We start from the raw sequence: 236,290 nt of genomic DNA on the forward strand, positions 1-236,290 counted from the left end.
TTTTTAAATACTCTAACGGTCTCTATATAAAAGTAATATTACAAATCTATACTATATACCATCTATTATTGTACCGTTAAAATCGAAACATGAAAAGTTTAGTTGGTCGGTCGATCAAGTTTAATAAACCATTTCATATTTGATCCATAGACCTCCTTAATGTATAACAAATTATAATATATATTTTTTATTGTCTATTAAATTGATACATTAAAAATTAGGTTAATGTTATGATCAGTATTTGAGTCTACGCTTCCCTTTAACTTATAATATGTTTTATACTATATCATTAACTATTAATAACTAAATATTAAAATGCTTATTGGGTTGTTTCTATCTGGGTTTATGGGTCTCCTTAAATTATACTCCCTCCGTTATTATTTAAATAATAATATTCTCATTTAAAAATAATATTTTAACAATCTCATTTAAAAATATATATTTGACCTAATTATAAATTAGTTATTTGAAAGATTTAACAATTAAGAAATTATTCAGCTGTTAAATAAAAATTTTTCTTATGACATTACTCTATCACAATTTTACTTTCAATAAAATTCGTTAAATATAAAATATATACAATGAAATAACAAATACTATAACCGCCCGTGCATTGCACAGGTTTTAAGCTAGTTATTTATATTATTGGAGTTTGAGATCATTATTAGTATCAACAATAACAATTTATATAAAAAGTATCCTTCCGAAAAATCGAAAATCCTATTTTTAAAAGTGGGCTCAACAACCATGGTTTTGACCATCACTTCTAGCTTTTTTCATATCTTCATCCTTTCATCGATTAGCCTCCTTTGCTTTTTCATCTTTTCTTTTATTTATTAATCTTTAAATAAAATTAGTTTTAATTTTTATTAGATGAGATGTTATTGAGTATATGGCTATTAAGATTGTTGGCTGTGTTCATTTTTTCAAAATGTTAGGGTTTTATTTCATGTGTATTCATGCGAGTTTGGGTAGCTACTCTTAAAAGAATTTAAATGATGACTCGCATCGATTCTGACACGGTGCTAGATATCCTAAAAAATCATTTTCATAATAAAAAATTATACATAGTATAGGGATATTTGTTAAAAGTTTATACATATCCCTAAAATTATACATATTTTAGGGATATCTGTCTTGAAATAATTCCAAAACGAAGAAGAAAAGCATAAAAAGAGGGCGAGAGGAAGACAGTCAAAAGTGCCACGTACCGAGTCAAGGAGCCACATGTCACCATCGTGACTTGTATCTCTTTCACCTGAACTCACTCACGCTCCTGCTCACTCACTCGTTCCCACACCATCTCACCTCTCATCTCAAGCCTGCCAATCCATATATAACTCTCTCATTCAATTATTTTATAATTATTTATTATTTAACTCTCTCTCTCTCTCTAGGATTATCCAGATCCTCTTTCTATTCTCTAGAGAGAGAATCTGTATATACTCTCACTCTCTTGCATCCGATTCGGATCCGAGATTAAAACGCTGCTCCTCGCTCACCGATCCGCTGTAATCCCTCCAATTCGTTCTTATTTTATTTTTTTTTAATATCTGTTCTGTTTAAGTTTGTTATATTTGCATCGGAATGCGTGTATTAATCTCTGTGAGTAGGGGTGAGCAAAACCGAACCGGAACCGAAAAACCGAACCGAACCGTGTAAATTCGGTTCGGTTCGGTCCTAATTTTCTGAAAATTCGGTCCATTCGGTCCGGACCGAATAGACCGAAATAAAGTTCGGTCCGGTCCGGTCCGTAAAAAAATATTTCGGTCCGGACCGAATAGACCGAAATATATATGATTTTAATTAATATTTATATTATATATCTTATATGTTGTAATTATAATATCTAATTTGTAAATTTAATTATATCTATGTTTAATGAATTGGGGGTGATTAATTAATATGAAAATTTTAAAATAAAAGATGAATTTTAGTTTTATTTATAATATAATTTTTTATTTTAAAAATAATTTCGGTTCTTTCGGTCCGGACCGGACCGAACCGAATTATTTTGGTTCGGTCCGGTCCGGTCCATTATAAAACTTCGGTCCGGTTCGGTCCAAAAAAAATTAAAACTTCGGTCCTCGGTCTATTCGGTTCGGTCCGGTTTTGGACCGGACCGACCGAATGCTCACCCCTATCTGTGAGTAAGATCCTGATTTGTCTGGGTAGATATCTGTTGGTTTTCGTTATTCGTTTGAATATAAGTGGATTGTTTACTGCAATTTGTAAGTAGTTAAATTTGTGTCGATAGATAATGTGATAGAGCTTCGATATGATGTTTTTGAAATTGAAATTGAATTCTCGTTTGTATCGAAGAAGGCAGTGAGCTCGGTTCAGGAACTTGTTCATATGATAAAGGTTTCTATAGTATTAAAGGTGAAACAGGGGCTAGGTTGATTATTGAGAAAAGTCGTAGAATGACAGAACTCTAGGATGAAACTAAGTAGTTTTAAATTATTCCTAGTAGAAGAATATAAACCGGTTGTTTGAGTGGGGGAAAATTATCAGAACGACACGTATTAGAAAGATGGCCAATTTGAGCATCTGTATGACATGCGCACTTAAACTACGTATTTTTATTAAATGTTAACACATGTAGTGTATGACATATATGGCTCGCTTAAATCACTCATGTTATGCGTTACAACTGTTTTGTGTAATCTTTTTAGCAGAGGTGGTATGGTTGGACAAAACCAGATTGATTGACAATAGTTGATAGTCACTTTTCTATATACAGGAATAGAGAGATTGGCGTGCCTATAAGTTTTATTTTATTTTATATTGATGAAGTGAGTAAATGGTATGCGCATTTACGTTACAAAATGTTACTAGACATATTGTTTAGCTGTACTGTTTAATGTCAGGATGTCATGGATTTAATAGCTGGCTTTATTATGGTGTAAAGCAGTACGAGGGTGCAACTTGGAGAATCAAACGGAAGGTGGTATCGTTAGATGGTATGCAGCATTTGCCTAAGGCCTGCGCTTATTCAAACTGGGCATATATCGGCCAAACAACTAAGGGAAGATCTCAACTTAGCTTCATTACAAGTAGTTTGATTAAAGCTAAAAGCCCAAAAGATTTGTGGAAGTGCAACTTTACGACCTCCAGAAAGATGATGATGGATACAAGTGAAGCTTCTGGAAAGGGTCAAGTCTCTATCCCCTTACCTGAAAAGGATGACAATGGTACCTATGCTAGTGGAGGATTGAAGAGGTGATTGGGTGGTTTATAATTTGATCAATTGTTATGAACTGAGATTATCAATTTAGACTTTAGTGTTCAGACTATAACTTTGCTTGTCTTGGACTATGATGCAACCTATTAAGTTACAAAAAACAAAACACTTAATTGTTTAAGTCCGTTTACATTGTAGTTGGCTAGATTTACCGCTCTCTTTGGATAATAACTTGTATGGCTCTTCCCTTGGTAAGATTTGTGTCACTCATGTGCTGTATTTTGTATGTTTCCTTTAGACTGCATTTTACGTATGTTATTCACAACAAAACTAAATCAAAAAATATTATAGAAACATGTTTTCACTGACATGTGAGATTATTTACAGAGATTCTTTACCTTTTTATTCTACTTTTTGATCGAGTCATCTGATTAATGACAGTCCCTACAGCTCTATTTTATGTCCTTAGTGGCATAGCTGCTTAGATGTATGTGACACGGATGACGACTACACTCATAACCTTTTATATTTGATTATTGCTTTAGTCTCATATTTTTATGGAAAGTTTTGTCACTTGAATTTGAGAGCCATAGTGTTTGGCAGCTCATTCTGGTTCTGAAGCAGATGAATGAACGTTAATCACCTTTCGAGCGACATCTGTGTTATTAAATGTGCCTTAACTATGATGGTAGAATATATGGTGTTATGTAAATGTTGTAATTTTGTAGCTTTTACTAGTTTTTTTCTAGATTTGTCGGAGTATGGAGGAGACGGAGAAAACCTATTTAATGACATATTGAAGTATAATATGTAATAACATCTAACTAATTAGTAGGGTAGCTCCCAAGATACATAGAATAATTTATAATTTTAACTTTATATGGATGCTTATTGTTTAAATTCTCTAGATATGTTGCATGCATTGAGATTGCACGTTTTAAAATAATTAGATTCACTAAGAAGTTTTTTGTTCTTGAACCTTGTTGTGCCTAATGAACTATTGTAAAGTACTAATCTATGTCCAATCAGATGTAGTATAGAAAAGGATCTGGCGTATTGTTATATAAGATATCGACATATCGTGACATAGAGTCATAGATTATTAGAATGAAAATCTCTATATATTTGTAATGAAAGGCATGGTTATCCCAAAGATGACTAGTTGACCCAAAGGTACTCGGAAACTGAGTTCCTCGAAGCTCGACTTGGCGCTAGTTTAAACATAATTATGGTGTACCATTATCGATCCAATCAAAGACAATACACAAGGAGATTGAAATGAACATGATGTGATATTTGCTTGTTTTTCATTCTCCCTCGTGTTTTTATTTGGCTGGACATGGTTGATATTTGGTATTTGGATGCTATTAACTATGCTTAATTTGAACTTATTAATATATAACTTCTGTTTAAGATTAGAAAATTGATGTGTTAGATTATATATATATTTAATCTAGTAAATATATGTTATAAAAGACTTGTTGACTTTTTACGACTAGCTATATGACTTGTCGACTAGTCTTCTTAAAGGTACTAAAGCGCCAAGCCTCGACTTGACGCCATAATAACCATGATCAAAGGTTGTATATATGACAAGTGCTTTATGCTTAGTCATCTATATGCCACATGCAATAAGCGAGTGATTTTCTAGTAATTATTATATTCACATAAATCGTTTAATATACTTGGTTCTTCCAGTGGAAGACACGGGGGATCGGTTTTTATTATATCCTATGGGCGCTTAAATATATTGTAAAAGCAGATATAGAAATTCTCCCCCCCCCCCCCCCCCCCTCTCTCTGACTCTCTCTCCCCCTCTGTGTGTGTGTGTCATGTTTCTGGATTATGTCCACTAATTGTACACATCCAGACCATGCACAATAATATATTGGAAGCAAAAATGTTGAAGTTTCGCTGAAGACTTTTATTATGAATACATATTGTTCAAACTTGCCTTAGTTGCATATATTTGATTGGATGACAGGAAAATAGATAATATTAAACGACCGGTTTCTGCTGATTTTTAATAAATATGTAGGTTGTCATGTTTAAGGAGTTTACTTAATGTGCTCTGCTATTGACAGTGAAGACGGCAAACTGAGCTGCGGGTATGCAAGTTTCAGGGGAAAAAGAGCTTCTATGGAGGACTTTTATGATGTTAAGATTTCCAAAATTGATGGAACATCAGTATGCCTCTTTGGGATATTTGATGGTTAGGTTCTCATGTTATCCTTCCCTTGAATATGAACTGTTTATATATTAGCTGTGTTCTCAGGGCACTTAGATGTAATGTTTCTATCTTGAGTATGAACTTGAGCGAAGATTTGTTGCCTGGAAGTTACAACTTATAAAATAGCATATTATTGTGAGAAACACTTTCAAAACCTGCTGATTGCATTGACATTAATTTTGCTATATTCTGACATGGTACAGACTTGCATAGTTATCTAATGCAAATACAGAAATACAAAATTTTGATGGTATTGGTTCAGAACTGGCATGGCAGTATTAGATATTTAGGCTTATGGATGAAAAAAACTAATTAATTTGAAATAATCTGCATGGATTGATTCCTCATGCTTTAGCAAACCAAAATATATATTTCAATTTCTTCCCTTGTATATTAATATACATTGACCGGCTCTTACAGGTCATGGAGGTTCACGAGCAGCCGAATTTCTAAAGAATCATCTGTTCGAGAGTCTCGTGAAGCATCCAGAATTTTTTACCAACACAAGTTTAGCTATAAGTAAGCTCAAGTTTTTAATTTAACCTTGCTACCAGTCCTGTAGGTTGCTCTGCTTTTGGTGTTCTAAAAGTAGTACTTTTAGCCAGTTCAACATATAGTTACAAGTTGTTTTGTTTCCTATTTCAGTGTCTTGGTTCAACATTTTTGCTTTTGTGAAAGTCGTTTACCTCACAAATTGTAATTTACAGGCCAAACATATCAACAGATTGACAAGGACTTTTTGGAATCCGAGAAGGATACTTTCCGCGATGATGGATCAACGGCTTCAACAGCCATTCTAGTTGGAAACCATCTCTATGTTGCCAATGTTGGAGATTCACGGACAGTCATATCAAAGGCCGGGAAAGGTACCTAGTATAACTGTGTGTATATTTAGTTATATATGCACTCACGCGCGCGCACACACACACACTCGCACATCCTTTGACATTTGACCAAATTTTTTAAAGTTTATATTGTTGTTTCAAATGCTTACTGACAATGGAAGAATACATTCTGCTACAATATTTTTACAGACGGGAAACATGCTTAGGGATTAAATTACAATCTTAGAATTTTATAAAAATTTCGACCTGCATATCCTCCTTCGAGAAGATGGTTGTAATCTAAACAATATTCATCTGAATCCTGAAGTAACCCTTTTTACTAATTATAAACCGTACTCCTTAGTTAAAGCTCAAGTTTTATATTTATCGTAAAGGTAAATTTGATCTTTTACCCATGTATTTAATCCCAAGTTTGAGTGAGAAAATCTTAGAACTTGGTGTCCGACAAGAACATAATATTCAAAAACGAAGAGAACACTAACTACCTAAACACATTCAACGCCACATGATTGCAAGGTAGTTGAAATTATGCCACCAAATTATTAAGTCTTAAAATTGTAAAAATAATTACAAATTATTGTACAAAGATTTGTTTGACATGCTAATATATCAATTAATTGCATTCTTTAACAAACTTAGCATTTTAAGAATTATAATAGTATCTGAAGCGACGTAAAAAGCAGGACTTATATGTATTTTATAGACTACATAATGATTAATTTTTTAAAAATGGATGAACAAATAAATATTTATTGTTTCATAAATAGTCAAATTATAACAAAAGTACATATGCATTATATATATTTTTTTGAGGGTTTTTCTTTCTTACTCAACTTATTAAAACCCTTCTAGAAAAAAGACAAAATAAATAAATAAATTGAAAAATCGGGTTGAATTTGCATACCCAATTCAACTAAACGTGCAGGTAGGAGAGCAAATATATTTTCAATCAGAATTAGTAAAATGCGACTATGATTATTTCTATTAAAAACATGAAAAAATTTACTTTCTATTGTATATGATTACATATTGTTCATTTGCACATTTTTTAGGGAGGTAGTGAAATTGTTAATAAGTTTGTAAATAGTTTCCATTACTTTATTCTTTGATTTTTATAATATTCTGTAAATTGTATCCTACTAAAAGTATCTATATCTAATAATATTAATAATTTTTAATAATATTAATAATTAAATTTTAGAAAACAAATTGCAGAATATGCAATACGGGCATAATGCATGTTATTATCAACTACTTATCTTCTTATAAGTAAACTTGTTATATGAAGAAGGATCAATACATTCTGCTACTGTATTTTTAGAAATGCGTAAAATGTGCTGGATTAAATTACAATTGCATGACTCTATAGATATTTGACCTACATATCCTCCTGCAAGAAGAATGTTGTAATTTCATTATTATGATATATGAATTAGTGAATTACTAATATACCAACACATAGCCTTTTGGCTGGGGACTGTGGACCCTTGAGGAAAAATGGAAGTAACCAATGCAGTGAAAGTGAATCATAAAAAAAATTGAAGTATTTTAACAAAACATACGTCTGTACTTGAGGTTGGGATCAGGGAACTATGACATTGAGGAAGTGAAGGTTCAGACATCAGCATTAAGAATTCTGGTGAATCTTAGTGCCTATCTATTTTTAAAATGTGAAGCTAGTATTACTTGTTTATTCCTCATATTGATGTCACAGTGGACCTCATACGAACATTTCCACCCTCATTAGTCAGCTCTGTTGAACTATTCTCGTAATGTAGGAGGACTATGCAATGAAATGGAATGTTAGTATTTGTGAGTTGTTAAAGAAGCTATGGTGTTATTTAAATACAGAGACTTCTGTTTTACTTTAAGTTTGTGAAGTGGATCAGATGTTTCGAATTTTCTTCCCAGTTTATCATCATAATTGCTCTATGATGTTTTCTAAATTTTCGGAATAATATCAGACTACTTGCACTCATTCCCTCGATAACCGTGTTAAAATTTTGGATTTCGTTTTGTCACGGTTGCAGCAATTCCCCTTTCCGAAGATCACAAACCAAACAGAAGTGATGAGCGGAAGAGAATTGAGAATGCTGGTGGTGTCGTAATGTGGGCAGGTAAAAATCTATGCTGGTCTTCTCCTTGCTACTTTTAGGTAAGATAGAGGTTCTTTTATCTTGTGAAGTCATCAGGCTGAAATGTTAAGAGCTGGTGTGCTGGGGTGTTTTTTTCTTTGGGCATGTGCTGTCATGCAGTCCTACTTTGTAAAGGTGTTCTTCATGCATATATTAGTTTTGAAATGGCAGATCATTACAAGCTAAAAGAGGGTGTGTATTATTTGTTCTCGCTAATAGCTATGCATTATTTTGAAGCTGTGGCCTTCTCTTCCATAAGTTTTCAGAGTTTGTAAAATTACTTATACTGGTTGGAGCAACATTTCTAATTTAATTTCACATATTTATTTAGCCAAAACGACTTTTGGGTGTGCAACTGTTAAAGTGTGTTTTAGTTTTTGCTTTGAGCCTTTGGCAGTTATTGATGGTCTAGTTATATAGTTAGTTTTCATATCAATCTTCTATCGTAATCTGTCGTGGACCATATAATGTTGTTCTGAAGAGAGCGTTAAAAACAATTAGGAATAAAGTTCATATTTATCCCTAAATGTAAATTGGGACTAGGAGTCTTCTGTATCTTAGAAGAGGTGTACAGTTTTCTAGACTATTCTACTTTCTTCTTCATACACTCCAGAGCACATGGCGAAACTTCTCTTTTCTTTTACGTCCTTCTCTTTTCTTTTACTTCTCTTTCATGTATTATTCTCTCGCTATAATTAATAATGAACAAAGTTTTTCTTTTTATGATAAAACTTTGTAAGAATGTTTCTCCTGGAATGTATTGCTCCATGGATTAATTTGGGTTTTATGCTTCCAAATGAAGGAATAGGTTGTGTATTAATCTCTGTCTGATAGCGTATAGACAGGGTGGTTGGGTTGTTTTCTTCTCTCAAGCAAGCACTAAACAGGAGATGAACACTAAATCAGACCCTCAGAAACTGGCTGTATACGAAGTCAAGTATACGAGGGGAAAAAATGTAAAAGCATCATGAAGAGATTACCCATGGCTTATTAATATAAATAAGCCTAAATAAATTCCACACATATATTTTAAGTTTTTTTAATATCTTCTAATCTGGTACCAGGAACCTGGAGAGTGGGCGGAGTTTTGGCCATGTCTCGCGCATTTGGAAATCGCATGCTAAAGCAGTTTGTAGTGGCAGAGCCGGACATTCAGGTAGACCTGTAAAATTGGTACATCCTGTTGCATCTTTTTTGGAAAATTAAAACATCTTCTCTGCGGGGGCCGGGTAGGCAGGCTTTAAATATTTATTCATATGTTTTTTGTTTATTAATAAATAAAATAAAATGTATGTGGTGCTTGGTACCTGACCTCTACTGTATAGCATTGGATATTGGAATTGGTTTGATGCATTTTTTAGGATCCATTTTTAGATTATTTGTGGCATGTTTACTCATTTATACAAGCAGTCTGCTTCCCTAATTGTGAGCGGCAAAAATAACTTGCTGGTTGTAGTTGACCAAATTGACCATTTGGCATCCTTTAAATGGAACCTTTGTCAGCGTCCAAACATATTACTATTGTGTTAAGTTCTCCGTAAACATATCTAATGCTTTGAATCACATCTCTTCTAGGATCAAGTGATCGATGAGGATTTCGAACTGCTTGTGCTTGCAAGTGATGGACTTTGGGATGTTGTACCTAATGAGGTATATATTATTATGATTGAATACATATTATTTGCTAATTAGTTAGACTGTATTAAATATCTAATAGCAACAGCCAGGGGTAAGTCATTAATTTGCACATAAATGAAAAGGAAATAAAGGAAATCAGAGGTTTGTTCTGGCATGCAGAGCCGTCTTTTTGTCATAATTAAACAAAATAGATGGAGTTCAAATTGTATCGACATTAAGCCTTATAGCCTTAGATAGTTAGATATATGGCTCAGACTCTGTTCAGCAGAGATGTAATGTCCTGATCTCAGTTTGAAGTTGACCATGGTTGTGTTTATAGCTAGTTGGGTTTGATCTCAATTGTTCTGTTTTTTATGGATTGGTTTTGTTGTTTTTTCTACTTTAATTAAGATGTCTAAGATAGGATAAAGCAAATGTTTTTTTTGGCATGTCCAACTTCTATGCTTGGATCGTGTCATGTAATGTTATTTTTTGCAAGTTCAGACTGTGTTTCATATGAACTCTAATCAACATATAGAAGCAGACGAAAGTTTTCGAAGCAAAGCTTTGAGTCCTGAATCCTGATAACCTCGTGCTGCAGCAGACTATATGACTGAATTTCTGTTGCTCTTATTTTGTTTTTGTATGAAGGCCAATTTGGATCATCAATTGGTTTGTACTTTAATCTGGAATATAAAAAGATGAAACCATCTCTTCCTTTAAATATGCTGTAGGGTGTATAAATGTTCTTTATTATCAAGAACTGGTTTATGCTGTTTATTTAGATGTCTATAAGATATGAATAAATTTTTGGAATAGTTTTTTCCCTTGGAGGTGTAGTTGAATAGCCATTGTGTGATAGAGTTGTTAATGTAGTGTTTGAGAAAAGCTATGTTGACGTGTCACCTTGTTTTGTCAGGATGCTGTTTCCCTTGCTACTACTGAAGAAGAACCTGAGGCCGCAGCGCGGAAACTGACAGACACTGCTTTTTCTCGCGGCAGCGCTGACAATATCTCATGCATTGTCGTGAAGTTCCACCATGAGAAATCGGAACCTGTCGACCATTAGGCTTTGAAAAACTAGATTATCGACTTATCTTTAATCTTATGCCTTTTCAGACTGGATCTCCATCTGCAGTTGCACAACAACCAATAATGCATGCCATGCAAGAAGCTGGGTTTGTTGCTGTCATTATTTTTATTGCGAAGGAACAAAGAACCCATGTACATGTTTTTCCCCTTAGTGTTTTGTGGATCATTAGTTCTTCTTTTACCAAATACCATTAGCTTTTATTTATAGAGATTAATGTTTTTACTTTTGCGCAGTGACCTGCCGACTTGTAGAGTCATAGACACAAGTCATGTTTCTTGCATTCTTGTAGGATTCTTTCTTTCAATGCATATTGTTTTGCTGAACCTTTTAATATTGTTTAGTCTCTACAGAGGTATAATTATCTTGCGGTTCTGAATCATCATGTTTACTGATCTGAGAATAGCATCATTGAATGCTAAAGTGCTATTCTGACACAATAATGGAGCTTTTTTGAGTCTCATTACCTGGGTTTTTGTTGAACAAACCATATCTTGACTTTTCGTATATTCAACTATAGTGTTAAGATGCAGGTATCCCGGTATAAAATGGAGTGCCATTCAGTTGTGCGAAGAGCAGCGGAAGAGCATATCCAAGAGACGAGCAACCAACTTTTGTCTGCATTGCTGATAAAAGTTTGTTACAACTCAGGAGCAGTGTTCTAAAAATCCCCGATTTAACCGATAAATCCCCGATTAATCCCCTGCAAGGTCGGCCACCGATCCGATTTTTGAAATCCGATTAATCCTTATATATATTTAATAATCGAAATATATGTGATAAATTATCAAAATTAAAATACTATATTACTTTAAATATGAATAATTATATAGTTTATAAATATAGTAAATATATTAGTTACTAAATAACTAATATAATAATAACTAAATATTAAATAATATTTTAATATTAAAATAAACCCGATTTTAACTCCGATTAATCCTTCCCGATTTCCAGTTAATCCTTGAATCGGTAGCTCAACCGATTAGGTCCGATTCCCGATTTCCGTAACACTGCTTAGGAGTACTGACTTGAGTATAACTGTGTCAAACGTACGTGCTCTGTTTTAACTTGCCTTGAAGATTCACCTGGCCTTGAAGATTCTTGGGCTGGGTATTATAAAGTTAAAATTGTTATTTTAATTTACTTTTTAATTATAATATTAACCATATATCTTTGTTCAGATTTTTTCTTAAAATAATGATTGAAACTATGTAGTCAAAAATTTGGAATTGTGTCACAAGAAAAATAAAGTGATCTATATTTCAAAATAAAGAAAATTTGAATATTCACGTTGAAACAATTTTAAACTATTACAAAAGCTATCAATCACATAATTTCTATAACTTAAATAGTTTTAGAATACCATCAAACTCCAACAAAAAAATCTGAAATATATATATATATAATTTTAAAGTTTCTTGTATCAAATATGTTAGTTTAGCTCCCAAAATAATCTAAAAAATTATGAAATTTAAATATTAAAAAATACATCCCATCTATTAGTGGGGTATAGAGGGATATACCATGATTAGATTTTAACCCTGGTTAAATATTAATCAGGGTTAAGGGTTTGAGTCAAAAAATATATAAATATATACACAAATTATATATTTATTTATTTATAACAGCCTCATCGCCGTTTTGTTTCTCTTTTATTACGATTCAATCCTCCTTTCTTAGGTCAGTGACTCAAAAGAAAGGGTTTTGCGTTTTCAAATTAAAAATCTGATCTTTCATCTGCTCGTTTGATTTGGTGAGAAGGAGAAGCTTAACAAGCCCTTCATTTACTCTGCAATTAAATCTTTCTTTTCTCAGGTATTTGATTTCATTTAATTTTGAGTGTGTACATTTTATGCAATGCCTTCTGTTGGTAAATCTGGGGTTTCATTCTTGAAAGTTGGAATTGTGTGCTTTGTACATGAAATTTTGATGACCCATTTCGTTTTTTTGTTTGGTTTTGTGCATCTCGTTGCTCTGTGATTACGTGTCCTTGAATTTGTTGATATAGCTTTTTAGAGGGGGGGGGGGGGGGGGGGGGGAGCTTGTTATTGGGAGAGAAAGAGAGGGGGAGAGAGAGAGAGAGCATAATTCTGCTTTGATATACAAGTCACCGTGTGAATGTTTATTAACTTTCTTGTGGTTTTTTTGAGTGTTCAGTATTTTACCTAAGATTTGAACTTGGGTTCGAATTGTTAATGCGAAATGATTTTTCTGGATTGAGGTTTAATTCCACCTTCCATGTTTGGATGGATATCAAACAATTAGCATTTAGCATATATGATAGGTTTTTACTTTTTAGAATGTTGAAGTAAATCTAGAGCTTGTAGATTTGATTTGAATATTGAATGTTTTGATGCGGTAATTGATATTTTTTTTTATTTCAGTTTGTTTATGTTAGATATATTGAACACAGATGAATTTTGATAGATATGTGTTTTATATTATTGAGGCAGGGGTAGTAGAGCTCCGCGCTTAAAGCGAATAGTACATATTAGCGCTTGGAATTTAATGATCCTTCGCGGTTAAAGCTATGACAATAATGGAAGTAATGTGAAATACTGTTTTCTTGGGGTTTCTAAACTTGATTTCAGTTTAATAAGTTTGTATGTTGTTAAATAAGAATTGTTATGCAGAATACTGTCTGGATTGTCATACAAGATTTAATTTGAAAAACAAAACCATGTAAAATTTTATGATTCACATAGCAGCTTATGCTACAATTGCTTAAATGACATTGTGTTGCTTGTATATGACTTTTTTCTTGTTTGTTATATTTTTATTCTTTCATAAATCATGTAGTTAGCCATTTTCTTTAATTGTTATCAATGATTTGATTTTGTAAGCAATCCTAATAAATTGGTTTCTTTTGGGGATGTTCTGAATCAGGTAATCGATGATTGTTAGGTATCTAATTTGACATATTGGTGGCCCTTAGCTTTCTACCTTCCGATACCATTGGCCTATATCTGCCTGATTTTTGATCTCTTTGTAGTCAACTGAAAAGAAATAGTCACAGGTTTACATTGATAGTTAGTTCTGGAAATCATGGAATGCAATAAAGATGAGGCCATAAGGGCACAGACAATTGCTGAGAAGAAATTCAAGGACAGGGATGTTGTTGGTGCAAGAAAATTTGCCTTAAAGGCCCAAAATTTGTATCCACAACTTGACGGTATTTCGCAAATGTTGAGCACGTTTGATGTTCATATTGCTGCAGAGAACAGAGTAAGTGGTGAAATGGACTGGTATGGAGTACTAGGTATAACGCCAACAGCTGATGATGATACAGTAAGGAAACAGTATCGGAAGTTGGCCCTCTTGCTACACCCTGATAAAAACAAGTCTGTTGGTGCTGATGGTGCCTTTAACTTTATCTCAGAGGCTTGGAGTTTGTTATCTGACAAGGCGAAGAGGTTAGCTTATAACCAGAGGAGGAGTAGTGTAATGCTTCAACAGAGAGTGCATACACAACCTCAAAGACCATATTCAGCACCAAATTCGAATGGAGTTGGTCACTCTACAAATAGCGTACATTCGAAACCAACAAGTCAGAGGACTACTTTTACCCCTGCACCCTCTCGACCAACAACTCAGAGGAGTACTGCTGCCCCTCAGCATTTTCGAAGACCTGATGCCTTTTGGACTATGTGCAGTCATTGCAAGATGCAGTACGAGTACTTGAAAGAATACCTTAATGCCTCCATTCGTTGCCCCACTTGTCGTAGTATTTTTATGGCTGCAGAGGTGGTGCCACCAGTTGAGCCATTTCACTCAACTTCTCAGCACTCTAATCAAAATCTTGGGAATCATGCTCCTAGTAGCATTAGTGGAAGAAATACTGTAGCCTCAGAAAATGCACGAGAAGGCGGGTCTACTGTTCCTAATATATCTAAGCATACAGATTTTTATATGGGTGCCGACCCTACTATGGGACAAACTGTTAAGGCTGACCCGTTCGTTGCAGCAAAGGCATCAAATGTTTATCAGCATGCAAAGTCTAGATTGAAGAGGGAATATGAAGGGTCACAGGGTTCTACTCTAAAGGGAGAAGCCTCCTTAAAAAGAAGAGTTTTAAATGGTAATGATATCCATTATGGAGTCAGGCCTCCATTTCAGATGCCCTCGGATTATAGTAAAAATAGCAAGGGGTATGTATCAGGATTGCAGGGGTTTGTAGGTGTAAACAGTAGGCCCAAAAACACTAGAGAATTGACGCCTCTTGAAAACCGAAAAATGCTAACCGACAAAGCTATGATGGAGATCTGTAAGAAGCTGAATGAATGGAAATCGGAGGCTCTTAATATGGCTGCAGAGAAAGAAAGGAGAGGAGAAAAAATGGACTCTGCACTGGCAGATAGTGTCGCCAAGTCTTCCATGACTAAAAGAGATGACAAAGCTGGAAAGAATCTTGGAACCAAATCTGCTGATGATGGAAAGAGTGAGGTCCCTGTACTGTCGATGAATGTTCCAGATCCTGATTTTCATGATTTTGACCAGGATAGGACAGAAATGTCATTTGAAGATAATCAAGTCTGGGCTGCATATGATGATGATGATGGCATGCCTCGGTTTTATGCTTTTGTCCAGAAGGTGATTTCCCACAAACCATTTAAATTGAGGTTTAGCTGGCTTGCCTCAAAAACTAACAGCGAGTTTGGTTCAATGGAGTGGGTAAGTTATGGTTTTGCCAAAAGCTGCGGAGACCTTCGGATTCAGAAATATGAAGTCATCAAGTCTTTAAATACATTCTCACACAGAGTTAAGTGGACTAAGGGTCCACGCGGGGTAATTCAAATATTTCCACAGAAAGGGGACATTTGGGCTCTCTATAGAAATTGGTCCAATGACTGGAACGAGCATACACCTGATGATGTGATTCACAGGTACGACATGGTAGAGGTGCTTGATGACTACAATGAGGAAAAGGGCATTACTGTTGCTCCACTGGTCAAAGTTGCAGGTTTCAAGACAGTATTTCGTCCCCATCACAGTAATATAATGACAATACCGAAAGAAGAGATGTTCCGTTTCTCCCATCAGGTTCCAAACCATGTGCTTACAGGACAAGAAGGACCAAATGCTCCGAAAGGTTGCCAGGAGCTAGATCCAGCAGCTACTCCTTTAGACCTTCTTCAGGTGATTGATGAAGTTGAAGTTCCTGCTGTGGAGAATCATGGGCTCGCGAACAAAGAGATATTGCCGAATGCTTCAGGGATCAGTGTAATATGAAAACGCTGAATATCTGAAATATGTTTGGTCAAAACGAAAGGTACTTAAAGTGATCCTGTATACAAAATTTACCAGGAGAAATAGTCAAATTAGCTTTGTTATATCTTTTATCTGAAGATTATTGACAACACATACCACATGTTTTTTGGTATTTCAGTTCCCTCCATGACTTATTAACAAAAAATATTCACTCCGATGTTTTTTGATGAATAAGTGGATTAATTCTGAAATTTGAGTTCTTTGCTAGACTCTTTTTTTTTTTTTTTTTTTTTTTTGCAGTTGTACTGGAAATTGCTATATGACATACATTGTCCATTCAAGTCAGTATGTTGATGAAGTTTAAGACTGTTGATGGTTTTCCCAACAGCCCAAATAGTGGATTTTTCGTTTAGCAACTACACTAATCCTAGAAACAAACCATTGACTAGGCTTGTTAGTTGTTTGTGGTTGTGAGATTGTCAGTATTCACCACATAGTACTACTACTGCCTCCGTTCATAAAAAATATCTACTTTTTGACACGCATCTTAAAGTATTTTGACTATATAGTTTGAAATTTTATTTTTGAATTTTTTTTTCTGAATAAAAATATTATATCAATACTTTTATTCACAAAAAGAAATAATTAAAAATAACATTTCTAGCTATGTGGTCAAATTACTTTAAAATGTGTGAAGAAAAGTCAAAAGGGAGTACTCCCTCCGTCCCCTTTTACATGTCCCCGTTTTACCTTTGACCAGTCAAATTGACTATATTTTGACTGAAATTTTACATATATCATATAATTCAAACAATAATAAAAATTATATCATTAGAAAGTATATTTAGTGTATTTTAATATGCAACTTTCAGATTTCGAAAATAATAAAGAGATAATTTGTAATGTTTAGTCAAAATTTGACCAATTTGACTGGTCAAGAGTCAAATGGGGACATGTAAAAAAGGATGGAGGGAGTAATATTTTATGTGGCATGCAAGCTGAAAAGCAAAGACTTCTATTTTTGTCAGGTAAATGCAAACACATTTCGGTTTAATGAAAATTATACTCGTCTTTTTCGATACATTTGTTTACAAATGAATTAGCTGAGGATGTAGTCAAATTGCAATATAAAGCTTTTCAATCTACACGTTTGGCTTAAACTGTATTGACTTATAAGTTAAAATTTGTGTTCTGGTTAATTTAGGTACCATTTTTACTTAACAGAAATAAATCATTTATTTCTAAAAAAACAAAGAAATACATAATTTGTATTTTATTCTGAAAATAAGTGAGTTATTTCTGTAAATAAAGAATGTTAAACATCTTTCAAATATTGAATAACTGAAATATATTATATAAATATAAACACTTTTGGAAAAATCAATTCTTATTTTCATCAGGTAAGAATTGCCGAAGCCTTAACTTGGCTGCCATTGTATCGACTTCTGAACTCATCTTTTTCGATACATTTGTTTACAGATGAGGAAGAAGTAATGATCACATAGTTAAATTATAGTTTTACTGATCATATCAATATAATTAGTCTATCAATCTGGATTATGCATGTACATGTTCTATCAATCTGGATTCACATGAATATGTATCTGAATTTTGCTATAGTTTTTCTAAATTTTTCATCTTTTGGACAACCACCATAACAACTTACATTTACAGATGCACCGACCACTTTACATGTTCTTTAGGCAGTAATTTCAAGGAGAGTAAATTATTACTGGTTTCTGCATTAAACTTTCTATCTAAATCTTTTTTCTTGTCAGGAACTTTCTATCTAAATCTTAAATCTATTAAAATCACAAGAATTACTATACATTATACAACTCAATTTCTGCATGTAATTAACTTGCAACTGATCTCTCACATGCGCTTGAGCATGCTGTGAGAAAACAAATACATCTTCATGTTTTATATATAACTAAGCTCAGTTGTAAAATCTCTGCCCAGAGCCTCGAATAAATATGAAGCTGCTAATATACAGTAGGAATATCAAATTATATAATCAAAGCAAAGAAGAAATGGAAGAAGTCGTTTCTGCATGATATGTGGATCAAATGAGTTTACAGAGCAACTTAAAAGCCATAGACCTAGAGTATGATTACAGAATAGTATTACAATAGGACACAGACAGACACGGTGATGTCATGTAAATAGAAGTATCAATTGCTCAAGTCTGACCAACAAGAACATCTCTGTAAGGGGTTGGATTCGGAGTTGTGGTATGTTGAACTTCTACATTATTCCTTTTTCTCCTCCCCTGCTCTTCTAGGATGAGAGGGACTCGGGCTTCCCGTTCATCAGCTAATCGTTCTTGTGCTCCGCGTCTTAGTTTCTCTAGCCTTAGACCATCTACTTGTTGCATCTTGAACACTTTGATCACATTTGCTAATCCACCAACGAAAAACAGAAAGCTTCCACATATACCTAACCAGATCAGTGTTCCACTCTGCATCCAGAAATACATTTTGTTTAACAAGTATATCCTAATACAATTTCTAAGAGAAAGTAAAACACATCAGGGCCTATAATTGATAGACAACATATTAATATCATACGTGACACTCTGCCCCCTTTTTGCGGGCAGCATAATAGGCAGAATTCTTCTACGAAAGCAGGGCAGCATGATAGGCAGAATTCTTCTATGGAAACATAATATATACATACTTAAATTATTTTCATAAACTTTAAAGGACAAACTAGAGTCACTAAAAGGTTCGGAGTTGGGTGGTTTTTGTCAAAATTACTGGACCAGGAAACTCTCTTGTTACTTGTGCGATGTCATACCTCCAAAACAGACCACGGAAGTGATACATAATCATTAATTTGAATCGACCAAGTAAATAATGAGATATGGCTCTCAATTCAGACGGAAAAAAAAATGAAAAACGTCTCTAGAACATTAGAGCTACATTATATTCACATTTCATGTCATATTAAACCATTGTTCTGATAAGTTTTACTATAGCAGTGTTGCTCAGAAATTGTCATATTAAACCATTATTCTGATAAGTTTTACTATCAGCGTATGGCTCAGAAAAGTCTGCCGCTTGATACTCCTACAGGGATACAATGGTTGTGCATCTAACCAAAGTAGTCCAGGTTAACCTGCTAAAAGGCTTAACAGATACTTCCTGGTCTAGGCATTTGTAAGAAGATCGTAATGGTAAACATTTGCCTGAATTTTTAGAACAGAGTCGAAAACTAACTTCAATATTACCAAATCCTGATTGAGCTACATATATTGTAAAGGTACCCTCTCTACGAAAACTATATGCTTACCAATAAATCTAGTCCATGATGAAACATTCCTGCCTGCTCTTGGCAATTCAGCACCGATCCTACCAAGAACAGTAAGCTTCCCAAAAGGAACGGGATGTGAACGCTCTCTTGCAAAACCTGAACATGAGCATCCGCCCTTTCATAGATCTGGCACGAGTTGTGTACGGATCCTAGCAACCACAAAGCAGCACCTGCAATTAGCATGTTCACTGCATGTTTCTCCCATTTATAGTAACCATATCCCATTTCCTCCTGCATGTATATTTTTATTTTCATATTGTTAAAAAACTGTATAGTCCCTCCTCTAATCCTCTTTCATATCAGATTTACACTACCACACTACTAACTCGGAAATCTAAATTATTACTACTAATCACTAATCAGTCGCTGAAAATCCTAATATTGAAATTGTGTCTCACCAAAGATACAACTACATCATATCACTCAGACAATTACACAACCAATTAGCTAAAAATAACAATTACACAATCCACGAAATTTTATTATGCAATCCTTGAACTTCAGCTACTAAAGCTTTGTAACGAAATATTTAGCACTAAGCACACCTAAATTAAACTACAGTAGAATCGAATTTCGTATTAACTAACTATAATCATTCAATAAATAAAAATCACGAATGATATACGTACGCACCTGAATGAAAATAAAGAGAATAGCCAAAAAAGAAAGGAGCGTCCCAATGGACTGGACCACAGGCACGGCAAATTCCACAAGGCCCAATTGCAAGTCATGTTCCATCAACGAAAAAAGCCTGTAATCAATGCCCGCAAGATGAGCCACCAAATCATGAACATTCACAAGTATAATGAATCCAAGCCCAATGAGTATCACCACTAAGCCCGATCTGCGCTCCATAGAAAACTGTGCAACGAAGCCACCGAGTAACATAACAGTTGCAAATACGTAGAGCCCAGCGTTCATGTACTCGGATCTGTTTCGGGTCCGGACTGGCCCGTACATTCGGCTCTCGCGTGCTGACGCTAGCTTCACCATTTTGGTTTAGATTCACGAAGCTATGTTTGGTTTTGTTTGTGAATTGTAATAATGTGAGAGTGTAGTAGTAGATGAAAAAGAGGTGATGATATAATAGAGAGAGAAATGGTCAGATTAGTAAAATATTGCATAATTGAGCTACGTGTCTTCGTGCATGCAGTTCTACGAGTTGTGTGACACGTGTATACTTGCATTTTTGGATCTGGGTGAATATGTGTAACATAAATGAAATGCATTTAATTTTCCATTTCGACGCGTTTGGGTTTGGAGATAAAGTCTGTAACATACTTCGTGGGCTGTTCAAAATAAAGTTCTGTGATGTTGGGGGCCCTAACACGAAATTGGACAGAGGCGTCGAGGCCCGTATTGATTACTTCATGGGTTTGGGCTTGTGCGTTTAGGTACTAGGACCCATTATTCAAGCAAAGCCGGGAATTCATCATTACGAGTTCGATGAAATCAGCTGAAAAGTACGACCAAACTCAGATTTACTTTTTTTTGTTATAGAGAAATCAAGTATTAATTGCAAAATTATTTCAAAAAAAAAAAGTATTAATTGCAAAATAAAACAATGCCTCAAATTACATTAATATATAATTTATTTGATGGTTTAAAATATTTTAAAGTAAACATGTTTATTTATTTTATTACTTAATCAAACAGAATTAATATCTAATTGCTCATGACATCTTTATCCGGCTATCGATTTCGACTCCGTAAAATTTTGTGATATTTTATGGAGTATCGACCGAGTAAGTATCATAGTAGACAACATACTTCGTTTTATATCTAATTAACTTCGTAAACTTTATTTTGGGTTTTTTGTTTTTTGTTTTTAATTATAGACTTATAGTTACTGTGATCACGTGTCCCACTGTGTATGTTCTCCCATTGTGGCACTCAATTAATTTGGTCTGTGCTATTCACAGACACTATTGTATTGATGACGATTCAATTATTCCACTTTATAATTTTAAGGACCATTTTCACTAATTACCCTTTCATTTGTCCATTGTGTCTAAAACCCAACAATTCGAATAATAATAATAATATCCAAAACTTGTCATCGGACCACTGCCTTAATAGTACATTAATATTCTGTGCCCATCTTCATAACAACCTGTTAATTTGTTTATCATCAAGATTGAATAGAGTTGCAAGATACTAACCATATAATTTTGTTCCGTTTATATCCCGCAAATCAATTACTGTCCTGAAAAATAGTACAAGATCCATTTGATATTTTCTCCTGACATCTTTAAATCTTAGATGAACTGATACTGATACTGAATTTCAACATTTGATGAGCCCCTGCACCACTAATTAGATGGTTACATGATCATCATGAATACAGCAGATAACGAAGAATGTTATGGTCTATAGCGTAGGTCATCAAGAATGTGGCGCAGCTTATAGCACGTAGATCGTAACTTTTGGCCACTAGCTACACTTCTATATAGACAAGTACATAATCTATAAACTTAAGTTTCACCTAGAGGACACATAGGTTACTTACCCATAAGCGGACTACATATGAAATGTGGCTAGCCAGGGAATTTTTGTTATAGCCATCGCTAGCTAATCACGTCCTTTCGACCATCATGCGTGCAGTTATTGTTTCACGTAGCACAAATGATTATAAAATAGATACTGGTCCATGCTCTTTTCAAATATGTAATCATATTGGTTGCTGGTATACATTTATTATAGCTAGGTTTCATGTTCGATGCTTGCTGTGTTTATTTCAATGTTATTGAATCGAATGATTGCTATCACACTCGAATACATTATAATACTAATGCCATCATTTTTTGGATACCGCTTTGATCGTTTCTGATCGAATTATAATACTAATGCCATCATTTTTGGATACAACTTCGATCGTTTCTGATCGGGCAATTATAGTTATCAGCTTCATGTTATATCAGCGACTATAACAAATTTATCTGAGTAATCAAAGAAATGACCGCAAACTTATGTTACGAGGGGACAAGGGCTTCCTGGAGTTCAAGCACCCAGGTCAAAATCGGTTTATAAAAACCCTAATTTCCGCATATTTTTCGAATACCTATATATATAAATGATTCTAAAGTTTCATGATTCTAAACTTTTTAGGGGAGCTCTAGACATAAAATTTGTTCGTCTGTAATTAAGACCACCCTGAAGACGGTTCATGTTTTGATGTCTGATGCCAAGTTTTAATTATTAAGTGTACCATGCACCGGGAAGAAGAGCCGGAAAATGAAAATGTTTCACAGATATCGCCGGAGTTGAGGCTAATACAAATTTGATTAATTAAACAATTGCATTAATGAGAAACTACAGGATGGTACAAAAGGACTAGTTAGATGAAAAAGCAAAAACTAATCGCAGTAAAGTAAAGATAATACTTCCAAATTCCCCCACATGCAGTGATCAGTTGTATTATTGCTTGCTAGCTGCAGCCTCATTTTCAGCTCTGACGCCCAATAGAGAAAGAGCGGAAGAAAGGCAGTCACATTTAAGTCATGCATGCAATTAACCATTCATTTTCCTTTCGATCTTCTCATTCGATGCTCAGCAAAATGTTTGCTGGACATGGAGCGCCAGGTCTTCTGCGCTTAGTGTACATTCGATTCCAATCTATCAACAAAAACAGAAATACCCAACATCAATCTTTAGACTGAATTATGTGTAACTACATTCATCTGATTAAGCGTCATTGTTCAAATATCTGGAACACGAACACCGCTTGGGGTGAAATGCAAAATAATTGTTTTCACTGCTCTCGATGTTTATTGAACTTGACCTCGCAAATGTAAAATTTATACATGTACTAGTATATATATCCAGGAGAAAAAGTACAGGACAGTAATCTAGTGGTTCTGTGCATGGAAATGGGAAGACAGTGTTGAAGTGCCATGCACATATATAGGAACCAGTAAATTTCTCCTAGTTTTCAGTGAAGACTGCTAATTGTAGTAAACTTGAAATACCCGTTACAAGTTCACTGCCAGTACAACTCTGTCTTTTACTCTCTTTTAACAGTAGTTACACCAGAAATGATTACATGTATGTTAAATGATGGAATTTTTTCCTTTCAAAATTCAATTCATTTTTGAAAGTTGTAACTATACCAATCTACCATACTGCAATTTTCTACCTAACAGTACTTTCTGTCTAATTTAATTTAAGATAGAGAGACAAAAAAACACTTCCCCTCCCCACACCTTGTGTTTCTTTTTTGCCAAATATATGGGGGTAAATAGTGTTTCAGCTGGCAAGAATATATGTTTCTCGGACCTTCTTTTTTCTAAAAAAAAATTAAAAATTAAAAAGAACTAAGTAACAAAATATGAATATGAGAAAGTTCTGAATTACCTTGATGGTGAAAGAATTGATCATGGTTTCCTCAGCAGTACTGAGGCTCACATTGAGGATCTCGAGTGAGAGATCTTCGAGGGCTGTGATGATCTTGAGGGTTTGGCCAGGTATTCTAGCAGATACAGTCTTTAGCAGCAGATTAGGCCCTGAGAATTTCACTTCCACATCCGCAACCCCGGACTTTGAATTGGCAACCAGCTCGTTAGCTGCAGCCATGGCATTGTGGTGATTGACAGAGGGCGAAGAAATAGGAGACATGATGGTCGGAGATAAGTTATAAGCAGCTGACTGCAGCAAGTTACCATGGTGCTTGTAAGGGCTAGTTGGTGTTCTTGGGCTTATGGGTAGGCTTGGTATTAGTCTAGGACTTATTGGGGGTTTCCTTGGGCTGATTGGTAAATTTCTAGGACTTGAGACCAGCCTTGGACTTAGGACTTCACTGTAAACCTTCCTTTGCTTCTTTGCCTCTAGGGATTGTAGAACTTGCTGCAACTCAGTAATGTAGTCAACTACACCTCCTACTATGGATGCTTGATCACCCTGTTAATGTCCAATATTAAGACAATTATAAACTGATGTAATTTCAGCAAAGAATAGATCGAGCAACTTCAAATTATTTTGGTGCAATTAATTAGCATTAATAATAAATAATAGTATTTTAGTGTTGATATATGGTTGACCTAATATATATGCATATCATATGTGCGTGGTTCGTTAATAATGCAATCAAAATTCAGGTTCGTTAAGGTTAAGTGACCTTATCGATCCTAGCTAGAGCTAGATTAGAGAGGTTATATATATTCCGGAAATGACTATTGAAAATTGTAGAGTTGTTTTAGAACATTTTATACAGTTTTTAATTTGTCATGAAAATTTTGAATAGCTCTGAGAATTAAACGACTCACTCTTTTGACATAGAAGCAAGGCATAAGCGAACGCAAGACGGACAGATTGTCATTCATCTGCTTCCTGCGGTTGCGTTCCACAGTAATGTGGGATACCTTCTGCTGCCCATCGATATTCGCATCTTCCTCTGCTGTCACCGCTACCTTCTGTTTCTTGGACTTGTGTGAAGTACTAACCGCCTCTAGCTCCGTCCCGATTTGATCTTCTGAAGGAACAGCATCGAAAGAAAATGATGGATTTTGTGGGACTAAGTTTGTACGAGCAGTCCCCGGCTGCTGATTATCAAAACATTGCGGGGGCAAACGAGATTCATGAGACAGCGGGGGTAATGAGTTGATATTGGACGTCGACACTTCATCTAAGGCCTCGAGAATACTGAAAATATCCTCCGGCGAGGCGACGGAGAAATTGGATTCGAGGAATTGATTGTCGGAGTCTTGGAAGAATTCAGGTAACAAAGTATGCATGCTGTTCTCATGAACGCTCATATTTTTGTAAATGAGATGTTAAACCAGAAGAAAACAAATCAAGCAAATGTAGACTATGGATTTGGTTGTCAAGATCAAGAAAAGAGATCAAATGCTTAAAACTAGAGCGCTTGAGTCTGGTGAGCTGGAATGATCCTTATGAAAGAGACCAAACTATCACCATCATTTATATATATTTGTTGTCATTACATTGTAGATTACATAATTCACATGAGAGAGAGGGAGAGGGAGAGAGACGGAGAGAGAGACTATAAATTTATAATACAAGGAACTGGCGTTTATAAACTGAAGGTCCTGATCGATTTGAAAGAACAATGAGTCTATGGTGAATCATTTGCGCGTCGAGTTATAAACGCCACTATACGCATAATTAATTAACGATGTTTATATTAATGGTTCTTGAGCCTACAATTTATTTTGTTTTTAGATTAGTCACGCTGTTCAATATCAATTTTCAAAAAATGGGAGGGCCCAATTTATATTTTTTAACAAATTGAATAATCAAATATTGTCCACTTAAAATAATATCAACCTATAATAATGATCGTAAGTAATAAGGTTAAATATTTCGAAACAAACTAATTATAATATTAAAACCGAACATGGATTCAGACCAATTTATATTATGTAAGCATGATATGCGGGGAGAAGGACAAAGATATGTAATCCTGACCAGTGTTCTGTTTTTGATAACATGCAGATCCTATGATCCCTCATCATTTTATTTTTATTTTTTTTTGCCACATATCCCTCATCATTTTAAAATAGTGGTTTAGTTCAAATAGAGCGGTCAGAACAACGTTTGTTAATTTAAATATCGTTTGCTCAATTTGAGGTTTGCAATTCCCGACCACCTCTTGGAAAATATGAACTTTGCTTTAAAGGGAGTATTTATTTTTCAAGGCCTACAATATCTTTTGGTTGTTTACATCTCTCATATCTATGTGGGTCATGAGCAAAACTGATTTAGACTGCAGGGAGCAATAATTTTGTCTTGGTTTAGTTTGGCAATGCAAAAAATTAATTATTCCAAACTTTGAATTTGATTTCTTGATAAATCTTAATTATTTCCTAATTTGATGTGCTAGGCTAGAATATTAGTACATGCAAACTCCAAATGAGTCTAATCAGTTAAAAATAGATATCTACATATTTATGGCAAAATTTTGAAAGAAAAACTAATATAAAAGGACAAAAAGAATTTATATATATATTTTGTACATATATATCTCATCATAAATATATATCTTGCAATATAATATAAGAAAACATATATCAATATAAAATATATCTTGTCCTAGATTTTGTAATAGTAGCCTACATGATCTTGTTGAGTAGCTACAATTGGAATAAACTTTTCGGAACTGAAACAATAATAAAGCTTCAACTTTTTGGAACTGAAACAATAATAAAGCTTCATGGACCAACATGCTTAAGGGGATGCAATATTGTCATGGATACCTCCTATCTACAATTCTAGATAGCAGAGTGTCTGCATGCATCTTTCTTTTAATAATTAAAAAGGGCAACTTTGACAAAATTTGTTATGAATGAAGCAGCTCTCTTTAAATTCAAATCATCATCAGTCCGGCTCACTTATCAAGCTCTTCTGAATTCCATTAACTCCGTATACCTGTTACCTATGATCTGTAGTCCCATCAATTGATCCTTTCTTTGGCAACTCCCAGTTCTGAAATTTAACTTTACCGTTAAACTGTAAGTATACTATAATGATACTACAGCTGATGGATATGATGGTGTGCTGACACTCAATCTTTCTGGGAAAATGTATGTAATGGTTGCACATCATGTATAGTACAGTGTCTTGATATATATCAGCTGTTCTGTCTCTCCTTCGCTAGAAGTAGTAGTATCATTTTCGTCGATCGACACCCATACACATCTGAATTTATGCACGCGGAAAAAGGCAACTTCTAGGGCTATGTTAATTGCGAATTCGGACCGATTTATGCTTTACAAAGAGTAATAGGTACTCTATATCATTAGTTTAATTTCTGATTAAGAGGCACTGAACACAATTTTAAGTTATCCAGAGTTTTGATCGGCTCTATATATTGAACACAAATTTTTAAAAAAGTCAAGCAGGACAGAGTTGCTTAAATTATTAGTTAATATAAAATTGTGAATATATAAATTTGTTGTATATATATGTTTGAAAGATAATTGAAAATTATAAAATAAAATTTTCAAATTTTCTTTTTATTCTTTATTTATGATACTAATCTTGATAAAATGACGAGCATCTCCTCCGTTTAAAATATGGGATAAAGTAATAAATTAAGAGATATGTAAGGTGACATAAAGTTAGTAAACACAATCTTAATAATTTTTTATAATGTTATTTGAGACATATTATCAATCCAAAGAGTTTCAAAGATTAGAAATGCTTTTATAGGTTATTATAAAAGAATAATAGTGTATATACTACTCGAGTGATACGCCAGTAGCGACTTATGATTATGTAAGAGAATGGAAAAAAGAAGGAAAATGTTAGATGCCCAAAATTGGGTACAAAAAGTTTCACATAATGAGTATGTGTCAACTTTTGATTGAAATGGGCTCCCTGTATATGCATTAATAGTATCAATTAAAACTTCCCACCTCACTTGCTACCTCATTTTGTGCAAAATTCTGTACCCATTTTTGTGCATGTAGCACTACTCAAAAAAGAATGTACATAAACAACAAAAATATGAATGTTGAAGTACAAACTAGAAGTAAAAAATTTGTTTTCTACGACTCAATAGTAAGTTATGCATATAATTTAAAATTAATATGACATTATAATTCAGAAATTATAATTTAATATGATATTATGGAAGAGTAATAACCTAAAAAGTTAGGCACTTATTTCAGTGGTTTTTATTCACAATCGCTTTTAATTAATATTCTTGTGGACTGCATACTCTGTGTGACCGGAAATTATAGTTAAGTCAAGAAATTAGCTATAACGGCAGAGTGTTTTTCAGTGAACCAAATGATCGATAAACCCTGGATGTAATGACTGTCAGCACAAAAATTATGAACTCATTAAATACTTCACCACGTCTTATTTGAGCAGCTAAACTGCATTCTCTTTGTATCCTTCAAATCCTTCACAAACATGCCTAAACCTATATATTCTCGTATATTATTAACAATTTAACATGGTATGCAATTGTGTATATAATAACTTGAATGCACACAAGGAGAGGATAGTAGATAGTAGTAATTAATATATGGAGGGAGATGGAAAATTAAAGATGCAACTTGGCTGAAACGGGGAGAGAGAAAGAGATTCTGTCATGTACAATTCAATATATATATAAGCTTGAAATATAAAACGGAGGGCTTGAAATTGAATACGCAGACACGGCATCTCCGTGTCTCCCCTCACTCCCCCGTATTTATTGTCCCGTTCCTCATTTTCAACTTTCGAATCCAATTTGCATTTCGCTTGTCCATTCATATTTAACATTGTAGACGCATGACTAGTAATTATACACAACTTCAACGCCATGTACTCCCATCTAGCTATTTGTCGGGGCTCGCTTTTGAATTTTATTTTATTCATTTTCTAGAATATATATAATCAACAGGAGGTAAATAATAAATCTTGGGCTCCTAATTAACCTAATTCTTGTTAACATTCAGTAAACGATATATACACATTACTCTTGACTATACTATACAATATAATATTTCCAATTCACCTGTCATGCATCTTTCACATTTACCCTCCTCAACAACCTCCTTACTTTATATACGTTTATGTATTTATATATGATTATATCTGGATTCATGCACATCACACATGATTTCCAAGAGATCCAAAATATTGTAGTTGAAGGTGATGTATGCACAGACATTCCACCGTTTATGCATGAATATTTTGTACGTGAAAATAAGTGTATGTATATATCTTAGGATTTCATTAATTCTCTGGTGCTCGTTAACATTAGGTACCTGAATTGAGGAGATACATCGAGCTTACTTAACTATTCCTGAATATTCTCCTGATTGTCTCAAGAGTACCTATATATATACTTCCAGTAAATATATAGCTAGTATGGGGTTTAATTAAATTTTTGTTAAGAGAGATATCTGGTTTGGAGTGCATAATTTTTTACACCGATAATATTTATATATATGACATGTCATTTGAATTTTAACTAAGAGAACTTTAATTGTTCTTGGAGAGGTTTTACTCTAGGTGTCGAACTATTTTGGTTTTGGTGACTGGATTTTTATAATAGCAATTCAATAATCATAACATTATCTATTGGTAAATAAATGGTTATTGAATTTTGTTTTATGAAGAAAATAGCTTTTATCCACTTTTCTAAACAATAAAAGAGCATAAGTCGCTGATCAAATTTAAATTCAAAAAAGCTATTTATAAAATGAGAACAATTTCAGCCACTAATTCACAATTTACTCTTGAATTATTGATGAACTAATTAAATATTAATATTTTTGAGCAAATGGCACTTTCTATCCCTGCAATTTTTATGTCTAATTTACAGCTTGCTTCCTTTATATTGTTAAAATAAAATATTAAATTGACAATTAGGAGTATTCGGTGCATTATCAAATTTGTTCCCCAGCAGTAATCAAATGATCACTTTTTATTGAACTAAACCCTAATTTTGAAGAAAAATAGTACTTGCCGACCAAGAGTTTGTAGAAAACAGTATAAATGCACTTATCCTCCACCTTGTACGGTTGTGGGAAGGTGTTCACGCACGCTGCTATCTCACAATCGGCTATATTTCCGCCTAAATATGAGGGAGGGTTCCTGCCCATTCACTAACATATATATATATACAGATGCTGATATGGTGTATATTTAAATTAAAAATTTATTTAACTTAACATTTTAAATTATGTTTAATATTTTATTTGATTGCAAATTATATTTTTATATTAATTAATTTACTCTGACTAAATATTTTCTAATTATTACTATTGAGTCCACTAAATTATAGCTGCAGAAAAAAAGTTACAATAATAATGTAAGATTTTGCCTTAGATTCTGTATGTCATGTCCCAATCCACAACAGTAATGATGCTGCTCCACTGCCCCCAAATTAATTTTCTCTGCTTAAATAATAAATACTACTACATGATACATCAGTATTGTAAACATGATCTGCTGCTATGCATCTAACTAATGGAGTATCTATATTTCCAGAATCAACTGAAATAAATGTCCCTTTGTTTTTATCACATTCCATCACCAAGTCCTGCATGAGAGTGTTAAATCTCTGGGGCCCTCTTTACATACACATTTTTGTATGTATAGTACTGCATGTAAAGACTCCCTCGCGAAATCAATATGACTAACTTAGCTAGGGTTAGCTGTTTTGCTAAGTTGCTATTATTTCATAATTACTTCGTCATTTTTTCACTTTTGATTTAGATAATCTGATATTTTGTCTTTTTCTTTGATTTTCGAAGGCAAATCGGCAGAAGATGGATGAATATTAATATGGTTAGTGTGTAGTGTCAGCCTTTTCATTTTCTTGTTTGTCAGCCTTTTCATTTTCTTGTTAACGTACAAAACTATAAGCTACAATACATGATGTAACAATCGGAGTAAAGTGGCCTGATTCTTCAATCGATATATGTACATGTAATAATGGTGCAGGACCATTTCAGATTTGTTTTTTTATAACTTAATGTATGTTCTTATTTATGACTCAGGCAGGAAATAATAATAATTCAAATTTAAGTGTGCACATCCTGAGATCTACCCTTTTTGTCCTGCTTCAACATCTTGCCTCATATTTCTCCCTCATTTCTATTGTCGGTATTATACAGTAACACCCAAGTATAATACAATTTATAATTTACCTGTGAACAGAGCGTTTAAATTTTGTTTAAGATTTATCATCTATTATAAATTATACAGTGAGTGTTTGGTAAAGACTTATAAGTCCAGCTTCTGGATTATAAGTTAGGAGTGTAATAAGTCAGGAAGCACTTATAAAAAGCTAGGAATGCTAGCTTTTGTTTCAGGACTTCTACTTATTTCCCATAAAAACCAAGAAGCACTTATTTTAAGCTCACCCAAACGGCCCCACAGTCTATCTCAACTTTCAAACTAAAAAAGATACCAAAATTTGACGATATAACCATAAAACATGATAACATTGATAGAAAAGTAATTTGTAAGAAATAGGGTATGTCACAAAAATCAATTTTAAATCGATCAAAATATAACGTATAATATTTATCGGGACAGGAGGGTTAAGTATGGGTGATTATTATGATTTATTATCCACTTGAATTTTATTGTCATGCGAGTGTCACGCCTAGTCAGCTACGTGTTGTTATCTTGTTGATAGGCTGTGGCAGGGAGCTTTTTTGACTTTAAGTTGAAATTATATGTGTGTGAAGTTTGGCTTAAATTCAGAAATAAGCTAGAAGTTGATCTATAGTCAAAATTTAGTTTGAGTATTTTTTTAAATGATTTAATTTTTTTGAACTTTTATTTGATAAAAATTAATCATAAGTTAAAATTTTAATAACTCATATGTCATTAATAAATCAAAATTATCCAAACAAATATTTTAAAGTTCTAAGTTATCAAACAAGTCATGTTAAGTCATAAGTCACAATAAGTCGTAAACCATAAACTCAGCCAAACGGGTTTCAAGACAATCATTAGAATTCAATTATAATTTATAGGTCGTCATTTTTTTCCCGATAATAAAAATATCATTCAATCGAGCTTCGCTGAATAGTATATTCAGTCATATAAACACGATTGTCATCCCCGTAAATAAGAAAAGGTACGAGCATATTATTAATATTTATTCAAAAACAATGTCTCATATATTTTCAGCACACTTCAAAACCATATTTAAATAATTTAAATAAACTAATTTCAAAATATATTAGATTTTATTAAATATGATATTATCAATGTAGAAATAGAAAATAAAACTCTGTTATTAATTATAATTGATTAATCGTGAAATTGTGTTTTTTGATTTATGAACAAAACAACGATGAAGCACCGTGTTAGGTTGAATGGTTTCAGACATCACATTTTTAAAACATTAGGACTGTTTGGACAAACTTATAAAGTTTATTTTAAAATTATTTTCCTTAAAGTATGGAAATGGATTGAAAGTGATAAGTAGATAAGTTAACACAACAGCTGTTTGTATTGAAGAAGCAGAAGTTGCTTCTAGTTTCTACTTTTCTTTACCCGTTTGGGTAAATAAGTGGAAACATTTTTAATAAATTGAGGATGCTAGTTTCTCTTTCAAAGCTTCTGCTTTATTTCCAAATTCTTTATTAACTTATCTACATCTAACTTCTAATCCAGTTCTTTATTTTAAGCACGGAATCATTTATTTAAACTTGCTCAAACGACTCCATAGTGTTTGGAAAAGAAGAAAAGCTATGGTGGAGAAATCAGTATTTTCAAATTTTTGAATGTATTTCTACTTATTTAGACAAACGGGTCAACAAAAATAGAAGTTTAAAACACCTTTGCTCTTGTGAAACAAAACAAACAGGCTCATTAACATGCGTTTTTAACTCTGAAAAGATATGGAATAAAATAACATATAATATTTTCTTAGAATTTCGACAAGGGAGATGAAATGATGGCAAAAAGCATTATGTGAACCTGGTAGCAAAGCAGGCTTTTGTAAAATTGGTCCATACAGTTATTAAGGAGGTCTACACCATTTGGGTCCCGAATCAGCCTGCCTCAATCAATATACTTATATATAGGAGAAGCGGGGGGCGTGTAGGTGGCGCTTCTCAGATAGCTCCATTCTATTTTTCTAATTTTCTGGAATTTTTGGATGAAAAATACTAAAAATAAAAACTACTTTTTTTGTTTCAGATTAATTGATATGGTATATCTTAGCATAAATTAATCTGATTCTGTTTCAGATTATTAATGGAATATAGTGGCTTGCAAGTTTTTTAATCTGATTCTGTTTTAGATTGTTTAATTATGGAAAAGAGTAGCACACAAGTCTCTCTGCATTTTTAAATACTCCTATAGGTTGTAGGGTTTTGGATCATCTAAACACGACTTACTCTCTCCCTCAATACCATAACTCTATTCGCTAGTGGTGTCGTTCTTATGCAACGACATCGTAACCCGTTTTATCCTGCGAAGCTATCATCCTACTCATACGGTGAGGGGACGAATACGCTTTATAAACAATTTTTCATTGCCTATTTATCTTCTTCATCTAATACAATAATGAGTTACACTATGATGGATGTTTTGAATGGCGATAGAGATGATTGATTGACAAGAGTAAGAGTTTGTCGAATGTGGGAGTAAACTACTATCTCATTAATTTAAATTGATGTTTTTGCGGACAATCAATCCAAAGAAATTGGAGGAAGGAGTCACTAATGTACACCTGCATGGATTGAAATTTATCCCGACATGATTAATGTTCGTATAATTAGAACATAATATTTATCCCTATTAAAACTGGGGATGGTTTCAGAATTACATCTCAATATCGTTTTAGCTTTTACGTACTCATGTTCTTGCAAGCTTACTGTCTATTTTATTGGTCAATCAATATATATGGCTGGATGTCATCAATCAGTTCTGTTAAAAAACCTTTTGCTTTTTACATGAAGAGCATAGTGTATATGTCTAAGAAGTAGTGTTTGGAAATTAATGAAAATGTTAGTAAAAAACATGATTACTTTAAAAAAAACACAACTAAAATTAAGTTTCGTCATGCTTTAAATCGTTAATTATATGTAAAAATTTATTTTCATTTTTTCACTAATGAATTATAACCCAATTTTGTAATTTTATATATTAATATTGGTATTACATCGAGATGTTTATAATATAAAATTTATTTTATTCTACAAATATTAATTTTAAATCATTAATATAATTTTTATAGACTGCCACACATATATATTATCTTACAAATACTAATTTTAAATCATTATAACTTTTATAGGCCGCCGCAACGCGCGGTTTTCTCAACTAGTTATTGTAATTAGTTGGATTTATTATTATCCCTTTTGCCGTTGTCTTATTTCTTAAACAAATATCACACTTTATTCGAAAAAGAGTATATTTAATTTTTTATTTTCATTTGCGAATTAAATGTTGTGGCCGGTTGGTCTTGTAGTTGGCACATTTCTAAATTTATTTATACTAGTGTTAAAGGCTAACTATGTTGAGGAATTGAATTCGATCATTAGTCCATGGAGTAGCCCACATTTATAATATTTGTATGGTAGTGTCAAAGTTTCCTTGAAATTTTGATCATTGCTAAAAGAATATGAATCATAATTAGATTGAAAAAATACATTAAATTAAGATTACAAAACTTCTTGAACGTTGATTTTAAAAAAAAACTTCTTGAACGTTTCTATGTTCAATTTTTCAAGCACATTACTTCTCTATAATTTGGAACAGCTAGGGCGATTTTTGCAATTTGATCCGCCCAAGTGTGTTTTTTTCTTTTCCTTCTAAATTAATCCGCCCACGTTGATATAAAGCCGAGGACTTATTATTAACACATGGAGAGACATAGGCCTAGAACCAAGCACCGCAAGCTCTGAACTTGGGCCTGGGCCTTAAATCTAACGAACAAGTCCAGTAGTATTTCCTTTTGGTATGCCTTTAAACACTAATGTTACATTAGTTTGGTTGCGTTTCGTTGAGGTGAATGATTCGGAAAGAATAAAATAAAAAACAACTATTTTATAGATAATTTTTAAGAAATTACATTCTTTTATGTCTTCAATTTCTTCTCAAATCTAGTTATAGCAGTTTTGTACTCCTTCAAATTTTTTCCAAAACTTTCTTCCTATCTCTATTAATTTCAAGTAATTATACTCATTCCATTCTATTCCCCAAACCAAACACAACGTCCATGTAAAAAAAAAAAAATGCTAATGTAAAACGCATTTGAATAGTTTTGTGTTATAATTTACTTTTTCTTATGGGAGAGTATGAAAATTCGAAAATCAATTATCCGGATTTTTGGTTTTAAAAAATTTCGAACATTTAGATATTTTTTCAGAAAACCGGACCACATATCTCATTCAAATTCTTTTTATAGAAATTCAAACCTGAATCTGAATCACTATTTTTTACAAATTGGGAAATAAATACGATCTAGTTTTTGATTTTCATAAAATTATTTTTTATAATAAATATTAAAATTATTAAAAAAATAGTATAATACATAATATATTATATTAGTAAGTAATTCTTATATACTTATATTTAATAATTATTTTACTTGTAATAGTGATTTGTATGGAGATTATAATATTTTGATATGAATTTTAGAGTGAATATAGATTATATTAAATATTAAGTATTATAATTGATAATAATAATGTGAATATAATAGAATTTAATAGTTTTAATTAATCAATTAGATAATCATAAATATAGAATGAATTATATATTCTAAAAATTTAAAAGAAAACATAAAATAAAGTAAGTTTATAAATCTGAAAATTTAATTTTTAAGTTCTTGTTAACCAATTTATAATTCATAAAATTATTTATAAGAGATTAAAATATAATTAAATTGGATAATAATTTATAAATTAAACTTCATTGTATGTAACTGATTCGGGTCGGAATAATTTAAAATTTTTTTATAAATTTTTGATCAAGTTAAAACTAATATCGGAACTGAAGCTAGAACCACTTTCGATGATTCAGAAAACAAAATATCGATTTAATGGTCAATAACACGAACAAGATGTCCGGTTTTATATAATTACTAGCCTTTAACCCGTGCACACGGGCGCCTATATAATTCTTAAATTATTAATTCTTAATTATAATTTAAATCGTAACGTCATTTTATTAGTATTTTAGTATTAGTGAATTGAATTCTAATTAAATTATATTAACCAACTGATTATATCTTCTAACGGAAATTTAGCTTTCACAATTTATTATCTATCTATAAATATTTTTCTGATATTGATATGTGAAAGTTTTTTATTCAATTAATTTTAAATCAAAATTTTCATATATCATATATCTTCATATGTTATGTAATGGTTCATATTTGTAATGTTAGAGTTAAATTTCGAGTGGAATACGTTATAATTAAAAAATAGCGTTTTCAATTATTTATATGTATTTTAGACAAAAGATATTCAAAATTGTATATTTATAATTAGTTATACATTTATTTATAAGTATTTTTTAATATTAATATATGTTATTAACAATAGTTTCATCTTTTTTCAACTAATTATAAATTATATTTAAAAGATATAATTTTAAATTATATCTTTTAAATATAATTTTATAATTTTAAAGATATAAAAGATTTTTAGTTTTAGAGGAGTGTACCAAACTAAAATTTTGTACGAGTACAAATTATACCATGTTGGCTTTTTATAGTATAGTGTAGATAGTGTAGATAGTATAGATGATTATTATTATTTCTTATTTTTTTATTATGATCGTCACTATTTATTATTTATTTATTTACACAGAGAAAGGTTTCCCAGCAGTTACGATTTACGAGGATTCGAGTTCGACAAGGTGATCGCTCTGCAAACTACTCAAGTTCTTATTTACGTTTGAACAATAATGATGTGTATATTGCGCTTCTCTGTTCTGTTTTTATAGTACAAAGAAAGAAGTAGCTGCCATATTAATCTTTCTGTTCATATAATTTTTTGAGTAATGGGAGATTTTTGAATTTAATCTCCAAAGTGTTTGATGCAAGGTAGGATTTTTTACATGGTTTTGTAGTTTCTTGGATCTTTATGTTCTTCACAGCACTTTCTGAAATGATTTCAAGTTCTGATTTATCATATGGGATATTTTGAATTAGGGTTTTTCAAGAAACAGGCTGAAAGTGCTCTTTATGGTTGATGTTTGTGTGGGTTTTTACAAGGGATTGATTTTTGAAAGTTTGCGATTATGGATGTAGTGGAGAGTACAAAGAGTGTAGATTTAGGGGTTGATTGGGAGAGACAATTGAGGGAGTGCAAGAAAAAGTGTGCTGGCTTGGAATTGGTGATAGAACGGAAGAATAGTGAATTCAAGTGTCTCGAGGATAAGTTTAGAGTTGTGGTAGCTGAAAATCTTGAAATTAAAGAAGAGTTTGGGGTTTTAAATAAAAAGTACGACGACCTCGAGAAGAGGGTACTGGAAAATGGTAATGAAGATAGAGGAAAGGAGGAATTGGAAGAGAAAGTGTTGAAATTAATGGCGGAGAAGAAAGTTTTTGAGGCTGAGAAGGGAAAGGCTGAAAGTGAGGTTAAGGTTTGGAAGGCGAAATTTGAGGTGCTTGAGTTACAAGTGATGAAGTTGGAGGGTAGGAACAAGGACTGTAACATGGCTGGAAAGGTGAAAAGCGAGACAGGAATACGGGAAACTGGAAGCAAGGAGGTGGGATTAGTTGATCGTTTAAGAGATGGATCATCGCATCTAAAGTGCTCCACACACCTGCAAGCAGAAAGCACAGTCAAGAACTCCAGAGGGGAGATGCATAATGTCGCTGGGGTGATAACAAGTGCCCAACCCTCTATTGAAGTAACCAATAATTTAAAGGTATCAGGTAATGTACATATGACGAGAACTTGTTGACTTCTTTCAGTTCACAGACAGCCTTTTAAGTTTTAAATCTGCCATCTATTTTATGTATTTTTTAAGTTTGAGTTATCTTGTTCTACGATCTTACACATTTTCACCTATTTTCGAATAAAATAAAAAGTGGAGTATATTGAATATTGTGTTGCATATTTGAGGACTTGTAGTCCATGACATGCCGAGATGGATAATTGCCACACATAAGATCTGATTACGATTTCTAGCTTGCCTCTTCACTAGCTCTGCTCCTCAACACATTATCCTAGTCAATCGTGACTAGGTCATAATATATAATACACTGTGTTGAGTGATCTTTTGTATAATTTTATTCTAAGATGTAACTGTTTAGGAAAATAAATTTTCTGATAGAACCCATAAACACTATTGAGGGAGTATATCTTCCTTCCGTTTTGTATTAGAACTCATCTCAGGCAAGCTCGTATGTATTTATTTTTTTTCTGTCGCATTTTTCTATATAGACATAATCAAATGGCAACTATGAATCTTATTTATCAAAAGTGTGCCATGCTTTAGATATTTTATGATCATTTTTTTTTGTCTAGAGGAAACACTTGCAACTGATGCACCTAGCCTTGCTGGAACTGGAACTAGAACTGTACGTGGAAGCCAAGTTAGGAAGCAATTGGCATATGGAGAAGGAAGCCCCAGAAGAACAAGGGCATCATCTATCCCTGGTGGTTCCAGACGTGCTTCCACAGGTGTTATTGACATTGGTGATACTGATGGTGAACATGAAATGATAATTCCTAATGCAAGTACTCGGGAGAACGAAGATAATAAAACTGTTTCAACTGATCATCTGGGTATAAATTTGAACGTTAAAGAATGTGCTTCAGATAATAAAATTGAGGAAACGTTTCTACACCAGAGTTGTGAGGACATGATTGGTGGCAAAGAGAATTCTCCACTTAATGCAACTCGTAAAAGAAGAAGAGCCGCAAATATTGTTAACAGTGACAGTGAGGATGAAGATATTCAACTTCCGAACCTGAATGTTGATACTCAGCCTGAATCTGTCATGGATTTCCGATCGAACAGCTCCCCTGTGCATGGTACTGAATTAGGAAACGGTGTTCATAAAATTGCATCAAAAAGGAGGCTGGTGACTCTTGGAAATGCTGCCTCAACACCCAAAAGGAAAGGAGAACCCGAAGTCGTTACTGTTGGTGAAGGTGGGGGTGGTGATGATGATGATGATGATGTACCAATTAGCCAGCTTGTAACTAACGTCAGCTCAGTCCGAGCTGCTGTCTTACGGAACAGAGTCCCATATTCTATTTCAAAACGACGCTTAGCGAGTTTAAGAAAATTTAGTGATAATTGGCTACAGAAAAGTCCTAATACTGAGAGCAATTTGAATGCTCTGGAAACAAATTATGAACCTAGAAATTTCAAAGAAGATGATAGTGATGATGCTAGTACAGATGAGAATGCAACGGAGAGCAGCGATGAAAGCATGGAGGGTTTTATTGATGATCGTTCTGATATTTCTGTGAAATCTGACGGTGAAGATTCTCTATTAATAGAATCAGACAGCGGCAATAGTATATCAAAAAATTCTGACCATGGTGAAGCTTCGGGTGATTCTGAAAATATATCATGTGATGATATGAACTATCCAGAAATTATGTCCCAATTGAGAAGGAAGAGAGATAGTCATACTTCAAAGTGGGAGTTCGAGGCTGAAATGCTTGCTGATTTTGGGAAGGACCCAAAGATGTGTATGAAAGCTGTATGTGCTCTCTATCGGCAGCAAACAATTGACGAGCAGTCTATCAAAGGAGCAATACACCGCAACAACCGAGGGTTCAGTCTCCGTGATGCCTATAGGTTAGTAACATACCAAGTATTATACATGCACATATAGTTTCATGCTGGTCACTTGTGCAAACAGAGTTTTTTTTTTTTGGCGTGTTTGTGTTTATCTATAAGATTTATCTGTTTGTTTAATATCAAAAATGCATTTAGATCAGATACACATTAGGTACCCTGTTAGAACAGTAAATAACAGCTTAGTTTGTTTGATTGTGTAGTCTCTTGCATTTTATGGTATTTCTGGTTTATTCCTCGTTTTTCAAATGTTAAAGCTACTTTTGGTTTACACCCTTTTTATTTAGTTGCCAGAATTTTTTTAATAATCCATATGCCATTTTGACACTTAAGTAGCCGATTGGGACTGATAATGAGTTCCTCTCTGACCAAAAAATTTCATCCTATGCAAGTTATATTTCTGTAGGTGTGGCAAAATCTCTTTGTTTGGTTTAACACAATCTAGGCAATGAAAAATTGGCATCAAGCAAACTAGACATCAACTGATCAATTGATATTCTTATGCTTACCAATTTTACAACTCTGCTCACTAGGGGCAAGCATAAAAATCCGAAAACCGGATTATCCTAATTTCCAGTCTGGTATCCAAATTAAGAAATCCGAAAACTTGGATATCTGATCCGTAAATATCGGACCTGATATCTGATCCGCGGGTTTTTTCCTACAAATTCGGATTCGGATCTCTTTATCTGGATCATAAATTTTCAAAAAAAACCGGATATCCGGATCTGAGCTGGTTCTTTTATTGTTTTTTTTTTAAAAAAAATAAAATATTCCTATAAGTAATACATAACAATTAATAAATTTTTAAAGAGAAAATGTTAAGAGACGGCTGACTGCCTGACGCTAAGTATTCTAAATTTCCACGTTGTTGATGATCTTGGACACCTTCTAGGTACCTTAATTCAGATCGGGGCTTGTAGAAACTCCTGTTTTATATATTCCAGTGTGGACTTTAGTTCTCAAATCTCATCTATGTGTTTGTGCCTATTATACTCATGGTGCTTCCGATATTTATTTCAAGGAAGAAGTCGAACAGGGATACCGGCAACTCTCTATTATCCAAGACCAAATTGTATCAAGTGAGAATAAAAGAGATAAAGATGGATCAGAATTTAGCAAAGAACCATATACTGTAGGGTCAGTAGCATATTTTATTACTTGTTGGTTGTTGCGTTATAATTTAATTAGTCTTATGCTATCAGCTACACTTAGAGAGTAGCTCAACTCACGAAAGGTCTCTTGGAACTCATATTAAGCACTAGTTGGTAAAATGATTTACAAAAATCATTTATGCATATAAAATTGATTCACAAGTTTAATTCATTCTAAATTAAAATCGTCCAACCTGAATAACAAAATCAGACCCAAACCTCAACTTTTTTACCCCCTTTCTCTCTGTTTAATATTGTTAATCTGGGTTTAGAAAAATTTATTTATACACACACATAACTAAACCAACATCTTCCACACTCATTTGGTTAAATGGATCATCATCTTCTGAACGCAAATTAAGCAACCGCTTAAGCTCACATTCATCTTCCAATTTATCCAACCTAATCGAATTTTGTAGCCGATCACATCTCCCGTCGTCAACACCTTCTTTAACTACCATATTAATTTCTATCTTATTTTCTCTTATATCACATTCAATTTACCTGGATCTTTCACCTTCACCTTCTTTCTATTGTCAACAACTATAATCCTTACAACTAAAATCTCATAAATTTATCCTTTCCTTGGTCTGGTTTAATATCTATTTCAACTTTGGCGGCTTTGCATGTCCTACCCAAGTCCTACAAAGCATTATCAAATGAATTTGTTTCTCTGATTTAGAGTGCTCATCAGTTACAACTTTGGGCATGATTCCCCAGATGTTTAAAATCGGGCATCATAGATCTTGGTGATTTTATTTTTTAAGAATTTAAATAGAGGGATGACATGGGTGTGGTTAATAAAGGATTGAAAAGGTTTATTGATTTTAGTTGAGGCCATATCACCAGTTTTCATGTCTGTTGAAGATAAAGATGGTTTTAAAATAAATTGGTGAAGTATAGTCTCTAGGGATTTATTATTATACCAAGGGATTCTGATTGTGCATGTGTTAAACAATACGTTTAAGTTGGGTTTAGTAGATAGGTTCAGGTCAAAGAATAAATAAGTTAGTGTCGGACTTGACATATACAATGCCACCTAAATCTACAGTTGTCAGCCAAGTCAGAATTTCTGTTAAATTTTTAACGTTTTTAACAGCAGAAATCTAATTGCAAGTTTCTAATGGTATAATTAGTTGACTGCAAGCTTTTTCAGCTCATTGACTTACTCGCAAGTTGGGAATTAGTTGAGTAATGAAATAACCATTTAATCCCTCAATTTGCTGCTTATGCTTATCAGATCTTCGGATTGGAATTATAAAAATACTATTTGTCATGACTCTGTTGGTGATTACTTATCTTGGAGAGCAATAATTTTAATAATTCATAAAAATTAATATTAATTTTGGAGTAAAGTAATTGATTACAGTTCTTTATTGGGTTGTCCTTATAGTAACATACAACTCTTTGTGGGGTTGTCTTTCTCTGTGTATTACTGTAGTAACAAGTACTCCCCATGTCCCACCCAGATGTTTACATTTGGGTTGGGCTAAACATCTGGGTTGGGCACAGAGGTTAAGAAATAGATAAAGTTTGAGTGGAGAAGTAAGAAAACGTGAAGATAGTGGTGGAACCGGTTGATATCTAATGTATAAAGTAAGTATAGTGGAGGAAAGTAGGTGGAGTAGTTGATTTTATATAATAAAATTTTACTATTTTGGTTTGTTTTGAAATGTAAAGAATTGGATGGGAGTGATGGGACATCTCAATAAGGAAAATGTAAAGAAATGGTTGGGACAGAGGGAGTAAGATACTTGCTTATGTCAAAGTCTTGTAGCTATCAGGTTTTAAACCTATTTGATTTAGTAAAAGCTGTTGCATGTTATCGGATATGATGTTCATATTATATTTATTCAGTGTTGCTATATTTATAAGGTTTGAAGCAATATTGGCGGATGTAGCATTTGTAGTTACTAGTTAGTGCCCTTTTCTTACAAAAATTCCTCTCTACTGAGAGAAATTACATAACCATAAGTGTGTTCAGTTCTGTTTGTTAATGGGAATCGTATTGTAATAAAGGACCTTCTTTACATATGTTAGGGGTACATCTATGGCTGAGTTTCTTACAGGCGGAAGTGGGTTAGAGTTGCGGAAGTCTGTGGAGGAGTTGAAACAGCATTCAAGCAAGGGCATTGAACTGTGCAGAGAACTGGCGAAGCACTACTCTAAACAATTATTCACAATCTACACAAACAAAGAGGATCCCTTTTTTCATCCCGACAAGATCCATGATTGACTTTGGTTATTTCTATTGGAGTTCCTAACGAGTGATGCTAGGTATCCCAAATTTTCTCCCAAATGACGTGACAGACAAATTTTCTCCCAAATGATGTGACAGACATGTGACGTGTTTTTTATGTACACACTGGGAAATTTTTTAGGGTAACTCCTGGGTACAGAGCATTTTGCATGTAAAAATGTACATAATAGTATTTTTAGACATAACAGTACTTCCAGACAATAGTACTTCTAGACGTTGGTATATTCGTGAATGTTATATAAAATAGTAAGTTGAGATATTACAACTTTTTTTTTAATTATCCGTTATACCCTGTTTTGTACATTAATCATGAAAGTCTCATCCTTACAACAGATGTGATTGCATAGTTCGGCCGTCAAATTATCAGTCCATTCTTTATAATTATTATTATAGTTATTACTTTTTTCCTGCGAAAGATACTATATAGTTATTACTTATTACTAGTTTCCTCCTATAATTATCCTGTAATATTTTCTAATACATACAAAATATATTGATAAAAGTTATCGTACATATAATTTAGTGTCATGTAGCCAGACTATTCTGTTCATGAAAATTTTATTTTCCTTCGCCCATAGGAAGATTTCATGGTGATGCTAATTCTATTTTCCTTCGCCCGAAGATTTTATGGTAATGCTTATAATATAACGGTCTTTCTAATGTGTGCTCAAGGGCACACAATAAGCACCAACTTTCATGAAAATAACTTCATTTGATTGGTGGAATTGGTGTGAATGCAGGGGACCCATTAATATTTATAATTCATCCACCAATCAATAGTTAGTATTTTCATGGGAGTTAGTGACTATTGTGTGCCCATGGGCACACCATAGAAAATTCGATAATATAAATACAGGACATATGTACAGTACTTTAAAGACTACTTCTATATGCACATATCGTTATTGACTTTTTTGCTGCTTAAGTTTTTTAAAGACTACTGCTATATGAAGTGTTATATTTTTGCATACTTTTTTAAAAATGAAAAAAAAAATTCGCTATCATTAAGTTGACTTTTGATAATTGAGTAATTGACTAATACTCGTTCTGTTTTTTATTATTTGACATTTTATTTTTGACACACATTTTTAAGTCCTTTGATCGGGTAGTTAAAAATGTTATTTTTTATTTTTTTGAACAAAAATATATAATCAAAATTTTAATTCACAAAAAAAATCAATCAAAAATAATATTTTTAACTACCTAGTCAAACACTTAAAAGTTAAAAGTGTGTGTCAAAAGTCAAAACATCACACAATAAAAAATAAGTATATACGCGTCCCCGGAATCGTCAAATAATAAAAAATAAACTATGTACGTACTTGCCCGTCCCGGGGAATCTCGTGCAAGGATGCACATTATTTACAAAAAATAATACTCCAACACAATAAAAAATAGTACCAAGTGCCTAAAAAAACAAAAGTTGACTAAATGCAGATCTCTATATTAATCTTACATGGCTTCCTTTGTTCCTCGTATCATGTTTATATTACCTCCTCTTCTCCCTCTGCTCCAGATTCAACAGCGAGTTTGAGGTTTCTCTTCGTAAAAGGATGTCGATGAATCCTTCTCAACTGGACTCCGCATCCACTCCCCCTGCACAAACACTGTGAGTTTGTTTATCCTTCTAAGTTGTTTTTGGTGCTTACAATCTACTACACATTATCATGATTTTTATGCATTTTTTAGTTTAAGTTTTGGTTTCTTGAATTGTGTTGTCGAATCTTATTCACACCCACTCAGGCATGTCTCATCCTTTACTAGAATCTCTGCCCTTTTCACATATATTATTTGACAGCATTTTCGATTGTTAACACTTTTTTACATTGTTGACACGTATTTCAAGTCGTACATAAAATATTGTTTCATAATTTATTTTTCTGAATAAGAATTTGAGCATTAAATTTTTATTCAGAAAAAAATTAAAGATAAAACTATATTATATTAAAATATTTGCCGAACTCTCTCAAAAAAATGTTAACAATCGGATAAGACGGAAGGAGCCAGAGTAGCTACTTGTGAATGTGTTTCTTTAACTGAGGCATATGCTAACATGTCCTACACTTATTTCATGTAGCGGCCATGCTGACCTCAACGAACCTTCCCATTGTCCTATGGACTCGGTTTTTCAAATATTACTTCGTCTCCCAGTCAAGCATCTTCTTCGTTGCAGATGTGTTTGTAAACCTTGGTGCTCTCTAATTGATAGCACAAATTTCGTCAATAAACATCTTCAAAGAAACACTGAATGCAACCCTGACTCTGGTATAATTTTCAAAGCTTTGCCGGAAGGTAACAATTTTTACTTAGCAAATGTGGATTCCTTGAATGATTTAGCCGTTATGGAAATATCTGACCCGCTCAAGACTCAATTATCTGGTGCTGAATTTGTTGGAACCTGTAATGGCGTGGTCTGCTTGTGGCAGAATGATATCGATATTTTACTATGGAATCCCGCAACTAAGAAGGTTAGAGTATTACCTACACCAACTAATATTCCTATTCCATTCATGCTTATGGGGTCAGACGCTGTGGGATTCGGGTATGATCATCTCAACGATGATTACAAGGTTGTCAGAACTGTTGACAGTCAGCTTCAGGGCATCATGGTGAGTGTTTACAGCCTCAAAAGCAATTCATGGTCAAGAGCTGAAACTATTACGAATAGAATTCGGTTGAGGATGAATTTTGGTTTGTTTGTTAATGGGGCTTTGTATTGGCTTGCAACCAAGGGCCCTCACATTATTGTTGCTTTTGATCTCTCAGTTGAGAAACACAGGGAGCTCCCGCTTCCTGATGGTGTGAACAAGACTGATAGTTATCATCTGAGTCTGATTGTCTTTAATGGATGTGTATGCTTGATTGATCATTATCCCGGATCTCGAACGGATATCTGGATGAAAAGCAATAATGGTTTGGAAAATTCTTGGTCCAAGTTCTTAGCATTGGAGCAACCTGGCATACTCGGAGCTTTTAATTTTGTTTGGCCGATAGCTTTCTCAAAGATTCAGAATAATATTCTGTTAGCAGTGAATGCCGATAAATTCAAATTTATGTGGTATGACATTGAAAGGAATGAAGTTAAGAATGCCGTGATTCATGGAATTCCAGTTAGGTTTGCTTCGCTTGCCTACACCGAGAGTCTTGTTTCCTTCACTTATGATTTCAAACCGGAAGCAGAGGAGCTGCTGAAGGTTTATACATATATGTAAGCATGTCATTTGTATACCAGTATATAAATACCTTAAGTGATGTTTTAGTGTTAGCTAACATCTGAGGATTAATGTGTTTACAGGTGCCACTTTCTTTCTAGTTTCATCCAGAGGCTGTAAGACACTACGCGATGGAGTAAAAGAAGTTGAGAGAACTGGTTGGGTATTGTGATTTACATCTTTTTAGCTCTATTTTCTGATTCCATTTTTTTCTATGAGTGAGATACTGAAGTTTATGTGATAAATAAATTGACCTTGTTATATATTGTTCTAGTCCTTGGATCAAAGATAATAGAGGATTTGTGTATGAAATGACAATGTAGTTGAACGAAGATGAGCAAAAAGTGTAGTGAAAAATTACTTCCTTAGCTCAGATAGCTCTGATACCATACTGAGAACCGTTCTTCCAAATGGATCTTACGTTATATTTCAACATAAACGACTACAGTAAATTTAATTCAGCAAAAACTCTATAGCATGGCATTGTAAATAACAACAAAACAAGGAAGGATCGCCCTAGGATTACAGACATACAAATCCTCAAGATCGGAATAAACCCCGACGATTCCAGCGACAGAATCATAACCTCCCGCAGCTACCAAACCATCTCCCTCCGCTGCCATCCTCACTTTCCCAGCAATAACACGACAAACAAGCATAGCTCTCCGTGTAGAGGTCCCAGCAAAACAATCATGGGCCCTGCCGCTGCTCGAAGTGGTGCGGACCCCGCTCCCATGATCAGCAAAATGGGTCCCTGGAAACCCGTGTCTGATTATAGTACAAACTCCGCACCCGGGCATCGAGCCGCAGAGGCTGGATGAGCCACGGGCGCCGAGCGCGCACATGAGGCTCGTGCAATGGAACCTTAGTAGTTCGTTACCGTCAGCAGCACACCTAGGGTTTCTCTTCGTGTTTGCGAGAGCGCGAAGCTTAATGGCGTCACGGCAATCTTCGAAACGTTGGATAGTAAGTTTTCTGTTGCGCACTTTTAGTATACGTTCGATGTTGCAGAATGAACCGTCTCTTTTCAGCCAGCTTGATTTGAATATCATTTCTACAATATTTCGGCCCGAATCTTCATGACTGAGCTCCGACACTGTATCATTTAATTTACATTTTACACCGTATTATAATTCACGCGTAAAAAGAGAAAGTGTTCACATACCAGCATGTCTAAGAGCTTGATGAAGTTCCAAACTTTCAGTATTCAGAAAGATCTCTGCACACTCGGGGCAGCCACAAATTGTACTTGTTGGACTCGGATACCTTAATATTAGTCGTCACTAGTCATTATGTTAAACGTATCGTATAGCTCAGAAAATGTTAACTCTAGTAATTGAAATGACAGTAGATATGAAGTTGAGTAGCTATGAATGTAATAGAGAAAATACCTGCTAGGATCGACAATCAGATGACATTCGTAACAGCCGGAAAGTTTCCTAAATTGCATTCTTCTCGAAGAAGCTGAGAAAGAATTAGATCTGCCTGAAGCATTACTAGCCAAGGATCTGGACGATGATGACAGCAAGACCCCACTAACATTTTTCCGGCTGGTTTCTCGTCCGGAGGAGCTGTTTCCTGACAAGTTATCGGGTCTGTGAATAACTTTAGTGTTTCCATGAGCAACGTCCTCAAAACCACACGTATACTTGCAATGTCCTAGCTTTGCGTAAGCACCGTTTAATGTAGCATTAGTGTTGTTTTGGGGAGGATTCTGAAGGGCCGTAGCAGTTTGGATATATTTACAAGTGAGTAGATTCTTGATTTGGTCCCATGAAGACGGTTGTTTATGGCGTTTTGATGAGCCTCTTTGTTTGCTGGTTTTGAGTACTGAGTTTTGCGGTGAAGAACTGAGGAATGCCATACATATAAGCTAAAATCCAACAGGGAAAAAAAAATATAGCCCGCCACAGCTTATAAAAAGTAGGTTTTTGGTGAGCAAGCTAGCTATGTCTCTCGACAGATGAGAGAAGAAAAGTGAATGGGAGTTTCCTTTTAATGGCATTAGGCATGTAAATATTGCCAAATTGATATGATTCAGCTTCTGTAGAACAAAAATTACCAGTAATGCTTAAGACTTAGATAATTGTTTGTGGTCGGCCAAGTCAAAAGGTGGGAAGGTTTATACAATTATACATAAAAATTTAGAAGAAAAGGAGAGGACGAGTGGTGGTGTATATGACTGTTGCTGCTTGGGTCCCTGATTGTTGTTTGTGTATTAGGATGCTCAGACTGGGCATGTGAGCATTTTGGACATGTCAACCTGCCTTAGATTCTTCTCATCTTGGACTTATTCTCTCTTCTTTATGATTATGCTCTTTGCATTCCTCTCTTCTCTAGTTCAAATCAAACAAAAGTTTCTGTTTAAAATATTACTAACTTGTACATAATTCTTTCATTATATTTTTCTTTTCCTATTTTACTATTTTCCATAAAATTATTTTGGAATGACACATTACTTGCCCGTGTATAAGAAAGAAGAGTTGCCTTAGAGCAAGATAGCATGGTAATAGTATTTATTTATCTGTCTGTATAAGGGAGCATAATGTGGGAACATTGTTTGTTTATCGGTGTTGCACTGTATGTTTGTGTTGGACTTTCCTTCTCTTCCTTCAATTCTGTGGAGTTTGGTTTAGAGCATGACTCAACTGTGTATGCACCACAGTTAAAATAATTATAATGAGTTCACAGGTTTTATGCTACCCAATAATTTGTTCCAAACCATTCTACTAGTGGGTCCAAATCTATAATCAGCGGACTAATTTGTACCCAAAAAAATTATGGAATAGAAAATTTTCAATTCATTAACATTGATATAATTCGAATTTTATTGATGTTTTATTTCTAGGAAAAAAAGAGAATGTATCATGATTTAAATCATATTTTTATATTTTAAAAGTGAATTTACAGCTGTAAAACTAGGGATGGGCACGGGGCACTTCGGAGGCGGGGAGTGCTATCCCCGACCCCGATCCCCGCCCCAAATGGGGAACGGGATCCCGCGGGGTTTCGGCGAATTTTATTTTTTAATAAAAACATAATAATTTTATAATATATAATATACTTTTTAATTAAAAAACAAACTACAAACTCCTAATATAATAATAAAATAATATTATCTTATATTTTCAACCTCAAATCATATTAAAATTGATTTATAATATAAATAAACAATAATTTAAAATTATAAAATATATTATATTACAATATATTTATAATCAATCAATAAAAATAAAGATTATTTTTTACTTTTAATTATATTATAAAGTTTATCTATTTTTAATAATATATTTAGTATAATATATATAAATATATTATTATTTATATATATATATATAATCGGGTCGGAGATCGGAGCGCGGAGACACCAATCCCCGACCCCGGCCCGATCTCCGAATTTTTTATAAACCTTTCCCCGATCCCCTCCCCGCCCCCCCCATCCCCGATCCGAACCGGGCGGGGATCGGGTTGGGATCGAGCGGGGAATCCCGCCCTATGTAAAACAAGTCCGATCAAACTTACTAGTTACCGACGCTTGGTTACTTGTAACACTCTAGTTTACAGCTGGCAGGTTACTGTCGCGCAGGAATATATTAGTTTTGTAACCGACTTTTGCGGAGGTTTGCAGCTTCCAATCCTATAAATTCATACTCGTTCGTTAAATCACTCGCCTAATATTCTACAACTTACTCGCAATACTCTTACAAGAATTATGGCGGTTGGGTTGGATGGGTCAAGCAATGGCTCACTGCTTCCTCTCAGCCGTGGCAAGATGACTACAAAATATGGCGGCCATGCAGCAGCTTCATCGTGCTTGTTTCAGATGCCAGTTCACTATCCGAGGTACTCCAAATCGGACTATGAAAACATGCCCGAATGGCAGCTTGATCGCTTGCTCTCTCAATACGCCCTTCCCTGCACCGGAAGCTTGGATCAAAAGAAGAGGTTTGCTATGGGTGCTTTCCTGTGGGACTAATTTGTTATTAGCCTTGTAGCTGATATTACTTTGGAAAATTGATCTCCGTTAGGGCCGATTAATCTTTTGATATTGATATATCTTTATTATTCAATTAATTTGTGATCAATTAATTACTTTTTGATTGATTGTTTCATATTTTCAATCTAATTTCCGCTTCTTAATAAAATTGAAGGTACGAGAGAAAGTAAAAAAAGTTGAATTGGTACGAAATTATAGTGATGAGATCATGAAAAATTAGATACAGAAGAAAATGAAATATTCTCTCCCAACTTAGAAATGTGATTTTTAACATAGGTGTAAAAGCATCTCCAAACCTTTGATCCCAAGTTAATATTGGAATCATAATTAAATATATTATAATAATAGGTAAACAATATTTCAACCGTTCATTTTTTTTTTAAATCTAAAATTCAGCCAATCACACAATATTCAATAATTATAATATATTCGCGTGAAAGAGGGCGGGAAGAACGAGGAATAGGCTCTTCAACTGTTTTAATTGCTAAATTATTCGCGATTACACATCTCCAACCATCTAAAACCCACCCTGGTTAAAAGGTGAGTTGACATACTTAAAATAAAAAAAATTTAGCCAACAACTCCAAAAACTCAACTCCAACCATGCTCAGCTGTTGTCTATAAATTTAGTCAACCTCCTATGGATGACTAAATTTGTCGAACATTTACTGGTCTCAACAACTCCAAAAACTCAACTCCAACCATGCTCAGCTGTTGTCTATAAATTTAGTCAACCTCCTATGGATGACTAAATTTGTCGAACATTTACTGGTCTGTAAGAAAATCTGTAGGAAGATTGTACATCATTTATTACTATATTAACTGATATATTCTATTTTAACAATTTAAAATATTAATAACATACTATTTTTAAATTATAGCCAACCCATATAGCCAGTACCATTGAAGCAAAATGTCTTACAGGTTCAGCAAATTTTACATAATATCTTACAGGTCCAATTTAGCCAACGATTATAGCCAACGCCGTTGGAGATGCTCTAACTATTTCTAACCGGAAGAAAATTCCGTATCCAGCAATAATTTGACGAGATCAAATTCATTCTTTAACAATTTTGCTAAGTCGGAAATTTAAATTTAGTGACTTCGTAAAAAACCAAGACTCAATTAATCATCAAAAGATAAGTTTATTTTCTTTTTAAGATTTTTTCCTGAATAATAATAAATATTTAAAATTTTTATCAAGAAAAAATTTTAAAAAATTAAACAACTGTACTTTACAAGACAAGAGAATTAATATTCCAAAAAAAAAAAAAGACAAGAGAATTAAAGTATATATTATGCAGCTGAATATTAAACACTGATTTACCGTCACTGTGGGCCGGTTAGGAAACCTATTAACTTTTTACCATTACTGGCCCACGACCGTTCTCTTGTTAGTGTTAGTGGCTTTAGTGCCCGTTTAATTTGGAGCCAAAATAGTGGCGGATTATTTGCCTTTCATTCCCCCTCTTCCTCCCCAAAAAACAATAAATTTGACACAACTTTGACGTCTCTCTCCACTCCCAGACGTGAAGAATGTCGTCGATTCCTCCTAAATCATTCTCCATAGCCGCTTCCGCACCAACGCCGTGAGTTTTGTTCAACTGGGCTCCTTTTTTTTTCTTTTTTTTTTTTCTGTACTTGAATACACCAACTTGTATAGTTGTTTGTGATTTGCCACTAGGGATGTCTTTTTGTTATGATTTCTCTTTGTGTTTTAGGTTTTACTAAAAACATCTAAGTGGGTACAGTGTAAATTTGCCCCAGTTCGATTCAGTTACGTGTACTTAAGTTTACAATGATCGAACTTAGTGCCCTTGGAAAAAAATTGGGGATATACTGCACCGGCCTAAACAGATGTACAAAGAATAAAAATAAGCAATGAAAAATAAATTGATGGGAGTAAGTTTTTTAATATATGAAAGTTTGCAGAATATCTCTTGCTTTTAATTATTACTCGTATATACAAGTGTTCTCACCAATTTTCTTTTGAATCCGCAGCATGATTGCATTATGCCTCCTTTGTTGTGTGACATAAAGTATTTTATTGTGCTTTTTTTCCCGGGATGGATATACTTCATTTGCTTAATTTTGTTTGTTTTACAACATACTTTATCTGTTTGATTTTGTTTGATTTATAACATATATTCTTGCATAAACAAATATCCTGAACTTACAAGTGCTTACAGTTTTGAAATAAGTGTTATTGGGACTATAATTTACGTTAGAGTTTCAGGCGTAGGTAGATTTAGGGGCTGGTATAACACATCAACATATAATGCGGCATTCACTTTGATGAACTTTGTTTTATCTTTTAAACTATAAACTGTTGTATTATTCAACTATTAGCTACATCTGTATTTGGATATTTAAACTGCTGTCTGTTATTTCTTTCATCCAGCGGCAAGGGATGCCTTGATGGAACTTTTTACTTTCCGGAACAGTTGATTCCTGAAATATTACTGCATCTTCCGGTCAAGCATCTCCTTCGCATTAGATGTGTGTGTAAACCATGGTGTTCTCTTATTGATAGCCCAAGCTTTGTCAAAAGACATCTGCAAAGAAACATTGAAACAAACCCTGATTCTCATATCATTTTAAGATCTTGCTCAAGTGGTAGCAACTTTTTCATGGCGGATGTGCATTCTTTATGTAATTCCCCTGCTGTTGAAATAGATGATCCGGTCAAGACTTATCTATCTGGTGCTGAGTTTCTTGGTTCTTGCAATGGCATAGTCTGCTTGTTGAAGAATAATACTGATATTTTACTATGGAATCCAGCAACGAGAAAGCTTAGAGAGTTGCCTAAACCAACTAGTTTCACTCTTCCTTCCAGTTTTATGGGGTTTTCTATATTTGGTTTCGGGTATGATCACCTCAATGATGACTATAAGGTTGTGAAAATTTTTGATTATCAGATTTGGGGAATGTTGGTGACCGTATACAGCCTAAAAAATGATTCATGGAGACAGGCTGAAGCCATTCCCAAGGACATCAGCATAACTACAAAACGTGGTATGTATGCGAATGGGTCTTTGTATTGGGTTGCAACCAAGGACTCCCCTGTTATATTTGCTTTTGATCTGGGAGTTGAAAGACACAGGGAGCTCCCGTATCCTACTTACAACAATGAGAATGATCAGACTGCCGGCATGGGTATGATTATCTTTGATAGATGTCTCCGCATAATTGATCATTATTCTGGCTATCGTACGGATTTATGGCTGATGAATGATAATGGAGTGGGAAATTCATGGTCCATGGTACTGTCTTTGGAGCAGCGAGACACACAAGGACCTTATACAATTGTTTGGCATAATGAATTTTCAAAAACTCGCAATGATTTATTCATAACCGTGGACGAGGATAGGCTGGTGTGGTATGACCATAAAAAGAATGAAGTTAAGAATGTCACAATTCGCGGGGTTCCACCTCCGTCTCAAATGCTCGTGTACACTGAGAGTCTTGTTCAGCTTGGTTCTGATCCCAATTTCAACAGGATGAAGCTGTTAAAGCAGTCAGATAAAAAGAAATATAAAGGGAAACAACTAAAGAATGACCAAATGTAAGAAACTAAATCTCCTACACATTATTAATGTTACTTTAATTTGACTTCATCAAGAAGCAGAAAATATTGTGCAGTAATTGCCGTAGGGTGAAATATATGCATGTCAAACCTCGTTGATTTGGATAAGTATAATATCTTGCTAACCTTTGAGATTTATTCTTTACAGGAGCAGTTATCTTGCTAAGGGGTTTAAGTTGAAGCTGTAAGACGAAGGATTGAGAAAAGGAAAGGAGTAGACTTGATTGGGTAATATAATTGATATCGTCATAGTTCCATTCATTTTGTTTCTTATTATACTAAGTAGATAGAAAAAACTACTAAATTGGCTTCTTTTATATATTGTTCTAGTTCTTGCATTAAGGAAGTCGGAGTGTTCGGCATTGCAGGGACAATGTACTAGAAAGGTGGGCAGAATGGAATTTTAGAAGTTTCATATTTTTGAGCTAATTTAGTAGCCTACTGTGCATTACTTTCCGGTTTCTGTCTCAGTTTGGACTTATCTTTTGTTATTGGCAAGTTTTAATGCTTCTTTAGTTGTAATCCAGATGGTGGCTTTATTGACCGAAATGTGAGGAAATCGTGGGCTTAAGATTAATCTTTTTTGTGAACGAATTCTTATAAGATTAATATTGATTACATAATCAAAACTTTTATAAATGTATATATAATTTTCTGGTGACTATTACTTATTAATAGTTTATTTCCTTGATAACTTTTAATTATTATATTTTTCTACTTTTTATAATTGTAAAAAGTATATAATGTAATTATCATATTCTATATTTATTTATATCTTTAAACTAATATGCGAAAATTAAATCTTATTTATTTGTGGGTGTATAATAGACTAACAACGAATTGATGTTGTTACTCGTGTTATCTTTTAATTCCGATTGCTTAGAGTCTTTTTTCATCAAGAAATAAAGGAATTTCATTAAATAAATTAGAACAATGAAGTAATAATGAAAAGTTTGATTTTTCAACCTTCATTTAGTTTTCTCTAATAACTTTATAACTTTATTAAATAAGTAAGCTGCACTAAAGCATCATACTACCAAACATCACGACACGAATACAAGGTTATAATAACATTTGACTTGGTGTTTATATGTTATTATGTCATGCGAAAGCGAGCACGGGTTCAATAATATTTGTGTGTTCTTGTCTATTTAATTTGTTTTTACATGAACCCGTTATCTTAAAAGTGGTAGAAGAAAGATCCCCCAATATTCGACATTTGTCGAAGTTTTTTCTATGCTTGGTACCAATTTATACAAAGTTTATTCGAAGAATTCAGAAATTTTATTATATTTAATCTGTTTATTTTTCTTACTACGGGAGATGTAATATTATATATTATATATTCCGTAATACGTTGATATATGATGGCGTAGTAGATAAGAGGCATAAATATATGAAACATTTATGGCAGGTTTTTTGACACGTATTTTGAGTTTTTTTATAAAATATAGTTTTATCCAGTAATATTTTTTCTAGAATATTATTTTTTTGAACAAAATATTGATGTTTAAATTTTATTAAAAAAATATAAAAATATTATGAAATTATCTTTATAAGAGTCTCAAAATACATTAAATATATAAGCTTTGTTTCATTTAAGACATCTAAAGATTTTATCCAAACAGGCAAGAAAACAAAATCATATATTTTTATAGAAAAATATTTGGCAAAAAATAGAGAAAAACGTTTTACATGAAAATATTATCTGTAAAAAATATTTTTCAAGAACCATGTTTCAGAAATCAAGTTATATTCCGTAAAATAAACAAGCCTTATTTAATTATATTTGAATTATTTTAGTGACGTAAGTTAATCAATAATCGTTTAAATATGAATGTGCGGATTTCTTCTTTTTTTATCGAAATATTATATGTATTTCATTTAAACCTTTTTTTTAATTCTTTGAATTATTCCTTTTTAGTATGAGAGTTTTTTTTTTTAGTATGAGAGTTGATTCGTAATTCTACATATGAAAGTCCGGAATTTTACTCGTATTGAAGTATTATTTGTATTTTAATTTGTATTTATTCGGTATAGCGAGAATTTGAACGGTTTCCATATTTTTAAGAGTTGATTTACTGCCAGTGGAACAAGCGCAGTCCATTAATTAACCGACAAGTTGTTACTTGCACAAGTCTGGTTTACAGCTAGCAGGTTACTGTCACGTAACAATATTCCTACCGACTTTTGCGGAGCTATGCCGTGTTTCCTGTCCTATAAATTCACACTCGTACGTAAATTAATTCTCGTAACATCCTACACTTCCCTATACTTGAATTATGGCGGCAGGGCTGGATGGGTCAAGCAATGGCTCACTGCTTCATCTCAGCAATCACAAAATGACTACAAAATATGGCGGCCATGCAGCAGCTCCGTCGTGTTTTTTTCAGATGCCAGTTCACTATCCGAGGTACTCGAAATCGGACTACGAAAACATGCCCGAATGGCAAATTGATCGCTTGCTCTCTCAGTACGGCCTTCCCTGGACCGGAAGCTTGGATCAAAAGAAGAGGTTTGCTATGGACGCTTTTCTCTGGCACTAATCGGATATTAGCTCTGTAGCTGATTTACTTTCGAAATATTGTTCTCCGTTAGGGCCGATTAATCCTTTGAAGATTTTATTAGTTTATGTTGTAATTGTTTATTTGTTTTCTCTTGTAATATTCTTTTGTTATGATCAATGAAAGAGGTCATTATATTGATTTTTCTTATATCTAACATAATCAGGTTGTAATCCCGACCAAAAAGATATTGTATAAAATCGAATTGATTTAGTTTAGATCACCACGATCACTTCAAGTTTGAAGTTGCTCATCGTGATCAGAGGATAGTTAAAAAGAAACTGAATGAATAAGTCCTTTTTTACTCTTAATAGAACACACCACAATGTCAAAGCTAATTTGTGGTATTGTCTCACCGTATTTGTCTCCAAGTGCCTTTTCAGTCGTTATTTCTCTATAGGGGCCGTTTGGCCAAGCTTAAAAAAAGTACTTCCATGCTTAAAGTAAAGAAGTGGAGTAGAAGTGAGAAGTAAATAAAGTAATAGATTGTTTGGAAAAGAAGCATAAGCTGTGAGAGAGAAGCTAGCATTCTCAGCTTCTTAAAAGTGCTTCTACTTCTTTACACAAACAGATCAAGAAAAGTAGAAGCCAGAAGCAGAATTTACTTCTGGTTCCCAAACAGCCCCATAGAATGCCAAGCCATATTACGAGCCTCTTAGCTCCTTCTCTTCCGTTAGCTGAAATTTTCTCCAGGTTGTAAGCTCAGAGGCAAACAAATGTAAAAAATAAAAAAAATTCTCTCAAATATTAAGGACATAGGGAACTGCTGAATTTGTTAGAGATAGGGAAGAGAGTGCAGGGAAAAGAGAATTTATAGAACGATGGAGGTGATCGCGATAAAATTTGCGTCAGTTGCAGTAACGGTCCTGTTTTTGGCTCTTCTCTTCACCGTTTCTCTACCGGCCGCTGCTGCTATGGAAGATGCTCAGTCTCCTTCTCCAGCTCCCGCTCCAACTAGTGATGGTATCATTCTTTTCATTTATCATTCGTCATTATCATTACGACTACTGTAACCATTTGTAAAATTTGTCGCGTCAAATGACTTCTATAAGAACATTATGAGATGTTACTGAAGCAAAACGAATGGTGGATGCAGGGACAACAGTTGATCAAGCGATAGCGTATGTGCTCATGTTGTTGGCTTTGGTTATCACGTATATCATTCATTAACTAACCAGCTTTAAGTCTCTATCATGCAAGTGTAGTAGTAACAAGAAACCACAATGAGTGTACCATCGAGCTTCTTTGTGTATTTCTGTGTTGTAGAGTTCGTGTGCACGTAAACATTTAATTGCGGGGAAAACCAATTTATTTATTTGCCGATACAATAGGTTCAAAAGTTTCACCTACAACATTCGTAGGAAACACAACCGGTACAATCGTATAAATGAACCTTGCAAGAAATCTGAGATCAACCCGACAAAAGTGTCTACAAAATGAATAAACCAAATTCTACAAAATCTGTTCTTTACTTACATCTAAACATCCAAAACTGGATGCAAAAAGGGCGTAGATCTTGGTGTTAGCAGGACTTTAGGAGAGCGCCTATACTAGCGTGACCAAAATTGCTTTCCATCTGTAAACTACTGTATACATAATCCTCTTTCACGGAGGTGAAGGCAAGACGGCTCATTTAGATTAGTAAAATTGGATAAACGGCTTCATATAATTCACTAGGTTGCATAGTGATGATGTAGGCAATATTTTACAACTTCATAAAAGGAAATTACAATTCCGACAGATGGACCAGCCCGACCAACACGGGGACCAACACCGGTGAAAAGCCCCCTCATTCCTCCATCCCTAATTCAATAAGGGAAAAGAATCACAAGATTAACGAAGCATATAAAGAGGATATTTATATGGATACCAACAACATTGATAAAGATTAAACATATATCAACTGACCCAACTTAAGCAAAAAAACAAAAATATGGGCTGAAAAGGAGGGAGATAAATAGAATTTGATATTTGCCTTGTAAAATTGTGTCATTAAAGCTGGTTAGTGATAGCTTAAGATATATTCATAATTTAATCACCAACATAGTTCAAGGTTTCAATACACAAAACTATATTAGTTCACAGACAAAACTGATGTAATATCAGAGGAACTGCTGATTTCATTTTGCTTTTCTTATACTAAGTGTAGAGGTTTGACTTAATGAGCTAGTTGTGCCTTTACTGAGGCAGTACTGCAGTATGCCACAACCAGAAAAATGACAATATAGTGCTTCATCATCCCACATTCAAGTTCTTTTCCCATATAAACCCCTTCATACCAGATTAATGTGCTATATACACTTCCTGGCAATGATTATAATTACTAATTGACTACACATGTACCTCCAAACCTCCATAAGAGTTTGTCTTGTAGTCATCCTCAATGCTCTGGTAGGGTCCATCTGTAACAATACATATTTCTAAAGTTAGACTTTCAGGTGACGTTAATCATCAGAACAATTAAGCTACAGTGCAGAGTATATGAAAGTAGGAACTAAGAAGTGAAAATTTAATGAAGGGTCAAGATGTGACAAATTAGAACCACCATACAGGGATAGGAAGTGCAAAATTGCAAATATGTCCTTTATTGCTCACTAGGTACAAACACTGATTGTCTAAAACATTTTAGGTTACTACTGCACTCTATTAGTATTTCCATTAATGATCAGAAGGTAATTCAGAAACATCATAGTTATAAAAAAAAGTTAAACATACGCGAAGTTAATGAAAGCATAATTTAGAATTGGCAGATACAACTAATAGATTACAGCACCTTCATTAACAATGTGGGAACCTAACGTCATGTGTATATGTTTCCTTCTACCTCGTTAATAAATACAAGGATCGCAATGCTTTCAGTCCTAATACATAAGATTTGTAAGGTTGATTCATATGCAAGTTGTAATTCACATGTGCTAAAAGATGTTTGCTTGTTACATAGATTATGACTATAATATCAGATACTAAGTCTTATACGTTGATAAACTGCAGGCAATGGATTTCTGCAGTTAGAAAAGTTCATTCTAGTGGGTAGAGGCATCTTTACATCCTTTGCCAATTTTTTATCAAAATAATTATATTTAGATCCATCCCTGCATCACGTTGAAATCTAGTAAGCTTGTCTGTTGTGGAGAATGGATTCTACGCATACGCCTAACTGTAGTTTTGTTCATACTTCACATATTTGTGCATCAGTACTAGTTAGTGTTATCAAAAAAGTGGCTGTCACCACATTGTTATTTTTACTAATTAAATCTTCACAGGACTTTAATTTAAGAGCTACATCAGAAATCTGCTGAAAACTCCTCAGGCTATTATGTAATCAGGTGGAATGAGTTACTTCTAGTTTGGACATGAATTTGATATTGCAAACAATGCGGATTAGGATGGGGGCAGCAACAACAAGAGCTGCAGAGCTGATAAAGTGTAATCATGGATGTTCCTAGAGAAATTATAAATTATTTTTACACTCTCCTTCAAAAATGACACCTTTCTAATTCTAATGAGCATAGCACAAATAATATGCATTCTAATTCATGTTGATATCTCAAGTTTAAAGAAAGAGCATATGATACCTTCCATATTTATAGAACACAACACAAAATATGCATTCTCATTCATGTTATATCTTAAGTCTCCAAAGGGTACCATCAATTCAGATGGTCCAGGTGTTCTTACTCATTATCCTCTCCTCGCTCAAAAGTTTAGACCAGCAATTAATCAGGTTTTAGAGAAATGGGTTATTTTGTATTTATTCAATTTGGGTCAGGTTTGACCGGATTTTTGCACCACTCACTGACACAAAACGACTAGTCGGGTCTAGTGGACATCCCAGTCAGCAGGTTGATTTATTTTCCTAAAGTTTCAAGTCGACAATCTAGTCTGTAGTATATAGAAGTACACAACCACACACATGCATATATATACAGCACATACGTATAAATTTGTATTATTACTGTTTTTATTTGTTAATTATTTTTTAATTTTCATATCATGTGCATAGATCAATAGTTATACAGGTTATGACTTGCAATAATACATTAATACAATTGCATACATAAACTGATAATCTAATTGTTCTCCGAATTCCGATTTTAATCTCTATATGCAGATATGTAACTATATGCACTAATTTACATTGACTTATACAGCATATATACAATGACACTTATACTGTATAGTGTATGTTAGGATTATATATAACTTGTTTACTAATACACGTCAACGACTGACCGGAGCACCTTCCACATGACTAGACATACCATCATTATAAACAAGATAAGAAGACATTATATGCATATAGGATCCATACAGGATACAGCTACTTATTCACACTCAAAATCAATTATAAATTTCAAAGACGGACCTCTATTTGCCTTCTCGTTTTTGCAACATCGAGTGGACACGTAGCAGCTGCAGCAAGACTTCCTGCAACAAACCCGGCAGAGAAGTTTGCCCCAAGGACACCGATTGCGCTGGAATTCTCACCAACTACCCTTAAGAGTCTCCTTCTGGTCTGTACAGTTTTGTTTAGGTAACTATGTTAAATTAAATTCATCACATGTGCAATTTGTTTGATAAAACTGTTAAAAAGTGCTTACTGGTTCAAGGGTGCCCCAGCAGATGGCAGAAAAAGGTACATCACGAGCAAGTTGAGCACCGAGACCTGTCCAGAGCGCACGATAGTTCTGCACTGCTTAAGAGAAAATGAACCGGTCTTTACAAGCAATAAGATATAAATAGCACAATCAAATTGTGGACATATACTAGCAAAAGAATATTTAATCCACTTTTCTGACCAACAAAGATGGAATAGAGACATTATAAGTAATTTGGTACAGATATTTCATTAAATATATACAGCAGTATAACATTTTACAGATAATACTTACAGCTTTGAAGATTGTTTGTGCTCTTCACACTGGATATGACCTCAATAAGAGTCTTCCAAACCCCAGGAGGCTTCGAACTGCGATTAATCTCTTTAAACGCCTACACACATAAAATATTGTACCAACAAAGGAAAGAGATGTTAGGGGGTGGAAAGAACATCACTGTGTAACCCAAATATATAACTAAAATATTCAATGGATAGTGAAGCAGCACAGAAAATTAAACTTCAGTACCACCGGTTCCCAAACTTAAACAGAACCTACAGTGATTTACATAAAGCAAAATAAAGTAGGTTGTCAGGGATATCTTCTTATGTCCCCAAGTAAATGTGACCGTTCAGTTCTAAGTTCAGATTTATAGCTTGTATATATTCGTTACATTTCCATAATAAACTAATACTTACAAAATCTCTTAGTGATTGTGCACCAATCTGCTATGATAGAAATTTATATAGATCACTAGATTTTTATGCAAATCAATACTTTTTATATGTGCAGATCAATTTTAAATCAATTTTCAAAACATGAATGTTATTAATCCATATTGAATAGTTTTTAATGACTTGAATAAAATCCGATCAACAGAAACTCATAACAGGCAAGAAAGTGTTAAACAGCTACAAATGCAAAACAGTAATAATTTTTACTAAGAACATGAAAATGTACCTGCATTCGAGTTTTAGCAAGTTCTATAGGATAGCAACTTATGCATGCTAATGAGCGAGCCAATGAACCAGCCACTAGAGGAGTATACGGTGTCATTATTGGAGCATTTTTGGATGTGAAATCTTCCAAGTAATTACGGAAAATGTCGTAGCAAGGCAAGTAGATTCCAACCTGCATCACATTCGGTTGAACAATCACAGATGGTCAATAAGTAGAGGTAAGAGAATAAACAATAAGAAATAATGACCTAGAAAGAACTTACAGTTGGTACAGCCAGTGCTAGACCTGCATTTGTTCCTCTCCATAGTCTTGAAATTCCTTCCTGTAAAATACTCCCAGTTAAATATCTGACAACAGTTTTTAGATATTAAATATTAAGAAGCAAGCATTCATGGAAGAATATTATCGAAACAGATACAAAAAACCTTAAGGATTATCATTTCGCATTAAGTTTCCGACTATTTCAGCATAGAAGCAATCCAGTCTAGCTAAATATATAGACTTGTCACTAAGAAGACGAGTTTATGGGGGGGGGGGGATGGCTTCCATGCAAGTAAATGACATAATAAAGACACAAACCTGGCGAATAATCTTGTAGAAGACATCAAGTGTTCCTTTGTACTGGAAACAGTCCGGAGGGCAAATGGATACAGTACCATGAACCCCAGCACGGGTGCATGACGTTGAACATCTTAAGTCTGCAAACATCTGAAGGACAAGGCAGACAATAGTTTAACTTGAGTATTAATGCACCAAAAAAATCTTTAAAAAAAGCATATGCAAACTGGCCTTTGAGTACAAACAACATATAATTTGCTAAAATGATCATTATTTGCCTTGAGCTTCATAATGAGAAGTCAACTACCAATGCTTTACTACGTGGTCCGGGACTCCGGGTCCCTGTACCTTACCTCCCAACTACGAGGTAGCCACTCCTAACTCTAAAGTTGAGGTCTACACGGGGCTGATAGACTTCCTCAATGGTAATTAATTTGCATAATTCGTTACAAAGTGGAATTGCATTAATAAAAAATGCAGCAGCCAAACACTATCTTCCTACATATTCTGGCGACTGGCATAAACAATATATAGAAATAGGAATGCCATTCTACAATATGTGAAAAAAAGGGAAAACAGAATTACACGTACCATGTTTGGTCCAGAAAAAGCCATACGGCTTGTAAGATTGCTCAGTGGATGCGAGTATTGAACTCCAGCAGCCTGTGCTTGTAGTCTTGTCTAAAAAGGAAACTGAATCAGTGATTGTACATACATAGATAATAGATCCACCACCAGTATAATAAAAAGCGGGAAAGTTGGAAACATTTTTTGTCAGCTATATATTATAATATTAGCATTAAAATTGAAGAACTACATATATATTTGTTTGAAATTAATGCATTTGTACTGTTTATTTCTCAAAAGCGCACACACAAAAATAATTGAAAATGATCATGGTATAGTACATTTTAACTACTAGCAGCTCATGAAATCATAAATCGGGCTCATTATTAGTTTACAATTAGGGTGTGAAAACACTGAAATGGCATAATAAACTGTACCATCAAAGATGAAAAATCTGAAATAAACTGTTTGGAGAAAGACGTCTTGATAACATGGAAAAATAACACGATGAATTGTGGAACGCCAAAGCATATTAACTTGTTAACTTATTATAGCAGGCAATAAAAAGTACTTTCTTATATGAATTACCTTGGCCAAGTCAAGTGGGTTAACAATAATCGCAGAAAGAAAAGCAGCCCCGGCAGCAGAGAAAGCTCTCTCTGTCAACCCTAAATTCCCACCAGAACTACTTTTATCATTGAGAACCTCCTTATGCTGAGGCATAGATAGTTCCCCACTCCCCTGTGTGCCCAACACGGGATCCGAAATAAGTGAAACACAACTTCCATCAAATTTAACACCTGAAGATTTATCCGAATCCGATTCTATCCACAAATTCTGCACACCCTTCGATTCCACTTGCTCTTTAACCATTCTCGTTATAATATATATACTATATCTCACCTCTCCAATAACCTAAGATCACAAAAATTAACATCTCCAGTAAAAGTTTGTTCTTTCAACAAAGATAAACAACTCAATAAAATAACCCAATTCAACATTCAGCAAATTTGAAAAAAGAATGCTAATTAACATAAAAGAATGAAATGGGTCACCAAAAAAACACAAATATATAAGCTCAATCTGAAACAAAATCAAATCTTTGCAGTCAAAAAATAACAAATATGACAAGAACAAAACAACCATTAAATAATAAAAAAGAGAAATATAACCTTTTGATCGCAGCTTTGAGATTTCTCGCCTGTTCCCGAATCTGTGGAGTATATAAAACCCCGCAAGAGGGGAAAAATATAAAACTCGCAGAAGCTGGGGCGAAGACAAATGAAGGGGCCGACACAGAACACAGAGGTCGACTAATATTAGGTCTGATTCTGTTGAGCCACAGAAAATTAACTCCACGTCTCCAAATAATAATAATCTTTATTAAAATAAAACTTTATAAATTGATAACTTTTTATTTCATAAACAACGAATATTATTAATATGTCATGGATCAGTAAATTTAATTTCAAAATTAAATTTTTAGAAAAATATAGCTCTTTTATATATTTAAATAATATATATATTAATTTGGTTGTTCAGTTTATGAGTTTATTGACCGCCTTTTTATTTTGAAATATTGTTTATGCAACTAAAATATTATAATATATTTAAGTTGCTATATAATTTTTTTAGTCAATTTGATCTATTTGGATCGACTAACAGGTTTTCAATTATATTTTAATGTCCTATTATATTTCAATTAATATATATATAAATACTATAATTAGAGTGATTTCTTAGTCCTATTTTTATTTAAATTTGTTTTAATATATTTCATCATAAAAAACTTATTTTAGAGGGGAAATATTTTTATATGAGTTAACGAATAATAAAATTTATTATTTTTTAATCATTTTTTGTGAATTAAATTTTTTATAATATTTTACCGTCATTTCATCTATAACTAACATTTCTTAAGAGAAAGACTGGTCTGTGAATCTAAAAAAGTAAAAAAATGTTAATACGTTCGTTATTTATATCTTAAGATATTAATTATGTATTTCTTTTTATTTGACGTTTTGATTTTTGAAATACATTTTTAGGTGGGTTGATGTCGTTGACCGGATAGTAAAAAATATTATTTTTCATTGATTTTTTTATTTAAATTTTGATTATAGATTTTAATTTAGAAAAATAAAATTTAAAAAAATAATATTTTCAATTATCCGGTCAAAACACTTAAAAACGTGTGTCAAAAGGCAAAATATTAAATAAAAAATTAGAAAAAGTGGTGAACTTTTATTAGTAAAAATTAAAAAAGTGCATGCTCATGAAGTAAGTTTCAAGAGAAATACATGCGGCGTAATTATCAAGACAAGTCATTTTAACGACATTTCAATCTCTTGTCAGTTCATCCCATACTCCTCCATCCCAATCCCAATTTATATGTGTTTGACCTTTCAGGTCAAATTGACTCATTTTAGGGTCAAATTGACTCAATTTTGACAGATAATTAGTAATTATTCTTATATGATGATGATGAACTTGAAAATATAAAAAATACAATTTAAAATAGAATAGATGTAGATTCTAATAATATATTTCTCATAATTTTTTGAAATTATTTTATATATGTAAATTTTTATTTAATCATAAAAATTCAAGACAAATAAATTGGGACGAGGCTATTTAGTAAAACACTGAAACTCATCGGTTACGGTCTAAAACCGAGTCTAAAACTGGAAACGGCCACATTATAGTAACATACACCCAGTATGACAACATTGGTAAGACCAAAGGTGAAGAACTTTTTTTTTTTTTTTTTTGACGAACAAAGGTGAAGAACTTAATACTGCAGAAACCCCTGCAACCTGACCTTGACACGATATTCTTCCACTTTCTAACGACGGCACCATTGGCACCTCCTTGCTGAAGCTCCTCATACAAGTCCATCTCGACGAGAGCTTGATCCACATCCATTGATTCCATCACTTCTTCATCCCTTACCGAGCCACTGTCTTCCTCCGAGCTGCATGCTTTACTGGGTAATCAATCTATGCATGAGTCTTTGACGAGTGTTTCACCTTTTCGAGTAATTGAGGGAGCATATCAGACTATCAGTAACTGCACAAACATGCCCTCAAACACCTCTTTGTCCAAGTCAAAGATTACTTTTACGGTTAAAGAGAATTTTAACAAAAAGAAAAAAATAAGTAAAACAAAACATTCTGCAACGTACAAGCTCTACGACCAAGATTCACACATGTGGAGAACGGGGGCACGTGCACAAAAAGAGTAAAAGAGAGATTATATGAAAAAAGAAAATACTACGAAATAAAATTCCAAAAGATTCAATACATAATGTATCTGATAACTGCATCAGAAAAACAAAAAACAAATGTATCCCAAAACTAAAAGAACTCGGCTGCACAACATAACTCGCCGGTGGAAAATCTTAGGCAACAACAGAACACAATGCTTCATACTAAAATCTATAGCCAACCCATCAGCGCATCAATCATCTGCTAGCGAAAAATCGCTATCTTCAAAGTCATAATCGTTCACTCGCGATGTCGAACCTGTTGCACCAATGCCATACATCATGTCATAAGAAAACCCCAAATCAGCACCACTTAATCCGTCATTCAATGGAAATGGAAAGCTGGGATCAATCCCAAGATCCTTGTCATCATGATTTATCTTTAACATTTCTTCGTTAGGAAAAATCGGTGCATTGTCAAGACTAATTGGCTCCATGCTTCCGAAGCCATAATCATCCTCGAACGGATTGTCCATTGGCTTGTAGCTGTTCATGGGATCGAATTCGCGACGCGGTCCATCCTCAACCTCGACCTTTTCCTTTCCCTTGCCTGTGTCAACCTCAACCTTCTCCTTTCCCTTGCCTTTGTCCTTGGCTTCTTCGAGAAGGGGCTGATTCTCATTTCGTAAAACCGTGGTTGGAGAAATGAGAGCGTTCTGATGTGAGCCCTCCGCGGACTCATTACTCGAATTAGAGTGTAAACGTTTTAATCCCCGAGAGGGATTCCCGAAATTTGTAGTAGCTTTTGCACCACGGAGACTTACGGCAAAAGTGTCATAAACCCTTGCGGCCTCTTCAGGAGTCCCGTAAGTACCAAGCCACCGCCTCTCCTTCTTCACCGGATCTCTAATCTCCGCTGCAAATGTCCCCCAAGCCCGGTACCGAACACCACGATACCTCCTCTCGGAGGAATCATTCACGGGCCTCCTAGCCAGCTTGCCTTGTTTACATCCTTTACCATTGCCCGAAACCTTTCTTTTTCTTGGCGAAGCAACGCCTGCTTCGACTCGTACAATGTCAACATATTTCCTGACCCTCCTCCTGTAATAAACCTCCGCTTCCTCGTCACTCGACGAATCAGTGGCATCGTGATCCGTCACTGTAATGCGAACAATTTTTCGCAAACAGCGCCTGGTTTTCTGGCCCGGCAAGGGCCTCGTCAGCTTCCTCGTTATGTTCACGTGCTGTGTGACCTTCTCCGGAAGCACAGCATTACAATCGTTCATCAACATTTTACTATACAATCGAACTTGACTGAATTTTTTTGTTTTTGCACTTAAAATGCCGCAAATCGAATTTTTTTCGAGGTGAAGAGAAAAGGCTGGGGAAGCACTGATAGAATTTATTTGGCCATACAAATTTGTATAGTGATAAAACACAGCGAAGAGACTCTTGTTGTTGCTGTGAAGAGATCACAGAGCTCAACGCCCCTTTTATATAGATCCAGCTGCAGCCTAAATTGTAAATTCTCGAATGTACATGTATGGCCTGATAAAATCTCTGTATCTTTTCCTAATAATATCTTAATATCTGCTTTATTAGCAATGGAACAAATACTGATTATTGTAGTGTAGGGGAATATCTCTATGTGCGTGCATTCGAATGATTTGTATTTATTATGGAAAAATTTGTAGGTGAATATGAATTTCAATCTATTTCCTAAATGATAAATTTGCCCGTTGTTATATATTCTGTCTTGTTTTTCTTAATTTGGTGACAGTTGTTTTCCATTTTCCTCCGTTTGTTAACACCTATAATTAATGTATCCTCTATATTATATATTATGATATCTCTTATTATCTCAAAAATACAATACAATTTTATTCAACCAAGATGATTACTTTTCTACTCTTTTTTTTATTAGATAAAGAGGATTATAATCTATTTATATTTTGAGTTACAAATTTAATATACATCTAGCAAAGAGAACTAATTATGTGATATTTTTTATTTATATGATAAATATGTGATGTCACTTGGAAAAGATGAAAAAGATAATCAGGATTAACTTTTCAAAAAATAAATTGCAAATACACTCATGTACGTTTTCAAACTAACAATTAGAGACACTTTGATGGAGATTACGGACGAAAAAGACAAAAACCATCCTTCCACCATTGACTTCAGTAAGATGGGTGTTACTTGGAGTGTAGGTCCCACTGTGGATCCTTTAATATATATTGGTCAACAAGTAGGCCCCCTAAGTGTCCCGTTTAAATGTTTACGAGTAATATATACTGGTCAACTGAACAGAATGTTCAAATTTCAGATTACTTAATCAAGATATTAACATTACTTATAAATTAGGTAGTCTTAAATTTAACTATTTTGATTTGAGTTGACAAGTACATATCAAGTGGGACACATCCAAGAAGCCTACGCTTCAAGGACTCATTTTACCTTGAGTATATTAATGTTTGTAACTTTAATCTCACAATACAATTAGCTAGTACTTCCCCGTCCCATATTACTTTTCAGATTGCCTTTATCACATTTGTAAACGCATAATTTCAATTGTTGGGAGAAAATAACAATAGCAAAACAGCTTTATTTTAGATCATTTTTGTTAATACTCATATATCATTGTCCAAAGTAAAAATAAATTGCATCTAGATAAAAAAAAATCAAGCATTATCCAAATAATCCTTAAGAAGTAAAATACATAATTAATACTCCCTCCGAACCTCTCAATTCTTAACCATGAGGAAGGGGGCGTGGCACAGACTTTAATGTGTTTAAAAAATAATTCAACTCCTAACTATTTCATTCTTGCTAACTAATTGTGTAAAACAAGTGATTCATAATAAAATCTACTACGCATTGATGCAAAAGATAAATTTGAACACACGTCATTCTAAAAATAATTTTAAATGTTTCACGTGACTACAAACATATTTGATTAAAAACCTAAAAATTGATAACACATACCTAAAAATCACAAATCAAAAACCTTCAAAATTGATAAAAATAACGAGTAAAATGTGATTGAGAATGATATATTCATCTAACATATTGGGGCATGGAATCTCAATAAATCTTTTTGAATTATGAATTTCAAAACAAATAAATAGATCAAAACATTCTAATGCTTACCAAGATGAAATCTGTGTCGTTAGTGAATTGATGAACATTATGAACAAAAATTGTATATGTTATTTCAAATGTAGATCTGAAAAAGTCAAACAAATTACAACAAAAGTATACATAAGTGGCAAATTTAAAGTTAATAAACATCTAAAAAATACAAATCTTGAAGACTGTTGAACAGTTAAAAAAATCTCGATCAACAATTACATGTCAAGATTATTTTATTCCTAATGAACAAAGATATTTTTCCAGAAAAATAATCTCTTTAAATTTGTGAAAATGATAATAAATAAATATAATAACATATTAGAATACTTACCGAAATTTAAAAAAAGAGTCGTCGTTGATCAGATGGATAATACAGAGAGCTTATGTATGATATTTCATAGGTGATCTGATCTGAAAAATTCAACAAACATAACAAGATTATTACATGTTCAATCATAAGTGAAAACGATAAATTGAAGAAAGATGAAATCCTACCGACCTCAAACATTTTCCAAAAACTTAACACATCTCAATCACTACATGCGAATCTCATTCTCATACCCCTGTTCTCATATATGTTGACAACAAATGAATATATATTCTATAAATAATTTTGAGACAAATACTAGTCTATCAGAGAATTTCGTCTTAGCAATTTTGAATTGCCGATGAAAATTTTCTCTGAGTAGTATAGATGTAGATGACAAAATTTTTCATTTAGAAGAAAGTAAGACGGCTAGGTATCCTGATTTATATGAAAATAGTTTCTCCTTCACCGTCAGATCAAATTTAGAGAACGGTATAGATTAGTAGTGAAATTCATTTGAATAATTTTTACGAGGACAATTAAGTAATTATACGAAAGTCATGACACGTTATATTTTAAAATCTAATTCTTCTTTTTGTTTTTATTTTATAAAATTATTCGTAAGTGATTTATTTGGTATGCGGGAATTGACATTTATGCTAATAAAATTATAATAAAAAATTGTGAATCAAGAAATAAATATACTAAATTAGAATAAAAAATTTAGAAATTTACTTATAAAAAATCTATCAAAGTAAAAATTCAGATACCAGACTAACTAATTTAGTTCATATTATGTTAATAAAAAATTCTAATAAAAATAATAAATATATTAATATAAAAAATTAAAAATAAATAACACTAGTATTGGAAATTAGTATCAAAAAAACACATGAACATTGTCCTACCATATGGTAATAATAAAACAAAATATAACATCACTTGTGTTGCTCTCGTTGAGTTGAACATAGTAAAATAAGAAATTGAAAGATTTTGTTGAAATTGTTCGTTTGAAAATTTCCCGAAAAACTAATCACAAGTTCTTCTTTCCAGGAACAAGAGGGCTGTTATTCTCATTACTAAACTTATTGAAAAGATGAAATATAATCAAGGTATATCTTTTTGATCAGAGGTTGAATCGATCATCATTAGAAGAATTAGGCCAAAAATTAGGATACACTCTGAGAGCCGAGGAGTTGTACATATCTTGGTTCCACTCTCTCTCACATAATAAATATTAAAATACATACTCATTTACAAGATACTCTCTCCCTGTGTCCCTTTTTAGTTGTCAGACTTTGAACCGGTCAAATTGACTAATATTTGATTGAATTTTATTAATATTTTATCAATTGACAAAATGAAAAAAATATGTCATCGGAAATAGCTTTTAATCTTTTTTAAGATGTAATTTTAAGTTTTTAAAAATAATGAGTGAGTGACTTATATAATCTTTGGTCAAAACTTAGTGACCAATAAAAATGGAAATGTGACAATTAAAAAGAGACCGGGGAGTATATAATTCTAAATTGTCAAAAATCATCACAGAGAGCGCGGCACTTCTGCACCCATGATATTTGTCAGCACATTTTTGTATTCTGCCATAAGAAGGTCGTCAGTCATTATTCTGCCACAGAGATGATTTCAGCGACCTACGACTACGAGTGGAGTACATATTATAGCATATACCTTCACTTCACTCTTTATAAAACAAGAAGAAAAAAGTTGCAGCAAACAATACTCTGGTATATCCAGTTCGTAAAGTAGGCTTTGATGTAGACAATCACAAGCATAACTCCGGTCAGAGATATTTCCAACACTAAATATACGAAGTCGAACATCTACTCCAAAGGTCTGTCCATTGAAAATGGTTGCCAGTTTTAAAGTCTATATACCTGAAAAGGTCAACTAGACTAATATCCAGTGAGGATGCCAAGTTAGAAGAGTTGAACATCGATCTGAAAGTGGTAGCAAGTCCAGAAAACTTTAGATGTGGAAGTAGGTTAACAAAATTATAACAGATCATAATAAGCAATTCATCATGTATCATCTCATTATCATCAGTTCAGCAACATTCCTGCAATCAAATGTTAACTACTAAAACTTAAAGCTTCTTCAACCTTTCATAGGAATGAACCTCAGACGTTTACTCGTCCGATGAGGTGGGGGGAAACAGCCTCACTTTTTAACCTAGTTTGCATCAAATCAAGTGCTTCACATCATTAACAATATTAAACCTTAAGTAGCTATTCCTTTTGAAATAAAGAATGATGAAGCATATATACTTCTAAGAACTAACTCAAAGTACAGCAAGAATATAACTTATATTACAACTAAATATAAGAAGTTCCCATGTCAGCAGCTGGAGGCGTGATCAGGGTTGGTGTTGAATCATCAGACTTGTTTTCAGAGGATAGCTGACCTGTACTGATCTTTCGAATATCTTCCAGCATCTTTAATACGTCCATCATTTTAGGTCTCTGCTCCGGTACTCTTTCCACGCATGACATTGCTACTTGCAGCATTCCCAGCATCTCTTCCTCTATATTTGGATATCTCATAAGTTCCAAATCAAATACTTCTGCAGTCCATTCCTCTCGGACAACGGAGTGAACCCATCTAACCAGGTGTATAACTTCATCGCTACTAGTTGTGTGTATAGGTGACTTGCCTGTTAAAAGCTCAAGCAAGAGAACTCCAAAGCTATAGACATCGGATGCTTGAGATACTTTCCGAGTGTCTGTTACTTCTGGGGCTCTGTATCCTGATGTTTTGATAACAGGTGTGGCCATTGGACTCATCAGTGTTGCAGGGCCAAGATCAGAGATACAGCCATGTTTCTGGGAGTTGAGGAAAATATTGGAGGCTTTTATGTTTCCATGAACAAGCCTGCCATTGTTCTGTGTGTGGATATGAGTAATGCCTCTTGCAGCACCAACAGCTATCCTTAGTCGAGCTTCCCACCCTAATGGAGTTCTCTTTTGATCTCTATTTGCTGGCAAAATATAGACACATTAGAATATAATTATCCTAGGCACAACCAATAGAAGAGCACATGTGAAAGAACACGGATAATTTATGATTGGATAACAAGTTGTAAAGCTATAAAATGGAAAAGTAGAATTGACCAATAATTTGCCAGCTACCTATATATTTCTTGAAACAGAAGCGACAGCTGATGAAAAAAGATTAGTACACTTGAAATACACTTGAAACTACTTAAGGAAAACATACTCTGCACATATTTCAATTCATTTGCAACGCAAACCTGAAAACTTGAACTAACCTCGTTTTTCATGATCTTAGATAGCTGAAGTTTATGAATTTTATTTAACATTCAAGACTGTATAATATTTACATAAAGTTCAAAAAATTGAAATGCTTCCTAAAACTACAGGAGTTCTACTAATTTTCTTTTTTCTTGGCTATCCTATTTAACATGGAGATAGATTAACACATAATCTATTTGAGCTGACAGAATTTATTATGCAAAAAGAGCAAGAGATATATATAATCTGAAAGATAAATTAACTCTTCTTAAATGCAGCCTGAGCTGAAATTTAGAACTTGGCCACTAAATTTTTAAAGCCACAATCAAACCCAAAGGTTATAGAAGGTAACCATTATGTTTACACACTAATTACTACAAGCACAGGCAAGTTCTTCAGATAATGTGTAAATCACTGTCAGGCTATTTAAACTCGACCATAACTGATTCTTTTTAAACCGGCATACTTAAGCTATAACTATATATGATTCCCATGAAACAAATATAAAATATGTTCAGTACATGCGCATTGGTTTTGTTATTTTAAGTTAAATATTATAAAATATGGGTAATAATGGAAGGACATGGCAATACAAGTTAAAATGTAAAGTACCGTGCAGCATTGCTGATAAGCTCCCCTCCCTGTAATAGTCATAGACCATAAGCTTTTCATCTTTGGAGTAGTAATATGCTCTTAGGGCAGCCACATTCTCGTGCTTAATACTTCCAACTACTTCCATCTGTTGTTCAAACTCTCGTCTTCCAACACTCCCTTCTCGTAATCTCTTCACTACAACTGTAGTCGAATCCTCTAGTGCTGCCTTATAAGTTGTCCCAAATGTTCCCTTTCCAAGCACCTCGGCAGAAGCTCTCAACAGATCCTCCAAATCAAATGCCAGAACACAACCTTCAAAGAAAACAAGACTGCTGTTCCTGTTCTGGCTTCCAGAAACTACTTTCATCAGTGCCTTTTCTTTTGGTTGGGACCGCCCCAAGACGTCATTTTTACCTTCTCTATTGGAATAACAAACAATAAGAAACAAGGCAAGCACTGCGAACCCCAGAACACAACTCCCAATTACTATTCCTGTGATTGCAATCCCACTCAATTTTGAGGATTTTTTGGAATGGTGATCATTAGGCGGAAGATCGGATGAAGGAGGAATGGTAATATTTTCAAGGGTAAATTTATTACCAAGAAAAGCCGAACTTGGGAATTTCCGTAGGGACTCAGGCACTTTCCCAGTAAGATTATTGTAAGACACATCCAACAGCCGGAGACTTGGGAGAATAAGGTCGGGTAATTCACCAGAAAGAAAATTATTACTAAGATTTAATGCTACTAAGTGAGTCAAATTCGAAATTGAGCTAGGTACAGAACCAGTAAACCTATTATTCGACACATTGAAAATGACAAGATTTGGCCAAACCGAAAAATCCAACGGCAAAGACCCCGAAAAATTATTCGATTGCAGATTCAAGCTAGTCAAATTACCAAGCTTAGCAATATCAGAAGGAAAAGGACCTGATAAAAAATTCAACCTCAAACTCAAAACCTCAAGAGCAGACAATCGACTAAGAGTATTCTCAGGAATTGAACCTCGAAACCCAACTGCAGGCAACCTGAGAGCTATAACTCTAGACTCATCCTCACTACAAGTAACTCCATCCCAGTTTCTACAAGCAGAAGTATCTCCATGCCAATTAAGAGCACGAAAATGATAAATAACTTGAGAAAAATCAAGCAAAGCTTGCTTATCCTCAACGGGTTCACTTATTGCTAGCAAGATCACATCTTGAAACAAGAAAATCAAGAAAAGCATAAACTTCATGACACCCATTACTCTTCTTTGTCAATAGAAGTCAGTGAAAGAACAAAAAGCTTGATATCTTATTCATAAGAAACTAAGAGAACTGATTCAGACATTTCAACAAACACCAATGGCAGTCATAAACAGATCACATTGGATATTACAGAGCTGTTAATCAAAATAAATTAATACAACAGTTAAATATATAGAGTTCTAGTCAAACAAGCATAAATACACCAAAAAAATAAATAATTTTTTTCTGCTCTACTTGAGTTTCTTGTGTCTATATGAACAAGGCTCAATAAACTTTTTCAAGTGAAAAAAAACATGAATTATATGTATGGTGTTTGTACATATGTATAGATACAAAATCACATTTGTAAAGTTCAGACAGAAGACAATAATTCTGTGTTGGATTCTGTCTATTTTTGGAATAGTGCTCAAATACTATAATCATGTTAGTTGCCAAAGGTATTTTAAACCTTGTCTTTATTATTTATTTGTGCTTTTGATTTTTAAATCTATATAAAATTTATTAGGTAGTTATATATTTAAAAATAAGTAAAAAAATAGGTAATGGACGGCTGTATAAGTCATGTTGACAGCGGCTTCGCTGGTTAAACCATTGACCTTGCTTATATTCTTGATAATTTGATTTGTAAACTACTTGGTTCATATTTATTCAATTAAATATTAAATAAAAGATTAAAACTAACTCATAATGTTAATATCTGGAAAGGGGATATTTTAGTGTTAGTGCCATGATTACAATTATTTGTAAAGACGTTTGAATACATAAAATTAATGGTGTTATGAAATTATATGGTTGAACATTGATATATTTTGAATTTTATTATTATCATCTCATGCTTGTTTTTGAAAAAATCTACTGACAGAAAGCTGAAATTGTATAAAATTAGCTCCTTCGATTTTGGTTTCCCGATTATAATATAATACTATTTTTGTGATAAATTTGAACAAAAATATATTTTTTAAAAATTGAGGCCTTTGTGACTCAACGGGATAACCCATTACATGAATCGGGAAAAAATATTGATGCGAACAAAATTGCTAAAAACACACAGAAATGTTTACATGAGGAAAGAAAAGCCTTACAGAAAACCCTGAAAAATGATATCACGCCGGGTTGTTCAGCGGTCTTGATCAAGATTCAAGAAGTCGCGGGTTAAACCGTTAGAGCAAGTTCTAAACTAGACTAGATCTATTATATGCTGATTTATTATATAATTTAACACTGTCAATTATTTTATATTTTATTCTAAATTTAATTAATTTTCAAATATTCTACTATTTTAAACTTAAATATAAATTGTTTCGCCAACCTAATTTTATATTGATTACTTTGCTATATTTACTTTTGATGAGATAACAAATATAATTCCATTAAATCTATATCTAAAATAAATTAGAAAATTATATTATTTCTGTACAAGACACTAATACTGGTGAATATCCATATTTATCGTATGATATAAATATATGATAAAATATAGCACATTACTTGCTCCTATTAAATAATACTTAAGATTCATAACATTTTATTCGTTAAGCTAACTGAGTAGTAAAGTAATTAGGTTCTGCAGCTGGACAACTGGACAAGGCTTCCACTGAGTTTTATTTATCAACTAAATTAAACTAATCCAACTCTCCGATTAAAAAAGAAAGAAAGAGAGGCCCAATAAACCCAATAAGAATCTCAACCCAAAAAGATTGACCATGTATTGAACACAAATTATTATTACTAGTATTATTATTCTATTATTGTTTGAAATTAAAAAAAAAAGATATCAAACTTTTACGAGTTATATCGGAAAAGAGATTATTCCTTTTCTAAAGGAAATGTTGGCAGTTTATAGACTTTTAATAAGCAGTCCCTGTACCTATCTGATTCGTAATCCTAAACGTATAACAGCAAATCAGAGTGGCGCAGCGGAAGCGTGGTGGGCCCATAACCCACAGGTCCCAGGATCGAAACCTGGCTCTGATAAATTTTTGACAACATGGATACAATGACCATTCCAACGGAACAAGATAAAAAGGCAGTTCTAGCTGTACAGTACTTTTCGCAACTCAAACCTTGTCTGGATAATTGTCGTGCATGAGTAAGGCCTCTGCAACACTATTTGCTGAGAATCCCATTTCACTTGAAAGAGTATAGTCATTAGCAAATTCCTTGGCCTAGCAAACGAAAATAGATCAGAACTTTTTAGTCAGGAATTGCATATATATAACACAGACAGTTCTCAAGTGCAATGCTGTTTTCTTAGTTGTAAGTTCCAACTGTACCATGTGCAATCACAAAATTCAAGTCATGACCTATCTTATAAGAACCTTAATCTGTGGAAAGGAAGCCAGAATGCGAAACAGTAGCACTGTCACGTAAATATGGCAGCACTGCTGAACTTAAATAGTGATTTCAGTGAAATGGTGAGCAAGCATAAAACATGATTCTTGAGGAGTCAAGACAAGCAGTACATACTGAGATAAGCACCTCAATCTCTGGTTAGGACAGATGTGTTTTCTTAATATTACCTATCTAATTCTTAGATATGATATCAACACCAGAAGCAGAATATTAAAGTCCTTCAATTTGTATTATACGAGATTCCCTGCAAGAATAGTACTTGAATATTGTCGAAGGGGTCCAACTCCAAGTCAAACTTCGAAAGACAAAATATTTCTATATCAACAGATGAACCATGGACCGAACCGAACCGACCGAATTATTTCAGTTCGGTTTAAAAAAACCGAAATCTATCACCTTCCACTATTCTGGCTGATTTAAGAATACCAGACATCTCAAAACTTAAAAGCAGAACTTATCCCCGATGAAGATCTATATACAACCTTCATCACTCAAGATCCATTCAAAGCATCATACAATATAATAGATATTCTGAATATAGATAGAACCTGCATAGTTAAACTAGATTCTGAATAGATTAGTGTTATCGATTACTCTATTAGAGACTTCAGTGTGTTGCTGGAGAATGAATCGGAGAGCCGCGGCCGAGCTTGACATATTTGTGTTGGTCAGTAAGGATGTAAGGTTAGGACATTAGATATTTGGATTCAATGGCTATCTGCACTGTATATATAATATATTTATTCTATGTTTAATAAAACTTCGGTTATTTCGGTTTAAACCGAAATGTTATATCAAAAACCGAACCAAACCGAAATTTTATTCGGTTCAAACCGAAAAACCGAATTAACCGAAATTTTGGAAAAAATGAAACCGAACCGAACCGAAATTATACGGTTCGGTTCGGTTTTTCGGGTTCGGTTCGGTTTTGCTCACCCCTAATCATAATAAAGAAAAGCTGTGCATTCGGGCCTTCGGGGGAAGGTTGTCATGCGCAAGCTTGCTCCAGTTTAGGTTTTCTTCCTCTGCTTCAGCAAGTATCATAATTTTTAATTTGAAGTCGGACTAAAAACTGGTTTGCCAGAGTTCCCCAATGTGTGGGGATGATTGAGGATAAAATGTGAGCAACTATGTGTAGAGCTAGAAAATATTACAGACATACAGTGCATAGATAATAAGATAGCTCAAAAGGATCCTCATGCTCTATATATATAGTTGCGATTTGCTGACCTATATTGTAAACATATTATGGAATTGGAAACAAAAATAGTGCTGCAGGATCAGTTTATGAACAAAGCAGTATATAACTGATCCCAAGACTAAGTGCATAACAAACCATAGCAGATAAACAGCCAGTAGCAATACAGAATCAGGGTTCATTTCAATAAAATATTATGTAAAAACCGAAGAAATATGCAAGAATAAAACCATGCGCCAAAATAATCATACCGGTGGTGTTATCCAATATTCAGGTTTAACAGAAACCCTGGTCCCCCTTCCAACTGCAAATTTATCAAAACAAACAGTTAATCCATGCAAAGCAAGCACATATACTTTCAACATTATTCTAAATACAAAGTTAGAAAAAATAGTGATCTACACTAATTGTTATGTGGTAACTTTATTATTTTTATTATAAAAAATATTGAAAAAATCATTTAGTATTATGGTGGAGCTCTAATGAAATGCATGTACAGTAGAGTAACCTGAAGAACTTGGATTATAGTTGCTGTCAAATTTAGCAATCCAGGATTGATCTGAAGACAAGTACAGCAAATTTTTAGTGACACATAAATAATTTACAAATGCAAATGCAAGTACAAATTAGTCCTACTTATTAATTCAAATACCTAGGCTCTCATAATTCCTGTCTTCTCCATTAGACTCTTCAGTTTCTTCAAACAACGTGCGTGTTATTTCTGCCAAAAAGTTCTTTTTCTTTAGCTTCCCTCTTTTTTCTGGAAGCCCTCTACTCACATCTATATTCGACATATTTGAGAGGGGAATCCTAGTAGGCAGTTGAGTACTCTGCACACTCACCAACCCATTAACTCTCGGAGGACGAGGTTTTTTGGTTAAACCTACAAATATTAGGTGATCAGAATTTAATAGTATGTTAAACTTCATTGTATAAAACAACCACTAAAGGAGAAAGTAAACAACTTCTCCCATTCATAGCTTTAATATATCTGATTGATTTAGAAGGAGTGTTTTCTTTGTCTTTGTTTGCTCCTCTACCTAGAATAGATAACCACAAATATGCTTGAAACCAAAGTTGAATAAAAAAAATACATGAAGAATTTTGAGCATATAGATATTTATGACAGCATGCAAACCAGTACAAAGATCTTCACAAGTGAAAACAGTTTCTGGGGGACGAGAACCCAACTGCAGATATGAAGGTAAATTGATTATGTAAAATAAATTGAGTAGTACAAGGAAAGGACATCAAAAATGTAAGAAACACTTAAATACTGCAACTCGGATACCTTCAAGAAGGGATCATCCGGCGATAGGTGAACATAAGTACGTCGAAGTAATGCTGTATTTTTCAATGTGTTGGAAGGGGGAGTTGAATCTATTTAATAGTTCAATAATCAAAAACAACTAAAATGAGACTTTTAGCTAAAATAAAGATATTTATGCATTTCATAGCAGAAGGCACTAACAGTAAGTATAAGCATAAGCTTTACAGACACCTACTTAGTACTTATACTTGAACAAAAATTTAACTAATAAAAGCGATAAATATTAAGATGCTTCTACTAATTTAGAACAAAGTGCTAACGGTTAAGTGGAAATGAACTTACCAGAGGAAGAGAATACACCAGTAGATGGAGGAATAGAGTTGGAATCAGAATAAGATCCACTAACTACAAAATCAAATAAAAGAAATGATATGTAAAGTGTTTCGGGCTAAAAGTTTACCTTCTACATTAAAGAAATTGAATTAAAAAACCCAAATAATCATATATATAAATAACCTGAGTTTTTCACATTATATGGAGTCTGAGAAGGTACTTTATGTTGGGGTTCCAAGTTCTTTTCAATCACTGTAGGACCAAATATATAAATAGCAAAATGGCACGAATAATGAACACGGGTCAGAGTTATATTTGTCAGAGCTGTTTAAATCTCATTGAATCAATATAAACCATAAAAGGAGATATCTACAACTTCTTCCACCTATAGCAGCTAGGTTATTTCTGATTGATTGTGGAGGAGGGTTTTCTTTGTCTTTGTTATATCCTCGTCTACGCTTTCTACCTACAATAGATAACCACAAAATGGTTCGAATAAAAAAGAAATCAAAAATTACATGAGGAATTCTGAACATAGAGATATTTATAATAATAGTACAAACCAGTACAAAGATCATCAGAAGTGAAAACAGTTCCCGGTGGAGGGCAAGAATCCACCTGCGAACCAGTACATAGATCTTCAGAAGTGAAAACAGTCCCTGGAGGAGGACGAGAATCCACCTGCAAATATGAAGATAAAATAATTATATAAGAGAAAGCACTGTAACGAAAGTGCATATAATTTGTAAATTTAGACATGTTAACTGGAATACCTGCAAGAAAGGGTTATCTGGTGATAGGTGAAAATCACTACGTCGAAGTAATGCTGTGTTTTTCAATATAACGGATTGTGGAATTGAACCTACAAAATTAATGCTTAAATCATCAAAAATATATATGCATTTCAGATTATTAACCAACATGAAATGAATACAGATTTCATACTACAGAAAACTTACCAGAGCAGAAAATTTAACTAAATAAGCATTGTTGAAAGCGAGGGAACAACTCGAACAGAATGTTTATAATATATACTAGTGAGTAGTGACAAAATGTATATGGTAAATAGTAAATAGAGTAGCATATACTATTACTAGACTACTAGTATATCATTACTCTTAACACAAAATGCTATTGATGATTAGTGGAATTGTAAAAATGATCATACCAGAGGAAGGGAATACACCAGTAATTAAAATAATAGAGTTTAAATCAGTATAAGATCCAGCAACAACAACAAATCAAGTAAACCAATTAAGTAAAACCCCAATAAAAACAGCAAACATAGCATAAATAATAATAAACACAGGTCACAGTCCAATACTTGTGCACACAATTTATATATGTTCCTTTAATGTCAAAAAATGTCCCAATCCTAACATAATTTTTCCATCAATTTTTACCAGATATGTTAGAGGTTCGTGATTGCGAAGGAGATATACTTTCAGAACCGAACATAGTCACACCTGTAGGTTTACTATCACCCTGCAATCATGAAACATAGCAAGTTACAGAAGTTCACAACAAATCACATAAAGTAAAATTTTAAACAAATGACCTTGTTTGTTTGGAGGCTTACAATCCTCTTACTATTTAACTTATTGACCCTAGACATAAAGAACTACTTTTACATGGACTATATAAGACCTAGTTACCAGTGAGTAATGATATTTTGTAATGCCAAAAGTAATTACGAAGTGATCAAAACTTGTTCATGGATTATTCCAGTGGATCAAATGTGATCAAATATATACGAGTCGTGATAGTAAAGAGATTATAATCCTCGCAAACAAACATGGACTCGAGTACTACTGATATACAAAAGTATTAACCATTGAATAATGATGAACAAAGGACGAAGCAGGAGAGTTTTGGTGGAATTAACCATTGAATAATGATGAACAAAGGACGAAGCAGGAGAGTTTTGGTGGAATGTGGATGGATTAAATTATGATGGAAAATAGAAACTAATTATTAACCCGCGGCAGGGAAGGAGGGAAATTGCGAAGTTCGAAATTTTGGTAGTTTAGGTGTTCGTACGACGAGAGGCTTCTGCAAGAAGCTAAACAAGTTACATGGAGCGTGGAACAATTATGACGTATGCAAATTTATAAAACCTTGACCAGATACATTGTATATATATATTTCTTTTGGATATTTTTTTCTTTTCTTTTTTGACACGAGATATATTTTTTTGTCAATCATAGCAATTTTTACTTGCATAATTTATTTTTTGGTAGAAACTCTCTTCACATGCTTTTTTTTTTTTCTTGCAATTTCGTATGGTGTACATTGCACAATTGTCAATACTTTAAACTCATCCTAATATCTACTGGCGAAAACAGCCTGAATGTTGTAGTAATAATTTTACTGTTAGATAAAACGATCATCTGTCTTGCTGCTACTTGAGTATGATTAGCACAATGCCAACACTAAGAATATGTACACAGTTTATCCACCAATGAGGAAAGCAATCATCTAGTATCTCGGAGGGAAAGAGCGATGAACTCATACAAGCAATAGTCTACACAATTTATACTTATAAAACACAGAAGAGGACCATTTCACTACAGCTTTGGCATCGCAAAAACTGGCAATTCCACGATAATAATGACGAACCATCGAGGAATGAGCCACAACTTTGGCACCAGAAAACTGGCAATTCCACGATCAGGATGAACCATTTAGAAAATGTGCCACAGCTTTGTCTGTATCGTTGTCGTACATGAGCAAGGCTTCTGCTACACTATTCGATGAGAATCCCATTTCACGCAATAAAGTGTAGCCATTAGCAAATTCCCTAACCTTGCAAAGCAAAATAGAACTTTTTAGCCAAATGGTTAGCACAAGCACTTGATGGTTGACAAATGCAGTTCTGGGGAGCTACAGTGAGCATTTAATTCCAAGGTTCACCATTGAATTAGTAGAATCATAATTAAATTCCATATAACCTTTTTAAAGATCAACCAATGAAAAAATTACATCAAGGAACAGTATAGTCACCACAAAAGGTGATTTATTCACACACAAAGAAGCCACAAAATTTGCAGACAATAATGAGTGCAGAAATACTCCAGTATAGTTAAAAAATCATATTCATGTCTGTTATTGCTGATTACATGAATCTACAGAACAATTTGGCACTCGACCATTGTCAGATTAGCACAATAACTTGAGCGTGCAATTTTTCGAGAATAAAGGACAACGAAGCTTAAGGAATAATTACCTTAACTGGATCATCTCCAAAATTTGCAACTGCAAGAGGCACAGCTTCTCTATTGAGGCCTGATGCAATGTATTTGCGCACGACATGATCTGTGGGGGAGCCCTGCTAAATTCAGCAATATAAACATAAAAGTGAGACCTACAAGCATTATAAAGGCAGTTGCAACATAAGCATAAGATCAATGGCTGAAAAACAGTTGTGAAACTATTTCGTTCCCAGATTCAAACTTACGGGTATTCTAGCTAGTGTGCTCTTAGTAGGCTGCTAGAAGTTCATTAATTGGTTGCCACTATCCCTGCTGTTTTAACATAACTATTAAAAGATGCAAAATATTGAACACACTGGTGCATTTTATGTGTAACCCACTGTCTAGATGGGCACGGGATCAGAAATAGCAGAGTCACCTTAATGTGGCAGCACATGGAACTGTGGGGACCAGGACAAAATAATGATTTATGGTGGCTAGATTTCTAGGAGCAAACTCCAGGCAATTGAACTTGTCCCAAACCATTAAAAAATATTTCAGAAGTTATTAGTTTAAGGCTTCGAGCAATAAGGAGTGATGAAATAGCTTTTGTTGTGGGGGGTTGCCTGATAAGCTGCTTAATAAAACTGATTACTGAACTTGAAAGAAGATTGAACACCCCGCCAGTGAATATAAATGTAAACCAGATAGATTGAATACTGTTTTTGTAATATTTCTCTGAAGCTCGTGCATCGGCTATTTATTGAGGCTATTCACAACCTCCTTTCCATCCTTTTAACAACTGCCTCATCACATAGCCACTTATCCACTATCAGATAGTGCTATCTATTTGTTTAACGTAAACCTATTTTACAGGGACATTCAAAATACACATGGCAAAGTCAAAGCCACAACAGAACTAAGGACCTCAATCCCTTTCTCTTGTTTTTTTTTTCCTTTTTTACCAGGAGTGGGTAGTCTGAAAAGTATCTACCATCATCTGGATCATAAATCATATAAACTTTAATCCAAACAACTTAGGGCACCCAAAACTTTATCCGGGGGGGAGGGGGGGGGGGGTGTTCAAGATATATCCAAACAACAATTTTCTTTTAGTTTTTCATATTACCTGTATAGATAAATTCATTAAAAACAGATGCATTTTGACTCTGAAAATTTATGATAAAATTATAAATTTAATTCGAAATATTAGAAAGATAATAGGCCAAAAAGACGAAAAACTACATGATAATATTTAATTATTATTTTCTGAAAAATTTAAACATTAGCTGGTGTAAAAATAAAAGAGAAAAGTGAAACATTTAAAAGTAGCATAATCTGCCACTATGGCAATGGGCTTAACAGTTAGTAGGTATGAGCAAGTTTATTTAAGCGCTTAAGGGTCTAGTATCTTCGCCTCATATGAGCAAAATACTAAACTAAACAGCATCAAAAATGACATATTTGTCGACCTAGACGTGAAATCTCGTCTTCAATTGCGTAATGACTTCTTAAAATATATAAGGCTCTCCTTCAATGAAATAGATTTTCGGTTGGAAACAAACCAGGCCACAAGGACCATTTTCTCTTTTTGATAATTATGATTCCTGAGAACTGCTAAACAGTGTTGCTACAGGAAGTCAAAGTCGTAGGCACTGATACAAGAAAATATGTTCTGCTATTTGGAAATCATAAATACAGATGCGTGGAGAAAGATTACATCCAACCCAAACATAAGCTTACAGACAAGTCATAACTTGGCTGACGAGACGTACTAAACCCCCCAATAAAAACTAAACCTGATTGAAACCCTACTAACTGAAGTGCTGTTCTTTCGAAAAATCAGGCTATCTCTGTGCTATATAAATTCTTTGGAAACTCTTGTGATGCAAGATGATGGACAAAGAAATTTTGATGGAGGACAAAAGCTGAAAATAGCAAACATTTTGAGGAAATTGAACAGCACAACATTCTCTAGCCCAAGTTACATGCAATTAGAATCAGGCTCAAAAAAGATAGGTTTGAAACAAACATAACCTAACAAAAAAGGTCCAGTAACTAAACAAAACATAGAATAGAAATAACAGGATCTATTCAACATTTCAGTATCAACAAATTTAATCATCTCCAAAATGTATCCCAAATATTCCCAATTACCTTCCATGTGAAAATATGCAAAAAAAAAAAAGGATCTAGTAATCTAGGGCCGGAAGGGTGTCATAGGGACTCATAATTTAGGATATACTTCTAATCATGCCCTTCTTACATTGTAAGTGACCTACCCTCTGTTGATTACACAACAAAAACCAAATTGCAACCTTAAAAAGACTAAAGTGTTTCAATTTAAATCATGTGAAGTTGTTGAAACAATAGCAACCTAATATTATTGCAGAAAGTCCAAGGAAAAACATGTTTAAAGCAGAACATGAATTATATAAGAAATAAGTTTATATGCATTTAACAGTTAAGGATGTTGTACCTATTTTAAGAAAATCAGAAGGCATACCTGAGAAGGTATTTCTGCGGGTCTTGGTGGAACGTTCTCATGCACAAGCTTACTCCAATCTGGCTTTTCTTTCTCTGCCTCAGCAAGTACCTTTCTTTCGAAATCAAAGTCAAACTGAAAATTGCTTCGAGGAATGTCTCCAATTTGTGGTGATAATTGAGGCTACAATGTGGTAATTAGATGTGAGACTCATTAAAGCAGTTAATACAGAGACAATATAGACAAATTATTAAGAAATTTGCATTCATTGTTTTGCACAATAGTCTCAGACTTAATGACGTACAAGATATGATAGCTCCAAAACATCCATATGTTCATATATTTTTAATTTTAAATAAGCAAAATAGATTGCATACGTGTTATGCAAAAGAAAGCAAACTTTCCGATTAAGGATAATTCCAGTAAACAGATAATTATAAAATGATCCTGAAATCTACACAGTAATCACAAATCATCCATTCATGAGCCCATCTAAAAATATACTAATCCTAATCAAATCATCAACTGAACAAGACCGTGAATTATATAAACTGGGGAAGGAATGATCATACCGGTGGATTTATGCGATACTCAGGTTTAAGCACGACCCTAATCCCCGTTCCAGCTGCAGATTCATTACAAAAATAAACAAATAATCACTAAATCCACACATATATACTCACAACTCTTCAATTACTGAATTATATACATCTATAAACATAATGAGACGAGCATACAGGAGCACAATCATTGATCCGTAAATAAACTTTTAGGTTTATATAAAACAAGCACAATAGCACATCGATACTTCATCTCAAGCAAATTAACTCAATCAAAGATCTTATATATAGATGGAGAGAGGGAGCGAGAGCGAGAGAGAGCGGGGGGAGGGGAGAGAGAGAGAGAGAGAGAGAGATTACGAGAAGAAGACGGGGGGTTCGTAGGTGGATGATGCCGACCGTGCGGAGGAGGAGCGAAGGAGTATCCGGGGGTTTGTTGACCGATAGTAGGGTAACCGTACATCGGATGATGACCGGGAGATGCAGCCGAAGTAGATGTCGCCGGGCGGTGCATCGGTAATTGTGAACCGCCTGCTTTGTTCCTGAAATCGTAGTCCATTTTGATCGATAAAAGTTTTACGAATACAAAGTGACTTGGGGGTTCTTGTTTAGTTCTTCTGCTCAGCTGATTTACAAAAATTAATATTTAATTACACAGTTAACAATTTAAAAATATAGGTGAAAAAATAAAGATATTAATTGAAAACATGTAAGAGTGTCAAATTTTAAGTTTTTTTAACAAAAAATATATTTATTTTTTCGCTAAATAACAAGAAAAAAAAATCTGTCCCATTAAAATTTAGAACATGGCCATCATTTATGAGTGTTCGGGTCATTAAAAAAAATATTATCCCGTTAAAAAATATATATATTGTCCCATTAAAATTTTTTGTGGTGTGATGGATATAGCTGCATACAATGTTTACTCAAAATTCTAACTCATTGATAAAAATTTTGACCTGACTGTAAATCGCACCCGAATCTGAAATGGTCAACCCTACTCTGGACTATTAATATTTCGTATATTTGTATATAGATAATTATGTATTTGAGTTATTGAATTATTGATAAAAAAATAATATATATTTATATATAATATATAAATTATATTATATATTTATATATAACATACAAATTATGTTTATAAATAAATAAATCGGTACATTAAGTTCGAACAATAAAGAACTAGAGCTATTCAGATTTTTATTTTCATATATTAAATAAATAGACCGAATTTTTAGGACATTATAATTAAACAAATCAAATCGTCGGGTTCTACTCATCCCTCCTGTATCTTTTAATTCATTTATTTTTGTCTAAATATAATTTCTTAAAATCCGTATCTCACCAAATCCACCACTATCAGACTCCGTCAAAGGCTCAAAGCTTATTCGCAGTGATGCTCTAAAATCATGTTACAATCACGCACATGCAGCTGTGACTGTACATTATACACATCACGCGTGCACAACTGAGGAACGTTCGTTAATTCAATTCGTGGTTATAATAATTTAACAAATTTTAAACAGACTTTCTTGGACGACAAAAATATTAAATAAATTCAAACATAGTAGTAAGCTACCGTGGACAGTTCTTCAACCTACCAGTTTCTGATATTCCGTACACTTTATGACTGCCGTCGAGAGCAGAAAATTTCATCTCGTCGTCAATTTCTCTGGAATTCAGAGTTTCAAACAACTTTAAATAATTGAGTAACTTCTCCAAGTCGTAAGACTCGATTTCAATTCCCCTGCCGTTACATTCGTTTAAGAAGATTGTGATCATTTTCTAAACTCTTCAAATAGTTTAGAAGGAATATCAATAAATTCAAAATAACATAATTACCGGAACATTGGAATATTATTATTTTATATTTAACAAATGAATAATTTTAAGGAATAAAATGACACGGTTATATTTTATTGCCGAGATTTGAGAAAATTATAGGAAATATAGAGCATGTTTGGTTAATTTTAAAATCACGAGTTAACATAACTTAATATAATAAGCGGGGAGGTTAAAAAATGTCGATTTGGCTGATTTTCACTTATCAATAACGTAGATTATTAAAATGTAATAATAAAAAATGAAAATGATTTATGAATAACTCATAACTTATGTTAAATTTTATATAAAAAAATGTTTAATAAATTTAACTCCCTTAAAACAAATTAAACTAATTTTTATTTTTTCAAATCAGCTCCAAACTTATTTCTATCTTCATCTCAATTTTCAATTTATTATATAAATAAACATATTTTTAGTTTAAAATTGAAAAAAAAATAGACACAGGCTCATCAACTGCTCGGGGATGCCGACGTAGGCTACTATGTCATCAGTGACCTCCCATTGTTTGTCTCTCTCTACACTCAAATTTTTACGCTCCGGTCATCTGCTTGTCATTCATTCTCGCCCCGCCATGTAATCGATGACTCAATTTCCTGGAAATTCAAGTGTTGCTTCTACCATATTTAACTAATGTTTTCTTTCATCGTTTATGCGATTCTAATTTACAAAAGTTTGAGCATGCAATAAAAACGTAAAATAAAATAAAATCAACCTTTAAAACTCGTCTATATGGCAGCATTTTTATCACTACCGCGACATTCGTGGCTATATAATTTACAAACGAACTAGTAAATGAAAAAATCGTATATTTTAAATTCCGATTTTAATTATATCTTAGAAAAATAAATAGAAGCACGTCGCCTGTGGTGTTTATCCTCGGCGCCCTTGAGATGAAGCGTAAATTTCAAGGAACCTCCTAAGATGGGAGGGGACCAAGTTTGATAAAGAGGTAAAATGGAATCTAATAACAAATTAATCTGTAATTTATGAATAATGTCAATAAAGATGAGTCAGATGATTGTGTTGGGATTATCTCAATTTTTAAATCAACTCGTATGTTAGCCGGTGTCTTTACAAGAACCGGAAGTGACGTTCAAAACTACAATTTTGCCTCAATTTTTATAGTCGGATTTTAAATTATTTTCAATTTTATAACCGGTTAAAAACTGGTTTAAAATTAGATCTGAATCAAGAAATTAATTTAAAAACCAAAGTAGGTTATCTTATTTTATTTTTATATTTTTTAATAAAAATCAATTCAGCATTATATTACTAAATTATTAAATTTATTATTATTATTTTAATAACTTGTAAGTTATCTGTAATATAAATTATCCACAAAAAATTAAGCTGACTCATAATTTATATATTTGCATTATTTAAATTATAACATATAAAAAAATGACGATATTTGATATTAAAATATGTGAGGATTTTTGCAAGAAGATAAATGGTACTCCCTCCGTCCCAGTCATTTGTATACAAATGGCTGGGACACGGAAACCAAGAAATTGTGTAAGAAAGGAGTAAAGTTAGATGAAAAGTGGGTATAATGGTGGTACCTATTTATATTTAATAATAGATTTGAGATAGTGGAGGAAAGTAGTGAGTCTAATACTCCCTCCGTCCCAGTGAATTGTATACAGTTTTCTTTTTGGGACGTCCCATCAATTGTATACATTCCAAAAGTAGTAAACTTTTATAATATAAAATATCATTACACCAACTATTTTCCTCCACTATCTCTATTCTATAATAATATAAACACTATTACACTCACTGCTTTCCTCCACCATCTCAAATCTATTATTAAATATTAATGGGTCCCACCACTCTACCCACTTTTCATCCAACTTTACTCATTTCTTACACAATTTATTGGTCTCCGTGTCCCAGCCATTTGTATACAAATGACCGGGACGGAGGGAGTAGTGTTTATATTATTATAGAATGGAAATAGTGGAAGAAAGTAGTTGGTGTAATGATGTTTCGAATTTTCTATGGTGTGCCCATGGGCACACAATAGTCACTAACTTTCATGAAAATACTAGCTCCTGATTGGTGGATAGGTAATAAATGTTTGTGGCCCCCTTGCATTCACACCAATTCCACCAATCAAAATAGCCTATTTTCATAAAAGTTTGTGGTTATTGTGTGCCCTTGGGCACACATTAGAAAGACCGATGATGTCTTATATTATAAAAGTTTACTACTTTTGGAATGTATACAATTGATGGGACGTCCCAAAAAAGAAATTGTATACAATTCATTGGGACGGAGGGAGTAGTTTTTTCAAAAATATGGGATATTTTTCTTTTAAAAAACAGCTCTTATGAGAAAAAATATGATCTAGAACTTGTTTTTAAATTTATCACATAATTTGTTTACTTGTTTGTGAGGAAAAAACTGTTAGCAGCAACACTAAAAAGGATTCTACTAGATAAAACAGGAATATAAATAACTTAATCTTGTAATATATGTAGGACAAAATATCAAGGTTAGATGGTACTAGGCATGCTAACTAGTCAGATATTCCAATTTATTTAAAGAGATGTATAATTTTAGATTGTTCGGATTCTATGATCATCTCCGATGGTTGGCATCCTTCAAGTGTGCCAATTTTGACACATCATTCAAAATATTATATTTTATATTCACACTCTTCCAAATCATTTTTAACACCCTTCTTTCAAAATACATTCCAATAATTGGCACTCCAAAATGCCAACTTTATTAATAGAAAAATAATATTTTATGTATTATTAGGACCACAAATCTATATTTTATGTATTATTGGGACCACAAATGAAGTTGGCACCCTACTTTATGGATTGCCAACTTTTGGCACTCTAAAGCCAACTCACTTGCAGCAAGTGGTTACCTAGATGATGTCCCAAACTCATATTTAGGTAATGTGTCAAAAGAATGCACTCCAACACTATCTTAGTGTTATCCTAAATCACTAGCACAACCTTAATTCTTCTAGCCATTACCTATTTATAAGTAACCCCTAGCCATTAATTATTTAATATTTATGAATAAAATAATCATCTCTCTCCTTCTTTCTTTATCTATTCTCTCCTTTTCCCTTTTTCTCTCAAATTTATTATTAAAATAATTCTAACAAATATAGGGATTACTATTGGAGTAACCTATTGGACTTGCTCTTGGCATCCTAATAGCACTCTAACATCTCCAACGAGGATGCCAAGGAAAGTGCCGGTCCATGTCATGCCACATGGCATTGACACCCCTCTTGACACCTACCATTGGAGATGCTAATAAATCCTTTGTTTGTTTATACGTACGACCGGAGAATTTGGTAATTTTATACACGTCAAAAGAACACACATGTGTAAAGATGCCCGAAGTTTACATGAAACAAATTGGACATAAAATTTATAGTTTAAACAATACTGAAAAAACACACATAGAAAGCGATATATTTCGCAGCAAAACAGTCCAGATGCACCGGAGCAAGTTAGCGTGCGTGTCTATAGTAAGCAGGAATATACTCTTATAGTATCTAATTTGCGCCGGTTTGCTAGGAAGCGCCGCTCTGAAGGTTATAAATAGGGCAAAGCATTTGTATTGATTTTTCCCTTTCTCTCTTTCTCTGGTTTTAAGACTCTCGTTTTTATCTCTCAGCAACCAATCTTGAGATTTGGTGTATATTCCATTCTCTCGTTTGTATCACCCTTCTGCTCTAGAGTCCAAGGGATCATTGTCTCAGGTATATTATATTAGTGTACATGTATTTATGTCATTAGTATAGCTATCCACTCTGTTTTGATGAATAGTTGTCTTTGTGTTGTTATATTGGGTTGTTATATTTGATCTTCGTATTCATGTTTATGTTTCTAAAAAGCTCAAGTAGATATAGTACTAGAGCTTTTTAGAAATGTTTGTAGTTAAGTTTTTGTTCTAGGGGAGGGAGGGAGAGGGAGAAAGGGGGTACTGGAGAGAGTGGGGAGGGGGGAGAGGAGAGTTGTTTGTTTGGGGAGATGGGGGGTGGAGAGAGTGGGGAGGGGGAGAGTTGTTTGTTTGGGGAGGGGGGGCGAGAGAGAGAGAGAGAGAGTTTTTTCAGTGGTGGGGGTGGAGAGAGAGGTAGTTTCAGTATTTGCGGGAGAGAGAGAGGGGGGGGGGGAGAGGGGGCGGGTTAGAGGGAGGGAGGGAGGGGGGGCGAGAGAGAGAGAGAGAGAGAGTTTTTTCGGTGGTGGGGGTGGAGAGAGAGGTAGTTTCAGTATTTGCGGGAGAGAGAGAGCGGGGGGAGGGGGGGGGGAGAGGGGGCGGGGAAGAGGGAGGGAGGGAGGGGGTGCGAGAGAGAGAGAGAGAGAGAGTTTTTTCAGTGGTGGGGGTGGAGAGAGAGGTAGTTGGAGAGCTGTTCCATAGTTGGGTCGAGGATTAGAAGCATATTCACACCTAGTAATCGGAAATGAGAGTATGCATGATCTCCTATGGTTGGTCCTTAACAACCCATATTAAAAGACCTCATAGCCATTCATATATTGGGTAAATTTGCTTTCTATGTACTTATAAACTGTAACTGCTTTTTGCTGTTTTGGCGGCTCCTCAGGGTTGATCAACTGTGGGTTTTTATTATTTTTTGCAATATCAAAAATCGTGTAGGCTGTGTATCATTTTTCCTGCGATTCTGCATATATGCTGAAAATCATGTAGGCATTTTTTATATTGTTCACACAATAGCTTCCTTTCTAGTAATTTAATCCTGCTGGAAGGCAAAATCCGTTCCATCCAGGATTCTATAATATCTGATATAGTTTGTTCTGGTACAGGATAACCGGAAGCACCAATCTTTTGCGATCTTCAAGTTTTTAAAATTAGCGTCCTCTTACAAAATTACTTGGTAATTAATCTCTAAACTCGTAAAATGGACCCGGTGTGATACATCTGGTTTTGTTAGCGGTGGCAGCATGTGCTTATTTTGGTTGTCTTGAAGCAAATTCTTTTTTGTCTTGCCCTCTTGAACTTTGCTCATTCTGTACATAATAGCCTCTTGTAACTGCTGATTTTGTGAATACCAAATTAGTAAAATGGACCGGTGCGACACATCCGGTTTTGTTAGTGGTGGTTGCAGGTTCCCCTTTTGATTGTATTCAAGCTAAATCTTTTTGTCCTTCCTCTTAGACTTCTAATTTCCATACCCCATTGATTTTGCAATTTTTTTCTCTTGAAACCATAAGTTGGCTTCGGAAAAATTTGTCTTCTTTCCTCTGTTATTATGGACCCTACCTTTGAATACCCTGCCCCAAATGTTTCTGAATATTTAAGCCAAGTGGTTGATGATGAGCATCATAATCCGTCAGTTGCTCTTTGTAAATCGGATGCCAGACCCAGAGGCAAAAGAAATTTGAAGGTCAATGATGTGTCATCTGACCATCCGAGTGCTTCATTGTTTCTGGGTGGACACTCCACAAATGAAATTGAGGAAGGCTCAGTTGATACTGGTCTGAGTATTAACCTCTTTTGTAGCAGAGAGAGGAGATACGAGAAAAGGAATAAGTATTGTGCCAGTCCTAAGGCACTTGTACTAGAAAGGTCGGAGCCATGCCTAGAATTAAGTTTGTCAACTTGTCTCTCTGAATCGGCCATCACCACTGTCAATCAAGGATCTATTCAGTTCCAGGATAGTGCAAATCAACTGGTGGATGAAGGGACCACATCATCTAGATTGAAACTAGGGCATCGTCTTCCTCCACTGCAAAGTACAGGGACAGCCACAATTCTCAGGCCTGTTCCTGGCAGTGGTATAACAGGTCTTGTTATCCCACACCCCGCATCAAATGTAACAGACTCTTTTAGGAACTCTGTTGCCTTTGAATCTGGTGTAGCTTCCCAGAAACAGAGCCGGAAATCCAGAGTGAAGTCATGTCGGTTCACTGGATGCACAACGGGATCGAGAGGAGGTTCTGGATTATGTATAAGGCATGGAGGTGGCAGAAGGTGTCAGAAACCTGGATGTGGTAAGGGAGCTGAAGGCAAAACGATGTTCTGCAAAGGACATGGTGGTGGACGGCGATGCCAGTATCCTGAATGCGGGAAGAGCGCTGAAGGACGTACAGATTACTGCATTGGTCATGGGGGTGGTCGAAGGTGTAGTCATGATGGTTGCCCTCATGCTGCTAGGGACAAATCTGGATTTTGCATCAAGCATGGAGGTGGAAAGAGATGCATGATGGAAAATTGTAAAAAGAGTGCAGAGGGTATTGCGGGTCTTTGTATCTCTCATGGTGGCGGCCATCGTTGCCAGTATACTAATTGTACTAAAGGGGCTCAAGGGAGCACAAAGTTGTGCAAGGCACACGGTGGAGGGAAAAGGTGTACTTTTTCAGGGTGTGCGAAAGGGGCAGAAGGGAGTACAGCACTCTGTAAAGCTCACGGTGGTGGTAAGAGATGTACTTTTGAAGGCGGATGCCCTAAAAGTGTGCACGGTGGTAGTCTATTTTGCGTTAATCATGGCGGGGGGAAGAGATGCGCAAAGGCTGGTTGCACTAAAAGTGCGAGAGGGACGACTAACTTCTGTGTTGGCCATGGTGGGGGGAAAAGGTGCAAGCATGAAGGAGGATGCGGTAAAAGTGCACAAGGCAGCACCAATTTTTGCACGAAACATGGAGGAGGAAAGCGGTGTTCCTGGGGCCAGTCAGGTTCTGGCAGTAAGGCTGTTTCTCCTTGCGACAAGTTAGCCAAGGGGAAGCTAGGCCTCTGCACTTCACACACTTCTCAGTTGGATAATTTGCAACTACATGGTGGTAGCTCTTTTAAGAAGACTGCAGGAATGTATGCATTTGAGAACACGCGTGGGAAGGAGCACATCCATCTGCAGACACCACCGCCGGATAGCTGTTTGATTGAAAATCATCATCCATCGCAGTTTTCACTTCCAGAAGGCAGGGTGCATGGAGGAAGCCTGATGGCAATGATGCGCAGAGATGGTGCCAATGTTGGACCAAGCAGATATGACAACGAAGCTGGGTGCTCTTTGGATCCTGGATCGTCTCATTCATTGCCTCATGAATGGGTTTGAGCGGACTTCTGTTTGCCATTTGTCTTGCTCCAACTTTGTAGATACATTTAGCATTCGACCAGACTCTTGATCCGTTCACCTGGCTTAGGAGCTTGCTTTATTGAAGAACTTGGTTGAAAATGGGTCTGAAAAAACATTGTGACTTTTCTCCGTGCTATATTTTATAGGAGATAGTCACAATTTACATGATTTCATACCCTAGTGTGTAAAATAGGATAAACACGAGGTGCTTGTATTTTTATAAACAGTTCCAATGTAACTTGTTAACCATGTATAATTATGTAGAGAACTACGTCTCACATGGCAATTCACTTACCTAGTGTGATACAGTAAAATAAAATAAAATTATCTCTAGTTTCTCTTCATATCATCATGTCTTCTTTTGGAAATAATATATCTATTTTGAGGTTGGGTGCGAAAGTGGAAATACATAAGATCTACCGTCTCCTTCCCTTGCATTCATTTTGTTTTTTCTACAAGACACAAAAGGCTTAAAATGGAGTATAAAAGGTTTGCAATATGAAATACTTAAGATATTACTCCCTCTGCCTCAATATATAAGTCCCTTTTGACTTTTGATTATATCTTGACTGAAATTTATAGGTATTATATAATTGAAAAAAAAAAATTAAAAAAAAATCATCAAAAGGTAAATCAAGTCTATTTTAATATGTAATTTTTTATCTTGTAAAATAACAAATAAATGTTTTTTAATAATTAGTCAAAAATTAGTCAATTTGACTTTTGTAAAAACAAAAGAGACTTATAAATTGAGACCGAAGGAGTATATAAGAATTTTTAGGGACACTACCAGTCGAGCAAGAATGGATAAGAAGAGCGGCCCATATTATTCTAGGCAAGAATTCGAAGGAAGTTAGAGAGGTCGATACCACCCGCGTGAAATTACATTTAAACAAATAGTAAGATATTCTGAGCCGTCAAATAATGTCTTTATCCTTCTCTGACTAAAATTATATGGACAACTTGATAATATCAAGTTTATGATAGCATGTCAATGTTATGAGTAGTTTGGTTGAAAGGTTGGTTTGTAAATGAAAAGTTCGGTTTAAAAAGTTCGACTAACAGAGCAAATGCCCACGCCCCATGGTGATCACTGTGTTATACAGCCTCAAAATACTATTTTGCCACGAAACCATCAAGGACACGTCACACGTCTGTAAACCATAAAGGACTGGACATTTGGCAACATAGCCTGGGTGCACCAAAGAAACAAAAAAAAACTAGCACCTTATTAAAACAACTGCAGCTCAAAAATCCTCTCTAATAGCCTTGTGCTTTTTGACTCTATATCTCTAATACTGCATTATAGGCTGACCAGACAGAGAAGGATACAACAGAAAATGGACAACATCTGCCATGTATAGATGGTGCAAGAAAGTACACTACCAGTAAGATTTGCCTGCTAAAGGAAACGATGCGCAATTGATGGTTGTAAGATCCAACAACCACTACTCTGTTTATCCTAGCTTCAAATTTTCCGCACTTAAACCTTCCTGACCTGGATATTGTGAGTGGACTGGTAGCGCCATATAGGTTGCCTGCCACTCTGAACAAGAGCTATTTGTTCTCCCTTTTTCACCATCCCTTGCTCCTGTACATCAGTAAGAACTTTGATTAAGAAGTTGTGTTATGAGAACTAAATGCTACACAACAGAGGCTCGAAAAAGAGCAAGCACAACGAATTTATGCCAAGCTTGATAAAAAGCGTATTTCTAAGATATTCTCCAGTGGAACATAGGATCTTTGCTGTTAAAATCTATCATAGGGTCCACATCTTCCATGACGCATGCAATACTTAATTACAACCCACCCCTTCCCCAAATCTCACTGGTTCTATTGGCAAATAGACAGGAAGAATTCTACAAGTTTTTAGATATATGAATTGGCAATAGACCAATAAGATATCAGAAGGTCACCTGTAACAATGTCAGTGCATCTGCAAAGGTCGCTTCCGCATCATCTGAGAACTGCATGTATATGGGAGAAACTCCTTGATATAGAGCCAACCTCTGCTGTACTGTTTTTCTGCAATCAGAAAAGCCAATAATATATAAGCAGTGAAGCAGAAACTTGTAAGTAATCCGAAACAAATTAATAATAGAGGATTAGTTTCATAAACAGGTATTGTCCCCAAGTCTTAGATCACTCCAGATTAATGGCTAGGCACTTGAGTCAAGATATCTTGTTATAAACATGTTTTCATTCAGGAACACACCCTCTAGGAAATCTATGTTTTGGCATCCAACAAACAGTTCAGAATTTGTTAGATGAATGCGCACAAATAAACAAGCATTAAAAATTACTGTTTCATCATTGGGATTCCATATCTTCTGTAAAAATGGAATCAAAAAATCTTTAACAAAGTAATGAAAAGTTTCCGAAGTCCATCGAGCCCCCGGAACGGATGTATATACCAAACTTGTATGCCCAGTGGTGAATATATCGTTAGAGACCAATTTTGAACTTACTCATTTGTGAAGGCAAATATAGTGCCAGAAGGCCGGTAGTGACTCAAGAGGATTGCCATGAAGCCTGTTCTGGTGAAGACAACAAGTGAGGTTCCGAGTGTGTTAGACATCATGGTGGCGTGAAAGGCGAACATTTCACTCATATGATTCTGCACAAAACAAAGGATTCAGTAAGCAACATGGTAACTGCAAAAACTCAAACTATTTTTGTTCCTCAGATCAAGGAATTGAGGTTGAAAAGGAGAAAGAAGTTGTTTGCTGCATAGTTAAAGGTGAAACAAAAAGGAAGTAAACGTGGACAGGTGTTCTCTCCTTCCAGGCACCCAAAGTATTTACAAAATAAAATGGTTGAAGAAACAGCATTACATCCTGCTTCCTGTTTTTCTAGATGGAACATATATTGTGAGTATCAAAATCCTTTCTGTACAGCACATTCTCCTCGTAAGATCCCCCACCTCCCCCTTTACTTCTATTATAAAAGGCAACATGAACATAAATCTACCTTCAAAGCTTGGCCGAGACTTAGTGGCGTCTCCCCACCATTTATGGTTGCTTCAGTTCTTAAAGAAACTGTGTGCATGACTTTGACAGCTTTCAAAGGAAATCTGCGGAGGATAAAATCTGATTAATGCAATTCATATTAAACCCTACCTTTTATAGCTTTCAAGTAAGCAAACTTGCAAAAAATCTCAAATTGACACTTTAATAGTAACGGATTTACTGCCAAAGTAAAAAAACAGTGGTGATGTGGGACTTGGCAAGATTTAACCAAAAATTATTTTACACCAACAATTAGTTTGAAGAGATAGAAAATCCAGTATGCATACAAAAGCAAATCCTAATTCACGAAGAACTAAAAAGTAATACTAAATTCTGAGGCATACTAGTACTCTAGTAGTCTACTCCCTACTGCAGACTAGTATCAATAGGCACAAAGTATAACGGATTTAAAAATTACTATAACACAGTAACTTACTTTCCATGAGCAGTTTCTCCGGAAAGCATAACTGCATCAGCGCCCTCTCTAACAGCAATTGCAATGTCTGATACCTCTGCCCGAGTTGGAGTCGGATGAACAATCATGCTCTCCAACATATTTGTGGCCACTATAACAGCTTTCCCCATGCTACGACAGAGTCTGATAATCTCTTCCTGTGTATATAAATAATATTGTTGTCAGAATACTGGTCAACAAAAAGCAATTTGTCCTGCCTCTGACTCTAATCAGAATGTTAACTATTCCTTGATGGACCCATCTTGCTAGGGTACAAAATGCATACGTTAGCTATAAGTAAATAAAAGCACCTGTAATAAAGGAACCTCCTCGACTGGAAGCTCAGCACCAAGATCACCTCTTGCAACCATTGCCTGAGATAAGCAAGGGCAAAAAAGTTTTAGCATGAAATAGTAGGCTAAGGAAATAATATCATGATCAAAACTCAGAAGAGATTTTGCAAGCTGCTGATAACAAAAAAGCATGGCAAATAATCTTTAGTTAATTTTGAGGGTAGTTTCCTGGTGTCAAGTTCTAACTAAAAGGAATGTTTTCAAATCTCTTTCCATAATCCTAGTTTCGCAATATCTTACTAAATAATACCGCAAAGCTATGAGTTAGGTCTCAACTTGAAAAAATATTTACAACAAAACCATTACCCCATCAGATGCTGCAATAATTGAGTGCAAATTTGGAATAGAGTCGGCACTTTCAATTTTAGGGATGACATGTATATCCGCACCACAGCCTGTCGAACAATAAGAGAGTGATAATGAAATTATTGTAACTACAAAAAAAATTGTTATAATTGGTTTATCTCCAATTGTATAGGATTACTTAAATAAACTTACTTTTCAGATAGTTCTTTAGTTCATGCACCACTGCGGCGTCTTTGACAAAAGAAACAGCATAGAAATCTACTTTGTTATCTACTCCAAACTTGATATCATCCCAATCCTTCTCTGTTGCACAGTAATTGACAAAGTTATAGCAAATGCTAAATCATAAAGTTAGCACTCTGTCGTGGGAAGAGAACAAATAAATGTAAAACGTTGGATATTTAGTAGTCAGGGCTTGGGCCTAACCAGTGATGGATGGAAGTGTAGCACTTTTCCCTCGGACATTAAGATGGCGTCTTGATTTGAGCTCCCCCCCATCAACAACCTCGCAATTGACGGAGTCTTCTGTTTTAGACTTTACCACTAAAGACATCATACCACCTGTAATATAAAGCAGGAACGGTTAGCACAACAACGACGTCAAGTCATCAACAAACACTCTTTGATATATGAAACGAATTTTCTATGGTATGCCCAAGGGCACACAATAGTCACTAACATCCATGAGAATACTAGCTTTTGATTGGTGGATGGATAATAAATGTAAATGGCCCCCCTGCATTCACATCAATTCCACCAATCAAAACAAGCCATTTTCATGAAAGTTGGTGCTTATTGTGTGCCCTTGGGCACACATTAGAAAGACCGTATATGAAATATACCACTAGCAGCAAAGTTTTTTTAATTTTTAAATATAGTTAATAATGTCATAATTCCATTCCCTAGTTGTCAAAACCTCCATTCAGAATATACTAACCATCAAAATAAGGGATAGTTATTTTGGAGTACTTCGTCATAGATGCTATATCATCTTTTACAGGGAAACTCAAATGTACAGTACTCCTGACAGGAGAACCAAGAACAAAGGCCAATAGTTCAGAATGCAATTACTAGAGGTTTTAAATCCTTCCAAAAATTCAATATATTACTAGCATATGGAAGAGATAAAACAAAAAATAATTATGGAGTACGGAGCATCAGGTGCTTCCCGGTTAAATTGGCAATTGCACATAATACTAGGTACAGTTTTAGGAAAGGAGAGACTACGAAAGACACACACAAGCATCTAACTTACCATCAACAAGAAGCATGTCACCGACATCTACATCATTCACAAAATCATCGTAGTTAACACTGACACAATCGGCAGTGCCAACTCCTCTTTTGATTGTGAAAGTAAATTGTTGGCCAGGAGATAACATGACAGGTTGAGGCAAGTCACCACTTCTGACCTCGGGTCCCTGCCGCCAGTCAAAATTGCATGAAAATCATAACTTAACATGTGGAAACTATATACAATTTGAAAGGGAAGCATGCTCTAATGCTTTAGTCTGTAGTCTATACCCTGAACTTAAGTTTGTTTAATGAACAGAAGACTATGATCTTGCTTGGATTAACAATATCAGTACACAGCTACATGCAAACCCATATATTAAATCTGCATGATGGTATCTACCTTAGAAGTCAAAGGCCAATCCAAAAACAATTTAAAGTCTGTGAAAATTAGGAATTGCTAATTAGACCCCTCAAGTTTTTTGCTTGATACATAATTTTTTATCACACAGTAAAAAACACTATTAGCACCTGCAGCTTTCTCGGCTAAACTTGTAAAGAAGACATACAGGGAAGTTCTAATGATAGAACCTACCTTGGTGTCAAGCATGATTGCAATGACATTGTCCTTTGATTGAGCATTGTATTCTTTAACCAAATCAATTACTTTTTGGTGAGATGCATGGTCCCCGTGGGACATGTTCATTCTAGCTACATTCATCCCAGCCTCGGCCAACTTCCAAATCATTTCTCGAGTGTTGGTCGAGGGACCAATTGTGCACACAATCTTTGTCTTCCGCTTAACCGCAGGCTTGGACCAGATACTCACTGATGTGTCAGCACGCTCCTGTAAGTTAAGAAGTTCATCGTCTGCCTGTTCCAATGAAGAAATGACTAAACAAAAATAATAATAATGTACATTTGCATCTAAAATGGTGTTCCCAATAAAATATGGTTACAAAACTATACAACAAGGAAGCAGGGTAACAGAAGAGTAACTCCTAAAACCCTGACAGTAGGGACTATAGGTGATTTCAGTCGCCTCATCCCAAATGGCTATTCAGGAGGACCATCCGTCTATTGTACGAGGCATGGGGAAGTTATCCACTGTCCAAAATGCGATTAACAGACTTCACAGCAGTAGAATTTGTGATACACATAAACAACTATACTCCTGTGTACTTTACTAAAAAATATAACCGACACCAAATTCCCCGCCCTTCTTACAATGCCAGGTAAATATAATACAAATCCACAAAACAAACTTCAGTTAAAATGTGCATAGCAGAGACAACACAACAGTAAACATCACCCGAATATCTTACAAGTTACAATTGTCACCTAGTTAAGACTATCACAAAATCTCCTTTTCTTCTGCAATCACACAAATCTATAATTACACTTCAAAACACAGATTATCACCACATAACGATCATATCAAGAAATATAAACAATCATATATGTACACAAAAATACGAAAACATAATATCGAAACGAAGCAAGGCCTATTCTGGTATCGTGAAGAACGTGAAGCGAAATGTGTAACGCAGGTACCTTGGGAACATCGGCGGGAGTGACGGGAACAACCTCAGGCTCCGCGCGAGCAGATCGTCTTGCACTAACTGAAAAGCTGGCACGAACAGCAGAGTTTCCATTTCTTCGAGGAATGAGAAGCTTAAAAGCGAAACTTGAGGGTCTGAGGCTGTGGAATTGGGAGTGAAGAGCAGTGGAGCTAGGGTTTGCGAGTGGGGAGGATTGGATTGATCTGGTTGCTACTACTTGAGCCATTTTTTAGGAGCGGAGAGAGGCTAGGGTTTGTGAAGGAAGAATTGGAGTTGAAATGTGAGAGTTGAGATTGAGTTGAGTTAAGTTGGGGAGAATTGGGGTGGAGAAATCGATGATTTGAGTTGGCGGAAGCAGAGAAGCTGGGCACTGGGAGGCTTTGGTTGTATCGAACCTGCTTCTCGCTGCGCAGCTTTCTTTTTCCCTTCTTAACTATCCTTTTCGCATTTCGATAAGTTCAAAACTTACTTCATAAAACAGGCTTGTTTTTAGAAATAAAACTAATTTATTACTCCCTCCGTCCCCCTCAATTGTTTACATTGGAGGGGGACACGGAGACCAAGACAATGCATGAAAAATGAGTAAAGTTAGATGAAAAGTGGGTAAAGTGGTGGGACCCATCAATATTTAATAATAGATTTGAGATAGTGGAGGAAAGTAGTGGGTGTAATAGTAGTTTTTATTGTTAAATATGAGATAGTGGGGGAAAATAGTGGGTGTAATGATGGAAAAAACTTACTATTTATGGTAATGTAAAGAAATGAGAGGGACATCCCAAAATAGTAACTGTAAAGAAATGAGAGGGACAGAGGGAGTACTTCCTCAGTTCGCCTTAGTTATATAGACCGAGACACGGGCATGCGGCAGGACTTTAATGCTCCATGCTTCAGTAAAGTACGTTTTATAAGATTTTTTTTTTACAAAAGTTTGAATGTTGTATTTTTATTCCAAAAAAAAAATTAAAATTAAGTTACAGAACTATATTTTATAAGAGCATTGAAGTGCGTGTCGGATAATGAAAAAGAAACATATAGAATTAAATGAGACAGAGAGAGTAATTATTTTAATAATAATTTAGTTAAAACGAGTATATTATTTATATTTAGATTTAGATTTATAACATATACAGCAAAATGATTAATAATATACGTAAAATTAATATTACATAATAACATAATTTTTTATATATTAAATTGAGCTGATGACATGAAAATATAATATTAAGATTAACATTGTAGAAGATAAATAAATTTAAAATATATATCTCAAATAAATTATAAATATTATATTTTCACCTACGTTTCAGAATGTTAATATTTAATATCATATTCTAATATCATTAAGTTAATTAAGAGTATAATATATTATATTCATACATAATACTAACATCACGTGTGATATTATTCTTTTATGTTATATATTGTTATATATAATTTTATTTAGATATTAAACTCATATTTGAATAATTTGCATGTTTTAACTAAAGTGAATCTATAAATATTTAATGTATATTTTTCAATATATGTATGTATGTGTGTGTGAACCGAGGAGTCGTAAAATAATTGTCTAAGAAATTCTAATATTGATGAAATTTATTTAACGACGAGGATTTAAATTAATTTGTTTCATCATGAAATTATAAAATTTGAAATCTCAAGTTCTTAATACAAAATCTTTTATTCTAAAATAGCTCAAAAAATTATCAGTTATTTTTTCCACCTTGGTTTATTTGAACCCATATGTGCTAATTTTATTTCAACAAATCTAAAATACATTTAAGTGGTTATGTTGATGACATGTTTTAAGACTGTTCACATATTTATATATGTATGTTTATATTTATATAACCACGCTCGATCAGTGTTGGCCTGAGTCGCCGATAAATCGGTCGATATATTGGCAAAATAGCTGTCTCCGATCTTATTAAGCTGGATCCCTTCATTTCACGATTTGTCTAGTATCGGATCAAACACGGGTCAAAACTCGAGTCAAACTGGGTTACTTGGTCAACCACCCCAGAAATACATAGTGAAAAAACATCTATTCATTCTTCTTTCACTTCTAAGCGTCGTAGAGGAGAAACAAAGAAGAAAACACAACCATAAATCAATTCTATCTGAACGGATTTCATTGCTAGCTACAATCTAATTAAGGTTTTTAATCTTAATGATTTTGATTACAATTTCTCTCTTCATGGTCTTAGTTTTGATTTGGTGTTGTAAACTTGTGTGATGGTATCATTTTGATTTAATGGATACTTTGTGTTTAGGATTCTAAGTTAGTTAACAATGATGCTTATAATTGAGTGTTAGAAACATATACTCCCTCCGTCCCAACCATTTCTTTACACTTTCCTTTTTCGGGTGTTCAGTCCATTTCTTTATATTTCAAAATTTACCAAAAACAGTTAATGAGTCCCACCACTTCCCGACTTTTCTTTCCTTTTCACACTACTTCTACTCCACTGTCTCTTTTTTATACATTAAAAATCAATGGGTCCCATCACTACACCCATTTTTCATTCTCTTTTCCATTACTTTACACATATTTCTTAATCTCCGTGCCCAACCCATTTGATAAGAAAGGAGGGACGGAGGGAGTAACTTTTATTTTGAGTATGTTATGGAGGCTGACTAAGTGAATGGATTAAAATATCCTTGTTTCGATTTTCAAATTTATTAAATAATTATACTCCCTCCATTCCAAAATAATGGTCGCTTTGACCTTGTGCACGTAGTTTGAGGTATAAAAAAAACATACTTCTATACATTATTTTTGAATTTTTCTTTTTCTGAATAAATATTTAACATCCCTATTTTTATTCAAAAAAAGAAAATTTGAAAAATAATATTTAGAAATATATTTTTTATGCACCTCAAAATACGTGCAAAAAGTCAAAGCGACTATTATTTTGGAATGGAGGGAGTATATAATAAAATATAAATGTTAAATTGCTCCGATTTTCTTACCGATTAATCCTTCCGATAAATCCCCGATTTAACGATTAATCCTTGCAGAGTCATGTAACCGATCTTGTCCGATTACCGATTTCTGGAACATAGCGCTCGATTAGTTTTGTGTTTATTTTAATACGACAAAATAATGTGGGTGTTTGGCACATGCTTATAAGCCCGACTTCTGAATTATAAGTTATAAGCACTTATTTGTACCGTTTGTGTAAGAAGTGAAGAAGTACTTAAAAAAAGCTACGATTACTAGCTTTTGTCTCACGGCTTCTACTTATTTCCCAAACAATTTTATCACTTATAAATCTTAACTTGCTTCTAACTTCTACTTCATTTTTTTATTTTAAGCAATAAACACTTATTTTAAGCTCATCCAAACGACCCCAATAACTGAACATTAAAATTATATAGAATAATTACTGATTAAGATTTAATCAGATATTCCCCTATTAACATCAAGTTAGTCTTTCCCTCAAAATCCAAAAATAAAATCTCTCAACCTTTCTTCTTTTTATTCAAAGACTTTCATGGATTTTAATTGGCGAAAAACCCCACATAATACTTTTTCCTGAATAAAAATTTTTATATTTAAAGTTGTATTATTATCATGATAAAATCTACTTTAAATGAATTCGTTCTCAAAATATTTGAATTGTTTACATGTGTCAGCACGATTTCAAGTAGTTATATAAATTTACACTAATTACAACAATGATCTATAATTCAAACTAGGGGTGAGCGTAACCGGATATCCGGTCCGGTTATGAAATATAAACCGGATATCCGGTTTTTCGGATCACTAAATTTTAATTCCGATTCCGGTTCCGGTTTAACCGGATATATGGATATTCGGATATCCTGATATATCGGATCGGAAAACGGATTATCCGGATCCCATTTCATCTAGAAAAAATATTGAATATTTTATGATTCAACAAATTTGTGACGTTTGATTTTATTTTTATTTCACAAGTATAAAAAGAAAATCCATCAATCAGTATAAGGAGAAATCAATTTGAACAAAAAATAAGTCCGGTGACCAGATGATCTACCACCAAAAAAACGTTGCATTTGTACATTAAGTTTGCTACTCCCTCCGTCCCCATGAGTTATATACATTGGAGGACGGGGACACGGCACAGACTTTAATGCTCCCGTAAAGTATAGTTCTATAACTTATTTTTAAGTTTAATTTTTTCTTAATAAAAGTTTGAATGTTATATTTTTATTCGGAAAAAGAAAATTTCAAAAATAAGTAATAAAATTATATTTTATAAGCACTGAAGTGCGTGTCGAGCAGTGAAAAAGAAACGTATAGAATTAAATGGGACAGAAGGAGTATTAACCAAGTCAGCAATGTCCGAGAATTAGCAGTTAGCAATCACTGTTGGTCCGCTTTTGCACGAAAAAGCAGTATATAAATAGGCAAGGAATAACAAATACAATGCTATTTATGTTCAAAAATATATCTAAAATGATCAGTATCATAAATTTTTATTTTTGATGGACTCTTGAAAATATTACAAACTCTTAATATTTTATTTTAAAATTTTAAAAAGTATCATATATTAAATATAAAATAATATTTTTTTAATTAAAATTAATAAAACCGGATCGGATCCGGATATCCGCTTTCTTATGTATATGTGATCCGGATCCGTATCCGAATTTATAGAAAAAAACCGGATCGGATATCCGGTCCGGTTTATTCGGATCGGATATCCAAATTTTCGGATATTTTAAATCGGATACCGAATCAAAAAATCGGATAATCCGGATTTCGGGTTTTCATGCTCACCCCTAATTCAAACCCATCATCATGGAGCCGATACATGTGTACACAACAATTTTAATTAATGGTTTCATTACATAATTAAATGATAACAATGTCATTTTTATTTTTATTTTTGAAAATGATAACATTGTTATCTAAACATGAAACAATTCTTGTCAGAAAAAAAGAAAAACGAATACGCGAAGAGATAGACAAAGAGCGGGAAAATACAGAAATTATTGGCGCCTTAAAACCCTACTCACCCAACACCCATCACGCCCAAATTGCAACTCTCATCCGATCTCATCTCCGTTCGATCCCCACACTGTCATCTCCACCTCGCTTTCTTTTACTTCCAATTTCACCACATATTAGCTATAGCACATCACCAATAAGCTTCTGATCGTACGGAAATGGAAGGTTTATCAACGATCTGCGCTGGTCTCGGGATAATCGACGAGGACGATGATGGAAACAGGACCGGATACACTCCCGGAGAATACTGTTTAGGTCTCTCTCTCCCCCCCACTCCAACAGTGAAACAACTCTCTCTCTTTCGCTCCCTCCCTCCCTTCCTCCCTCTCTCTCTCTCCCCCCCCCCCCACTCTCTCCCCTCCCTCCATCTCTCCCTCTTCCTCTTTCTTGAAAGCAAATTCCAACTGAATTTTTAATTATACTGTAAATTGTAATTGTATGTATAATAATTTTTCCTTTTCTATTTTTAGATAATTTGAAGGATTTGTTAAGGTTTCTACGCCGTGATGATCCACAAATGCGAGAAGTATTTAAGCAAGTCTGTAAATGGAATATTGTAGCCAAGGATTTGATTCCGATTATTGAGCATTGTCAAAATGATCGTAATCTCGTCCTCAATTCAGGCAATTCCTTTTAATCCCAGCTTTAGTTTTACATTTTTTTTTGAGTTCAAGCAATTAAATATGGAGTTCTGTTAGTATTTGTAATTTTGTTGGTTTCAAAATTACAGTGAAAGTTTTAGTGTTTCTCACCATGCCTGTTGAGCCGGGATCCAATGATATACCACAACAAATAGAGTACCTATGGGGGTTGAAAACTGCAATTAGCTGTAGTGATATTATCGCAATCATAGTGTCACTTTTAGAGACCCCGCTCGAGAATTTAGAAAGGTGAGCAAATAGTGACATAATCTCTGTTTTTTGTATACTCAAAGCTGCTGCTTATCTTTATTTAACAATGTCTTTTCGATGAGGAAATTTATAATTTTTACATGATATTTTCCAGCTAATTTTGATAGAGCCAAGAACTTAGTCTGATGTTTAACTTGTAATTTGGCTGATTTTGCCTGGTTGAAGTCAAATCTTGTATTTCTTGTAATTGCTTCTGGATACCTGTAGTGTGTCGCTGTAGTTTGAAACTTAAAAGAACTATTATATATATAACCCCATGTTTTGTGTGAACCGATCTGTTTGTTCAATTTATGATGCTCAGGTCTATGCTACTCTGTTTTTTCTTTTAAACAAGACTATCTTGTCATATTTTTGTATCAGAATGTTCTAGAGATGCCAAGAAAAAAGTAAGGCTACTAATCAGTTACCCTTTGTTAGCTGCTAATACATACATTTCTACAATTGTACAGTTTTTACAAATTGTACCTGTGCATGCCGTCCTTAAAACAAACACGCGTATGCTTCCACACATTAATATCGTTTCATGTGTGGGACCGGAACAACATAAGTATTCAATATCAGTGTGTAAAAAATGTGGTTTGGTTGAGTATAATTATTGCTTAGTATTTTGTGGGCAGTACTATATGGTATGCAAGTACACGGCACATCACATCTATTCCCTCTGAAACATGTTTTATTGCATCTCAGTTGTGGTCCGTTTGCTATTGGTTGCTTTTCACTTGCTCTTCTTAGGGCATATTATATTATCTCAGAACAAATTTTTTGTTTTCATGCAGTGAAGCATTTACAGAGGATGACTGGAAATTGGTCCAGCTGGTGCTTACCTTATTTCGCAACTTACTAGCTGTTCAGGGTGTGTCAATTCAGCAGAAACTTGGGGGATCAACCTCACAATTCTTGTCCGTGAGAGATAGGTTTCTAGAATTGTTGTTCAAAGAAAATGTGACCGACTTGATTCTAGCACTCACACAACATGTTGGCGGCCCTTCTGAATATTTCCGTCAAGATAATTTACTTTTATTGGAAACAGTCCATTACTTATTGATGGGTCAAGAATCAGAGTTGGTTGCAAAAGCAATTAGGAAAGACACACAGGTTGGTCGAGTTCCAACATTTGTATTATTTTTTTGTTAAAGTAAATGTTAGAGTGGGATCTAAGCCCATGCTCTTTCACGAGAACCAGAACTTGAGTCTGGCACCTTAGATGTTTATATCTATTTGTATTTGCTTACCTATTAATTTAATATTAATTTATCAGGAAGCTGGGGCTGCTGAAGCTACTGTAAGCAGTCTTCAGTCTATGATGGAAGAGGAAGAAGAAAGAAGAAGGCTTATCAGATTGCAGAATCTAGGGATTTCTTCACAGTATACTGGATCTTTTACCCGCTTTACAATGGTAGGTGGTCGTGCTTCCTATAATTGTTATGAGGTTCTTAGATAAATCTTTAATAAATAAAGTATCTCCTTTCAACAGGATGGATCTAAAACATTGTTTAAGGGAAATCCATGTGCTGCTTCTCTTGATGCATTGCTCAAGACCCACAAGAATCCCAAAGGTCCAGCAAAAAGAATGGCGTGGGACCATGGGAGACTACCGTCAACAAATGATAATATACTACAACTGCTTCATGAATTCATCAACCAGCTATTGTCGGGAGGTTACAATGGTATAAACTTCAGTTGACACTAGTGCTAAATTTTACTGAATTGCTAACATTATAGTTTCACTGACAGACCTTGTTCTCACTGCAACATTGTTCCTGCCAGTTTTAATGCAGTCTGTTCGCGAGGATATAGAAAAAGAACACCCTGCAATTCAGAACAGCGATGTTATTGTCTTTTTTAAGGTCGCCCAATTTGTCACTGCATTCCAGTATCACAAATTCTTGGGTTCAAAGGTGAGAGATTGAAATTTATTTACATTCCTAGTCACAAATGCAATCTAGCATGTTACTTGTGTGTAACTTTTGTTATTTTTGTGAAATACAGTAGAAGGCATGTATAGACAGGTGTTTCGAAATGCAGGATATGTGAAGTTTATAAATTTTGCAACAAATATGGATCATTTTAAGTTCACGCGTTTATCAGGTTTTGATTGAGGATGGTGGTTCTGGTTTAGCATTAATTTAACAGTAGTCTAAAATATAGCAATTAGAAGAGGAAGCAAAGTCTTACTACTTAAGCAATTTTATGAGGTTAAGCTAATGTGTTTAAATAGAGAAATGGTGGCTGATTGTTTAGTTCGTGGTGACAATATAATTAGACATTGACTGAAAACTTTGAAAATATTATTTCACAGGTCCTTTATCGGCCAAGGCATTTGAAAAAAACCTTTTTTTTTTTTGGATAAAAAAAGAAACAACTTTGTTGACAATTACATATTTTTGTATTTCATGCCTTCATTAACAGGGTTTGGCCACACTAATATGATTTAAGATCTGAAATGGCAGGGAAAGAAATGCGGGCCATTGTTTTTGGTTAATCTTTTAAATATTTACACTACATACTTTAGGATGTATTTGATTTTTTGTGAATTGACTGGCCATTTTAGTTTTAATAGGCTAAACAGTCTAGAACTTATTACTGTGTCTATTAATAGTTAGCTGTTTGCTCTTTGTGAATTGACTGGCCATTTTAGTTTTAATAGGCTAAACAGCCTAGAACTTATTACTGTGTCTATTAATGGTTAGCTGTTTGCTCATTCTACATCTATCAGGTTCATCTTATATTAATGATGACAATGCCTTAACAAAATTTAAACTTTTATAGCTAACTCTGACATAACAAAACCATATTGTTTTAGCAGCCCTCTGATGAAGAGAATGCATCTGAAGCCTTTACAAATCAGTCTGATAGCACTTTGTTTCAAGGCAGTATATGCGGGCCAATTGCTGAAACAATGAATGAATCAATGTTTCTTTTGGTCACTTCGAAGTGGCGCTATGCATTTGATGCATTGAAGGAGACAAATGAATATAATTTTCTATCCGCTGCAGGATCTCTGATGAGGATTATGGTAACACACAATGCTTTAATTCCATAATTTGCATCTGTCTCTTGATTATTTGCCAGGAACATGAAATACTAATGATTCTCAAGTACTCTGTTGACTTGCCTATATATAACTAAATTTATTCCATGTGCACAACATATATTGCAGCTTGCAAAAGCAAAATAATATATGTGCATTTTGCATTACTATATCACGAGCTTTGAAATCACATAAATGTGGTCATATGGTTACGCAAGCATCTAATTCTATCTTGAACTGAATAAATACTGTGCAAGATGTCATTACAATTCCCTTATATTGATTTTTTTTTGAGTTGTATGGCTATAATATATATGTATATAGGTAGGAATCAAATATATATATATTTTTAAAATCTCAAACTTAAAACACTTTCTTACATGTTAATTCTTAGTTATAAAAAGTGTCTGTGTCGAAAATAATTGAAAAAACATCACACCTCTATAAAAAGAAATGCATAAACAAATTTTCATATAACATGTGTTCAACACACTCATATTTGAGGTTCAACCTCATTTGTTGAATTACCATTGTGTTGAAAAATTTATATTTACTTTTCAACTATCCTTTTGTGGTTCGTTAACACCTAATTAGATTTTATAAATACGAAATATTTATTAGTTAACATATGCCATTTGTATAAATAGTTTATATTTGGTTCAACATAAGTTTTGATGTTGCTCAACAAATGATGTTGAACTCGAGTTATATATGTGTTGGATACTCTTTAAAAAAATAAATTAATTGTACATAATATATGTCACATGTATCTTTTTTATAAAGATGAAATGTTTTCAATTATTTACAAAAATAGCAATTGAAATAAACAAGGTTCAAAAGTTTGTAAGTTTGTAACTTCAAAAGTTTGTACCCGAACTCCCCTCTATGTATATATGTCAAAATTACCTCTTTTGGTTATGCTGGTACAGATTGAACGCAATACTGGGTTAATAGCAAAGATTCATCATCTGTTTTATTAGAAGACCTTGGTTACTTTGCTTGCAGATGCCTGTATATGTCTATCAAATTCATTCCTAGTTACGTAAAATACTAGAAAGTCGACTCCTCACCTTAACTCATGATTCCCAGTGGATTTTAGTTTTCTTTCTAGCTGTTTGACCCTTTTTTATCTTTCATTGCCCTTAGAATTAGAAAAAAGTTTGCATCTACTTGCAGGGAATTTTACATCGGAGACATGGAATTCGCTGTTCCTATTAAATCTTAATCTGTGCATACTTTAAATATTTCCACTAAATCATGCATATATCTTGTAAAAATCCAGAAATTGTTAAGATTCTTAAAGTTTGATGTCTATTAAAATTATATATTGTAGTCTAAAATATGCATCATGGTCAGCCTTGGTTCTCAAACTTTTTCGGATTCAAAATATGAAGTATGGTTTGGTTCTGCAAGATGCTAAACATATCTTATTGCATCGATACATGTTGATGAAACAATTCTTGTCTGTGACCTGCTGGTCAGAAAATATTACTATAAAATTGTTCATGCCCAGAATATGAGAGGTTATTGCGCTTGTTTGCCCATGTGCTTCAAACTTGAAATGGTATGACCTGGTCACAGGAATATTACTATAAATTGTTCATGACCAATATATACGAGACTATGAAAGATTATTGTGCGTGTTTGATCATGTGCACAGAACTTGAAGTTTAGCATAAATTCTAGTTGGTCTTACCAGGTTTACTTTCTTTTGCATGTGCAGATTCGTATGCTAGATATGGTGTTAAAGCAGTCCCAGGAAGACTGTATGGAGCCTCAAACAGCTCGGATCCTTCTTTACAAATTATTTTATGACCAAACTGATCAAGGGATGACACAGTTCATTTTGAACCTCATCAAATCATTTGATACACATAAACAAGCCAAAAGGTTTCTTACTCATTTCTACAGATTATAAAGTATTTCGTAATTTCCTCTACAAGATAACATGTTAACTGTTGATGACCCATAATTTTCTTAATTCTATATATTAAATTCCAAATAATTAATTCCCAAGTACCAGACAACTAAGTTGAGTATGAGATAGTGGTAACTTGACACAATTATTGGTTCAAGATTAGGCTCATATTAACCCGCCTTAAAGAACCTTTTATTGTTAGAAAGATGGAATATATGATAAGGTTTGTATTAAAGGATTATTGGCTAATTGCTTATAGAGTTTACTAGCAACTGCCCTCTGTAGGAAGGAAGCTGGAGATTATCGTATACAAGCATTTTAGGCAGTGAGTTCTGATGCAGAATAATGCGTATCTTATAATAGTAGTGGAAACGTCTCACTGCTTCATTGAGTTATATTAACATCTAGAGTGAAATTTGGTTGGACCCCTGTATAATTGTTGGCATCAATATAAGCTAAAAAATTTGAAAGTGAGATAATTTTTCCTTTTTCCAGTTTATTACTTTGTCTAGCAATACTGCATATTGATATCTGACTTTCATGCAAAAATAGTCGACCAAGGACAGTGTCTTAACAACATGAAGAAGAATCCAATTTGTTTCATTGTGTTTGAGGAGTTTTGCATGGTCAAGTGTTTGTAATACTGTTTTTTCTAATTAGTCTGTTGAATATTCTGATTCAACTTCTTCCTTCTCGTACTAAGTTCTACTTTTGTAGTGATCTTGCTGATTTGATAGAGATTATACATGTGATTATAAGGCTGATGGAGAACCTTCAAGCTCGTGGCACATTAAGGGTATGTTCTTTATTGCACTGAATATTTTCTCGATGTCTAAGTTCATTGGTTGACAGTTAGGGTGAGAAGAATAAGCTTGATAGTTTTTACAGGTTGATTTAGTGATATAAATTAGAGGAACATTTTGGTACATCTAGAAAAATCTGAAAGTATAAGATTATGAGAAATAGAGAGTGGTCCTTCCTAGCTACTGCCTGGAAGGAACCATGTGCTAATTATAAATTTCGGTTTGCTGCATGAGGAACTATAAAAAAAAAAAAAAACAATTTGGATTATCCCTTCCTGTCTATCACATATTTGCTCTGGAATCACTTATCAAAGAGTTTATTGAAACTTTATTAGAAGAAGAAGTAATAGAGTGGTTACTATTTTGAGCCAAAGAGCAAACAACAAAATTAGTTCAATATAGTTTTTTAATGCAAAAGATATAACAATTTTCTCTGGTCCCCGTCATTTGCTAAATGCGTCCTACTCCCATCTGTATTTGTAATTATTTTCATTTGGTACCGTACACTACACACACACACTAGTCTCACATATATCTTGATTGACAACTCCTCGAGTGTTTAAAGTTAAGTAACTTTCTTTTGTGATTAAGGTTTCTAAGAAGTCAAGGAAGAGAAAAACAAAGAAAAATTTTAAAGATGAGAAGGACAATGCTAATGAAATAGTTGGAGATCATATTACTAGTCAAGATGAGATCGGCACCTCTGGTTGTGCAATTCCACCTGTTGATTCAAGCAATACAGAACCTACAAGTCAAGCTAATGACGGGAAGGAGAATGTTTCTGAACCTCTTCAGGTCAATAAAGAACATACGCCTAATGTAGGAGAAAATTCTGGAAGTAATAAGCAGGAAAATGTTAGCGAACCTTTTCAGGTTGATAAAGATGATGCACCTGAAGTAGAAGCAGCAAATCCTGGAAGTAATATGCAGGAAAATGTTAGTGAACCTCTTCAAGTTGACCAAGAAGATGCACCTGATGTAGAAGCAGTAGATCCTGAAGGTGATATGCCGGAGATGGAAGGCAATAACAATAATGGAATCGAAGATTATGGAGCAGATGATTCTTCTGAAGGGGAGCAGCAGCTGGGGCATTTAGATGAAGTTGATTTCAAGATATCTACTTTGATCTCTGCCCTTGCAAACACCACCATCATCCAAAGATTGTGCTGGTTACTGAAATTCTATAAGATCAATTCCAGCAGTACAAATCATTACATTATATGCATGCTTCAAAGGATCTGTGATGATCTGGAACTTTCTCCCATGTTATACCAGGTAAAAGTCTTGTTAAATAATTCTATAATTTATGATAAGCAGTACTTGGTAGGTATAGAAAATATGGAAATCTGCCTCGCGCTTATGTTTCTGTCAACCTGTGCAGCTGTCACTCCTTACTACATTTCACAGTATTCTGGTAGAGCAGAAAACAACTCCATGCAGAGGATACAAGAACATTGTTGACTTTCTGACAAATTTGGTAAGAAGAATGCTGAGGAAAATGAAGGCTTCTCCCCTTCTCTTTGTGGAAATTCTTTTCTGGAAAACACGTAAAGAATGCCATTATATTAATTGCGAGTCTATGTTAAAAGACTTATCTAATATGAGGAAGGACTACAACAAAATGGGTCAAAATTCCACCGATGGAGCAGATGGTTCCTTTGAAGGAAGAGGATGGAATCGAAGAAGCATAGCTGATGCACTTGGGGATGATGAAGCTGATGATTTCATGCCTTTCCATGTGGCAGCTAATCAAAAGTAAGATTAATTATCTTGTTAAGATTAAATTATGTAATAATTTGATTGCTGCTGATTTGATGCTTATTTATTAAATATGCAAATATACATATACAGTAGCTTTTTGTGAAAGACTTGAGCTCATTCTGACATCTTTAATCTCTGATAGTTAAGTGCATCCATTTTAAAGATGTAGTTACTTCAGCTTTATTTAACAGCAAAAAAAAAATGTTTGCAAGATAGGATCACTTCTTAGTTTATTAGTCAATTTAAGATTTTCTTCAACTTATGTGCAGTGAGGAGAATCCCTGCACACCAGAAGGTAATAAATTCTTGAAAAGGAGTATCAGTAATATGGAAGAGGCAAATTCTGATGAAGGAAGCAATGGGAAGGAAAATTCGAAAGAGTATGGGCCCCAAACTTTCAAACCTTGGGAAGATATTTCCTACTATTTCTGCTCCTTACATTATGTCTTCTCCTGTGTTCCAGTAACCAGCCTGGAAGGGTACATAAAAAACTGAAAGTGCTAGGTGTTAATGACGATCTGGACAATAAAATGAAGGACCTTTATGAAAAGTAAGTCCAAGTCCTCTTTAAATGTCTTGTTCGTAGTACAGCTAATCTTTGTCGATTTCCTTTCCTTTTATATTATCTTTCATGTGTTGTAATCTTACATTAAGTTGTGAAATTATATATATTATGTAATTATGTTGTACTGCACTATTTTGTATAACTTAGGATCATCTCTACCTTAAATTTATGCAAAAAGTAATGCTCCGGTTTCAATATCAAAGCAGATTGTACGTTGTCTTTATATCAGTGTTGCAGAAGGTCAATTAATGTTAGACCGTGTAGAAAGTAGTATATGCAACATATAGTTAAACTAATGCCAGGGATAACAAAGATGGTTCATCAAGATGAGATGTGTTAGTATGCATTTTATACTTTGCTACACATCCCAGATCTGTGTGGTAGACTGAAGTCATTAAAGAATATTCAATACAAGTGGATATGTGATGCTACGGAATATATTCAGTATCTTAATCAAAAGGAACTTCACTACACTGGCCTTGACTTATTTTACGATAATGAGAGGAGGCAATATTTGAATACTAGCCTTTATTTAGTTTACCTTTTATGATAAGGAGAGGATTGCATTTTTGTTAATGTATATTTTACTTCCCGTTTTCTTCATCTTTGGTCCCTATATTCTTGTAATTATATATGTGTCACAATTTGAACACAACAGACATAAGGGCAAGGAAAACTGTATTCAGCTTATTGTGGAAGAGCTTGAGTTGGATGGGAAAATTTCAAATCGTGAAGTTTCCAGAAAGCTTAAACAGTTGGGATTCAAGTTTCCACAAAAGAGGAGAGTTCTTAAAAAAGGCGTCTCTGATCAAGTTAGGGAAGATGCTAAGGCATCAGCAAGTGAAGTAACACATCCTGATTTGCAAGAAAATTCTTCAGGACGAGGGGTTCTGTAAGTTTCTTAATCTCTACTTTTTGAATGGAGCATCTTTTTCATTCTACTTGTTATGGCCTCAATAAAAAGGTATTCAAAACCTGCGGAAAACAAAACAAAAACAATTACATATATTGCTTCTGGATCTCATGTTCTTTGGAAAAGACTTTCAGTGCCAATAAACTACTTGGCTTTCTCAGGCACACTAGAAAAAGAGTGAGTGCATTCAGTGAAGAGCAGGAAGGGATGATTATAAGTTTATTTGAACAGTAAGTGCATAAGTTGATATGTACATGTTGTAGCTTCTATGTTTTCAACGTAGAGTAGTATCTTGAATTTTTATTATTTCTGTCTTCGCAAAAAGAATATAAAATGATTCTCTACTTTGAAGGTTTAAAGGTCAGAAGCGGTGCAGTTTCATGATTGCAAATGCACTTGATGCTGATGGCTCATTTACAGCAGCCCAAGTTTCTAGGAAACTGAAACAGCTTGGCTTACGTGTTCCTCAACCAAAGAAGTCTAGTTCGCACTTGCATTTGAGGGACGAGGAGCCTGATGACATGTATGATGAAGGCTTTGATGATGCTGACACATTGTCATCACTAAGGAAAAGGTACATACAGATATTCTGAAATGCTTCATCTACAGTGTGCAGTTTTCTACAACTTTTTAAACATTTGGTATCAAAGTTATTGTTCCCAAGACCTCATCGTAAATGAGGGGATGTTGGAGTGAACACATGACATATATTTAGCTTGCCTAATGTCATTTCCCGAGCTTCTTCATAATATGATGTTCCAATGACTGGTAATATCTGCATGGTGGTACCCTGTCAGAGTTGTTTACAACTTATAGTCAGGCTTATCAATGCAATATAGCTGACTCCGAAGTTTAGGAGTTCTTACATAAGGCATTTTCATATCTTATTATCTGAACATCAATAATCAGCTGTATCTTAAGTGTCTGATAAGTTGGATAATATAGTTTTTCTGGTGATGTCAATTACAAGAAACACATTTTGTCCCCACACGGACTCAAACCCTTAGCTTCTGTTACAATGAGTGATGGTTATCCACTAGGCCCAGGTGATTACACAATATTTAGTATGCAAAAATTAGTTTAATCTTCAAGTTATATATTTATGTGGATGTGGTCCAGGAACATGTAATCATTTGCCACATTTTTTAATTATAATTATATTTAGAGAGATGTGAGGCCTTGCTTTTTAGGAAACCGCCTTTAGTACGATGCATACAGTTCATCAAACCCTTAACTATTTGGGAAGCTGTCTAGAACAGGCTACTAGTCCACAATTTTACATGTAATATAATATAATGTGTACTGATCATATGTAATTATTTTCTACTTTTTACAAAAGGGCAAATCAGTATTTCACTCGACTAGTTAAGAATTATTTTTCATACAAAGATTATTATATCTACTAATCTCAGAATCTAGCTGAAGTCACACTCAAATCTTTGTTAGGGAAATATGATTACACTTTTGGGAATTCCCCCTGTGTATTCCTTACGCGTCCAATTTACCGATTCTCTTTAGTCCTTTTTGTTTGCCAAAATTCTCTTTAGTCCTTACTAATTAGGTAATACCAATCACAAAATTTTTAAACAGCAAAAGAGTGGGACAATGTTAAGGTTCAGCAATGTAGATCATTCTTAATTAAAATTCAATGTCAACGTGGGGCTAATTGCAAACTAAGATGCACTTGTGTTTCTGGCTCCCTCTATGGAACTAAATGGTGAGAGGTTTTTCTTGTATTGACTATACATAGTACTTCTGATAATAACTGACCTTTAATACGATATAAGATAAGCTGTAGCTCTCCGTTTGCTTTTTCTTAACTATTCTACTATGCTCTGTGGTTTAACACTTTGCATCTACTCTGTCAATAACACAGGTTCCCTTTTATCATGCTCAACTGTTTTGGTTTTTGTAGGACGAAGATCAAGCTCAATACAAACAATGGGGCAGAAGGGCCAGATGAGAAAATAGTAGAGAAAGTTTCACCGGAGGATTCTGATGATGAACCATTAAGCTCTGTTGTGGGGTAAGTTTCATCTATAACAGAATGGTGCTCTGTGCTCGACACTGCCTTGCTTCCATTCTGTCAATGATACAGGTGTTCCCTAGTCAGTGATGCTTGATTGACTTGAATATTGTAGGAGCAAGACCAAGTTCCATACAAATGATTTGGCGGAAAGGCCAAACCAGAAGATAGCTAAAAAGGTTTCGCAGGAGGATTCGGATGATGAACCATTAAGCACTTTTGTGGGGTAAGTTTCGTTCATGTAGTACGATTATTAACAACTTGCTTCGATTTTCATCTCCGCTTCAAATGCAAATATTATCTACAAATCAAGCTGTCAAGATACGGGCTTTTGTGTCACTAATAAAGGGTGTCTCTTGTTCTCAAGCTTTATTGCCCTGGATTTTGTAGGAAAAAGACCAAGCAGAAGACGGGCAATGTGGCAGAAAGTACAATCCAGGATATAACCAGAATAGTTTCACAAGAGGATCCTGATGATGAATATTTAAGCTCTATTGTGGGGTAAGTTCTGTATATGAAATATACTACTCCTTTCATCTCAAAATAATAGTCATTGAATTTTGACTGAAAATTAAAAATTATTTATAATTTTAAAAAACTGAAAAGTACATTTTAAATTGGATTAGATATAATTTCTAAAATTTTCTTAGTTATATAATATGTGTAATTGTTGGTCAATTTGACTTGCACACATCAAAGCAAAAGTGCAAAACTATTATTTTGAGACGGAGGGAGTATAATACTTATGTGGCAGGGTTTTCTTATTTCTGCTATGAGTGTAGAAAAATTAGTATCCACAGAGAGCTTTGAAGTTTGAACAAAGCTGGGCAAATGTTAGAATCGGTACAGTATCTTGAACTTGACTTCTGCAAGAACTTTGACATAGGAGTACATGCTAGGAACAAATGAAAGTATATACTTGGTGTTGGATTGGACTGTTGGTAACAGTCAGTACCTAGTAGCATAAATTCATTAAGATGGCAGTCATATCATTTAGCTTCACAACTAGAATTTAAGCTACAAGGGTTCAGTTTTGAGTCTTTTGACTTGATTGCAAGATGAGTATATGGATTCAGAAAATTAAATTAACACTTACAAAACTGTAAATACCACTTTTTTTTTAATATATAGTATTATCCTAAATAATATAATATAAAACCCAGTTCTTGAATCTTGATATTATCAACTGTAGTTTTTGCTTGTATAATGATTATAAGTATATGGCATCTCTCCAGGAGCAAACATGAGCAGCCAACTGAGAAAGGAGATATTGCAAATGATGTTTCTTTGCACATTGATGATGACAGAGAGGATGAAGTAAAATTTTCAAGCAGGAAGTCCCCAACAGCTGGGGACAATCAACTGCATTATCAGAATTTGCATGATGAGTTGGGCTATCAATTGGCTGATTTTGAGGATGATGTAACCCCTGTTGCACCTGAGAAACACGTCGGATCAAGAAGGAAACTAAGAATGGTCTTGGACCTTGATGATGACTAAATTATGCTTGTGAGCCGTGAACGAAGGAAAATGAGAATGGTCTTGGACCTTGACAATGACTAAGTTTCGCATTGTGAGCTGTAAACCCTAGTTTTTTCTTCATATTATTATAGCTACTGCATACAAGTGATCGAAGTTTTGGGCTGTCAGTGAGTTGGTAAGTTAAACACATTGTCAATGTAAAGTGTAAAGTACTCTTGCTTCTGAATGCGGACAAATATAAAGGTTTGTGTTTGGCACATAAATATGCACATGATTCTCCTTTTCACAGTTGGGAAAAATGATAAAATGCACCTGACACTTGCAAAAGAAATTACAGTAAGAGCGCTATTGCATGTCGGGTAACTTTAAACTCTAGGTACTAACTTAAAACTGTTTAGTTGATTTCATTTACCGTTATGTTACTTTCTGATGAATTAGCGAATTAGGAGTATGTTAATACAACAAAATCTTTATTGGTACATTGATTTATTGAATTTCTGATTTGCTAGTTGTTTCATTTAAAAAATCATTTTATAAAAATAATAAAATAATGAACTTTTTCATATAATAACAGATTACATCAAATAAATAGGAATATTCTATAAGCGAGGATGCTGCAGCCTGCAAGAGTCAACCAAGCATTGAGTTAGTGTTCGTATACCTAAAAAAGATGAAGGGAACAGAATCAAGATTACGGAAAGGCACTAATCTTTTTTCAGATACGTTACTGGTGAGTGGTGATAGCTAGTGCCTAGTGGGCACAAATTTGTTCAGTCAATGTGTTTGTTCCAATCAAGAAACATAGAGTGTATTGTACAGCCCTTAACTTATTGTACTCCCTCGTTCTGGTCCTGAGTGCCGTTAGACTGATACATGTTTGAAAGAGAGTGAGTGTTAAGAATATATTCTAATATTTTTGTAAAATATAATTTTTTATGTAAAATTTTAAAAAAGAATTATAATATTATATATTGTAAAAATCTTAAAATATATATTAAATAATTTAAAAAAATTATATAAAATTAGTGTGAGGGAGCAGTGTGCATTGTGTCAACCTTTTCAACTCAAGCCTAATAAAATACTCACCTAATTTTGACCAAGGAGCTCACGGGACCTCACAATTAGGGCTGTTCACGAACCGAGCCGAGCCGAGTTTTGACCGAACCGAGCTTTAATTTTTTTTCTGACGAGCCGAGCCGGGCCGAGCTTTTTTATCGAACAAAAATTGTGTTCAAGCTCGGCTCGTTAACTAACGAGCCGAACACGAGCTTGTTCGCGAACAAATACAAGCCGAGCCGAGTCGAATCGAATCGAGCCAGAAAAAAAATAAGGACAAACCGCTAGTTGACTCTTAAAATAGCTAACCAAATAATTTTAATTTTTTTTAAACTTTGTTTATATCACTAAAATGTATATATGTTAACATCCATACGGTTGGATCGGTAAGAAATATTTTTTAATATATTGAAACACTAAATTAGGATTAAACACTAGTTAGCGGTACTAGTTAACCTTCTACTTGACTGTTAAAATAGCAAACCATATAAAATTATTATTTTTCAAAATTTTGGTTACATCACTAAAATATATATATATATATATATATATATATATATATATATATATATATATATATATATATTAATTATATGTTGAATTCTGAGTTCAATAACATATATAAATTATAAAAAAAACCCCGAAAATATTACATTTTTTCGAGCTTTAACGAGCCGAGCTCGAGCCGAACATACTAAAAGCTCGGCTCGAGCTCGTTTACTTAACGAACAATTTTTTGTGTTCGAGCTCGAGCTCGTTAACTTAACGAGCCGAGCCGAACGAGCTCTTAACGAGCCGAGCTCGAGCTTGTTCGCGAACAGCTCGGTTCGTTAAACAGCCGTACTTCACAATCCTCTTGCCCCAACTCATCCACCACCTTGACAAGACTTTGCAAGTCAACTTGCACGAAATTTCCAAGATATGACTGAGGTTCAATATTTTTTATTATTCAGAGATGACTACTTATTAAAAAAAAATATTTATATTTGTTTCTACTTATTTTTACGAAATAAAAAGTCTTACACACTAATAAATAAATATATTCTTTTTAAATTCGTGTACAGAAGACACCACTACATAAGTTCTGTGACTACATGCTCCTACACAACTGAGTGTGTACATATATGAGCAGTACTGTCTGAGAATTTGACTGTCATTGTAGATCAGTGTTCAAGAAACAAATGCTACACGAAGGAATGGCCATGCATGTATTCTTGCTCATGCTTTTATTTCTCCACATAAAACCCTCTGTCATTAGAACTGCAGGAGCTCATGATGTTATATGCATAGCCAAAGAGAGACAAGCTCTGCTCAAATTTCAACAAGGCCTTGTTGATGACAGTGGTCAGCTCATTTCTTGGGGAACCAGAGATTGCTGCACTTGGAGAGGAGTTCTTTGTAACAACCTTACTGCTCATGTTGTCTCCCTTGATCTTCATCGACAAGATTTTTCTTTCGATTTGCCTCTTACTGGTAATATCAGTACCTCATTGCTTGAATTGCAGCATTTGAATTATTTGGATCTTGGTGGAAATAATTTTGGAGATGGTCAAAATAAGATACCTGAGTTTATAGGTTCTTTAGGTGATCTGCAATTTCTTGATCTGGCTGATAATAGTTTTATTGGTGAAATTCCTCACAGTTTGCGAATTTAAGCAGCTTGCATTTTCTTGATCTTGGCTATAATGTTCTTGATGTTGTGAACCTTGATTGGCTTCCTAATCTCGGCAAGTTAAGATACTTGGACTTGAGTGGTATAAGCCTTGCAAGCGTCGATTGGCTACAAGCTGTTAATAATCTCTCCTTTTTAAATGAATTGCATTTGCCTATGTGTGGTCTGCCAGGAGCAAGTTTGATAAGTAATTTTTCTTCGATGGCTCTTTCTGTTGTTGATTTGTCAAATAATGGTTATGTTTCGTTTTTGGAGCTCGAATGGTTGTTTAATTCTAGTGCTAGTCTTGTTGATGTTGATATCTCTTCTAATGGTTTACAAGGTCCTATTCCTGTTGGATTTGGGAACATGGTTAACCTTAGAAATCTCAGTCTTGCTTCAAATGCAATTGACGGGAAAATTCCAGAGTCTTTTGGTAAGATGACATCCCTCACAAATCTCTTTCTCTCTAACAATATGCTTCAAGGTAATATCCCAGAGTCTTTTGGGAGGAATTTAGGTCGATTGCAATGGTTGGATTTATCTGAAAACAATTTTGATGGAGACCTAGAGGAGTTCTTAAAGGGGCTATTTGATGGAGAAGGAGCCACAAGATCCTTGGAGACTTTGAGATTAGGTAATAACAAGCTAACTGGTTCATTGCCTGATATTACAAAATTTCCATCCTTGAAGACATTCTGGCTACGCGGCAATCAGTTGAATGGTTCTTTCCCAAAAAGTTTTTCACAAGTCTCAACTCTGGTGTTTCTAGACTTGGCCAAGAATCGTATCACAGGTACGTTGCCTGATCTAACCTATTTTAAGTCATTAAAAAAGTTAGATCTTAGCAACAATCAGCTACATGGAAAATTACCAAAGAGCATTTCCCAACTTCATGACCTTGAACTCTTGGACGTGTCTTCAAATTTATTGAAAGATACTGTTTCCGAAGCTCACCTCTCTAATCTCTCCAACTTAAAGGTCTTGCACTTGGCTTATAACTCATTAACTTTAGAGTTCAGCACTAACTGGTTTCCTCCTTTTCAACTAGATGTTATTCGCCTCGCATACTGCAGGTTGGGAATTCATTTCCCAACATGGATTCGAACTCAGAACAATTATTCTGAACTTGATATCTCCTATGCTGCAATATCTGATAAAGTTCCTAACTGGTTTTGGGATCTTTCCCCAAGATTAACATATCTAAATCTGTCTTACAACCACTTAAGTGGTTCAGTGCCTGATTTATCATCCAAGTTAGTTTCTTATTCCAGTTTAGATTTTAATTCTAATCAGTTTGTGGGGCCTGTGCCATCACTTCCGCCTGATTTAACATCTTTGCATCTCTCCAAAAATATGTTTACTGGATCTGTTTCATTCTTGTGTTCAATTGCCAATGGCTACTTCACTTCTCTCGATCTCTCAGATAACAAGTTATCTGGAGAGCTTCCTGATTGTTGGATGGACATGTCAGAATTAGTTATTCTTAATTTGGGTAATAATTATATCTCTGGGAAAATTCCGAGCTCTCTGGGTAGTTTATACCAGCTTCAAACTTTGAACTTGAGGCACAATAGTTTGGTAGGGGAGTTGCCCTTGTCCATGAAGAACTGCAGCAAGCTAAATATTCTTGATCTGGGTAACAACAAATTTTCAGGAATTATACCAGCATGGGTAGGTACACATCTAACCAATTTAATTGTTTTGAGCCTGCGATCAAACGAGTTCCATGGAAGTATACCTACACAAATGTGCCATCTCAACACTATCCAGATCATGGACCTGTCGCGAAACAACATTTCAGGAAAAATACCAGTTTGTATCAGCAATTTTACAGCATTGGTTCAAAGTAATAGCTCAAGTGGTGCACTTGTATTCAACATCTCAGCTTATGAAGGTTACTATTACCAAGGTGGCGACTATGTAGGCAATGCTTTAGTGCAATGGAAGCGACACGAATCAGAATACAAAAATACGTTAGGGTACTTGAAAAGCATTGATCTTTCGAGCAACAAATTAGTTGGGAGCATACCTGGTGAGTTTGCAAGTTTGAAAGAATTAATTAGCTTGAATTTGTCAAGAAATAGTTTGACAGGAAGTATCATTCCAAAGATTGGGCAGCTGAAAATGTTAGAATCTCTGGACTTGTCTCAAAACCAGCTTTCAGGTTTGATTCCAAAAGGCTTTGTTGGATTGAACTACCTAAGTGTCTTGGACTTGTCATATAACAACTTATCAGGTAAAATTCCATCAAGCACCCAACTGCAGAGCTTTGATGCCTCTAACTATGCTGGAAATGTGGAACTTTGTGGGCTTCCCCTTCCAAAGAAGTGTCCCGGAGACGAAACAAGTCATCAGCCAAACAAAGATGACAATCTACAAGACGACCACGACGATGATGACAATGAGAAGCTTTTAACAGCAGGGTTCTATGTAAGTTTAGTTCTTGGTTTTGCTGTTGGATTTTGGGCAGTATTTGGTTCTTTACAGATGAAGCCCTTATGGGAAAATGCATATTTCAAGTTTCTAATTAACATCAAGGAAGGCATTCAGAAGATCACCTCAGCAAATGCTGCTAGAATAGGAAGGATGTTTAGATGTTAACTGATGGGCATTTATATATTGTTCAGTAGTTAGGACTTGGGACTTGGGAATAATGTAATGCAATGAAGAGAGTCTCAACTGTTATTTTAATCATGCAATGATTTTATATTACTATAAATCTGACTTTTAAGAATTTCTAAGAAAAAGGACACTCATTAGTATAACATAATATAAAAAGTAATCATTATATAATATATATTATCAAATTTTATATTATTAATATTTTAAAGTAAAAATAATGGAAAACATCTCCTTTACTAGTATTGTTATTACTTAATTTTTTTTGAAACTATTTCTTAAATAGCTTTCTCTAGTAATATTATACAATGATAAAATTTTGAAAATATTTACTAATCAGCCTTTATAAGTTTTTTATTGGCCAACTATGCTCCCCTCCGTAACTGTGTAGTTAAAATAACTTTTCTAAATATATGTTTCATATTTTTATACTTAAAATGTGTATACAATATACAAGTTAAAAATTTAAAAAATGCCGACAAAAGGGTTAAAATTAATATTTTTGACATAGTCTAATAAATATTGTATTTAAAATTGACCATATTCTTTTACTGAAATTTCTGAAAAAATATAAATATATTAAACTGATCACTGATGATAATACATAAAATGAGTATTCAGATTAATTATAAAATATTTAAAATTCATAATGAATAATATATATAATATAATATTTATAATAATACTAGCTTATAACCCGTGCAATGCACGGGCGGTTAACATATTTGTTATTTTATTTTATATATCTTAAATTTATCTAATTTTATTGTAAAAATAAAATTATGATAGAATAATGTGGTTAAATAAATATTTTATTTAGCAGTTGGATAAATTCTTCATAGTTAAGTCCGTCAAATGGCTAATTAAATATTTTTTTTTGCATGTTATAATTTAAGAAGGTCTATAAACTCATATATAAACTAACCAATCAACCTTTTTAATATTTCGTTATTAATAATTCATAATATGGTATAAAACATATTATAGTTTAAAGAGACGCATGAAACCAAATACTGACCCATCATACTAATTTGAATTTAATGTTTTGGTTTAATAAATGATAAAAAAAAATAGTATAACATGTTATAAATTCAAGAGCTCCGTGGTTCGAATACCAACCCATTCACCAACTTTACTAACTGACCGACCAAGTGAACTTTTTATTTCGGTTTTATTAATATTGTAATAATATATAGTATATGATAGATTTGTAAATTTTTTTTAATGTGAGATCATTAGAGTATTTAAAAATAATGTTATTAATGTATTTTTGGTTTAATAATATCACATGTTATTTATTAATAATTATATTTAATGATATTATATTTTTAATATATATGATGTCCGTGTTAATTGTAAAAACTCGATTTCTTAGTTAGAAAATCTAAAAATGATAACCCGTTTTGATTAAAAAGACAATTACTATGTTGCTCGATATTATTTTAGAAGATTGAGTTCTTTTAGCTAATAAATATATAAAGATAATTTATTTTAGTTAAAAAGAATAATTGGTTTTATATATAGATAGGCCCGTACTTCGGTGCAAGTACCGACCGCCCGACCAATATAATAATACTCTCTCTATTTTTTATTATTTGACGTTTAGACTTTTGGCTCACATCTTTACGTATAAATATGTCGCCCATGTCCGTATTAATTGTAAAAGATTAATTTTTTAGTTAGAAAATTTATGAAAAGATAATATATTTTAGTTAAAAAATGTAATTACCATGTTTCTTAATGTTATTTTAGAAGATTAAGTTTTTTAGTCAGAAATATAAAAAAGGTAATATATTTCAATTAAAAGGATTAATTGGTTATATCGATAGGCCCGTACTTTAGCCCAAATTAAAAAAGATAATTGGTTATATAGATAGGTCCAGAATAATTGGTTATATAGATAGGCCCGTATTTTGGCCCAAGTACTGACCTACCAAACTTTTATTGTTTCGATTTTAAAAGAATTATTAATTGGTTATATAGATAGGCCCGTAATTTGACCCAAATTAAAAAGAATAATTAGTTATATAGATAGGCCCGTATTTTGACCCAAGTACCGACGATTTTAAAAGAATTATTAATTGGTTATATAGATAGGCCCGTAATTTGGCCCAAATTAAAAAGAATAATTAGTTATATAGATAGGCCCGTATTTTGGTCCAAGTACCGACCGACCAAACTTTTAATCTTTCGGCTTTAATAGTATAGTATAGATAATGTTTATATATAATTTTCATCCAATTAAATTATGATATTATTCAATATAATATTAATATACTTTATGTCAATTTCATCACTTATAATTAATATTTTATAAAAACTCATGAAAAACGTATAAATTCTTTATTTTAAGATAATTATCTTTTTTAACTTGACTTAATTGAATTGACTAAAAGGTATATACTTTATGGCATTTAATTATAAATACATTTTCAAAATTAAATTAAATATAAAAATAAAAAAATTAAAAGAAGAAAATACTATAATCAAGAGTATAACTATATCCTAAAGTCCGAAACCTAAATTCCTAATGGTTGTTTCATCCTCCATTCCCCATCATGTCGACGGTGAAAAACAGACGGTAAAATTTCAACGACAATGGTAAAAGTCGGGTAGATAAAAGTAGGAAGAAGAGCAGTTATTCCGTGACTAAAATTAGGCATCACAACAACGTCAACAACCACTGGCTCTCTCTGTCCGTAAATCTATCTATTACTTCCAGCCTGCCTGTCTGAAAACACACACACACATAACAAGATGAGAACAGCTTCATCACTAGTTTGTTGTGTACTTGTAATCTGATGCAGCAGCAGCACACAGTAATAAGTCTCCGGATTCAAAGCAATCCGGTGGTGCTGCGGACATGTCGCAATCAATCTCTCTTTCTCTCTCTCATCGCTCACCGCCGCTTCTCTCTTCTCCAGCGCCCAGGGTTAGTCTCTTGAGATTGCGTAAAGCGGGTTCGGTTTCGGGTTCGGTTTCGATCGGTGGCGGCTTGAAGAATAATTCTAGATTGCTTCATTTACCTTCTAAAGCTTCGTATCATGTGAGTTTTTTTATTTCTTTTTTTTAATGGAAAAATTAGGTTAATTGTTTTTTTTAATTGTTAATTGGGTAGTTCATGTAGTTGTGAAATTAGTACAGAGGGCTTATAGGATAGTATATAATGTTTATGTTCTAATGGTTTTAGTTAAGTGATTGGTAATTGCTCGAGTTAGCTGGATATTTTGTTGGACTTTGTGTATGGAGAAGTCTTGAATTTGTTATTATTCGAAGTGTTTAATTGCTTGTATCCTGCTCTGTGGAAGTGCAAGGAACTGATTGATGGTAGCGTCTGAAGTTATGGCACTGAACTAGTGGGTGTTTGGATAATGGTTAATGAGCCTGGTTAACGGGAATTAGAACCTCAAACTCATGTGATGGTGTTTGGATTAGTAATTTTTTTTTTGGTAGGGAATGGGAACCTCAATCCCACTTGGTGGGTAAATTATTCCTTACACACCCCATGTGATACCCATTCCCATGCCCCCCATTCCCACCCGCCATCCAAACACCCCTTAGGTTCTTGAAAGGAAAGACTTTATATAGGCATTTGATGATTGGAAAGTTTTTTCGTGTTTGTACAAGCATGAGAGATATTTTGCTACTACCATTTCTTGTTCTCTAATGAATGTAGGGTTGTCTTAGGCTTAGGTTTTATAAGGCTTGGTATTTTGTATAATATAATTCATGTTTTAATTTTCATATATGGCTTTGTAGAGATGGAAAGTTTCATGTTTTCGGAAGGAGGACTCTTCAGATTCCGACTTTGATTCAGTTGAGAGTAAATTGCCCGAGGAATCAGTTAGGCCCAGCATAAATCAGTCCAATGTTGTGAAGGATGATTGGCTATCCAAAGTCAAAAAGGTATTGTCTTTATTTTGTCCTGCTAGATTAAATCCTCTGTGGTTTTAGATATGTTGTCTCTTTCTCTCTGCCTAAATACTTAAATTGTTAAAATATACAAGAGTCAGTTGGAAAACAATTGTTGTTTGATTGCAAACCATTGCCTATAACTCAATTGGACAAAATGTGTACAAAGTGTCATATTTTTTTTTTTTTTTTGGCTATAACTCAATTAATAATAGTGGGCACCTGCATCACAAATTATAAGCAACCCAAAATGCCACATCATTGACGCCATTTCATTATGTAAGAAGTTGTTGTACCCAATTTGGCACCTGTAGCATTACTCTTGAATAAACAAGTTGAGAAAAAGAAATACGTTATCTGGAGAATGACATTTTTCAAGAGGAGAAACCCTGCACATCCATGCCAAATTTAAAGAAGTGTCACAAGTTCAAGAACACCACCTTGTACTCTTGTAGTTGGTTCTTTATTATTATGCTGTTCTATAGATATGATCCGTGTGTCAAACATTCAAGTCTAGATAAGATACTGTAAACTTGTTAAACTACATGTGCTAAGATATAATATGTGCTTTGCGTCTGATGATATTCAATGAATCTAGATCTTAGTGTTCCCTTATCATCTAATATCATGAATACAATCTTGTTTCTGAAGTGAATATGAATAAAATATGCCATTTTTCTGCTATACTATTTTGAGCTTCTGGTATACATCATGGTAACATTCCAAATATTATACTGGTAAATTTCATCTTCGTGAGGCGATTAAAAGATCCATAGAGATTGTTCCAGATATTTAATCTGTGTGATAATTTCAGATAACAGAGGCAGTGTTTGCTGCGGAGCCTTGGACTGTGCCATGGACAGCAAAAACCATTGTGCAGGTAATATATATTTTAGGGCGCTATTACGAGAAATTGAATAAATGATGGAGGACATTTATGTTCACATTCTAGTTAAAAATGAGATAGCAGTTAGAACTGTTGTATAAGTGTTTACTGTATAGTAATTGTATCATCAGATATCTAGTTTAAACACTCTATTTGAGTTTCTACTCTTTAGGACATACACACATATGAATAGAGGCAAAGAGGTTAAAAAAACTATTTGTTATCCTTCCCATTCAGTGTTGTTCATATTGTGCTTCACGTGTAGGCAAAGATTCTGCAATTTGCGTCTGAGCGATTTAGTGCGATTATTAACTTGCCGTAAAAAGCACAAAAAACCTCGCCCTATGTATAGAAAGACTGAAATACCCCTGAGTTAAAAAAAACCCTATAGCCTTTAAGTCTCTCCGTTTCCCTATCCCGCTCCGGCTCCCTGCCTCCCCCTCACTCCCTCTCCCTCCCTCCCTCCTCACACACACACGAACACATGTAATCTGCATACCTACTTTTTCTTTAATTTTCTGAAGTTGAATTTATAGTATATGTGCTATATTTCAAATACTACTTTTAATGTGTGTTAGTTTCTGTTTACTTTGAATAAAATGCGTGAATGTATTTGTATGATAAGAATACAAGTTTTTATTGTATTTTTAAAATTTTTAATTGATAAAAACTTTGTAGGATCTTCTTGTAGGTGTCATAGGAGTCTATGAGTGTACTAGCAAAATATATATAAAAGGTATACATGAAAAACTTGTAGAAAAATTATGTAACAAATTTAATAGGAGTCTTAATCATATTTGATTATAACTGATTCAAACAATTTCAAAGAAGGTATAAACATAAAAAAGATATATAGAATCATAGGGTTTATAGGAATCTAGGGGTGACATTCAATGACTCTAATATTAATAAAATATTTTTAAACTAAAATTATATTTTCAATTATAATATAATTCAGACAATTTTAAATAAAATGTTGAGCAAATTTGTAGAATGATGATAAAATATATATAAAGTAAAAAAATGAATAAAATGTATACACAAATATCTTTTTGATTAGATTAAGTTTTAAAAAATCTTGGCGGAAAAAAAATGCTGTAAAGGATTGTAGGTCTAGTAGGAGTATCTGAGTGTGATAAAATATATCTAGAATAAACATCAAAAGATGAAGAGAGATTTATATGGGAATCTAGCGGGGAAACTGAATTTGGTACTAGGAGGTGCCACTAGAAAAGGGTTTTGCTTATCAGTAAAAGGTATATAGACTATAGATGCATCAATATTAGTCGCTATTTGATTCTTTGGATCGTAAATATGTTATTGTTTTACGTTCAGTCACAATAAAGAATTTTTAAATATTGAGATTATATCAATTTCAAGTCTTGTGAAAACCTTAATCACACCCTAGGTGAACAAATGAACAATATATTTTCATTTTGGGAACAGCTTATGTTTGAGATTTAAACTGTAATTAGGCTCCTATTACATGAAGTGAACCAGAGACTGCGTATTATATATGTACATTAAATGGCCGGTTCATTAAGTAGGCAGAGATCCAGTTATTTGCCCTCTACCCCTTTCTATGGGAGGTTGATGCTCAAGCCCAGAACAGATTGTTGGCAGTTTTAAAAGGCAAAACATCCTCAAGGAGTGACGGGCTGGAGATTTTGCATAGGCTCTGAGGATTTCCTCAAGATTAAATGCAAACCCATACGTCAGGGCCAAATCGATGTGTATGATATAAAAACGAAGCCCCACCTTTGCAAGTTAAGGGACCATATTAAATTGTAACCAGCCGGAATGGCCAAATAATTGCTGGCTGCTCACTCGCCTCCAATAGGTTTTATTTAATAAGTCTATTTTAGCGTCTTTACTTTGATTTGAATTCTAATAACTAGATTTAGCTATATATTTACTTGAGGTAGAAGTGCAGGGGATGCAAGAAACTTTTAAGAGTTGCAGTTACATCTCTAATGTTGCAGGTAATGTTCCTCTGGGTTACCACATTCTGGTTGGTGGGGTCGTGGATAATTCCATTTCTAGCTCACACAGCAGGTTTCAGAAAAGACTCCCTTACATACAGAGGTCAAGCATTATACAGTTTTTTGACTGATGTAGTTGAAGGTGTTGCTGGTATTGCGATCCTCCGCCACTGCCTGTCACGCTTTCGTCCCCTTCCGCCTGACTGGTTCCGATTTAGTCTACAAGGAAAGTGGTTTCTTGAAGTGGGCTTGGGATGCTTGATGTTCCCCATCGTCAATCGACTGTCGCAGGTCAACTTGAATTTGTTGCCGATGCTTCCTTCTACGCCAGTCACTGTATCTAATGTTGAGCAATCAATTTTTGCTCGGGATCCAGTGGCAATGGTCCTTTACTTCGCAGTAGTTTCAGTTTGTGCCCCCGTCTGGGAGGAGATTGTTTTCCGTGGCTTTCTTCTCCCTTCATTAACCAAGTATATGCCTGTATGGTGCTCAATCTTAGTAAGTTCGGTGGCATTTGCCTTGGCACATTTCAGTGTGCAAAGAATGCTACCACTCGTATTCCTAGGGATGGTACTTGGTGCTGTTTTTGCTAGATCGCGGAATCTGTTAACATCTATGCTTTTGCATAGTCTTTGGAATGCCTTTGTATTTATAGATTTGATGAAGTAACATTTTGTTGTAATTTTAAAATTAATGAATATAGTACCAAGTTCTACCCTCTCCTCCAACTCTATTCCCTCCACCATTTTATGTATATATAGTGTATCTGTAGCCTGTAGAAATTTATAAAAGGCTGTTGTGAGCCGATATTTCTTGTGCAATTTATGTAATAAAACAGTATGACTTGAGTATGTACTAACTTGTAGAACTCCTAATAAATCTCAATTGTCAAGGTCTTGAGTTTGCTATTATATTCTAAATTTTAGGAACAGCAATAGCTAAATTTATTTCAAATTAAGACTTGTCACTTGTCAGTGCAAATGATATTTCAGTTCTTTTGTGCTTTATGCACACATGCGAGATTAAACACTCGACCTCTTGTTACCGAGAGTGAGAGGGAAATTAACTGGGCTCAGTCTGATTGTACATGTTATCGAGGGAGAATCCGCTGGACTCAGTCCGATTGTACATGTTATAGTCCGATTGTACATGTTATCGAGAGAGAATCCGCTGGGCTCAGTCTAGTTTGACATTTTGGCCGGCTTCTTTCTTGTTAGATGCCAATTGCCAACTAATGCTTGTTAGATGCCAATTGCCAACTAATGCCAAGTAACGTCAATTTTTAAATTATACTCCTGTTTTATATATTTAACGTTTTAGATTTGTGCACAGATACTAAGAAGACGTACAATTAGGTATCTTGTTTTTATTATCTTATTGAACCTTATAAAATGGGAATTAGGTTAAGTAGATAATACAATAAAATGAGAACATGAGAATGTTAAATATTAAATAACAAATATTGCTTTTCAAAGCGTCAAATATAATATCAAATATACGAAGATAGAGGGAGTACTTATTTATGCTGCTAATGTAAAATTAAAAATTGTTTTGTAAGTGTCTAGTGGTTAGTTATTATATTGTCATCAATTTTTATAAAGATACTATTGGATATGTTTATTACAGTATTTAGCAACTTTCTGCATGCCTGATAAGTAATAAGTCATTCCACAATCTATAACAGTCTGCACAGCTAGTGAAACCACACCGTCATAAGTTACTGTAAACTAAAAAAACATTCTCTCTGCAACCTAGTTAGTTAGAGTATTGCTCAATAGAATACTATCTTTCTGTATAAAATGAATTTCTGAATACTTTACAATTGTTTAAGGGGACATTAGGGAGGACCATTTGGTTGCAAGTCATTTTCTTGTTTTGGTGTTTGCTCCTGAAACCTATGCTCAAGTCCGTATCTTTCTCCGACAATTATGGGACCAGTGTCTTCTACTTTCGTTTCTTTAGATTGTTCTGCGGATAAAAGATAATTTAAACTTCTGTCTGAAAATGAGATCACCTTGTTTGAGATCTAAAGTTCAGCTTGCCACCACTAAGGCAGCTGGTGGATGGAAATGACTGAAGTTTCCTTACCAAGCAATGACTGATATTTTATTTCTTAGATTTCAGACATCTTCCCTTTTACTAATTGTGTCTGTCATCGATAGCGTTGGCGTTATATAAAGGTTGTGATGTTCATGTCCATCCGCGTTCTCCATGTTTATTCCATTAGTTCTCTATGTTGGATTTTACCAGTAGAAACTAAATATAGATATCTTGAAGTTTTCATTGAAACATGAGCAGCTATACAGGGTTGAATTATTTGATATTTCTTTAGATGTCATGAAATTATAATAGACCTGCAGGATTAAAAAGCAATGCAAAATCAACCTCTGGTCTGCATTGCTTAAAATGCCAAGGCCATGCAAAAGAAGTATGAAAGCATGATTGTAATTATCAACCCTTTGTTATAATTCACAAGTACCTAGGATTGTTTCAAGCTTTTGTTATAATGTTGTTTCATCAAGTACAAAGGGACACTATATTTTTTATACAGGCCTGAAAAGGATACTGAGTTAAACTGAGGATGTAACAATACATTAGAGAGTCTGTGGGGTTCACATCTCTCTTTCTGTTTTCCTTTTCCTTTTCTTGTCAATTTTTTATTATTGTTGTCTGTATTCATGCAACCACATACATGATTGCTAGGGAGGATAGCAATGCAAATGTAGATAGATTCCCAATTTTATTTGTCTATATATAATACAGATATGCTTCTTATAGGAATGCATTTAATTTTCATATTCTTTCTTATTATCTTATACTATACAAACTCTTGCACATTATGGAAACATCTCAAACTCTGTCTATTGAGAGCTTTTCTTATAGTTGGTTAGCAAACTTGAAGCCATCTTTTGAGAGCCCGGGACATTCTTTCCGGGCTTCACTTGATATATATGATGAAGCTTTGTTCATTGAGATAGACCCGAATTTGTCTTCCTCGAATAGGTTCATTAGAGTTTCTCAGGAATTTAATTTTCCGATATCACAGGCTCCTGTCACTCTTGTTCATGCTGATGAGATGATTTCCAATGGTCTGCTGATGCCTTTTTTTGTCAAACAATTAAAGGCGGACGCACATGATCATGCTTCTGATTCGACTAAAAATTTACAGTGCCCTTTGTTTTCCTCAGAGAAGTTGAAGCCAGGGACCAGGATTCGGTGCTCATCATTGAGGAAGTGCCGGAAGCTGACAAAGAAAATATTTCAGAAGTACGTGAATTTAATTAGGCCACTTTGCCAAAGAGTCAGAGGCCGAAGATCAGGCTCCAGAGTTGGGACGTTCACTTCACGGATGCATGGAGAAAGAAATTGGGACTGTTCTGCTTCAACATCACCGCGAGCCAGCGTAGCTTACTCAGCTGATACTTATCGGATGTCCTGTGACTCGGAGAGTTCCATTCAGGAAGCTGTGCTCCATTGCAAAAGAACAGTTGGTATGTAGATTAGAGAGTATTTCATATTGCTGAGGAGCTGAAGAAGTGGTCACAAAATGGAAGCTTTGTGTTTCAAGTTATTTTGTTCTTCTTGTCTGTTCCCTTTTAATTATGAATTTTCATCTTTTTTTATAAGAATTTTCGATAAATTAATTTATCTGTGTTGTTCGACTTTTCGGTTCAAATCCGAGATATCATATCTAGCATCTAGCTTGTCAATCATGCATGGCATGTTATAAAAACTAGTTAAAATGATTTATAATCATGAGTATCTGCATTATTAATTTTTGCCTCTGGGCTTCCATGTTTGTGAAACTGAAACACATGAGGTACTTTTACTGTTGCTTTTGTTTGTTTTGATCAGCCATGTTGAGTTTTCAACTGTCTCATTTATATTTAGCACTGATTGAAGAACTCCTTGATGAAGCAGCCAAAAGATAACTTTTTTCACGTTTACGTTGAATTTCTTTATGATTAATTGAAAGTTTGTGTTTAGAAAGCTTTCTTTCTTCCATTTGCTACAAGCGATGTATGATATATTTTCCATCGCAACCCTTTGGCTCTAGCGAACCGATTAGAAGCGGAGTTTGATGAGATGAGCTAGAAATTTGTTCCTTGACAAGTTTGAGACAACTCAAGTGTCAAATAAAGGACCACCAAAGCCATTTGCCGGGGAACTGTCCAGTGACAGAACTTGGGTCGTGTGTTTTTTTTTGAAAAGCAAGAGAATTTCATTGATTGGGGAATAGAATACAGAAAGGCCAGGCAAAGCTGACGAGAAGCTATGATTAAGTACCTAGAGCATATAAAACTACTGCACATCCCAATAGCCATTAAGGCGCCTCCATCCAAAAGCTATCTAGAATAAAACAAAACTGCATGCATGCTAAAAACCCTAATGAGACTGTTGAACTACTACGCAAAAGAAGCTTTTTTGAGCTGTTAGATTATGGCTGGAACGACTTCCTCCCCGTCATCACCATCTGCATTCGCTGTTAGAACTATGGGTCGTGTGTTGGTTGCTTAATTTTTACTCCGCGTATTTTCTAGAGATTTGATGACATGCTTAAAAATATTATTTTTAAAATATTTTGTGAATAAAAATATAGTGTTTAAATTTTATTCCCAAAAAAATTAAAAATAATAAATATAAATGTGCGGTCAAAATTTTTAAAAATGTGGGGAAAAAAATTAATAGACTATCGTATCCAAAGAGAGGAAGTAGTTGCTTTGACTTTGTAATCAAAGTTATTAATTTTAATTTTTTTATGCATAAAATTTATAATCAAAATTTCTATTCAAAAAAATTAATTGAAAATAATGATTTCTATGTCAAAAACTTGAAAATATGTGTCAAAAAATATAAATATCTCGTATTAAAAACTAAAAAGTGAAGGGAGTACTGGATATTCCAACCGTCTTCCACACATCCCTCAACACAAATTTCATGAAGAGAAATCTTTTTTATTGATTATGTGCTGTAAGAATGTGAGAGTGTAGTGATGCTAATAATCTTTGAAGACAGCATGTTGAGTGTTGTATCCTAATCTAGGTTTTGTTGCCTCTAGTACTCATCATCTTGTCTTAAGCTAACTAGCTAGGAAATGCATAATACCAATATTAGTGAAAAGGGACCATACATATATAATGAATTGAGTAGAATGAGTAGGATTTTATTTGAGTTTCTGGCTTTCATGTAATGGAAGCTTTCTCACGTCAAATTGTACACATCCCCTGCTTGCTTGCTACAGGACCACCATGTGAATTACCAATCCGTGCTGTCTTCGGACAGCATGGGATCTCCTTATCTTGTCCTTTGAGTATGGTCTTTATTTCTCGCCCTTTTTTCCTTCTCCATGCAATATTGACAAAAATTCTTTTGAATTTAGCTGTGTTAAAATTGTAGTAGTTTTTATATAAAATATTTTTATAAATAATATTTTTCAAATAAAATATATTGCTTTCTTTGTTTTTTCATATTTGACGTCTGACACCCATATTTAGGAGCTTTGATTGCATTAGAATATTAATTTTTAATTTTTACTGAATAAAAGTGATATATTAGTATTCTTATTCTCAACCAAAATTCAAAAATAACAGCAATCAGATTTCTATTTTGTCAATAAGTCAAACATCAAATATTAAAATAAACAGAGAGAGCCGGTTTTTCCCGAACTAACCCAATTTTATATGACCATTCAACTTATTTAACTTGTATACTCCTTTCGTCCCAATCAATTCTATACAGTTTCCTTTTGGGATGTCCCATCATTTCTATACATTCCTAAAATAGCAACTTTTCATAATATAAAACACTACTCCACCCACTACATTCTCCCACTATCTCTATTCTATAATAATAAAAACACTATTACACCCACTACTTTCCTCCACTACCTCAAATCTATTATTAAAAAATATGTGGGTCCCACCACTTTACCCACTTTTCATTTAACTTTACTCATTTCTTACATTTTTTCTTGGTCTGTGTGTCCAATCCCAATGTATATAACTCACTGGGACGGAGGGAGTATATGTTAACAAAATTTCAATAATATTTTGTAATCTTTAATAATAATTTAGTTAATATTTAAAAATCTAGATATAAATTCCATCATATATAAGAAGTTACCAATCCTATCTTCAACTTATTAAATTCACTAAAGATTTCATCTTATCACTAAAGATTCCTACTAAGATTTAGCACTAATTTATATATATATATATATATATATATATTAATTTTTTTTTTAAATGAGCAATAATTTATATTGATATTAGATTGTTGGTCCAACCAAAAAAATAAGCCCATGCCCGAATGGTTAACTAAATTAAATTACGTCAGACATCACATCTGCAACTGTAGCTCTTTAAATGGCAATTAGCGGAGACAGGCAGATACCCAATTCCATCTACAGACACATTTGCTTAATTGCAGGCAGCTTAATTTGCGCTTGTTCATGGCCAAATTTAGGTTATATACGACCAATTTATGTTTCACTGTTTCTAACAAAATTGATACTCATATATAATATCAGTGCCCACCACTTTAATAAATATACAAACATATTGATCACTTCATAATGTACCCTAGTTTCATCAGGTTTTATCTTTTAAAATATTTTTTTTAATTAAATATTAATAAATTTCATCATGTTAATTCTATTTTTTTAATATTTTTTTATTTTTTCCTAATTTACTTACCCAACAATAACATTATAAAACCAGTAATAATATTAAGGTGGTGTTTGGCAAACACTTGTTTTTAAGTTATAAGCACTTATTCGTACTGTTTGTGTAAAAAGTCAAGAAGCACTGAAGTTAAGAATACTAGCTTTTGTTTCATGACTTATACTTTCTTTCCCAAACACTTTAATCACTTATAAGTCTTAACTTGCTTATGAATCCTACTTCATTTTTTTATTTTAAGCAAAAAATATTTATTTTAAACTCACCCAAACGGCACCTAAGTGACCATTATTATTGAAATACGTTAATTTTAAATGATATATCTTTATTTATAATGATCACTTTTTTTTATTCAAAAAAAAGGTGAGTATTATAAATAAAAATATCATTTAAAAATAACGCATTTCAATAATTATACATATAATTGAAGGTAGATCATCAATTGATTTCATGTAAGAGTGTTACAACTTACAAAAGGAATGTACATAATAGAAAAGGGCCCAAACCCAAGGCCCACAAAGATGACCCACTAGTTGTGGAAGTCCAACAGAAACAGTAGAATGCTGTTTAGACGAGTGAGTAAACCTACCATGTTATTCAATCATAAACACGCTATTTAGAGCTCCCAGCTAGGAGATAAGAATGTTAAGTTTGTCAGCATTTATTTCATGTTGCGAAACACAGACAGAAAGACAATAGGTACGATCACAATACTAATGTATAATTAAGCATTTGTCTTCTCCTTAGGGCAAACCCAGCAGTGATCTTCTCCTCCAACAGTGATCCAAATTTGGATCAGTGAATAGTAGTGATCCAAATTTGGATCAGCACTGTTCACTGATCCAAATTTGGATCACCTACTTTATTATAAAATAATGATTTTGTTATTTTGTTTATCGGACTTAAAATTATTTTGTGATTATTAATATTTAATTAATAATAGTTTATAATTAATAATTAATAAAATTAATGTTTTAGTAAAACTTAGAATAATAGGAAAGTAAATTTCTTTGAAATTAAAAAAAAGAGTACATTACATGCATAAAATAAAAGGTACATAAAATGCATAAAATACAATTACAATACCGGGAAATGACTAGAAAACAGTACAATAAATATAAAATTTGATTTAGTCGAACAGATTATTTCCGTTTCCTCCGAGATAAACAAAACATTATACGTAGCTATCATGTCATTTTGAGATCCTTGAGTTTCATCTTCATGTTCTTAATTTTGAGATACTTTGATCGATGTTAAAAAATAATTAAATTATTTAATTAAGTATAATATAAGTAGTCAATAATGATTAAAAATCAAATTTGAGATTATATAGTTTAATTTTAATATAAAATTTATGTAATATAAATACAAAAAGTAATTTGGATCAGAATTTGAGATTATATAGTTTAATTTTAATATAAAATTTATGTAATATAAATACAAAAAGTAATTTGGATCAGAATTTGGATCACACTGCTGGAGTTGATCAAGTTGATCAGATATTTGGATCAGAATTTGGATCAGATCCAAATTTGACTTTTTGGATCACAACTGCTGGAGATGGCTTTATACTTCTTCTTGTCTTTTATTTTTGTGTTCCTTTAGGATATGAATATCGAGTATTATTATGTCTATCATTTTCTTAATTTTGTTGCTTTAGCTACGTATATAAATACAAAGATGTCCTCAAATATTTCTACCAATCACGTTACGTAGTGATGATGCGGCAATCTCACACGACCCGAAATCCGATGTTCCGAGACAGAAAAATCCGAAAATGACTCGAAAATTACCCGATTGACTCGAAATTAGAAATTCATTTTTAATAATTTCAATGTCTGTATACAGGACTCTTCCCTTATACTTCATGTGTCACTTTAACAAAAAAAAAAAAAACATAATTTAACAAAATAAAGTATCACTAAACGGAAGGTTTTAGAGCAACTCTATGCTTTAGATCAGTGATTTAAAATTGTTTCTTATTCTAAACTAAAAAAATGTAGAAACCGATTTAAAACTAAGACGTGAGCAAAATATCTTAGAAAGCACTGAATGTAGATGCTAGAAAGTGGGAAGGACATGAGCTGTAACACTGACACAGATGCAAAAAACGAGTCGTCCTATAATAGAGCAAGATGGAATGAATTTAGATGATAAATATCGCACGAGTGTAGCAAAAACTAAATGAATTAAAATGAAGATGGAATGTTTGAAAAATGAGGAACAGTACGAGACCCCAGACAAATGCCCTTCAATTATGCCGTTCCTTAAGTTGAAGCAAAGACTTGGCATTCGCACATACCAACAAGGCCAGTTTACAAACAGGACAGGAAACAGTTACGGGTCTTTCGACATTTAATTCGACAAGAAAGTTTGTAGTCTCGTTACATATTCGTAGAACCAACATTTTCTTTATTGTCGATGTCAACCGCGTTTTTTAGGCTTTTTGTCTGTGACTACATACATGCAACTATGCGAGGGCATATGAACGCTATCTCAAGACAAAAAGTAGGGTGTTGTATGGGAAGAAGAAGATGTGGAAAAGGTGTACATGAGGGTGGGCCTTGGGCTCAAGTTTTCCTCTCAATGATTGTATTGAAATTTGTGAATAAGTTTGGGGGTAAAAGTAGAAACTGATTGAATGACATGCACTGCTTCTAACTTATAATTCAGAAGCCGGGCTTATAAGCCCGTGCCAAACACCCACGTAGTTTGGTATGTTAAGTTCTCTGATACATGAGCACATATGCATGACTCCGTATCCGTAACAGATAATTGTTGTATCATATCTTATCATACGTACTTATAAATGAGGTTCTCTTGTACATATGCACATATACATATATTCGGGTTCCTGACAAATGATTGTTGCATTGTAATTTATCACACTTATTATGAACAGCTTGTCACCTTAAAGCTATGATATTAAAAACGGTTTTTCTAGTGTGTGCCCATGGGCACATGCTAAGCACCAACTCTCATGAAAATGGCTTAATTTGATTGGTGGAATTGGTGTGAATGCAGGGGGCATCAACATTTAATATTCATCCACCAATCAAAAGTTAGTATTCTCATGAGAGTTAGTGACTATTATGTGCCCATGGGCACACCATAGAAAATTCGTATTAAAAAACTAAGATCGTTATTCTCGCTCACTTTTAAATGTTTGAAATGTTATGATGATCATAAGCAAGTTTAAGCATAATATGTTGTGCATGCAACTAATGATTTTTGTTGTCTGATGGAGTAGCTAGAGTTTGTTTGTATAATGGTTGATTCAATGCATAATTTTATATCCATGGAGGGACAAGATTTGCAAGCAATGGAGATACAATAATGATGCAAGACCATGGTTCTACCAAATATGCAATCTCAATACTAAAAAAGAAGACGACATAATTATGTTCTTCCACATCAAGAGATTTTTGAGGCTATAATATTGTGCATATTTTATTTAATTATTTAAATCAAAAGGGATTTTATTAAACTCCAAGTGCTCAGATGAACATTTACAATACACAGGCTTGCATTTCAAGTTCTGAGCTATAATTATTTATATTGAGTGCAGATGAAAGCTTGGTTTTACTCAGAAGCCTAAACCATGGACACTAATCTCTCAGAGGTTTTCTGGTATTAATCTTTGCATTCTATACGCCTTGTACAACGTCACTGGAACTTCGAGAGCTGTAAAACCAAGTTCCTCTCTTGTCTTAGCAGTAAAGATGGTCTCACACCGCGTTTAGCTCTTGTCTTGGATGCGTAGATTATAAGAACCTTCTTTTTCATACATTGCATTGCAATGAAATAGTTGTTTCAGAAAGGTGTAACAGTTTTATTCTCCTCATTGTTTTCGGGGATCGAAGATTTTACACAGGCCTCGATGTCTTTGTCATTTGAGTCTGTAAACTTGAGGTAATGGTCTTTATTATCTGAGCTTCCAGATCTCCGGTGGTACCATTTTCGGACTGTTTTAGGCCTTTTGTCACTAATAGCAATTGCAATGTCATTAGGGAAAAGGTCTCGGCGCACGAAAGCATGGAAAATTGTTGTGAGGAGCAGGGAAAACACTGTGACTGTTGAGATGATACAGAGCATGACAGACAGGGATTTGGTTAATACATTTGGGACCTCCATTGAGTACCGAAGAGTTGCAATGGCAGCACCAGTCATTGGGAAAGTGTAGGCCCACCAAGCCAATGAAAACCTATATATATCAATGGAATTTTAAGCTCAGACACTGGAATTATAAAAGAGTTATGTATTTTATGAGTAATAAAGTCCATAGAGTTAAGTTTACCTGAATCCTCTGAAGAAATTAACTCGAACAGCCTGCAGAAGAAAACCGAGGGAAGGACTATTAGCCATCATATTTTGATACAGTAAAACTGAGCAAGTTCATTAGTTTTAAATGTAAGGAGTTAGTTTAGAAGCTATGATCCGGCTTGTTAAAATCAACCAAAATTAATGTCAGCAGAGGATCATTGTTTAAACAGGCAAGAGAACTAACCAATGAGAAGTAAAGAAACAAAGCAATGAAGAATGCAATCCTCGACCCAAAATCAAATGATCCTTGAATTTTTGCCCATGCCATAGAAGCAACACTAGGCGCAGCAACAAAAAGAAAGAACACAGGGTGGAGTTCCTTTGGGAGTGTTTCATTCGTTGGGAGCCTTTGGTAAAGGGTAACAAACAGGACTGTGTAGTGAGCTAGTCCTACGGCAAAAAAGAAGATTGGGCCTTCTTTTAGCCCCATAGATGCACCCAGTAATGCGCCCACAAAATTACCAACAACTGAGAGATGGTTTGAGGGATTGGCCACCTTTGAAAGTCGTCTCTGTCCTCCCGACATCCATTGTCCATATATCTTAAGCTCGAGTATTAAGATAGGTGTCATTAGGACGTACCACAGAGCAGCATGCAGATCTTTGGTTACAGAAGGCGGAACTCCAAGAGCTAAGAACAACAAGGCTATCCATGGAGCAAAAAAGAAGTTTACACGTATAGGATGGTAGTACTCACGACGAACAGCCTCGAAGTAGAATACGATCTTCAGAATGTAGATGAAAGCGACCACGCAAAAAATAGCAATGGATAAGATCCACAGAAGGAGATTTACTTTCAGGCTTACATGGAGGAAATCCATAGAAGTGCTTGTAGCTAAATTTTTCCACATTATGGCTTGGCTGCTGATACCAAGGCACAATCCAAATGAAGAAATCGGATAACGAAGAAGAAATGGCCATAGTTTGTCCTCTGGAAGCAGTATCTCCTCTGAAGGCTGTAAATTAGACGAAGGTACAACAAATTCAACACATTATCATCAAGGTTATAAATTCTTGTGAAAAGAAAATGTATCATTTAATCCCTATATAAAGTTTGGTTTAAGTTTGACAAGTAGATTTGCAAATTGTGACATGCAACATTAAGGTTATTGATCCCTGTGAAAGGAAACGTGTATTATTTGATACCTATGTAAAGTTCCTGGATTTTAGTCTTAACAAGTAGATCAACAAATTGTGATATTGTGAAATACAAAATGTCAACTATACTGAGTGGGCGCGAGTGAATTGGAAAAAGATCAGCAGAAGCTTTTACGTACCTTTAGAGTATCTAACTCTGGTCCTTCCAAGGCATCAAAGTATCGGTGCACAGGTATATTCTCCATTTCATTTTTTTGTGGAGGGTCTACTTCCGTCTCATCCACCCTTCCACGCAGATGTGACAATTGTCTTTCAAGTTTTCCAGACCATGTCTTGAAAGAATTGTATCTTTTATCTGATAAATTTCCACCCACGGGGTTTTTCAGGGAGCGAACTGGGCGCGCAGGAAGTTTGCCACTTGCAATTGCATCACTTACTGCGGTACCTTTTGGCAATGGTTGGGAATGAAACTTTGGAATTTTGGGGTGAGGATTATTGGTTGAAAGCCGAGAAAGTGAAACACCACTGCTGGAAATTGTTTCACAATCATCTCTGAAGAGAACTCTTTTTTTTCCCTCCAAATGAACTTCCATTGGAGAAAGTGGCATGCTGATGGAAACCGAATGTGTTCTCTGGTGGGACTCAGCACCACTGTTCTCGACCTCGACTTCACCTATCTTTGTTTCCTAGTGATACATAATATAAATGTCAATCCAACATACAATGGTAATGAAGTGATGAAAAGTAGATAAAAGAACAGTTTTGCACCATCCACATAGATGCTACTAGCCATTTTAGGACAGTAATGTTCTAACAAATATAACACGCTCAAAAGGGCTAAATTGCAAGCAAAGGTCATATCAGTTATAACCAACAAGCGTATCTGAGATATTAACCTGGATGCAAAGGGAAAATCACTAGGAACGAATGAAAGACTTATTATTTATTAATTAAAATATAGTTGCGCTATAAACTTCAGTCTTTATGAAATGTTCTATATTATAGAGTCCGAGATTCAACCAGCTTAAGGAACAGGTATTGTGACTAATGACAATACTGAGGTTTTGTGCAGAGATTCTAGCAGTTCGCGTCAATATCCTCAGAATGACATTATGTTAATATTCCCTCACTCTCAACTAGTAAGTTCAGATCAACTATAAGTCTATAAATCACTCCTCGCGTGCATGTCCTCTAACTACATAGGTTTACTATTGAAGCTGTGGAGGGCTGATTATGATACTTTTAAATTCAGGATACAAACCACTGAAGATTAAATTGACAAGAAAACATCAAACTAAAGTGAAACGTTGTTCTGTTTTCTGAAAGTGTTATTCTCTAGGCTTCAGCAAGGACGTTCTACTAATGCTGAAGATCGTTCTAACAGACCTCACAAAGCACAAAAGTGAAGACAACTAAGAGTCAAACGTACCATAACGAAATGTATAGAACAGCTTGATTGGCAGATAATCATATATATAGAGCTACAATTATATGCATATCACTCCTCAGAGTATCCCATTAATGTGAAAATTCCGACTTCTTCATCCATCAATATAAATATGACATTCTACATGAATTTCGAAAAGCATTAACAAATCTAAAATGCTCGTAAATATTTGGTCCTGATGAAGAATATGGAAAATCATAATTGAAGAACATGTTAACTTACAGCGGGCGTGGGGCTGACCATATGACTGTCCAATACAACGCCTCGATTCACAGTATCAAAACAGTCCAAATCTTGAGAAGATATACGCTCGATGAGTGGTGGAAGTGATTCAGGAGTGTCCTTTCCCAAACTCATGTTTTTATTGTCTTCCATAGTGCAGCTTAATTATATTTCTGCAGTTGAACATTTTTTTCAGATTGAGCACTTGCAAAAACTAAACGGAAATGTCTAATGCTTGAAATTGAATAAAACCTAGAACTGTTAAATACATATGTATGTTAATTCCTGTTGTGAGGGATCTTTTCTACAGCTTTTGAACACATAAAGCATTCGAGATGATCAGATAAGTAGCAGCATTCTTTTTTATTTCTCACCATGATAGAATGCAAGATCAAAAGGTTCTTCTTTAGTACAAACACAGCCAAATGATATCATAGATTTTATCAGTTCATTCATTACCTCAATTTGCAAATAATCAGTTGACATAAATTTGATTAAAGATCTTTACTCATTTCATATCAGCAACTAAATCATGAATAATGGACAATCTATCTTCGGCAATCAAGTCACATCATTTTAGAAAATTTCCAAAGGCATAACATCCAACAACGAGTTAAATATCAAGAAAAAAACATATCAACTATAATTCGACATATTCAAAACCCGTCACGTCATATCCCGTGCACAAGACTCTCCCATGCACGAATCAATCATCAAACATGCAAAACAATAAAATCACAACAAAAATGCGAAACCAATCCATACCTTGAAGAACTATAGAGTGAAGAGCGGCAGGTCTTTATTATTGAAAACTTAAACCCAGAACGAGAGCTTAATAAAAAGCAAAATGAAGGGGAGTATGCAAAGAAAACGTTGCATATACTCCTAAAATCTTGAATGAAAAAAGGAAAGCAGAGCTGTATGTGTATATATAGGAAACGTTATGCAAACAGTGCATGTAGAATTGTGCATTCATGGACAAAATGCAGCTGCATTATGTGAAAATGACTTATCCAGTCAACACACAACTGGGAATAAGCCAAATATTATTATTTTAATGGAAACATCTAACTTGTTTCATAACCTCATCATCTGTTCTCCTCACAAACACACGCACTAAATTAGTTAGAAATTAATTTTTGTCAAAGAAAAAAAAAAAGACTAATTATAGTTGTTAGGAAAAAATTCCTATTATTTTTGGGATTTATGTTGGAAAAAACGTGAAAAAAATAGAAATCTCAACAAAAAATAAGCTGGGTAGTGATAAATATAGGCTTGGATCCAGCTAGCACATGTCCTAATTATATGGGTCAACAACGTATAGGAATTCTCATCTACTTGACCAAATCTTTTGAATTTTACTTTAAATTTAATACTAAATGTTTTTTGGTTGGCTATTTTAAGATGTCATTTCCGTACAGCTCCGAAATATTTGAAATAATATTAAACAATTACAGTAAAATGTTGAATAAATAATGAGTGATAATTGATCTGTCATTTGTGACGGCGTATTAGTCGTAGAGATGCGACAAAACCGCAGCCGTTTTGCATACATTGATACATATCTAGATTAATGGAATGTTTGTACGTTGTCTTCTTAAAACGAGTTAATTAGTTTATAATAATCGTGAAGAACATTATTTTATTCTTTTCTTCATATATATATGTAAATATAGTATCTATTTTTTATCTTGTGATATACGATGGAATTTTTAATATTTACTTTTAATTTTTAACACATTTTAATTTTTAATTTCTGAAGAAAGTCCCAAAATATAGTAATAAAGTATAAAATAATAAAACACAAGATACGGGTGTTCAAAATTTGAAATACACGGAATGGGACAGCTGACAGCTGTGTATAAAAGCAAGAAGATTAAGCAGAGAACTAGAAATAGAGATACAGCACAGCACGCCAGCCTTGATCGATACCTACCCGACAAAAAATACCGGCGTATATCTCGCTTTCAAAGAGACAGGTGAAAAAGCATCTCAAAACTTCTAAAATTTTCGGTAAAAAGGTTAAAACCCGATAAACGATGATCTCGATCCCTCTCATTTTTAAAAAAATTTTACTTGTTCACGTATATGAAATATAGATTTATAATTTTTTAAAACAATCTATATTTGTATAAAAATTTAATATCTAAACTTTTATTCAAAAATATATATATATATATATAACGATTTGTCAAACAATCTTTATAAGAGTATTACAATGCGTGCGAGTTTTCGTCCCGATGTAACCAACTGAGGGACACAGGAGTTCTACTTTCATCCATATTATTTTTATCATTTTTTATTTTTGACACTCATTTAAAATGCATATAAGATATAATTTCATAATTCATTTTAAAAAACTTTCTTAATAATTTGTGAAATTACATCTTAAAGAAGTATTAAAATAATTACCAAGCTTATTTATTTTCTGAATATTAAACAATAATTAATAAACTTACCTATTATGTGTATCTAGTTACAATATATAGTTTACACGTGAAAAGAGTAGTTTGGATTTATTCAGAAATCGTAACGAATAACGGGAGATAATTAGTCACATTGATAAATAGGTTGTAAATAAGCTCATAAATATATAAATTAATATTTATTTAATAAATTTGATACTTAATCAAAACACACCACACCAACGGTTAGTAAATAAGCTCATAAATATATAAATTAATATTTATTTAATAAACGTTTTCACAATAAAGTTGCTTTGATAAAGTTCTGATTGGTAGTGTTTGGTAGTTAAGTTCTGATTAAATTTACTAATCAAAGCTAAGGTTAATCTACGTAAAAAGAGATGTTCCCCATAAAAATGTTTAATGAGACCAGAAGAACGTTGCAGCATAACACCCACCGAAAGCTTGGAGACGTACATATAGAAATTTGTGGGTGAAAATTTTTGGCTTTGACACGTTTACGGATGAATGAATGGACGTCAATTTTGTGTCTGTGGAGTCGGAATAAAATTCTTTTACAAAATTTAATTTGTCGACTTGCGACGTAACATCAAAGCATGGGATGAGAATGGAGGGACATCTAAAAAAACAGGACACACGCGGTACGAATCTGATTTCGTGCATTTGTGTGTATATATTCGTATGCATTGCAATGTCAGTCTCAAAAATGTCGTTGGCGACAGGATTTATATTTCCAGATCAAGGTTACGAGACCATCGAAAACAATTGTTTTATTTTATAAATTTAATAAGTTTAGTTTCTAAACTCTATCTCAGTCTATCTATAACATGCGCTATTTTTATTTATTGTACTTGCTTACTTAAATTAATACAATATAAAAATTATAAAATAAATAAATTAATTATTTCACGAGAAACTAATCAATATTTTTGTTATTTAACGAAAATAGTCAATATTTTGACGATTAAAAAGATTCAAAATTAATCAAGAGATATGAGTGAGTACATACAATTAAAATTGCATTTAAATTGATACAAATTCGAAATGATAATAAGAAATTCGACTGAGGAGATGTGATTGAAATTGCATATACGATTGAAATTAAATATCATATACAATTATTGAACAAACATGTATATGCCTTTTTACATATATGTATGGAGAAGTAACAGAATTTTATGATAATTCTACTGTAATATATTTCTCGCTGGTTGTATATGTTTCTACAGATGACATGCCTAGCTGCTTAAGCTTTTATCCGCAATTTCGCCTCATCCAGAATATTAAATTTCACAAGGTCTAGATTTTTCATGATGCATGTCCAAATTCTCCAAAATATATATTTCATATCCGTCTTTATTAGCAACATCTCAATTTAAGTTTTGATCGGCCGAAAATTTCATTTGTGTTTGGATCTTCTAAAAAAATTCCGCCTCCATCCCCAAATACAACATAGGTCTAGCGTATCTCTTACATCGTGAAAATTGATTAGCAAACTTCAAAAAAGAAAAAAAAAATAAAAAAAAAAATTGATTAGCATGCATATATACCACCGTAACGAATCCTCACTTGATTTCATATCGCTGTTGTACCATTCATGGATGGGGTGGACCACTTGGATCCATGATCATGACATACTTCAAATTTCAAAGTCGTAAGCAATTGTCTTTTCAAGTTGGAGATGAAATGATTCACCAAAGAAGATTATAAAAAATAAAATCAAAAGCTTCAAAATTAGGTACCAAGTGTGAGAGTGGACGTGACTAGATTTGCAACCTTGTGTGACCGTGAGTTAGATAAAGGGAAACAAGTGACAACCTAATTTTTATCGACCTTTTTATTGTTCATTCTGGTTTTCTGCGCACTACGTCGTGCACACTTTGGAAGTCCTTTTTTTTATCAGAAAATTTACCAATTTACGTCACATGACCTAACTTCCTCGTAAAATAATAATAATAAATAAAAAGTAATAAAAGATATCATGTTGGTCGAGAGAAAAGTAGATTTTGGAGATTCCTAGGAAGATATCAGTGGCAGTGCTAACGTGAATATCCATTCCAGTCTTCTTTTTGTCCCAAAGGATGAGGATGATGATGTCTAAAAGATTTGCCATTTGGGATAGAAATGTATTACGTAAAAATAAATTAAAGATACTAATTCTCAAAATTGGTATATTCTTCCGATAAATGCTCAATCAGAGTATTTCGAAATTTAAGATAGAAATCTTTATCTTTTGAATTTTCTTTAACGGTTAAAAAATTATTGAAATTGTTCATTTTCATCATTCGAAACCATCTCAACTTCTGAATCTAGGAATTTTATTTTATAATTAATCATCATTTTAATTGTATTATAATCTTAATTAATTTGTCTTAATAATATTAACAAAAAATAATAAAAATATAACAACATTTTAATATTAAAAAGATTGTGAAATTAGTAATTCAAATTTGGAATAATATTATTAACCGTTGGAGTGGTTTCGGAAAAAATAAATCAAATTTAAATTCGTGAATCAGATTGAAATTCAGTGTGAGGGTGAAACATGCTACTATATTATTTGATGCTGGACTGTGATTCCGTGACTGGACTATTTGACTTAAGTCTCTTTTCCTAAACATATTTGGGCCGAGTCTTTTCAGCCTGATCCTTTCTGCGAAATTTCTTGGACGAGGCTGAAGCCGAACTTTTTGAGTTTTCATGTATTAAACCTGGCGACGCCATCATGAGATGAGCAATTTTTTTTTTTTTTGGGTCCGTTTCTTATTTTTTTCTCATACGTGACATTGATATGACTCATTAATATTTAATTTAATAAAATAAGTAAAGTAAATAGAAGTAGTAAGGTTAGTTAATTTTAATATTTTAAAATTTTAGTATATTTAGCAAGCCTGGAAAAGTAGAGAATTAAGAGGCGGATGATTGGCGAGAATGAGAATTGGAAATAGGAACAAGAGGAATGATAAGAGGATATAAGAAATCTAAAGAGTGTGGATAGAATGATTTATCTTAATAAAATTTTCATCACATAAAAATTTTGCCAATCCATATATGATGTATGGATATGAGATTTTGATTTTCATCAACCATGAATCAAACAACTCCCAGAAAACGTAAAAAAATTGGTCAGCACCAGGTAGTGGTTTCGATCTCATTTCCGACCCGACATGTTACAAGAGTACATTTAGCTGCATGCATGTCTATAGTTCTGCAGTTAAGGTAAAGTAAGAAGTCAACAGAGCAATCCTCTGACATATAATTCACACAAACACAATCAGTCTATATTTAGATATCAGATACATGGGAAACAATGGATTCATGCTCTCCAAAAAAATAGTGAAAACCAATTAACAGATCTTCTCAGCCTGTCCGTCTCGTTCGGCACCAATCCACATTTCTCTCGCTCTCCAATACAAACCCCATTCTTCACCTTTCCTTTTAGTTTCAAATCTTAAGTATTTGTTTTTTCATAAACAAATTATGGAATCAAGAAAGTGACAAAAAAATCACACTTGCAAGATATGGAGCAGAAGCATCTACTTATATCAGCATTAAGCGTAGGGGTGGGGGTAGGGCTTGGCTTGGCCTCAGGACCAGCTGTTAGTAAATTGACCGGAGCTAATGCGCCGCTCCCTGGAGCTACCGCTGATCAGATTGAGCACGAGCTTTCTCGGTTAGTTCAAGATGGCAAAGAAAGCAATGTCACCTTTGAGGACTTTCCTTATTATCTCAGGTTGTACTTCGAAACTTCAGATTTATTTTATTTTATTTTTTCGGTATTCACCTTTTGTAAATAATAATCTGTTGAGTTTAACTTATGCAATCCTCCTTGCAACCTTTTGGCGAAACAAGTTTTGTTTGTTTTGCTTATTAGAGATTTATACAACTCTAGATGAATATATGTGAATGTCATCAGGAAAATGTTAGGTACCCAAAAAGTGTTTCTGGTTTTTTCCCAAATCTAGTTGGCAACGTATAATTGGTTCCATTCACACTATTCAATTAAAATTAGCTATCTCTCTCCCATGTCATTTGGGGAAAAAAAATTGGGAACATAATTTAGGGTACGTAGCATTACTCATGTCATTATTAGGCGTGTTTGGAAAATAGCTTGTAGGTTCTTGTAGTTGAAAATAACTTTGGATTTCTTGTCTTCATCATGTTGCAGTGTTGCACAATGCGATTGTCTCTGAAATTCATAACGTAATTGAAAATATATAGTTTTGATCTAGATGAAAACAATGTTCACAATTGTCTTTTGCTTTTATAGGATTATTAGTCTTGTCAGGGATTTCCAGGTTTCTTGATGCAAAATGTTCTTGTTGTATATGAATAAACTTCTAATTTCGTTTTGTTGATGGAATTGACAGTGAGCGGACACGAATGTTGCTAACAAGTGCAGCGTATGTTCATCTCAAACACCTGGATGTTTCTAGGCACACCAGAAATCTCTCCCCTGCAAGCAGGGCCATATTGCTGACAGGGACTGCTGGTATAATTATGCTATATGATTCTGTATTTAATTGTTACAGATTAATCGAATTTCTGCCTGATTTGGTTTTATTGCTTGTTTATGTCTTCTGTTCTAGAACTTTACCAGCAAATGCTTGCAAAAGCCCTGTCACATTATTTTGAAGCGAAGTTGCTGTTGTTAGATGTGCCCGACTTCTCTATGAAGGTCTATACAATAGCTAATATTTCTTCAGTTTAGTTCATTGATATATGATTACTCTAATTCGTTGAACTGGGTCAATCTACAGATGCAAAGCAAGTATGGTACTTCTAGGAAAGAAGGTGTAAGTAATATTCCCCTTTCCGCATTTACTTTTCTGCATTCAGTTTAAACATTTTATCAGCCAAAATGAATTAATCTCTGTTGTAGAGTGGATAAATCATCTGTACATGCACACTAGCTAATTAGTTGCTTTTATTCGTTGATGTTGCATTCCACCTACAAAATAAAAGTTGAAGTGGATACATATGAATCATATTATGCTCTCTGCAGCCTTTAAAAAGATCCATCTCAGATATGGCTTTGGAACAGATGTCCGGCTTGTTTGGTTCCTGGTCAAAAACACCACAGAGGGAAGGTACCCTATCTAACCTTTTTTCTGAATTTAATATAATATATATTCCGGTGTTCTATAGACTAAAGGTTCTCTCAAGTATAAATTTGATAACAATAGATAGATAATCCATTGGCTAAGAAATTGGTTTCTGTTTCTGATGTTACATTATTCTGTTAATAGTAGTTCATCATACTGCTGGATAATGTGCTGCAGAAATTGAAAATTACATTCTATTATGTGAATCATTGCAATTGTCAAGTCTGTAATATAATTTGACTCTTTCGCCAGGGAACTCATTTGGTTCAGAAACTTAATTTCAGTTTCACTATTTTGTCCTTCCACTAAAAACTTTTCCAGACAACCTTTTTGTAAAGTCTTCACTAAATTCTGCTGCAGGAACACTGAGTAGGCAAAGCAGTAACCTGGAAGCTAAACTGCGGTATGGTAAACCAGTCTCTTTTTACTTGTTGAACCATTGACATTCAGCTATTGAAACTTAGGTCCTATAAATTTCCAGGAGTATGGAAGGTGGCAGTCAAGCTCCTCCAAGACATCGTAGGAATGCCTCTGGATCTTCGGATCTGAGTAGCTTTAGTACCCAGTCTTCTGTAAATCCAGGTAGTTGTGCAGAGCTTTATTTTGACACATTTTATAAGTGGAACATCAGAAACTTATATAAATACCTACTAGTTATATATTTGTTATTGATGCAAAAAGGCCATATCATGATAGACCTAAATAATTCAGTTTTTCTTAAGAGAATATTATGTACTGTTTCTTGAAAGTTATCTGCTTTTAGGTGCTTCAAAGCGCATCAGCACCTTGTCCTTTGACGAAAAAGTTTTCTTGCAGTCTCTTTACAAGGTACATATCAGTTATGTTGATTATTGATTGCTATGATCAACTTATGATTTTATCTATTGACTTTATGTTTAATTTTGGACTTTTACGTGTTATTACAATTTTAGCATAAAAGTATCTCTCTGAATTGCTGACAAACAATTTCTCGACTATACCACAGGTTTTAATATCTGTCTCTCAAAATAGAGCTGTGATACTGTATATCAGGGATGTCGAGAAGCTTCTTCTCCAAACTCCGAGGCTATACAACTTGTTTGATACAATGTTGAAGAAGTTATCTGGACCAGTCTTACTACTTGGTTCTAAGATGCTGGAATCAGATGATGATTGCAGTGAAGTTGATGAACGACTCACTTATTTGTTCCCTTACACCATTGATATAAAGCCACCTGAAGATGAGAATCGCCTAGTAAGCTGGAAAACACAATTAGAAGAAGACATGAAAACAGTTCAGTCTCAAGATAACAAAAATCATATTGCAGAGGTTCTTGCCGCAAATGATCTTGAATGTGATGACCTAAATACAATCTGCCATGCAGATGCAATGGTTCTCAGTAACTACATTGAAGAAATTGTGGTGTCAGCAATATCTTACCATTTAATGAGTAATAAAGAACCAGACTACCGAAATGGAAGGCTCCTTATATCGTCGCAGAGGTAGATAACAATTTTTCTGTTGGCGGACACTTGAATTTTTTTATTTATTTTTGTTCATCCTACTAATTCATATACTTACCCTTTCTTCCCTGGCAAAGTTTGTCGCACGGATTGAGTTTCTTCCAGGAGGGAAAAATCAGTGCCAAAGATAATGTCAAGTTGGAGACAAAGTCTGAAGCTAATAAGGTGCCAATTCTTTTTTTGCTTTAGATTTCCTTTGTGCACAATCTTAGTTTATACCGAATTATTAAGTAGACTGAGTCACTCATGCTCATTTGTTCTCTCAATCTTAGAGACTTTTAGTGGAAGAAATTCTAGGGTCTATGCCTCCTGAATCAAAGCCTGAGATTCCAACAATCGAAAGTAAAACTGAGGTAGACAAATCAAATCCTGCAGCAAAGAAAGAGAGTGAAAATCCTGCTCCACCAAAGATGGTAAGACATATAAACTGGTTTCCTAAATTAGTTAGTTGGATGACTCGTTGATACTTTACTTCTCTAGAACTATCCTTCGCACTTCACTACGAGAACACCATTGCAGAAACATAAAAGTAAATGGTTTTTCAGTTAAAGCCATTGTTTGTCAAACTCTAAACATGTCATGTGTGCTACCAGGAAGTTCCTGACAATGAATTTGAAAAGCGTATAAGGCCAGAGGTGATTCCAGCAAATGAAATTGGGGTCACATTTGATGATGTTGGTTCGTTGGATGAAACTAAAGAATCGTTGCAGGAGTTGGTTATGCTTCCTCTTAGAAGACCAGACCTATTCAATGGTGGGCTCCTCAAGCCTTGTCGAGGCATTCTACTCTTCGGACCTCCTGGTACTGGAAAAACTATGATGGCAAAAGCCATTGCCAGGGAAGCTGGAGCAAGTTTTATCAATGTTTCAATGTCAACCATCACCTCAAAATGGTTTGGGGAAGATGAAAAGAATGTCAGAGCTCTGTTTACACTAGCAGCAAAAGTCTCACCTACTATTATATTTGTGGATGAAGTTGATAGCATGCTAGGGCAGCGAACAAGAGTTGGTGAGCATGAGGCTATGCGGAAAATTAAAAATGAATTCATGACACACTGGGATGGGCTCCTGTCCAAATCTGGCGAGCGCATTCTTGTTCTTGCTGCTACAAACAGGCCATTTGACCTTGATGAAGCAATTATTAGGCGGTTTGAGCGAAGGTATGTGTCGTGATACTACCACCGTGGTAATGTCCGCTATCTAGAAAATAATGCCTTACGATCAAGTAAATATCTGGATATTTGGACTTTGCAACTGCAATTTTCTTGCCGCTTACCATACATTTTCTTTGTTATTTTTCTTGTGAACAGAATCATGGTTGGTCTGCCATCTGCAGAGAGCAGAGAAAAGATACTGAGAACACTTTTGTCGAAAGAAAAGGTGGATGAACTTGACTTTAAGGAGCTTGCAACTATGACAGAAGGATACAGTGGAAGTGATCTTAAGGTTTGTGTTCTGTGACATTATAACTGAGCTGGATTTTTTACAATTCATATACGAGACCTAGTATTAACTATCAAAAACAGAATTTTTGTTCAACAGCCGCTTATAGACCCGTGAGGGAGCTGATAAAGCAAGAGAGGGAGAAGGATATGGTAAAGTTTATTAATCTGAGCTCTTGACATTCTCTCTTTTATCTTCTCTGGTTTCGCTTTTCTTCTTGATCCTTACTAATTGTCACAAAATCAATTGCATCTATAGGAAAGGAAGCGGAGAGCAGAAGGAAAGAATTCGGAGCATGATGCTTCAGAGAAAAAGGAAGAAACTGAAAGAGTAATCACTCTGAGGCCTTTGAACATGGAAGACATGAAACAAGCAAAGAAACAGGTAATTAAAAAGGTTCAGTTATTCACAGGAAAATCAACTAGACAATATTACTTAAAAATCAAAAATCTTGTCTTGTTAAGAAATTGTATGTTTAAATATTATTACAATACTTCTTTAATTCAAATTTTTCATGTCAGTAATTAATAAAAGATATAAATATATCTATACAGATGATCCACTTAAGCTCAGTCACTTAGCGCAGACGTGCAGTAGAACAGTACTTGTCGTTTAATGCCTTCTATTCAATTTAAGCTTATCGCAATTTTTACAGGTTGCTGCCAGTTATTCTTCCGGGGGAGCATCAATGGGTGAGCTGGAGCAGTGGAATAATTTGTACGGAGAGGGAGGTTCGAGGAAGACGGAACAACTAAGTTACTTCCTTTAAAGTGTTAACAGTGTCATGAATGCAGAAAATCTGAATGCTCTGCAGGGAATTTGAGCTCTTGTGGAAGCTCCACTGTGCAGGTGCTACTGACATGCATGTCATAAAAAAAATTATAGGGTATATGTATGAGGTGCTAGAAAGATGTAAAAAGATTTAATATCAAAGTAGTGTACAAATTATATGCCAATTAATATCAAAGTAGTGTACAAATTATATGCCAATGTTTTGTGTAGAACCATCCGATGATAGCTTGATATGTTACTGACTGTTGTATACAGATGTTGTTTACTTTTAGTGTCATTGTAAATTGTAAAATTTTCTGATATTTAGCTACTACAAGGCCTGCTAATGTTCAGCTAACAGATGTATTAATCAGCAATCCACATTTACAAATTGTTTGTATATGCAAAAATCTGATACTTCACACCAGATTATACAACTTAAAATAAAACGACACCAGTTATACAAAAAAAAAACTTTTTTTTTTCCTTGTTCTAGTTAGAGTCAATAAAAAGAACTTTGATTTGTCATTTTCAGCTGCTGAAATGTAATTTTGACTGATTTTATTGTGCACAGAGTTTATTTGTGGTCGCAAACTTGCCTAGGTAAAAATGGATTGGGTGATTCCATGAATGAATATATTTATAAATTAAAATAATCTTCATTAATTTATTGATTAAATTATTTAATATTACAATCTAAATTAATAAAATCTAATTTTTTTTTCTTTTATTTGTTTTATAGATAGGTTTTAATGTAAATTGGTGCTTAAAATATTATATAAATGTAGAAAATTAGTATAAAATAATTTAATTTATAATATATTATCAAATATCAAATATAATATTATAATTCCGTAGATTATTGGGTAATTTCAAAAAGCGTGAAAAACACTAAAAAGAATTTATAAATTAATAAAATTCAAAAAAAATCATGTACATCCGAATATCATTAAATTTTAGTGATCTCAAATATAATTGGATTTTTTTAAGTATAATTTAAAATTCTGACAAAATATCGTTCAATTTTTTTCAATAATTCAAATCCCTAATTAAATTTCTTAAATTCTGATATAATTTTTCTTTGAAACGAGTTCTTGATACATTTATTAAAATCTAAATCAGTATCCCATTCATTTAATAATTTTTTTCAGAATTCTAATCAAATATACCTATGCGAATATTTACATTATATTATTTTGTAAAAGTGTAACGAATAAAATAATACTTAATTTTCCTTAAAAAAAAAAAATACTTAATTTATTGATCCCGGTTTCATGAATCAGCAGCGCATCCACCTGCAATAATCACAAACCGTCACACACTCTTGTGTTCATCTCTTTGATCAACTCAATCACCTTCTTCTCCTCCTCCTCCTGTTAAGAACGAAAAAGGTAAAAAAAAAATGAAAGTATCAGATAGATACAAAAGCTTGAAATTAAGAGAATCAATGGGCAAAAGCCACCAATACTCCGTGGCTTGTAAAGAACTTTCCTCAATTCTCAGGCTCGCTTACTCCAAGCTCCCCAAATCTGTTCAGCGTCTCCTCTTCGACGACGTCGTTTTCGCCTTTCGAACTCTCCCCCTGTAAGTATCCCACTCCCCCTTTTTAATTCAAAGCTTAATTATGCCGTTTTTGTGTAAAGTTTTGATTTTATTTTTTTTGTTCTTGATGTGGTTTAGTGATTTTACGATGTGGGTTTGCTTTATATTGATGCTTTAATTAGAATTGATGTCGTGATTTCGGAACTTGCTGAGATGATTATTAGGTCTAAACTAGTGAGTTTTGCTCATCAGTGTAGGCTTGGTTCCTCTAGATTGACAAGGAATTAAAGATACATAATCAAAGTTACTGCAAAATATTACTGATTGAAGACGGAATGAACTTCACGACTCTATAATCAACTTAATTTTGCTTCAGATTGATTCACTTACAAAATTTAAGAAAGTGTGATTGAGAGTAGAAGAAACAACTACAGTTTAAAGTATTTTGTGCTTGTCGATATATAAGATCTTCTCCGTGATTCCTTTTTACTAGTATATATGTGTGATGCCACGGGGCCTTAATAGAGACAACCTCTCTTTGTATGAGAAGGCTAAGCACATAAAATTTGTGAATATCATACACTCCCCATTCCCTACTTACGAGTAACGAGTGGGATATAAGGTGTTTGGTTTATTATATAAATTTTTTAGACAGCGGGCAGAGTGGGATTTGTTGTGGAATATTTTGCAGTTTTGGTCCAAACATTTTTTTCTGAAGCCAAAAACGGCACAGGAAACAAAATGTAACATCTTTTAATGTTATTCCTTTCAGAATGGAGGCATCATCTGCCGTTGAAGCAGCTAATCTTCTCCTTCAGGCTGCAGATTCGGTATTGCCAAAGCAAAAAAAGGGTATGGCTGCAAAGGAGTTTAAGCTTGCGATGGTGGCTCACAAGAGGCGATGGAAAGGGATGCAGCAAGGAGAAGGTTCTCTTTTTCATTATCAAGTTTGTTGTGAAGTATAATGCATTTTTTGTGGCTGAAACTAACACATATTCATCTTGGTATCTCTGCTCTCTAATTTTCTCAAAGTAACTCTTTTTCCAGATAGTCACTACCATTACTGGAGTGTAGTAGTGTAAAATCCTAGAATAATTATCAAATATATAGCTCATCCTACATACTAATACATATAAATAGATGCATACTTAAAAATGGTTTCATAATTATTCCAACTTGAGACTTTATGAATTCTAATATGTAGAATAGTATCTCCATTTTTTTCCGCTTAGACAGAAAAATTAAACAATTTCGGGTTCAAATTTTAGTAATTTTTGAATAAACCCAAGTCACTCTGTCAGTTGTTAAAGTTTCGAAACCCGGGTTTCTTCATATTTTGATTCTGAATCGTCTCCAACAGACTAGCTAGATGAATATGTAGGTGATATTGAATGAATTAGGGATGAAGAATACAGTAAGGAAAGAAGAATTAATGAAAATGACATGGGAAGGGATTGCGAAAATAAGGGACTTAGTTAATTAGAAGGTAGTGGAAGTTAGAAATAATGTTTGAAATAAGAGATTATATAACAAGGTGGAAGTCGAGATAGGATCATAGGAATAATGACTAAAATCAGAGAAACAGATAGAATGTATGCCTCTATATTCGATTAATTTCTGTTAGTTAAGGGCAGCTGACAGTAGGCATTTTTTTCAAAATACTAATTTAAAAGTGGCCATCTTTATAGAGATAAATGAAACGTGGAACCAAACCGTGCAAAAGAGTGCATTTTTACTTAATTGTTTACTTCACTTATTTATTACAGAGGTAATTTGAAAGTGATTATCACGTTTTTATATCCAATAGAACACTAGAGCCATATTTGATAGACTGTTTTAAACTAGTAAATATACCGCTGGCTATTTGAACATCAACCTATTCCGTTTATTTTTGGAAACTTATAACCGTTGATTGGGTTCTCTATGCTTTTGGGTGTCATTTGTAGTTATCTTGAATAGAAAAGCTTAACATTGAAAACATAAAGTTGCCCTTGTTATTGGATACCAAATTGTTTGAATACAATTTATTTGTATTCAAGGTAGAGTAGGAGAAAATATTAAATATTTCATTTACAATTAATAAAAAAATAAGGATTTTTTTTTTTGCTTAATCTATTATGTATGGTTCTATTTCAGGTATGGCCCAGCTTCCTGAGGATGTGCTTCTGCACATCTTTAGTTATTTAGATTTGCGATCTTTAGTTTCAGCTGCATCAGTCAGCAGGTATTTCCTTCTCTGCAACATTTGCTGTTTAACTCTGATTCATGGTTGCAGTATATTTTATAATCTATTGTCGCTGTTACCCATTTCTTTTTATATAATGCATACTAACACCCACAGTAGTTTGAAAACAAAGCTCTGGTCACTTATATAACTAAAGCAGTAACAGAATTCTCAGGTGCCAGCATAACCCACTTTAAATATTTTATTTGTAGATCGTGGAATGTGGCAGCAAGAGACAACAAATTATGGCAGTTGCAATATTCTATTTTCTTTGCTGATTCAGATAATCTTTATGAGATCAAGATACTTCAAACAAAAACAAGACAGGCTGAGACGAAGCTTATATATGTACAGACTGATGTTACAAGAGCTGGCTTTAGTTGGAGAGAAGCATTTAAAAAAGATTATAAAGGTAGGTTTTCTTCTGCTTCATAATTGAGTAAGTTCTTTCCATTCTTGGTTTGCAGCGTGTATATTAAAACCTTTACCCTCACTTTAATTTGTCACATAACTATACCAGATAGACATGCAACTTTGTAACATGATATCACGCACATCGAGGCTCACTGTCTTCGCATAGCGCAAGGCAGGCCAACTTGATAGAGGTGTGAGCCTTGCCTGCTGAGACACAGGCTGGGCGCCTCATTAAAGTGGAGCCCATTTTGACCATCTTATTGTAATCTACATATTTTTATTGCGGTACATTACGTATTCAATTATTTTTATTGCAGTACAATACATATTCAAAAGTTTGTCGATAATTTATCTGATAGAAATTTACCTCTTAAATAGGACTACAAAATCATGTTGGCAAAAAAAAAGGACTACAAAATCATGTTGGCAAAAAAAAGGACTACAAAATCATACTTTAGTTTGAGTACTTTTGAGCAGGAATTCATTATTATTGTTTGTTAATTGTTACCTTAAATAAATTCATTCAGTTTATGTTCTCATTCCTTTTGTATTTTTGGAATACTATCTTATTTGGATCAAATTGTTATTCATCATGTTTATACTATGGTTTTTTTTATTCATTTTTGTTATGTAGTAACTTGTTAACCTGTTCTGCATCACCACTGATGATTTACCGTAGTAATTTAGCATAAATAAGTGTACTCTAATTTCCTACAGCACTGTCTTATACCTAAGAGAAAAATATTATCTCTGCTGCACAAATGACTTCCTTACAACTAAATGATGCTGTCTTCACTTAATTGCTCAGTAAGAAGAAATCACTTTTTACAAAATGTTCCCTGATAAGATAATCATATTTTTGATTGTTTAATTCCAGGCTATTTTTCCAAGATATTTAACGCATCGTCAAGGGGTTACTGTAAGCACTGCAATACTATAATGTGGCTTAATGACATGGAGTGTACTACAAAACGTTGTAGATTGAGTTGTGGAAATCACCAAATCAAGCCTGTATTAAATCAGAAGGTAACTTATGTAGTTGTATGAGAACTTTGGGTGCTAAAAAATTTGTTACATTCTGGTTTTTCGATCGGTTATGCACTTATGCTTTCTTTTTCTAAAAGCTTGACATATATCCGCTTTTAATTTTGACCTACTGAATGTTGAAGTCTCCTGAATACACTGACCCTTGTATCTGATTTTCCAGATTGTGAACTACGTGACAGAGGGCTCTCTGGATGGCTCTGGTCGTCTGTACATAGTATCTTCTGACAGTGATAGTGATTCGGAGGAAGGGTCTCCCTCACTCTGGAATTATTCTTTTTCGAATAATTAGGCTTATATGCCTTACAAATGAGTATCGTGCTAATACTTCTCGGGGGTGAGCGGGAGTCGAACCCATATACCCGAGAACAGAGAGCGAGAGTGGAACTCAGATACCCCGAGACAATAGAGGATAAACCCACCACTTGGGCTATTCAATCGTGCTCTTCTTAGTGTATAGAAACCTTTCAAAAGGTTCGGTGTTGTTTTTATATATATATAATATGACTTGTCTACTTATAGTGCCCACTTAGAGGAAATGACTCTCTCTGCTTACGCCAAGGCTTATCCCATTGTGCTGGAGAAAGTAGTTTATAATCTCAGAACTAATGAGATTTACCATTTAGCTGAATTGTTTTTGGGTAAATATAGAGTTGGAATGTATATGGTTTTACATGACAAGGTTTTTTTAGTGGTTGTCTGATCTTGTAGGCTGCAGTTGTGGAATATAGTTAACAGTTAATTAAGTTACAAAATCATTATACTTGAAAATGGATGGGAAGCACATTTCAGTAAATTCAGTTTTACTGAGGAAAAAGCAGCCGGTAAAGAGCCGAGCTGTGTTTGAAAAGTGCCAGGCTCGAGTTCGACTAAATAGTTTGCACTCGAGTTGTCTTCACAGAATTTAGAACTCGAACTTGGCCCCCTGACTATTGAAATAGCTTGAGCTTGGTTTAATTAGTTTCGAACTGAACATAAATATTTTTAGAGCCACCTGCATTAACTAGATACAAAAATTATGAAAATTCTTCTCTGGTGGGCTTAACTCTTGATATTTTATAAGTGTTCTTCTATTCGTGATCTCAAATCATATCAATAATTTGTTCAACAAAATTGCTGTAATTTATCAACCAAATTCTAGAAATAGAATTAAAATATAAGAACAATTGTTTGAAATTTATCAAACAGAATTCTAAAGAATAAATTTGAAATACAAAAATACGAGTTTGACATATGATAATAGCATCACTAATACTCATAGACACGCAAAAAATGTAATAGACAACGGAACATGTTGGAATTCGATAATTATAAAAAAAAAGAAGTTGATAAATATAATTAATAATACTTAAATTCATTTTCAATATTATAAGAAGACCGAGCAAGTCAACATCTCGTTCTGATACACATATATGATATTAATTAATTCTATCTTTTATAAAATGTTATTTTTAAATATATGTACAAGTAAACAATCTCAACCAATTTACAACAAAATATTAGTTCTCGAATTTATTTTAAATAAATTTGGTCAGCAACTTCTAAAATCAATATAATCGAGTTGGAGTTTCTAAATTAATCTTAACATAACCACCCCACTATGAAGTTTGATACAGTGTGTGTATATATATATACACACACACTGTATCAAAAATAGTGGGGTGGTTATGTTAAGATTAATTTAGAAATTCCAACTCAATATAACAAAAAATTGTTAACTAGTTTGAACATTATATATATGAATTTCAATAATACTTTTTATAACTAAGTCTTGTCATGAAAATGATTTTATATTTAAATTATTATCATAGAAAAGTACAAATATGAGAATAAAAGTACTTTATAATAGAAAAAAATTAATTTTTTAATAATAAAAATAATTTACACACATAATAATGTCTTGGCAACCCTAACATTTTATTGCACCACCATTAAAATATTCATTTCTTCCAAATACCTTAAATTTATCATTTTAAGACATTATTAACTTGCTCAAAATGGGGTTTAAGGGCCAGCACAGCCCAGCACCAGATCAAATAATTAAAGGAACCCTTTCTTTTCCATACTCAAATCGTAACTATTACAAAACATATAAAATATTGATGGGTCGATAATGAATAAGCTAGCACATCAAAATCAAATCAATCTAAACTAACACGCCTGAGGAATGTTTAGTGATAAACTGATACCCAAAACTTAACCACCTCATAAAACACAATAATCATGTTGTAAAATATGGAACCCAGACGTACTACCTTCGAATAATAACTACTAAAAACAAGGGTCCCAGCTGATGAAAAAAGTGAGCAACAGCTTCAGTCATATAGCTACACCACTTATCAATGAAAAACTAGAGACCTTGTCTGCCTCTCTACAAGAACTTTTTGTCTTTCAATGGCCCTCGAGGAATCTTGCTTAAAACCTTCACATTGAATACAGCATACTGCTTCTTAATCTCAGCTTCTGCCTTTTCAGCGAAAGCATCAACCTTGTCTTCGTACTTCTCATAAAGCAGAGGAATAGTATGCAGCAACACAAAAGCTGGTTTCAGAACAAGGAAAATGTCAATGAAAAAAATTAGAAAGGTAATAAGTAATAACATGCGACAAAAATACTGCAACTTCTAGAAGCTTTATCACAAACATTTGAACCAGTGTGCTTACATATGTAGAACAAGGTCAAGAAATTCCAGTAACTCCCGAGAATCGAAAAGAACCATAAACCAGCAATCACCTGGTTCCAAACCATAATGAGTATTGGCCGATCAGCAAAACATAATTAACTCCATCGTGACAGCAAATATTGATATGCATGCTCAAAGAATAGAACGCTGCCTATTTTAATTTGAAAAATGGCGGGGCACATTCCCGCCAGTATTATTCAGTGACTAACATGCTATCCAATCAAACAGGCACCATTTGTAATCTTAAAACAATAAATGGTAATAAAGAGTAGAGCATACTGCAAGAAACTTCTTCAAGTCTTTCCCTGCCGCAATGTCACGGAATATTGCAAGAGCTCTGTTGACTTCAATTCTAAGGGCACCTGCTACACCCAAGACAAGATCTTCAGGAAGAATAGCTTCTGGAAATTTGGGGGGAGACCTGATCGAGCAAAGAAGTTATTACAGGGGGTAATTTAACTTGGTTTTGGAACAAAACAGAAAAAGACATTTATTTAGCTTACTTGTTGATAAAGGTGGATGCATTTGACCAAAGGAAGAGGACTGCCAAAGCCAGTATAAGGACATGGCATACTAATGTTAGCAAATGATACTCCAGCAATTCAAAAAACACCCAAATAGCAGTGGCAAAACCAAGCACCCCAGCAGAAATCTTCTTGTTTCTCCAGAGGAAGATATCAGCAGCTGTTTATATGACATCTTAGTAAACCGTGACACAGAAGGGCTCTGAATATTAAAACTATTAAATAAATCATATCACACTAAAGCACATTACATTACACTAAAAGTCATTTTAATATCCATGAAATGCTTTGAATAATTAGGAACATGCACACTAATAAATGACATTCAAACATGTCTAACCAATATGCTTAAACCATTATCCTTAACCCCATAGTAAACCATGCACTAGAGCATAAGCTAGAGACTAGAGTACACCTGCACCAGTATTGATCCGGAAAATCATATACCCTCAGTTAATGAGGAAACGTATTAACCATCACATTCAACTTTTCCCCTATTTCACCAAATGGCAGTGACTGATCAGTTACATTTTGCATATAAAGCCTAATCTCGCTTTAAAACCATGACCAAACCAAACATGCTCGACCCCGATGTATATAATAGTAAATATTGTTTCTACATTTAAAACAGCATCTATCGCAGTAACAACATATCAATAAGATAACGAGATAATTTTACACTACTCATGTCAAATTGTCAACACAGTCTTCTACCAGGTAATAATTACCAATAAGAGCTTATACAACCAATCAATTAAGCACTCGAGATCATGACAGTAAACAAAATTCCTTTCTTAAAACATATGAACCCAAACATAGATCTAACACAACAAACAAACTAAATCCACTAATAATACATCTCACATCTGAAGCTTAACACATTAAATAAAACTCACTTTATTACAAAAACTACAAGATTAATTCAAATCTACGTAGATCTACAATTAATGAATCAAATTGCATACACAAGACAACGCATACACATATATATTTAGGGAGCTGGAGGGAGAGAGGGGGGGGAGAGGGAGAGAGAGAGAGAGAGAGATTACGTTTGCCGCCACCAAGGACCTTATGAATAGGCTTCTCTCTCCCAAGAATCCGATACACCTTGTTCTTCACGGCCTCGACTGTTGACTCCTTCTCGCTACTCTTCTTCTTCTCATCATCAGAATCCGAGGAATCGTCACCGTGCAACTTCTCAGTGATCTTCTCAATCAGCGATTCAGCCTTGGGCTCCACTTCTCCGGCGTGATCTGCCATCGAGATCTCCGATTAAATGTCGCAAATATCGAGGTGAGTGACGGCGTTTGTGAGTAAAAGAGTATTCAAGTGAAATGAGAGTGAGGGTTTGTGTGGGAGATTTATTAGGGGAGCTATTGACGGAAAGTTCTGGAATTGACGCCGTTTACTCTTGTCAATGACTTTTGTGTGACGGGTTTGGTTAATTGCTACATACGTGGTGGGCTGGGATTGGCTTAGGTTGATTGTCGTGGGCCTTCAAATGGGTTGTATTGTTGTGTGACATTTGGAGCTGTTTGGGCCGGTCCTTTCTCAGACCTAACTAATCTTCTTGTGTCTTAGTATGACATTATTTAATCAGAATATTGTCGATATCTTGTTGTGAAAAATAAATGGCACCGATTCAATTAAGAGCAATGCTAGGGACCCCAAAAATTTTCCCCAAATTATTTTCTCAAATGACGTGGCAAACACATGGTGGAATTTGGTTGGGTGGTTTATGTGCATACAGGGGGTCCCATTATTTATTAGTATGAGTATAACCAATCACAACTTGCCATATAGATTTGAGAAAAAAATTTGGGAACAAAATTTGGGGTACTTAGCAATTTCCTTCAATTAATTTAGTGGTTGACTATCAATCGTAAGCCCTGGACCGTTTAAAAACCTGATCAATTCTTAGAATTTGAAATGTGCAACTTTGTTGTTTACTAAACAAATCCAACTCATTTGAGAAAAATATTTGAAAATTACGATGTATTTATGAATATTCAAACTCGAACCCCGAACGAGATTCATGCTTATTCGACCTGAAATCCGAGTTTGTGCGGGATGTGGCATCTAGATTCTAGACACAAGTAAGAAAGTAGAAGGTGCAGAGAAGAAAATGTTGAGCAGTGAGTGAAAATGAACAGGAGGAATCCAGAGATACCTCTAACTTTTTCTCTACCTGCCGCCCATGTCCTGTATTGGCCAACTTTTTCGTCGACCACCTACTTGTGGGGTTGTATTTTAACAAGACTCTTGTACTCCCCCTCTTTAAATCACTTTAAGTGAATTGTAGCAGTACCTTATTGAATAGATCTCAGGGCGTGACCACATGAAATATCTTCCGTTAGAGTTTCATATTTAACCGATTAAATAATGGTTTAGGCTTAAAAATTAATCGCTAATTTGTTAAATTGGTCCATAATACAATAATGATATATGGTCCACATTTTCATTCCTTCTCTCATTATTTTCATATAATAATGATATATGGTCCATATTTTCGTTAGAGTTCTTTCTTTCCTTCTCTCATTATTTTATAATATTTTCATATTATTTGGTACATATATTAAGATGTATATGAAATATATTTGCATAATCTATTTTAAATATTAAATTTTTATTAAAAATTTAATATAACTTATAAAATTACTGTACAATTTATATGAGTATTGTCAAGTCCCCCCTACTTAAGACAAACTACGGGAGAGAGGGGAGGGAGTACAATTTTTTTGATTTACTGTAACATTTTCCCCTAAAATCACATGAGTACGACCCGAGCTTAACCATAAACTAGTTATGTATCAAAACTGTGAGCCTGTGACATGTTTACAGTTCAGACACAGAGACTACAAGGACCAATGGGCCAGAAGGGTTCATCCCCTATGCTAGTGACATCATGAAGATATTTTTAAATATAGGGTGTGTATGGCGGGTTCTGAGTTTATAAGTAAAAGCACCTATTCATACTGTTTGTGTAAAATTTAAGAATTACTTATAAGAAATTGAAAATATTGGGACCGTTTGAGTAAACTTAAAAAAAGTGATTTATTGATTAAAATAAAACAGTGGATTAGAAGTGAAAAGAAAATAAGTGAATAAATTGTTTAGAAAAGAAGTAGAAACTCAGAGTGAAAAACTAACATTCTCAACTTATTAAAAAGACTTCTACTTATTTACATAAAAACGGGGTAAGAAAAGAGAAAATTAAAAACAGTTTCTGCTTATCTTAAACAAACGGGCACATGAGCTTTTATTTCATGATTTTTGCTTTTTTACCAAACCACCTTATTTATTTATAGATCATAAATTGTTTTCAACTTATGAGTACTTCACTTATTTTAAGCAGGAACTTAAACAATCCCCGATGTTCGGCGAAACCAAATATGAGAAAGGTTAACGAAAGCATTACTAGTGGTACTAAAGAATGTCATGGTCACACCCTAAAAGTACATCTGAGATCTAAGGAGCCACCAACTCCAAATGATTCTTTCTGACGGGGTATTTAAACTATGAGGGTACAGGGTACTTCCCACTTCAATCTTTCTAAATACAGCATTAGTGTTGTAAAAAGTAAAGATCACACTGAATTGATAAAATCATGAAATAAAAATTAATTAAATATTAGTAGTATTGATCAAGAATTAATCAGATGATTAGTTGAATAATCAGAGATTTATTCAATTCTACCAACAATGAAACAGGGATTAATTTGTTATTAATTATGATTAATCACATAGAACATAGCTAAATATTAATTAATCAATTTTATAGTGTATTGTTAATTAAAAATTTGTACTATATGTTTTAGTGATTGAATATACTAATAACAGATAATTATTAAACTTTACATCATTTTTATTTCTGAGGGAAAGTTTATTTCAACAATTTCTTGTGATATCCTTGTTATATGAAAATTTTGGTCAATTATTTATTCTTGAATTAGAAGGCCTATATTGCTGGGTTAACTTTAGAGCTAATGGGCCTCCGGCCCTGCACATCAAACCAGTAAGTTATGTTTTTCCCTTGGCTAAATATTTTGACAAATGGGCTGATCCTAAAAGGTATTCTCAAAGTATGGGCTGAGAAAGTTTCTGAGTTGAAAAACTGAGAAGAGAAGAAGTTTATAAATTCTCCCCTCAAGTGTACTCCTATGTTCCTATGAGAGGGGAGGAAAAAAGGAGTAATTGTTGCTAAATTAATGTAATTTAATTTTTTCTTATACTGCTAGTTTCACAGATCATACAAGTTAAATCATTCGAGATATCATTATAATTTCAGAGCACATCAATTATGATACTGCTAGTTTCACATTTTATTTAGTTTTATATGTTAAATAAGTATGCCATTATAATTTCACAACACATTAGCTAGCAGTTAATATTCGATTTATAGTATTCATATTGATAAATTTTGATGAAAAATCGTGATTTTGAATTCTGATATCATATTAATTAACTAATTTTTCTGAAATGTTGGAGAAAGATTTATCACAATCATATAATCATGTTATATTTTAACAACTTATCCCTCTAAATAATAAATCCTGTTACATAAAATGCCTCTTTTTTCCATGGACTACCCCAAAACTTCACATGTAATTACACAATATGCCACCGGAAAACTCCTACGCATGCCACACTTACTACTACATTATTATTTTAAAATTAAAAGCTTTAAAAGCTTTCTAACATATCACGTGTCACGTGTCCTAACTTTCCTAAATTATACTAACATTCCTCACCCTCTTTCTCTTCCACAGGATGAGTCCTTCCTGTTTGAAGATAAGCTGCAGAGTCTAGCTTCGAAAACCGTTCAGGGATGCTACAAGAAGAATGAATTTGTCCTGTGCGTGTTAAAGTGTAAGTCAATCCTTTCTCCTACTGCAGAATAACACCAAAATCGTACACAGTTTTCAACTTATGGACTGGAATTTCATTTCAAATCTCGATATTCAATTTCAAATTTTAGACAGAGCTTATATTGTGTTTTGTTGAGAACTGGTTCCACAAGAATACAAGAACATTTTTCAATTGAAGCTTTGGAGGATGAAAGAGGTTTCTGTGCATAAGAACTGCTTAAATATATATCTCCTTTGCATAGAATTCATGATTTTGTGTTTTCATCTCAGGTTAATTACAATCATCTCAACCTAGATAATTTCAGTTCATTTAAATCTGAATTCGGTATGTTCTCTACCATTTTTTTGTGTATTGAATATCCTGATAGTATGGTATTGTTTCTTTGTTTTTTTGGTTTAACAAATAATGCTTTCCAACACATTAGGAAGCACTACAGGAAGAAGGAGGAAAGCTGAGCCTCCTAAACCAGACAAAGAGAATGTGGCACCTGTTCAGATTAATACTCTATCAGGTCCATTCTTAATAGAACTTTTCAGCTTATGTTGTTAAGAAGGAAATACAATGTTTGTTGTGAATCAAAATCTGTGGGTTTGTTGTTTGGATTCTATAAAATGTCATGTTATATTTTAAAAAATCTGTGGGTTTGTTGTTTGGATTCTATTAAATGAAATGTTATATTTTAAATATCCAGACATGGTGCGTACAAGTTTTCATTTATGGTGGTTGTAGAGAAAATATAGAAGTTTGTTGGTTGATAATATGTTGGTTTGTTGTTTTGGTTTCATGAACTCTGCTATCATTTGACACTACTTAGGCATCCATAATAGAACTGTTTGTTGTTGGGGTTTTAACATAACTTTTACTCTAGGCTCTGGCACTCTCAATTCTACACAGAATGCAGGGATTCATACTGCTACTACTACCACTCCACATTATTAGACAATGCCTATTAATTTCTAAGCTGTTAATTGTTTTGTTGCCTGTTAGTTGTTTTTTATCTCTTATCTATGTGTAAAGAGGATTCTGATACCTCTTCTCTGGAATAATTAACTATTTAAACATAATTAACTACTTCATTCTTTCAGGTAATACCCCTCGCTTGGGTGGAAGACTGTACCAGCAATACATCGTGGATGCATTTTCCGCCATTGAACAGTCGCGCCTTTGGTGGTTTCGTACACACCAGACCACTCTCCGTAATGATTTATACAGCAACATTCAAAAGAGCATACGAGATGGTCATCAAGATACTTCTTCTGTTGGGAAAGGTTTCATTTTGCCCGCTAGCTTTCTTGGTTCGAAGAGATACATGCAACAAAATTTCCAGGATGCACTTGCTATTTGTCGCTACATTGGTCACCCGGACATTTTTTTGACTATGACATGTAATAGTGCTTGGGATGAAATCAAAGAAATGATGAAGCTATATCCGGGTTGCATGGCTGTTGACTCCCCCGATGTCATTGCACGCGTGTTCAAACTGAAGTTAGATCAGATAGTGGAGGACATCAAAAACAAACATTATTTTGGTACATGTATTGCAAGTAAGTATGCTATCTCCTCTAAGTCAACTGCATATGAATGTCCACTTCCATATCATATTAATTTAGTTTTATCACAATATTTGTAGTTATGTATGTCATAGAATTCCAAAAACGTGGACTACCTCACGTCCATATGCTAATATGGCTCGACGCTGCTTCGAAGAGGAAACTCAATGATGATGTTGATAGTTTTGTAAGTGCTGAAATACCTGATCCAATAAAAGATCCAGTTGGTTATGCAGCTGTTTCCTCATTTATGATCCACGGCCCTTGTGGTTTCCAAAGGAAAAATTCCCCCTGTATGAAGGATTCAAAGTGTACGAAATACTTTCCAAAGAAGTAAGCTGTTCAATAACAGCCCATCACTCTTTTTTTAATGCATAATTTCCCATAATTTGCTTCTGACTACAAATCCACATTCTCTATTTGATTTTAGGTATTGTCCGGAGACATATTTTGATCAATCGGGATTCCCTGTCTACAAAAGGCGCGACACTAAAATTACTGTCCGGAAGAACAATGTGGATCTTGATAATCAATTTGTCGTGCCTTACAACCGTGATCTCCTGGTCAAATATCAATGTCATATGAACATTGAAATTTGTTGCCACGCACGAACTCTCAAGTACTTATTCAAGTACTGCCTCAAAGGACATGATCGTGCTACTGTCGAATTGTCAACCAAGAAGAAGCAAGACACTGATGACTCCAAGCCTATCGATGAGATTCAATCTTACTTTGACGGGAGATACATATGTGGATGTGAGGCTGCGTATAGAATTTTTGGATTTGATATACATTATCGATCCGTGTCTGTCCATCGCCTCTCATTTCATTTACCAGGCAATAAAAACTGCACTTTCAAGGAAGATGAGAATCTGCAAAAAGTTGTGCAGCGTGAAAAATGGAAACTCAGTCAACTTGAGGCTTTCTTCAAACTAAACAAGGATGATCCATCTGCTAGGAAATACACTTATGATGAGATTCCACAACATTATGTGTGGAATGAAACTGATCATGTCTGGACAGTGAGGAAGAGAGGCCAGCAAATCGGACGTTTGTTGTATACACATCATAATTCTGGAGAGATTTGGTATCTCAGGTTGTTACTGACCAAGGTTAGAGGTCCAACTTCTTTCAATGCTCTTAAAACTGTACATGGTGTGGTTTACAACACTTTTAAAGATGCGTGTAGAAAACTGGGATTGCTTGACGATGACAATGAATGGGACGAAGTAATGGATGAGTGTGCCAAGTGTGGATTTCCTCCTCAAATAAGAGAGCTTTTTGTTCATATCATGATCAACTGTCAAGTGACTGACCTAGGAAGTTTGTGGACAAAGCACTGGAAACACATGGTCGATGATATCATTCTTCGTAAGAGACAGCAATCTGGTAATACAAACACTAATTTCAGTGACAAGCAACTACAATTTTATGCATTAGCAGGTACTATTTTTGGTAGCCTCATCAAAAGTTTTCTAATATTCACTCCTGATTAGTACTGACATTTACATATTTTTCTTAACTCTGTTCAAACTCTAATGATCTGTTGTATTTTTCAGAAATAGACAAGATCCTAAGAACGATTGGAAAATGTTTGAAGCAATTCAGCCAATTGCCACAGCCACCAGTGAGCTATATTCAAACTGATGCAAACAATTTGATTGTTGATGAAACCAGTTACGACATAGAGGAAATGGAGAGAGAGTTTCTCAAACTTCATTCAAATTGCAACCCTGAACAACTATCAGTCTATGATGCCGTTTTTCAATCTGTGACCGAAAACAAAGGAGGTGTTTTCTTTGTTTATGGGAGCGGCGGCTGTGGTAAGACATATGTTTGGAAGACTCTAATTTACAAGTTGAGATCACAGGGAAAGATTGTTCTGCCAGTGGCTTCCTCGGGTATCGCAGCTACCTTAATGCCTGGAGGAAGGACAGCCCACTCCCGTTTCAAGATCCCAATTGTATTGGATGAATATTCCTCATGTGCAATAAATCTGAATTCGGATATTGCTAATCTAATCAAGTGCACGAGTCTGATTATATGGGACGAGGCTCCCATGCAACACAGGTACGCATTTGAATGTCTAGACCGATCACTGAGAGACATAATGAAAACTCTTAATCCGGACAATTTCAACAAGCCGTTTGGAGGTATCACCGTTCTACTCGGTGGAGATTTTCGGCAGATATTGCCAGTCATCAACATGGGAGGTCGTGCTGACATTGTGGCTGCATGCATAACTCGGTCAAGAATATGGAAAGAGGCAATCATTTTCATCTTAAAGCAAAACATGAGACTTAACCAAGGACAGAATGCTGAGGAAAAGGAGAATTTACGCAAGTTTGCTGAATGGGTACTTCAAATCGGTGATGGCAAGTTATCTCCTCCAACTGATGAATTAAGTGTTGTTGATGAAGATTCAATCATGATTCCAGCAGATTTTTGTGATCCAGAAACTGAAAACTCTGTTAAAAATATGATTGAGTGGACGTATCCCAGTTTTACCACAAACTTTCAAAATCCTGCTTATCTTAGTGAGAGAGCAATATTGACGCCGACCAATGTCACTGTTGCTCACTTGAATTCCAATATTGTTGAGACAATTCCGGGAGATCAAGCTTCTTACTATAGTGTTGACAGAGCGGAGGATTTTGGTGGCAGCGATTCTGATCTTAGTTTTGCATTCCCCCCTGAATATATCAACTCATACAATATTCCAGGTCTTCCGCATCATGAACTGAAACTAAAGGTTGGCGTGGCTGTTATGTTAATGCGAAACTTAAACCAGACGCTTGGACTGTGCAACGGGACCAGAATGATGATCACAAAGTGCCTGAAGCATTGTGTTCAGTGTGAGGTAATATGTGGAGCATTTGCAGGTACGAAACACTTTATTCCAAGGATGGAACTCTTTCCAACCGAAACCAAGCTACCGTTCAAGCTGATTCGCAAGCAAATGCCGCTGCAAATTTGTTATTCCATGACGATCAACAAAGCTCAAGGACAGTCTCTACAAAGAGTTGGTCTTTATCTTCCGAAGTCAGTTTTTACACACGGACAAATGTACGTGGCTGTAAGTCGGGTTACCTCGCCTGAAGGTTTGAAGATGTTCATTGATTCTGATCATGGTGTTCCAACTAATGTTACCAGAAATGTAGTCTACCAAGAAGTTTTCTACAATCTCCCTAAGCTGTAATCTAAGCTGTTCTTTGCAAATTAGAATTTTATATCCTAAGTATTGAATGTTAAGACATGATTTATTAGACAATCCAAGACAAGGCTTATTAGACAATGCCTATTAATTTCTAAGCTGTTAATTGTTTTGTTGGCTGTTAGTTGTTGTTTATCTCTTATCTAAATGTAAAGATGACTCACCCTCTCCAAATTCTGTTACAGAGGATTGTAGTCCCAGGAGACAAGTTCTTTGTCTAACAAATGAAGGAGTAGAATTCCTCCATACAAAAACAAGGCACCACCAGACAATTGATCCAGTGTATAGATAATCTTCTTCACCTAATGTTACTTGAAATTTTTCTGTAAAATTTATATTCGAAATGTCTCTGTCAAATTTAAAATGATTCGACCAAACTGCATTAAAAAACAATGTGGAGGAGATAGTACATCTCAATACATACAGTCTGTATTCTTCCAGTCAAACTTCCTAATATGGAAAGCAATGACCACATAAACATGCACACTCCTTTTCAGGACATGTACTATAGTACTCATTTTTGACATGTAGTACTTCTTTTCATCAAAGTAGTGTTCCTCGGTTTTAGATTATTAAAATCTTATATCTTTCTTCCGATTTACACATTACATCTGATCTTCCCCACATCATAAAGACCCCCATCAGTTATTACACATCTTATAGTCTTCATTCTTCATTACACCTACCAGATCTGAGATCCCACCAAGGTATGCACATCTATTTCAAAGACTACCAACATTGTAGAACTTATAGCTAGCTGTAACTCACAACTGTACTAACTACATACTCATATTTATTACATTTCAGATCTAGGCATCAAGATGATGTTTAACAAATTCCAGAAGCTGCAGAATCTTCACACAGACAAAACTGAATGGACCATACGCGCTCGAGCTCAGTCCATCTGGGAGGGGATTAATCGTGCAACTAATGAATTTAAAGGACTGAATGTCATGTTAATTGATGATTCGGTAACAACAGAATACAATATCTATTTATACCCTCATTTATGTGTTCATTCCTATTGTATGCTAAGCTATAACTATGTTTTGCCTGTAGAGTACTCGAATTCATGCTTTTTTGAATGCAAAGATATCTGATTTTTTCAAAGAAGATCTGAAGGAAGGCAACATCTATCGTATATCTAATTTTCATGTCAAAAAGTATGAAGGACCCGAAAAGAATAGGGTAGTTCGAAATGAGAAACACATATACTTTGACAACTACACAAAATTGGTTGCAGAGAAAACAAATGCCACCTTTTTCCCCACCTATGCTTTTGATTTATATGATCTTGAAGATGCTTCGAGATTTGTCACTGATGAACGTTTTCTGATAGGTAAACGAACCTAACCGCTACATTGCTACATTTAATGTATTGTTCATAGATTTCTTGAAATTGAATAATAAATTTGTTTTTATAGATGTGGTTGGTGTGATAACAAACAAAAATGTGGAACGTGTATACTCAAAAGATGACAACACTAGATCGCACATCCGATTTGTCATTACTGATGGAAGGTATTTGATTTCCATACAGTGAGCCCTGAAATGATTAAAGTCACATGAAAATAACTTCAAAAACTAATACAATTTTTATGCTTCATTCTGTCTATAGTTGTGAGTTGAGGGTGACTTTCTTCAATGAACTTGCTGAGCAACTTGAGAAACAATTGAAACATACCGCTGAAGAACAAGTTACCATCATAATTGCAAGTGCGAAAGTGAATCAACACGAGGGTAAAAACTCTGTTAGATGGCATGTTTTACATAATACCTACCACTTCTAGCCGCAAAGTCCTGTTTTAGCCTTATATTGTTATTGAGTTTCAAATAAATTATTTTATGTTGCGGATTTCTTTATGAATAGGATCGACATGTCTGAACAACTATCCAGCCACCAGATTTTATCTAAATCCAGACCACTACAGTGTCAAAATTCTGAAGACAAGGTTTAGAACAACCAAATTTACCCAACAAATTTATATCCTCTGCCTTTATTTTTTAGGATAATTACTCACTGTCATGTAATTTATTTGTTTAGATTGGCTGCTTTTCCACTAAACACAACATCTATAACTGTTGAAGAAGAGTACATCGAAGAAGTGATAGATGACAAAATCTACACAATTTCAGAGATAAAGAAGTTTACTGCTCAATGCATTCAGGTATTTCTTCAGTCAACAACAAATCTTGCATAACAGCATGACTTCTTCATATAATAAACAGTATGTAATATACATTTCTTGCTGATGTGCAGAAAAAGTATAAATGCCAAGTTAGTGTGAAGAAAGTGGAGGAGAAGACAAATTGGTATGACAATGTCTGTACATCCTGTGATGAAGAGGTTAATATTGTTGAAGGGAGGTATAAATGTGACAACTGTAAAAGAAATATCCCTTTTCCTGATAAGAGGTATTTAAATTTGTACATTGTTAGGATCAAATCTCTTCAATACCAACTTATATACGATAAAAGTCCTACTTATTCTGACATTGTCTTGAACAGATTTCGATTGGCTACCGTCTGCAACGACTCTACTGGCTACCTTGGGATTGTTTTTCCGGATGAAGAGATTCAACGAATCACTGGCAAAAATGTTTTTGATATTGAAAATGACAGCACTCAAGTAAGTACAAGCATAACAAGTATTTAAGAGTTTATTTCATCCACTTCTGCAAATTTAAAACCTTTACACTTGCTTACTTTTAAATTCTCAATACTACTCTTAGGTTGGAGACTCAATATCTTTTCCTCCACTGCTAAAGGCTTTCGAAAAGAAAGAATTTATTGTTACTTTGATCATAGGGGAAACCAATGTGCATAATTCATGTAATGTTTACCTCGCTCATGCAATTGATGAGCCTCCTGAAATGCTAGGAGACCACGTTCCTGGAGAAGTGGTTCCTGCGAACTCTAAGCAAGATTCCATTTCCATGGTATCAATCTACTACACATTTTTCTACTTGATATAAAACGTAATGTAATATATGGTTATCTATTTAAGAGCTGTGATTGTTTTAATTATGTCAACAGAATTTGGAAGAGACATTAAACCGTGCATCCGATAGTCCAGCAACTGAGAAGTCCACAAACAAGCAGAGACCACGTAAGAAAACTGACACTGTGCCATTTGAGACTGAGGAAAATGTTAAGAAAAGAAAGACAGTGAAGAAAGACATTGTACGTATGGATTAATTGATATATAATAATTGAAATAATGTAGGCATTTTGTTTTTACAAAACAAACAACTAACATATATTTATTGTTTATTGCAGGACTAAAATCGGAATCTCATAGCTTACAATTTCTACAGAGGAAAGAATTCATGTTTTTGTCATGGCCCTTCTTTTGGCTCCTCTTATGTCTTCTAATATATTATGCAAACCTTTATTTTTGGTGAACACATAACTGCTATTCATATCCCAGCTTATGTTATTTTGCCAGCCTCTACTGTAAGAAATATTGTCGCTACAATTAATACACTCCAATTCTATGAATTGTTGTATCAAAACCATGTCAGTACTATGTGCTTTAATACTATTATCATCAACTTGGAAATTTGAGCATTTATATGGACATTTCTTCATTGTAATAGAGACACTAGGTTGGCAACTATAAGTACAACAGTATCCTGTGCCTCAGTCATTTAACTGTCTCACATTCAAAATTTTTTCAACCGCACCAAACCTAACAAACGAAGACATTTAATTACAACTTAAACTTACAATTGGAAAGAAGACATCCCATCTATATTGTATATAAATAGCACCATTATCTTCAACCACACTCTACTATTACAAAAAAAATGTCTAAAACAAAGTACGATAGTTTCAAAGATTTGAGGAAGAGCAAGTATGACTGGAAGGTTCAAGCGAGAATACTTCATTTCTGGAGAGGTTTCTCAAAAACCAAGCAATCTTTCAAAAGCTTCAACATTTTACTTGTGGATAGTAAAGTAAGTTTTGACACCTAAATTCTTTTTAAGCCTACCAAATTTAAAATTCTGGAGTATATTTTAATTGTTTTGCAACTTCTTCAAGCGTGTACGAATCCATGCATTTGTACCTGGAACTGAAGCTGATGAGCTTGCTAAACTTCTGGAAGTGGGCAAGGTATACTTGATAGAGAATTTCACAGTAAGTGATTACACCAGCGATGACAAATTCCGATGTGTAAGGAAGGAAATACAAATCGTGTTTGATAATCAAACTAAAATCACACCTTTGGAAGAAAAAGCTGTTAATATTGAGAAGCATGTGTTTGATTTCTTTGCTCTGTCTGATCTCAAATCATTGGTAAACCAACAAACTTATCTTGCTGGTAAGTTCAATTATTACATTTCTCTTATTATGCATGTTGTGAGCTCTGTTTGATTCATACTTCTTTCCAAATTAGATGTTATTGGAGTTATGGAAAAACCAAAACCTCTTGCTAAAATAAAAAACAGACATGGCATCTTGCAAGACCAGATCAAATTTCGAATAGCTGATGGCAGGTTTGTTTTCATGCATCTCACAAATATTACACATTACTAACAACTGCATTGTTCACTACATTTTACAACCTAAGTAAACACAATGTTTTATTTCTGTGATGTGCAGTACAATTGTCAAAGTTACTTTCTGGGATGAGTTTGCAGTTAGATTCTCAGCAGCGTTGAAACATAATTTTCAGTGCCCTATTATCATTATCATTGGAAGTGCTCGAATAACCGAGTGGTCAAGTAAGTCTAAAGTTCAAACCTAATTGCTGATGTATTATGATTCTTATTCATATATTGTAAACATTTTTTCACGTAGACGAACCTACAATAGCTAATGCTTCTCCTACAAGTTTCTATCTCAATTGTGATCACCGAAACGTTGCTGAGTTCAGGAAAAGGTAACTTGCATTTCCTACGGTTTCTGTAAATCACCAGTCAAGGATAATGATCTATTCCTACACACACTTAACATATTTCAGGTTGTCTTCCGAATCTTTTCCTGATATGAACCTTGATTATTCAACAAATGCAACTCTTGATGTTTATAAAGTCCAATCTATTAAAGAGTTTAAAGAAGATCAGATTCTGGTATGACTCTATCAATATGTTAAGTGATTTGTACTTTCTAAAGTCAAAAAAAGTAACTAATATCAGTTCAAAATATCATGCAGAAGGAGGTTTTATGCCAGGTTAAAATCAGAAAAATACAAAATATTAGCTCCTGGTTTGTCAATGTATGCACTTCTTGCTATAAAGAAACACAGCTTCTGGAGAACAGCTACCAGTGCAAGTTCTGTGATAGGAAATGCTCATATCCAGATAAGAAGTAAATCCATCACCAATCAGCACTTCCTTTTTATTATAGTGATTAACAACTTTAATGAAATAATACAGGTTCCAAGTTTGTATTTTTGCTTCTGATGATACTGGTGCAATTGATATAATGCTTGAAGATCGTGAAGTGCGTACAGTGATTGGAAAATCAGTTTTCAACATAATTGATGAGGTGAAGATATGCCCACGTGTTGTACAACTATGTTCAATTCTACACAAATGTTTAACAAAAAATTTGTTTGCCATGTCAGGGACAAAGCAAGGAAAATCTACCAGTGATACTGAAAAGCATGGAAAACAAGGACTACACCATCAAGTTGCTTATAAAGAAGGAAAACATAACTGAGGATTACCCGATCTATAGTGCCGAAGACATAATGGAAGGATTTAAAATTGAAACTGACAGTGATGATGAAAGTACTCCACATCCAATTGAACAAATGCAAACTCAAGTAAGTTTCAATTCTAAAAAATTATCCTTTTGTACTTCTTAAATACTGATCTATCACCAGTTATTCTAAACTAATTTTTCTAAACAGCCATCTGCATCAAGCTACCATTTGGATTCTCTATCTGGGATAAGTTACACATCAAAGAAGAGAGAGAAATGAAGTACAAGGTCACAACAAACACCGCCTTGGCTAATTATCTAATGTTCTTAATTAAACTATGTTTTACCTAAATCCAGTAATATTTTTAATGCTGTAGAACAGTAATATTGAGCACTTGAAGACACTACAAGTATTATTGTTATGTAATTCTGTTGTGTGCTTGATAAGTTTATTGCTTTTGTTGAGTATTTTTTCGGCTTTATCATTGCATTCATTTTTATCCTGCGGCATATCAGAATAAATATATCATTCATCACTCACAAGATTCAATCCAATAATATCCTACATAGATGAAATTTAGAGTTAAACAGCAACCCAAAACTACAACATATCTCAGTTTTTAGAGGTTAAAACTTTCAACGATGACAACTTAACCAAACATTTAGCTTAGACATCATTCTCTCCTTTCTCAACAACAAGACTGAAATCTTTATACGAAAGCTTACAGCACTCGAAGATGCATCTGTCCCCAACCATCAGCTCTAAGTCATCACGTAACTGCAACCACCCTTTGTTAATTGTTGCACGTTTCCAATCAGCTCTATGTTTTATTTCGAGCCTCCATGATCGGTCTCCAACATAAACATTTATGTAGTCAGTTTTCCCCCACATATACCATTTCTCTCTGAATGCAGTTGGTATGTCCTAAAACAAATTGAGAAACTAAATTACTATTATTTCAAAGAATAATACTGAAGTCTGCCTATTGTATATATAAACATCCACTTACCACTCCATGACAATATTTCAGCATATGAAATGGTTGAACTGTGATTTCAAAACGAGCAGCAACATTTGACTCATCAGATAATTCTCCTAAAATCAAATCAATAGCTTAATATTCCAAACAACACAATAACCAACTGTTATACAAAATATAAAGGAGAAAAACTTATACTACCTGAAGATACAGGTGTTCCAGTGAATATGACTTCAACATATTTCTCATCAAAAGCAGCTATGTTAAAGCTAAAGTGACCATCATATGTGAACAACAACACATGAAAGCTATTCAAAGAATCCAACCCCAGCAGTTTGCACATACCAATCAAACCTGATAGCTTATTAGATTTCACACAAAAGCGACCTTCAAATGATTTCCCATTACTTAATATGAAGTGCAGGAACTTGGAAATATTCCCACCACAATTTTCCACAAACTTGGGAGGTACGGACTGTCCAAAAAAATGGAAACAAAATTGTATTACTTTGCACTGTAAACAATCAATGTAGAATCAATGAATGAAAGCATAGATAACAGAATGCCGTCACAACATACAATTTCATTTTCAAGTTGGTCAAGATTGTTAATGAAATGCACAAACTTCCAACCACCATCTCGGATCTTTGCTGAATATGACAATAAAAATCAGTTTCCAGAGAAAAAGATACATTTTGCTTTTGACAGAAAATAAAGAGCCTTACGCTTCAGAGGATTTCCACACTGCGAAAGATGAGTGATCATTGGATAATCAATTTCACAAGAGTGAAGCCCTAAAACATAGACATTCATATCTGACTGTCCATAATACTCAAAAACCAGCACTTCCCCGCCCTTGAATCCAAAATCGCTATAAAATGTGGACATTCCCATCATTATTCCTGTTATCTTATCAAAATGAACGGGGAGACGGTATCCGGTTCTCAGATTCAAACCAAACTCCTGAGGGAGCATGTTTGCATACTTTTGCTGGAAATCAAAGGGAAGTTTCAGCAACAAAATCAAACGAGAATTTAATCAAACTTACTAAGCATAAAATTTTTTTAAAAAAGGAAGTTACTAGACAGAATACCATCACATCTGAACAAATGTCCTTGCGGCTCAAAGCTTTAATAAACTTATGCGCCACAAACCCTGTGCATTCCATTTTCAGCTTACTAATCTGTAAGCAATATTAGTCTGTTACATGCAATCAATATTATCGGGGCAAAAACTATCAACACTATTTTACAAAAGCAAATCAGAGAAAGATTATGAACAATATGTAAGAATCATTAAAAGGGTTTTCAAAATCAAAACACAATCTTTAAAAGAGAAGATTATTATTGCATGCAATTAAAAACTGGGTAATGAATACAAATTTCAACTGAGGCAACCATAAGCTTAACGATTCTCATTACCTTCAGAAGATCAGTTTGTGAGGGATGCTCTGACTATGCCTTATTCTTGAAACACAAAGTAGAAAATGTGTACCTTTTTACAATACCAACATAAACCTCAATAAAAACAGCTTTAATGCGGTGGAGTTAGTAGTTGGCTTAATTTCGGGAGTTACAAAATAAGTGTACATTTTAATGTGCTATTAGCCGTCCACAAATTTGAAAAAATGTGGGTCTCCTTTTCAAAGAATTGGCAGCCCAACTGATAGTGTAAAATCCAGTATTGACAAAAAAAAGAGCAGACAAATTGAACCAAGTAAAAGTGAAATGGACATTCCAATATTATTATTATATTCTTTTTGCTTAAAAAATAAACAGGGAATACATTATCAGTAAATTATATTGATTAAGCATAAAACTTCTGAAAAGAAATACTACATGTCATAATTTAGTACTGTAGCAGATGTCCTGAAAAAGACTGTGCATTCAAATATAATATGTTAACTGGTAAAACCTGAGCACAGAAAAACTTCAAAAATAGCAAATTTGTTCAGACCACAACTTCAGACATATTACATCAGTATTTAATCAAGCACCATCCACCATTACAAACATTAATTCAAATAAATTGTCAAGCCAATCCAGCAAAAGACAACATAAAAATTTCCTAAACAGAGGACAATAACATTAAACTTAAAGATCCCAGATTACTGCTTCTTCACCACTCGAACATTAAAACGATCAAGAGAATCAACTGGACATTCAAAAATACAAATGTCCCCTACTTCCAAGGCCAAACCATCTCTAAGCTGCTGCCATCCATCTTCTATTGTAGAACGATAATAGTCATCCCTCCGGCAAATATCTAGCTTCCAAGAACCATTTCCAGAATACACATATATAGATTGAATGGTGTCCCACATGCTGCAGAGCTTCTTAAATAGAGGAGAAATATACTGCAACATATCATAAAAAACAATTTACAAATTTTAGTTTCTGCAATTTCATTTCTTGAACGAAAGCTATGTATAACCATTGAAAAAAAATAAGACAACTTACAACAACGTAACATTCGGGAGACATGTGTATTTCTTCAACATGAATTTCAAACTGGAAACCTATTGATGGATGATCCCCACCGGCTTCTACTATACAAAAAGGTAACAATAGTCAGAAACACAACGAAATGGTGCATTTCTCCTGGAGATGTTAATTAGTAAACATATTTACCAATAGAAAGTGGAGTTCCAGGATAAACAATCTCACAAAGTTCTTTGTCAAAAGCCGAGATTGTTATAACAGAATCAACATCATACTTAAACAGCAGCATATGAATTTCCTTGGTTCCAGTATTTTTTAACATTTCACAAACACAATCCAATCCTATGAACTTCCTAGATGAAGGACAATATGAACAACCAAACTTCTTCCCATTGCTAATAACATATTTCATAGGTTCACGGAAAGAAAATTCACAACGGTCCAAGAATGCCTCTGGAGGTTGCTGTTAAAACAAAAGTGGAGTTATCTGAATATAACAACTTATTAACTTATTACTAAACTAACTTATCTGTAACTTCATTATTAACTTACAATTTCATTTATAGTTGTTTGTCTGCCAGAATTAAACCAAACAAACCTCCACCCTCCATCGCCAAGAGTGACTACATTGAAAATGAAATGGTCAATAAAGATTCACTTCATTAAAAAGCATCTGGAATTTTAAGTGCGACACAAATAATAATTTACCTAATCGAGGTGGAGATTCTGGCATATTAAACTTAAAATCCGGGTATTTGATTTCAGATAAGTTACTACCCAGAATGTAGACATTGATGTTATATCTGCCAAAGTACTCGAACACTAGCAATTCACCACCATTCAGCTTAAAATGCTTAAAAAAACATAGAAGACCCTTAAAAACACCTCTACTGTGGTCAAATTTAACTGGAAGAACATAACCATTTCGAAGCTTCAATTCCATATCCTCATGTAGGTCATGAGCATATTTAGAACAGAAAGAACGAGGAATCATCTGTTATGACAAGATTTAAAGGAAATAAAAAGTTATTTGTAGGACTCTACATTTCAATCAAGTACAGTCATGAGAGAATACCATTTCGTCGGACAAAGTGTCCATGTGGGTGAGCTTGTGAGAAAATTTTTGAGCCTGAAGTCCACAAGATTCCATGAGTAGATAATTCAAACAGCAAAACCTACATTTTCAGCAAGATAAGGAAACATTAAAGGAGCAGTTCTGAGGGAAGGAACTATAAATAAAAATGATCTTACAGTTAGACGGATAATGAACTCTAAAGTTCTACAGATCGAGCGACTCTATATGGACTCGCAGGCTTCTTGGATAAGAAGTGTTTGTCTTCAGCTACTGAGCGGATGAAATGCTAGGTTTCTTATCAACATCATCTCTGTAAAACTTTACTCTCCCAAATGAGAGTTATTAAAATGAATTGGTACAGTTAACTGTTGACTGAAATCGTTGACTGAAATCTTTTATGCTGTGTCATGAGCTTATTGTAACAGATATTATTCCAAAATTCACGTGTAATTGTCCTTTTATGAAAGTGGTTTCAGACTAAAAAAAATTATATGACAAAAATCTACAATTTTTTTTAATAAAACATTCATTAGTTTCGATTTATAAAAAAGTTTCATCTTGGCTCTGATATAAGAGGATTTTGAACTTAGTTTTTCCTTTTAAAAATTATTCAAATTTATGCATATCGTATTCTCATAAAACAGTTTCCTCTCAAATTTTATATTAGCAAGAGTAAATGCTTTTAACAACATAAAACTAGAGTAATCGGAAAAAACAAAAAGTATAATTTTTTTTCCTTTCTCTTCATTTTATTATTGTCAACTTTATCAAATTTAAAAAATTAAGGGAACAAAAATAAGAGAGATCATTAAAATCGTCTTCTAATTAATTGTTTTAAATTATTAATTAATATTGTAGACGCAAAATATTTCACACTACCATGCGTAGCGGGCATAATTACTAGTACTATATATTTTTTTTATTTTCTAGATTTCGTTAGAACTGAGAACCATAATATCATATACAAATCTCTCAGTGTCGAAATAAGATACACGTTGTAATCACAAGTTCATAACATTGCAATATACACATCAAAATCTACTCTTAAAATTTTCATATAATTAGGAACTCCGTGTGATCACATCAATAGTGCAAAACAGTACACAAACCAAAAGACTGGAAATTACCGTGAAATTTATAGAGTCGAAAATCTGAGCGATACTGTAAGATGAAGTGGCGAGCATGGCGAATAGACAACAAGTTGGGAAACGAACAAGAACCTCTGTAGCAAGTTCATACGATTATGAATAAAGCCTCTGCTTTCTTCAACTAGTTTGTGATGTATATGTTTCTGCACAGAATCACAATCATGTAACTTAAAAATCGACGTTAGTTGAGATAATATAAGAATATGCTTCTATAAAAATCCAAAGATCCTCTATTATTCAACCCCACCTGCTCGCTGCTTCTGTTATAATTTACTTTAATATTTTATTTTATTTTAGAAAAAGTTATTATGGTTCTTCGATTATAATAAATAAAACAGAAACATGCCAGTAAAGTTATGATGTTTATCAAAAGGCTGGTCCATACTGATTGTGGAGGTGTTTCGTTTTATACGTCAAAAAGGTGAAAATTCTAAATTCTTTTAGAATCTTATTTTTATTTTTGAAATTTGATTTATAAGACTATAGACTATCTATGATAATTAATTATTATATTAATAAATTTTACTGTCAAAACCAAACTTAATTTAATCTTTGATAAATGTATGTGGCTATCAAGTGAACCCGTCTGTCTGACTAACCTTATTTTTCAGAATATAGAATTTATTTTTGGAGAAAAGTATATAAACTTTTATTTTTTTTAAATAAGTTCTTTTTTTTTGTGTCAAATATCGAATATGAAACAGCTCTTTAATATTTATATCTAAATAAAATATTAAAAAAACTATTTTTTTAAAATAAAAACTTATTTTTTCATTTTAGTGATCGCCAAACCGGGCACATATTACACACGTGCAGAAGTACGGTTTGGGCTTCGCCCAGTTCTTTGTCCGGATGATCATCTTAATTTCACTATTATCTAACTCCGGGCTAGCCCAGAAATACTGGACTCTTCTTTTTTGGTCTGGGATTGGGCTCTTCTTAAATTTGAAAATATTTGTATTCTGTAATCAGATAATATTCTGAAAGTTGGTCGTGTTGATGCTCTGTAAAGCCATTGAAGAACTTGTAGGACTATTAAAACAAAAACAAAAACTTGTAGAACTAGAAAGTATCCGAACAGTCAATTGCACTTTTAATCACATGTGCCATAAAATATGCACCATCGAAAATGTTATTAAATCGTCCAAATAAATTTTTAAGTATATAATTACATGTCATAAAAATGTACTGCACAAATACACTAAAAGCAGCAAAATCCTCCATGCAAAACCCTAACACTTAATACTACGATTCAAGTGTCCACAATATCATAGAGTAATAAAGTCACTTCTATTATCTGGTCAATGAAAAATAAGCATGTGACAGAGTAAAGCTCTGTTTGATTCTGCTACCAAACTCTACTTTCGCAGAACCAAAAAATTAAAATAACACAACCTTTAAAGGCAGTTTGGTCATTTTCCTTGAGTAATAAAAGAAAAAGGTGGTGTGCTTGGTCCGTGTATTTTAAGATAAAAATTATAACAATACCATGTTGTGAAAATGAGAAAGCTTAAAATTACCTATAAAAAAATTGAGAAAGCTTACTTATTAGCTAAAAGATAAAGAAATTGAGAAGGCTTTAGTTCCACTTAGCTCCACTTTATTTCTTTTAATTTTTCCTTTTAGAAAAGCTCATTTTGTTTTTTTTCCCCTTAGACTCAATTTTTTCAGATATAATATTTTAAAAATACAAATACATAGAATAGGGAAGCAATCTTCTTATTTCATATTTTTTATGTTTTTCATGTTATGTATAATAATTTCTTATTGCAAATGAAGCACCGATGGACAAATAATTTCTGTTTAGTTTCATTCGATATATAAACTTATTTTTTGGGGAGCTTGAAGTCAAAACTTTATGTTGAGAAGACTGTGTAAAAGGGGGTGACTAGTCCATAAAACACAAAACAAGCGTGCCCACACCTGCAACACTGAACCAACCCAATGGGTTTGTGTTTGTAAAGTGAAATAAAGATGGAGATGGAAAAGAAGGGAACCCAATGTCAGCTCAGTTTTTAAGATTTTTACCAAAAGATAAAGAAACTAGAGCAAGTCACTAACATTAAAGACCTTAACTTTGTCCCTCTAGCTTTGCCATTTTCTCTTATTCTTTTTGGCTCTTTTCCCTTTCTCTTTTCTTTCCTATTCTTTTTGGAAGTTTCTTGTCAACCTCCAATTTTTCGTTAAAATTGAAAAATGGTGAAATAATTTTATTCATGGTAACTAAATTTTAAGGAACATTGCCCAATTTAACCTTATTAACTCAATATATCAAAATAAGTTCATGTGTATTCGTATAGTAAATTACATCATAAATAAATAAATTTAAGAAATTTAATTGGACATGGACATAGCTGATATCTAATTAGGTGGTGAGGCGTTCGAGTGAAACAGTCGAAATACTTGTTCTTTTGTGTTTGTAATTTCCTACCTAAACAGTTGTAGTTTATTTCCATAATGATTTGAAAATTTTATACAGTAGTATAGTTTGATACATCATTTTCATTGACGAGTTGCAAGAAGTTTTTAAACATATTTCTCTCTTCTTGTTGAATGCATAACTATAATTAATTTTATATTACAATATAGAACTAAATTTGTTTATTAACGAGTTTACAAGCTATCTGAAATTTTGTATAGCAAAACAAATGACACACTTGACTTGTATAATACAAAATCAAACTGGAATTTTAAATCACAAAATTTAATTCAATTCAATCTTGTTAACATCGCTATACCAGATATTCCGTGTAACAAGACTGCAGCATAGGACATTTCACAATTGCAACTTTCAACAGCTCTTCACTTTGTTTAAAGGATAATTTCTTCAAATAATTACTCATTCCGTCCCAAAATAGTTTTCGCATTTGGTTTTGTGCCGGTCAAATTGACTAAAATTTGACTGACATTTATTAATATTTTATAATTGACAAAATAAAAAAAATGTCATCGGAAATAAGTTTTAATCTACTTTAAGATGTAATTTTCAATTTTTTAAAATAATGAGTGATTGACTTATAATCTTTAGTCAAAACTTAGTCAATTTGATCAACAAAAATCAAATAATAAGTCAAATACTTCTACTTATTATTTCGAATTTCGTTTATGAATATAATTATAAACTATAGGCTTTAATTTTAAAAAAGAAAATTTTGAAAATAATAAGTCAAGTATGTATTTAATCACCTTGAATTACGTGAAAAAATTAAAATGACAATTAAAAAGAAACATAAAATAAAGTTTTACTATTTTTAAATTTTATATAATTGGTGAGACGTTAAAAGAAAAAATTATAAAAATGACCTAGCTGAAAAATGTATTTTTATAAATGATTGGACAAAGCACTAAAATCTAAAATCTCACACATACAATTATACAAACCAAAGTGCAACAACTTTCATTTTCATAGTACCCAATACCCCCATTGCATGAGAAGTACTCGTATACAAAATTGTAGAGTAATGGTGAGTCGCTGTCATGACTGAAAAATTGGACCATAAAATGGGTAATGTAAGTTTCAATTGAATTCAAAAGTCTGAACCCGACTCACTCTGCTCCACCTGGTGCTACTCTGCCAAGCCACTGTCCGCTACTCTAGCGTCATTATCTCATTGTTGTATTGCAGCTGCTGCTTGAATATACATTTAGTGCATTTGTATGTATATCCACCAACAATATCAACACGACAAAGATGTGATGTATACACTAGCCTAGCCCCCCTCCTATCACATGATCTCTACTTTTCCCTTTTCCTATACGTATGTGACGCCACCTATATATTTCCTTCTAATAAAACAAACCTCCTCCCTGCATCCCTTCTGTAAAAACATGCGTGTTTAACTATTCCCCCTGGCCTCGATACCCCAATCTCTCTCCCCTCCTCTCTCTCGTCTCTCTCGTTTTAAATCTCTCTCTCGCTCGTAGCGGTATAGAATAAACATTACTTTACTCCAACTTTTTATAGTTTATATAAAGCTAGTGGATTTCACTCATTTCTTTCACATTTTGCTCACTCTCACACAAACACACACTCTCACCAATTGCGCTTTCAAACCACAACTATTGCAACATTTTAGTCTGGCCTTTCTTGCAATGGAAGTGTTCAGCCTGCTCAAATTCTGGCGAAATGCTGCCGGCGAATCAACCGTCGGCGACTTAGATGTTCGGAATCGAGCTCCGGAGAGCGACGACGAAACCGAAGATTTCTTCGATTTGGTCTTCACCGGAGCCGATTGCGAGTTTACACTACAGCAACAAAACAAAAACAAAAAAGTCCACAATGACAGCGACAATTCAAAATCAAAACAAACCGTTCAAAACAAACACAAATCGCCAAAATTACAAGCCGGCGAAGCCAAATCAAGCTCAATTCGAAAGATATTGCCGATCGAAACACATACGAAGCCTCAGTCTCCTATCTCATTGCTGAAAAGTCCGTACAGATTTCGCGTTTTCAAGTTCGGTGTTAAGGATAAAACAGAGTCATCTCCGTCACGTACGGCGACGAGTAAGCGATACACGACGGAGGAAGTTGAGGTTCCGATGAATACATTTTTAACCAGAGACAACAGCTTGAGAAGCAAAATGCGATGCGAGAATTTCGAGGATTCGTCGCCGGCTTATGAATTAGTTAGAAAAGACTCTGCAGTGCATAAGTATATGAAGTTGATCAGGCCTTTTTATGTAAAGGCCTCGAAGATTAAGATGTTTGATGTATCTCCGTCGGCAACGCCGTCATCTACGGCAAGTGTGAGTTCACCGAGAAAGTTTGTTGGCGAGAAAAGCGGAGGTAGAGCGGTTGTGTTTCGCGGTTTGTTGAAAAACCGGTGGGCGTCGTCTACCGTCGGAGTTGTGCCGTCACCGTCGCCGGTGAGTAGACGAGATGATTCGATAATGCAACAACAAGATGGAATCCAAGGCGCGATTCTTCATTGTAAGAGATCGTTTAGTTCGTCTTCGTGTTCATCGACGAGATCGCAAGGTATACAAATATACTTAATTTTTATTCCATTAAATATCGATAAATGAATAATTAATTTCGAGTAGGTTTATATATTTATTGAGATACAGTATGTTGTCGATGTGTAATGGGATGTTCGTTATTTGATTTTGTTACAGAATGTACTGTGCTATCGAGATCTGCTAGCGATTCGTCACATCAAAAAGCAATTAATCAGGCACGGGTATCAGTTGAAGAAAAGAGAAGTAGCATTTGAAGATGAAGAAGGCTCTGTTTGTCTTGTGACAGAAGTTGATAATATAACGAAAATGTAGAGCTAAAATACCAAATATAATTTGAAGTAGCGATCCTGTTTTTCAGTTCACCAAAACATGTTTTATATGCTTAATGTGTGTGAAGGGATTTTGGTTTCGTGTGATCAAGAATCTATGCATCGAGAAAAATTTGATTTCAAAGGCAATGTTTGGCGCTGAGCACATTTTAGACAGTTCTAGTTTTGAAATTTAGGAATTTGGAACATTTTGTGGGAGAAAAAAAAAAAGGAACTAACATGTTTAATCCTAGAATGAAATGTGAAATGTTTAGTTTTTATTTTTATGATTTTTATATATACTGTATATGAAAATGTTTTCTGTAAATGTTTCTTTTCTTGAAATCACCTGGGCTTCATGAAACAAATGACTCTCTCCCCTGCATATTGATACTTGATTCAAGTGGGAAAATATTCATGAGTGAACGATAATAGTACTAGTAACTTAAAACAGTAGATTAAAGGATATATGCATCAAACTTGAACAAATGGTCCGAATAAATAATACTTACTAGTAATAGATTAAAGGATCTATGAATCAAACTTGAACAGTGGTCCGAATAAATGATCCGACTCCGGAGTAGTGTTTATGGTTTGATTAAACGGCATCGACTGGATGCTATCGATCTTTTTTTTTAGATTTCAGATCGATCTTTTTTTTTTTAGATTTCAGTTTTTTTATGGTGTGCTGGTGGGCACACAATAAATACAAAATTTGATTTTTTTTTATTAGCTAATACCTTTTTTTTAATAATAATGGAGCCTATGCATTCACAAAAACATACTGAATTTATGAGTTCCAGTGCTTAGCATGCTAGATAAACACTTTAGATTTTTAGTAACCTTGTAAGAAATAAAGCAGAGTTTGTAATAATAAGAATAAGAGGAAGTCCAGCAGGTTACTAGTCTCATTACCTATTAATTAATAATATAAAATAATAAAATAATAAATCTTAGTGAGTCTTGATGATTTAGATAATCTATTTTTAGTGTCAACTTCAATAGCAATCCCTATATTTATTCTGTTAAGATTATTTTAATAATAAATTTGAGATAGAGAAGGGGAAAGGGAGGGAAAAGACAAAGAAAGAAGGAGAGAGATGATTATTTTATTCATAAAATATTAGTTACTTATAAATAAGTAATGATTAGAAGATTTTAAATTGGGTTAGTGATTTAAGTAACTAGGAGAGTGTTGGAATGCCCTTTTTTTAAAATATATTACCGAAATGTGAGTTTAAGAGTAAGTTTAGATAATTCAATCGACTTGCTCTAAAAATACCTGTCGGGTAAATTGGTCAATGGTCATGCATGCAGCAGGGAGTAGGCAGTAGCCGGTAGCCGTCTAGCCGAGTAGGTAGGTAATGTAAATTTGTAATGAACAGTAATGGAAGCATGAGATTTCACTTCTGTGACCGTCTTACCTCATTTATCTCTCCCGAGTCCTGCCCAAAAACTTTATACACTCCTGAGGTGAGTTCAACGGTAAAAATATTGTGCTTGTTGGACGATTACTTAGGGTGATTGCTTAGGGTATTTTGGATAAATTTATAAAAAATATTTATGATTGATAAGAAAGAAATTATTTATGAATACAAAACAAATTTTAATATATGTGTTTGATTTTTCAATAATTGAATGATATTTAAAATTTTAATATTTAAATATGTATATGATTATTGCTAATTATAATTTATAATATTTTATAAGTATATTAATAATTTTATGTCTAATAAGTTGTACTCCAAATATAAAAAATATTATCCAAATAAAAAAATTAGACCTCCCTTCACTTATAAACGAATTCTCCTTAAAAGCAATAAACATGCTTTTAAAATAAGTTAAAAGGCCCCATTATACTTCTAATAAATAAAATCAAATTCTCCCGATATTGCTAAAATAGATTAATTTGATGGGGTAAGTAACGTAAGTTGACAATTAGAAATCTGAGTTTGATTTTTAAAAATACAATAAATAACAATTATGAATTATTCTTAAAAAAATTAAATAAGAGAGGATGGTATTTTTAAACATAACTTCTATTTTAGTTGAGGTGTTCTTGGAGAACCAAATAATTATCAGGCCATCTCCAACAGTGGAACTAATTTTTGACCTAAATTTTGGTACAAATTTAGACCGAACCATCTTTTCATTCCAACAGTTTGGCCTAAATTTTGGTCCAAATTCATATAACAATATTTTATTCTTCTAACAATTTTTATATTATTATTCTAATCTTTTTAACAATAATATAAGATTTCAAATTAATATTAAGCTCAATAAATTCATTAAATTAGTAAAGCACTACATTTAAACAAAGAAAATAAAGGAAAACTTAACATTTTATTAAATTAACTAAAATAAAATTTACAAAAATTCAATAATACTCCGAATTATTATATTGTTTCCACAAATACTAAATTAATGCATCTCAATCGTCCAAGAAATTATTGAAATCGAACATTTTAATGTGTTGTTAATTTGAATTATATTAAGATTATTTAATTTTATTATATTTCATAATTAGTATATATGATTATTTAAGTAAAATATGTTAAATATAATTTATAAAAATTTAATAATTATATTAACATAAAATCATTTAATTAACTAAATATACAAATAATAAAAAGTTATTATATTATTATTAAAAAGATTTAGGGCGGTGAATAGTGCCGGTCTAAATTTAGGCCGGTACTATTCACCTGCCTAAATTTGGACCAAGATTTCGGCCACTGTTGGGTGGATTTAGACTGAAACCGATCTAAATTTGGACCTTTAAGCCACTGTTGGATTTGCCCTAGGAGATAGCGTCGTAAATTGCAGCTAAATACTCAAAGGTTGGAACGGTGAATTCAGATTATTTAAATAATTACTCTGGATTTTGAACACAAGACTGAACAGAGAAGATACAAGACTTCAATAATAATCTATGTCCGTTTGCGGAGTTTGCTTGAAGTGTTTTTTCGACTTATTTTAGGATTTTAAGTTACTTCTAGAGTTTAAGTATTGTTTGGAAAAAAAAATGCGTTTTTTGAGTTTTTTGAGTTACCTCAATTGTTTACATTGGAGGAGGACACGGAGACCAAGACAATGTATAAAAAATAGTAAAGTTAGATGAAAAGTGGTTAAAGTGGTGGGACCTATCAATATTTAATAATAGATTTGAGATAGTGGAGAAAAATAGTGGGTGTAATAGTAGTTTTTATTGTTAAATATGAGATAGTGGGGGAAGATAGTGGGTGTAATGATGGGAAAAACTTACTATATATAGTAACGTAAAGAAATGAGAGGGACATCCCAAAATAATAACCGTAAAGAAATGAGAGGGACAGAGAGAGTAACTTTTTAGACTTTTGTAATGATTTGTTATTTATTATGAAAGTTTAAAAAAAAATTATTAATAAAGTTTCTTGTATATTAATAATTTGAATTTTTTTTCTTATTTTATAAATTCAAATTACTAAATACTAAATCAGTCACCAATGAATTTATCTACCGAAAAGGTGATGTAAATAGTTGAAATTGTGATATCAGATAGTAATATTTTCACATATAAATTATGAAAAATGATAATTATCTAAAGATTATCTCAAAAATATTTGCAAATGTTAAATGAAGACATATATAAATGATAAAATTTTTATTAATAATATGAGATGTACTACATGTGCATTAGTCCAACAATCAAAACTAATGACTTATTAAAGAAAATTCAAGAAAATTTTAGAATAATCAGAATTACTAATAATTATTTTAAAATATTGCTGACTACCGGTAACGAGACTTTTTCTTTAAAAGTTTGTACTAAAAACTTGATCAAGTTAGGAGAATTTAAAAGATATATTAACTTGCTTGCAGTATTTTAAAATTGCAGCAGTCTTCACCAGACTTTGTTGTAGTAAATCAGAAAACAAATGTTAATAAATTTTTTAACAACCATCCAAAGCAAAAGTTAATGAGATTAAAAACAACCATCATGTTAACAAAATTATAAATGTATTAAACTAACCTTTATTCCAGAACTGTCATTATTGAATATTTCACGGGGATTCCGTAAACTAACTATCAGTTATAGCTACACAGTATATTGAATATACTGTGTAGCTATAACTGAAGGTGTAGAAGAATACAATGACTTGATGGTATTTGACAATTCTCGTAGTTGTGAACTGAGTGGTTGTGATTTTTCCAATATTTGGGAGTTATATTCTCCTCCTTAATGATATCATGTGATCTCCAGCTACATTTACCCTTAACCTGCAAATAATTTTGAAAAAACAATAATGTATTTAAGGTGTAATTTTTCCTATAATTTGCAGATTTACAAATAGAAATCATGTAGACAACTACTAAACTATAGACAATTAACTCGTAGACAAGAAGGGGGTAATACCTGCTTTGCTGAAAGCCCGATATCCTGCAAATCATCACACTGCAATACAAAATTTGAAATAGTGTGAATGTGCATATAGATATGCTTATATGCAAGTATGGACAAAATAGTTGAATAAATGATTTATATTCTTACATTCTTAAAAGGCTTAGGGGACTCTTCACGAAGCTCAAGAATGTAAGTCGCTCTCTTTTCTCCAATACCCTACATAAATAAATATTATTTGTAAAATTAATCTGATGTTGGATATTTTTATCATGCATGAAGTAGAATAAATATTATTTGTAAAATTAAGCTGATGTTGGATATTTGACAATTCTCGTAGTTGTGAACTGAGTGGTGGTGATTTTTCAAATATTTGGGAGTTATTATTCTCCTCCTTAATGATATCACCTGTGGATTAAGCGCAGAGATTTAAGAAGATATATACATTATATATAATGTTGTGCAACGGTAAAAAGATAACATAATCTGAATATTAAAATTTTATTTTTCATGTTATCATTCCGGTATCCACCATTCTAGTCAAGGTGGAGATAACTTATTTATGTTGTGCAACGGCAAAGAATTACATGCTATGAATATTTTAAATTTTTTATGTTTATTCCGATTAATCATCATTACAAAATATTATATATGACCTTCCTTACTTTCGGAGTTAGGTCCGCCACTGTCAGTGATGGCAAATTATTTACTGAAAACAAATATCTAGCACAATGCAAGAATGTTTTTTATACTATAACTAGTTGAGAAGCCGCCGCAACTTATAAAAATTATATTAATGATTCAATATTAATATTTGTAGAGTACAATAATTTTGTGGTTGTTTATAAAAAATGTATTAGTGATTAAAAATTAATTTTTTTAGTATAAAATTGCAAAATTTGGACTATAATTCATGGTGAAAAATTAAAAATAAATTTTTACACGTAATTAACAATTTAAAGCACGACGAATCTTAATTTTATTTGTGTTTCTTTTTTTAAAAGTAATTATGTTCTTGCATTGTCACCTTCCTCCAATTTTTTTTGGATTGATTGTGCACAAAAAAATCTAACATAAATCCGTGACATAGCGGTCTATAACTACCGTTGCGTATAACAACCTTTATTTTTTAATACTGTATAAACAGCCTTCACTTAAAAGTTGCTTGAATTGAGCAAACAGATAATGCATGAATAATATTTTCCTGTATACAAAGTAAATCGCAAAAAAATTAACAACAACAAACATGTCCGATGAACAAAACAAATATTATAAAAGAATAACCAACAAACATACATCACTGATAGTTAGTTTATTGATATCATCCATCAATATCATGTCAGGACTATATTTTTCTCTCGTGTTTGGATTTGTCGACTCCCACATAGCGGTCTATAACTGCCTTTGCTTGCAACAACCTTTAATTCTTTTTTAATACCGTATAAACAGCCTTCACTTATCGTTGTAGAAGAACGGCACCACCGAGTTAGAAATCGAGCAAAAGAACTATCACCAGAGAGAGATAGGGTTGTGGTATTGAGGGAGATTAGGTTGTGTTTAGATGATCCAAAACTCTACATCTTATAAGAGTTATAAGAGTATTTATAGGTGCAGAGAGACTTGTGTGCTACTCTTTCCTATAATTAAATAATCTGAAACAAAATCAGATTAAAACTTTCAAACTGCTATATTCCATAAATAATCTGAAACAAAATCAGATTCTGAAATATCTGAAACTAAAAAAGGTAGTTCTAATTTTTGATAATTTTCATCCAAAAAATCCAGAAAATTAGAAAAATATAACGGAGCGATGTTAGAGGCGCCACCTACACGCCCCTCGCTTCTCCTTTATATAGAAACGAAATCAGATTAAAAATTTCAAGCTACTTTATTCCACTGAAACAAAATCAAATTCTGAAACTTGCTTCTAATATATCAGAAACTAAAAAAAGGTAGTTCTATCGCTTCTTCTTTATATAGAAACAAAATCAGATTAAAACTTTCAAGCTACTATATTCTATAAATAATACAAAATCAAATTCTGAAACTTGTTTCTAATGTATCCGAAACTAAAAAAGGTAGTTCTATTGCTTCTCCTTTATATAGAAACAAAATCATATTAAAACTTTCAAGCTACTATATTCCATAAATAATCTGAAACAAAATCAGATTCTGAAACTTGCTTCTAATATATCCGAAACTAAAAAAAGTAATTCTAATTTTTGATATTTTTCATCCAAAAATTCCAAAAAATTAGAAAAATAGAACGGAGCGATGTGAGAGGCGCCACATACACGCCCCTCGCTTCTCCTTCATATAAGTATATTGATTTCTACATCAATTAAAGTATTATGCTGATAATTTCTACATCAATTAAGGTATTATGCTGAAATTGATAAAGCTGCCGCCTCCCTCCTCTCCTATGTACTAGGGTTTGTCGACTTTCAAGTGAATCGATGGCTTCCACTGGTTTTCTCTGGTGAAAAGCCCCAACCCTTTCATTATATTTTACTCTCGTTAATTTTTTTCAATAAAACCCAATTTTTTTGGTGTTTGTGTGTCTCTCCTCTTGGTATGTGTGTTTCATCTCTTCTTTTGGAGTGTTTTTTATGTTTTTGTCTAGTTATGGTTGGATTTATTTAGTGTTGCATCTGTTGAGAACGAGTTTATTGATATTTTTGGTGATCTGCAAAAACTGTATCGAATCTGGACGGTGGTGATTATTGCAAGAGCTCACCTTTCACAACCAAAGATCGTTCATCCTTGACGGGTTTACACTTTCAGCATATCTATAGCTGGTATCCATGTGATATGGTCAATTACGTTGTTACTATTTTCAGAGGTGTTGGTGCAATTTGGATCGCTTGGGATGTTTTTGATTTCGTTTTTAGTTTTCAGAATTGTTAACAGTTAGGAGTTTGTCCCTGCTGTATTATGTTCAAGTTATTGAAATTTTCTTGTATTTGTAAAAAAAAAATACAAAAATTTCATGAGGCAGGTTACAACTTACAAGCCCATGTTACTTTTAACTCCAATATTTGGATTCTGTATTTGGTTGCGGTCTTATCAAACTTTGGTGCCCCGTAAAAATTATTAAAAAGTCTAAATATTTATGTCAAAATATATTGCTATTATCCAATTATAATAATCTAATTTTTAAATATAAATAAAAGATAACATGAAAAGTAATTTTTATTATTCTTAAAATATATGAATCCTAATCTAATAAATAGTATCTGTTTTAGATAAATTTTGAGTGAGTGGGAATCGAAATATAACAAAAATGTTAGAATAATAATTAATCAATTTCATGAATATTGTATTTTAACTTTTTATTATATATTTCTTTTAATAAGTAAAAATTTAGTTCCTCAAAATTTGGACCCTTAAAATTTTTACGCGCAGTGCGGTCCACACCCTCAAATCCAACCCTTAAATGAGTGGTAATTCAAATCATATTTGACTTCTATATTCCATCCAATCGTCGCGATTTAGTGTTTGAAGAATTTGAGAAAGATTACAGAATCTAGAGTTAACGATTACAAATTGATGATGCTTAGAGAAGCAATGTACGAGTGAATTACACAAATACAGTGTACCACCTGGAGATGGACTCCTGAAGGAACCAAGCGGAGACAACATTTCTGCCTTGAAGGGCGTTGAGTTGAATATAGATGATACATTTCTGTGTCGTTGATTTGAATTATATGGGTCGTAACATATGGCGTAAAGACTTATGCAGTGTTTCCTAAACCTGTACGCGGTTCGGATTGGTTCGGTTGGAGGGTAATAACCGAACCAAACCGCAACTTGCGGTTTTCTAAAATCTCAAACCGCGACCAAACCGTTGGTTAAAAAAACCCAACCAAATCCACCCACGTAATTGCGGTTGGTTGCGGTTTGAGTTGCAGTTCAACCGCTAAAAGAAGTTCTATCATGCACTCTGATATAAGTTTCCATTTGGAGCATGAAATAAATTACAGTCATGGACACATTGACTGATTTATATTGGGCCTTGCTCAAAGAGTCCAAATTTCATTAATTTAGTAACTTTTATTTATTTATGTGAATATCTATATGTAAATATATAAACATATATAATAAAAATATTTAAATTTATATAATGTGCGGTTGGCGGTTGGTTTTTTGCGGTTTTAAAAAAAATGAATCCGCAACCAAACCGCAAATTAATGGTTATTAAAAAATCCATCCGCGAACGCTCACATTGTGCGGTTATCCATAATACACGGATCGGTTGCGGGTGGTTGTTGCGGTTGAGCGGATTGAATGTACAGCCCTAGTGTTTCCTACTCAGGAGTTGGTCAAACCGTTTTCCACATTTTGCCCCGGATGAACAAAATTTTCTCTTGTGGATCTAACAGAGATGCTGTTTGTCTAAATTTATATTTCAGAAATAAAAATTTATTTTTGAAAAAAATATAAAAAATTCTACTTTTTTTAAGATAAAATTTTCATTTTTTTCTACATAATGGATATCGAACATCTCATTGGTATTTATATTCAAAAAAGATTATGAAAATATGATTTTGTTTTAAAAGGAATAAAACCTTTAATTTATCTAGCTAAACACGCCCAACAAGATTTACAACGCGCATACATATGCGTATTGCGTACATACATTATGTAACATTTTTGTACATACACACTACGCAGAGCTACTTGAGAGATTGCCCTTGTAATTCTGCTTGCAGCAAGTTGAAATACTAACGGTTTTTAATAATATTTTTTAAAATTTGTGTTTACAAATATATACAGACCACTTTTAAAAGATAATTTATTGTTATATTAAAAAATTTTATATCTAATGAATTATAAGCCTCAAAAGAAAAAATCCAAATATTAAAAACAAGAATTTACTTCACATTTATAGGGGCTGTTTGGGTAAATTTTAAAAAATGTTTCTTGCTTAAGGTAAAGAAATGAACTACAATTGAGAAATAAGTTAAGATTTAGATGATTAAACTGATGGAGAAAGAAGTAAAAATATTGAGATAGCTGTTGTTTGGGTAGACTTAAAAAATGTGCTTCTTAAAGTGAAAAAATGGACTAAGAGTGAGAAATAAATTAAGATTCGTAAGTGATTAAAATGTATGGGGAAGAAGTAGAAGTCCTGAATCTAGCATTCTCATCATGTATTCATGTTATAGGTGCTTTTGGCTTTTTCTACAAACGGATCAAGAAAAGTTGAAACCGGCTTCTTATTGAAAAAAGGCAAAAGTTATTGCCTCCAAAAGACAGATAAACAAGCATTCTCAACTTATTATAAGTGCTTTTGATTTTTTACACAAACGGGTGAAAGCCGACTTCTTAATTAAAAGAACGGGAAGTTGCGGACTTGCGGTTGGCACATAATCAACTTCTCATTTATAAATAATCACTTTTTCTTTTAAGTTACGCATAACAGAATACTGCCTACAACTTCAAATTTCATACCCTTGATCACTAGATATCAGACGCGAGTCAAAATTGAATGGAAAAATCTATCAATTCTAAACAAATCAAAACTTGATTAAAATATTAATTTTTCCGTTGTTTTTCAATCATGTCTGCGCTTACTATAAATTAGCCTCTACTTGATTATGTCAATTAAATTTGAACTTAAAAATAAAAATGTCCCCAAAAAGAAAAAAGATAATGGGCATATGGTCCCAATCAAACAACCGATTGAAATATGTAGGGAGAGTAATGCCTTGAGAAGCCAGAACAGCCAACCAAAGCTACCCCATGAGGCCAAAATAATTATAAAAAGCGCATGTACATGGGTTTGTTTCACGTCATAATCAATAATCATCATGCGAAAACTGAACATGAAATATTTCGAGGGCCAAATATATACTCATAATCATCACCTAAAATGAGCCGACTGACAAGTGACAATCCAATACTACATGTATAGGCTGGTGGCTCCAGGTCACCTCCAATATCATATTCACGTCATCCTACTAATAATACTATTGCCATGCTTATTCCCTAGTCACTTCATCACATCAAATACAAACATTTATTTAACAGTCACGTTAAGTCTGTTCCTGTTTTACATTTCTGATGCGTGGCTATGTCAAGATTTGTGACATACAAGAACTTGAAGACACGTTGCTAGAGTAACAGCTGGTTGAATGACAGCAGAAGTGTCCACATCAGCATAGTTTGTTACAAGAAGTAGTTACATGACAGTTGGCAAGTTGCACCACTTGCATCAGCTCACCACCTCCTTGCAGCATCTATAAATACAGACTCTCTCTCTCTAGATTGATTACTCAGTTAGTTAGCTTTATAATTCTGTATTGAAAGCAACAAAGTATGTAGTCCACAGTATATTTCTTTCTAGAGATAGTATACAGATACATCATATCTTGTTCATAGAGATAGTATACAGTGTACATTGCTTCTGTAATCATCAGCTTCATTTGCTTGGAATGGAAGAGATTTACAGTTTTTTGATGAATTGTAACATGGTATCAGAGCGTATGGATGTTTCGATCTGTTCTTCCATTGTTTAGGCCTTGATCTCAAGGTATCCGCTTCATATTCACCAGTATTTTTGTTGAAATTCGTGTTTTGTGTTTTTTTTGAGATCTCACATCTTCTCATCTGGTGATTTGTCTTCATTCTGATATTGCTGATTTGTGATTCTTGAGATTCTTGATTTGATCTCTGTGATTAAGAGATTTTTGACATTTGTGATTTGAGAAATATTCTGTTATCTGCATAAGATCTATTTTGTTGTTATGGCTGCTACGATCCCAATTGATCCTTCTCAGAATCCTGTTTCTCCATTTTATATTCATCCTTCTGATAATCCTGGCATGAAGCTAGTTTCTGTTCAATTTGATGGCACTGGATACAGTGATTGGAAACGTTCGTTGTTGATAAGCTTGTCAGCTAAGAATAAGATTGGTTTTGTTGATGGTTCTATAGAGAAACCAGATGTTCTTGATGTTACATATAAAGCTTGGGAAAGATGTAATAGTATGATGATTTCTTGGATTTTGGGAGTGCTGGATCAAACAATTGCAAGAAGTGTTCTGTATTTTAAGACAGCAAGAGAGATTTGGTTGAATTTGGAAGAAAGGTATGGTCAAGCTTCAGGGACAGTATTGTATGCTGTTCAGCAAGATTTGTACAAGCTGAAACAAGGTCAAGATTCTGTCTCTAGCTACTACACCAAGATCAAGATGATTTGGGATGAATTGGATGCTATAGATCCAATACCTGTTTCTGATTGTACACATTGTACAGGCACTTTAATTCAGAAGTTGATTAAATCTCAAGAAGACAGAAGACTTGTGGATTTTCTTATGAAGCTAAATGATGGATTTGAGATAATGAGGGGTAATATTCTGGTTATGTCTCCTCTTCCATCAATTTCTCATGTGTATAGACTCTTGTTGCAGGAAGAAAGTCACAAGAAACTACATCAGCCAACTGTTCCATCACAGGATGAGGTTATGGCTTTTGCTGCAAATAGAAAGTTCTACAATGACAAATTTCGTCAACCATCCAAACAAGGTTTTGGTACTGGCAATACTGAGATAAGGAAATTTAACCAGTATTTTTGTGATCATTGCAAAACTCCAGGTCACACTGCTCAAAGATGTTACAAGTTGCATGGTTATCCTGCAAATTTCAGGACAGATAGGGACAAGAGAATGGCTGCAAATGCCACTCACAATACTGATATATCTGATACTGAGTCTTCTTGTTCTAGTCAGCAGAGTGAAGGGTTTACAGCAACACAGTACCAACAATTGTTGCAGTTACTAGGCAAGGAGAACAGTTCTGTGGATGGTTCTAAGGCTGCTAATGTTGCAGGTAATATCTGTCTTGCTTCTGTTACACATTCTTGGATAGTAGACAGTGGGGCAACAGACCACATGTGTTCTGAATTGTCTTTATTTACAAATTGTAAGGATGTTACTGGTCCTGCCAATTACATAACAATTCCAAATGGTAAGCAGGTTCTGGTCACACAAATGGGAGAAGTACATATTCATGACAATTTGGTGTTAAAAGATGTGCTATATGTTCCAGATTTCAAGTTTAATTTGGTGTCTATACCAAAGATTTGTAAAGATTTACATTGCACAGTATCTTTTACTGATGATAAATGTTTTCTTCAGAACAATTTGATGAGTCTACAGCTTCTTGGTGAATTACAAGGAGGTCTGTATTACCTAGCTATGCCTAAAAGGTCTACTGTAGCAGCAAGTACTTTGGATTACTCAGCAGATTGTTTGATAGCTAAAGCACCAACAGAACAGGATCAGAACAAGATAAAGCTGTGGCACCTCAGGCTAGGTCACATTCCTATTTCTATGTTACAACATGTGAAGACTATTTTCACTAAGCCTTGTACACTTCACAATATTTGCCAGATTTGTCCTGTTGCAAAGCAAGTGAGAAAGCCTTTTCCACACAGTTATATCAAAACTTCTTCAGTTTTTTCTCTGCTACATTTGGATATTTGGGGTCCTTATAAGGAACCTACATATAATAGCTGCAGATATTTTCTTACAATTGTAGATGATTTTACAAGAATGACTTGGGTATTTCTTTTGCAATATAAGTCTGAAGTTGGGAAAATTTTTAAGACTTTTGTGGCACATGTTGAAAATAAATATAAGGCCAATATTCAAGTCCTCAGAACAGATAATGGTCAAGAATTTTGTGGAAAGGAGCTTCAAGATTTTTTTTCACTTAAAGGATTTGAACACCAGAAATCATGTGTTTATACTCCACAGCAGAATGGAGTTGTTGAAAGGAAGCACAGGCATTTGTTGGACACTTCCAGGGCTTTATTCTTCCAGTCAAAAATTCCACTTGAATTTTGGGGAGAATGTGTGTTGGCTGCTACACATATCATTAATAGAATGCCTCTTACAGTCCTGAACAATATCAGTCCATATGAAAAATTTTTCAATGAACCACCAGATTTGCCATGAAAAAGGAGTTACAAGCCTTACAAGATAACCACACCTGGGATCTTGTTCCATTACCAAAAGGCAAGAAAGCAATAGGATATAAATGGGTGTTCAAAATCAAGCTTAAAGCAGATGGAACTGTGGAAAGATTCAAGGCTAGGCTGGTAGCAAAGGGTTACAATCAACAGTGGGGTATTGATTATCAAGAGACTTTTTCACCAGTAATAAAGATGACTACTGTTAGATGTTTGTTAGCTTTAGCTGCTCATAAACACTGGAAACTCCATCAATTGGATATTAATAATGCTTTTTTACATGGGGATCTAGTTGAGGAAGTCTATATGATGGTTCCAGAAGGATATGACAACCCTCACAATTTTGTCTGCAGGCTTGTCAAATCAATCTATGGTTTAAAACAAGCTTCAAGACAGTGGAATGCTAAACTACAAGGTGAACTGCAATTAAGGGGGTATATACAGTCCAAGAATGATTATTCTCTTTTTATAAAGAGAAATAATCTACACATCACTATAATTGCAGTTTATGTAGATGATATTATTGTGACTGGTGATGATGAAAGGGAGATTCAGCTTATTAAGGATCATTTGCATGCTACATTTAGCATCAAGGATTTAGGCCAGCTGAGTTTCTTTCTTGGAATAGAAATAGGATATCTGCAAACTGGTATTTCAATGTCACAGAAAAAGTTCACAAAAGAGTTGCTGAAAGAAGCAAAGATAGAAATTGGTGAACACAAGTCAGTAGTTACACCTCTTCCTATTAATCTCAAATTGACAGCAGAAGAGGGTGAAAACTATTCTGATCCTACTACTTATAGATCACTTGTGGGAAAGCTCAATTTTTTGACTCATACAAGACCTGACCTGTCATATACAGTGCAACATTTAAGTCAGTTTCTTCAGAATCCAAAAGTTCCACATTTTCAGGCCTTAATACATACTCTCAATTATGTAGCTTCTACAGCTGGACAGGGAATCATTTTGAATGCAACTGAGCAGTTAACATTACAGGCTTTTACTGATTCAGACTGGGGAGCTTGTCAAGACACAAGAAGGTCTGTTTCAGGTTATATCATGTTGCTGGGAAAATCCCCAATAAGCTGGAAGTCCAAGAAACAAGGAATTGTTTCTAAAAGCTCAGCAGAAGCAGAATATAGAGCTATGTCAGCTGCAGCATCAGAAATCACTTGGCTAGTAAGATTACTTGAGGAAATTGGACTGAGCAAGCTACATCCAGTAACACTTCACTGTGATAATCAAAGTACAATTCACATTGCTAAAAATCCAGTTCAACATGAGAGGACTAAACATATAGAGATAGATGTGCATTTTACAAGGGATAAAGTACTTGAAGGTCTTATTCAATTGGCATACTTACCAACCAATTCACAGCTTGCTGACATATTCACAAAGATATTGCCTTCAGCACATTTTCAGGAATTACTAACCAAACTAGGAATGGCAGAATGCCACTCTAGTTTGAGGGGGGGTGTCAAGATTTGTGACATACAAGAACTTGAAGACACGTTGCTAGAGTAACAGCTGGTTGAATGACAGCAGAGGTGTCCACATCAGCATAGTTTGTTACAAGAAGTAGTTACATGACAGTTGGCAAGTTGCACCACTTGCATCAGCTCACCACCTCCTTGCAGCATCTATAAATACAGACTCTCTCTCTCTAGATTGATTACTCAGTTAGTTAGCTTTATAATTCTGTATTGAAAGCAACAAAGTATGTAGTCCACAGTATATTTCTTTCTAGAGATAGTATACAGATACATCATATCTTGTTCATAGAGATAGTATACAGTGTACATTGCTTCTGTAATCATCAGCTTGATTTGCTTGGAATGGAAGAGATTTACAGTTTTTTGATGAATTGTAACAGGCTATCTTTCTTCTTTTGACAGACCTCCTTTTTTAAGTTTTTATTCCTGCACCAATTTTTCCGCATCTCGTCCTGTCCATACTTATGTTCCTATGGTCATAAATTTTGGAAAATAAATTAAAAAGAGAATATATAGAGGTCGTTTGGGTTAACTTAAAATAATTGACTTGTTACTTATATTAAAGAAGTGGAGTAGAAGTGAGAAGTAAATAAGTGAATAAAGTGTTTGGGAAAGAAACAAAAACTGAGAGAGAAGCTAGCATTCTCAGCTTCATGCTTCTACTTCTTTACACAAACAGGTCAAGAAAAACAGAAGTCAGAACTGCTGCATCTTCCCAAACAGGTCCATAATTTAAGTCGATGAGTGCAGTTTAAGTATAAAGTCGGTATTCGTATGTTATTCAAACATGTGGGCATATTTAAGTATATTGTATTCGAACATGTGGCATGTAATGATTTTATCTTGTATATGCATGAAATCATTGGCTCGTATCTTAATAATCAATCCTAAGAAAGGAAAACACGCACAACTTTATATATTGGTACCAACCTACTATCAATATAAAAGTTGTGGCAAATTAACAAAGCAGAGACCTACATTTTTGAGTTGTTTTTAATTATTTATGGAGCATTAGGAAAGAAAGAAGGTGAAGGAAGGAAGTGATGCTATGAACCAGGACAGACCAGAACTGTATTAAAAAAAAACATGAGACATTATTGAGTTGTTTAAGGTGTTTTAGATTTTGCTTTGCCCCCTGTGTTCACACCGTGTTTGTTTCCATTGTTCCTTTCCCACTTGCTTCATCATTACTACGTCTACTCTGATTACGAGTAATTCTGATCAGGCAGGTTTTTAACGTGGGTTACGGTTGTGTTATCTTCAAAGTGAACACAAGTTGAGCCAACAAGGTGTTGATGTGGTGGCAGAGCTCTTGTACTCCTTGCGATAAGAAGTCGTAACAACGTTTTTATTTCTCATCAGTACTCTTTCTGCCGAAGATGGCATGTTGCATCTAAAATTTGTGTTTTTACTTACTTTTTTTTGTTAGGGTGTTTTTACTTACTTTGTTTATCTTATTAAAATATAATTTAAAATGTTGAATAATTATTTATTCAAAATTCTATGATATTCCCTAATTTAACACGATATTAATGTTAACTGTTGATAGAAATTCCAGTTCGCCAATAGTCTGATAATTAATTATGTACGAAACACAAATTATTATTTTTAAATAATCTGTTTTGTACTCGTGGAACTGATGATTCTATTATTATTATTATCGATTTAGCAAAAAAAAAAATAACTTTGAATTACTACTATTTGACAAGAAATTGAGTTTTTCAATAGGAGTGTATAATCAAAGTTTGGTATAATACCAAATTCATTTTCCAGTATAATATAATTTTAAGAAAATAATAAATATATATATCCATCATTCCTTTTCTAATTTATTACTCAAGTAAATAATTTATTGAATATATATTTATCATTAAATTTTAAATAATTGAATAATCAAATATTATAAACTTATACAAACAACAATCTTAATAAGTTTCTATCAGTCATGGGTTTAAAGTTCGGCTCTCATAAAAAAAGTAGAAAAAGGCCTACAACGATGCGTTTCTCTGATTCTATTAGAGTGGACTGGGCTACACTAGTGCAATTCTACTTACTTCTCCATGGATCCTGCAACCATAATGGGTAGAAGAAAACCAATTACAGCCCATTACCTAGCCCAATTAGTCTGAACATGATGTCCGAACAGACAAAATGCCCACAGGTTGTCTTCCCAGCCTGAGCTTCAGAGAAAGCCCATGCAATACTACAAAGTACAAACAAGTCTACTACTGCATTAGTCTGTGTAATACGATAAAATTTTGTTCGCAAAAAATTGTGCGAAAAGTTCAATTTCATTGTTTTTTTTACAGATAACTCCTATATTTAATAGAAAATACTATATACTTCCACCATAATATAGGTCGTTTGACTTTTACCACCTAACTTTAAGTGCTTTGATCATATAGCAAATATTAATATTTTTATAATTTTTTTTCTGAATAAAAATACAAATATCTTTTTATTCAAAAAAAATTTACAAAATATTAATATTTGTTATGTGATCAAAGCATCTATAACTAGGTGTAAAAAGTCACATGACCATTGAGGAAGTACGTTTTCTTTCGATTTCGTCTGTTCTTCAAACAGTAATAATTTTCCCCCCTCCATTTTGAGGCATTTTTTATTTCGAATTTCGTGGACGAACATGTAAAAGATACATGTAAAAGATACCATAGATTTTTGGTGGAGAGAATTATTTTGACATTTTCTTGACAAAAAATAACTTTAAAATTTATCTGTTCCTCTCGTTTATTTATAATTTTTATCATTATGTGATATGTATTTTAAAAACATATGAAATATAATTTTATATATAATTTTTAGAACTTTTTATTTTTTATAAATATCTAAATATTAATTTTAATACAAAAAAATTACAATAAAATAAAAAATTATATTTCATAAAAATTTAAAATACGTGTAGTCCTTAAGATAAACAACTATGAACGAGGATTCTATAAATAATTCATGAAAAATATTCGACTATTCAGGGATCATATCATAAAAAAATAATATAAAACCTAATCCGAGCGGTTATACGAGTGCTCATATTCATGTTTATATATTATTTAAATTTAACTTTTTCTAAGATCTGAATTATTTTCAAAACAAATATAAAACACATACCATATTTTTATTTTTGAGCCGGATTTTAAGTCATGACACCAACTGTAGAACACATGCGAATGGATTAATTGTGAACCATATAGACGCGGAGAGGTTAGCGATAAATTGTTGACTTGCGCGGGAGGCTATTTAGATCGTGATTAATACGATTAATAATAATAATGGTCATATTATTAACTTAAATCTGAAAAATAAGACAAGCCAACAGGAAAAGCCATACCTAAAAAAATTCTGAACATTTTATTTTTCGCAAGAAAGAGTATAGCACTTGTTATATTGGAGGCTCGGACATGGAATAAATCTGTAGCAACTTTGTATACAAACCGAAAAGAAAAGCTAAAAGCTAACAGAGGTGAAGCTAAAAAGAACCATATGAAAGTAAAACAGATAATTTTAGAAGATTATCACATCGATTTCAATTTTTTGACAAATTTGTACAGTATAAAATTCTGATAAATATTTCGCTGAAATAATCAAATTTATTAGTTAAAAAAAGCCACTTCCAGATGAACTTACTATAAAGTACACACATCACTTGCACTTCAAGTTCTTCAGCTGCCTCTTCTTGACAACAACATCCATCTTACAATTCAAAATGGTTGCTCTGTCATTCTTTAAAAGCTTCAATACTGTGACCCTTCCTCTCAGTTTGGCCTGCATGCTTATCGGCAATATCCCAGCATTTAAATCTTGAATACATAGTATCGAATTTCTTGATACATATGAAGATGTCAGCTTCACACTGATAAAGAACCTCCTTGTGGATCTTGCATCGACTCGAGACTTGTGAATAAAAGCCTTTCCAACCTTCACATCTTCGAAGTAGAAATACACAGTGGAGTTTTCATAGCTGAAATGACCGAAATTTCTGTTTTTCACATTGAATTCAGCTTTTAGTGCCATGCTGAAATAAGGGTCGGATGTGTTGCCAACTCTTAAGGCCTGGACTGCCACTACTCTAACGCGAAAACTTGGAGTCTTGAATTTCAGGATTGTGAGTGCAAAGAGTAGTATTATACCTGTCTCCACTGCAGTGAGTGCAACGATGAAGAAGTAGTATTTCAGACGGCTTTTAAGCTGCGTTTGCTTCTCTGATGACGCGGCCTCTTGTTCTATTCGTGCATGGCAGCTTGAGCAAGCCAATGGATGCGTTGGCTGATGCTCCTCCTCCTTATCTTCCATAGGTTTTCTTTGAAGTCCGCGTGTGTGTGCTGCTGCTATATGCCAAGACTGAGATTGTAGGGGGATAAAATGTAGATAGATATGCTCAAGATATAAAGAAACAGTTCATTCTAGACTTGAAGTGTTATAAAAGGGCATCTTGAAAAACCTTGCATGACATAAATGTGATTGGTTTAATTAGTGTTTCACTAAAGCTACAACTTTTCTGTTTTTCAATTTTCACCAAGGATGAGCATAATTTTGAAGTCTAATATTGTGGGCTATCTCTGTTTTCTAGGATGAATTTTAAGTTTTTTGCTCAGTACAGGCTTTGTCAATAATTAGGGTGTTGGGCCAAGGAGGAAATTTGTCCTAATCCTCCAGACTGGAAGGGTGTCACTGTATAAAAGCTATAATTATCATTTAATTTTCTGATTAATGTTGTTGGAACCATATTTGTGGGTGTTTAGTGCTTAGCTGCTTACAACTTGCAAACTCTATGATAAGTCTTAAGGTTTAGGGCCTACATTTGCCTTCATTGTCTATTCAGCACTTTTGTATGGCTGATAAGCCAATAGCCATGAAAACAAGATGATTAGCTGAAAATCATTTTATGATCCAAGTGTCTACTTGTTATCCTCAAGATTTGTAAATTACTAATAGCAGTATAGGTCACAGTCGGTAGTCTATGTGATGTTGTGCTGGCGGTTTATGTTGTATTGACATTTGACAGTTTGATGAACACCCCTAGGTCACACCATTAGTAGTTTACTGGTATAGATCGTACTTATGGTCAAGTGTCTACTTGCTATGCACAAAACCAATAAAATAAATTTATTTTTACATTTTATCAATACTGTGAAAAGTAGTCTTGTGCAAGGCGAGGATGTCACATCTGCACAGATAATACTGCATAATTGACGACTATATGTTAGCTTCCACGAATCTCTGCAGTACCAACAGACTACAACAATGAGAACAAAAAGACAGAAAATCCAGTAACATGTTGATGCTTATGACACTAATAAGCTTAACGTAATAGGTTTAGAAACAGAAAATCCCAGTAACATGCTAATGATTGTGAAAGAGGCTTATGGGAAGGGCCACGACTTGCTGACAGGCTAATTAAAAAGGTTTCAAACACTGTTATCACTCAATATCAGGTCAAAGTGAAGATATGACCAACATCTTTACCCCACCATTGTATCAAGTAGTGTTGCAAATTGTAACATTGGACAATCCAGGAGGCCTGATCTGTGAGACTTGGACTCTGTTTGAATATTTATGGTCCCTTCCCTCCTAGACAGATGCAGGTTTTTTCAATTCCCTTACCTTCTTTAAATCCCTTCCACAAGGGGGTCTTATATCGTCACTAGCTATTTTCATTGACCATATGTTTCTGTATCCAAATTGAGTGTGGATCACTGTAAAGAGATTGCTAACTGCATTTGACATATGATGTGACTGCACCTTTAGGCACTCTAAAAGAGCTGGATTGATTTGTTTAGAGATGGACTTTTCTGTAAACAAGCTGGATTGATTTGCTGTATTCTGATAGACTCATATTAATGGGATTTGTATCCTTTAAATGCATATTGTAGCTAATCAGCATTAATATATCTTGCGCTGTTTTTACCAAACAGGGAGCAATAACTTACGGAACCAATTTTAACTGGGAAAAAGGGGAAAAAACTAAATTCAACACGAACAAAGTTGTTACCACAATGCTAGAAGTGAAACTGCAAAACAATTAAAATAAATAAATAGAAGGCAATGAAACAAAGGCCAGTTTCATTACTAATCAAAGGAAAAGGATATCAAACAATATACCTGATTGGAGACACTACTAGTTCCCTTAGTGGTGACTGAGTAATGGCTACGTTTGATGATATCATTCTATCTCTTTGATAGAAGTTACCTGCAGCATGATGTCAATTGACTCCAGGTGAAAGTCGAGCGCTATGACCTGTGAGCACACACCCCTTCTGAAATCCAGTCCATTTGCCATGAATCACACACCACCTGAGTATGCTGATTATCAGTTGTTCAAATGTATATCATGCAAAAAACAAGCAGTTGCTATGTATGTACATGAACCTTTTCATCATTTTAAATAATTTTAACTAATTAAGTAGAAGTTACTTGGGGTTGGGAGTAGTTTCTATATATTTAGCAAAAGATAAAGTAGCTTCCTGATGAGCGCTTTAAAGTGTGATGCATTGGTTTTATATCATACACACAAGATCTTTAAATTTGGATTACTTGACTATCTGATTCTGGGTAACAAGCTATACTTTTTTCTGATCCTTAAAGTATCATACTGTCAATTACATAGATAAATAAGATAACTCGTGCATTGGACAGAGTACATGCGCATATTATTTATACATAACTGGAGCCGCATTGCAGACACACTTAATATATATAGCGACAGTGAAGACTAGAATCTGTAGTTTACAGTAGAAAGGGTATAACTGCATATAAGTCTATAGGCTGCAACGATGTTAAGTCACTTGAACTCCACTGTTCCGAATTATGCTTTCCACTTTGTAATCAGTTTAGATAACGCAACACGTGACGATCCATTTTTCTCAGTAATTGCTACCTTAGCAGCATCTCTCAATTCTGCAACCCGGTGCCTCAACCTTTTCCCATTATCCGAATCCATTAACTCTCTAACTCGCCTCTCTATCTCAGCACCCCTCACAAAACTTCCACCGTCAGACTCATCTAACCCAAGTCCCACCTTTAGTTCTTCCACCAAAAAGACCCTGTTCATCCTTTGCTCAGCATACAATGGCCATCCAATCATTGGTATCCCAGCACACACCCCTTCCAAAATCGAGTTCCATCCACAATGAGTCACGAAACCCCCCACTGAGTCATGACTTAGCACAGCAACCTGCGGTGCCCATGACTTGACAACAAGTCCCCTCCCTTTGGTTCTCTCCAAGAAACCTTGTGGCAGCACTGTACCTAGATCAAGTTCACGCGGTGCTAATATGCTCTTGTTATCATCATCATCATCTTTAGGTGGTGGATTCCTAACAACCCATAAAAACCTATGACCACTATGTTCTAATCCCACAGCTATCTCGTTTAGTTGCTCTGCTTCAAAAACTCCTAAGCTTCCGAAACATAGGAAAATCACACTCTTACTAGGTTGAGAATTGAGCCATTCCAAGCACTCGTCCCCCTCGCTATTCATCCGTTTTTCAGAGATTAAAGGACCAATAGAATAGATAGGGGGAGTGGGGGCGTCTGGAATGCAGAGGCCATCAGAAATCGAAGCTATGGCCCTTGGTTCCAATCTGTGAAATGTATTTATTATAATTCCATCAGATTTCGCCATCTTGACTGCTGTCTCCACACAATATTTGTACTCCACGCTATTTCTGTCATGCACAGGTTTAGGGAAGTCAGATGAAAAGATGGGAGGTAAACCTGGGAACTGAACAAAATCATTCAGATCTTTTAAGGAAGTGCTAAACTTTTTGTGTATAGTTGGGAGATATAGGAAGGCTGAGAGACTCGAGGCCGGAGATGTAAAGAAGTAATAAGTTGGCATGTCAAGCCCCGAAGAAACATCAAAAGCTGCACTACAGAAGAAGTCTATAATGAAGGCTTTAATGTTATATTGTGTGGAGGATATTGTTTCAAGGGCTTGGCGGACGTTAGGATTGTTTAAGCTCTGGAGCTCAAAGCTTATAGCGTCAGCAGAAGCTTTGCAGTGGTGTGGGAGCAGGATGGTGGGGAGATGGTGGAAAGTGATAGAAGGCGTGGTGGCGGAGACAGTGCTCATGTAGGGAGCCGTGGCGCCAGTGTCAAGATGCGGTGAAGTTGTGATGAGAACGATGATTTTTGAAAATGAGTCGGGATGATGAGACAGAATGAGCTTTCCAAGCTCCACCATTGAGACCAAGTGCCCAACTCCTGGAGATGGATACAGAACTAGGCAACTTCCTTTTATTTCCTCCATCTTTCTTTGTTTATTTTGCGGAGGCAAATAAGTATATTTATATCTACAGAGAGATGATCTCACAAGTAGTCAATGAAGAGTAAGCACGCACTTAAGACTACCGATGATCAAAATTAAAAGACTGCTGCTATTAAAGACACAATTAGTCGGAAGCTGTTAATCGGAGGATTCGAAGGTCACTGCAGAGCCAGTAATTAGGGTCTCAATCTGTTGAACCCAAATTTACGTATATCAGATCATACGGGAGACAATTGATCATCTATCTTAACAACTAGCTTAACAATTGATCTTCTATCTTAACAACTAGCTAATTATCATAATAAAAACAAATTCAAGATCTTACACATGTTTCTTGCCAAACTAGTGTTCTTAAGTTTTCAATAAAATTAATCAGAGTTGTTAATCCTTCACAACTTCTACAGAAACTTCAAACTAGTCACCGTATCTGTAGCGGGTGAGCTGCAATTATCTACCCATGGTAAAAATTTATTTTCAAGATCAACAATACGAACACGGACATATAAGCATTTTGAGTCGCATTTCGAAGAGTGAAATCAGGATTACCACCAATTAGTCAAATTCCATGACCCTCTCACTTACTAATCAAGCTTTCCATATGCCTGATCCGCACGATTTGAATATTGCTTGATAGCTGCAAGCCTGCAAGATATCAGTTTTGTTACGATAACCTTATCTCATTTTCGTAAAGGTTGAGTATACCATGAATTAATGGACTATAGAGGATGAGATTGGTAACTAGAAGGAAAAAAACTCCCTGCCAAACACATTGAGCTCCAGCCCTTTACAAGACACGGCGCTTGGCAAGAGCCCAAGTAATGACAACCCGGGATCAATTTAATGAAAGTAATGAAAATAAAATATACCAAACTATTTCACAAAATCCGCATTTTATAAAATTCAAAAAATTCATTAACAGTTTAAATGATATTTAAATAATCATAATTGAATATCATCAAATTTTTAAATATATTTTATAATTATAATTATATAATATTGGATTTTATATAATAATTCAAAATTCTAATCAAATATTCAAAGATCTCGATATAATTTTAAAATCAAGATTAAATATACATGAATTTCATAATAATTTATTCGGAATCACAATTAAATAAGCCTTTTGAAGTTTCGACCTTAACAAAAGTAATTTTTAGCCGACTGATAATTAATCGGACGAAACCGTCCTATTCGACGATCTCGAAATCATGGAATTTTCATTCAACAAGCTGAATGGCTTGAATAAGCTTCAGAGTACTTTCTTCTTCTAAGTTGGTTGTAGATTAATTTGAGAACCAGGCTGGGACTTATTTTCTGGCGCTGAGAAAGAGGGGAATATAACTATATAAGTTCTGTTCTCAGTCGAGAGTTGAGGTTGCCCACCAAGTGTTTGTGAGAAGTCTTGTAAGAGAAAAGAAGTGCTGTGTATCTTGATTCCTAACCTGATTGTCAATCTCATTCGCGTGAAAAGCCAACTCTCGCTTGCTTAATAGAATCCATATATCTTGATTCCTGCTAGTATATCTCCGGAAAAGAGTTGGGACATCTCCCGTGTTTTAGATACGTTATTTCGTGATTTCGTCGGTGGAGGTTCTCCAATCATACCTCACATTGCCGCACAGAGAATTTAAGTCGCGGCTTAAATTGGTATGCTACTTATGCTTGCTCTTATAACTTGAATTTTGTAGATGATTATGTGTTATATTTTTGACTTTATCACTGTTCTGAATTTTTTTGCTTTAATTTATGCTTGTGTAATTAGTAGATTTCTTTTGGGATTAATGATTATTATTAATCTTTAGAGAATTACCATAGTGAACACTGAACATACAACTGAAATTCAGCCTCTTTCAATCAAGTTTTCGGGAATCAGTTTATATAAAACAAAAGGGTAGGAGAACGTAAGAAGCATAGCCGTAGAAATGCATATCTAAGTTATGTACCAATAGATCAAGCAATTATAGTTGTTTAAATCTTTGTCATCTGTAAACAGTTGGTTACTGTCTACGTGCTTAATTTTTACAGGCCACGGGCACAGAGCCCCAAAGCCCCTACTTCCTAAGATATTCTGATAATCTGAAAGAAGTTGTTTCATATTTTGCGTAGGAACTAAGAAAACAGAATTTTGCCAATAATCTGACCCTATTACCCGCACATTTTTTTAGCAAGACACAAACCAGCAACCTTTTGTTACAAAGAAGAGTCCACTTAGTTGTAATAATAAGGATTAACAACCAAAAATATTATTTGAATATCAAATTCATTCAAAACAGCAATCATCTTATTTTTAAATTGAGTCAAATTCAATCAGCAGTTCATTTTTCTTAAATGCAGCAACTCTACTGGCCTGATTACTCCTTCCACTTGGTGATCAGTTTGGCTAATGCAATGCGTGACGATCCATCCTCATCGCTCATTGCAACCTTAGCAGCATCTCTCAGTTCCCGAACTCGGTGCCTCAATTTCTTCCCAGTATCGGAGTCCATTAGCTCTTTAACACACTTTTCTAACTCGGCACTACTCACAAACCTTCCGCCATCAGACTCCACCAATCCCAGCCCCACCCTTAGCTCTTCCACCATAAGCACCCTGTTGGTCCTTTGCTCTGCATACAAAGGCCAGCCAATCATTGGTACCCCAGCACAGACACCTTCCAAAATTGAGTTCCATCCGCAATGAGTCACAAACCCACCTACTGAGTCATGATTGAGCACCGCAACCTGTGGGACCCAGGAGTTCACAACAAGTCCCCTCCCTTTTGTTCTCTCCAGGAAACCTTGTGGCAGCACTGTACTTAGATCATGCTCTTGTGGTGCTAACATGCTTTTGTCTTTGCTGGCCCTTAGGGGTGGTGGATACTTAACTACCCACAAAAATCTGTGCTCGCTATTTTCTAACCCCTCAGCAATCTCTTTGAGCTGCTCTTCTCCGAAGACTCCCAAGCTTCCGAAACATAGAAACACTACACTTTTACTAGGCTGAGAATTGAGCCATACCAAGCACTCGTTCTCCTCACTAGCAACCTGTTTTCCGGCAATTAATGGTCCTATACAATAGATAGGAGGAGTGGGGCCATCTGGAATGCAAAGTCCATCAGAAATAGCTGTTATGGCTCTTGGTTCCAAACTCTGGAATGTATTTATAATAATTCCATCAGCTTTAGCCATTTGGGTTGCTGTGCCCATGAAGTACTTGTACTCCATAGTACTTCTGTCAAGCACAGTTATCGCATTATCGGTGGAGAAGATAGGCGGCACACCTGGATAGTAAACAAAATCATTATAGTCTTTCAAATTCACGGTTACCTTTTGGTGTAAAGTTGGGAAATAGAGCAAAGCTGAGAGATTAGAGGCCGCGGTTGTGAAGAAGTAATAAGTGGGTATGTTTAGTTCTGAAGAAACTTTAAAAGCAGCATTACAAAAGAAGTCCATAATGAAGGCTTTGATCTTGAATTGTGTTGAGGATATTGTTTCAAGGGCTTGGTGAACGTTGGAATTGTTCAAGCCTATGAGCTCAAAGTCGAGGCCTACAACAGAAGGCGCATAGTTTGGTGGGAGAGGAGGGGTGGGTAGCTGGTGGAAGGTGATGGAAGGCGTGGTGGCGGAGACACCGCTCATGTAGGGAGCGGTGGCAGCAGTGTCGAGATGCGGTGCAGTTGTGATGAGAATGATGATTTTGGAGAATGAGTCAGGATGATGACTGAGTATTAGCTTTCCAAGCTCAACCATTGATACCAAGTGTCCAATGCCTGGAGATGGGTACAGAACTATGCAACTGCTACTACTCTTTAGCTCCATAATTTGTTTTTCTGTTGGTGTGTTTTTCAAGAGATGGAGATTAGTATCGTTCAAGAGGTGGAGATAAGAAGGTTTGCTCACCTTCTATTGCAAGTCTACATATATAGACAACGGTCTACCAGGGCCTGAGGGGAAAAAGCCAAGCAGCATTTACGTCGGTTTTAATTCTTAACGGTGCATTTAATATGGATTTCGAAAAGATTTTTTCTAGAATTTGGAAATTTACAGTAATTTTTTGAACTTTTTTAATACTCCTTCCGTCCCATTTTAGTCGTCACATTTGGTATTGTGCAGGTCAAATTGACCAAAGTTTGACTGAAATTTACTAATATTTTATCAATTGTAAAAATAAGAAAAATATGTCACCGGAAATAATTTTTAATCTACTTTAAGATGTAATTTTCAATTTTTTAAAATGATGAAAGAGTGACTTATAATCTTTGGTCAAAAGTTAGTCAATTTGACCAACAAAAATAGAAGTTTCCGGTAGATAATGTACGTGTTTTCTCATATTTACAGAAATGTAATAAAATTATTAGATATTGAAGAATTAATCGAGAATTCAGCCTAAATTTGCACGGACTTTACATTTACTCCGTCAAACATTTTGCGTCATCTGGTCTACCCGTTACAAGCCTTACCTAAAAAATGATAATTGGCCGCAATATCTTTAAATCGATTAATTTCTGTGATACATACATCACGATGGTCTATATATCCTCAGTATAGAAGTACCGAGAATTTTAAATTTGGGTAGGTACAATGAAAGGTTAAAAATAACTAGCCGATGGACATTATTGTTATTGTCATAAAGCTTCTTTCATTTGCCACAACAGCTGTGTGGATACAATTCTAACACCAGGTCTACAATTGTAATGACTCCGGTCAAACCATTTACTTGAACGTGACTTTTTTTTTTTTTTCAAACGTCTTTCTTTTTTAAGTCCCCTGCACACGTACTCCGTATACCCTATTACTGATACTATTTTTCAGAAATGGCTTTGTGAAGATCAACGATATTTTCGGAAAGAAATATTAAATTATGATATCTAAATTTTGGAAATTACTAGATTCTTGGGGAACCTTCAAGGATAACTGTGAAATGTACAAGTATAGCTTAATAAAAATAATTTATTTCATTTAAACTATAAAACCCCTGGGTCAAAACTAAAACCCTTTTTACTAATTTTTTTTTTATTTGAACACAATACGAAATCAGTTATGAATTATTACATAAAACATAATTAATCTAATATTAAAATCGATATTTATTAATAAGAACTCAGAAGCATTCTTTTTCATGTGTGGAGTGTGGTGACTCGTGTACTAAAATGCTTGTCTCAGTGTGCACCACACAGTCAACTCAAAAGGTCAGCTGATGATGGTAGGTTTGCTGGGCGGTGGTAGTTTACTTTATCAATTTGTACTCCCAGTATAAACGACCAAAATACAAATGATAATTGTCATGTACCACTCACCACAAAATTAATGCAGATATCTACTGTAATACTAATTTATAAATAAATATAAATTGCAATGGTTCTCCAGTTAAATTCATGGACCATTTAATTATGTGTTTTACTAATCATATTTCCTGGAAAAAACCAAGGAGATTATTAAGCATAATGTACAGAGAACAAACGGAACTAAGTTTGCAGAGGCCAGAGGGTAAAAAGTGACAACTGATAACCAAAACAAGTACTTTACTAACAACTTAATTGACAAATCTTGATTGAAAAATGACTCTGAAGTCTGAACCCCCATGCATACATTTCTCTTGAATGCCAGTAGCTCTGCTAATTTAAATTACTGCTTCCTCTTCATGATAAGTTTGGCCAACTCAACACGCGATGATCTATTCTCATCAGACAGTGCTGCCTTAGCAGCATCTCTCAGTTCCATAACTCGATGCCTAATTCTGTTGCCATTTTCTGATTCCATTAACTCTTTAACTCTCTTTTCTATGCGCCACTCACAAATCTTGTTCCACCAGACTCCTCTAGCCACAGCCCTGCCCTCATTTCTTCCACCAATATCACCCTGTTTAACCTTTGCTCAGCATAAAAAGGCCAGCCGATCATAGGTATCCCAGCACACACCGCTTCCAGAATTGAGTTCCATCCACAAAGTGTGACGAATCCACCAACCTAGTCATGACTGAACACTGCAACCTGTGGTGCCCATGACTTGACAAGTCCTCTCCCCTTGGTTCTCTCCAAGAAGCATTGTGGCAGGAGTGCACTTAGATCAGGATCTCCCGGTGCTAATTTCCCCTTGTTTTCATCATCATCTTCCGCGCCATTGTGTGGTGGAATCTTAACAACCCACAAAAACTTACATCCGCTGTTTCTAATCCTAAAGCAATCTCGCACGGGTGCTCCTCGCTATTAGTCTCTTGTTTATCAATCAAAGGTCCTATACAATAGATAGGGGGAGTCGCAGCGTCTGGAACGCATAGGCCCTCAGAAATTGCAGTTATGGCTATTGGTTCCAAATTGTGAAATGTATTTATTATTATTCCAACGGATATAGCCATTTGAACTGCTGTATCCATGAAGTTCTTATACAGAAGACTGTATATCTCTGAAAGATGTTGTGATCTTCTAGTGTATAGTTGGGAGGTAAAGGTAAAGGAAGGGAGAGAGGATTCAGGCCAGATGTATAGAAGTAGTAAGTAGGTATGTTAAGCCCCAAAGAAACTTCAAAAGGCTTTGATCTTTAACGGTGTTGAGGATATCAGTTTAAGGGCTTGGAGTCCACTGGGCTGTTGAAGCTTAAGAGATCAAAGTTGAGGCTTTCAACAGAGGTAGCAGAGTCTGGTGGGAGCAGAATGGTAGGGAGATGGTGGAAAGTGATGGCAGGCGTGGTGGCACAGACACAACTAATATAGTGAACAGTGTTGCTGGGGCTATGATGCGGCGCAGTTGTGATAAAAATGATGATCTTGGAGAATGAATCAGAGTGATGGCATAAAACTAGCATCGCAAGTTCCACCATTGATACCAAGTGCCCAATCCCGGGAGATGGATACAGAATTATGCAATTATCATTGTTATCCTCCATCTCTTAGGTTCTTTCTTGATTATCAAAAGATGGATATAAAGAACAGGAGACTGAGCTTAGTCTTGCTACTAAATCATTAATAAACAATGGCAAATAACTGCAATAAGATTATAGATTATTTTTCTTATAGTATCAGCCACAGCCAGGATTCTAGACTTTCATCACATGACAAAGACAAGACAACAATATGTCTGTCTTCTAAAATATTGTCCAGTACCGACCAGCCTGTCTAACCTATATTTGGATCACTTGGAATAGAATTTGGATCTCACCCTAAATTTGAATCATTTGATGATGATACAAATTTGGATCTATGGTTGGAGTTGGTCTAACACAACCAACTGATACAAACTCGAACAAATAAATTGCACAAACTTCTGTTGGGAAAACTTATATCTTAGTATCGTAGTCTATTCGTAGAGTTTATGCAAATTTTATCCCCGGAATCTTAAAAGTCCACCATCCTTTGGTTCTTATTTCTTCCAATTAATATAATGAAGACAGATAAAAAAATAAGACACGCGTGTACATAAACTCACACCATCAGGAGAACAAATACACACCCGCAGGTGATTTTTCCTGCAGACTTGAATGGGTGGTTGCCATAGCCAGGGAATGACAACTATCCCAATTTTATTGACTAATAAAACATCGTAAATGTTGCCAATACAGATGAAAAAGATAAAAGAACCATCAGAGACCAAATTTTATCCCCAGAAGCAAAATGCTTTTACGGTCCGCATCATGGTTTGATCTTAAAAGACCACCATCATTTGGTTCTTTTTCTTTGAATTAATTCAACGAAATCAGATAAAAATAAGACATCGAAAGGGGGCTCAGATCCAAAAAATGGGTTAATGAAATGTTTATCCTCACTGATAATTCAGAGTGGTGCATGACTTTCATCATCACTGCCCCTTTTATATTTTAGATCAACATATCAACTTAAATTAGTAAGGCTGAGAGAAAGGAAGAGAAGAGAGATGTGAACAAGATGTGTATAGAAAAGGTTAGCTTCTGTGATGATATATAGGGCGGGGAGGAAGCTATATTACACAAACCCTAGATTAAACTCTAAATGGGCTGGCAACTTATTAGATTAATAGGATCCAGATCATTTCAGGCCCAACATATTCTAGCCTACTTATTTAATCAGCCCACAAGTAAATCACCTCTCAAGGTCAGTGTTTTGTCTCGTTGATTACAGTGGGAACTCATGTCAGGCAGTGTTACTTTTTAGTATTCACGGTAATATATTTAAATTATAATAAAATTTTTTATTTTTTATTTTTAATTAAAACAAAGAAAATAATTATTAAATAAAAAATAAACAATAAATAAATATTTAGAGATCATCTTGATACCGTTTTTGGTTCAGTAACCAACTTGATACATTAATCACACTTAAACGACCAACTTGGTAATTAACCCAATTTAATATTTATCCACCAATCAAAAGTTAGAATTCTCATGAAAGTTAGTGACTATTGTGTGCCCATTGTCGGATACACCATAGAAAATTCGTATGTTTACACCTCACTTGTTTAGCCCTTTGTTTGAATTTTGATGTACGTGAATTTTGGCAATGTTGCACCAAATTTATTGAGGATATCTTTATTTCTGAATAAGATCTGAAATTTGGTAACAAAAATTTGCCAATGGATTTATTTCTATTACGGAAAAGAATGATCTTTAATATCTCCGTAACGCTAATTTCCTGTAACATTAATTATCTCCCTCTCTCTGTCACTATAAATATTTAACATTAATTATCTCCCTCTCTCTGTCACTATAAATATTGTGGATTTTCTCTTTGTTACACATATAATTTCCCTGCAACGATCATTAACACAATGGGGTTTTCTTCGGTATCTAAAACCTCTCCGTAACGTTTTCTTTTTTATCGTTACAGAAAACCTCTCCTGTAAATCTCCCTGTCTGGTTAATATTTATTTGTGTAAATTGTAGTGTAACGTTTTTTTATTGTAACAGATTGTTTTACTAGGATTTTTGATCCTGGGATTGCTTGGCGCGCGAGTGGTTGAATGTGACATAGTGTACCAGGCAATCAATTGTCGAAAGCATAGCGCAGTCTTGACGGATTTCGGAGCAAAAGGTGACGGCGTGACATCAAACACCGCGGCCTTTCGGAACGCCACTGCTCAACTCAGTAAGTTTGGATCGGATGGCGGCGCAATCCTCATTGTGCCTCCAGGAAAATGGCTCACCGGCAGTTTTAATCTCACCAGCAATTTCACTCTTTTTCTCCAGAAGGGAGCAGTTATTCTTGGATCCCAGGTAATTTTACAGAAGCAGAATGTATAATTTAGAGGTGCACAAAATTGTGTACAGAATTTTTGTACATAATGATGTGGCAATGGATGTGGCGGGTTTTAATTGGGTGGTTGATGTAAATACAGAGGGCCCATTCCAATTAAAATCCAACACATGTCATTATCTACAAAATTTTGTACACATTTATGTGCACCGAACATTTTCCATTTACTAATAATCACTTGCTCTCAGAAAATAGATTAAATTTTCAGGATATTTCGGAGTATCCTCTGATCGAACCATTAAAATCGTATGGAAGAGGAAGAGATGCTCCAGGGGGGAGGTACATTAGTCTTGTCTTTGGCACAAACCTCACTGATGTTGTCATAACAGGTACTCATATTTATATGGAGTTTGATTTTACGTTTGTCTGTGTATAAACTTTTAACGAAATGATTGATTCGATCATGTGATGTGTTAGGGGAAAATGGCACAATCGATGGCCAGGGTGCGTTCTGGTGGGATAAATTCCGCGCGAAAGAACTCAACTTCACCAGGCCTTATTTGATTGAGATAATGTACTCGAATCAAGTCCAGATTTCTAATCTGACTCTGCTCAATTCTCCCTCATGGGTTGTCCATCCAGTTTACAGCAGGTTGGGCATCTCTTTTATGTTGCAAAATTATACAATTAAATCATCGATTTTTGATATTTTCCCTTCATTTGATGAAAATATTGTGATGTTGCTGCAGTGATGTGATAATTCAAGGTTTAACCATTAAGTCACCAGTTGACTCTCCTAATACTGATGGCATTGATCCAGGTCTACAAAGCTGTATTCTCTAAATGATCTTTTCATTATTATTGAAACTGTCTGTCAAAAGTATTTATATTTTGCATGTACTTCAGATTCTTGTACAAACATGAAGATAGAAGACTGTTTCATAGTTTCTGGAGATGACTGCATTGCTGTGAAAAGTGGTTGGGATGAATATGGGATCACGGTGGGAATGCCAACAAAGCATCTCATCATTCGACGTCTCAGTTGCATATCCCCTGACAGTGCAGTGATTGCTCTTGGCAGTGAGATGTCCGGAGGCATCCAAGACTTAAGAGCCGAAGAGATCACTGCCTACAACTCTGAATCAGGAGTGAGAATCAAATCAGCTCCAGGAAGAGGAGGTTATGTCAAAGATATATATATGAGACGCATGACATTTATTACAATGAAGTATGTTTTCTGGATGACGGGTGCTTATGGATCCCACCCAGATGAGGGTTATAATCCGAAAGCACTTCCAGAAGTGAAAAACATAAATTTCAGTGACATTATTGCTGAAAATGTCACAATGACCGCGGATCTTTCAGGAATTAAAGGTGACCCGTACACTGGTATTTGTGTTTCTGATGCGATTATCAACCTATCTCCGAATCCAAAGAAGGTGCAATGGAATTGCACCGATGTCAGTGGGATTACAAGCAATGTGGGTCGTCCGCCATGTGATTTGCTGCATGATAAGTCTATAGAATCAGGCTGTGATTTCCCTAATGATGTACTGCCTATTGACGAGGTTCAGCTGCAGACTTGTAAACTGGCTTCCCAACAAATTAGCCACTAGATTGGGATGTGAATTTTTGAGTTAATATATTGTTTTGTACGCTATGGTGCAACTTAATTATATGACTTATGGCATAAAGTTCAGACAAAGAAACTGCATGTCTATGAAAGCAGAATGCAGACACATACAAAAATTCACAAGTCTTTCATGCTTATAAACAATCTTTTTTCACTTAACGACCATTAATCCCACCACAAGTTTCTAATGGTGGGTTGTATGAAAGGCGTATCAAACAGTTTGCAGTATACGCTGTGTTAGGGGACAATAGTTGGTGCTCATCTCTACCTCAATTTTAAGATTTCCAACTTCTAAAACCAGAATTGAATCACTAAACCTGTGTTTTTGACAGCAGCAACAACAAGGATATTATAGTTCGTGCTTAAAAAAGTTGAAAAGAAAGAGTTCCCAACAAATTATGGTTAAAGAAATCATAAACTTGTATATAAAATATTTTAAAATTTACATCTAGAAATAATTATATTTTATAAAATTTATGTTGATGCAGCTGTATAATTTTATAAAATTTATGTTGATGCAGCTGTATTTAATTGGATTTTAGTATGAATTTTAATAGATTGTATTTGATTTTATACAGATTCTAGATAAAATACGACAAAGTTGATGTAAAATCTTTATGATTTAAGTATGTATAGTGTTTCAAAATCTCATGTATTGTGCTGATATTTCAAAAAATATATAATGCATTGAATAATTTCACAAAATCTATCATTTTTATGAAGTTTAAAAATATCCATCAATATTTGAATAATTTCAGATTCTAATTGATTTAATCATAATTTAAAATTCTGATTACATATCACCAGATTTTGTATTATAATTTAATATTCTAATCGAATATCCAAGATTTTGATACATTTTTTAAAATCCAAATCGGATACATCTGAATTTCATAAAAAATGATTTGAAATCTCAATTAATTTTAGATTTTGTGTCTGAGTACGATACGAATGAGTAATCGCTAGCCACATGCATGCACAGGACCAGTGGCGGAACTCAGACTAAGATTTAGGGGTATGAAATATTTCGTTATTCACACTTGTAAAAATATTTTCTTCCGTATATATAATCATCCTATGATTCACTCATTATCTCCGGTAGGAGTGACAAAGGTAAACCAGCGCTAACTCAAATATAAAATAAACTAAAAGATAGGCATTGTATTTGAGTGTCTTAACCATTTTATACAACAACTCCTAAAGAGAAATCATCTGGGATAAAATTGTGCCAGGAGAAATCTAAGATTGTTATTAGATTGATTATCTAATAAGGGCCATCAATAATTAAATATTATGCTATAAGTTGCACAATAACAAGATCCCCAACAATGTATTATGTTATTCATATTTATTTATAGACTTATACAAATTTGAAGGAAAGATATGTTCTATCACAATACAAAAGCAAGACCTTATCTATACTTACTATACTATTAAAACCGAAACATTAAAAGTTTGGTCCGTCGGTACTTGGCCGAATTATGTACTTTTTATATAATCAATTATTAAAATTTTGGTCTTGGATCGAATTATGAGCTTTTTATATATTCATCATCCTTTTTAACTAAAACTATTATCTTTTTTTATATTTTATAACTAAAAAATTCAAAATTTTAAAATTAACATTGGACAACATAGCAACGATCCTTTTTAACTAAAATATGTTATCTTTTTCGGATTTCTAACTAAAAAACCGAATCTATACTATCTATAATAAGCAAACATGGGTATAATTTGTAGTCCTGCAAAATTTTGGTTTGGTCATGTTGGTTTGGTGATTCACTTTATAATTAAAAGTCTGAAGTTTGCTACACGTAGAGTTCTGACATTCTTACATCTCTTTTACAGTTTGATATACTACAAGATAAAAACTCCACCATTATTCTTTTAAATATAATTTATAATTAGTTAAAAAATAAAAAAAAATTACTATCATTAATATATATTACTATTATATAATAATTAATAATTAGTTTAAAATTATATAACCGCCCGTGCTTTGCACGGGTTTAAGGCTAGTATGATAAAAAAGTATATATAACAAAACTTGTGACCTTATAATGGACCAAGTAAAATAAAACGTAGTTTACCTGCAAAACGTTTGCCCAAACTTCTTCATTAATATACTCCAGCTCATTAAGGTTATGCACTTCATGCCCATTATAGGTGACCACTTTTTTCTGTGAAACTTCTTGGTAATAAAACACATAGTAAAAAACAAAAGAATATAGTTAACTAAAAAAGGAAACACCAAAGCTCCAGTTCTATGATTCAACAACAATGCAGATTAATCATGAAAAAGCTATGTTGCAAATCTAATACTGTAACAGTATAAATTTAACTAGGATCTGAATACACTATACCGCTCCCTCCCCCACCCTTCCACTAAAACCAGTGTAAATTAGATCAAAAGGATTTTGTATTGCTAAAACCTTACCTGTTTGTGGATCAATGTGATACAATGTTGAACTTCTATCAGTTCCAAAGAGAACTTCTCCATCTGTAGCGAGCCCCCAACCATCTTCCATCTGGTGAGTAAATTTTTGAAACTGTAAAAAATAGGGAGTTAATCACTGCAAATCCACAAACATTAGCATGATTGATCTAGAGAAGTACAAATTCATCATGATTATGCAACTGAAGTTGCAACTGATAAAAAATAATTTATTCGGTAGATAAAACATAAGCAACAGTAATTTTGTCTTTAAATGCAAAATGGATTGTGAAACATTCTTTTATGCTTAAAAAACTTGGCTAAATTCAGCAAGAAGATGTAAAATATGTGCCAGTCTTGCATTTTCAAATGACTTGAGAAAATTCAAATTATAAATTTATCATGAAAGGTGAAGCACAGACTTTGCTGAAATTGTTTCGGTCATATATATATATAACCAATTTTCTTCAATCAAGTAATTTAATGTGTGCCATAACCACCCACGTGCACTGTAACTTATGAAGAACTGGTTTAAGGAGTAATGCTACGTCCACAGAAAGCGCTACAGAAAAAACTTACAGAATGACTACTCCCCGGTTTGAATGTCTACTTTAATTCCGAAGCGATGACTAAAAGGAAATTCAATTGATGGTTAGCACACCGCAATCAAGCAGGCGTACAAGAATAAACCAGAAATCAGTAAATAGCAGAAAAACAAAAAGCTCTTTATTTTATTTTAATACTGATAATCTGGTATACATCTACAAGAAGAAGTAGCATTCTTCTTTTGTTTTAACTAATTAAAAGCTCTACAATTCTTCCTAATCTCTCCATCAGTCCCAACAACAACTTGAATGCTCCCCATCTTCACCATAGCATTGGCAAAACTCTGCTGAAACACTGCCCCATTCTTAGCAAAATTCGAAACCATGGGAGCGCTCGACTTATCCAGAGAAAGTTGCTGATCAATATGCAACACTCCTCTGTTCAACATCACCTGGTGGTAATACTGATTGTCAAACACCAACGATGTGTTCTGGTCCAAAAACGCTCTCGGATTTGAATCTGCAGGCCCGCATAGCTTCGAGAGTGTAGCATCCAAAGCCGGATCCATTGTCGGGTCAGGCCTACCAGAGCTAGACAACCTGGACCGGAAAAAACTACAATGCGCAAATCCAACTGTGTGTGCGCCCAAAAGGGTGACCATATCATTAAGTGTCAGCCCTTTGTCAGAGAAAGATCGCAATGCCTGAGGAACTGTGAAACGTGGGCTAGGCAAGTTCACGTCGCCTTCATTCGAGACAAGCCCATCACGCCTACCAGTGGGTACGGTGTAGTTTGGCCCCCCAGCAAGAGCCACGGAGTCGCGTGTCGCCATTGTTATGATATCAGCACAAGAAACCGTGGAAGGACAAGCGACTTCTAAATTCTTCTTGGCCTCATCGATGAGTTCGTAACCTCTAACTGTCTGATTTGGAACCGCTTCTTTTTCGGCTGAGTTGGCTTGCGTGGAATCAATAAGTATAGACGCGTCACATCCCTGAAAATGCATCACACCTTAGAAAATGACTTGTATCTAATCATGCAAGTTTAAAATACTAAAAGTTCACCATGCATGCGTAACTCAACATCCTATACTAAAAAAAAAAAACTTACCCTAACAAAGCAATCATGGAAATGCATTCGAAGCAAAGCAGGCGTAATTGAAGGATCCGTCCTGAAGCGGTTCTCAACAACTTGTCGAACGATGGATTCGGCTTTTGGGCACGTGGCATCGTAAAAGCCAACTCGAAGATCAGCTATAACACTCAAGCTGGGGCTTATCACAAGAACACATACAATAAATAAGAAAGCAGCCATAAAACTCAACTTTGAAGAAAGCAGCAAGAAGAAATAGCGCTCAGCGATCACAAATCAAGAAGTAAACAGAACAACTACACTCAATCTGCACATACAATGCAAACTTGAACAGAAAAAGCTAGCAGCAGAGTTGTTATATACACAGTGTTTGTAACTAACTTTCTGTTAAAAGCTTAGCACACCACATTTCGCACGTCAAAAGGCTCCAGATTGAATAAAACAAATAAACTACATATAGCAGAATAAAGATAACTAATTGAAACTATTGATAACTACTCTACTAACTTCCTAACCTATCTCTGCTACTCCTTGCTGCTTATCCCAAGCAAACTTAAAATATCTCCAAACTTGTTAAACAATAAAGTAAATACAACTGAAACTTTAAAACAATAAAACAATTAAATGTAAGATTATTCCAACACTTTTAGCCCGGACTGGGGGCATGCATGGGCATAACAATCGAGTTGATCATATGCATTTCATCAGCTTTTATGGATCAATCATGATCGATCAGTTTCGATCAAGAAGCAGAAATACTACAAACAGTACTTTTTACGCCAAACCATAATGGTGAATAATGTTAAAAATTTATTGTTATGTGATATGAATGTTAAACGGGTTTTATATCAAATTGCCCACCGAACTCAATAAAATATATCAAATAGCTACCCGATCTTCACAACGACTCATTTAAACCACTATAATACTGCTATATATCATTCCGTTAACTTTAAAAAAAACTTAACGACAGAGTTGACAGAAATGCTGATGTGGATAGCAGTGTGTGCTATGACATTGTTCTATTACTGGAGGAAGATATTTGGTTGTATGACATTGTTGGTAACGCATGTAGTCTGTAACTTCTTTTTGGTAAGCTGGTTAATATTATATCCTAGAACAAAAGCTAAGCACTAGCAGTAGTGCAAGACTGTCCGAGACTGCGCAAGCTTACAACCCAACCTTACCAACTGATGCCCAAAAGAGAACTACTACACAAAGAGATGCAGAAACTAGTCTACATGTTGTCCTTAATCTCCAGAACAGACTTACGTTTGACAGCTGCCCGAGACTGAAAAGCCAAGCCCATTGCCGCCATCACTTCCTCCACATCAAGCAGAATAAATTTCTTTGAAAGAAGCTCTTCCCCCAGTTTTGGTGCTATTCTTGAAAGTATTCAGACTGCCATTAACAGCCTGGTGCAGCACATCGCGAGCCAACAATCCTGTACCAACCTGAGCATCCAAGTTGACGTCTTTCTGGTTGAACACAGCAGAGCAGTCCGACACTAGACCTTCATCCAGGTTTGATATTGAAAACAGAATACACAACAGACTTTTGTTTTTATATAGATAAAGCTACGACTTATTTTATTTACACATACAATGCTACAGCCTTTTTCTCACAATCCAGAGCTTCTGCTCTTGTTCTGTTTCAACTATTTCCCTCAAATGTGTTCTCCCTTGCTTTAGGATGCTTTAGGACACAGAACTTATCATTTGCCGTTACGTTTTTTTTTAATTAACGGAATGATATATAGCAGTATTACAGTGGTTTAAATGAGCGGTCGTGGAGATCGAACAGCTATTTGATATATTTTGCTGAGTTCGGTGGGCAACTTGATATAAAAGCCAATGTTAAACGCCAACGGGATATCGATGAAAGTTTATGAGTATGAATACCGCACACCAATGTAATTATTGAAAGGAAAATGCTTGGTGCACATAATTGTGTTAAAAAACATGTACATAATGACTGTGGTGGGTTTTAATTGGATTGGGCCCCTGCATTTACATCAACAACCCCAATTAAAACCCACCACATCACTTGCCACATCATTATGTACAAAAATTTTGTACACAATTATGTGCACCTAGCACTACTGTTATTGAAATCAACGTGTTGCATCCGTAAACAGCATGAAAGACTTTCTGGCATGAATAGTCTCCGTCTCAAAACTCTCCTTGTACAAATCTCTATTTTCCCTAATTTCATAACAAAATTTAGAAATCGATTTTCATGTATAATTTAATGAATAAGATATGGTTTATGGATTTTAATAAATTATAGAGTAGCTGACTTTGATTTTATACGAATTTTAAATAAAATATTGTGAAATTGATGTAGGTCGGATTAAGTACGATACTTCAAAATCTCATGTATAATGGTGGGATTTCAAAAAGTATAAAATATAATAAACAATCCAACAAAATTTATCAAGTTCAAAAAAATCCAACAACATTTAAATATCATCAGATTTTAATAGATATTAAATAATCACAATTGAATATTATCAGATTTTTAAACTAAAAATCCTTATTAAATATCACAAAATTGTATATCAAGATATAAAATTCTAATCGAATATCACAAAATTTTAATATATTTTTTTTGAAATTCGAATTAAATATATCTAAATTTGATGAATGAACATTCCGGGCCAATTTCACTTCTTGTTTATAGTGACGTACTGATTTGGGTTTGATGAGACCATATTGCGTGTTACATCGTCCGCAGATGGTCTTGTCAGAAAATAAATATATTCTCAAATTTTGGGACAATATTTTTATAATTTATTAAAATCTGATGATATTCAACATGTTTTATATAAATGTTTAAAATTTGATGGAATTCAATTAGGATGGTTTAAAATCTATTAAAATCTGATTATATTCAAATACTGATGGATTTTTTGAAGTTCATAAAATGATGAATTTTATGAGATTGTTATGTATATTTTAAGTTTTTTGAAATCCTCCCAAAAATTTTGAGATTTTGGTGAATCATTGCACTTAAATCTTTAAAAAAATCATACACATATTATCAAAAATCCGCACAAAATTAAGATCAAATCCAATTCATTAAAATTCATAAACTAAAAATAATCTATCAAAATCCCAGTTGAATCCCTTTTTAATTTCGAAAGAACAATATCCAGAAACGGCATCAAATTATACATTTCGAAATAACCAGGGTACGACATTGACAATAGAATGCAAGTCTGCACCTTATCCCAATTTCATTCATGCACCTCCACTGCTCTCAACTGCTCCTCGTCTCCTTCCACTTGGTAATCAATCTGGCTAATGCCACCAGTGATGTCCCATTCTCATCAGTCAGGGCTACCTTAGCAGCATCACCCAATTCCCTAACTCGGTGCCTCACCCTTTCCCCGTTATCCGAGTCCATCAATTCTCTAACTCGCTTTTCTATCTCAGCACCACTCACGTACCTTTCTCCATTAGACTCTTCCAACCCCAAACCCGCCTTAAGCTCTTCCACCAAAATCACCCTGTTAATCCTTTGCTCAGCGTACAACGGCCACCCAATCATTGGTACGCGAGCACACACCCCTTCCAAGATCGAATTCCATCCACAATGAGTCACGAACCCACCAACTGAGTCATGACTTAGCACAGCAACCTGCGGTGCCCATGACTTGACAACAAGTCCCCTCCCTTTGGTTCTCTCCAAGAAACCTTGCGGCAAGAGTCTACTTAGATCAGGCCCTTGTAGTCCTAAAATGCTAGTATTGCTTTCATTACATTCTTTGGGTGGTGGAGTTTTAACAACCCACAAAAATCTATGACCACTCTTTTCTAATCCCACAGCAATCTCTTCTAGTTGCTCTTCACAAAAAACACCCATGCTTCCAAAGCACAGAAATATCACGCTTTTACTAGGTTGAGAATTGAGCCATACTAAGCACTCGTTCTCCTTACTGTTGGTCTGTTTTTCAGCAATTAAAGGTCCTATACAATATATAGGAGGAATAGGGGAGTTGGGAGTGCAAAGCCCATCAGAAATAGCTGTTATGGCTCTTGGTTCTAAACTGTGGAATGTATTTATAATAATTCCATCAGATTTAGCCATCTGGGCTGCTAGTTCCATAAAGTATTTGTACTCCATGGAATTTCGGTCTAGGAGGGGATTAGACATGTCGGATGAAAAGATAGGCGGTATGCCAGGAAACTGAATAAAAGCATTAAGATCTTTAAAAGATGTGGTATTCTTTTGGTGAAGAGTTGGCAGATAAAGTAGTATTGAAAGACTAGCGGCTGCTGATGTGAAGAAGTAATAAGTGGGAATGTTAATTGCTGATGCAACATCGGAAGCTGAGCTACAAAACATGTCCATAACGAAAGCTTTCACATGAGCTTTGGAGGATATAGTTTCAAGGGCTTGGCGAACGTTGGGATTGTTGAAGCTTTGGAGGTCAAAGTTGAGGCCTTCAACAGAAGCGACATAGTTTGATGGGAGAGGTGTGGTGGGGAGATGGTAGAAAGTGATGGAAGGCGTGGTGGCAGAAACATGGCTCGTGTAAGGAGCGGTGGTGGCAGTGTTGAGATGTGGTGCGGTTGTCATGAGAATGATAAATTCAGAGAAGGAATCAGGATATCGACACAGAACTAGCTTTGCAAGTTCCACCATAGCTATCAAGTGCCCAATTCCAGGAGAAGGATACAGAATGATGCAACTATTGTTTTTCTCCTCCATTTTTCTTTGTTTCTTTCCGATTATTTTCAGAAGGCGGATATAGACAATAGGACCTTTGCTACTAGAGCTTATAATGGGATAAGATTGTAGATGACTTTTTCGTAATTCTGGACAGGCCCTCAAACACATGCGTAGGAAGGACACTCTGTCGTTTTCGAAATTATGGTCCAGTAACTGACTAGAGTATCTAAACTTAATACAACTAGAGCACCCTCACCTGCTTGGTCTGTTACTATACCTAAGAACCTCAAAATAAGTAAGTTCGAAGACAAGTAAATTTTGAGTTTGATGAGCTGGGTTAGTTTAGGTTCGAGCTTCCGTTCCCCCAACTTGGATGTATAACTGAATACCAATTTTAACAGAATTTGAGCTAAAAGTTACACCAAAGGTAAGATAAATGAGTAGAATGATTGAAATGTTAGTTAGGCATGGTATTTAATGACGAAAACTGCACTTAACCCGTGAGCATAGATATTTTGGCAAGGTATACAGTTGATAACACTCCTTTGGCCAGGATCTGGAAGCTGAATAAAGCCAGGGTTAGCTCAAAAGCTCTATCTCGAAAGAACAATATCTAGGTGTACTATATGCAAACTACTCCGCTGCATCAATAAATGGATAGAATTGCTGGGTGCTTTTATCATCACAATACTCCTTAAATGTCATCAACCCTTCTGCCTCATTGTAAAATGTTGTTTCACTTCTCCTATTCACTTGAAATTAGGTTTGATATTAGGCATATACGTTCCATGCCCTTGTTAAACTAATCTTACATTAATAAATACACACCTTATGTTATTATGCATACATGATCCATGCCCATGTGTAATCCTACATTAACAAATACTGGCCAATTTTATTGATGTATACACACACACGTGGGAAGGGGAAAAAAAAAAAAAGAGCCAATAATACATTGCAGCTTTGCTGCTCTAAACTACTCCTTCCACTTGGTAATCAATTTGGGTGACACAACCCATGACAGTTCCATTCTCATCAGTCAGTGCTGCCTTGGCAGCATCTCTCAATTCCCCGACTTGGTGCCTCACCTTTCCCTGTTATCTGAGTTCATCAACTCTCTAGCGCTATCCTATCTCACCAGAGTCACCACCACTAGCAACCTTCCTACATCAGACTCCTCCAACCCTAGCCCCACCCTCATTCTTCCACAAAAGATACCT

General features: G+C 34.1%; 32 protein-coding genes, 1 long non-coding RNA gene, 2 other non-coding genes and 1 pseudogene across 48 annotated transcripts; 18 read left to right on the forward strand and 18 right to left on the reverse strand.

The window, feature by feature from the left end:
- Nucleotides 1–2,874: 2,874 nt before the first annotated feature.
- Nucleotides 2,875–11,427, forward strand: LOC108228079 (probable protein phosphatase 2C 76). The gene is given in 9 exon segments (XM_017403556.2): nucleotides 2,875–3,003; nucleotides 3,006–3,222; nucleotides 5,269–5,396; nucleotides 5,835–5,933; nucleotides 6,122–6,280; nucleotides 8,290–8,376; nucleotides 9,459–9,550; nucleotides 9,970–10,044; nucleotides 10,931–11,427. Coding segments are annotated over 9 exon segments (1,050 nt in total). The 5' UTR covers nucleotides 2,875–2,960; the 3' UTR covers nucleotides 11,081–11,427.
- A 1,309-nt stretch (nucleotides 11,428–12,736) lies between these two features.
- LOC108224256 (uncharacterized) lies at nucleotides 12,737–16,579 on the forward strand. The gene is made up of 2 exons (XM_064079850.1): nucleotides 12,737–12,919; nucleotides 13,991–16,579. The coding sequence occupies exon 2, from the start codon at nucleotides 14,150–14,152 to the stop codon at nucleotides 16,331–16,333; it is 2,184 nt and encodes a 727-aa protein (XP_063935920.1). The 5' UTR covers nucleotides 12,737–12,919; nucleotides 13,991–14,149; the 3' UTR covers nucleotides 16,334–16,579.
- A 1,747-nt stretch (nucleotides 16,580–18,326) lies between these two features.
- LOC108226983 (uncharacterized) lies at nucleotides 18,327–20,721 on the reverse strand. Its single transcript, XM_017401978.2, has 3 exons — nucleotides 20,261–20,721; nucleotides 19,607–19,858; nucleotides 18,327–18,773 (listed from the first exon to the last, which is right to left on the reverse strand). Exons 1-3 carry the CDS (start codon nucleotides 20,618–20,620, stop codon nucleotides 18,495–18,497), a joined length of 891 nt encoding a protein of 296 aa, XP_017257467.1. The 5' UTR covers nucleotides 20,621–20,721; the 3' UTR covers nucleotides 18,327–18,494.
- A 2,185-nt stretch (nucleotides 20,722–22,906) lies between these two features.
- LOC108226659 (transcription factor SPEECHLESS) lies at nucleotides 22,907–25,666 on the reverse strand. The gene is made up of 3 exons (XM_017401651.2): nucleotides 24,889–25,666; nucleotides 23,981–24,523; nucleotides 22,907–23,242 (listed from the first exon to the last, which is right to left on the reverse strand). Exons 1-3 carry the CDS (start codon nucleotides 25,375–25,377, stop codon nucleotides 23,177–23,179), a joined length of 1,098 nt encoding a protein of 365 aa, XP_017257140.1. The 5' UTR covers nucleotides 25,378–25,666; the 3' UTR covers nucleotides 22,907–23,176.
- An 11,166-nt stretch (nucleotides 25,667–36,832) lies between these two features.
- LOC108227905 (uncharacterized) lies at nucleotides 36,833–43,514 on the forward strand. 2 transcript variants are annotated; one of them, XM_017403295.2, is made up of 4 exons: nucleotides 36,833–36,916; nucleotides 37,212–37,940; nucleotides 38,536–39,823; nucleotides 43,018–43,514. In XM_017403295.2, exons 2-4 carry the CDS (start codon nucleotides 37,301–37,303, stop codon nucleotides 43,211–43,213), a joined length of 2,124 nt encoding a protein of 707 aa, XP_017258784.1. In that variant the 5' UTR covers nucleotides 36,833–36,916; nucleotides 37,212–37,300; the 3' UTR covers nucleotides 43,214–43,514. The 2 variants fall into 2 exon arrangements, with proteins under 2 accessions (XP_017258784.1, XP_017258786.1); XM_017403297.2 differs by lacking the exon at nucleotides 36,833–36,916 and adding an exon at nucleotides 36,923–37,103.
- A 1,172-nt stretch (nucleotides 43,515–44,686) lies between these two features.
- On the forward strand, nucleotides 44,687–46,741 carry LOC108226750 (F-box protein CPR1-like). Its single transcript, XM_017401744.2, has 3 exons — nucleotides 44,687–44,846; nucleotides 45,315–46,445; nucleotides 46,533–46,741. The coding sequence occupies exons 1-3, from the start codon at nucleotides 44,791–44,793 to the stop codon at nucleotides 46,567–46,569; spliced, it is 1,224 nt and encodes a 407-aa protein (XP_017257233.1). The 5' UTR covers nucleotides 44,687–44,790; the 3' UTR covers nucleotides 46,570–46,741.
- A 55-nt stretch (nucleotides 46,742–46,796) lies between these two features.
- Nucleotides 46,797–48,887, reverse strand: LOC108226689 (uncharacterized). Its single transcript, XM_017401683.2, has 3 exons — nucleotides 47,841–48,887; nucleotides 47,615–47,715; nucleotides 46,797–47,545 (listed from the first exon to the last, which is right to left on the reverse strand). Exons 1-3 carry the CDS (start codon nucleotides 48,311–48,313, stop codon nucleotides 46,920–46,922), a joined length of 1,200 nt encoding a protein of 399 aa, XP_017257172.1. The 5' UTR covers nucleotides 48,314–48,887; the 3' UTR covers nucleotides 46,797–46,919.
- Nucleotides 48,888–51,851: 2,964 nt separating this feature from the next.
- Nucleotides 51,852–54,622, forward strand: LOC108228044 (F-box protein CPR1). Of its 2 annotated transcripts, none has more exons than XM_017403513.2 (4): nucleotides 51,852–52,035; nucleotides 52,848–54,011; nucleotides 54,181–54,260; nucleotides 54,363–54,622. In XM_017403513.2, exons 1-3 carry the CDS (start codon nucleotides 51,983–51,985, stop codon nucleotides 54,218–54,220), a joined length of 1,257 nt encoding a protein of 418 aa, XP_017259002.1. In that variant the 5' UTR covers nucleotides 51,852–51,982; the 3' UTR covers nucleotides 54,221–54,260; nucleotides 54,363–54,622. The 2 variants fall into 2 exon arrangements, with proteins under 2 accessions (XP_017259002.1, XP_063935010.1); XM_064078940.1 differs by having other exon boundaries at nucleotides 54,181–54,251; nucleotides 54,341–54,622.
- A 3,382-nt stretch (nucleotides 54,623–58,004) lies between these two features.
- LOC108228043 (mitochondrial carrier protein MTM1) lies at nucleotides 58,005–64,635 on the reverse strand. Its single transcript, XM_017403512.2, has 11 exons — nucleotides 64,452–64,635; nucleotides 63,868–64,194; nucleotides 63,304–63,393; nucleotides 62,734–62,862; nucleotides 62,417–62,476; nucleotides 62,155–62,325; nucleotides 61,489–61,588; nucleotides 61,198–61,289; nucleotides 60,963–61,112; nucleotides 58,940–58,998; nucleotides 58,005–58,399 (listed from the first exon to the last, which is right to left on the reverse strand). The coding sequence occupies exons 2-11, from the start codon at nucleotides 64,150–64,152 to the stop codon at nucleotides 58,270–58,272; spliced, it is 1,266 nt and encodes a 421-aa protein (XP_017259001.1). The 5' UTR covers nucleotides 64,153–64,194; nucleotides 64,452–64,635; the 3' UTR covers nucleotides 58,005–58,269.
- A 2,100-nt stretch (nucleotides 64,636–66,735) lies between these two features.
- LOC108226308 (pathogenesis-related genes transcriptional activator PTI6) lies at nucleotides 66,736–67,773 on the reverse strand. The gene has a single exon (XM_017401251.1). The coding sequence runs from the start codon at nucleotides 67,771–67,773 to the stop codon at nucleotides 66,736–66,738; it is 1,038 nt and encodes a 345-aa protein (XP_017256740.1).
- A 4,248-nt stretch (nucleotides 67,774–72,021) lies between these two features.
- LOC108227714 (probable inactive receptor kinase At4g23740) lies at nucleotides 72,022–75,331 on the reverse strand. Its single transcript, XM_017403016.2, has 2 exons — nucleotides 73,805–75,331; nucleotides 72,022–72,918 (listed from the first exon to the last, which is right to left on the reverse strand). Exons 1-2 carry the CDS (start codon nucleotides 75,030–75,032, stop codon nucleotides 72,257–72,259), a joined length of 1,890 nt encoding a protein of 629 aa, XP_017258505.1. The 5' UTR covers nucleotides 75,033–75,331; the 3' UTR covers nucleotides 72,022–72,256.
- Nucleotides 75,332–76,818: 1,487 nt separating this feature from the next.
- On the reverse strand, nucleotides 76,819–82,410 carry LOC108227715 (uncharacterized). The gene is made up of 14 exons (XM_017403019.2): nucleotides 82,022–82,410; nucleotides 81,593–81,674; nucleotides 80,963–81,051; nucleotides 80,753–80,870; nucleotides 80,575–80,655; nucleotides 80,373–80,441; nucleotides 80,199–80,261; nucleotides 79,878–79,966; nucleotides 79,725–79,776; nucleotides 79,552–79,626; nucleotides 79,239–79,469; nucleotides 79,095–79,145; nucleotides 78,838–78,890; nucleotides 76,819–77,201 (listed from the first exon to the last, which is right to left on the reverse strand). The coding sequence occupies exons 1-14, from the start codon at nucleotides 82,022–82,024 to the stop codon at nucleotides 77,094–77,096; spliced, it is 1,164 nt and encodes a 387-aa protein (XP_017258508.1). The 5' UTR covers nucleotides 82,025–82,410; the 3' UTR covers nucleotides 76,819–77,093.
- TRNAM-CAU (transfer RNA methionine (anticodon CAU)) lies at nucleotides 76,939–77,010 on the forward strand. The gene has a single exon. It is a non-coding gene; the product is annotated as a tRNA-Met (tRNA).
- Nucleotides 82,411–82,540: 130 nt separating the features above from the next.
- On the reverse strand, nucleotides 82,541–87,051 carry LOC108227716 (uncharacterized). Of its 2 annotated transcripts, none has more exons than XM_017403020.2 (5): nucleotides 86,786–87,051; nucleotides 86,438–86,490; nucleotides 85,887–86,048; nucleotides 83,416–83,520; nucleotides 82,541–82,994 (listed from the first exon to the last, which is right to left on the reverse strand). In XM_017403020.2, exons 1-5 carry the CDS (start codon nucleotides 86,982–86,984, stop codon nucleotides 82,860–82,862), a joined length of 654 nt encoding a protein of 217 aa, XP_017258509.1. In that variant the 5' UTR covers nucleotides 86,985–87,051; the 3' UTR covers nucleotides 82,541–82,859. The 2 variants fall into 2 exon arrangements, with proteins under 2 accessions (XP_017258509.1, XP_017258510.1); XM_017403021.2 differs by having other exon boundaries at nucleotides 83,416–83,517; nucleotides 86,786–87,041.
- A 6,464-nt stretch (nucleotides 87,052–93,515) lies between these two features.
- Nucleotides 93,516–95,318, forward strand: LOC108224540 (uncharacterized). The gene has a single exon (XM_017399189.2). The coding sequence runs from the start codon at nucleotides 93,516–93,518 to the stop codon at nucleotides 95,316–95,318; it is 1,803 nt and encodes a 600-aa protein (XP_017254678.1).
- Nucleotides 95,319–96,547: 1,229 nt separating this feature from the next.
- On the reverse strand, nucleotides 96,548–102,758 carry LOC108228157 (plastidial pyruvate kinase 2). 2 transcript variants are annotated; one of them, XM_017403659.2, is made up of 12 exons: nucleotides 102,248–102,758; nucleotides 101,289–101,567; nucleotides 100,716–100,881; nucleotides 99,887–100,021; nucleotides 99,653–99,763; nucleotides 99,461–99,549; nucleotides 99,113–99,175; nucleotides 98,784–98,959; nucleotides 98,310–98,412; nucleotides 97,808–97,956; nucleotides 97,256–97,364; nucleotides 96,548–96,930 (listed from the first exon to the last, which is right to left on the reverse strand). In XM_017403659.2, exons 1-12 carry the CDS (start codon nucleotides 102,479–102,481, stop codon nucleotides 96,823–96,825), a joined length of 1,722 nt encoding a protein of 573 aa, XP_017259148.1. In that variant the 5' UTR covers nucleotides 102,482–102,758; the 3' UTR covers nucleotides 96,548–96,822. The 2 variants fall into 2 exon arrangements, with proteins under 2 accessions (XP_017259148.1, XP_017259149.1); XM_017403660.2 differs by having other exon boundaries at nucleotides 101,289–101,540; nucleotides 102,248–102,722.
- A 4,450-nt stretch (nucleotides 102,759–107,208) lies between these two features.
- On the forward strand, nucleotides 107,209–120,992 carry LOC108193014 (uncharacterized). 2 transcript variants are annotated; one of them, XM_017359577.2, is made up of 21 exons: nucleotides 107,209–107,506; nucleotides 107,722–107,874; nucleotides 107,982–108,141; nucleotides 108,939–109,257; nucleotides 109,421–109,558; nucleotides 109,637–109,829; nucleotides 109,930–110,060; nucleotides 110,969–111,178; nucleotides 112,917–113,083; nucleotides 113,829–113,907; nucleotides 114,506–115,189; nucleotides 115,296–115,669; nucleotides 115,945–116,055; nucleotides 116,139–116,225; nucleotides 116,899–117,132; nucleotides 117,315–117,383; nucleotides 117,506–117,727; nucleotides 119,069–119,179; nucleotides 119,295–119,405; nucleotides 119,570–119,680; nucleotides 120,415–120,992. In XM_017359577.2, the coding sequence occupies exons 1-21, from the start codon at nucleotides 107,410–107,412 to the stop codon at nucleotides 120,677–120,679; spliced, it is 4,026 nt and encodes a 1,341-aa protein (XP_017215066.1). In that variant the 5' UTR covers nucleotides 107,209–107,409; the 3' UTR covers nucleotides 120,680–120,992. The 2 variants fall into 2 exon arrangements, with proteins under 2 accessions (XP_017215066.1, XP_017215065.1); XM_017359576.2 differs by having other exon boundaries at nucleotides 107,265–107,506; nucleotides 110,966–111,178; nucleotides 120,415–120,924.
- Nucleotides 120,993–122,913: 1,921 nt separating this feature from the next.
- LOC108226309 (receptor-like protein EIX2) lies at nucleotides 122,914–123,372 on the forward strand. Its single transcript, XM_017401252.1, has one exon. The coding sequence runs from the start codon at nucleotides 122,914–122,916 to the stop codon at nucleotides 123,370–123,372; it is 459 nt and encodes a 152-aa protein (XP_017256741.1).
- Nucleotides 123,373–123,590: 218 nt separating this feature from the next.
- Nucleotides 123,591–125,972, forward strand: LOC108226310 (receptor-like protein EIX2). Its single transcript, XM_017401254.1, has one exon. It carries the CDS (start codon nucleotides 123,591–123,593, stop codon nucleotides 125,970–125,972), a length of 2,382 nt encoding a protein of 793 aa, XP_017256743.1.
- Nucleotides 125,973–128,627: 2,655 nt separating this feature from the next.
- LOC108227944 (uncharacterized) lies at nucleotides 128,628–133,621 on the forward strand. Its single transcript, XM_017403347.2, has 4 exons — nucleotides 128,628–129,036; nucleotides 129,750–129,896; nucleotides 130,717–130,782; nucleotides 132,771–133,621. Exons 1-4 carry the CDS (start codon nucleotides 128,854–128,856, stop codon nucleotides 133,437–133,439), a joined length of 1,065 nt encoding a protein of 354 aa, XP_017258836.1. The 5' UTR covers nucleotides 128,628–128,853; the 3' UTR covers nucleotides 133,440–133,621.
- A 1,988-nt stretch (nucleotides 133,622–135,609) lies between these two features.
- LOC108226696 (probable membrane-associated kinase regulator 6) lies at nucleotides 135,610–136,269 on the forward strand. Its single transcript, XM_017401692.2, has one exon. It carries the CDS (start codon nucleotides 135,610–135,612, stop codon nucleotides 136,267–136,269), a length of 660 nt encoding a protein of 219 aa, XP_017257181.1.
- A 6,603-nt stretch (nucleotides 136,270–142,872) lies between these two features.
- Nucleotides 142,873–147,493, reverse strand: LOC108224864 (S-type anion channel SLAH2). Its single transcript, XM_017399608.2, has 6 exons — nucleotides 147,305–147,493; nucleotides 146,540–146,712; nucleotides 145,050–145,556; nucleotides 143,958–144,728; nucleotides 143,748–143,779; nucleotides 142,873–143,654 (listed from the first exon to the last, which is right to left on the reverse strand). The coding sequence occupies exons 2-6, from the start codon at nucleotides 146,690–146,692 to the stop codon at nucleotides 143,264–143,266; spliced, it is 1,854 nt and encodes a 617-aa protein (XP_017255097.1). The 5' UTR covers nucleotides 146,693–146,712; nucleotides 147,305–147,493; the 3' UTR covers nucleotides 142,873–143,263.
- A 4,852-nt stretch (nucleotides 147,494–152,345) lies between these two features.
- LOC108226557 (ribosome biogenesis ATPase RIX7) lies at nucleotides 152,346–158,029 on the forward strand. Of its 3 annotated transcripts, none has more exons than XM_017401532.2 (16): nucleotides 152,346–152,698; nucleotides 153,336–153,457; nucleotides 153,555–153,643; nucleotides 153,726–153,761; nucleotides 153,971–154,055; nucleotides 154,431–154,473; nucleotides 154,552–154,652; nucleotides 154,834–154,898; nucleotides 155,056–155,552; nucleotides 155,651–155,738; nucleotides 155,846–155,986; nucleotides 156,167–156,732; nucleotides 156,883–157,018; nucleotides 157,099–157,167; nucleotides 157,274–157,399; nucleotides 157,671–158,029. In XM_017401532.2, the coding sequence occupies exons 1-16, from the start codon at nucleotides 152,487–152,489 to the stop codon at nucleotides 157,782–157,784; spliced, it is 2,490 nt and encodes an 829-aa protein (XP_017257021.1). In that variant the 5' UTR covers nucleotides 152,346–152,486; the 3' UTR covers nucleotides 157,785–158,029. The 3 variants fall into 3 exon arrangements, with proteins under 3 accessions (XP_017257021.1, XP_017257020.1, XP_017257022.1); XM_017401531.2 differs by having other exon boundaries at nucleotides 154,552–154,655; nucleotides 157,671–157,930; XM_017401533.2 differs by lacking the exon at nucleotides 152,346–152,698 and adding an exon at nucleotides 153,074–153,168 and having other exon boundaries at nucleotides 154,552–154,655; nucleotides 157,671–157,930.
- Nucleotides 158,030–159,074: 1,045 nt separating this feature from the next.
- On the forward strand, nucleotides 159,075–163,706 carry LOC108225182 (F-box protein At5g52880). The gene is made up of 6 exons (XM_017400005.2): nucleotides 159,075–159,370; nucleotides 160,101–160,255; nucleotides 161,465–161,552; nucleotides 161,765–161,964; nucleotides 162,844–162,992; nucleotides 163,174–163,706. The coding sequence occupies exons 1-6, from the start codon at nucleotides 159,189–159,191 to the stop codon at nucleotides 163,300–163,302; spliced, it is 903 nt and encodes a 300-aa protein (XP_017255494.1). The 5' UTR covers nucleotides 159,075–159,188; the 3' UTR covers nucleotides 163,303–163,706.
- Nucleotides 163,707–165,047: 1,341 nt separating this feature from the next.
- On the reverse strand, nucleotides 165,048–167,609 carry LOC108192912 (reticulon-like protein B1). Its single transcript, XM_017359447.2, has 5 exons — nucleotides 167,267–167,609; nucleotides 166,197–166,377; nucleotides 165,973–166,114; nucleotides 165,674–165,743; nucleotides 165,048–165,551 (listed from the first exon to the last, which is right to left on the reverse strand). Exons 1-5 carry the CDS (start codon nucleotides 167,475–167,477, stop codon nucleotides 165,382–165,384), a joined length of 774 nt encoding a protein of 257 aa, XP_017214936.1. The 5' UTR covers nucleotides 167,478–167,609; the 3' UTR covers nucleotides 165,048–165,381.
- A 3,332-nt stretch (nucleotides 167,610–170,941) lies between these two features.
- On the forward strand, nucleotides 170,942–172,016 carry LOC108227090 (uncharacterized). Its single transcript, XR_010284476.1, has 4 exons — nucleotides 170,942–171,085; nucleotides 171,355–171,409; nucleotides 171,510–171,596; nucleotides 171,954–172,016. It is a non-coding gene; the product is annotated as an uncharacterized LOC108227090 (long non-coding RNA).
- Nucleotides 172,017–173,216: 1,200 nt separating this feature from the next.
- On the forward strand, nucleotides 173,217–175,834 carry LOC108224927 (uncharacterized). The gene is made up of 2 exons (XM_064080211.1): nucleotides 173,217–174,078; nucleotides 174,195–175,834. The coding sequence occupies exons 1-2, from the start codon at nucleotides 173,217–173,219 to the stop codon at nucleotides 175,832–175,834; spliced, it is 2,502 nt and encodes an 833-aa protein (XP_063936281.1).
- An 8,577-nt stretch (nucleotides 175,835–184,411) lies between these two features.
- On the reverse strand, nucleotides 184,412–187,321 carry LOC108226754 (uncharacterized). Of its 2 annotated transcripts, none has more exons than XM_017401750.2 (7): nucleotides 187,125–187,321; nucleotides 185,998–186,097; nucleotides 185,631–185,916; nucleotides 185,475–185,545; nucleotides 185,112–185,385; nucleotides 184,941–185,029; nucleotides 184,412–184,837 (listed from the first exon to the last, which is right to left on the reverse strand). In XM_017401750.2, exons 2-7 carry the CDS (start codon nucleotides 186,070–186,072, stop codon nucleotides 184,589–184,591), a joined length of 1,044 nt encoding a protein of 347 aa, XP_017257239.1. In that variant the 5' UTR covers nucleotides 186,073–186,097; nucleotides 187,125–187,321; the 3' UTR covers nucleotides 184,412–184,588. The 2 variants fall into 2 exon arrangements, with proteins under 2 accessions (XP_017257239.1, XP_063935173.1); XM_064079103.1 differs by having other exon boundaries at nucleotides 184,941–185,026; nucleotides 187,125–187,318.
- A 3,775-nt stretch (nucleotides 187,322–191,096) lies between these two features.
- LOC108226566 (membrane-associated kinase regulator 5) lies at nucleotides 191,097–192,530 on the forward strand. Its single transcript, XM_017401539.2, has 2 exons — nucleotides 191,097–192,126; nucleotides 192,264–192,530. The coding sequence occupies exons 1-2, from the start codon at nucleotides 191,238–191,240 to the stop codon at nucleotides 192,359–192,361; spliced, it is 987 nt and encodes a 328-aa protein (XP_017257028.1). The 5' UTR covers nucleotides 191,097–191,237; the 3' UTR covers nucleotides 192,362–192,530.
- An 18,235-nt stretch (nucleotides 192,531–210,765) lies between these two features.
- LOC108227114 (UDP-glycosyltransferase 88B1) lies at nucleotides 210,766–216,407 on the reverse strand. Of its 6 annotated transcripts, none has more exons than XR_001807799.2 (3): nucleotides 216,290–216,407; nucleotides 216,133–216,192; nucleotides 210,766–213,584 (listed from the first exon to the last, which is right to left on the reverse strand). XR_001807799.2 is itself a non-coding variant. In XM_017402108.2 (2 exons), exon 2 carries the CDS (start codon nucleotides 215,530–215,532, stop codon nucleotides 214,087–214,089), a length of 1,446 nt encoding a protein of 481 aa, XP_017257597.1. In that variant the 5' UTR covers nucleotides 215,533–216,192; nucleotides 216,290–216,395; the 3' UTR covers nucleotides 213,872–214,086. The 6 variants fall into 6 exon arrangements, 1 of the variants encoding a protein (XP_017257597.1); XR_001807800.2 differs by having other exon boundaries at nucleotides 210,766–211,260; nucleotides 211,412–213,575; nucleotides 216,133–216,402; XR_010284515.1 differs by having other exon boundaries at nucleotides 210,766–211,260; nucleotides 211,412–213,575; nucleotides 216,097–216,402.
- Nucleotides 216,408–217,770: 1,363 nt separating this feature from the next.
- On the reverse strand, nucleotides 217,771–219,619 carry LOC108227115 (UDP-glycosyltransferase 88B1). Its single transcript, XM_017402109.2, has one exon. The coding sequence runs from the start codon at nucleotides 219,345–219,347 to the stop codon at nucleotides 217,902–217,904; it is 1,446 nt and encodes a 481-aa protein (XP_017257598.1). The 5' UTR covers nucleotides 219,348–219,619; the 3' UTR covers nucleotides 217,771–217,901.
- Nucleotides 219,620–220,872: 1,253 nt separating this feature from the next.
- Nucleotides 220,873–223,436, reverse strand: LOC108227118 (anthocyanidin 5,3-O-glucosyltransferase-like; annotated as a pseudogene).
- Nucleotides 223,243–223,327, reverse strand: LOC135147449 (small nucleolar RNA Z221/R21b). Its single transcript, XR_010285023.1, has one exon. It is a non-coding gene; the product is annotated as a small nucleolar RNA Z221/R21b (small nucleolar RNA).
- Nucleotides 223,437–223,816: 380 nt separating the features above from the next.
- On the forward strand, nucleotides 223,817–226,479 carry LOC108227117 (probable polygalacturonase). The gene is made up of 6 exons (XM_017402112.2): nucleotides 223,817–224,278; nucleotides 224,403–224,708; nucleotides 224,957–225,077; nucleotides 225,166–225,340; nucleotides 225,438–225,508; nucleotides 225,595–226,479. Exons 1-6 carry the CDS (start codon nucleotides 224,264–224,266, stop codon nucleotides 226,302–226,304), a joined length of 1,398 nt encoding a protein of 465 aa, XP_017257601.1. The 5' UTR covers nucleotides 223,817–224,263; the 3' UTR covers nucleotides 226,305–226,479.
- A 3,072-nt stretch (nucleotides 226,480–229,551) lies between these two features.
- On the reverse strand, nucleotides 229,552–231,711 carry LOC108227116 (peroxidase 44). Its single transcript, XM_017402110.2, has 3 exons — nucleotides 231,666–231,711; nucleotides 230,412–230,554; nucleotides 229,552–230,295 (listed from the first exon to the last, which is right to left on the reverse strand). The coding sequence occupies exons 1-3, from the start codon at nucleotides 231,709–231,711 to the stop codon at nucleotides 229,552–229,554; spliced, it is 933 nt and encodes a 310-aa protein (XP_017257599.2).
- Nucleotides 231,712–233,453: 1,742 nt separating this feature from the next.
- LOC108227113 (anthocyanidin 5,3-O-glucosyltransferase) lies at nucleotides 233,454–235,235 on the reverse strand. Its single transcript, XM_017402107.2, has one exon. The coding sequence runs from the start codon at nucleotides 235,107–235,109 to the stop codon at nucleotides 233,655–233,657; it is 1,455 nt and encodes a 484-aa protein (XP_017257596.2). The 5' UTR covers nucleotides 235,110–235,235; the 3' UTR covers nucleotides 233,454–233,654.
- Nucleotides 235,236–236,290: the final 1,055 nt, after the last annotated feature.

Source organism: Daucus carota, chromosome 6 (assembly GCF_001625215.2).
Source record: "Daucus carota subsp. sativus chromosome 6, DH1 v3.0, whole genome shotgun sequence".
Classification (NCBI taxonomy): Eukaryota; Viridiplantae; Streptophyta; class Magnoliopsida; order Apiales; family Apiaceae; genus Daucus; species Daucus carota.

Coding starts and splice junctions, on each gene's coding strand:
- LOC108224256 (XM_064079850.1), top strand. CDS start 14,150: ATGGAATGCAATAAAGATGAGGCCATAAGGGCACAGACAATTGCTGAG.
- LOC108226983 (XM_017401978.2), bottom strand. CDS start 20,620: ATGGTGAAGCTAGCGTCAGCACGCGAGAGCCGAATGTACGGGCCAGTC. Junction 19,859..20,260: donor TTCTCTTTATTTTCATTCAG/GTGCGTACGTAT, acceptor ATATACATGCAG/GAGGAAATGGGATATGGTTA. Junction 18,774..19,606: donor ATCATGGACTAGATTTATTG/GTAAGCATATAG, acceptor TTCTGGATGCAG/AGTGGAACACTGATCTGGTT.
- LOC108226659 (XM_017401651.2), bottom strand. CDS start 25,377: ATGAGCGTTCATGAGAACAGCATGCATACTTTGTTACCTGAATTCTTC. Junction 24,524..24,888: donor CTTGCTTCTATGTCAAAAGA/GTGAGTCGTTTA, acceptor GGACATTAACAG/GGTGATCAAGCATCCATAGT. Junction 23,243..23,980: donor TCAATTCTTTCACCATCAAG/GTAATTCAGAAC, acceptor TTTTGTTGATAG/ATTGGAATCGAATGTACACT.
- LOC108227905 (XM_017403295.2), top strand. CDS start 37,301: ATGGATGTAGTGGAGAGTACAAAGAGTGTAGATTTAGGGGTTGATTGG. Junction 37,941..38,535: donor CAATAATTTAAAGGTATCAG/GTAATGTACATA, acceptor TTTTTTGTCTAG/AGGAAACACTTGCAACTGAT. Junction 39,824..43,017: donor AGTCTCCGTGATGCCTATAG/GTTAGTAACATA, acceptor TACATATGTTAG/GGGTACATCTATGGCTGAGT.
- LOC108226750 (XM_017401744.2), top strand. CDS start 44,791: ATGTCGATGAATCCTTCTCAACTGGACTCCGCATCCACTCCCCCTGCA. Junction 44,847..45,314: donor ACTCCCCCTGCACAAACACT/GTGAGTTTGTTT, acceptor TATTTCATGTAG/CGGCCATGCTGACCTCAACG. Junction 46,446..46,532: donor CTGAAGGTTTATACATATAT/GTAAGCATGTCA, acceptor ATGTGTTTACAG/GTGCCACTTTCTTTCTAGTT.
- LOC108226689 (XM_017401683.2), bottom strand. CDS start 48,313: ATGGCATTCCTCAGTTCTTCACCGCAAAACTCAGTACTCAAAACCAGC. Junction 47,716..47,840: donor CTGATTGTCGATCCTAGCAG/GTATTTTCTCTA, acceptor ACTAATATTAAG/GTATCCGAGTCCAACAAGTA. Junction 47,546..47,614: donor TCAAGCTCTTAGACATGCTG/GTATGTGAACAC, acceptor TAAATGATACAG/TGTCGGAGCTCAGTCATGAA.
- LOC108228044 (XM_017403513.2), top strand. CDS start 51,983: ATGTCGTCGATTCCTCCTAAATCATTCTCCATAGCCGCTTCCGCACCA. Junction 52,036..52,847: donor GCCGCTTCCGCACCAACGCC/GTGAGTTTTGTT, acceptor TCTTTCATCCAG/CGGCAAGGGATGCCTTGATG. Junction 54,012..54,180: donor CAACTAAAGAATGACCAAAT/GTAAGAAACTAA, acceptor TATTCTTTACAG/GAGCAGTTATCTTGCTAAGG.
- LOC108228043 (XM_017403512.2), bottom strand. CDS start 64,152: ATGGTTAAAGAGCAAGTGGAATCGAAGGGTGTGCAGAATTTGTGGATA. Junction 61,113..61,197: donor GCTGGGGCACCCTTGAACCA/GTAAGCACTTTT, acceptor AAAACTGTACAG/ACCAGAAGGAGACTCTTAAG. Junction 58,999..60,962: donor AAACGAGAAGGCAAATAGAG/GTCCGTCTTTGA, acceptor GTATTGTTACAG/ATGGACCCTACCAGAGCATT.
- LOC108226308 (XM_017401251.1), bottom strand. CDS start 67,773: ATGTTGATGAACGATTGTAATGCTGTGCTTCCGGAGAAGGTCACACAG.
- LOC108227714 (XM_017403016.2), bottom strand. CDS start 75,032: ATGGGTGTCATGAAGTTTATGCTTTTCTTGATTTTCTTGTTTCAAGAT. Junction 72,919..73,804: donor CTTATCAGCAATGCTGCACG/GTACTTTACATT, acceptor ATATTTTGCCAG/CAAATAGAGATCAAAAGAGA.
- LOC108227715 (XM_017403019.2), bottom strand. Junction 80,871..80,962: donor CAGATAACCCTTTCTTGCAG/GTATTCCAGTTA, acceptor TCATATTTGCAG/GTGGATTCTCGTCCTCCTCC. Junction 79,470..79,551: donor TAAAGCTATGAATGGGAGAA/GTTGTTTACTTT, acceptor TAATATTTGTAG/GTTTAACCAAAAAACCTCGT.
- LOC108227716 (XM_017403020.2), bottom strand. CDS start 86,984: ATGGACTACGATTTCAGGAACAAAGCAGGCGGTTCACAATTACCGATG. Junction 86,049..86,437: donor AGTATCGCATAAATCCACCG/GTATGATCATTC, acceptor ACCACATTGTAG/CCTCAATTATCACCACAAAT. Junction 82,995..83,415: donor TTGGAGATGATCCAGTTAAG/GTAATTATTCCT, acceptor TTGCTTTGCAAG/GTTAGGGAATTTGCTAATGG.
- LOC108224540 (XM_017399189.2), top strand. CDS start 93,516: ATGGACCCTACCTTTGAATACCCTGCCCCAAATGTTTCTGAATATTTA.
- LOC108228157 (XM_017403659.2), bottom strand. CDS start 102,481: ATGGCTCAAGTAGTAGCAACCAGATCAATCCAATCCTCCCCACTCGCA. Junction 97,957..98,309: donor GTCTCGGCCAAGCTTTGAAG/GTAGATTTATGT, acceptor TGTTTTGTGCAG/AATCATATGAGTGAAATGTT. Junction 96,931..97,255: donor ATGCACTGACATTGTTACAG/GTGACCTTCTGA, acceptor ACTGATGTACAG/GAGCAAGGGATGGTGAAAAA.
- LOC108193014 (XM_017359576.2), top strand. CDS start 107,410: ATGGAAGGTTTATCAACGATCTGCGCTGGTCTCGGGATAATCGACGAG. Junction 108,142..108,938: donor CCGCTCGAGAATTTAGAAAG/GTGAGCAAATAG, acceptor GTTTTCATGCAG/TGAAGCATTTACAGAGGATG. Junction 109,559..109,636: donor CTTTTACCCGCTTTACAATG/GTAGGTGGTCGT, acceptor TCCTTTCAACAG/GATGGATCTAAAACATTGTT.
- LOC108226309 (XM_017401252.1), top strand. CDS start 122,914: ATGGCCATGCATGTATTCTTGCTCATGCTTTTATTTCTCCACATAAAA.
- LOC108226310 (XM_017401254.1), top strand. CDS start 123,591: ATGGCTCTTTCTGTTGTTGATTTGTCAAATAATGGTTATGTTTCGTTT.
- LOC108227944 (XM_017403347.2), top strand. CDS start 128,854: ATGTCGCAATCAATCTCTCTTTCTCTCTCTCATCGCTCACCGCCGCTT. Junction 129,037..129,749: donor CTTCTAAAGCTTCGTATCAT/GTGAGTTTTTTT, acceptor ATGGCTTTGTAG/AGATGGAAAGTTTCATGTTT. Junction 129,897..130,716: donor GGCTATCCAAAGTCAAAAAG/GTATTGTCTTTA, acceptor TGATAATTTCAG/ATAACAGAGGCAGTGTTTGC.
- LOC108226696 (XM_017401692.2), top strand. CDS start 135,610: ATGGAAACATCTCAAACTCTGTCTATTGAGAGCTTTTCTTATAGTTGG.
- LOC108224864 (XM_017399608.2), bottom strand. CDS start 146,692: ATGGAAGACAATAAAAACATGAGTTTGGGAAAGGACACTCCTGAATCA. Junction 143,780..143,957: donor TGTTTCTTTACTTCTCATTG/GTTAGTTCTCTT, acceptor TTTCTTCTGCAG/GCTGTTCGAGTTAATTTCTT. Junction 143,655..143,747: donor AATTTCTTCAGAGGATTCAG/GTAAACTTAACT, acceptor TGATATATATAG/GTTTTCATTGGCTTGGTGGG.
- LOC108226557 (XM_017401531.2), top strand. CDS start 152,487: ATGGAGCAGAAGCATCTACTTATATCAGCATTAAGCGTAGGGGTGGGG. Junction 153,458..153,554: donor ATTGCTGACAGGGACTGCTG/GTATAATTATGC, acceptor CTTCTGTTCTAG/AACTTTACCAGCAAATGCTT. Junction 157,019..157,098: donor ACAGTGGAAGTGATCTTAAG/GTTTGTGTTCTG, acceptor TATCAAAAACAG/AATTTTTGTTCAACAGCCGC.
- LOC108225182 (XM_017400005.2), top strand. CDS start 159,189: ATGAAAGTATCAGATAGATACAAAAGCTTGAAATTAAGAGAATCAATG. Junction 161,553..161,764: donor TCAGCTGCATCAGTCAGCAG/GTATTTCCTTCT, acceptor TTTTATTTGTAG/ATCGTGGAATGTGGCAGCAA. Junction 161,965..162,843: donor ATTTAAAAAAGATTATAAAG/GTAGGTTTTCTT, acceptor GTTTAATTCCAG/GCTATTTTTCCAAGATATTT.
- LOC108192912 (XM_017359447.2), bottom strand. CDS start 167,477: ATGGCAGATCACGCCGGAGAAGTGGAGCCCAAGGCTGAATCGCTGATT. Junction 166,115..166,196: donor GCATCCACCTTTATCAACAA/GTAAGCTAAATA, acceptor TTGCTCGATCAG/GTCTCCCCCCAAATTTCCAG. Junction 165,552..165,673: donor CTTGACCTTGTTCTACATAT/GTAAGCACACTG, acceptor TTCTGAAACCAG/CTTTTGTGTTGCTGCATACT.
- LOC108224927 (XM_064080211.1), top strand. CDS start 173,217: ATGAACATTGAAATTTGTTGCCACGCACGAACTCTCAAGTACTTATTC. Junction 174,079..174,194: donor ACAATTTTATGCATTAGCAG/GTACTATTTTTG, acceptor TGTATTTTTCAG/AAATAGACAAGATCCTAAGA.
- LOC108226754 (XM_017401750.2), bottom strand. CDS start 186,072: ATGGAATCTTGTGGACTTCAGGCTCAAAAATTTTCTCACAAGCTCACC. Junction 185,917..185,997: donor ACACTTTGTCCGACGAAATG/GTATTCTCTCAT, acceptor TTGTCATAACAG/ATGATTCCTCGTTCTTTCTG. Junction 185,030..185,111: donor TGGAACTCCACTTTCTATTG/GTAAATATGTTT, acceptor CTTTTTGTATAG/TAGAAGCCGGTGGGGATCAT.
- LOC108226566 (XM_017401539.2), top strand. CDS start 191,238: ATGGAAGTGTTCAGCCTGCTCAAATTCTGGCGAAATGCTGCCGGCGAA. Junction 192,127..192,263: donor TTCATCGACGAGATCGCAAG/GTATACAAATAT, acceptor ATTTTGTTACAG/AATGTACTGTGCTATCGAGA.
- LOC108227114 (XM_017402108.2), bottom strand. CDS start 215,532: ATGGAGGAAATAAAAGGAAGTTGCCTAGTTCTGTATCCATCTCCAGGA.
- LOC108227115 (XM_017402109.2), bottom strand. CDS start 219,347: ATGGAGCTAAAGAGTAGTAGCAGTTGCATAGTTCTGTACCCATCTCCA.
- LOC108227117 (XM_017402112.2), top strand. Junction 225,341..225,437: donor GTCCATCCAGTTTACAGCAG/GTTGGGCATCTC, acceptor ATGTTGCTGCAG/TGATGTGATAATTCAAGGTT. Junction 225,509..225,594: donor TACTGATGGCATTGATCCAG/GTCTACAAAGCT, acceptor CATGTACTTCAG/ATTCTTGTACAAACATGAAG.
- LOC108227116 (XM_017402110.2), bottom strand. CDS start 231,711: ATGGCGGCAATGGGCTTGGCTTTTCAGTCTCGGGCAGCTGTCAAAC. Junction 230,555..231,665: donor GTCTCGGGCAGCTGTCAAAC/GTAAGTCTGTTC, acceptor TGAGTGTTATAG/CTGATCTTCGAGTTGGCTTT. Junction 230,296..230,411: donor TCCATGATTGCTTTGTTAGG/GTAAGTTTTTTT, acceptor ATGCATTTTCAG/GGATGTGACGCGTCTATACT.
- LOC108227113 (XM_017402107.2), bottom strand. CDS start 235,109: ATGGAGGAGAAAAACAATAGTTGCATCATTCTGTATCCTTCTCCTGGA.